Source organism: Fundulus heteroclitus, chromosome 12, assembly GCF_011125445.2.
Source record: "Fundulus heteroclitus isolate FHET01 chromosome 12, MU-UCD_Fhet_4.1, whole genome shotgun sequence".
NCBI lineage: Eukaryota > Metazoa > Chordata > Actinopteri > Cyprinodontiformes > Fundulidae > Fundulus > Fundulus heteroclitus.
This window is the reverse complement of record NC_046372.1, coordinates 31,518,020-31,792,732: the sequence shown is the minus strand read 5'-3', so window position 1 is coordinate 31,792,732 and position 274,713 is coordinate 31,518,020. Positions and strand designations below refer to the sequence as shown.

General features: G+C 39.3%; 3 protein-coding genes across 12 annotated transcripts; 2 read left to right on the top strand and 1 right to left on the bottom strand.

Annotated features, from left to right (window-relative positions):
* Positions 1–32,579: 32,579 nt before the first annotated feature.
* On the top strand, positions 32,580–242,719 carry trpm3 (transient receptor potential cation channel, subfamily M, member 3). 10 transcript variants are annotated; one of them, XM_036144449.1, is made up of 27 exons: positions 32,580–33,476; positions 134,515–134,594; positions 136,088–136,289; positions 139,279–139,492; positions 141,535–141,659; positions 144,045–144,216; positions 177,097–177,271; positions 177,714–177,837; positions 190,027–190,099; positions 201,774–201,874; positions 202,153–202,287; positions 202,380–202,430; positions 208,207–208,242; positions 208,399–208,539; positions 212,459–212,488; positions 214,046–214,338; positions 218,059–218,287; positions 223,990–224,193; positions 228,117–228,257; positions 230,635–230,763; positions 231,336–231,587; positions 233,404–233,578; positions 235,173–235,301; positions 236,838–236,988; positions 238,487–238,680; positions 238,887–239,019; positions 240,436–242,719. In XM_036144449.1, exons 1-27 carry the CDS (start codon positions 33,273–33,275, stop codon positions 242,054–242,056), a joined length of 5,514 nt encoding a protein of 1,837 aa, XP_036000342.1. In that variant the 5' UTR covers positions 32,580–33,272; the 3' UTR covers positions 242,057–242,719. The 10 variants fall into 10 exon arrangements, with proteins under 10 accessions (XP_036000342.1, XP_036000337.1, XP_036000345.1 ...); XM_036144450.1 differs by lacking the exon at positions 32,580–33,476 and adding an exon at positions 72,084–73,049; XM_036144444.1 differs by lacking the exon at positions 208,207–208,242.
* An 11,059-nt stretch (positions 242,720–253,778) lies between these two features.
* On the top strand, positions 253,779–258,759 carry klf9 (Kruppel-like factor 9). Its single transcript, XM_012863338.3, has 2 exons — positions 253,779–254,999; positions 257,592–258,759. Exons 1-2 carry the CDS (start codon positions 254,618–254,620, stop codon positions 257,870–257,872), a joined length of 663 nt encoding a protein of 220 aa, XP_012718792.2. The 5' UTR covers positions 253,779–254,617; the 3' UTR covers positions 257,873–258,759.
* A 970-nt stretch (positions 258,760–259,729) lies between these two features.
* Positions 259,730–270,209, bottom strand: fam219ab (family with sequence similarity 219 member Ab). Its single transcript, XM_021316886.2, has 6 exons — positions 269,885–270,209; positions 267,886–267,985; positions 264,979–265,084; positions 264,482–264,562; positions 263,983–264,037; positions 259,730–262,428 (listed from the first exon to the last, which is right to left on the bottom strand). The coding sequence occupies exons 1-6, from the start codon at positions 269,960–269,962 to the stop codon at positions 262,270–262,272; spliced, it is 579 nt and encodes a 192-aa protein (XP_021172561.2). The 5' UTR covers positions 269,963–270,209; the 3' UTR covers positions 259,730–262,269.
* Between the last annotated feature and the right edge of the window lie 4,504 nt (positions 270,210–274,713).

The window sequence follows — 274,713 nt, the reverse complement described above, 5'->3', positions numbered from 1 at the left end:
AACGGCACTTTTCCTGCTACTTTTCTATAAAGGCAGGGTTTGTGGGGTCTGCCACAAACAGGTTGAAAGGTCAAAAGTTACCATGGACTTTTGGTGTAACATGACAAATGTGCAAAAATAGATTGCAAGGCACTGTAGTACAAACCGGGGGGCGATTTCTATCTGCATTGAGGACATTTAGCTGAAGGATCTGAGTCAATGCTGGGATTTTCTGTGTGTTTTCTATACTCTAGTCTATTGTAATTGTGAACATTTATGTACAATAATATTCCTAATATTTAACATTACATCAACAGTTACAAAATGATTTGTTTAAAGGTATAACATTTGGGGTTGTAGATTGTGTATTGACTATTAGTTTTACAATGATGTTGGACACCATTTTATTTCTCAATCTATATATATTTTTTTATTTTATTTTTTTATTATTCCTGTTTGGTCCTATTCAGCATCTCTAGCACTTTTTACAGAGTGGGAGGAAGCCAGAGTGCCTAGATAAAACCACTAGAACCCCCCCCCCCCCCACACACACACACAAACTTCACTTACAAAGGCAATGGCTGAGACCTAGTTGTTAGGCTGCTAGAAGGTTAAATCAAGAACGACCAAATTCTTACATGAAAACAATCTCCCGGTTTTACCTCAGTTCTTAGAACAAAGACAGAGAGATATTGTCAGTCATGTTTAATGCCACAGGTGGGACCAAGTTTTGCAAGTCCCAAGTACGGACAATCCAATCCAATCCACTTTATCTATATAGCAGGGTTTAAACAAACACAAGGTTTCCAAAGTGCTGCACGAAGAGATAAAATAAATAAAAAATAAGTAAAAGTGCTGCCCGCTCAGAATACAAATATGCATGTATATACATAAAATCAACGCTCTACGTGGTGTCCAGGCCCGTATTAAGACAATGTGGTGCCCCTGGGCACTATACCTCAAAGCCCCCCCCCCCCCTACCCGTGTTGTCCTCCGGTCAAAAACATTAGGCATAATCAAGGGGATTTTTGTAATGTAATTTACTATTTACTAACTTACACAACTACATGTAGTCATATGAGCAGTGAGTGGTCTTTCAACAATTTCAAGTAAATAATATAACAATTTATGAAAAATATATTTTTAAAGCATGTGTCATGTGGTGCCCCCCCATGGTTGGTGCCCCTGGGCACTGGCCCACTGGCCCTTATGGATAATCCGGCCCTGGTGGTGTCAAAAGCTAAAGAAAAGAGGTGTGTTTTAAGAAGAGTTTTAAAATGAGACAGAGAAGTTGCCTGTCTAATGTGCAGTGGCAACCCATACCAAAGTTTTGGAGCTGCAACGGAAAACGCTCGATCCCCTCTGAGCTTAAGCCTTGCTTTAGGCACTGTCAGGAGCAGCTGGTCAGCTGACCTGAGAGATCGGCTAGGGGTGTAGGGGTGCAGCAGCTCAGAGAGGTAAAGTGGGGCAAGGCCATTTAAGGCTTTGAACGTAAAATAAATCCTAAAATGGATGGGTAGCCAGTGGAGTGAAGCTGAAATAGGCGAGATATGCCAAGTCTGAGTCCGGTCTCAAGTCAAAATGGGTATTTCTCAAGTCAAGTTAAGTCCCAAGTCTGAAACTTCTAATTTCAAGTCGTTTCGAGTCATTAACAACGTTGAAATGCATGTTAAATGTAAAGAATACAAGTGTTGTTAAATCCAGATTTATCTCAAAATGTGATGAAACCAGAGCAACTGACCTTACAAAACAGAAAAATTAAACTTAGCTTCAAGAACAGTGCTCCTTTGAACAATATTTTTCAGAATATCCAGTGGAAAAATGCATCAACAGACCTTCATATTCAGACCCAAACGGAATTACTCCTGGGAGCATTTTTGTCCTTCGATTTTTTCTTGCCCTTTTCCTTTAAAAGAAAAAAAAAATCTGGTTAATTTGACTGGCTGTGCTGCATCTCATGCACATGTGTACAGAGTGGAGAAAGAGAGAGATGGTCTGTGTTTGTAGATACTGATTGAGTGAAATTAATTAATGGTGCACACTTTTTAAACAATAGATGTCTTAAGCTTTAGATTTTGAGTAAAATATCAAGTCTTTTCAAGCAAACCGGTTCAAGTTCAATTCCAGTCTCAAGTCATTGGTGTTAAAGTCAAGTCAAAAGTCTCTGAACGCTTTTTCAACTCTAAAGTCATAAAATCAATAACTCGAGTCTGACTGAATCCAAGTCATGTGACTTGAGTCCCTACCTCTGGTAAATACTAGAATAATTTAGTGTTGCCGATTAGTTTTTAGTTTTTAATGTTATGTATAATTTATTTATTTTTGCTCATTTGACCAACCTACATCCTTAAGTATTGTATATCTGCATAATGAATCATATTAAAAAAATGACTAAAAAGCGAAACAAAAAGAATGGTAGAAAAACATAACTCAACATGTTATTTAGAATGTAAAAAATGTTTTACTGGTCATATTGCTCCTGACTCACTTGTTTTGATTTGTTTTGGTATTTTCACTCTGATGTTGGCAGAGAGACATTTTATTTAGATCTTCAGATGCCAGACACATTTCAGAACTTTAGTAAAGTGTTACTATTGGTGTCCTTTGATGCTCTTGTCTGTATGCCACATAGAGGGAATTATTGCACTTGTTACAGCTCAGTTTTAATTATGCAATACTAAGAATTAAACCATGGAAATACCTTGAGAGAAATGCCAAGGCTAAAAATATGACGCTAGGGACCTGTGTGGGCAGAAGCCTGTAGCGTTGCACTGTATTAGTTATCATGCAAAGGCAAAAGCTATGGCAACGTATTCTACTTTGTGAAGCAGTAGATCTATTTTTGAATCTTTTATCTTTTAGTATTTTTACATAATCAATACTTGGATTTCAATTTCTCCTATGCATAACATGAGAAGCAACAACCATGTCACAAATGTTATTTAACATTTTCAGCTGTTTTAATATTTGTCAAAAAATAAATAAATCATATCTCAGTTTTCAACCAGCGGGTTTGAAGGAACCGAAGTACACTGAGAAACCCCGAACAGGCGCTGAAGAAACATGACAGCTTCTCATGGAAAAACTGAAGCTACTGGTAAGTTTGCAACCAAAACCCATCTGAGCAGGCACATGCACAGAGAGCCTGAAAAACGCATCTGTAATATTATTTGTAGTAAAAAATAAGAAAACAAAGCATAGTATGATATATTTTACCTATATTTTCATTAACTCCATAAAACACATCTAATCAAATAGGATGACTTAAATGATCAAATTGAATAAGTAACAGCGAGGCTGTTTACTGTGGCGAAGATAGCAGGATTGTTCAGGTAGCAATAAATTATTAATGTATAATTACCAATATTCAACATACCACACAAGATTGTTATGTGGCTCAATTTAAAACCTACCTTTCATTTCAAATCAGAAACCCACTTTGGGTAGTTCATGTTGGACAACGGGCCTATTATTATGCCAGTGAAATCAAATAAGACAGCTACATAACATTTTACTATTAATTCATAATTTTTCGTATGCAGCTCCACATCACAGAGCAGGGGTCTATGCTTAAAGTCTGCATATGTGCCCTGTCTCCCAACAGACATCCGAGCATTATAAAATGTAACACAATCCTTTGTTTTTTCATTTTATTTATCAATCTAATTTCTTTTCCTATAAGAAAATGAACGTTTGGCTTTGAGTTCATGCACTATTCATCTTCAACAAACCAAAGATTTGCAACTGCACGAAGAGAGTACTATGCCTAAGGCACTGGTATTTGCCATTTAATATGTGACTGACTGTCATGATAAATAACTTCAAATATGCTTTAAACATTTCTGACTCAGTATTCAAAACGCTAAATTGTGGCATTTATTTTAAAAAATATCAAAATCTATATTTCTTAAACTAAAACTTAGCAAAAAAGAAATACATTTTTTAAATGCTGAAATGTAGCACAGCGTTTTTGTCATCCCTCAACAACTTAAATGTGCAAATATTTCACTAAATATCACAAATGAGCTTTTAATAAAACGCGGGCAACTTTTGAAGGCAATTGGTTGTACTCGGAGAAAAGGGATCTGCATTTTTCAATTATTTGTAACAAAACAACAAAAAAACTTTTTAAATCATGCATCGTGTATATTTCTACTTCACAACCATACACCAGTTTGTATTGGTCTTTCACCTAAAATCCCAATAAAATATATTTCTGTTTGTGGTTGTAATGTGACAATAGGTGGAGATGTTCAAGGGGTATGAAAACTTTTGCCAGCCACGGTAATACACTGAACTTTGTGTCTAACCTGACAAAATGTGATCAGATTCAAGGGGTAAATATGCTTTGCAAGCAGTGTCTCCCCTTTTAACTAGCAATCCACGGGGCTCTATTGAGCTGACTAACAGTTTTGCATATAGCAAATTGAGAATTAATGTAATTTGCAGTTTAATAGATTAAATATTTCAATCCGCATATGCTAGCATTTAGGCTACTCTGCTAATCTGGGCCAAGATAACTACTGTTAACTTATCTCCATTATGTTTATGGATCAAAAATTAAATTGCCCCTAAATAAACACTCATAACTTATACTAGAATCCGTGTAGAGTTTGCTGATTTATTGAAGGGAGCTTCAGCCAACATGGGGCTGCCCCTACTGGCGTGTGCTAACTGGGTTAGCTTAGAACTGCTTTTCAGTTGTCTCTCAGTCTTTTTGTAGTGGAGGCAGTGGATGCCCCGCTGTTGCTCAGTGATGGTGGTCCTGAATAATTAAACAGGTCTGACAGCCGTGTAGGGGTTCGTCTCCATGACTACTGCTCTCCCCGTGTCTCTCCAGCCCTGAGGAGTAAAGCAAATCGTCAGTCTGCTCAGTGTCAGTTTAACGCCGCCACGCAGACATTCGTGTCAGGGTTAGTTGTAGCTTTTGATTTACATGTGGCTCCGCAGTTTGCTTTCGGCCCTGGGTCCTCCTTTTGGAAAAAGCTTAGTTGAGATGAGATGTGCACAAGAAGAAGCATCTACAAAGTGTCTGAGCTGGGCCATGACCATATAGTGGCAGCGGTGTTTGGGGGAAGCCCCCTATGTTGAAGCAGCTGTGTAAAAACCAACAATTGAGATCTTAGGGTGTTCTGTGGGGCAACTTTTATTGATGTCCATAATCCTCACTGATGGTATGGTGGCAATATCTGTGATTCTGGGATTTCTACTTCATCCACCGCACACAACAACTTGTAGTTACCACCCACACACACACACACCACCGCTTAGACGTAGGCAATTACCCTTTAACATCAAATGGTTCATCAGTCCCCTGGCCCATTAGACAGTGAATTAACCTTATCTACCTGTAGATGAAGAGGTATGGCGATGACACATAACTGCCCGGTCCTAGTCACAGCTATTACAGAAAAAATATGCTTTGCACTTTCCACACAGCATGACACGGGCTAATCACACCCCGAGAGATTCAATAAAAAGGGGATTATGACACAGTTATGCATTGCCAGAAATGCTTGCTCTGTATTTTAATAATTCACTAATTTAATATCCTGCAACATGTTGGGCATTCAATTTGGGGCTGTTTGATTTTCAGAGGCTAAAACCCAGCGTGGAATTTCTAAAGCCAAACTTCAGCCCAGTGGGTCTTAAATGATTTGTGCTACATTGGTGTGTGCAGGAAAAGATTAAAAGGTGCTTTAATTTGGGTTTAATTAAATTTAGCTTTGTTACAAAGCACTTTTCGGAAGCTGTTAAAGCTCAAATGTGATGTTCGCAACATTGTTGTTGGTTTGGATTACTCTGGAGGATACTGGTAAAAGCTTTCCATGCTACAGTCCATTGGCAAACTCTGTTCTCATTTGGCCAATGCAATGTTCATCTGAGCATAAAGCCGTCAGTGTATGGAGATCATTGTAGTGACGACTGTGAAAATGATGATTATCATGGCTGCAATCATGTAAGCTTCAGTCCCCTACGAGGCTAATCCCTCCAGCCTAAAAGAATGGCCTGTTAAAAGGAATCAGGTCGAGACACACAGTGTGATTACAAAGTCAAGATAATCAGTGCTCTCCAAAAGGAGCACCTGGGTGCCTATAGATTCTGGCTCCTGGCTATCCCTTCCCTTTGGTCCCGTAACTAAGATACAACAGGACAATCCTTTTCTCTGCCCCAAGCAGGTTAATGAGCTAAAAATAAAGTAGCCTGGGCCCAGGAACGAAGGAAGGATTCGGCTCCAAAGGCATCATCCTAAGCATCAAGCAAGGAAAGCTCGAAATAGTTTTTCTTTCTGGCTGCCAGAGAGTATTTAAATGTATCCCTGATGCGATGGTAACTCAAATTTTGAGAACGCAGTTAGATAAAATATTTTTCATCATACCTCATAAACGTATTTATGTACCTTTAACTATTCTGCATTGTTTTCAGTTTACAACCACAAACTCCATTTTATTCACAGGAATTTTATCTGATTCAAAGTAAGGCTTTTGCGTGACATGTAAGAAAATTATGTGTTCTTCAAACATGCTTACAAATACAAATCTGAAAAGTTTGATATGCATTTGGATTCAGTTCACCTGGGTCCTTGTAGAAACACTGTTTTACTGCAATTCCAGCTGCAGGTCATTCTGCCTTGTTTTTAAATATAGACATTGAAATCTTTGCTATCATTCTTCACAAACTAGATACAGCAGACTCAGGTTAGAGTATAACATCTGTCAGCATCAATTTCTAAAGTTTGCTGCAAATTTTCCAATTGTTGCACCAAAATAAACCTTGATCTAAATCATTTCTTTTTATCTATAGCTGTGACTTGCGGGTATTGTTCTGCTGGAAGGTAAACCTTGAGTCTTTTGCAGCCTGTAACAGGTGTTCTTGCTGGTCTGCCATTTATTATCTTCCCACCCACTTAGACTAGCTGTTAAAAAAACACCCTCTCCTTATCTGATCTAGTCTTTTCTCATCAAAGCCCTTTCATCCATGTAAGCTGTGTCCCCTACGTAGTTGGGTGCAAATTCTAATATAACTCTCTTCTTTAAAACTCTCTTCCAACAGTTGCTTTCTTCTTGTCGCTCTTACATAAATGTCAGATTGGTGGAGTACATGACTCTTTGTTTTGATGACAGATTCTCCAACCTGAGCTGTGAATCTCCACAGCTCCCCCAGAGTTACCATGGCCCTCTTGGCTACTTCTCTGATCAACGCTTTTAAACCTTGCAAAGATCTGCCTAGCCTCCTGATTTAGGTGGACGACCATATTGCTTTCATTTGTTTAATACCATTCCCATTTTCGGAGGATGGCTTGAACAGTTCTCTGTGAAATGTTCCAAAGGTTGGGATAACGTGTTTTTATAACCCTTCTTTAAACTTTAAACAATTTCATCCCATCTCTATTAATTTCACCCTGACCTGTCTGCTGTGTTCCTTGGTGTTTATGATGCTGTTTGTTGGCTAATGTTCTCTAAAATATATTTGAGGTCTTCATAGGACAGCTGGATTGAATTTGAAATCAATTCACACCCAGGTTCTACCCCAAAATGCACAAAATTACAGCTGCGTCTCGGCATGATAAGTTAAATGGGGCACAAAAACTCAACACCTATTAGCAGCAACTCATTTTTTTTGTGATGCATACATCCTGACTTTGATCAATGGTAAATTAAACAGATAAATTAGTATAAACCAAAGCACTAGAAAATCCATTTTATATAAGCTAAATGTAATGTATGCATAAAATTATAAATAAAGGTTCACTAATGTTAATTTAATGAACAGAAAAGATTCACATCAATCACTCAATGAGCCAGCAAGGACAACCAACACTAAGATTAATATTTGCTTTTAGTTTACATTTTCCTGTTTTATTTTGTGTACATTTTCCTACATTTTATTTCAAATTGTTTTTTTTGCTTGCTTTTATTCTGTTTTTATTTTCCAATGTTTTAATCACGTAAAGCACTTTGCATTGTGCTTGTACTGAAATGTACTATATAAATCAATCTGCCTTGCCTAGATGCTCGCACACTATCCGGCAGAATGTAAACATAACGTGTGAGATTCCAGTATTTTGATTGGACAATACGAGCTTGGGGCCACAAGATTTGTGCCCCCCGACTGTCTACTGAGAGCTTGTTGGGCATGCACTCTGTAATTTCAGATGTTCATTATTTCAACAAACGTTCGTGGGCCAGCTCCAATATCAAGGCGCCTCCAGAGGATTTAGCCTACTGAGCTTATCAGTATTCTGGCAGACTTGGATATATAAACACAAATGTTTCTAACAGAATTTTATTGATAAGGGAATCTGTATTTTTTACAACATTGCTCTATAAAGAACGGTCCTGTCCCACTGATTATTGCGAACATAGAGCTCCACACAAGACATCACAGCAAAAGAATGTAGTAAAAACTGAAAAGTAATGAAAAGGAGGGCATTCATCCACAGAAACCTGTATGTAACTACCTCCTCAACAAATAAAGTTTCAATAGTTATAGCATATTCTAAAAGCTCAAACACAGGACTGACTTGCTTTTAGAGAATACATTTCTAGTGGTGGCTCATTAACAGCCTTCCGTGCTCTTTAGTGCTCTGTGTTTTATCTAGCTCCATGTTTTGGCCCTGCACTATTTGCTCAGATGAAATGAGATGGACTGTTATTATTGTTGTCACAAGTTTACCATTAAAGTTATAATCTCTCTTTATTCTTCTACTAATGAAACATACTGCTAACTTTTAGAACTTTAGGGTACACTGAAAAACATCTTAAGCGTCCTTCCTCCTTCAGTTCTTCACTGCTTGCATTGTTAATTATCCTCCTACACAAAGTCATCATCCAGCTCTTTTCCCTCTGTTACTTTCTGTTTTTTTCAAGCCTTGCATAAGTTGTTTATTTTACAGCACTGAAGATAAATAGTGTCTCACTGTAGCTTAATATCAAGTAATTTATCACTAATACTGTACAGCTGTCTGTGATATGAAACAGGTTTTTCCTAATATCTCTTGATTCTTTGATTTTTAAGACTTTACGAGTTGACTACTTTTACATTTATATAGAGTACCATCAAAGCTCTGCAACATGATCCCCACAACAGAGCTCCTGTCATATATAGTGCTGTGATAAAGTATTTGCCATCACACATAAATGTTTCAGATGAAATTGATTTTAACATTGGACCAAAAGATAATCTGATTAAGTACCAAATGTTATCAAATGATTTCATTTATTAGGACAAAAAAATAATTAAACCAACCCAGCTCTTTGTGAAAAGTAACCTCATTCTCTTTATTTAAGGCTCAATTTTGGGACCTCTACTCTTTTCATTACTTATTGCCTTTAGACTGCATCCTCAGGAGATATGGAATTTCTTTCCATTTCTATGCTGACGATTGTCAGCTCTATCTGCCACTGAAGCAGGGTGAACTGCTGGACTGTCTGGAAGACATTAAAGCTTGGCTAGCCCTGAACTTTTAAAATTTTAGCAATAAGAAAACTGAAGTAATACTGTTTGGATCAAGTCGCTCCTGTGACTCTAATGCTGTTGATTGGGGACCCCAGACTGCATATTTTAAATCAAGTGCCACTGATTTGGGTTTTATACAGTTATTTTAAATTAGATAGTCAGATCAGAGCAGTTGTTAGATAATTTTTTATCACTTAAGGCAGCTGGCAAAATTGAAATTCGGCAAAGATAAACCCAATTCTCTTAAAACAACATTTTGAAATAGTATTTCAGGCCTTTATCACAACTTGACTTAATTACTGTAATGCTCTCTACAATGGACTCAGCCAGTCCTCCCTTAAGCGTCTTCAGTTGGTCTTTAGACTTCGGTGAAATAAAGTAAGTCTTTATTCACAAATAAAAAAAAATAAAAAATAGTGGTAAACCTTCTCAGGCAAGCCAAGGCAAGGCAAATTTATTTGTATAGTACATTTCAGTACAGAGACAATGCAAAGTGCTTTACATTATTAAAATATAGGAAAATAAAACAGAATAAAAGCAAGTAGGAATAAAACATAGAAACAAAATGGAACATGGAAAAGAAGAAGAAGCTAAAAGCAAATATTAAAAACAGTTGGACTACAAAGTTGAACTAATGATGTTTCAGTTAAAAGTTTAACTAAAACAGTCGAAGGCAATCCTGAACAAATGTGTTTTTAGTCTTGATTTAAAGGAACTCAGGCTTTCAGCACTTTTACAGTTTTCTGGAAGTTTGTTCCAGATAAGTGGAGCATAGGAACTAAATGCTGCTTCTCCATGTTTAGTTATGGTTCTAAGTATGCAGAGAAGGCTGGAGCCAGAAGACCTTAGTGGTCTGGATGGTTGATACGCTGATAACAAGTCTGTGATGTATTTAGGTGCTAAGCCATTTAGGGATTTATAGACTAACAGAAGTATTTTAAAGTCTATTCTCTGAGATCCAGGGAGCCAGTGTAAGGACTTTAGAACTGGGGTGATGTGCTCTACTTTCTTAGTCTTAGTGAGGACGCGGGCAGCAGCGTTCTGGATCAGCTGCAGCTGTCTGATCCACTTTTTAGGCAGACCTGTGAAAACACCGTTGCAGTAATCAATTCTACTAAAAATACACATGGATTAGTTTTTTCACATACTTCTTAGACATTAGTCCTTTAATCCTGGAAATGTTCTTCAGGTGATAGAAAGCCGACCTTGTAATTGTCTTTAGATGCTTTTGTAGGTTCAGGTCTGAGTCCATCACTACACCCAGATTTCGACTCTGATCGGTGGTTCCTAGCTGAAGTGACTGAAGCTGTCAGATAACTTTTGATCTCTCCTCTAATGGTCCAAAGATTATTACTGCAGTTTTGTTTTTATTCATTTGAAGAAAATTTTGGCACATCCATGCATTGATTTCTTCTAGGCATTTACTCAGTGCCTGAACTGGTTCATAGTCACCTGGTGACAGTAGCAGCATAACTACAGAGATAGCTCAGGTAACCTAAGCCACCGTAACCATAAGCTTTGTCAAAAAGGAAAGTTTTAAGCCTAGTATTAAAAGTAGACAGGGTGTCTGCCTCACGGACAGAAATTGGTAGTTGGTTCCACAGGAGAGGAGCCAACTCTAAGAGCAAATCAGCGACTCATCCTGGAAGTCACCAAAGAACCGAGAACAACATCTATAGGCCTCATTTACCTCACCTAAGCTTATTGTTTAAAAATGGGAAAGAAGCTGAAAAAATAGCATTAGTTGGAGAGGTTTATGCAGACCAAAAGAAAACAAAGGCCCTTCTCAATTTTTCAAAAAACTAAAACAAAAGACATTTTGATGGGTGTAGCTACTAATATCGGAACAACGGCCAATAAAATAATTTTTTTCAGTTAAAAATGTAAAATTTAATAAAGCCAAAATCGTAATAACTTGCCAATAATTGAATAATGCCTTTGAGCCACCAATTTAATAAAGCTTAAATCTCTCTCTCTCTCTCTCTCTCTCTCTCTCTCTCTCTCTCTCTCTCTCTCTCTCTCTCTCTCTCTCTCTCTCTCTCTCTCTCTCTCATATATATATATATATATAGTTAGGACCCAATCTGAGATTATTATACTGCTCATTAAGTTATATGTATACATTTATAATCTCATGAATGGGTGAATATCGAATAAATTACTGTGAAGTGCATTGGTGGTTGGAATGTGCTTTAATTCAGGAACAGAACAGTGGTCATGTGACCTACATGTCTTACATTAGTATAGGGAATGAGACCCAGGTAGCCTCTGACATGGTGGTGAGTTGTGTAAATCAGGTAAAAGATTGCCTTCAAAATATAATCCTACATAAATAAATGGTTAAAGAAAGCTTGATTCAGAGGTAAACATTTGAATACGTATTTTAACGAGTCCTTTTGACTCCAACCAAATTATTCACATTAGACGTTACATTTTTGGCGTTAAAACTTGATCACATTATCAGCAGACTATAACATATTAATTTTATCCATTTTAAATGGCCAAACAGATTGTTAATGCTAAAAATGACATTACTGGATGTTACGATCCTCCCCGAGACCTTTGGGTAAATATTCTATGGCCTATGAGACATGAGAGGAACTTTTCCAAGGTGTGTATCCTTTTACATCTGGCTTAAATATAACATAGCATTTTAGAAAAAGATCATCAAAAGGACATTCAAACATAGTAAGGGAGTGGGTCAAAATTGCCATTGCTGCCAGTTATTTTACTCCATGGCAGCTGCTGCCGCCAAAGGTGGCATTACTAATTAATTAGTGGTTTATGGGGAATTATTTCAATTTTTAAGGGGTTATTACCATTTCTCGTAGGATCAGGTTGGTTTGAATAATTTTTTACTTAACTTTCATGTGGAGACAGGTTTTTGTATTCATTCCACTAATCTTTGTCTAATATTAAAGCTTGTTTGATGATCTGAAACATTTTAGTGGGACAAAAAAAGCAAAAAACACAAGACATCTGTAGGGCAACACATACTTTTTCACAGCACTGGATGCGAGCGTGCTCCAGGTCAGCAGGGCTGCATGACGTCATGGCGTAGAATCAACAGAACCAGTTTTCACCTGATGCGACAGCCCACAGTTACATTTGCAGACGCAGCTGCCGCCTCGTAGACAGGCCATAATGACAAGAGGGACAAAGTCGTGGGAATAGAATATGCAGGCGAACAGAGAGATTATGAAAATAGAAACAAAATTAAAGAAAAGTTGAAGGGAACGAGAGTAAAATAAAAATGTGGGAAATAGGTTGATTCAGAATGGATACCAACGAACTAAACGGGCAAAGTAAAGTCATGCTTATGTTTCCAGGCAGCAAAGAGGCATCACAGGGCCCTAAAGTGATCTGAAGCTTAACGGGGCCCCTCTCAATGTTGTCTCACCAGACAATTCCTCCCCTCTGTTGCTTTGGCGTCAAAGTGATCTCTTAATTAATTCATAATGCTGCACAGATCTAAATTTGCACTCGTTAGCCACCCGCTGTTTACTTTTCTTTATTTGCTATCATTAACCCCTCTTCCCTTCAAACTGTGTGCACACGTGGGGGGACTTGGGGTGGGCGTCGTGACATCCTCACCTAGCAACCTGGCTCAGTGAGATGCTCAAAGGCTCCGGATCACTGGGGGAGACACACACACACACACACACACACACACACACACACACACACACACACACACACACACACACACACACACACACACACACACACACACACACACACACACACACACAAAACCCGAGTTTCCCACACTTTAGCCCCTCAGAGTAAATGTGACTCAGGTGGTTCTTATCGGTGACGCTCCATCAACCCGACAGCTCATCGGGACCAGATAGGACCTGGATCTGCACCAACAGGTCTTCCCCGAGAAGCTGACTGATTAATCAGCAGGAAAGATGAAAGGAGAAGTGCCTCATCATTGGCGGAAAAGGGACACGGTGCGTTAAATGCCTTTTTCTCGTCCTCAGGAAAGCCAGAGGAGAGATTTTTTTTGCATGCAGACATGCAAGAAGTTGGACTTTTCCCCCCCAAATTTTTAAATACTTTCATGCCCAGTCACAGGTGAAGCTTGGCCAAACTAATTTAAACAAGCAATTGTGGTCATTTAGTCAAGCTGGCTGTAGATCTAGGTATGAGGATGTAACAGCATGGAGCTATCTCTATCCTCAGCCGAGTGTTTCTCGTGGACCTACAGATGCCGTGTAATAAAGACTGATGGTGTCTCACACACGCGCACTCACACATGTGCACACATCCATGGCCTGCGTCATGCCCTATCCTCCAACACGCCTCCAGTAGCAGAGGGACGCCTTGCCCACCTGTGGCCACTGACTCCTGGAGCCAACCATCTCATCACAGCTGCCATTCCCCTCTGCTTTCATTCATCTGGCTCTTCTACTCAATCCAGTTGCAAAGGCACAAGAGGCAAAGGAACTTTGGTCAGAAGATAATTTAGAGGTTCAGGACTCAAGTGAAGTGGAAGCAGGAGGACGCCATCAGCAAAAGGATCTGCTGGGACTTTCAGAGTGGTAAGACATCAGCCATTTTGAATTTAAACCACTTGCAGATTGAGCATAGCTTAGATGAGCATGAAGATGGGAGGATTGCAAGCGAGCACAAAGAGGTAAACAGGACACAGACAGCAAGATCAGGGCATAGCTGACACGTGCAAATAGCTAAATGTATGCAGTAGTAAGTTTGAAGTGATGAAAACTGTCTGACATCTACTTTGCTAAATAAATCATTATTCATCTTCTCCTTTTTTTTTTTTTTGCAATAACCCTCCATCTGTTAGCCGTTGGACACTGAAGTAACCATATGCTCTTTATGTATAAATCATCCACCACAGCTCGTTTCCCTTCAGTTCTCGTTGGTAAAACAGGAATTTGGCACATTTCTTTCCAACAAGCCTCTAAGGTATGTCCTGTCCCCTAAAAAAATAACCTCTTAGTTTTTTTCACTTTTATAAATCTAGGAGATTTTTTTTTGACTCACACACAGTTATGGCTATCTTCAGTCTCTTTCGTATCTTTATGGCCACTCCCCCTCAAAAGTGTATAACTTGATTAGTTCTTGCTTTACTTGGGATTGTCAGTACAGTGTGGAGTTTGGTCTTTCCTGCACGATTCAGTGATTAGATAATTTGTCTCCTAGCTGATCTGTCCTTACACATAGACGAGGTTTTCGCTCATCAGAGTGTTTTTAGATGGGAAGCCGGTGAGAGTGACTCATAAAAAAAAAACACACACGCATGTACAAATGCATGACAGTCACAAATCAAATCCACCGAGCATATTGACGGTGCCACGGGTTTTGCTGGCTGTCGTTTAAGCTGTTATCAAACAGTCAGGGAGATGTGTGGGAGTTTCAGCTGCAATTTGGACAGTTTTGGTGACGCTTACCAACAAGCGGCTGCGTCTGCCGTTGGCTCGTCTGCTGTTACAGCTTGTTCAGAGCTTCCCAGCAGGAAGCAGCACCAGAAAAAAAAAGACTAAAACAATGCAGATTTGTGTACATTTACTGCTCTGTTAGTTGATAATCGTTATACCCGTGTTGCATAATAGTCCTGCTAAATGTCCTGACGCCATAAATCCTGACCCAGCTCCCCTCTGCCTGCCTTCACCTAATATCTGTCAACAAGTACCTGACAACACAAAGCAAACACTTTAACAAACTGACAAAATCTGGCAAAGAGTACAACACATATTGTCTGTGAATGCTGCGTGTGAATAATTGATGGCATCAGCCTGCTTAAAAATGCATCGCCAACCTTTCTGTCGCACAGAGAGAGGAAACAGTAATTAGCGTTCACATATGAGAGGAGACCCCGGCTAATGATCAGTTGGGTAAACACGGCCACCTGCAAACAGCTTTTGAAATAAATGTGTTGTTTATTTATGACTGATTTTGGATTAAAAAATATGTAAAAATGCTGTACTGATGACTTTAGTTCCCAATTTTCATCGTATGATCTATGTCGTTTGGTGTTTGCTATCTGCATTTGATTTTTATTTGGGTGTACATTTTTCTGGTAGAGGTGGCCTTTATTTAACAATAGCTGGGCACGAAGGGGGCAAAGTGACAGAACGCAAGAAAAAGAAAGAAATTGCAGCAAAGAGGCTTGGACTCCGACCTCAGCCTGCTGTAACAAAACCTGAACCTTTCTTTCAGGAGGCCTCGGCTCAATCAGCAGGTCTGGATTTGCTTATTTAAGTCTCATGTCAATGAAACAGCTGAAGATCAAATAAGACATAAAATTATTATAAATACAAATATTTATCGCACTGGCCGTGTATGGATTGCTGAAAATTAAACCAAACAACAATCATCAGGGTTTAGAAGAAAATTTGGATGACACTTGAGACAATAGATGACTCCCACCTAATCTTAACCTTTCCTTAACTAAACCACAAGCAGTGAAATTAAAAGTCAAAAGCACAAATCAACATATTAATATCCTCATTTATGCTATTTTGTGTGTTTTTATTCTTTGCCTTCAGCTTACACATTTACAAGTACAAGTCTTGGCAGATGTATTCAACCCCTTTGAAGCTTTTTCACATTTAATTATATCCAGCAACAGAATCAAATCATAATCATGTGTCAAAATGGCTCAATCTAAGCCAGATCTCAAGGCGATTGAGAATGTGTGGCATGACTTAAAAATTCATGTGCACAGACGCTCGCCATTCAATCTGAGCAGTCATGAGCTATTTTTTTAAAAGGAGGAGAAATATTTTTCGTTCTCTAATGGCACACAATGAAAGTCAGAGTTATACTGGATAAAATGTGCAAAAGGTCAAGGTGTATGCATACTTTAACAAGGAGCTATACAACCATGCTTACAGTTCATGGTCAGCGTCTTGTAGCAGCAGTTTTAAAATCATGAATACATCAGGGTATAAGAAATTCTGAATTAAGAACTAGATTAGAAAAGACAGCATTGTTAGTCATCAGGATAAAGCTCCTTTACCATTTGGTATCAACAGCTGATGCTAATGATAAAAGATAACTTTTTTAAGGGAAGAACTTTAGCTTTCTTTTCCACTGTCCTTTTTCTTCCCCCAGAAGAGTAAAACTCACACTTTGCTGTTAGCCTTCTTGTTATGTTTCCCAGTAATTGGAAATATCGGTTCGACATGTTTCAAAACACTTTAAATTGGTTGTTAATACAACCAGGCTGCAAACGATTAAAAAACAGAACAGTGTTTATTTTGGGAAACGTATCACAAGTACCACAAGTTTTAATCTTGCACAAAGACAGACTGACAAACAAGAACTTAGACATGTTGTTAGATTTACTCCAGAGTTCACACTTGTCAGCCTGATTTCGTGCAAGATTTTATGTACTCCAAACTAATGATAACAAAATACAAGTCATTGTTTAATATTTAAAGGTTGGGTGGATGATTTTTCTGGAAATGTAGGTAAGACACGCCCACGTCCCTTTTTGCAAACCTGTGCATGTGCAAGACCGTCTGACCGGCTCTTTCGCTCCTCTGGTCTTATTTTATTTCCTCTGAGGCCTTTCTTCTCTCCTCACAAACTTATAAGACAGTTTGCTTCTTCCGTCATTTTTAAAGTATACGGTGAGAGCAGTGGAGTTACAATGAACGACTGAAACCAAAGCTCACTGGATACATAAAGACTAGAGGTGCGCATGCGCAGCCAGCAGGCAGAAACTAACAAGGAGCATGCAAATTGACGTTAGGTGATTGACAATGATTGACATGTGGGACAACCAATGGCTAAGGTAATCCTCGAACAGAACTTGAAGCCGAAAGAAGATTGTGTACTATACCTTTAAGCAATATAAATATATTTATATTGGGGGATTTTGGAGTACATTGCAAGTGTTGTTCACATCACAAGGAGCAATAAATTGTTCATTCAGTGTTTGTTTTTTCCTCCAGAGTAAAATGACACGAAAATCCCACACTAGAAGAGTCCTGACTCCGCTGTGTACAGAAATTAAGGTAGGCCCTTTTTTATAATCCAATGAATTCTGAGGTAAAAAATGAAAAGACAAACCTAAATAGACAAAGCTATTTTGGATATTTGTTTACCTATGAAATTTAAGAAGAAACTGACTTTGAATATTTGAAGTTAAGATTAAAGTGCCACCAGAATCTAATTTTAAGACAAAAAGCACGATTCATGCTTCATCTTGGTTTTCAAACGTTCTTCCCTGGTGGGTCTTGTCTGGTTCTATCTCCCATCTGCGTCTTCTTCAGACGTTTAACGTTCTCTGATAGTTTCCATCTTTTCCTCGTTAGGGGATTGAGTTTTTTGTTTCTCCCTCTGTCAGTCTCTCAGTGCCCTTTGGTTGATAGTCCTCCTGTTATTTTTTATACCTTATTGAATCTGTGTTTACTCCCTTGCTTGTTCCTTTCCTTTATGCAAGATACTTCATTCCCTATTGCTGTTTTTATACTGTTATCTATTCTAATTAGTTCACACTGTTACTTCAGCAAAAGCCCTATTTTTATGTAGTTTTTGAAACTTTTAAGTGCTGCAACCTTTGACATTTTCAGTCAATTCTGGCTGCCTCTGCTGTGTTACAGACAGCTTTTTTATGAGCTAAAATCTAAAGGTTTAAAAAGCATGGACCCAGTAGGTGTCAATCTTTTTGAATATTTTATTCGAACAGCCACCAGAGCTACATGCCTCCAGCCATTAACAGGCTGGCAGCTTGATCCAGCTGAGGAGCTATCTTTCTGGAGGATTCCCCTGCCATCTGTAATGCTCGCCTCGAAGAAAGTAACGTTTGCAACAGTGATCCTGCTCACTGTTTACCAGCCCCCTGGCCACCTTTCTCATGGACTTACTTGCTATACAGAACCAGCTAGTTGCTGCCCACAACAAAATCCTCCATTTAGCTGTCAGTCTGATCCTGCTGTGGAGCCATATTCTTGGGTGTCTGCAAGAAGGAAACATGGTTCCCACAGACGTCTAGCCTGGGAGCTCACACACGTTGTGGGCTTTTTGCTGTCCAGCACTCAGGGACTTCTTGTTGATATGTGTGACTCCAGAGCCAGCCTGAGACATAAGCAAACTGAACCACTTCTTAGAGGCCCAATACCAACCCGAAGCTTCGATGAACCCTGGAATTCTTACATAGTGTAATTCTCAGGCTTGTGACAATTATTTAATTCATTTGAGTAATTATTACAAAAAATACATACCGTATATTCCAGCAATTGTAAGGACTAACATGGGAATTACTTTTAAACATGTAACATTAATCTTCCAAAAATCTTCGCTTGAGAAGTTCTGACAGTATTAGTACTGTCAGAAATTCATGACACGGTTGTTGTTTCTTGCCTCTGAGCTGGAGATCATGTTTCATCCATAATTTGTAAGTAATGGGGAATTTTCCATAGGAGAAGTGGAAAAAATTAATGCCTCAGTTGTATATGTTGGCTTTCACAATCTAGAACAGGGGTTCCCAACTTTTCAGCCTGTGTTCCCCAACATAACAGTGCCACAGACTGGGGACCCCCTTTTGTTGGTTTGGATTTTTTTTTTTTGCTTATTTCGGGCTAAATTCTGAGAATGAAGTCCCAATATTTTCAGAATAATGTATAAAATTACGAGAATAAAGTAGTATTTTTATAAGAACTTTTACAAAAAAGTGCAGCATTCCTCCTGCTTTAAAATGAGGAATCTTGAACATTTTGTAAAGTTATACTTTGGTATCAGTCTCACAAATAAATAAATGCTAAATATTTTTAGCACATCAGTATCAAAACATCTCACGACCCCCTCCCCAGGGGTCCTGATCCCTATTATGGGAACACCTGATCTAGAAAAAAGCCCCTGTTAATACCAAAATGTTAAGTTTCTGAATCTCCTCATGTGACCATTCCTCATGTGACTAACTTTAATGGAATCAATATGCAACATACACTAGCAGTCAAAAGTTTTGACTCACCTTCTCATCTGATGTTTTTTTTTTTATATCACTGCATCAGGGAAGTCCTTCAAGAAAGTTGGAAAACCATTTCAGATGACTAACCTCATAAAGGGATGGGGGGTAGAAAAAGCTAAATTATGCATGTTTTGAGTTATTTCACAATTTTGTGTTCAATACATGATTCTATATACGTTTGAATCATAGTTTTGATGTCTTCACTCTGTATCTGCAATGCAGAAAGTCACAAAATAAGGAAAAACCATTGAATGACAAAGGTGAGTCCAAACTTTCGACTAGTAGTGTAGATCATGTTATTATAATCAGAAAACATATTTTCACCTGTTTTTGTGTTGTCAGATGTTAGTAAACAATACTAGATAATTTTTTTCTGGGTTTGAGCACATCTGGCATTGAGGAAATAATCATTATGAAGTTATTTATTTGTGATCATTTTAGATCTTTGAATAACGTATGCTTCTTGAGCAGTATATTCAAAGAGTTTGTGAACAGGATGGAGAATAAACGCTGATCTGCTGTAAGGTCGTGAAAGAAATAGGAGCGTTCCTTTTTTTCTGCCGTTTCTTCAATACATTTTTGATAGAATGTTATTAAAATACAGCAGGAAATATTTTTTGATGACATAAATAATTAAGGGAAAATAAGGTACCGTATTAAATTATGGAAATGGTTTAATGCTCACATATTTATCATCATCATCAAAAATAACAAGATGAAGTTCATTATGTGCAATGCTATTGAAAGGTTTAAGCATGATAATTCTGTTATCATCAATTGTTTTGTGGGGAAATGATGAAGATTTGAACAATGCTGTTTCAGTTGTTTTATACAATTATGAGAGGAAGATTTTTAGCATCATGAAACAAAAAGTCACCCTGACAAATCTGACCTCAAAGCTCACTCGAATCAAGTTCTCAGATCATAATTGGCCAGTTTAGTGCCGAGGCTCGTTCACTCTCATCATTAGGAAAGGTCGATTGCTGCTTTTGGCCCTGCACAAATGATTTTTTTTGTTCAGCTGCACGAAGAGCCTTTTACTGGTAAGGTGAACACACATATAAATACTGGCAAATGTATTCGTGCAAACATAACATCTGTTATGGAAAGCTGGCTTCTACAGATACACTTTGTTTTAGAAGAAAAAAAAAGATGTTAAGTGCAAGGAATTCAAATACCCAGATGGATAAAAGAGGGTAAGGCGTGTGTGCATGAACAATGTATTTGAAGCAGAGGACTAATTTCTTCAACAGTTGCAGTGTTTTTAAAGATGGTTGGAATAATAAGACAGACAAATTCCCTCTAGTATGTTGTTGTTTTAAATCTCCTCTGATATTTTAGACATGCAAATATTCTTGGGTGCAGATCCTCTTTGATTAGGAAACTTGAACACAAAAAAACAGTTTGTTGTAATTGTTTGGGCTATCATTTAGATGGTAGATTTTGTATGTTGTTGTTTATTCAGGCCTAAGACAATATCATGGCAATCTCTCAAAGCAAACTCAATTTTCTCACCGCTCTGTCAGAACATTTCTGTAGTTAGTTTATTGCTGCTTTATCATTTTAACTATCCCTACTCTACTTAAACCTACCATACAATAGCCTACACTTGACCAATAACTTGGCAGATGTGTGTGACAGAGACTGAAAACAGAAAAAATAGGTTTGCAAATAGGATGTTTTTGGAGAACATATTTGTGATAAATGTAACATTAGAGCATGCGATTGCTGTGAACACTAAAGGGCTGTAATGAAGAGCGTGTAATGCAACATATTAGTTTTCAGGTTAGTAACCATGGCAACCACATGACACTACGTAGGTGGGACGTTGACGTTAAGTGAACAGATGAGCTGGTTTCTGCTTTACTAAACACAGATCATATACAGCCTGAACTTTAAATAAAATAAGACTTCCAAAGAGGGTGAATGTTTTATTCTCTATTTAGCACATTAATATGAAACACATCTCACTTAGCAAGTAGATATTTGAACTGAGTTTACTAGATGTCCACATGCCAGTGAGTGCTGGAGTGGAGTATGAAAAATGAAAAACTGCTGTCAAAAATCAAGAAATCTGTATCTGATGGAAAGACTGAGCCATGGCTATAAATGCTGGCATGGCATTTAGCAGAGACTCTCTGATTTTTATGTTTCTATTTTAAGAAATACAAATAAAACTAAACAAAAGTATGTTTCTTTCCTTGCTATAACAGTCTAGCAATGTAAAGAAAATTAATTACTAAAACAGACGTTTAAACATAGCTGCATGCATAATTTTTTCTTCCTGCTTCTCGGTGAAGGCAGGCACTTCTCTCCTCTCCTCTCCTCTCCTCTCCTCTCCTCTCCTCTCCTCTCCTCTCCTCTCCTCTCCTCTCCTCTCCTCTCCTCTCTCCCTCCCCCGTTTCCCTGCTTCTGCTTCTATCAATCTTTTTGGAGCCTATTTTTACATTTCTTACAAATAGTAAATTTTGGATCTGGTCAGCTGGACCATAAATGCAATTGATAAAATTTTCTCAAAGAGAAGACTGGGCGAAGGTGAGCCTCTCTGTTCCTGATGGGACATGTGCAGCTGGAAATTTTGAAAACGTTGGCAACTGTTTTAACCCATGTCAAGGCTGCCTGATCTATGCGAGGGATATGTCTGCTACTAGCGCTCAGACTGAAATACTATGTAAGCAGAACAGCAGGTCAGCTGCAGTTCCTGAACTTGTTGGCAGAATGGAAATAATCTTGGAGAAAGCTGGAAGCTGGACCCTGGCAGAATGATCACAATTCTGGCTGTTTTGGAATCGCCATTGAGATGTACCAGTGAGACTTTAAAGCAGACAGTAAAACAAGAGTCTGCCTGCCCAAAACAAATGCTATTATCTGATTCTGGCCTCCTCGTCAGCTTTGAAGGGCAGACAACCTTAATTTCTCCTGGATGTTATGTAAACAAAACGCTATGTGACATCTGTGACCTGGAACAGTGTGTTACTGAGCTGCCTGATAATGTCATCACTATCAGACTCTGGCTGCCACAGTTCACACACACACACACACACACACACACACACACACACACACACACACACACACACACACACACACACACACACACACACACACACACACACACACACACAGCCTCTACTGTACTTTTTCCCCTTACTATGCTGCTTTCTGTTTTAGCTTTAGGGTCAGAAAGGTCAGATCAAAGACGTCAATCTGTAGCTTTATGAATAGAAACAATTAAGCTTAGAATGTTTAGTGATGAAGCTTGTTCCAGTGAAACTTTATTCGAAATAGAAACAATTCTCCCATTTTAGCTGTGGCTTGGAAAGGTCAGATCAGAGACCTTAAGCTGTAGCTTTTGGGAATGTATGAATAGAAACAATTAAGCTTTGAGTTTTTAGTGTTGAAACTTGTTCCTGTGAAACAACGAAACAAACGTTATTCTAGTTGCAGCTTTAAAAAGTTGGACAAAATAACTTTAGATCAGGAATCCTCAAGGATATACTTAGATTATTTATTATGAATAGCAACCAGATCCACTATACTCTTTGCCAAACCTACCAGGGATGTACACTTTTAAAAAAAACAGGAGAGCCCTTCAAAGATACACTACTACTGGTTCTCCAGGTTAGAAACGTTGGTATAGTGGGTAGAGTGGTTGTTTTGGAGTTGGAAGGTTGTAGGTTCCATTCTCACTAACCCCATCACCTAAAACCCAAGTTGCCTACAGGTCTGGATATGGTTGCATGAATCTGAATGCAAATGGGTCAATGTGCCTCTAGTGCAAAGCACCTTGAGTGATCAGAATGACTAGAAATGCACTATATGAATTCAGACCATTTACCAAACTATTGGTCAGCTTCTGTCATAAAATACTGTTATCTATTTTCAATTCTATGTGAAAGATTATTAACACTGTCATGTCTGGTTTAGTTGTTGGACCAAAAAGCAGGCTCGAGCTTGGGAGCCGAATGATCAGAAAATAAAAAAAAATATTTTTGAAAGAAATAGGCAGAATTTACAGGTGGGTAGGTAAAACAAAGAGCAGCAAAATAACAAGGAGCTGACCAGAACAGGGGTAGCATAACGGAGGATCCGGCAAAGGGAGAGAGAAAACTGGCAGATTAAATAGGGGAGAAACAGAAGGAATGGTAGGTGAGTGTAATCAGTCCAGGTGACAGATATAACAGTAATGAGCTGAAGGAAAGGGTGAGGAATGATGTGGCAGGAGACAGGGAGGAAAACAGAACCTAACAAACAGAGAATGCCAAAATAAACTCACTAACTCAACAGAAGACAGGCAGGAGAACAAAGATCTAACAGAAACAAGAATAAACTAACTAAATCCATCACGAGCAGAAAACTAACTAATGACAGGAACAAGAAGGAAGGAGACAAATCTACAGAGTAATAATACTTAAGAGGTGACGACACTAACAGACTGCACACTACTGTTGTGGAGAAGCCTTTGTGGTTGTGTAATGCCGGCCAGGACAGTGACGTAAATGTTGGATGAATATCTTGTTGTCAACGTTATCGTACTTACAGTTATTGAAACCCAATAAAATGGGGGCTAACCGGTCCGCAAACAATTTCTGAACTTAGCGTGAACGATAATGTGATGTACAAAATATTAGCTCTGCAATTATCTATTTTCATATTGTCGCGATTGTGCCCCCCTGGCTGGGTAGTAGCTAAAAGTTTTTAGTCACTATAATAGTCAGAAGCTATTTTAGCTTTTGGAAGCTGCTGACATTTGGTTCTCTATTATTTTACTGTCTTGGGAAAACTATAATTTTGGTTTACTTTTTTGATTTTGCGTTTGTGCACATTTGCATTTCCTGTCTATAACAAATGTTTTGATGTATACATAAATAAATAAAAGCTTGGGATTTTTGTAACGTATGGGCCAGTTATAAGAATCTGCTACAACAGCTTTTTTATGATAATACTGTTGGTCATATTAGATTTACCAGTCATATGCTTCCTAGCAATAACATTTACCTGCCTCAGGGCTCTGTAACTTCTTCATCCTACCATGAAATCTGTAGCTAAAATTGAACTCAAAATTCAATTAGCTGTTGCTTATTTATTGGGCTAAGAGTTAAAGGCCAGAATGGGTGCATAATTAAAATAAATCTGAATTAAACCATTGTTCAACAGCCAAAACATTATTAATGGTTGTTCAAATAGTCTTTTGGTTTTACATTTTAATTAAATTGTAAAACTGAATAATGTTAGCAAAAAGTTGTTGAGCTGAACATCAGCTTGACTGCTGATGGTGAATGTCTACAACACAGAAAATGATGAAACATGACGTTTTGATTTAGAACATAAATTGTTCTTAGATGCTGCTGATCATGTCTAAGGAAGTTCTACAACTTACTTTATAGTGTTATCTAGATATCAGTTGAGGGGATTATTTAATTGGTCCAGTTACAACTTTTCACTAATAAAATTTTGTCTTCAACAGTTCAAGTAAAACGTTACATCTATCGAAATATACTAGTCATATGCTTCCTAGTAAAAACATTTAAAAAACATTTAAAGGGACAATGTGTAGCTATTTTTATTAGCAAAAATCAAGTATTGCTTTCATAAATACATATTCTGCCAAAGTCTAGTAATGATCACATCAAAAATGAAAGTGTTCTCAGAGTTTAGAATTAGTAGTTTATAAATACATAGGTGGCGGTGCACCCACTGGGAGATGCCATGTTGCTTTGCCGTTTTTGATTACAGTAACTGAAAGGGGGCAAACTTTTCCCTTTCTTCTATATGAAGACGTGCTGTCGGTGGAGGAGGAGTATAAACAAGAAAAGACAACAATCTATTTGCTGTTTTCAGTTGAATTGGAGGCCCATCCATACTCTTTGCCCAGCGAGAGGGAAGAGAAAGAGACCAAGAGAGAAAAATAAGTAATAACGGGGGGAAAACGAGAGTCTATGTCGGCGTAACCATTATTACCAGGTCGAGTGGAGACAATTCTGACGGAGTGGGGCTTCAAAGCGTTTGCGGAGGTTTCTGGCTTTCTAGTCCGTGGGCCAGAATCTGTAGGACGTCTCCTTAAGAAGTTTCGTATGAACTGTCAGGGGGCAACTTTCCTCCACCTGGATAAGCTGCTACACATAGCAGTGATCTCAAAACACCAATGTTCCCACGTTTTCACTTGCACATTAATAAGTTATTGCTGATAAAAAATCTAAAATATTGCGCTCCGGTCCATGAGGTCACGTGATTCGATTTTTGCCGCTCAGCCAATCAGATCGCTGTATTGTCAGCTGAGCGAGTTCAACCACTTCATCATGGCTGCGCCCGTAAAGGGTTGTAAGCATTTGTTTCCAGATCAAGAAAGCCCAATAATAGCATTTTCTGGCGCCAGTTGGCAAAGATTTTGATGGCAAGGAAAAACAAATAGCCCAGTCCATCCATCATTCATTTTCTAACACGTCTATCCCTGCTGGGTTCGTGAGGGGTGCCGGTGTCTATCTCCAGCTGTCAATGGGCGAGAGGCGGGGTACAACCTGAGCAGGTCGCCAGTCCATCGAAGGGCAAAAATAAGCCCAAACTTTTGTAACCTGACGCCGCCAGATAGATTTGCTTCGCATATCCATCTGGAAACCTTCCGTTGAAGTCATTTTGGGAAGGGGCGAAAATACTGGTTAGCTGATTGGCCTATGTTGGTGATAGACGGGCCAAATGAACCAATCAGATCAACGAAACATATGACGTACTCGTCAACATGCTTCGTCGTCGCTCGTAACAGAGCGACGACGAAAACATAATCACAAGCCAAGCTACTGTTGCTGCTGCAGGTAAAGGCTCGTTAGTTCAGCAAAGAAATACTCTGTAATTCCGATAAAACTTGCTCGATAGCCACGCTAACGCTAGTTTCATCGGCCGAAGCCGCCATGTTCTTTAGACTGAACTGACGCGCTTCTCGTTGCGTCACACCTCAACCCGCCTCAAAGCCAACGCTGATTGGACGTTCGTTTGGTGAACGGCTCCAAATTTTCTTTAACGTAGAGTAGCCAGACTGATCTGTGAGTGAAACCTTGAAAGCTCGCGAGATCAGGATGGTCTCACGAGGCTAAAACTTTTGCCCATTTTACTGTGATATCACCAAGACCTGCTGCGCTAGAATTTCACAGGCGACAGGTGTCGTTGTGCCAAAGGACTTATCCCGCCAGAATTTGCATTCCCTGCGCCGAGAGCGCATTCAGCTGGATGAATGAATCCAGTCAACTGCGCCTCATCTCCAACCTATTAGGTGTGGAAATGAAGATGTTTTACTTTTCTTAATGAAATATAGCAATGGTGTCGTTACATTATCATTCAGTTAGTGTGAAAAAAATGAAAATGTAACTCTTGTTAGTGCGATCGTAAGGGATTGCTATGTCGATTAAAACTCGATTGATCACTCAATATAACACATTATGAGAAAGAAAACGGCTCTGGGGTCATTTCCAGATGTGTCACAGAAATGTTAGCTTTATGTTATTAGATTGTCGCATTGTCTGTCTGCTGAAACCAAAAATCCACCTTCCTGAGTTCATCACAGCTCTTTACTTGTTTGTCTTTTTTCTCTTTCTTTTTTGGTATCCAGACCCGCATGAATAGATCATATACAGAGGATTTCACGTGTGATCAAATGAACACTGAATAAAGGTACAGCCAAAATTATCAGATTTAATAAGATTTTAATTCAACCAAAAACCATATAGAGATGGCAACAGTGCCAAAATCCATCTCACACGATGATTGTAGCTATTAGCTATTAGCAGTATAGCAGTAGCTGGATACCAAATACATGGAGGAGATATTTGACATTTATGACACTCCATGGCTTCTGTACCAGTTATTATGTGCTTAACTGTGAGGTAGTTTGTAATTCATGTAGTGCACCACTAGACGGGTGGAAATCTTACACATTGGGGCTTTGATGTTTATCTGTGTAAACTGATACAGAGGTAATTTTTTACATAAATTGTCATATATCTTTGTTAAAGTTTTTATTTATGGTATGAGTCAAGTATGCCTAATGTGGCATGATTGTGAAGTGCCTGGGAAAGGATACATGGTTTTTAAAAGTGTGAAAAGTGTGGCAAGCCTTTGTATTCCCCCTCTTTATTCTGATGCCCCTAAATTAAATACAGTGCAACCTGTTCCTTTCAGAAGTCACCTAATTAATCCACCTGGGAGTTATTTAATTTCACTATAAATACAGTTATTCTGTAAAAGCCTGAGTGGTTTACTGGGTAGGATTGTTGAACAGACAGGATATTGAAGACCAGGTAACAGGCCAGATCTGTCAGGGAATATTCAGGTCATCCAGTTCACAAGGGGTCAGAAAAGGCCAGAATAATTAGCGAGGATGGCTGACGCAAAAAAGAGTTTCAAGTTGACTTTAATAAATGCTATGCTGGATGAGAAACACTGGATTAGGGTTCTGAAGAATTTTAATCCTGACAGGCTTTTCCCCTGAACCTGAGGAAAACAAATATACAAAGGAAGCTTTCCAGCTGAAAAAGGGTTTGACTTTATATGTTTAAATCAGAATATGACTATTATGATTCACAATCCATGATGGAGGCTAAAATGGATGTACAGGCCGAAGCAAGTGCTTAGAAGGATGATGGTCATTTTCATAATATTAGCAAAAAAAACAACGTGGATCACGTTTTATGTGCCGTCATGGTGGTGATAGCCCATCTGATAGCCAAGCCATAGCCAAGCCATAGCCAAGTAGACAGACATCAGTCTGTCTACTTGGTGTAATTCTTGAATGTCCGGTTGGATGCATCAATTGTTTTGCACATCCCAGCAGGTTGCATAGTTGGTACTAGAAAATAAAATCTGTCCTTAAAATCTGTCCTTTAAAAAAGACCAGTCTGCCCTGGTCTTTTTTAAAAACATTTCCATGTGCTTTTCCTTATCACATTATCTAGAAACCTATGCAGTGTTCTGAACAAATTAATGAATAAAGGATTTAATTTCTATTTAAAGAAATTAATATTAACAATGAATAATTACAACAGAAAATGGAGTGTTTTTACACATATTCAAAAGGAGTGGGTTGAAGTAAAACTCACAACAATGAAGTTTGCAGATGATGCCACGATAGTGGGTCTAACTTCTAACAACCCACCAGAGGGAGGAGGTTCAGCACCTGCCTTAGGTGGTGGATGAAGACGAAGAGTGACTTGATGCTAAATACCACCAAGACCAAAGAGATCACTAGCCCCCCTTTCATAAATGGAGAGGAAATGGAGAGAGTAAACAGCATCAAATTCCTGGGTCTCCACATCTCCTGCAATCTCACATGGTCCATTAACACCTCCTACCTTTTTAAAAATGCACAAAACAGACTGTTTTTTTTTTGTGGAGGCTGAAGAAGGCTAAACATCCCTTACAGCTTCTTGTGAACTTCTACAGGAGCGTTTGGTGTTATTGAAGCACAGTGTGGTTTTCCAGCTTCACTGCTGACAACAAAAAAGACTTGACCCGGGTGACAAAAACAGCACAAGGGTTGTAGGGGTTCAGCGTCCCAGTTTTGGACTCAATCTGTGACAGCTGGCTAAAAAAAGAAGGCAAACAACATTGTTAAAGACCCCACTCACCCAGGAAATGGACTGTTTATGCCCCTACCATCTGGGAAAAGGTACTGACAATCAAAGCACGTACAAACAGACTATAAAACAGCTTCTACCCCAGAGCTGTTGTTTGCATCCTTCCCCCACTCTCACCTCCACTGCCTGTATCCCACCCTCACTAACACTTTCACTAACATACAGAGACAAAATAGACTACTGTAATCTGTGTCATATTTTAACACTGGTTTCATATTTGTTCTTGGGTTTATTTTGTTTTGTTTTGTTTGCCGCTAACTTCTGTGGGTTTCTATACACATTTTGTTGTATTACAATGACATTAAATCCTATTTGTTCCCACCCCTTCTAAAAATGTGAATGTCCCTGGAGTTTTTTTGTGGCCCTACACAATACAAGTACAATACATTCACAAAATGTGCTTGTGGGAATTGATTGTTATTAGAAATACTACCTTCTATAGACTAACACCTGCTATGATGTCTTCGAGTCACAAGCATGCAATGGGGAAGTTGTTTTTTTGTAAGGGTACATTTTATTAAGTCACAATTTTCATAGAAAAAGCAAAACGAAGAGAAAAACTCACATATTTTTTGTATAGATACATCTACATTAAAGGGGATACATCTTGCAAAATCCACTTTTTTAGCCCGTAAATACATTTTGTTGTGTACTTGGAGTCTCCAGTAGTGCAGAAAACAAGAATTTAAGTCAGTGGTGTTGCGTGGATATCTTTATAATCTGTTTAGGCCATATTTTTTAAACTTTTTAGTTTCTCTGTTCCCCATTACGTTTTTTGAACAATTACATCACAGTATTTCCTGTGGAACTGCTAAAAATCCAGCTTACCAGTGTTGTGAATCTGCCATTTATTTTAGCTGTGATTTTGTAGTCCAAGCTCAAGGATGCTGGAGCAACAAGTGGATTAATAAAACTGCTCAGTTCGGTGTATTAACACACACGATTTCTTTCACCATCCCCCATCATACTACAAAAAGGGCTGAATGGTGTGGAGTGGAATGCTCTGTGATCTGGAGGTGGGGTATGAAGTAACTAATTTGGATTTAAAGAGACTTCACCAAAACAAGTTGCTCTCAGGTGCACCTTAAAACAGGAGCAAAAGATGGGCTGAGGCAAGAATAAAGAGGAATTCTGACCAACGCATTGCATATCCACTCGCAATGATTTCAATGTCAAAAGGAAGGCATTAAAAAGCATATGTCCCCTTTAAATTCACAAATGTTTTCGCTTGTCTGCTATGACACACAAATTAACTTGAGTGACATCCCATTCCTAAACCATGAGTTTCCTAAAGCTGTTGGCCCAGCTTTGGCAGCTATAATAGCTTCAACTCTTCTGAGAATGTCACGTGAAGGTGAAGTTGAGGACCCAAGGGCAGAAAGGAAGCAGGAAAAATGCAGGAGAAAAACAAGGAGTTTTTACTTAAAAAGATGAAAATCTAAACCTGGAATCCAGGGAAAATCGTGAGAGAACCACGAAGAAACAACAAAACACCGGAGAGCTTGATTGTTGGAATACAAGACAGGTGAGTTAATGAGCACATGGCCGACGGCTGGGGACTGCAGGGAGCTGAGACACTAAAGTAAAGGTAGTGGCTAAATAAAAAGAGCTGTTTAGGAGATTAGATTTTTGACCATTCTTTCTGGAGTGGATTTGTTTGATCAAACTCTGATGTTGGCTAAAAAGGCCTGGTTTGTGGTTTACACTAATTGAGGGGTGCGAAAACACAGTTAAATAAAAAAAAACAAAAAAAAAAAAACACTTATTACTTATAACTCCTTTGCGGAGTTGAAAGAACATTCTGATAGGGGGAATTTAGATGTTTAATTCAGGTGTGTTGGAGGCGAGTTACATTTAAAAGATGTCGGATTGTTGCACTAATCCCAATAGCGCTCTATCAGGTTGAAGTCAGGACTCTGCGCAGGGAGGTCCGCTTTGATCTTGCTTTGTGCACTGGTAGGAAATCATGTCAGAAGAGTAAATGGCCCATGATCAGAATATTTCAAAGCAAAGCTGGGAGCTTGAAATTGTCCAAGATGTCTTTGTACATATGTTGAAGCATCAAGAGTTTCTTTCACTGGAACAAGGAGGCAGAGCCCAAGTCCTGAAAAACTGCCCCACATCATATTCTCATGTGCACAATGCTTTTCACTTGACACAATGCATTCAGGCTAGTGCAGTTGTCCTGGCAACTGCCAGGAGGACTCACATTGCGAGACTGAGAAGCATAATTCGGCGCTCCAGAGAACATGACTTCACTGCTTTTCATTTTACCTGTTGATGTAAGACTTACTCAGTCTTGGAAACCCATTCCATGAACCTCTCTAAAAGCTAATCTGAATGTTACATAAAGTTTGGAGGTCTGTACTGACTGCAGAAAGTTGGTAAACTCTATGCCTTGGATGGGTGAGTGAATTCTTTTGGAAATAAAGTGAATGTGTTATTTAAGTTTGATTGATTTATAATTGCTGTCTAGCCAGATTAAAAAAAAAAATATTATCCTACATTTTGAACCTTTTAAAGAGCATTGTTCAATCACAAGCTGCAAAAATACCCAAGGCTGGTTGGTGATTTCTTTGCAAGGCACTGCATGTCTAAGTTAATTTCAGCCAGATCTTTCTCCTTGTGTTTAATCAGGATTCTAAAGTATTTCTGACATTTTCTTGCCATCATCTCTGTACCGTTTCAGATTAAATGTGGAATGGTGTCCTAAATAATTGTCATCTGTCTGCTAGTTGTTCAAAACAATCGACAGTAACACCTCTGGAGCCTATCTTTGTTTGATTAGAGCGGGTGTTCGTGTGCTATGGCTCCCGCTGGCTCTTTCTACGTGTCTCTCCTTCATCTGCTCCCCAACTGTCACTTGTTCCCTCATCCCACTCTCCCTGCTCTCATTCTTCAGGGGATCTCTGTCTTGCTTTTTCACTGTCTCTCACTTTCCCGGTCAAGCAACACTCGCACACACAAATACACATTGCCGTTTACTCCCAGGTGGTGAGTGGTTGCTTTGAGCAACGGCAACAATGTCCCTAGTGTTCAGGCACTGTCACCTCTCCTTAAGCTGTCTCCCATTCCATTATCTTACTTGTTGCCTCTATGTGCAATCCGTATTGCGTTTCCTTGATCTTGTGCTGCTTTTTTCTTCCGATTCCATCCTATCTTAAGTTACATTTCAGTATAATACGGTAACATCCAAATACATTACGTGAAGACATTACTGAAATTCTCACCCTTCCCCTGACAACTCCCAAATCCCACAGCATGACATAGTTTCTGACACATCTGAAGACTTTGAGTGAGAGGTAGAAGAGCGGAGGAGGCAGGAGAAGAGATTACGACTGTCAGTTTTTGCTTGCGATCAATCCCAGCTCTTAAGGTTGTGGCAGAGAACTTGAGGGGTTTGGTGGGTTAACTGGTGAACTGTAACGCACGAAAAAGAGGAATGCTGAGTGGAAAAGGAGGAGGAGAGAGTGACATGGTAAATGAAAGCTCAGAGTGCAGGAGAGGGAGGCGATGGATATTCAGAGGGAGTGGGTATTCAGAGCACACTGTTCACAGACACAGAGTGACTTGCTTAAGAGGTGTTTCTGCATCTCGGTCATCCTAGACCATCTCCAGGCAAAATTCAACAGGAGCTCTGCACTCTAAAGACTCTTGCTCCTGTCTTTGTTCTCTTTTGTCTTCTCTCCACCTGCAGCGTACTCTTTTTTTAACCTGTGCTTCGATTCATCACCTTTGCTCCTTTTCTATCTTGATGCCCCTTTTCACCCGGATCTAAATATCACACCCCTGCTCCTGTCTCCCTCTCTCCCTCCCTCTTTGCTTTGCCATGTTTCCCTATTTTTCTCTCTCTCCCTCTCTGCGAGAAGGGAAAACAACATCAACGACTGAGCCACAGTAACGGCACATGCAACAGGGAGCAAGGAGGACCTTCTGCTTCCGCACCTTACGCTCTGACTGCTGTTCCCCTCGGAGGAAGGTTGCAACGACAAAGACAAAAAGATTGCAGGAATGGATTAAAGCTGCTGAAGATCTGTGGAAAAATAGGAGAAAAGTAGGAGATAAAAGGAACTAAGAAGATTGATTTTTTTTTTGTGTGTGTGTGAAAAGGAGGACTAATCGAAGAGGTTGAGACAGTGTTAACAGGTAGTGGAGACTTGAACAGAGATGCCACCTGTGGCACCAGTCTGATTCAAGATCAGCCTCCCCATTAAACCGTGGCTGCTCTAATTTCCACATACCTTGACTGAATTTCAACACCGATGGCATCCAAGAAGAAGTGGTCAGAGCGTAGAGAGTTAAGGAGGGAGCGGGCGTTTTCCACCCGGGATGATTTGTCTGTTGCGTCTGGAGCATCCGGGCCAGGGCGTCCCACCGCCAGGGGGCGTTTCTCAGAGTCGTGGAAGAGGCTCAGCTCCAGAGGGGGCTCCACCAAGAGGGGGGCTCTCAACTCCCAGCAGCCACCGGTAAGATACTTCGAGGATACACAGACCCCCACGACTTGTTCCCCAACGATCAATCAATGACCTGGGTGCTGGGAGGGAAATGGGACAGGAAAGCCTTCACCTCACATGGGAGGGTGTAAAGCCCTTGTGAAGCATTAGGGGATATACCTAGTTGAGGACTTTAGAAGAGTCATTTATTAGGTCATTGCCCCGTTTTTGGGGACTCTAATGTCCTCATTACCATCCTGTTTCCTCTAAAACAGGCTTTCTGGGTTAACATTTGCTGTGTACAGATACTCCTAACTTTACACCATCTTTAATCATCTGCTACCTTGGAAATTAATTCAAATTGATCCCTTGCCAACAGAGCTTCGAAAGAGCTTTGAAATTAGGAATGATCAGTTTTTTTTCCTGATTATAGTCCCTTTGCTTCACATCCATAATAATTGAAATTATCCTCTGGATCTTTAATGCTAGAAAGGTGATCCTGTCACTGAGCAATTGTTCGATCCCAGACATTACCTGATTGGTTTCTTAACAAAGGTAAGACGTGTCACAGTTTTAAAGGGGAGATATTTTCAGCTGCATTTGTTGGTTTTATGACTTGATTACACAGAATCAAATCATCAAAGTGTAGTAAATTATTCTATTTAGTATTTGAGATCATGTAAAACTACTTTAATTACCCTCCCTATCGAGTAATACTAGTTTTTCAAAGACTGACAGTGTAAAATCATTGTCAATTTATAAAACAAAGCAGAATTGTATGACTGGATTATAAAATGGGATCAGTGACCTACATGTTCATCGATATTCCTAGTCCTTTGAGAAGCCCTTAGCATTACAGAATTAAAGACACTATGGAAAAAATGTAAATAACCTATAAGAAATAAATCAATCTTGACAGTTTTGAAATGCACTTAAACTCACAAGTTGACAAAACTGTGGTGAGATGTGCTCCCATACGCATATTTAGGCACTAACTACATTGTCCTCTATTTATTGGGTTCCTTGTTACTTTCTGTCTCTGTCCATTGTTCTGAAAATGCTCTCCATGGTTGCTGCAGTCATGAACTTCTCAATTTAAATGTAAAATCTGATAAGTCCACGATTTCATCAGCTCTATTTTTGAAATGTGGAACTTCACTGATGTTTGTGGATCAAGGTCAGCATTACTAAAGCTGGTTAATATTTGGCAGCAACATCTGATCTGGGAGATGAGTGGGTTGATAGAGATATGCTCAGATGAAGATCTGAGATCCACTTCTGGTTTTTTTGGTTGTGCGCCAGTAACTGGTACCATTTCAGATTGCTCATATGGACTGACATTTTAGCAATTATTACTGTAGGGTCCTGGGCTACAGTGTCTTGTTTCAGATGTGCATTAATAGATTAAAAAAAAATAATAATTCAAATGCATTGAGAAGTAGAAGTTTGTGTTTTGTCTGTCTACTGCTGCATTTATACATCTGTGGTGGAGGATAGGCTGAGACAGGTCTGCTGGGGCTTGCGTTGCTTGGATATGAAGCCCAGATACTGAAATGCCACGTTAGTCTCTAATCATTAGATACTTTGAAATCATTACTATGTCCCAGTGTGCATCGGTGTGATCGTTCTCTTGTGTGGTTCTGTGCAATCTTGTGTGTGACTGAATCAATAAGATAGTGGTGCGGAGAAACAGGGAAAAACTGGAAAATTGCAGGCATTTTAAAAATCCAATACTGAGTGATCACACAGTATTGGTATTAGAGCCCAAGTCAGGTAGGTAGGTTGGTATTATAGAGCTAAAGTGAGAAAAACTCTCTCTCGTCTTCTAAAATTTGACATTTAGGTTTAAATGTGTGCTTCTTTTATTACACCTTCAAATGTCTGAAGCAAAGAAACTGAAAATATAATTGTTTAGAAAATGGTTGCAAAAGTTTGGTGAGATTTGCCGTTTTATTTGTGAACTAAAATGTTGATATGATCCATGCGTTTTTCTGTATTAGGGGTAAATAGTGACTTAACATAATGCATGAGCACCTGCTGTAAAATTTGAAACAAACGAAATGAGTACAGAGTTGACATTTCTATTAGCAATTAGCATTCTTACTGTAGTGAATCCCCTACCAGCTAGTGTAGCACAAAAGCTCAGTGCGTATTCACAATGTAACGTACGAGAACTGGACTCAAGATTCAGTCGGAAACAGGACTGTGGCGGCAAGTTTGTTTATTGAAAGCAGGAAGTGGTTTCTGCGTTTTCGGGACACGGAGCCTGCGGCGCGGCCGTGAGTTCCTGATGGCGGGGTTTGGCGGCAACAGATTCGAAGGAGGAGGTCCGGCTACTGAGGGAGTCTGCGGGCTCTGGGCCGTTGAGCGGCCGGGTCTCCAGACGGGCGGTCCTCCTTGATCCTTCCAGAGACGAGGTCCACAGACGGTCGGAGCGGAGGTACAGAGGGGCCAAGGCAGAGAATCTAATCGAAGACAGGTCCAGGGTCCAAAACCAAAGGTCAGTCAAAAATCGGCAGACAGAAACAGACGAGGGTCAGGCTAGCTCGGAGTCAGAGGGAAAAAACGGATCAGGACTGGTAACAGTATAACAGGCAGAAATTTCACACGCTGGAGGAATCGGGCTTTGACGCGAGACACTCTGGCACTGGTGTCAGGTCGGTAAGCAAGTTATATAGGAACAGATGCAGGTGGGATCCATGAAGGGTAATTGCAGGAAGCCCAGAGTGGACAGGTGTGCTGAGTAGTGACTTGGACTGACACCAGTGCTGAGATCATCACAGAGCCCCCCCCTCAAGGGCGGATACCAGACGCCCTAGGTTGTTCAGGGTGGGTCCTGTGGAAATCCCTAATGAGAGACTTGTCTAAGATGAGGCGAGCGGGAACCCACTGCCGTTCCTCTGGTCCATAACCCTCCCAATCAACCAGGAACTGCACACCCCTACCCCACCTTCTTGACTTGAGGATCCGCCTCACGGTAAAAGCCGGGGCACCATCAACCAGACGGGAAGGGGGTCTGGAGGTGGGAAAAAACCTTGAAGGCTTGACGGGCTTGATTCGGGAGACATGAAAAGTTGGGTGGACTTTCATGGTTGGGGGCAGATGGAGCCGGACCGCTACCGGATTAATCACCCTGGAGACCGTGAAGGGACCAATAAACCGGGGCGCAAGCTTCTTACTCTCAACCTTAAGGGGAAGGTCCCTTGTGGAGAGCCATACTTTATCCCCCGGTTGGTAAGGTGGGGCTGGAACCCGTCGGCGGTTGGCCGCCCGGGCCTGGACCTGAGAGGACCTAAGGATGGCTTTCCTTGCCATTCTCCAGACCCGCTGACACCTCAATGCAGACGAGCGGGCAGACGGGACCCTGGACTCCCTCTCCTCGACGGAGAATACTGGCGGCTGAAACCCGTACACTACATAAAAAGGGGAGAGCCCGGTGGAGCTGGAGGGTGTAGAGTTAATGGCGTGCTCCACCCAGGGCAGGTTCTGGGCCCACTTGGTAGGATCGGACTCACAGATGAGGCGAAGCTTGGTCTCGACCTCCTGGTTAAGTCTTTCGGTCTGGCCATCAGTTTGGGGATGGAAACCAGAGGACAGGTTGACGGAAATCCCCAGCATAGAGCAGAACTCCTTCCAATAGCGAGCCACAAACTGAGGGCCCCTATCAGAGACGATGTCGGTTGGTAACCCATGCAACCGGAACACCTCTCTAGCCAGGATGGAACCCATTTCCTTGGCAGAAGGGAGTTTGGGTAGGGGAGCCAAGTGGACCATTTTAGAAAATCGATCCACTATGGTAAGAATGACTGAGTTGCCTCCTGAGACAGGCAGGCCAGTAACAAAATCCATGGACAGGCTGGACCAGGGCCGGGGGGGTATAGGCAGAGGCCGGAGCAAGCCGGACGGAGCCTGACGGGAAACTTTAGCCTGGCAACAACTGGGAAAGGCGGAAACGAATTCCCTGACGTCTTTTCCCAAGGAGGGCCACCAAAACTGAGAGCGGATTAGGCGGAGGGATTTGGTAATCCCAGGATGGCAGTACAGGCGGGAACCATGGCAAAGCTTGAGGACCTTGTCCCTCAGGGGTTCAGTGACAAAGAGCCTGTTCTTGGGGCATGCTTCGGGGATCTGGGTCCCATCAAGAGACTGCCTGACCTCGCTCTCTAATTTGAGCCTGGTGACAGCACATCTTACTGTGTCTGGTAGGATGAATTCGGGTGTCATGCTGGGATCCTCCTCCTCCACCTCAAACATTCGGGACAGGGCGTCAGGCTTAGCATTCTTGGAGCCTGGCCTGTAAGACAGGGAGAAGTTAAAACGACCAAAAAATAGGGCCCACCTGGCTTGTCGGGGATTTAGTCTCCTCGCTGTTTTCAGATATTCCAGGTTTCGGTGATCCGTCCACACCAGGAAGGGGACTTTGGAGCCCTCCAACCAGTGCCTCCATTCCTCCAGTGCCAGCTTGACCGCCAGGAGCTCCCGGTTTCCTACGTCGTAGTTGCGCTCTGCACTGGTTAGCTTTCTGGAAAAATAAGCACAAGGGTGAACCCGGCCGTCCTTGGCCCTCTGACTGAGAACGGCCCCAACGCCGGAACTAGAGGCATCAACTTCAACAATGAATTGCCTCTCTGGGTCGGGGGAGGTGAGAACTGGGGCAGAAGTGAACAAGTCCTTCAGTCGCCTGAACGCCTTGTCTGCTAGATCATTCCAGGAAAACTTCTGCTTACAGGATGTCAAGGCGTGAAGGGGTGCCGCCACTTGACTGTAGTTCCTGATAAATCTTCTATAAAAATTTGCAAACCCCAGAAACCTCTGTAGCTGTTTCCGATCGGTTGGGAGGGGCCACTCAGTGACCGATCGGACCTTAGCTGGGTCCATTGACATCCGGCCAGGAGATAGAATAAAACCGAGAAAAGAGGTGGTGGTGACGTGAAACTCACACTTCTCTGCCTTTACATATAACTGGTTTTGTAAGAGGCGGAGTAAGACTGAGCGGACCTGTTGTGTGTGGGTAGCTAGGTTGTCGGAGTAGATGAGGATGTCGTCCAGGTATACAAAAACGAATCGCCCAATCATGTCTCTCAGGACCTCATTAACAAGGTTCTGAAAAACAGCCGGGGCATTGGTGAGCCCAAACGGCATGACTAAATACTCATAGTGGCCCGTTGGGGTGTTAAAGGCGGTCTTCCATTCATCCCCCTCCCTAATTCGAACCAGGTGATAGGCGTTTCGCAAATCCAGTTTTGTAAAGACTTTGGCCCCCCTGACCTGGTCGAAAGCCATGTTCATGAGGGGGATGGGGTACCGATTCTTTACGGAAATATCATTGAGCCCCCTGTAATCAATACAAGGGCGGAGAGAGCCGTCCTTCTTCCCCACAAAGAAGAACCCAGCACCTGCAGGAGAGGAAGAGGGGCGAATGATACCAGCTCCTAGAGCCTCGTTGACGTACCTGTGCATGGCATCGGACTCGGGGGCCGACAGAGAATACAGACGACCTCTAGGAGGAGTTGTCCCGGGTAGCAGGTCGATCTGACAGTCAAATGGGCGGTGCGGAGGCAGGCTTGTGGCCCTGGCCTTATTGAAAACCTCCCTTAGATCATGGTACACCGCAGGAACCTTGGATAAGTCTGGGTAGGTTTCCTCCATGCTGCTATCTGGCGTCTGAAACGGTTGGGCTGAAAGTAGACAAGAACCAGAGCAGGAGGGAGACCACCCAAAAATCTCCCTTTTCTGCCAGTCTATTTGGGGGTTGTGTCTCCTCAGCCATGTAGCACCCAGGACAATCGGAACCTGTGGAGAGTTGATTATCAAAAAAATCAGCCTCTCCCTGTGATTACCTCCGACTAACAGTTCGACAGGTTCCGTGACGAGATGAGAGTGGTGAAGTGGGCGACCGTCCAGTGCCAGAACATTATGAGGAGGTGATCCCGGGAGGAGTTTAATGTTCAGGCTCCTGGCCAGTCCCTCGTCCATAAACTCCGTATCTGCCCCAGAATCAATGAAAACAGAGAGATTGTGAAGTTTGGGAGAGACAGTCAGTGTTGCAGGGAACAAAAGTTCTGGGGAGGTTGAGAATTTTGTAAGGCTCAATAGGAAACTCCCTCTTCCTAATGAGCCTGACCTTTTACTGGGCAGGAACGGACGCGGTGACCCTCACCACCACAGTACAAACAGAGATCTCGTTGCTGTCTGTGCTGGCGCTCCTCCTTGGACAAAACTGCTCTTCCCAGCTGCATGGGTTCCGGATCAACTGGACTACGAGAGGCTGACGGCCCAGCTGGAGAAAAAGAAGTGGCCCAGGAACGGGGTGGGGGGATGGGTCGACGCTCCCTTCGCCGTTCCATTAATCGGAGGTCGATTCGGGTAGCAAGATCTTCTAGCTGCTTGAGAGTCTGGGGATACTCCCGGGTAGCGAGCTCATCCTTTATCTTTCCATTTAACCCCTCAATAAAGGCATCCATAAGAGCCGGCTCGTTCCACAGGCTATCAGCAGCTAACAGGTGAAAGTCAATAATGTAATCAGAGACAGTCCTCTCTCCCTGTTTGAGAGAAAGAAGCCCCCTGGATGACTCCCGGCAGGGCAGCACCGGACTGAATACTCTGACTAATTCTTGTGAGAACTCATAATAGGAATGGCTAATCCGGGAGTCATTCTGCCATTCAGCAGCTCCCCACAGTCTTGCCTTGCCGGTCAGCAGGGAAATTATATAAGCAATTCTTGAGCGATCCGTAGGGTAGGAAGAAGGCTGCAACTCAAAGTGGATCTCACACTGAGTGAGAAACGCTCTGCATTGTTCGGGATCGCCCCCGAATGGCTGAGGCGGGGTCAGACGCGGCTCTGGCAACGTCACTATGCGTGACGCGGGATCGGGGAGAGGTGTTTGCGGAAGCGCCGGTGCCGGAGCCTCCTGGCCGCGGAGATGACCTAACATCTCAGCGACGCCCGACTCTAGCATGGAAATTGATTTTTCCACGCCAGCACGCCACTCAGCATCCGCTGAGGAGTCCATCTTTGGCCAGAGTGTACTGTAACGTACGAGAACTGGACTCAAGATTCAGTCGGAAACAGGACTGTGGCGGCAAGTTTGTTTATTGAAAGCAGGAAGTGGTTTCTGCGTTTTCGGGACACGGAGCCTGCGGCGCGGCCGTGAGTTCCTGATGGCGGGGTTTGGCGGCAACAGATTCGAAGGAGGAGGTCCGGCTGCTGAGGGAGTCTGCGGGCTCTGGGCCGTTGAGCGGCCGGGTCTCCAGACGGGCGGTCCTCCTTGATCCTTCCAGAGACGAGGTCCACAGACGGTCGGAGCGGAGGTACAGAGGGGCCAAGGCAGAGAATCTAATCGAAGACAGGTCCAGGGTCCAAAACCAAAGGTCAGTCAAAAATCGGCAGACAGAAACAGACGAGGGTCAGGCTAGCTCGGAGTCAGAGGGAAAAAACGGATCAGGACTGGTAACAGTATAACAGGCAAAAATTTCACAGGCTGGAGGAATCGGGCTTTGACGCGAGACACTCTGGCACTGGTGTCAGGTCGGTAAGCAAGTTATATAGGAACAGATGCAGGTGGGATCCATGAAGGGTAATTGCAGGAAGCCCAGAGTGGACAGGTGTGCTGAGTAGTGACTTGGACTGACACCAGTGCTGAGATCATCACACACAAGACAACAAGATTTCCTATGACTGAAAACATTTCCAATTACAGCATATTCCTTGACAGACAGAGGTCAAAGGCTCAAAACGGTAAAACAGTGCAACTTTGCTGTAGTCTGTTCAGTCTTCCTGTTATCTGCTGAAAGTCTTGCTCTCGCTCAAGGCCTAAATGACAATGCAAACATGTCTGAACATGTTGAAAAACTTTTTTTTTTTTAAACAGCGTCTTATGTCTCTGTGCTTCCTTTGATTTAAGCTGAGATGCCTTAGTGAAAATACCTAGCTTTGAGCATTTTTAATTATGTAATATGGAAGAGTGGTCTGGTAACAGTTGTGTTGGGTGTCTCTACTAAACATGAAAAGATACGGTTTTACCTGTCAGGGCTAATCAAGATGAAATTGCCTGAGTCCATTTACTCAAGTAGAGGGCTGCTTGTTGCTCTCATTCTGTTTGCGGTTTTAGTTTTGGCGGGTTTTACACTTTTTTTTTTTTTTACTGGCTGCAGTGGGTGTTATTATTATCTTGTTGGATCTTCAATTCTTTGTTTACAAAGAGATTAAATGTGTGATCACGTTTCTGAGTTTGTGCCTTTCTCCAAGTAAAAGCCCTGCAGTTCAGAGAGCCATCTGTGCCTCTCAGGGACCTTTAAAGAAACCCGGCATCGTTAAAATAAACAGACAAGTAAAGGTTTTTTTTTCGTGGTTTTACTGTTTGTGCTTTGCCTGCTGTGTGCTGTGCAAATTATTGAGATGCCAATGTTAAAGACATTCAGCTTCACTGTTCAATTAAGTTAATGAGCTTTATCAGTGGTTATGGTGGGACCTCTATACTTCGGATGGTAGACAGTTTCCCCTTCTTGTGTCCCCTTCAACATGAAAGCAGGACATCAAAAATTTCCAAAGCTCATTTGGTTCTTATTGCTCATTGGTTGTTATCTGCTCTGACTGGACATACTGCTGTTTGTTTAGCGTTTATTTTAATTTCCTTATAAACTAAGGCACGAGTGTGATCTCAACCGAAGACAATTTTCTTTGTAAGATGTCTAAAATTTTCTTTTGTCACTCTGATTTAAATTCTAACCTCAACATAAGTGAATTTGGATGAAGAAAAAGCATCTACGATTATGGATTACAAGACATTCAGATCATATTACTAGGCACTTATGCAAATAACAGTACAATAATGTACTGTTATGTATTGTGATGCTGCTAGCCTCATTCCTGCAGTTTCATGTGATGTCCATGTTTGTACAGAAATTTGGTGATGCAAAGCATTTTGTGAATTTAATCCTAACTTTCTGCTTTACAAAGTTTGTAAAAGTTTTGAAAACTCAAATGTTTCTGTGTTTCTTAGTTATAGTCACAATTACAACCTTAATTGAAAAGCTTTGATTGTAGCGTACACAAGGTATGCTGCAGTGTCAAATATTTTTCAGATGTGTGTAGACTTCGTCCCACCTTCACACTTTTTAAAGTTTTTTTTCTTCTCTGAAAAAAATCTGCCCCTGCACAACTTGCGGAATTTCAATTAAAAATGCTTGCAGAGCAATATAATTTATTATTATTTGTATTTTAATTATAATTGTTAAATATAATAAAATATGGTAACTGCTAGTGGTACTGTTGAAAAAAATGACTTTGCATCTTACTGGAAATAGTATATTTTTTCTGACACTGTTTACTATTTCCTCTCAAGTATTGTTTTGCATCTCTGTAACTGGATAAGGCGAGATGGATGTAAAAAACAACAACTCCCCAACCGCAAGCGATGATTTCCCACCACATATTTGTCATTGATTCAAACTAGATGTCTCGCCTGCACAGTTGCACCACATAAAGAAAATGTTAAAATTCTCAAAGGTAATTTTACGGTAAATATTTGATGACTATGTAAACAAAATGGAGGGATGATGATAACACCAGACCATCTTCACTGCTACTGTGGGGGCAGCAACAGTAAGTGTGTTATGACATTTTAAATATTTAGTGTCATTTCTCAGATTTGATGCATGAGCACACAGTAACATAACCTTGTATTTACAGCTTATAAAATGTTTTGAATATATCCTCTACTGTACATACAACAAATGGTACACTGTCATCATTTAATAAATAAAAGTGAAGCCAAAATGAGAAAAGCTGTCAGCTTGATGCTCTGAAGCATATTGGTGTGTGTGTGTGTGTGTGTGTGTGTGTGTGTGTGTGTGTGTGTGTGTGTGTGCGTGTGTACTTGGGGCTGAGTGACAACCTATTTTTCCAATTTTACCACCAAAGTGAGGACTTTGAGGTAAAGGAAGGACCTTTTTTTGGACCTCGCGTTTTTCTGGGCTAGGGGTTAGGTTTAGGACTAAGGTGTTACTTAGGTTAGGGGTGAGGCCATTGAAAGGCTTGAAAATGAATAGAAGTCAAGGCACGGTCCTCACTTTGTATTTTACACAAGGATGCGTGTGTGTGTGTGTGTGCGGCACAAAAGAAAAGACCTGAGCATTGACCTTAGAGAGGCAATTGAAGCTGCCCATTAATCTGGGAAAGGTTTTAAGGTCATTTCCAAACAATCTGAAGTCCATCATTCTAAAGTAAGAAAGCTTTTTGACAAGTGAAAAGCATTTAAGAAGCCTATTATTATTATTATTTTTTTTGTTGGTTTAAAGACTCTTTTTTTTTCACCCCCATAAAAAAATAAAGCTTTGAGGTTATTTTAATGGAATTATCATTATTATGAAAAATAATAGAAAGTGTGATTTTACTTAATGAGGCAGAGGGCAGAAAAGATCAAACAGTTCTGTTTTTTTAGAAAACACTTTGAGAGCCAGCGGTGTCTATATTTTTACCAAGCTGCTTCTATGGCAAATCTAGAACTATACAATTATCTTAGAGTTCTAATTGGGAATTTAAAAATAACTTTTTTTTTTTTGGCTCCACGGTAGCCAGAACAGGCAATCGGCTACTTTGAATATTATTTATCCATTTCTGAACATGAATTATAGAATGCAACCTGTTACTTTTAAAACTGTCAAGCTTTGACACAGAGTTGGCATACAGGTCAGACTGTACAGCCTTAAGTATAAGTGGTCATTGTTGAGCCTCCAGGTCTTGTGGGAAAGCCTGACCAAAGTCTCTAAAGCCTGAAGTGCTTCTTGTCCGTCAATTTAGTGATACATGAAAACGTACAGTAGTACCCGAGCAGGTGCTGCAAGTAGTGTTTTACATTTTTATTTGATTTTATCAGGGATTGTGAGGACTGCCAGGATATGAATAAATAAATGAGGAACTGGTATGTTGGCATCTTTTTGTGACAAACATTTTTTTTTTCAAATAATGGGTGCAGGTATAGAAGACATTTATTTAGTTTCATTACTGTAAAAAAAGAAAAAAGCCATCAAGTTCTATTGATTTCTCAATCGATGCGTTATTAACCTTGGTTTCGCTGAATATTTGAAACGCTTTCGTATTTTGCAGCTGTTTTGCTCCAACTATTTGCATTATTTCCAAAACTGACTCACAAAGCAGAATGCACTGAAAACACGCATGAACAAACTGATCTGTAGTCCAGCAGATTGGAGAAATGTGCATCGATTTTTGAATAAGGTCAATTTTACCTCTCTTAAGCCACAAAAACGGCAGATGCCAGTGATCAGAGCAAAGATAATTATAAGTTAACTATACAATATGACCTGACCATTACTTACTTACCATCTCTTGTTATTACTAAGTGGAATAATACATCCTTTAATTGATTCATTCTGACATAAAAAGCAAATATTCTGGGTAAAAGATTGTAAAAATGCTAGAAAGGGTCTTTGCTTTCTTTTCCAGGAGTAATGACTACTCGCTCACTCACCTTCTCTGCTTGTTTTTCCCCTGCCCAAGCACTTCAACTATCAGTTGCCCTGGTAGTAACTTCCTTAAATATATAAAAGTATGATCAGATTCCAGCCTGAACAAGAAATCTTACCTCAGTGTCTAGCCCCGGTATTAGACCTAGTTCACATGTAACCAGATACCTGGGAAAATGAATAAATGTTTATGCATCTGGCCTTTCTTCCACATGAAAACTGTTATACATCACTAAAGCTTTTATTTCTGAAAACTCTGGCTAAAGTGGAGATTTCTAAAAACTCTGTTTTTGAGCGTGTGTAAATGGCAAAACGGAGTTTTATGGTCTGTCGCATCACAGTCTGCGACAAATACTGTGGCGCCAACGTCACATTTGCGACTATTGTTATTGACTTGGCCATGCAGTGGAAGAAAAATTAATGCTATCAACGAGGTACTGATTTTTATGTTGGTTTTGTAATTGACTGTTTACAATGTGTGTCTAATTAATGTTAACTGGGCAAATTCACTGCTACGAAATCAAAGGCATATCTAATTGTTTTCTTCCAACTGACATCACCTTGGCAACCACACAGCATTTCCTGTCGGTATTGAGACTTCAAAGTAAAAGCATACACAGACTGGTCTAACCATTACACATGGTTCAGATTCTTCTTGTTTGCATGTTTTTACAAACCCAGCTGCTCCAATACGATGAGTTGCGAAGGAGAGAGCGCCTGGAGGTCAGCTCCCCCCCCACACACACCCCGCCCCAATACAGAGGCACAGTCCCATTCAACGTCACTATTATTTTGAAGGTCTCTATTGGCTGGCATAGGTTTTAGCTTTGCAGTACACTGGCCCCTATGTACTTGGCTTGTTTAAAACAACGCTCAGTGACGTATTTATGTGAGTTTTTGTGAATGAAAACTTTTCTGAAACCGATCCCGTGTGTACAATATTATTTTTTTTAAAAAAACATGTGGGGAAGATATTTGTTTTGTATAAGGCCTTAGAAGGACAGGGAACAGGGAAGGCTGTGGTTTCAAAATTGTATAGATATAAAAAACACTGGGCTCAGACTGTGTAATTAATCTATGTGTGTGTTTTAGTTAGTGAGTTACCGAAATCAATGAACATTTCAGTAATATCCCAATTTATTGAGATGTACCTGTAAATAGAAGGGGTCCTTCACTAGTTTAAAGAACTGCTTTCACTCAGCACTGTTGGCAACAAAGTATCAGTTGTAATGACAGTGCTCAGACAGTTCAAGTGCTGTCAGGGACATGCCGGTGCGTATTATGACTTCAAACTACACAGATGATGGCTCATAATTTGATTTTGCTGCCTGTGCAGCCCCCACAGAATGTACACAGTCAGTCTGGCTGAAGTTATTTCAAATAATTGTTTCCAAGGATCGGGACCTCTGTTTACATGTAGATGTTAGTCCCAACAACACAGTTTGAATCTGTATTAATCATAAATGCCCAGGTCTGTGTGACCAGACTTAATGCAAACATTCTTCTTGAACTGAAAATAGGGGTATGTCAGCTGCCACAGTTTCATACAGGTGTATGCTAAATGTTACCTCCTACTCTGGAGCTGGAGTGGCACTTTACCAGGGCAAAGCTTTTTGCAGCATGCAGGTGGCAGCTGAGCTCCTGCAGCATAATTTGAAGATGAACTAAAGGTCCATAACAAAGCTATTTTCTGCTTTATTGCAGCTAACTAAAAATCGTTCTACATGGCTCTGAACTTTATATTTTCAGAGGTAACAAGTTTGCATTGTAGTTTTATGTTTGTGTTTGTTTTTAGATACCTTCAAATCCCAAGCTTAGTTGTTGTGAATTCACCTTTATGTATATTTTATTTCTCTATGTATTTTGTTCTGAACTGAATCCATTCAGGGACTTAAGGTCAATAGAAAAAAGAAAATGTCATATGAAACAACGGCTTTGTTGTTTTGTTGAAAAGAGTCTTATTTTGGCTTTTATTTGGACCTCAGATAGAATTAAGTAGGCACAAAAAAAATCACAAGTTGTATGAATAAATGATTTAGCATGTTTGTTGTTGTGCTGACAGAACTGCTTTTGGTCAGTTCAAAGCATTTAAGGACAGAAATGCAGAAACTGGATGGAAACTTAGGTTAGAACTGAATAACAATATCAGCAAACAGGCTTAAAATGGAGGCAACCGTACTTTCGTTAAGTTCTTTCTTAAGACGTTTCGACAGAAAGTCTTGCACTTGAGCGACCGGCTGTTGGTGCGCTGATATTTTTAAGGACACAGAGGCCCATCCTCTTCACTGCATTGTCAGTCAAATCCACATCAGTGACCCACCCGCCACTGTCCTGGGTCGTTAGAAGCTATTGCTTGGTGTGAGTGGCATACGTCTGGTGTGAGTAGTCACCTGAATCATGATGAGACTGCTGATGTAATCTCTTTGGAACGTGTTGGAGGACCGAGCTGTAAACACTGGGGAGTTGGAAGCACAATCCTCCCCCTCTGTTTAGTGATGGCTTTTCTCTTTTGACCAAGATGGCTTCTTTCACCCCTCTTTCAAATCATCTGTTCTCCGTGTCCAAAATCTGGCCATCATTGTCATCAAAACAGCATCCTTTGTTCTTGAGGCGCAAGTGGACTGCTGGATCTTATTTTCTAATTAAACTTTCAATTAAGCTTAAGTAGTATTTACAAGTTTATTTTGTCTTTAATGGAACAGCGGCACAAAGAAAGCCGTTGCTGTAAGGTAGAGTTGAGGAGTACGATTTGTGGATTGTCACAAATGATGTCAGAGACATACAACAAACATGTGCAAAGGGTGCTCGCCCTAAACGCATCATCTCCTCAATGAAAGCATGGTGGCAGAGTTGTGCTGGTTAAAGTGAATAAAAGATGGATGTAGCTAAAACCAGCACAACTCTAACCAAGTCCAGCCCTGAATCCAACTGAGAAGCTGTATCAAAAAGACATTGGTCTTCACAGATGCTGTCCATCTATTCTGACTGTGCTGAAACTGTTATGTAAAAACAAACGTATAAATATATCAGTGTGTGCAACACTTCCCAAAAGACTTGGAGCTTTAATTTCAGTGGAACGTGGCTTGACAATGTTTTGTGACTCTGGGAGGCTCAATATGAAGACACACCACACTTTAAAGATTTCTATTTGTTGAAACGAATTTGATAACTATGTATCACTTTCCTTCTGCTACACATTTATTACAACCTTTTCTTGGTCTATCACATAAAAGCCCAATAATAAACATAAAAGCTTGTGATTTTTAACGTGATAAAATGTTCAAGTAGTGTGAGGGCATTGTAAAAATATTAAAACCTATGTATTGAATTTCTTTTATTTATTTAGTTAGTGTGATGGCTGCATTTACAGCCACACAGATGTGGTAAAAATACAATTTATGTAATTTAGTTTCTTTTTCATATAGGGCTTCGTTTACAGAGACATTTCATTATTTGGAATTTATTTATAACCATAACACTGTATTTCAAAAATTTGTGTGCACATTTTGCTTTACCCCATTTTGTTATGACTGTTTGAGTTTTTCAGTTGCTCTAGTGCCTTGGCTGAGGAACCAGCAGGTGGCCAAGGGGCTGAGCTGATTTGGACCATACCAAATCAGTCTATGGGGAGAAATGGTGTTTTTGCTTCATTTGGTTTAGTTAGGTTTGTGTATGTTTTACCCCATGTGTTTCTTTTGTGGACTGCTCAGCCACTATGTAAGTTCCTCTTTGTTCCATTGAGGCAGGTCAGTTTGTTTGAGTTAGTTCTGTTTCTTTGACCTCTTTCCTGGATCCATTTTTGTACATTTTATTCTTTTTGGGTTAAATACAAGAACCCTGTTTTTTGAAAATATACCTGTGCCCGACAGTCCTTGCTGCTCGGTCCATCACAGTTAGTTTTTAAACAGACATCATACTTCCTAAAGGCATATTTTATAGGAAAAGTAAACAAGGCCCAGGCACTGCTGGCTTGTAAATCACTGTCCTACTGAGTAGAGTTTATTATAATTAAGGGAAATTAAGCAGCCAAGGCAAAAGGGAAATGAGACAGCCATCTGGAGAAAGGCCAGGGGGTGGCAGATGGACAACGACAGATGTGAACTCTGAACACATCTTTCACTGTTACTACCACCAACCTCAGCGCTAAAACTAAAAAGGCAGTGTGACACCTGCAGAAACAGACCATGATGGAGTTCCATAAGATTTGACTCCCCGTCATTTCCTCTGTGCTGCTATGAATCTCATTTTAACTCGGTAATTGGTGTGTCTTTTTAACCGTCATGCGCACACCTGAGACTTTCATTTCACTTTCTCCTAACACCCCAGAGAAGTCGAATTGTAACAGATCTGAGACTATAGGCTGGCGGCATGCCTGCACAGCTAAATCCTCAGCATTTTAATCGGCTTAATCCAGGTTTCGGCCGGCAGGCCGGCGGCGCAAATAAGCAGGTTATTTGATGGCGGTGATGGTTCGATCATGAGTATGTGTGCTGAAGTGGGAGTTGACAGACATGCGTGGCAACAGTAGCTTTGGAAACAGTTTGAAGTATCATGCAGAGTTTGTTTAAGCGGGGAACACGGTGGGAGGTGTTACATGGTGGGAGAATTTGCTAGGGAGACAAAGCCTCCTTAAGCACTTATTTGTATGGGATTGTTCTTATGCACATGGGAGACAGAGGAGGAGATTAAGAACTGAGTAGCCATGGTTATTTTGGTGTTACAAATTAAAGTGCTTTGACTATTTCTCCCCTTCCCCCCCTCACACATATTGAGGAGTGTGGCATGACCTTTTGTTTGTTTGGTTGAAGCTTACCTAAGATCTTATCCAGTGTTTGGAGTAATGATGTGAATGTGAACTTTTCCAGCTGGCAGATAGAAAGGCTATGTTGAACTCTGACCATTAAAAGTAGAAAATGTAGCCTCACTTTTGTTGCTTTTTTCAATGCTTCATAAACTCACCTCACTCCCAAAATGACTGCCGATGACCTGAGAGTCATTATCTGTGGAAGCAGGGTGAAAATGTGGAACGGATGGTACTTTCTGAATTACAAAAACAGCCGTCAGTGCTGCTGCCGTTTGACTCGAGTTGACTCATTTTGCTACAGCACGCCAACTTGCTCTGAACTATTAGTGCATTTTCCTGCTCTCTCTGTCTTTGTCTGGTTAAAAAGCTAAAAATAGAAAGAAAAGAGGCTGGCAGATTTTGTTTTTGGTCTGTAGATGAAATACCACATCCTACACAACTCCTTTTTATTTTTCTACTTTTGAAAATGCCAGACAGTAAGACATGCAAGAAGAGATTATAGTTTTTTATTTATTCCTTCTTCTTTCTAACAGATAAAAGCTGTCCATTTTGGTTGGCTCCAGATCCATTTTGTCTCTCTTTTCCCTCCAGGTGATTTTATGGGAGGTTCAAGTAATATTATAGCTCCGTAATTGCCTCTTTCCCTGCAAGCGTTCTGGACCATTTGCTGAACTAGAAGTGTAAAAGAACACAGTTTGTGCTAATGAGTAGAAATTTAGTGTTTTTTGTTGTGCTGAAACGATGGGGGTCATTAAGTTGTTCCACTGAGGGAACTTTGTCTAGTTGACTGAAATCTATAAGTTAAAGAAACTAAAAACAACAACTAATGTTTGCAGATATGCTGCATTAACAAATGCAAGGATTGTGTAGGCCTCACCCCTGGTGGCTTCCTCTGTCCCACATTCAGGGTTCTGGGCAGGGCGTTTGGGTGAGTGGGGGTGCGCTGGCATGGGGCACTCCCCTTTCTGGCCCTCCCAGTTTTAAATGCACTTGAGAACAACATGACATTTGAGCAGGCGGAGGCAGGCTCAGGGTCTGCAGGGTCACACCCCTGTTCTTTGATTGCCAACCGGAGTTCAGGGCCTGGAGGAGGAGCGGGCCACCTGGTCGGGGTCTAGGCTGGGGCTGTGTGTTGGGTCCAGGGGTCGGTTGGGGCTGATTTTAACAGATCTGTGAGCACATTGTACCACATAAAATCCCAAGTCATACAATATCCAGAGAAAATCTTGCCTTAGGGCAAATAGAGAAGGTACTCGGGTTAAAAGAGACCAAAATTGAACTTTTTAGCAATGCAAGATGCCATTTGTGGCAGGGAAACAAACTGCATGCACTTTGCCAAGGGCAAATTAACGTGGTGGGAGCATCATACTGTAGGGGAAAAAAAATCACCATGGAAAAGGAAGCTGGACAGAGTTGTTGGAAATATGGATGGCTCTAAATTAGGGATGCACGATATATTGGCATTAACATCGGTTTCGGCTGATGTTAGTCATTTCTTCAACATATCGGTATTGGTCCGATAAGTAAAACTGGGCCGATATTAAGAACCAATGTTTATTTCCATCTAGATACCCGTTGTGCTTGTGTTTCAGGTGGTTGGTCATGTGCTTTTCTTTTTTGATCATGTGATAGTTACAGTGATGCGTCACAGCCAGGATTGTGTTTTTTTTTTAAATGAAACAGAGATGCAATGTCAGCAGTGCGGGCGTTTTTCACGGTGTCGAAAGAAGACATGAAAAGCATTGTGTAAGTTTAAACTATTGCCCACATTCAGAAATTCAGTTAGCATAGTTTTCAGTTGGTACAAAATTGTGCAAAATTTGATCATCCCAGAAACGTAAATGTGTCTGTACATCGGTAAATATCGGTTATCGGACATAACAGCAATATTAACATTTAATATCGATATCGGTCTAAATTTTCATATTGGTGCATCCCTACTCTAAATACAGGGGGATTCTGCCCCAATCTGTTAGAGGCTGAAAAGCCTTTGAGACGCTGGGTGGAGGGTTTCTGTCAAGCAGGACATCAACATTAAACATATCAGAACTACAATAGAACACTTCAAATCTAAGCACATCCAGGTCTGAGAAATGTATTTGCAAAAAGTGATGAAAAATGTTGTCATTGTATTTCCAATTCACAATCATGCACCACTTTGTTTTGTTCTGTCACATAAAACCTCAATAAAGAACAGGAAAGTTTGTTGTTGTAACAGAATAGAAAGATACATGTGAATACTTTTAGAAGGCACTTTGAATAGTAATAGATATGAAACAAAAGAACAAGGTTTTGCCATCTTAGAGCATTCTCTCTGAATGGTTTGTATTGGTAAACACCAGCACAGAGTGGAGTAATTCACACACATGGCACGATGACATGGCCAAGCCATGAGAAAGCCTCTCACAAAACGGACATTATTTCAGTCGCTCCCCTTATGGATCTGTCAGATTACCGGCCCGGCTTCCTGATCAAAGCTCCTCTAAGACTTTTTCTGAGAAGCCTTGCGCTGAATTTCCTCTGCTAATTTATCCCAGAGAGGAATAGAGGTGGAGCGACGGAGCAGACAAAAGTGTGTTGAGCAATGCTCTGTCATGCCTCAGCTTCCATTAGACGGCCCACATGAAATTACTGCTTCTTTTGTGTGCTGCATTAAATATGTTTTTGGCCCTTATTTCGAAAGATTTTTCACCGGTTTAAAGTTCTTAAAAAACCACAGTGTCATGCATCTACCATACGGGTCTTATGTTTTAGTCTCAAATATCAGAAATTAATCATTCTCTTGCTTAGAGATGAATCTAAGTCAACAGCAACCATGCAATAGAGAAATTCATGCAAACTGAAGTTTCAGATAAAAGTTCAGCAATTAAACCTCAACTTCAATTCAATGCGGATGTTACTCAGAAGAATACCCCTCTGTGTCTAGCTACCCAATTTAAACCCAATTTAAATCTGTTTCTAGAATTTGACCTGCCTGTGATGTCACATCTGTATTTCTCAGCAGACCCCCCCCCACCCCCACAACCCTTTAAAGTGTTCCCTAGATTAATAACTACCTTGTAGATGAGTTAATCTGTCACTGTCCCCTGCTGAGCTCACACATCCCATCCTGTAATCAAAGTGGAAACCAGCTAAACATAATTGGCTTTTGCTAAGCGATCGAGTTCAGTTACAGCTTATTATTATGCTTTATAGAAATGTTATATAATTTTTGATGGCAGCAGCAGAGCTGGCATACCTCTACACTAGTTTTCTGCAGGAAACACTAAGATTTCCCTTTTTTCATGGAGTCTGTTTTAAGTAGAAACAGAACATTTGTCCTTGACTCATGAAGCTCTAACCAAATATAAAATTAGGAAACATTTTGTCAGGAAGCTGTTTCTTTTTTAATGTAAATGTAGACATGTTTGAATAGAGAGCTACTGATCTAAAACCTGTGTAGCATGCTACCTTTGAACTGCGGCTTTGAAGCTCCGTTGTCTGATGCCGCGAGCCCAGGGCTTTGAGGATAAGCGGATCCTGATATGTATTACCCGGTGTAGACAGTTAGGCTGTAACGATCGCCATCAAATCTATAACCAGCGATCTCTTTTGCCACAGGGCTGCGGAGCTAGGATTCTTACGCTGACCTTCAGTATTTTCACATCTACAGATTTGGTCAGACTGGGCTTGAATGTCTGAACACCCCTGACTTAGACCGTTGTGAAGTAGACACCGTTAAAGAAGCACATCCAGTTCTGTCAATGAGATTCAGATTCCCCCCAAAATTATAAAAAAAAGCACCTATGGAAATTATATTTTATGCTTGAAAAAAGTTTTAAATTTATCTTTAAAAGCACAAAATCAACTTGCCAGATAACAGATAAACAAATCCTTGGTGTTGCTTTATGTTTGCAAACAAGCTGGCATTTAGTATTTTGTTTGTATTTGTCACTATCAGATGGTATGTTTTAAAAAGCAAAGAAAAAACTTAAGCAGCTTTGAGCACCGCACAACAAGGCCAAATTCCTAGTTCTAACAGGAGCCATAGTTTAAAATAAATTGCATCAAAAACATCCATGGACCTTTTAGATGTAACTACCATAAATGAGACAGATTTTAATGGTTTAAGTATAATTTTAACTAATTATTTTTGTGTTTTTTGTCACGCTTTTTATGATAGAAAAAATAAATAAATTGAATTTCAATACCTTTATAACAGTTACCTGAAAGACCTTATTGCTTGAAGGTTTTACTCTCGGTTTTTAAGCTTCATCCCAGACAGAGTGCTGAAGACGAGGGATTTTGCTTTACAAAAAAAAAGCAAAATAGAAATCTACTTCACTCCCTCAGGTTGCAATGAGTGACTGTTCATTATGTTGGCTCCTGACACTGAGCCATGTCCGCATTGCTCTGTTGACTCAGAAGATTAGATCGGCAAGCGCTAAAGCTAATCTGGAATTTATAGATTTATGTGTGCTTGGTGTGTGCATGCAGGTGAGTGTGTGCGTGTCTTGGAGCTCTAGGCTGACATGGACTTGTGGGGTTGAGGTATTACTGGGTGGGTACTGCCCTGATCAGTCTGTCCATAGAGAGAAAAAGAGTGTCAATCGAATGAAAGAGGCCCAGACACTTTTACCACGAGGCGCCTTCACTGATGGATCCCTTTTAACTCCGACATTGTTCCATACAGATGTCCTTTCAGGTTTTTCTGCTATTCTTAATCTAAAACTAAAGTAAAGTTCAAGATAATATAAGCAAATAAAGTTGGTTAAAAGTTATGGTTAAAATATTCAGGACACTGTTTTTTTTATATACTCTTTTTCTGGCACTAGTGGCTCGTTTAATTTTGTATTTTCTTTCGAAGTGGGCTGACAGACAACTTGGTTTGAGAGAGGGGAAGACATTCGGTAAAGGACCTCGGGAATCAAACCCAGGTCAGCCGCTTCAAGGACTAAGGCCTCCGTACACGGGTCATGCTCACTACCTGCGCCATCAGAGCACGCCCCAGGAAATTGTTTTCAAATTGAAATGAAATGAAAAACAGTGATGTTAAAACGTATCTCAGTATATTTCTCCCTTGCTTCTCTTAATTTACCCAACAAAGACAACATTGGTGAAAAGCAGTTTTATAATCATCCGTCTATCCATCCATCCAAAGCCAAGCATAACTCATTGAGGCGCTCAGCCAGGGATTCTTAAAATGATAATGAGATAAAATAATTGCCCCTTAAACTTAATAATTAGTAGTGACACCCTTGGCTTCAACATTGCAGCCAGTTTGCTATAATAAGTCATTAGTCAAATTTGTCACTGATGCAATTTTGGAGTAATTTTGGTAGGTTGTCGTATATGTCACTGGCTTTGTTTCTATTAGTCTATTTCATGTTGTTAGACAGGTTGTATTAAAGTAATGTCTTGATTCTGCGTGTTTGATGGTAGTCAGGTTTCCTTATTGACATCAAATCCATAATTAAATGAAGATGAAATAACTTCTTTTACATACAATTGTTTTGTTTAAACTGACGTTTTTCTCCTTCACAAATGAAATCAGCATTTGAATAAAATTATTTTACATTTGCTTGGGTTATCTTTGATATCCAAAGTTGTTTCAAAAACAGAAGAAATCAAAAACAGAAGAAATCTAAAAGGGACAAATGATTTTCACAGAACTATATGTTAGAAAAAGCAAACAAATTTTTTTTTGTTAAAATGTCAGTTAGCCAAAATTGGAAATTTTGTAAAACACAACAATGCAAGCAGTGTCTAAAGCACTCACATCTATTACTCAAGTAGAAGTATAGATACTAGAGTTAAAAAACACTTCTGTAGAAGTAGAAGTATCAACTGAAACCTTTTACTCAAGTAAAAGTATAAAAGTACCAGAATGTTGTGGCGTTTGACAAACAACTTGGTGCAGTACTGCCCCAAACCACAATCAAAATGACGCTGTTCGAGTCGTACTATTTATCTGAATATTATTTTTTGACAAGCCAGAAAGAAAACAAATGGTAAAAGGCTTGTATAGCGCTTTAACTAGTCTTAACGACCTCCAAAGCGCTTCACACTACAGTTTAGTCATTCACCCATTCACACCCTGACGGTGGTGAGCTATGTTAGTAGCCACTGCTGCCATGGGGCAGACTGACAGAGGCCAGGCTGCCATACACCGCAGACTATTTTCAAAATGTAAGGAGTAGAATGTATAGATAATTGCATGAAAATGTAAGGCGTAGAAGTAAAACGTATACTAAAAAATGATTACTCCAATAACCACAATAGGCAACAAAGTATTTGTACTTAGTTACTTGACATCTCGGATTAAAAGTTGAACTCACATGTTTTATTTTGAATATATAACATCTCTTTATTCCTAATTCTTATCTAAGGTGACTGCAAGCACCCTTTAAGTGATTTCCACCTTTAAGAACCGGTTTTCCTACAGAGCAAATTGTTATTCAGCGGCAGTCCAGCAGGAGTTGACATATTTGACTCAGCTTTTAAGGGGTTGTCTTTCATCTTGGTGACAATTTCCTCTCCTCTAGCAACAGCTGCTCTGCCTCAGCGCAGATAACCTCTAAAGTACAGCATGTTGCAGCTTTTAAGGCGGCCTGAGGCAAATCACACACAGTCATTGCATTATCCTCCGTGAAAGTGGTATGCAACACTTACGTTCATTTTCAAACCCATACATTTTATCGGCCTGGCATCGCAAGTTTTCAACATTTTAAATAATGCTAATTTCACCAGAAAAAAAATATAAAATTGGCAGAAACTTACAAAAAAACTTGGATGGTTGCTCACAAGGTATTATGTCAGACTCTAAACAATAATGCTGTGCGTTACCTTATAGTATATTTGAATGCAAACACAATGTCCGATACAGCTATCTGTCACATGTGATGTCCACACATTTCATACTTTCATGGTTCTCCTTCTTGCCGGGCCTTTTGTCTGCTGTCTTTGTGACTACTCCTGTTCTCACTCTTTTCTCCTCTTTCACGTCACACAATTCTCTCTAATCCTTTCCTCTCAGTCGATATTAGACAGGTGTGTCTCACAGGGACTGTAAAGATTTTTTTAGTCACACTCATTTGCTTCCTTGAATACAGAATAAAACACACACACACACACACGCAAACAAACCACACCGCCCCCGATTTATAATTTTTAGAGAAACTTTACATTTGGACTTGGGGTGAATATCAGTCGTACAGTTTCCTTCCTCAATTGGAAGATAGTTGATCTGCTTTCCAGCTCCCGTCATGAGTCAAAGCATTGTTGGGTTTAACACTAATCCACGGAGCATGCTCATGGGTTCTTTTATTGCCCATCAAGCATCACACTGCGTTAATATAGTGCAAATTTAAAACTAAAAGCACTGTATTGGAATGTTTGTTTCACTTTATAAAGCATTGTTAAATTAAACGAGGTTAAAGAGCTTTTTACCTGTTATATCAGCATTGCTTTATGAGATGGAAGTACAAAAGTGCTGCAATTCAATAAATAAGTTGTTAATGAGAAAATGACTTACAGCGCTATTAAGCAGTTAAAGTTTAAACAAATAAGAAAATTATATTATACATATAATGAATCAAATGTTTGTATTTTACTTACAAAAACCATACATATGTAATCATTCTGTCTTATCTCTTAATATCTCATGGTTGTGTGCTGCAAGTAGGCGGCAAGGATTGGATGATTTAATTGACAGTGTTGGGAAAGAAAACATGGTTGACTGAAAACTTTACTGTGGACTCGTCAAGTTGAAACCCATAAATTGGCAATGCTCCACAGCATGTTGTTGGGATAGTATTGTCTCCATCTGCCAGCACGGTTGTCTGCTTTTATGCTGAATCCAGGCTGTTCAAAGTAGAGCCCCCTCAACGGTGGGACTGCTGCAATGCATTTGTTTCTACAATCTAAGCACCTGAGCTGTGTTTCAACCATGGAAGGGTACATTTCATGGGGGACCTTCACTTCCCCCGTAAAACTTCCTCCGTGTGTGATTTTATGGTCGTCAAACCTTGCCATTAACACGGGCTTGAGACGCAAGGCTAGTGTGCACCAGATAGAACAGATCGCTGGACTTTAGCTGTGGGTTCTATTTTCAGTATTACTTAAAAGAAAGAAGATAAAACCATAACTTGCTATCAAACTGTGGAGTGGTGATCTTCGGCCAGAGACCTGAAGTGCAGCCTGTTGCACTGTTCTGCACTCTACAAGAATTAAAGTGCAGAACCCCAAGAGGTCTTTATATGTCTCTCCCACTGCTGCAAAACCACTTCATATTTCTCAGACGTCACACAATGAAAAAAACGTTCTGGACAAAATATGGATGAAGAACACTACCAAACCAGGGCTGCAAGAACAGAATGCCATAAATTGGTTAAATGTAATAATTCAATCTCTCTGTCTTTGCAGAGAATGTGTTTGCCCTAATTAAGTTGAAGTTTGACTTTTCTTTTTGTTATTTAGGTCTTGAATTCCACTTGATGGAAGATATGCAAATATTTAAATACTTTACTCAAGTATCATTCCAATCGTTATTGGAATTTACTGTAAGTATTTATAGCATAATGTCAAGGTGTGCAAATCTATGCAAGGCTAAATAGGTGCGGTTAAACATGCAACTTGACAGGGAGAAGTAGGTGTGCCCATTGAAAGATGGATTAAAACAACTTTTGACAAATCAATTAATCAAAAATAAACAATGTTAGAATAGTTGAGTACTAAAGTAATCAGTTGCAGTCCCACCTGCACGCCATCATCAAGTAAGCATTGCTCAGTTTGCAGAAACCATTGGTCTCAAGTTGGGTTTCAACACATCTTGTTATGTTATGTTATTTTATGAGCCACAATTAGAGTCAGAATTATTTAAAGCATCACAGTGTAAGTGTTGACAGAAGTATAAGCCTAATTTGAGATATATTAAATGATTTTCCAGGTCGATATATACAGCATAACGATGTCCTGTGCTGGCTGCCCTTCTCAAAAACTCTCCCGTGTAACTTGAGAGGGTTGGTCACATGTCCCATTTTAGATGTAAATTTTATGCAGAGCTATTTACCTTGTATATTGCTGAAAGGACCAATAAGCAAGATTTCACCACTAGGTGCGCTGTTGAACAGTGTCTGTAGACCAAAACAAGATGCGTGGCAAGCCACACCTCTCTCTACCTCTAAATTGAAACAGACCAGTTATCTGTTTCAATTTAAAAACAAATTGTCAGAAAAAGAATGCCTTGGATGTACTCGAGGATCACAACGGGTAGCTCACAAGCCTGCAGGGCTGCATTAATCATTGCAAAAACTGCTAACTGGGCTACCATTGCTGGTCAAACTCCAACAATTAACTCACATGCCACAATTGTAGCATTACATTGAGTCGAATTATCATAGCAAGACAAGTCTAACAAGACAAAAAACAACATTTGATGCTGTTTCTCACCTGTGTGCAGCTGCTTCTGCTCTTGAAATGCTCTCCACCTTGGAAAAGTGAGGCCAATGTTAATTGTGATTTTATCTCTTTCCTTATCCAACAACTTCTTTGCCAAAGACCATTGTTGTTGTTTTTTGTGGTAATAATGGGTCCTGATGGTCTTCAGGTGAATGTTTCATTTTATGGGGAGGGAGGAGCTAAGCCCTGAGTGGCAGCTGATCACATGGACGTACATACATGCGTGGTCGGCCCGACTTTGTAAACATGAGACAGGAGAACAACACAGAGAAATGGTGTGATGTCATACCATAGTCCATCTGAAAAGATACATTTAGTTTGTCACAAATTTTTTTTTTGTTCTTTCTGAATAAAATAATAAAGTTTTGCTTCTTGCTCCTTTAAGTCTTTAATGATAGTCTAATGTCATGAGTCTAAAAAAATCACCTCAAAACACAAAAACAAACAAATACGTTTTGAGAGGAAGCTAAATTTTTGAGCTTAGTGTGGTTCAATGCTGAAACAACCCAGTGGTTTTGGTCAAAAATACATGACAGAAAGAAAATGGAAAGACAGAGAAAAATGTTTAAATGTTCTTTGGAGTGCATATAATGGTTAGTACTCCGCATTGTGATACATTTTACTATATAGATTTTAAGAAAACTCATTTAAGACTCATTTAAAATTCCTGTCCTGCCAAGAGACTAATTCTTACATTTATATATTACATAAATGACATTGAACCCCAAAAATCGTAAATTAGGCAGTGCTCTTTTAGTGCCATCAGACAGGGCTATAAACTGTATAATTCAAACTAAATCGTTACCATCAAATGATTTATTAAAATCTTTATAGGTTGGGGAACCACATGGTGATACAAAAAGATTGTCTTTTTAAAGAACATGATGGCTCTTGTATATTATTCATCTAAAATAACAAAGAGAGAGCGCCCATAACAGTGCCGCTCTGTGTGCTGCATCTGCCGGTGCATGAATGCCCTTTTGTAATTTCCATACACCTACACACTAACTGAGCACGCTACAGGCTTTACTGTAACTGACTAATCTTTTGAGATCTCTCTTCTAACCTTCAGGCATTTAAAATGGTCAAAATACCAAAATAATTATTTTTAGTTGGCTTCCAATTGTAGTGTGATGTGCTGTTAAATACTATGTATGACTTCTCGTTGGATTAGGTCACCTTTTTACTTGCTGCTTACGTATGAGCGCATATATTACCTGGAAAGTATAAAAATGGTATTGAACAAAGCTGCACAAGTTGCAGCTGCGGTATAAATCTGACCACTGTTTAAAAATAAGGCAAGTATTCAGAGTGGACTTTTGTATTTAAACTTTAAAAATAGGCTAAAAAGGAACGAGATATCTGGAAATGGAGTCTCAAATGTATAGGAATGTCGGCATGAAAAACAGAACTGGAGATTCATCTGCTTTTATTATGTGTCTTCAGTCTAAATGACAAGACACACAAATATAGCTTTCACAAATTTCACGAGATAATGGAGAGAGTAGTTTTACTACATTAAAATAAAAAAGTAATGAATATACAGTATTAAAGGGTAATTGTTAAAGTTTTTTCCTTTGTATTTAAAAGACAGAATAAAGTTTCTCAATTTTTTTCTTTGAATTAGTCTTTCTTAGTGCTCCCATCCGTAAAACCTTGCCACATTGTATCCCACCCATCCATCCATCCATCCATCCATCCATCCATCCATCCATCCATCCATCCATCCATCCATCCATCCATCCATCCATCCATCGACTCTTTTCAATAAGGAGAAGCAGCAGCTCTACTTTGAGCTCCACCTGGATAACAGCTCCACACCTTATTTCTAAGGCTGTTAAGAGCACAGGGAAAAGAAGGATCACAGAAATGCTGAATGGAGAGGTTAAAGTAAAAGCAATTGCAATTGCAAAAAGGATTTTAAAATGCAAGGAGAAAATGGAAATGGAAAAGGAATTACCTTTTTTAAATGTTTGTTTAGTAAAGTTATTTATAATCAGCATGCCTGTGCAAATTCTCAGTCATCCGGAACATCACAACAGTAAACAGGAGTAAATGGGAGCCAACCAGACTTTCAATCAGTTCTTTCTGACACTTTTCCAGGTCTTTTGGCCTGTCACTTTATGTGGACAACCATGTCTCGGTAAATTTGGATTTGTTGCATTCAATTAAAAATTTTAAGTGATGTGTTTTGAACAGTGGTTAGATGGTCAAAATTTGGAGATATTGGCTTATGTCCTAACCCCGCCTTAAACCCTTGCCCACAACATTATCCCTGACATTGCAGGTAAGCTTTGTCATGCGAATGAATCCAAATAGTAAAAGTAATCATGCAAACAAGCGCATCTGTTGTGATCTGTACAAATCAACAGCTCAGGTGGTTGGGATATGAACGCTCCCCGCAGGTCATTACTTTTAATTAGCACCCTTTTCTGACTCTGTTTCTTCTGATTTATCTGATAATGCTGCTGCTTGTCATCAGTCATCAGTATGCTGAGAACATTTTACCGTGCTGCTTGAGGCAGAGTGTCAAAGATAAGACAATGAAGACCTGATTTCAGGTATGCGAGTCCATTTTTCAGCTCGGTTTGGATTTATTGCAGACAGATTGTAAAAGTGGTACACCCAATCAGAGAAAACAAGCGTCTTTGTGATGTTGCTGCTCTGTTTTGGTATTTCTTGCAGAATAATCAGAGGCAGCTCTCTTGTGTGTAGGCGATTGCTTACACACAGTGTGCTGAGAATAAGATGGGTGATAGCTGCTGTTTAAAGCTTTGTGAACTTACACTGTTCCCCACTCCACACATGCATGCAAATCAGGTTCTGTGACTACCTTCAACGCAAGCTCAGACGCTTATCAGCTTTGCCATAACTTTCTGCCACCTTCAGCTATCACCTACAGTACATGTCCAGGAAAGCTGTTTTAGGCCTAGTTTAATTCATCATGTAAAAGAAAGGGCTTGGCAACCATATTAACACTATTATGACTTTAGCATGGAGACTAATAGTGATTACTAGGGAGTGGCAAAAAACTTGTGAAGTAAAAACACACTAACAGCAGCTGTGTGCAAGCCTGAGTATGTGTGTGTGCATTTATAGTGCAGCATGCATACCTGTAGCTCCATCCCACAGCCTAATAATAATTGCTTCTCTCCAGATGGAGGAGTGTTCTCTACTCAGCAGAGGTCTTCCTGCCTCTTCCGGGCAAAGGGAGCGGGGGGTCTGTGGGTATGTGTGTGCATACATGTGTTTGAGTGCATATGAAGGGAGGTATTGAACTGTCACTTACCGAGCATCCTCCAGGGAGGGAGCCTCACACAGAGGAGAGGGGGAGGAAGCCGTAAAAGATAAAGGCTTATGAGGGATCCAGAATCTAGACAGCTTTGTTAACAACTACCTTTTCGCCAGAGAGCTGACGGTGTCATTTTCTGTGTGTCCACTTGATGGATGCAACACATTATAGAAAATGACAGCATTGTACTACGACTGCTTTTAGCGAGACTTTTTTTTTTTTTGTTTTTCTCCACAGATTTCAGTTTCACTTCCAGAAAAAAAATTCTGCAGGGATGAAGAGCTGTGTAATGTTGACATGCAGATCCATGTGGTGGCTTTAGGTTCAGTTCTGCGAATTCATGCCTCTACTTAAAAATATTTACTGTACAATCAACCTAAATCATTCTCATTTGTCACCCAGGATGAAAGTAACATTCCCTATAAACAATCGGTCCTCTCCATCAACAATCTCTTAGTCACAATTTTCTTCTTTGAAACCTAGAGGTACGGTGCGGAACTACTTCGGTTCAGAGGGTTGACTTTGTTTACTCCCCGGTTCCTGAGCCAATTTTATGAGATCTCCCAGGGTTCCCAGAACAGAGCATGAGCGGACTAAGAAATAGAACAAAATGCAACATCATATAACTATCCTGTGTAAGTAAAAATTCAAAACAGCAGCAACAGTGTTTAAAAACGGCATATTAGATTGTTGTGGTTGGCATGTTGTGGTACTGATTTGAACCACAAGGTGTCAGTATTACTTATAGCTCCCTCCTTTGAAGTAGAAAATGTTTTCACATTTATCTCATTACAACCAAAACCTACAAAGACACAGCCATCCAACTATACTGACGGAGGGGCACAATGGGTGCATTTTCTAGAGATCAGTGAAGTGGCTTGTGTTAACTCTAATGGCAGGAAGAAAAGTGTTGAGAATTGAGCATCGGGAATTCCTGGTTACAGTTTTCTGCAAGCCATGTAAAGGACACAGCAAACATGTACAAGAAGGCCTCTGCTCAGATGAAACCTAAATTAAACTTTTTGGCCTATATACAAAACAATGTGTGTCACAGAAAACTGAACATGCACATCACCCTAAGTAAACCATCCCCATTCCAGTGAACTCTTGGGGATACTGTTCTTCTGCAGGGACAGCAGAGCCAGAATTCATAGGAAGATGGATGGAGATAATATAGGGTTATCCTTGAAGAAGGCTACAAAGGTATGGGGACAGTAGAAATTTCTGTTAGTCCCAAGTGCCCAATTAAGCATGGAGACTGTGATGGGTCAGCAACCTGATTTGCTGTGGCTGCTAAGCTTGAAGTGGTTGAAAGCTGACCAGTGGGACTGTGATGATTCTTCCCACTGTCAACAGCAACCCATGTCACCAAAGGTGACTGCTAACACCTAGCGCTCTGGACCTAGCACAGACATCGGTTTCCCCCTTTGTTTGGTTCCGATGCTGTAAGAAACGACACCAGAGGGACCTCCTCAAGAGCTGCCAATGAGAAGTCTAAGAAGACAGCAATGTGTCTATGAGGCTACACTCCAGATTCTCTGTCATGTATCACTGCTTTAGTTTTAGTTCCAAAAACCACCCACAAGGATATCAAACAACATTGGTTTGAGTTTGAAGTTCTCCGTCTTCGTCATGGTTTAAATTAGAATGATCTGTCTCTTGATTGGCAATCATGACTAAGTCTGCTCAGCCTGATGTATTGTCAGACACTCGGTCACACCACACAGTGATTACTACACCTGGAAAAGTGAGTTTGCAAGCGACTTAGTTTTTTCTTTGTCTAGCAGGAATAGGATGTCCCTGCAGCTTTAATGCCACGCCTTCCAGCAGGATAAATACTAGACAACCAGTCAAGGTAACATAATAATTGTTTACAACAAGGAATATAGTTGCAAATGTGTTATATCAGAACTTGTTGCAAGACTTGTAAATTACCATTCACAGAAACTCCCCAATCTGAGCTGTTTTTGTGAAAGAAAAATAGGCATAAATATAATATGTGCAGAGCTGGTAGACACATATCCCCGAAATGCCTTAAGCTGTAATTGCAGCAAACGGTGCTTCTACAAAGTATTGCCTTCGGGGAGCTGAATACAAATGTACACAAGGCTTTTCGGATTATTGTACTTGGAAAAAAAGGCAGTAAAAAGAAAGTAAAACTTTGTATAATTTCCTCCCATTTCACAATTTTTCACGGCTTTGTTGTTATCTCTCATATTAAACCCTAACAAAATGAGTTACAGTTTGTGATTGTAACATGTCGAAAACTAAAAATCTTCAAGGGGGATAGAAGCCTTTGTAAGGTACTGTACAAAAAACAAACCACATTTTTTAATTATTAAGTCCTTTTTACATCCTGCACCAAGAAACTACTTCATAATCACAACTAAAAGTCTCCTGTTTTATTTCTAATCTACTGCACATTGTTGTTTACACTTTTGCTTGTTTCTTATTAAATTCCTTACAAAATATAATTCTATCCTGGCTCTATCCCTTAAGGTATGCTGTATAAAATGAAATGATTAGATGCAATCTTATTCACGCTCTCTCTTTGACGATGCATGTTTAACACGATGCGAGCCAAGAGATTCACATTTCCTACGAGCAATCAGCTTCACAGCAGATCTCTTCTCGACTGACAGGTGGAAATGGGCTTCCTTCACACTCCTGTCATGGTGCAGATGGGTGGTGTCACACGGTTTATCTGCAAAGATGTCTAAGAGAGTAAATGAGCTACAGAACACCCACATTATGTTAGGGGATACAAATGCGCTCCCACTCTACCAGTAACACCTACAGCAGATCATGACTACTGTGTCGTGAGTAACTTATTCTGGCATCCACTAATGAACACACACACATATTTACAAATGCATTCCTGTACATGATGCCACATAAATACTTTTGCTTACGGTTCCAAACTACTGTACATTTAGTTGACACATTAATCACATTGTGTCCACAGGTTTTCATCTATTTAGAGCAACGCTGCAGGTTGTATAAACGTAAAGAGTCCTCTCCTGTTTTTTTAGGTATAATGTTTCAATTAAACCCACTTTTCTTGCCAGTTTGAAAAGGTCTGCATGCATTTCTAAAAGTCTTGCATTTATTTTCCATCCAATGCTTTTACATGAACACATTTACGAGGGGTGTTATTCTTTTGTTTGTTAAAGTGCCTAGTTTTGAACCTGCAGACCATTCAGCCATGCAGACACAGCCTAATTCAGGGAACAATATCTATTCCTGCACATGACGATTTAGCAAACCATCTGGTTTAAATCGGACCTCGAGATGCTTTTCAGCAACAGCCTCTCACTTAGACACAATTTGTTCCCATCTGGTTACTCACTTTTAGTAAATTGCCAGAAGCACCTCAGCTTGACTGACGTTAAACATTGTTGCACCAACAAGGTGACTCACTATAAGCTGTAGGTAAAAAACAAGCAACAAAAGAAAACTTGACATATCTTGTCATGGTGGGCTGTGTATTCTGAATTTACTTAGAAAAAAAAACTGCACATGTGGAGGAAAAAGGTAGTGTCTTAAAAGAACTGATGAGCAGTCTCTTTATTATGCCTTTAAAAAACAAGGGGAGAAAAAAGGACCTGCCATGGGAGCTTGGAGATAAATTATCCCTCAGTAGATCATCTGCTGTGTTTGCAAGGTTTTCAGATAATACCTCTTTAGAAAACCCATTGTTGATTTTTTACTATTTTGAGTGTGAATCTGTGTCCGATTCCTCCAAAAAGCAGTGGGGCGGTGCTGGTGGAAAAGTGCTCCAAATTAAATTTCTAATAAATATGTTGGGGCGGGCAAAATAATGATATTAGATTATGAAGGATTAGAACATGCTGATTTGCCGCAGAAGAGAGACAGGATAACTCTCCGTTACTGTTTTATGTTCTTACTGGGTGCGTCAGTTGTCATTGCCTCCTTTTTCATCAGTTTTATAAACCAGCTTTTAAGTAGTGCTCATGAAACAGTCACCGGTTTCAATTACCATGATAAATTTGGTGTTAATATTTAGCTGGTTTAATTGATTTAAAATGACATTTCTCATAAATTACTTTCAGCAACATTACTATTAAGCAGTCTGGGTAATTTATACTGTATATTTATCAAATGCAGCACCTCAGATGCCTGAACACAAATACCAACAAGGCAGCTTAAGTAAAACAGGCACATGTAAAGGAGCAAATACCACAAAGTTCTACTTCCTCTAACTCAGGTTGGACTTTACAATAGGGCAAGGAAGACATTTGAAGATAAATGAAAACACCGTACCGTTTGGCTTCTAAACCGCAAGTTACCGATAAAGGTGCGATCACACCAAGCACAAATGTGGCGGACCGAACAACACAACACCTGCAATTGATATGAAGTGACAGTGGGTGGAGATGAAAAATCTGAACTTTTGTGTCTTTGCTACAACCAGTCAGGAACTAGATGTGGCTGTGAGGTGGGGTGGAGGATTGCAGCAGAGACAGAACTGTTTTCATTTAACATGAGAGACAAGCTGATGGTGGCGGTCCGCGGTCGGCCTGAGTTGTATGACTCAGCCAATTATTACTAGAGACCAGTCCAGAAAGGAAGAATGCAAACGAGTTGAGGATAGGCTGACGTGACAGCTTAAGTTTTAAGACGTCCCTAGGATGTTGCCATTGTCACTGATTTTGATCTTGTCTTTCTTAATTTGGACAATGTTGTGTTATTTTAAGATGTTGTTATTTTGAATATGTTGTGTTTTTGAATTTGCAGTTGTATTTTGGGAATTTTACGGCAGTGGTGGCACTTTTTCACGAAGTAGGCTGACAGGAAAGGAGGTTTGAGAGAGGGGCGTAAACATGTGGTAAAAGACCAGGAGAAGCGATCTATCTAGCGATGAGCGAGAGAGAGAGAGAGAGAGCGAGCGAGAGAGAGAGAAGGAGAGCGAGGAGATAGCGACGAGGCGAGGAGAGAGCAGAGGGCGAGAGCGAAGGAGAGCGAGTCGAGCCGCTCGTCGCTATCGCTCTAGTCTCTAGCTCTCTCTCTCTCTCGCCTCTCTCTCTCTCTCTCTCTCTCTCCCTCCCATCCTCTCTCTGTTTCCAAAATCAAATTGCAAGCCTTTTCCATTTTTTGTAGCCATCTGAATTAAATTTCTACCGTTTAGTTAAAAAAAGCAACAACAATAATTTCCGTAAATACAGCCGATTTCGAAGACAGGAGATGAAGACTCCTGCTCTAAAGGCACAGAGATTAGATTTTTTTTTTTGCTGTTGTTGCCATATCACATATGCAAATTCAGAAGTAAAGATAATGCAAAGAAGTTATGCACGGTTTATTACTTTTGCGCATCTTCTTTAATAAATAAATACATTCTTTAACAAAGTCTATCTTTATCCCTGCTGGACGTGTTCTACTCAGTAGTCATGATAAAAGCTAATCATTTCAAAATTACTGTAAGGTTCAGACTTTTATATTTGATGCAAGCTCTCAGTGCACAAGTTGTAAATTACTATAAATCAATTTCCTCACCATCCAATTTAAAGTTCCCAGTGGGAGACACGAAATGTGTGAAAATCAAATCTCATCTTGTCAGGTCTTGTTCTGTGTTAGAACTTGAGTAGCTTTTAACACTGTGATAATTGGTGCAGCCATGGCAAGCAAGAAAGGAGGAAAAAAAAGATCAGTTTTAAGTGTTTGTGTTAAACAGAAGTCCTCAACTGTTGAAGATATATACTAAGCTCTTTATCAGGGCGATAACGCACCCTCCACTCACTGTCAAATAATCTCAGGCCTTTGAAATAAAAAAGGCAGACATCCATGATCTGTTTTAATCAAGAACAGCTTCTAGCTCTACAGTGATCTACTTTAGTCCATGCATATTTTTTTAGTTCTGTTGCTGGGAGATAGATGAGAGTAATGTGCATTTGAAGGCTGCCATCTAGGGTCAGGATGTGGGCAGTGCAGGGTGATGCACTCAGTGGTGTTTGCTCAACCATTTAATGGAGTAAGATGGAAGAGTGTGAACTGGAGTGATAGTGGGAGGGAAGCTGGACTAATATGATTTTTTCTGCTTCTTTATGGACAGAAACACTGTATGATCTGACGGAGTGCTCAGAGAGTCTTAGGGCGACTGCGTGGAGGGGGACGTTGACACTGTTAATGTCAGTGATTAATTGTCATTTCAAAACATCCACTAAATGCATAACGCTGACTCAAAACAGGAATTAGGGCATACGGCAATAAATTAGGATGTTACTCTCTAAATCTTAAGAAAAAAAAAGGCTTTTTAAAAACCCTACAAGTATGCATGTGAAATTCATATTTTTGACTTAACTAAATGTTTTACTTGGAAGAAAAAAAGGAAAAGCTCCCTGTTATTTTGAATCTAGATCTATTGTGACAGAATGATGTGCTGTAGTAGGAAGTAATGAGTTACTTTTCTGTCTTGACATCAGTCAGGGTACGCTATGTGTTACAAAGGCAATTTCAGGCGCTATTGTCAGCAGCCCTCCGTGAAACTTCAGAGCTTGTAATTCTCTGATATAATAACACATTATATCCTTTCTCAATTGGTCCTAACATGTCAAATCTGTCTCTAGGTCCACACTTCTCTTTAAACTTTTCTGAATGACTCAAAGCAGAAGCAAAGACCGGCAAAGATAAAGCAAAAATAGATGGTCTGTTATATTTGTTTGCTTTGCAGTCCAAGAGTAACGTCCTCAGATCTGATTTAGGTCTCGCAAGGTCTCGCATGACAGAACGATTACCTTGTTAAATGCTTAGAAAGGTGAGAATATAAGTAAGCCTATAAAATATTCCAAAAAACGTGAAAGTTCAACTTAATAATTAAAGGCTGGAGATAATGTGGATGGATAAAAATGGCTTATAGTATTATTGATTTAAAGTTGCATGTTGTGTCTCAGGCCTGTGATGGACTGGCGACTTGTCCACGGTGTACACCGCCTCTCGCTCAATGACCGCTGGAGAGAGCAACTCGCCCCCCCAGCACACCTCCACTGATAAGCGGATATAGAAAATGGATTGATGTTGTTTCACTGAAATAATTTTGTACAAATGCAGACACATTTCTTGGTATCCTTCCACGAAGAAACAACAGCAACGTCAAAACCGCAACAACAATCAGCGGACTCTAAATTAAATTTATTTTCGCAAAACACACACTTTGCTTTTGATTGTTGAAGCACCTGAATTTACATATAAAGAAATGAAAATAGCATTTAATTACGATAGAAGGCTCAATCTAAAATTTTGTGGTAGCACCTTTTGCAGCAGTCAGTGCTAAGAAGCAGTTTTTGTACTTCTCTATGTGGATGTTAGAATTTGGCAACAGGTAGGTGTGAAAACTCTCTGAGCAAACTGAGCGGGCTGCCCGACGTTTGAAGGGTGGCATGTCCGCTCTGTAATTTTCAGATCTTTCCACTGATGTTCAACAGGATTAAGCCTGCGCGAGAACTGAGAAATCTGTTCTTGTTCAACACTAGAATGACAGAGAGGGCAGCTTTCATACTGACGGAGGAGGAGGAGGAGAACAAAATCTCTGAAGCAGGGGACGAAGAAGATTCCTTGCTGGCATTTGTAAATGCCCAGAAAATGGGGTAACAAGTAAAACCAGGTGCCATGTTTGACCGCTCAAACCCTCAGGAGTTGAACAGGGTGAAAACGGTGTCTGACTTCAACAGATGTGTGGATTCAGGATGCCAGCCGGTCGTTTTGATGACCTTGTTTGTCGGATTACGCCATGCATCCAGCATGCACACACACGGAGAGTGCCGATCTCTGCCCAGGAGAGGTTAACGATCAGATTCAGAATAAATAAAAGCGTAAGGGAAATTACATTTTCCAGCCTAGCCACACCCATCCATCTCCTGCCCAATCCCCCAACAACAGTAGTCGGACACCCTGAGAGAGAAAAAGGGTTCTGCCCGGATGAGGTGTCGAGATCAAACAGTAAGAACTCCCAAAGTAAGGCTGCAAATTTCTCACTTCTCATGGAGTATGTAACAACTGTTAGGGTCGGGGCTTGTGGAGGATAAGAACCGTTCAGTTTTTATTCTTTGCCATTCTTGAGTGCTTTTGGGTTATTTTACTATTGGACCCATGACCTGCAGCTGCGGTTGAGCTTTCTAAAGGTGAGCAGTGTGTTTCTCTCCAGGATGCCCTGGTGGTCTTGAAACTTCATTGCGCGCTGTGTAGATGCAAGGTTCCCCGTGTCAACGGGGCACCAAAAAATAAAACAAACCCACTCAGAACGAGGAAACCAGAAAATCTCTTTGTGCTCCATTCAGTCTTTCTGTTATCTGCTAAATGTCTGGCTCTCTCTCACTGTTTCTAGGCCTGAATGAATCCCAGAATTGTCTTGGCATGTCGTAGAAAACAGTTTCCAGTGAAAACAGCTTCTTACGTTTCTGTGTTTCGTCTCACATCGCCTTAACAGGTGCTTTCTAGGTCTGTCTTACTCTTGTAGCCTTTTTGACATGGATATAATTTCTGACCTCCTTAGACAGCCCTCATTCAATTGTCTTTTTCAGAGAAAACATTTTTCAGAGTGTTGCACACAACAATAACTAGTAGCCTGTATATTCCTTTTAAATAAGCCGAACGGCTGATGAAAAGGTTGAAAGCACCTGTGATACTGATCACTTGGTTTAAAACAGGACTATATAGCAAGGATTAATACTGTCTTTAGTGGTACCAACAAATCTGACCATACAATTTTTGCATATCTTTGAAAAAAAAAGCAGATGAATTCATTACAAAATGTTCTTTTATACACATGAAATACAGAAAAACATTTGCTCAGGTCTATGTGGTAGAGGTGGTAGGTTTCAATGCAAAATAAAATGTAGGAACTTAGAAAAACGATCCCCATTAATGCACAAAAACTCAAAACTCAAAAAATGTGCATCACAGTACAAGCTGCTGGATGATGTGTTTTCAGTCCAAAAATGGTGAGAGTACTTGGCTTGATGCATTTATTGAATACGGAAAACAAATATCAGTATTTGACGTGGTGATCACCAATCAGAGCTGGTCGTAGGAAAAATAACATTCTAATCTCTGCATGATTGATTGGTGAGTCTAATGTCTTTAAAGATGCATCAGATTATGGAGCCTCTGTAAAAGCAGGTAATGTATTGCTGTTGTGCAATGCCAGCAATATTTACCATTACTGTGTTCTGTTCTTTTACTGTGCATGATAAAAGCTCAAAATGTTATTTCAACTAGGACAATTCTGTTGGACAAATTGTTTTGATTTGTGAATATTTAATCAGAGAACTGCTATTTTTCAGCCCACTTTTGTGAAAAGAGACAGAAAAAAAAATTCACACAAAGAAATTAGTTTGGAGCAATACATTTCGGCAAATGAGCGAAGGCGAAGGAGGGATGCTGGGGGCAATAAAAACGATTTTATCCAGGGTGACAGTCACATTATCAGTCCCGTCAGTGGTTCCCAAACCACTTTGGAGAATTTTCTGCATAATTATGATGTCTCACGTGCGCATTTGTAAGTAGGTCGCACTCCTCTCTGTTGCTGCCGCACCAACTTGTGCTTCCATCTTCAGCCTCCATCTGAAGGCACTCTTTAAGACCGAGCTTTGACTCTGCTGCAACCCCATTTCCACACGGTGCCTCATCACATGTCTTCCTTCTCTTCCCATTCTCTCCATCAGACCTCCTACCACAGTATCTCTCCATCACTCCTCCTTTTCCCATCTTCATAAAGATTCATTCCCTCCCGCATCCTCTCTCCATATTTTTAGCTGGTCCATCAGTTTTACTGGATGTTATTATTTTATCTCCTTTTCCCATTCTCTCTTGTTCTCTCTCTTGCTCTCTCTCTCTCTCTTTCTCTTCCACGCTCTCTGTTTTCATCTTGGAGACAGGAGCGTGCATGCAGCCTCAAATCTGAGTCCCTGCTCTGCTCTGCTTATGCGCTCTGCGCTACGATCCTTCTTCCTCTCTCCTCCGTGCTTTACCGCACTGCTCACATCTCCTCTCTCCACATCTCCTTCTCTTCCTCACTTTCTCTTTCTCTACCTGCATCTCTGTCACACCACAGGCTCGCATCTCCACCGGGCATTGCTGCGCTCTGCTTTGGCGTTTGGAGAAACGCTGTACGCTCTGGGGATCTTTTCGCGCCAGGGCTAAGCACACTCCAGCTTCTTGCAGAGGAGGATTTAGCTACTCCTGGTGTGCCAGGTTTGACTTGCCTTTGGATTCCTTGGATCTGTGTGAGCTGGAGAGCAGAGGAGGACAGGAAGAGGAGGAGCGGGGTGAGGGGTTTTCTGGCTTGGAGGAGTCAAGGCTTCAAGGTGGTGGTGGCGGCGGCTGATGGTTGCCTGTCGAGGGTCATGCCCTGGGACTTGCGCGTTGTTCGGCAGTCGGAGTTGGAGACCCTCTCCTATTTTTGCCCCCCCTGTGGGGCAGAATTAATCCTGGTGCCGGGGAAAGCCGCCGGGCACCAGTGGCTGCAGCGTGAAGAGTGGACACCATGAACCAACTGGACGCACCAAGACCACTTAACTGGACCATCAGGAAACTGTGCCATGCAGCCTTCCTGCCATCTGTGCGCCTGCTAAAGGTAAAAAAAAGAGAGAAAAAAAATCACAAGAGAGCAGAGAGTGGAAATGAGCTAAAAAATAGATGCCCAGGGAGATGTGGTAAAATATGTCAGGCAGCCCTCCTGCTTTTCTGCTCCTCTCCCAAGAAAGACAGCTGTTAACATTTTTGAGTGTTCACACTAAAAAGAATTTCTTCAGTAGGAAAATTCTTTGGTGTTCGCATATTGTGTTCGGATCGGTGAATGTATTGCCATCATTAATGGAAGAATTTGGGGTATTTTTCCAGAAAAAGTGGGGCAAAGCTGCCAGCGTAACGCTCTCAGAGGGAAGCTTAAAGGGTTGGAAGAGTGGGGATGTGCAAAGAGTGGCGGATAAAAATGGAGACAGGGAAAAGCGGGAGCACAATGCTAGAGAGATTCACAGAGAGCGGGACGAACATGAGAGAGGAGGGTGAGAAAAGTGAGTTAGGGAAGAAAAATGACCTTAAAAGATATATAGAAAAAAAACATACAAACTGGTGCAAGGACATTACACGGTGAATTTCAAAAGTTTCACTTGAATAACAAGTGTGGAGACTTTAACTGCTGTTACGTGAATAGATCAATTAATGACATTAGAGAGATTAAAAAGAGGAATTTGAGGGAAAATTTCTGAAACGAAATGTTACACGGGGATAATAGACAGTGGATAATAGATAGTGGCTAAATAAAAGATCTGGATGTTCAGCATCAAATTCCTGCGGAGCGCTAATAAAATGAATTCCCTATTGCACAATAATGCTAATAGCAGCTTGACAGCCGTGCATTTTTTTTTTTTTTTTTGAGTTGCAAAGATTTAGTTGACCCGACCAATTTCACATCACCTGAGCAGACTTGTATCATGGGAACTGGTGCATCTTTTCATATCTGGGTGTGTTTTGTCACTTCTATAAACCCACAATCTTTTTTATCTCACTTACAGGCATTTGTAACCTAAAACCTCATCTTTGTGCACTCCTGTGCTTTCATAAGCCAGTTACAGGCACTCTGTAAGGAGGGCTATTGTTAGACATTCTGAATACCTCTTCTTCCCTCTCCTTTGATCTGGATTTATCAAAGTGCCTCACAGAGCAGTGTTGCTGTGATGTTGAACAACACAACCAGGGTGCCTTGGCTTGTGCGTCCTGCATTTGCATTTGTATGCCGTAGTTAAAAGAATATCGCTGTAAAACCTTGATTGAATCTGCACAGTGTGTGTGTGTGTGTGTGTGTGTGTGTGTGTGTTGGGGGGGGGGGGGTGGTACCACATGCTACAGAACTGAACATGTGCTTCATATTCTTTCTGCATTTACTTAATCGTCATCGATTGTGGTCAATTTACACTGACAAGAAAGAGAGGATGTCTGCTACGTCCATGGAGAAAACTGGCACCAGAGGAAACATTGGCAGTTTCTCTAAGTTTTTATTTTAGAAGGTTTGGTTAAAACCAGATAATCAAAGACACTGAGTAAAAATAATAATTGTCTTTAGTGTCATTGCAACATACATTGCAATGAAATGTATCCTCTGCATTTAAACCATCCCTTAGGGAACAGTGGGCTGCCACTGTACGGCACCCGGAGATCATTCTGGGGCTAAACATTGCCAGCCTGTGGGAGTTTAATCAGGTACTTCCCAGTTGTGGGGCTTTCTACAGCAAATAGTAAATTGACAACTTCTATTAAGCCTCTCCAGTCATATTGAACACTCAGACTGCTTTACGACTAGAGCCACATTCACACACTGATACGTAGATCGCAAGGCGACTTGATTATATGATTTGCTTCCAGTTGAGTTAAATTGAAGCAAACTTGTGGAAGTACCTTAAGGCAACCCCTTAATCACCCTACTTCCTAATGTGACAAATTGGAAAAACAAAAGATTTCCTTCAAGATGTTCAGAGGAGAATTGTGGACCTGCACAAGTCTGGGTCACTCTTGGCTACAATTTCCAGGTGCCTGGTGCCACATTCTTATGGTTAAACAATACATGCAAGTATAAACACCTCGGGAAGCTATTCAATTCAATTCAATTCAATTCAATTTTATTTATATAGCGCCAAATCATGAAACATGTCATCTCAAGGCTCTTTACAAAATCAAGTTCAATCATATTATACAGATTGGGTCAGATTATACAGATTGGTCAAAAATCATTCATCATTTTGTTCATGAAGGAAACAGATTAGGTGTCCCAGAGATGATGGTGTTTTTGTGCAAAAGGTACGTACCGAGCTCAGAGTAAAAGAAAAACCTCTTGTGAAGATTCTGACAAAGACGGGTAAGTGGTCCCATTGCTCCTGAGTGGCTAAAAGGAAGAAGCCATCATTTCAAGAGCAACAGCAAAAACTCTGATTACATTTGCAAATTTACAGGTCACATACCCTCATTTGTAGGAACATCTCTGGTGATGTGCTGAGACTGAAAGTGAAGTGTGCTGCAGAACAATGTTGCAGGGATGTTGTGGGGCTTTCTGCTGCAGGAGGATCCACAAACTAGATGACATCAAGAGGAGAGAACATTATGTAGAAATATTAAAGCAATTTCTGCCAAATTACTTACAAAGTGGCTGGAAAACGATAAAGTCAATGTTTGGTGGCCTCCAAAACGCCCTGACCTCAAACTAATTTATGGGCAGGGCTCGAAAGGCGTGTGTGAGCAAGGTGGCCTACAATCATGACTCTGAGCACCAGGTCTGTAAGGAGGAATGAGCCAAAATCAGCAAAAAATCTTGAGAAATTTGTAGGAGGATGCCTAAAAAAATCTGGTCTATAAAGTTCTATCAAATACTAAGGAAATGTACACAGTACATCTGGATTTAAGGAACTAAAAACAAACCTGTCTCATTATTTTGGTGCTGGGCAACAATAAATTGTTTTGGTAATAATGTCAGAAAATGAGAAAAATAGGTTAAGTGGCTTTATATGCTTTTATATGAATATCTGATTTCCTCTGTAAGTTCTTGAGGGAGAATCCTTTTTTTGGTTTTGTTCTATAATCTGCTGATAGATTTTCTGCCAAATTCCAAATACAAATGTAGTGTAAACACTTTATTTGCAGAAAATGACAAATGGTCAAAACAGCAAAAAAGCTGCTGCCTTTAGACGTCAAATCAAGCAAAGAAAACAGGTTGATATTTAGTTTGAAGCAACACAATGCAAATCTTTAGATTTCTGTTTCATTATTTAATGCTTTCATGCATCTTCACATTTTCTCTGCCATTCTTTCCCACTGCTGTTTGATTCAGGTGATCTCCTCATCTGTACCTCATTAAGTACAAAGGGGATGTGCTTGGGCTGGAATTCAACCGTGGCTGGAGGGGAATGTTTTTCGTTTATTAACAGATGTTAATTTTGGAAAAACTGCAGTGGTCACAACATTTTCCTTGGCTGTGTTGTTTTGTCCAGGGAGAATTACGAAACAGCTCTGGGAACGTTCTTGCATCTTAGATGGGCTGTCAGGAGGTTTCTTCTGAAACTGATCCATAAAGTAGAGCCATAATATTTGACTAAATGTGTAGCTTTAACATTTATAAAAGGATATTGCTGATGGATTTGGCTAATTTGTCCTGATGAACAACGCCACCGTGCACAAAACGTTGCTCTTTAGGCTCTGCTTAGTGTGTGTGTGTGTGTGTGTGTGTGTGTGTGAATTTTCCCAGAGATATATTAGGCTGTCACAGAGAAATTAACCTAATACCCTGCCATTATTGTTAGAAACTTCTGCCTGGCAGTCACTTTCCTCCCATACGCTAACATCTTACCTCCCACCTGCTGCCGAATGCAGCGTGTGGCTCTCTGAAATGTTTCTTTCACCTCGGCGCAGGAAAAGATGTCTCACAGATTGTATGTACATGCTTGTGTGTTGCTTTGAGCTTGCGTCACTGCACATGCATGCCAATGAGCATTCGTAATAGGTTCCTGCAGAGGCAGTTGACATTGCATTGTGTGGAGGTTTTGTGTACAGTGTGATCAGGCTATGTGCTCTACTCATTGTTGCACAAATAGCGTAACCTTCAATGTTTACTCTTAAAATAGATTGTTGGAAATTAGAAATATTTCCTTTGAAAACAAACTACCTAAAGCTGAAATCTGTTTCACCACTTAACCCTCATTAACAGAGTCAAAAATTACTTCCACGGAGCAGGGGGAGGACTAAGTGTCCTGCAAATACGCTCATAGATATATGTTTACTCAATTAAAATATTGAATTAAGTCAATAACTACTGTAATGTCTAGCTTTAAGTGTTCAACTGTATTATACGTCTACATTTAGTATTCCAGTTAACAGCTGATAGTCAGCATAAGACCAGCGAAATAATAATATCATACTATTACAATGTGTAATGCATGTATTTTAATGTGTTTGATGTGTAATTAAATCTTTTGTTAGACATATGTTTCATGTCTTCTTATTAAGCCAGCTTCAATTTTGGGTGAAAAAGGGGCAAACCAAATAACGTCATCTTAACTTTGAGGTACGGGGCCGGCAGCATCATGTTTTGATGAAGGGAGGGACTGGTGCCATTCAGAGATGGAGTCGTGAGGAAACATTTATTTTTGTGTGGAAAGATTAAAGCAACATCTCAAGAGATTTGGCTGGACGTTGAAGCTCAAGCACAATGGGTCCTCACAATGGACAAAAACGGAAAGCACAAAAAAAAGATGGCATCAAGAGTAGAGAACATTATGCAGAAATATAGAAGTCGTTTCTTAAGAGGTGAGTCAAGAAGTTAAAGCCTGGGCTCAATGGGTCTTCCAAACGTGATAATGATCCTAAGCATACTGCTAAATAGTTACAAAGTGGTTAAAGGACAGCAAAGTCAGTGTTTTGGAACTGCTATCAATATTCCTGATCTCAAGCTCATAGAAATTTATAAGCAGAGCTGAAAAGATGTGGAAGAAAGGCAAAAGTCTACAAACCGGCCTTGATTACACCAGTTCTGTCTGCAGGAATGGGCCTTTAAGTTAGTGAATTGCTGATTTTTTTTTAATCCTCAAATTTGGTCCTATTATATTATCTTTGTACCTGTTCTCTCTGATGTCCATTTTCCAGAAATACAGTATACTCTGTCTTTTCATTTATAATGCACATGACATTCAGGTTTATCTTCCATTAAAATCCAGCGCATTCCAGCCAACAGAGAGTCTGGTCAAGTGTTTGTCAGACGTGAGCGCATGGATGGAGCTGAACTGTCTTCAAATAATAAAAAAGACGGGTCATTTTATGTGGTAAAGCTGACCTGATGACAGGGTCAGCAGTGCTGGTGGATCACTGGACTCTTCTCGCTGTGTTACTGTCAGGAATCTTCTGATTATCCTTGATTTGGTTCAAAAAACAAGTCAGGGCAGTAGTCCAGTCTGGCTTTTATCACCTGATGCTTATTAGTAAAGTCAAAGATTATCTTCTTCACAATGCCCTTGAGAGTGATATTCATGCTTTTAATACTTCTAGACAGAGCTGCATCTGCATCTCCCTCTACAGCGTGACTGACCAGTCTCTTCTGTGCCATCTTCAGCTTTTCAAACCTCAGCGGCCCTTTTGCTTACGGGGACAAAACACCGGGAACATATCGCCCCAAATTTTGTATTACCTCCACTAACTGCCTAGCTATTGTTTTTAGAATGGTTTTAAGTATTCACTTTTTGTTTTTAGATGTCTAAATGGTCTGGCACTTCTTTACCGTTTTGGACGTTTACATCCACACATCCTGAGTAAAACTGTAGGATCTCAAGGCCAAAAGCTCTAATTAGTTCCCAGGACTTGGCTTGTGACCAGGGGAGGCAGAGTTTTTCAGTCACAGCTCATGGGCTGGACCAGTCTCCCTCTTTCTGGGAGGTCTGCTGGAACTTGAAATGATTTGAGAACTCATCCTTTTTTAAGTGATTTTTAACCCCAGAGAGCATGACCATTAGGCCCGTCTTTTGTCTCCTGTGACTTTTACTGCGGATCTTATTGCATTTATTGTCAAATTTGTATTTTATTGGTTATTGTTTTTTATTTTGTTGTTTTTATTATCTGTTTTATTATTTTTTTTACTTGTACAGCTTTTTGTTTGTCTTATGCGTTTAAAAGTGCTTTATGGATAGAAGAAAATGATGCTGATAATGTTTCAAAATGCTCTGCCCGAGTCATACAGTGTAAAAAGTAATTCTTCCAAATCCTAGGAAAGCATATGTAAACTTCTGAAAATGAAGAAAATGTCTTTCAAAATTCCCATTGATGATTCTTATATTGAAGAAATAGAAATGATTCAGATCATTCAAACTGGCCTAAAACAAGGGAAAGTTTTGTCTTATATGTATTGTCAGACAGTGCATCTGTTTATTTCAAATATATACTAATATCTAACTAACTACTAGCCTGTATAGCATATAAAATGACCAGCCCATTAAAACATTATCCTCTGGTACCTGAACTGTGATTAAATAGTTCTTTGCTGTTGATATGGAAGTATTATGGTAAAATATTAAGTCCCGATAAACATAACTTCAACAAACCTTCATTAAATGATTTCATACTAGCGACAGTCCAACACAAAACCATTACAAAATTCAGACTTAAATTTAGTTAAGGCTAACTTTAGACCGAGACACAATACTGGAAGCTCTTCTTTCATCCTCCCTAAAAGCTCCCTAAAACCCTCTTTTAGTTCACCTCTGTCAAGTCTTTGAAGTGTCATAATGGCATCATCTGAATTTATTGTGCTTTTTTAAAAATGTTCAATCATCACATCTCTGCCCCACAGTTCGACAGCCACAGAAATGAAGCTTCGAATTAAAATATCTGCTTTTGTTCTCTTTGTGAAGTAAACTATTTTCAGCCCTCTTTTTTTCTCTTACTCCTGCTTCCATCTTTGCTTTGTGATGTCTGTCTGATTGTCTCTTTCATCATCCTTCTGGCATCTTACTTATTTTGGTACCTTGTATCTCTTTGCCTGCTGTCTATTAACATAAAGCATAAATAACTTTCTGTCGTGTTCAAAATACACAGGGGGCGGAATCTGTTGTTAAGCTGTGAATATATTTTCAGTACAGCTAAAAAAAGGTCCATCCTGTAAAAAGTGGCTATTGCAGATCATTGCTTAATTTCTTGCAATTATAACTTCTAGGAGAGCACAACACTCATGCTATACAGTTAAATCTTATCTTAATAGTACATTTAGACATCAAAAACAGTATACTACAGTGTAATCAACATACATATTTTCACCTATAGATGGCACTAAATATTTTTGTATTCACAGTAATGATAGTGTAAAGCACATGGAAACAATAGAAAACTGCACTGAGGGAAGCTAACATATTTCAAAAGTGCTTTTTGTTCTTTTTGCATAAATGTCAGTGTGACAACATAAAAAAACTGTTGCTTTCTTTCAGGTGTTTTGTCTTAAATAAAAACATCATTTATGATTTATTGGTGTAGTTGATATCAAGCGCTTTTTGAGTCTCTGAAGTAGATTCAATTTGAGTAAAAAAATAACAATATAAAACTCATGCAAATTAGGACAGCTGGGATTCTTCTAATTTACAAGCTTTTGACTGATTGCATTTTCTGTTGGTTCACGACTCGCATACTTAAAAGAAATTTTGTGTGGTTAATCAGGAGAAACGCATAAAGGTGCATCTCAGTAAATTACAATGATGCGTAAAGGCTTATGTGCTTCAGTAATACATTTCAAAAAGTGAAAGTATGGACAGAGGGATGTTACTTCTGTTGAATTTAATGACTATGATTCACAGCTACAACCCCCCCCCCCCCAAAAAAAAAAGGTTTACTAAAAATGTGAATATGACTTTAGACCAATCAGAAAACATATTTGTCTGACAGAAATGTAAAGTTATGGCCTACACAATCATGATTGCCGCCTTGACAAATGCCCGGTAAACAAAGATAATTGGAAAGAATAGAGTACTACAAGGATATTAAAGGACAGTTGAGTGGAAGAAAACAAATGGGGTGAAGAAGTGAACAAACAACAGGGGTGATTGTTGATTTGAGAGGATTTTGAAGCACAGCTTCAATTCAAGAGTTTGCAAGAGAGTCCCAAGACATGGAATGAGCATTCAGTGCAGTTTAATTCAATTAATTTAAACTAAAAATAAGTTTATAACCCTGAAGGGAAATTAAACGTTGTTGTTACTCAAAGTAAGTTTCTTTAACAAGTCCTTTGATGATTTCCATGGCCAGGAAGAATCTCTGGTAGTGGTCTGTTTTATGTTCTGTCTTCTTGTGAAGGTATTGCTCCGGGTTATCCATTGTGTTCTTAATTTTCTAAAACAAACTTTGTCTTTCATTCTGCCTTTAAGTCAGTGTGCTCTTGGGGAATTCATCTAACCCTTAGTTGCCAACAGATCTGAATCATTTTGTATGAATGAGTGGATGATCGAGCTGGACAATGTGGCTAATGTGGTAAGTGCTTTGAGTTGTTAGTAGGACTAAAATTTCTGTTAATTTACTTTTTTTAAAAATTACATTAAAATAAGAGCATTTTGGTCAATCTTGTTAGCCCTACAACAGAAAGCTGTTTCTGCAGATGACATAACTTGTGTTGGATGTCTGAGGTGTAAAGAGTAAAAAGTAATGGTGAGGGTACAGGTGCCTGTGGAGCTCCTTTTGCCGCTGACCACCATCCTTTCATCAGGTAGTCATGAATCAGGCAACTGCTGTGGCCTCCACATGAGTCTTCAGGAGTTTCCTACAGTCTGGCTGAATTGTGTTAAACACACAAGATAACTCAGATAGTCACAGGACTGCTTCCGTTGTCTAGATGACAGTGAATTTGCTGAAGCAGCTAAAGGATGGCATCTTTAGCTCCAGCTCAACAATAATTGGCAAACTGAAGTAGGTCCTGCAGTGTGTTTGCTTGCATACTCAGGTGGACTAATAGCAGAAATGTTTTTAGTGATGTGGAACTTCAGGGAAAAAGTGCCCATATTCACAAAGAATCCTACGACTAAAAGTAGCTCTTAGAGACAATTTTAGATAAAAAAATCAATGTTAAGATTTTTCTTAGAATTTTACCTCAGTAAGATAAAGGTTATTCTAACATCTTAGGCCTTAAGACAGCTCCTATAGTGAAAAAAAAAACAACCTTAGTAGCAGTGAGGAGGATTTTTAGTGAGCCTAAGCATCTTAAGCAGGGAAGATGGTGGAAACAGAGAGAGCTGATTGGCTCATGAGCACATAAACGTCTTTAACAATCATATAATTATTGATATGTAGATTTAAATGTTATCCCCATTGAGGGAAATTAATTAGTTTCAGTGGCTGAACAGTTTAAAGGTGTGGCTCTAGTAATGTAATTTTATTGAGGATAAATGAACAGGAGGAAAAATATTGAATAATCATGAATAAAAAGTGGTGAAATGTACAAATATAGTACAGAGGAATTTTCATGTTATTTACCAAACTTCTCTCAATAATAAACATTTTAGAAGGAAGGGAAAAAGTCAGAGACAATATACATAAATATAAACTCCAGACAAAACAAAAGAAGTGAGAAAGCATTTGTTGATTATGTCATTAGCCTAAATGGCCATATGAAGTTTGCGTGTGTGATGCCATCTCCTCCCTGGCTTTTGATTGCTGCACGGAGCACTTAGCACTTTCCAGGCTCGTGCGTAAAAACAACAAGACTCCCAGAGAAAAAAGCGCATTGATCTGTGCTTCAAATCCGTCTATTTGTGGCGTAATCCAGGGACATAGTTACCTTTAACCAGAGGTAATGCTGGCACTGCTTCTCTTGTTTTTTTTCTCCACTTTATGTCAGTCAATGTGCTAAATACAAATGCCTGCTTGTATACAAGCAGGCATTCACAATGAAATACTGACAGGTGAGTGTACATTGATCTGATAAATGAAGTAGTAATATGACCAGTATGGCGAGTAAAGATAACAATAAGCAAATCAAAATAACGATGAGGATGTAAATAAGGTGTGTTCAAACATTTTGATGCTGTGTGAGATTTATTTAAAGGAGCAATAAGCCATAACGCATTGTTTTAGATGGAAAGAACAATAGTGATCAGAAGAACTACAGGTTTCTTTTTAGATGGAATATGGTATGACGTCACACGCCATCTCTGGACAGGTCGCCAGTCTACCACAGATTTACCTTCAATAAATTATAACATCTGTTCCAATGAGGCTCGTTTGTTAGACTAAAAGCACTTTTTAAAATTTCCACCCCTTATTATCAGCAGGTTTTAAACATAATCTGATGGGATGCTCTAATCTTAAATGTTGTGTTTTCATTAACTGTAAGTGGAGAAAATCACCATAATTAACAGAGATAAAAGCTTGAAAACATCAGTCTATCTGTAACGAATCTACAATCTATAATGTGTTTCACTTAGTAAATTTAGTTACTAAAATAAATGAACTTTTCTTTTTACAACATTGTAATTTACTGAATAAGTCTGAATTAGTGAAATTATTTTTTCTTTTGCATTACAAATCAGTCCTTTTTATTTAACATTACTCCATTGTTTTAATGTATTATTTTCAAACCCCATAGATACAACAAGTTGAGCACAAATACTGGTTGAATATTTATCAAAGAAAACAATATTTTGTCTCACATACTGTAGGTGTGAGGGTGTAATTTCCCCTTCCTTCCTTTCTCTCCTCAGAAAATGTCCTCATTATTGTAGGATACATCAGAGTGTCTTATTGTGTATGTCTCAATTATCCAGCAAATGCTTCATTTGTGTGATTTCAATTAAAACATTATCTCTTTAATGAGCCAAAACGAGAACATAAGCTGCCAATTAAAATCTAATTTTTTTTATTCATGCTCACAATGAAAATATTTCCTGTTTTGCACACTTTAACACAACATCAGAAGAAGTGCATCAAGCGGTTTCATGAAAGTGTTTTGTGTACATTTATTTTGAAAGTTTCTTGGATTTTTTTTTCTCTCCAATGGACCTGGGAGGAAACAAAAGGTCAACATGTTGTTTTTTTCCTTTTTTCCTTTTTTGTAAACGTCTTTGTCTTGAATTAATGAAAAAGAGCAAATTCTCTGTACGTATAAGTCAGCTGTTGATAAATGCATGAGAAATAATGCTGAAAGACACTGCAGGTGAAGGAATGAACATATTATCACTTTGAACACTGACCTTTGGCCTATTAGTTGTGACGTGAAGGGAACATATTGCAAGTGATTGGAAGTTGTTTAATTATTTATGCGTACCATATGTCATGAATCCTCCTGAAATGCTTCAAGAACTGCGCAGCAGAAAAATAGGTGCAAGGGCTATGTTCAGAGATTTATGCTGTATTTATATACTTTATACTGTGCATTTATGCATTCACTCATTTGGTTGCATGTGCATGAAACATACTGTGTTGTTAATCTGTTAATTCTTAACATTTGTGCAGCTTCTCCTACTTTCTCTCAGGCTCAGATGCCACTAGAGAGAGAAACTAACCTTTGATGTAATCCAACCACCATACTTTCATATCGTTTATTCACAGAACTGTAAACACAGCAATATTTCTACTGGCAACAATTTGCATTTAGTTCTTCTAGTCTGAACATTAAAGTTCATATATATATAAAGATAAAATGCAACGGCACTTTTTCTATTGCCTTAAGTCATATTTTTCTGAAATGTGAGATGGGGAACCGCTTAAGTGTTTCTTCATGTATTTCTTCATAATAACAAATTTAGATTTATTCAGTTGAAATAGTCAAAAACTTCACTATCATGAGTGAATGCATTTTTTTTCAAACTTCCATAAGCTTTTTAGAACCAAAGGGCTGATAAAACATCAACAAATTCACCTAAAACTCTTGCTTAATCTGAAACTGAGCACCTATTTCTGTGTGCTGTCTTTTTTTCTATCCATCTAAGTTATTTTTGTTTCTGAATGGATTAACCACATAGCAGACCGGAACATGATTGAAAAATCAGAAACCTTATTTTGACTTAGGTACAGACAGCTACAACATACTCCGCGATGTCATATCTTGCTGTGAGTTGGCAAGAAAAAGAGAAACATGCCTTTGAACAAATGTGTTATTATGCCACTCCTATTGCTTGATTAATTATTTATTAATTATTTATTAACTAATTTATTTTCATAGATAATTATCTATGAAAATAAAAGTCCAGTGACTTATTGAAACATGTTTCAAAACAGACACGTTTGTAAAACCTAATAAGGAATCACATTGTTAGTAAAAATGCAATGTTAATATCCGGTTTTAATGTGTTTGGCATCTATTAAGGAAAATAAGTATGGATGTAAGTACATTTGAATAGACTTTTTGATAGAAACTTAAGCTGCTTCCTAATGTTTTGTTATGAAAAAATAGTATAGAAATGCAACTTAAAAAAGAGTAGTTATGAAAACACGGAATAGTTGGTTTTCGAAAGACAAATTTTTTGGTTAAAAGTTTACACATTTTATCAAAACAAACTTGTTTGTAGATTAAAGAAAACACTATCTAGAAATGCAGTGTTCTTGAAAATTGCTTTAAATTCAAAGAATTATGAGTATCCTAGTTTGTGCTGACATCGTTTCACAATAGACATCTGAGTCAGACTAAATCTCATTTGCTATTGTTAGCCCTTCCTCTTCTCTTACATATTTTGAGTCTCTGTAGGACTTAATTTGAATTTATTAGGTGTAGTGGTAAATTTGTTTTATTTCCAAGCGGGATGCTAGCAAGTCAAGTACATGTAACAGGATTTTGCTGCTTGGGGTTAAATCTTTTTTTGAACTGCCTATCTAGTTTGTTAGAAAAAAAAACATAATTTTCTGTCACTGTAAAGGAATATTAGTACATCAATATCTCAAACTAGAAATTGAAATTGTTCTTGTGGCACGAAAATATTTTTAAATACACCTCAGTTTGATATTGCATTCAAATCAATGTGCGGTAGATTAGCAACATGTTACATTAAAGTCACATGATTTATATTAATATTGTGATTGTGTAGCACTAGCTTATGACATCATGGATGCTGCTCTGTTTTATTAAAGTTTTATATTTCTATGAATGTCCCAGAATGTGTTGCGACTCAACAACACAGTATTCGATAAAGTCTTGTCTTGGTCCTGCTGAGAATGTTTTCATGCCAAGCAGATTGCTGTTTTATTTGACTTACCGACAATACACTGTGGTTGTAGTTAATCATGTGCAGAAATGATGATGAGGAAAGTATGCAGAGGGGGCAGAAGTGGCTCTAGTCTCTTTTGCTTCCTTAGGCTAGATTATGGTTTGACCCACTCCACCCCAATACTGAAGGGGGGCGAGGGTTGGGCCGTCATGAATTAATGGTCTACTTATACAGACAAGTTATTCAAGCATTAATGTGTTATGTAGAAATATTGAAATAATGTAGATGGTCGCAGTCTTTGTTCCCTGAGTGAACTATATTTACCATCATATATATTTTATTAACATAGTTTATAATGATAGTTTTTCTTAAATTGAGTTGTTTGAAAAAGGTCAATTATGTGCCAAATCTGTATTAAAAAGAACATTTGAATTCATTTGGATTTAGGAATTAGGAATTAGGTTTAGAAAACTTTGAAGGTTTAGCAATTTTAACAGCTCAGTAAAAAAGACTTTTGGAGCCTGCGGCTGGTTTTGTTCGTACTGTTGCTGAACCGTGCAAAGAAAACATGCAGCTGTAAAAGACTGAATACTGGATGCATTCAACAAAACAGATTAATTAGCTGATTTTATGGATGTATATTAGAGTGTATCATGCTTACTGAGTTACACAGCAGCTGCAGTAGCTACAGTAGCATTATTTGCCAACTTTGCCTAATTAGACTAGACGTCTCTGCAAATTCTCAGTTATCTGGGTCATCACAACAGCAAGAGGCTTTAAACACAGGATACCGGACTTTCTTTAAGTTTTTCTGAAAACATATCGACACCTATCCAGGACTTTTTGCACTTGAGCAACCTGTAGTTGGAGCGCTGCTGTTTTTAAGAGGATGGGCCTCCATTGCTCTAAGACGCATTCCAAGTCATATGCAAATTAATAACCCACTGTCCTCGGTTGCTAGAAGCTATTGCTTGGTGAGAGTGGAGTACTCGGTCACCCAAATCCTGATGAGATTGCTGATGTAATCTCTTTGGACTATGTTGGAGGACCGAGCTGTAAAAACTGGGGAGTTGGAAGCACAATCCTTCCCCTCTGTTCAGTGTCGGCTTCTCTTTTGAGAGAGATGACTTCTTTCACCCCTTTTCAAACCATCTGTTCTCTCTGTCCAGAATCTGGAGATCAAAGGTGTGTTCTTTGCTCTTGGAGTGCAAGTGGAGTGCCGAATCTTGCTCTGAGCTGCTGGCCCTCCTGTTACCAGCTTAAGTTTATCATGTAAAGCACTTTGCATTGTCTCTGTACTGAAATGTGTTTTACAAATACATTTGCCTTGCCTTGCCTTAAGTAAATCAGACCTTTAAAATAAAACTAAAGCGGAGCTGCGACATGTAAACACAACTAATAAAACAAGGAAAGATATGCTCATACCAAAAAACAGTTAGAGTAGCTCTGTTCCTCACCAGAAATAAAGAGCAGTCCAATAATTTATTCTGCAACAATTTTATAGAGAATTTTTAAATGGGGGCAAAAACAATGTTATGTACTATTTCCTTCAAAGCTTTGTAGGATCTACACAATACACACATATATGTATATTTACAGATAATACATATATGATAGAAGGTCTTATCATTTCCAAAGATTTTAAACACTGATATAATGTTTCCCCTTTTTGTGGTGTCAGATTTATTTATTGTAATAGGAAAAAAAATATGGTAATTAACTTCCAGGAAAACTGAGCAGATACTCGTGTTCTGTTCATACTTTATAAATCCAAATAAAATAAAATGTACATTTTCTTGGCTGATAATACATATATGATAGAAGGTCCTATCATTTTTTAAGATTTTAAACACTGATACGATAATTCCCCTTTTTCCAGTGTCAGATTTCCTCCTTTTGGCACCTTCTTTTGATTATTGAGCCGATGAGACACGTGAATTTCTCCACTGTGAGATCAATAAAGTCTATCTTATCTTATCTGATAATCTGTCTAACATGGATTAAAAACATACAACATTTTTACAGTAAAAGTAATACTGGTGGTGGTTGTTTTCTACTTTTAATATTAAGCCTGAGTAGAGGACATTACTGAGGGCTCCACATTGTTGCTGTTATTTATTTCATTAGATGTTTGTTTGTCTGGTTGGTTATGTATTTATTGTTTGAGTGGTTACAGCAGTGGCCTCTTCAGTATTTGGCCCCCAAGGCTATGTGGCCAAGATGCCAGCCCCCAAAAAGAGTGTGTCACATGAAAACAACAGACAATAAGCTGCTGCAGTCACTACAGTCTCTGTTTATTGATTAATGCCATTGCAAAGGGGGAAAATATCCTTATTGTGGAAAACCGAGATTTGTTGTTTGAACACAATTATGTGTTCAACATAAACAGCCTATATTATGATTTTCATATCCATGCAACCAAAATTAGGTAATAATATTTGAGAATTATGGTCATGTCTTGCACAGACACAAAAGTAATTTTGGATGTGGCTTACAAAACCACAGACACCAGACCAAAGACAAGTTTTAGGGGTCTAGTTTTATGAAGAAATCCAATATCCATCTATTGTCTATACCCCCTTAACTGCACAGGGTCACGTAGCAGTCGTTAGGTAAGAGGCAGGGTAGACCCTGGACAGGTCGCCTGTCCATGACTGGGCAACAGAGAGAGACACAGGACAAACAACTATGCATGCATACATGCACACTGAAATGCAATTTTGTCAGGATCCCCAGGGATGTGATTATTTATGTTAGCTCACTGGGGATCCTGCATCTGGTTATTTTAGTATCCCTAGATCCTCGTGTTATCTGTTTAGTTTTCTGTTCAGCCTTTATGTTAATTATATATTCAGGCATTGGTTACATTAGTTCTGGTCTGGGTAGCTATGTCCTTTATTAGTTCTGTAGTCTGTTAGACCTGTCCCTTCTTAGTAATAATTTATCAAGCTTATTGTTATTTATTTCTGTAGTTCTGTTATATTTTTCCTTATCAGTTTAGTTAGATTCTTCCACGCCTGGCCCATTTTTTTTATTCCCTCCTAGGTTCTCTTATACCCTGCACCTGCCAGTTCATTGGCCCTCCTTTCCTACAGCCTAATTGTATTACTCAGTTCACCTGTGCCTATTATCACCAGTTAAACTAACAGTCATGTTTTTGGATTATGAGATGAAGCCTAGTACCCTGAGAGAACTCACGCATGGACAAGAACAACATGCCAACTCCATGCAGACTGATTTTAGTTTGAACTCAAGACACTCGTGCTGCAAGGCCACAGTGCAACTGACTGCACCACTATGCAGCCTGAATTATTTATCTTAACTGAGACCTGAGCCAATACTTTTGATCATTACATCCATACTTTTTAACAAAGATTTACGACCGAGGGAGAACCACAAAACTTTGTGGTTTGTTATAACAAAATTTGTTTAACCAAGAAAAAACCCTGTAAACCATTTTACTGTGAAGTCATCCTAAAGCACAAAAATAATTCTGACAGCCCTCATCATGACTATATAAAGTGTATGATTTGGACTACATGGTAGGGAGAAGACATGAAATGAGATTTCCCCTCAAAGTAGAGGCTTGGTTCCTTATGATTATGCCTGTATTTCACCTCAGATTCTGGATTATTTATGAAAAAGACTTTCACAATCCCTATCTTGATCTTGTTCCATTCTCTTCTTAAAACCTACACACTAATTATGCCTGATCCTAATTTCCCACAATTGGGCTTAAAAAATGTGGCAATCAATCAAGTTGTGTTTTTTTGCATGAAAACGTTGCTACTGTATGCCGGCCTACTAAGGGTATGGTACTGTTAAGATCCAACAATGTCAAACTGCCTGCACCTCTGGACGTAATCAAGGGGATGTAGAATCTGCAGTACTGGATTTTCATACTTGTACCAAATTCCCACAGAGGTAATTTTCAATCATTATAAAGCTTATAAATAGATCCATAATAAATTAATAAAAAAACAAAGTATGTCCGTTAACTCAAAACTACAAGTAATCGTTAAAGCCGTTAAGATAATGAAAAAAACAAGCAAAGGTGTGAGAGGATAAAAGTGGGAACTGCTGAAAATATAAGCACAATAAACTAAGATTAAAGGTTCTCAAATCTTTAGAAAGCTGTAGTCACACTGTGATCAATCAAGCTTCTATTCATATTCATGAAGCCACCACATTTGGACCTTCACCACCGTGCAGGAAATTACAGCCAGATCAGCCTGAGTTTAAAAATCAGCACCATGGACAGAGGCTGAATCAAGTTTTAAAGGTGCCTACTTGCCAAATCAACTTTCATATTTAACGTGTTAACATAATGATAAACTTGTATAACTGTATTTTTTTTTATTTGGTTCTGAAACTGTTCTAATGATTGCATTTAATAGCTGCTTTTTTCTTTTTGCCAAAAAATATAATTGTTTTAAATTAAATTATGTTTTGCACTTGTTTGATGTGGAAAATAATTTTTGGGGATAAAGAATTCCAATAATAATTTATTACTGTTTTGGGTGTAGTGAAAACCCACTATATATGATAACAAGAGCACATTTAGAATGTAGAGTAAATGAGGAATGTTTAAAAATGAACATCGTTTATTTCAGAGAAAAGGAGTAATACAGATTTATACAGTGTTGTCTAAAAAAGTGTAAGTTTCTCTTTGTGTTTGAGAGAGACATGAAAACACAATCTATCCTGAGCCTTGCATTTAGAGTTCCACCATATTTCCACTGAAACCTCAGGCTTACTTGTTGGAGTAAATGAGCAGACATAGCAGCATCTGAATGACTTAGCATGTGGTTAACTGTGAATAATTGATGCGGTCATGGCTATTGTGGTGTGGATCTCTTTCTATGTTTATGGAGACTCAGTGATGGCCTCTTGTGAATTCAGCCATTTTAAATGCAATGGCATACGCTGAGCTAATGTGGAGCCATTAATACAAACCGCCTCTTGATCCAGTTTAACTCATATAGAATGATTCTTCCCACTCACTCTGCCTGGTCTCTCAAAAGGAGATGCCATTTATCAAGTAGAGAAAAACATACTGAAAGGATTGACTGTTGTTTCCACTCTGTGCTGTTTGCTGATTTAATTTTTTCTCCTTAGTACTGAATGAGATACATGTTTGAAGCTTCTTACAATGGAATATGCTGCACAATCAATTACACTAGTTTGGCCCTTGTGAAATAAAAAGCATCCGATTCAATAGAGACAGATTTTTTTTTTAATCTGTTTTATTACCACCTGCACAGGCTTGATTTTTTGAGTCAAATGTTGTTTTTATGATTTGTAAAACAATATATTATTCAACAAAATGTAACAAAACATAAAGTGGTAACTGGTTTTCTATGAAATGATGTTGACTCTGGCCCCCTTTCTGTCACGTAGGAGGCTTGAAACAGCACTGTGACAGCTAAATGAAAAAGGAATAAAGGGCTTTTTAGTGTAGGAAGAGTGTTGAAAGGGAATGCAATACTTTTTGACATGGGAGGACTTTCATCATGGTTCTTTGATCAGAGAAAGTAGTAGGACAGGGTTTTCTCTTTTGCTGTCTGTCCTGGCTTCTTCTGGGCATCACTCTCTTGAACTGTCAATTTTTGCTCCTTATTTCTCCATTCAACAACATCAGTGTCATTCAGAAGCCAGGATATGACAGAAGCTGCATCAAGCTACTTCTGCTCTGCTGGTACACCAAATGATGTTTTCCTTTTTTTATAAACCTACATTGCGAGTATATCTACATTATATTTTGTTACAATTTTCTTAGGTATGGTCATAATGTCTCCTCTAATAGCCTCTGAAAAGACAGGTAGGCCATAATTTCACATAGCACACCGATATATCAATACAGAGGGTTGATGATGAAATAGGCCAACTATAATGCCTTGAAAAAAAATTTCACACAGTTTTTTAACCTGTTTTTTATGCTACAACCTAAAAATTCAGTCTTTTATATCTGGACTTTGAGTGATATACCATGACACAACTGTTCATTATTTTGAAGTGGAACAGTGAAGAGAAATGTGAAAAGTGTGACATTGATTTTTTAAATTCTGGATCTGTGCTTAGGGTTGGTGTCCTGCTGGAACGTAAACTTCCACACCAGTTATAAGTCTTTAGCAAATTCTGAGGTTTTCTTCCAGTAATGTCACATAGTTGGCTTTATGCATCTTCTGATCAGCTTTACTATCTTTTTTAAAAAAAAGCATTCCCACAGCACAATACTGAGGTTTACACCTGGGAAGGAATATTTGAGTGCAGTGTTGATTTTCCACCACATATAATGCACATGTTGGACAATTTGGCAACAGTGTTTTTTTTTTTTTTTCATTTAGAGTTACAAAGAAATGGGGCTGAATTCTGACTCATAGCACACGTTTTGGGTTTTGATTTTTATCCTTTTCTGAAAAGCATGTACCCTCTTCTTTTGAAATTATGTATTGGTCTATCGCACAAAATCCAAAATAAAATAAAAAATGTTTTGCTGGCAAAATGTGACAAAGGGTGGTAAAATTATGTGTTTAAGTGTTTTTGTCAAAGCACTGTATAAGTTGTTTTACATTTCATGATTTTTTTGGTCTCACCCTCTTTTATACTCCCGTTCTTAGTTTTGATAAATTTAAAATAAGAAACTGTCATTTAATTCATAGAATTACACAGTTGGATTTGATCAGGTTTCAGTAAACTGACAGATACAGTGATTTAGCATGATCCTGCCACGCTTAATACTTATTAATTGCTACCCTACTGAGAACCATGAGCCGGCTTTCATGTATATGTCAGTGAAGGTATGAACCAAAAGGGAGCGGTAGCTTCGGGTTAAGAAAATTTGCTTACATTGCAATTTCACTTTGGCAACACGACTTTAGGATGTCTGTGCTTCCAGGCTCTAGCAAATAAATCGTTCCAGTTGGCTAATTACTGTAAAAGATTTTCATGTTTTGTTCGTTTAAAGCAAATTTATGGAATAAGGTGTTTCCTGCTGCTTCTAGCCTGCAAGCTAAGATAAGCTAATCCAGTCCTGTACTTGTGGTTGTTTCATATAATTCAACATGTTCAGCTATTCCTTTCACATAATTAGTCCCCAAATATTCAGCTTGAGAATTAGCCCTAACAAACCATACATAGACACAAGTACACGTTTTATCTTATTATGATAGTTGTCTAGAGTGGTATTTGTAGCCTTCTTTAAAGTAAAAAAGCTCTACCCAAGACTCAGTAAATGTTCTTCAGTAAGGAATTTACTGAAGGAAGGAACAACTTCGCCCTGGATAAGATTGGCATGGAAATCATGTCTTACCAGATTTGGGTGGACTACATAAATTTCCTAAAGGACACAATTGCGCCTCACTTGCACTATATAGATCTTCTTGACAGATCTGATTCAATTAAGGCATCACACCTTGACAGTTTTGTTTTTCACATTTAAGTTTCACTTTGTTGCCTGTCCTTATTTATAGAAATGTTCCTCTAAGCCGACATTTAAAAAGGTTTCTTAAAAAAAACGTAAAAGCATTTCACTGCTTCTTGTGTCTTCTCTGTATCATTTCACTATGTTCAGCAACTGTCTTTCTTGCTGTTTCTACATCCTGCAGCGTGCTTCTAGAGGTTTTTTTAGTAGTGGAATTTTTGTCAGTGTTTGTGATCTCACTCAAAGCGTCAGCCATGAGTCGTAGCTTCTTAAATCACATTTTGGCAGCTTTAGTTCCCTTTGAACAGCAGTAGACAATGACACCCAGAAACAACAAAACAACACTCAATTGAATTGAATTGAGTGTTGTTTTATTGGACATGTATGTGATTAGTTCACTGCTTTTTGCCTTAAGTTGCAACAAATCTTTTAAATAAGTGTGTTTGTTTACCTGCAGTAGGCAATTATTGCACACATGCAAAAATGAGATGTTAATGTACTTCCATAGCAAAAAATTACACACTTGCAGGCAAAATATTTGTGTACTTCCCTGGGCAGTGTAATCTCCAAACATTGTTGCAACCTTTTGGTTGTGCTGTTTAATTTCTTTCTGCACTGGATTCACAAAACACACTGCACTAAGTCCAGCAGATGGTAGCAATTTGTACCTATTAATGTATCAGGTTGCATTTGGCTGCTTTTTAGCCACAAAGATGCAGTGATGTGATCTCAGATATAGATCTGCCATTATTTTCAATTATTTTTTATTACCAGAGAACTCCAGATCCTGACCTCAAGAGGTGTAAGTGAAAACTTTAACTCACCTGATAAATCACTTTAGAAAGGCATTTCTAAATTAATAGGTTATGTTTCAGGTTGTTAAAGACACTGTAAAGATGCATCCCTTGAGCTGATTTATTCAGATAAAAAACAAGCATTGATTAAATCAGTTTTTTTAACTGTGCATAGTTTATCCAAATACTAACTTGAAAGAATTAGATATCGATATTAAAATGAAATAGAAACTCATTTGTACAGTTACATCTTGGTGGAGGTTGTGGTCCCGTGTCTTACCCTTGCCTAGTGGAAAAGATTAGTGCATGCGCCTCAGTTGCACTATATAGATCTTCTTGACAGAGCTAATTAATTTGGCTTTTGTTAATTAATCTCTGCATCTGGAGTTCCTGTTTGAATGTTCCACAATCACAATGTTGTACAAAAGGGCATAATTTTAAATGTAATATATGTAACAATTAACTAAAATATGCCTTTTATATCAATATATATATATATATATATATATATATATATATATATATATATATATATATATATATATATATATATATATATATATACCTTTAGTGTGAACCGTTCAGCTTTATATTAAAGGTACAACTCCAAATAAGGACATTGCAGGAAATCTTAAATCTGGTTAAAATGTACACATTGATTTGAGTTTTTAAGTAATGTTGACAAATAATTTTTGCTTCCTTGTGTGCTGCTGTCTCTTTTCATCCCCATATCCCTCAACCTCTCACCATTTATAACTCTAACTTTTATCCCCTTTAAATGGAAAGAGCAGCTCTAAGTCTCATAGTGTAGCGATAGGACAGCTCCCAGAGGAGTTCAAGCTGCTGCAGTTTGTGAATGTGTGTATCTGTGTGTACACTCATAAAATGCAGTGGACTGTACATGCGTGCGCACCATATACTCTAAGTGTACCTCTGTGGTAGTATGAAATTGTTCCCAGAGAAATGCGTGGAGGATCCCACCATCTGTTTGAAATGCACAGGATGGACCTGCATCCGAGGGGAAGGATGAATGCGTAGGTGTTAAAGGAAACACATTAGTTTTATCTTAAAATAAATGAGATAGTGCGTGCTCTTTCATGTGCAAATCTGTGGTTGGTTGTCACCGGTAGAGAGAGAGTGTGTGTGTGTGTGTGTGTATGTGGGAGAGAGAGAGAGAGAGAGAGAGAGAGAGAGAGAGAGAGAGAGAGAGAGAGAGAGAGAGAGAGAGAGAGAGAGAGAGAGAGAGAGAGAGAGAGAGAGAGAGAGAGAGAGAGAGAGAGAGAGAGAGAGAGAGAGAGAGAGACTTAAATTGGATAGCTAAACATGGTAAATGAAAGTGAACAGCATGGCCACACAGGGGCTATTTTTGTCATTCCATCCATCTCTCAATCCGTCTCATGCTCGCTCCGTTTCTGAGTTCCTCTAACCCCTCCAGTGCTCCATTCACTCCCCCCTCCTTTACTCCTGCTGTCATCTCTCTTCTCTCTCTTCCTGTCTGATTTCCTGACATACATTTGACTATATCACCCCCCGTCAAACCAGTTCTCACTCTCGGTGTCCTACACTTTGAGAACCAGTCACACTTCCATCTTGAGCCGCTGCTTCCCTGAAGGGACGAGTGTCACTTAACATCTTAAAAATTGTTCTCTAGATAGTCAACTTTAGCTGTCATTACCAAATGCTGTCAAAATAATATCTGCAATCTTCTGCAGCATTGCGTTTTCTTATACCTTGCGGCGTCTATGCAATAATTTCAGTTTTTGATAACTTCATATAGCTCTATTCTTTTAGTGCTAAATAACTGCTGTTGTTATTCACGTCTTGACAGGTCGTTGACAGATTTCTCTACGTGCTTTTTGTAACAACAGACCAGATAAATTGTGGATTAGCTGTTGGACAGGATACAAACAGGTTGAAGTTGAGATATTGTCAGTATGTGATTTTTTTTTTTTTTGTGTGTGAGGAAGACATCTTCTTGGTTTTTCTATTCAATGCTTTAAGTAGGTCTTGTATTGATCAGTGTTGTTATGTTGCATTTCACATCTGGGCCTTCAGTATTGCTCCATTAGCACCAAGCCACCACTTAATAACTCTTCTATGGCAACAAAAACATTCTATAAGGCAAACAATGCACTTTGAAGTACAATTTCATCGCAGATGGATATCTCATGTAGCCAGGGTGAATGCCATTACTAAAAAAACAAACCCATGGCTGCACAAGTGTCCTTCTACTGCAGCTAAACCTGTGACACGCAAAAAACATCAATAATAACCTCATAAAATTGCAACATTGTTTGGAAACTTAGCAGCATTGTTTCATTCCTCAAGAAGAGTTCAATTACTCTGTTGTACAGATTATCTGTTCATTTTAGCGCCATCAAGAAGTCCTTTTCTATCGCCATCGAAGCTGATGCTGAAAGTTGAGCCTACCCTGTTGACCTCTCTACACCTGTACCCATTATGTAATGTAGGACCAACGTGAGCTGTGCTGTGTTGTTCGCATCTGTTGTCTCATCCACCATGTCAGAAACAAACAATGCTTTATTAACTTCCCTTCTAATGTCTTCTCCCATCCCTTCAGTAATAGCAGATTCAGGTCATTTTGTATTTAGCCCAACATCCCAATGAACACTTCATTAGTGGACAGGTGGTAATGTGAAGCCGCTCCTCATAGTTTCCTCTGGTTTTTGATCCAGCGCTTTTATCGTGTCTTTAAAATGAAAGCTCCTGCTAGCCCAAAAATGGAACTATCAGTCTTTTTAAGATTACCCTCTTTTTCTTTACCTTTTCTTTGTAGAGCTCCTTTTCCCCATCCACTCGCTCAGCTATAGATCCACTCTGGTTTCATCAAAGGTTTTGGAGGCCACCGTTGCTTACTAGTGTCTAGTAGTCTTCCTAGGTTTTGGTGGGGCCTTGATTTGGCAAACTGAATTCACAAACCCAGTGCAGCTCCAGACACCATGTTGCTCAGTGGCAAATAGTGAGCACTCTCAGAAACACACTTTACAGTGCTCCTCGGAGCCTGTGAGCCAGGGTTAGCGGTCATAGTTAGTGAACTGGAAGTGGTGGACCAATCCTTTTCCCGAATGTGACAGGCTTGCTTGCTTTCAGGATTGCTCCTTACGGACGTTGAGCTTTTTTTGTTGTTGAAAAGTCTGTCTTGAAAATGGCTTTGACAATAAATCTGAAACCAAATCCATTTCTTCTCCCCCTTTAGCCATTGTAGGTTGACAACACAACTCTGAAATACACACAACTATATTTTTGCTCGACCAGCTCGCTACAGATGCAATTTGCAAGCTCTGGCTAGTCCACCCTCGGACTGTTCAATCAAATCATGCTGCTTTTAAGGCCCTTCAAGGGACAGACATTGCAAATTAGCCGTGGCTGTAAATGTTGTAGTGTTTATATGTTTAATGCACACACTTGTCCCTCTCAAATAAATTAACTAAACTAAACTAAAAACCCAGTGATGTTACCGGACGCCTTCTAGAAGGCCTTGGTACTTTATGCTGCAGGGCCCGTAGAACCTTTTCAGAAGGTCTCCAGGCAGTTTTCGTGAGAAATGATGGCTGAAATGTAATTGGTCAAATGCTTAAATATGGAAGTACACAAATGAAAGCAGCAACCAGGGGAACAGCTTTGAAAAGGAAGAGGACAGACTATTTGAAATTATTTCATAAAGTATTCATGGGCAAACTATAATTAACATCTGTTTCTGATTCAGATATTTCTTAAGCCAGCAGAGGACGCCTTTCAGGCCCCTACAGCTCATACTGATTTGTGCAACACAATATTTGAACTCTTCTTGAAGAATTTGAAATCAAATGCAGCTATTTTTCCAAATAATATTCCACTTTTATGAGGTTATTGTTGCACACAATATAAATATGCCAAAACTGTTTCCCCGAAGACAGAAAACAATCAACAATATTATTATGTAAGGACGCAATTGAAAATTTTCTCCTAATAGTTGATAAAATGGGAATGATTAAGGTTGTGAGTGAGTTTGACGAAGGACAAATTCTGTCGACTGGGTCAGAGTATATCAAAAACGTCCGCCTGTGTGGGGTGGTGTCCATCTGCAGTGGTCAGTATCTTGCAAAAATGGTCCAAATAAAGAACAGGTAACAGAAGCATGAGTGGTTTAAGGCTCTTAGATGCACATAGATGGACTGTTGGTCTACTTAATTGACAATGTTCTTTACTTAGCTTAAGTTGTTGAAGAAGTGAACTTCAACGCGAGAGGCCATTGTAGACATCGCTGCACGAAAGGTGTATATCATAGATGATCTATGTAAACACTAGAAAGCGCAAATCTGAAAATGTAGCATACCGAAATGATGGGAAGAAACTCAGCCAAAACTATCTACCGAATATTTCTATCTGAACGAAACACTATTCAAACTCCAATCAATTACATGGGCGTGTAACTGCTAACTTTTCCACTTTGAGCAAACCATGGAAATTATGCGTTAGTATAGACTCAGCCGGTTAAAAAGATGGTTGTCTCACCACTGCGCCATGAGTTATTTTAATAGACTGGGTAACTATAGTGATGTGACAAAAGATCAAATGGCACATATAGTGACATAATGTCCCCGATGACACATTTAGTGGTTCTGCCCAGACCCGCCTGAGTCTGGGCATGTGTTCTCAATTTTTGAGCATCTAAATTTAAACTTATCAGATATTACTCTACTAATTCCTAGATGAATACTGCTTGAATCTTAGAATTGAAAGGAGTTTTTTTTACTCTATTTTTAGCAATAGCAATTAGCAATTTTCTACTGTGTTCTATATGAATATACTAATTTCTTGATTCTGGTAACACTTCTATAACAATCACCTGATGTCCTGCTTTCTTTTGAGAACAAGATTATACATACTGTACAACATCTACAGTTAAAGATATACAGCAATTATTTAGGTAATTTCTCATAGAAAGTGAAAACTGTATGCCTGTATAGTGCATTTCAGCAAAAAGACAAGTCATGGTGCTTTACATGATGAAAACAAAAGTACAGTGCAGTGGCCTAGTGAAGGAAACTAAATAAGAGTTGGACTATGGACTAAAATTAATGATATTTCAGGTAATTGTTTAAACAAACTAGTCAAAGGGAACTCGAAACAAATGGATATCTAATCTTGCTTTAAGAAGAACACAGGATTTTAGTATTTTTGCTGTTTTCTAAAAGTTAATTCCAGATTAGTAGAGCATAAAATCTAAATGCTGATTCTCCATGTTTGGTACTAAATCTAGGAATAGAGTAGACTTAAACCACAACATCTGAGTGGTCAGAAAGAGCCTGCTGGAACGTTATGCCTTTAATCCTGGATAGGGTCTTCAAGTGGTAGAAGGACGACTTTGTGATTTATTTGCCACTGAATAAAGTCTGTCGTCCAACTAAAGAGAAGTTGGTATAAGCAAAGGTGTGCATAGTAAAGAGTTTCATAAATGAATGCTTCATGGATGAGAGTCAGTGTGTTTCTTCAGGATGCAGCATTCCAGCTTCAAATAGCTTGCAGAAATTACAACCCATCATAGGACCCAATGGTCCACTAAGAGTGGGAGGTTGTATAAAACCGGCTTGTCTGGGCATAGATGGCACCCACCTCGATATTAATCCTGGTCAACACCATGTGGCAGTCTTGTTTGTTTGCCATTACCATTACTCTGTGAAATATCAAGGGAGACATCTTACAGAAGGTGACATTTGTGCTGCTTGTTTGTGTCTTGTTGGAGCAAAACGCTACATCAGTAGTTTGCTCTTTAAATGTGTTACTTGTAGGAAAACCAGGTAGGACAACAGAGCGACATAAAATGACAGATCTATCAGTAGAGTAAACGCAAACAGCCTTTTACTCATGTGGGTGTCTTTGGATCCAAACAGTGGGCTGTAATGTTTCAAGAACAGTCCATGTCGAAGTGATTGAGACATTGTGACCCAGCAGCCTTGAGAATTTTTTTTTGCAGTAAAAAGTCCTGCGAAACAGATCCATTCTAATTGTGGAACAAATGTTGTTGTGCTTCTGGAGAGTTGGAAATGGTCAATACCAGTGTGAACATCAGCAGAGTAGACAAGTACCTCAGCAAACAAACCTGGTCCTGGATTTTTAATCCAACTCATACATCCCACATGGGTTGGGCGTAGGAACGCATGATTAATATTGTTCATCACATTCTGGACTGTGTGCTTCTATCATAATTTTAAGTACATAAAAGAGTATCCAAAATAATCATGGAAAATAAGGTAAATAGCAAGGCGAAGAAAAGAGCCTCACCACGCATAGAAAGTGGTACCGAGCAGGCTATGTATTGACACCACATGTCGTTTCGATTGTCAGAAGGTGGTCTACCACAGAGCATGGACCACGGTCTCACCATCAAGCTGATGTAGCAAAGCTTCAAACTGCCTTCTCCACAACAGTGAGAAGCACCTTGGCTTAGGGCCATCAGGATATGTTGAGATTCAGATCACTGAAGGGCAAACATGAATGGGAATTACTTACTCTGCTTCTCCTTTTTGGCTCCTATTGGATTACATCTCTCGCAGAGAATCTCTCAGTTGTGTTTGAATGGGTTCACTTTACAGAAATGCTTTCAAACGTGATTAGTTGCATGGACTGAGTATAAAGGTAATTCTTGTTTCAAATAGGCTGGTTGTTGAATAAGTAACATGCTAAATAATGTCAATTGAGTTGCTGCGGATTTAATCCGACATTTCCTAAATGTTACTTTAAACACAGCTTTCTCTGGCACTTACAATTCTGTTGCATTTAAAGAAATGATATAGTAGGTAAATATGTTCAAATCATGTAATACATTGTATTATACAGTTTATTCTCTGTCTCATGCAGCTCAGGTCAAAACCTGATTAACCAAAGAAAGTAACATATTTTATTGATAATCTTTGTTTCTTGTCCACGGTACAGGACATGCATCAAGAAATAGTGAGATGTCTTTTTTTTCCCCCTGAAGTTTTTTCTTCAAAACATTTAGATTGCTTCCAGGAATTCTTACAGATACAGACTCTGAATATGGCAAGAATTTCACAGCTGTTAATAAACTGTTGTGTGCTTCATTTTCAGGATCAAAATTACATATTCACAAAGATTTTTTACAGACTAAACAAGGTTCCGTAACTGGTATGGCGGTATAGCATGTTTTTAAAAAGTTACAGTTTTAAAACTGCTCAAAATTTTGATAATGTTGTTCTTACTGTCTTTTATGATTGGAATCAGATCAAAATGATTTGCCGTTAATCCACAAGAAAAGCAGACATGGTATGATTGATTGGAAATAATACAAAAAAAGGAAGTCAAAATGTTTTCCATTCTTCTGTTGTCTTTTGCTATTTCCTTATTTTTCTATCTCTTTTTTTTTCTTGAGTGCCCATCTATTGTGTTTGTGGTAAAGGGGACATATTAGGCTTTTCAGTTCTTCCTTTTACAATTGAAATCATTCAGCTGTAGTCTATATAAAGTGGAACTGCAATGCTTTGGTCTGAATTCCTCGTTAATTTATCCCCACATTTCTCCTTTTAACCCCTGATCTAAGCTGTGTCTGGGAGCAAGTCGTTTTCCTGCGGTCTCTTTAAATCTAAAAAGAGACAGTTCACATCCCGTCCCTTCCAGGTTGTAGAGCGCTCCAGTTCCCCCCGTTCTCCCATTTTTTAGGTATGGGACACTGGGGGATGTATTGAACAACTGAACATTTTGGCTTATCCACTTGCAGCTTCGGCATCCTTCAACTTGGACAACAACAAAGTCGCTCTGAAAAATTAAAATGGCGGGTTCATAGAATTAGTAAACTGGAAGTCAATGACCTTGTTTAGCAGGGCTGAAGCAAGTAATGTGACGTAATTGTTCAAAATGTCATTGAAAACAGAAAGAACTGAACGGCTTGAAAAATATGACCCAAACAGAATATAAACATATCTATGCAGCACCTGGACAGATGACATTCCACTTTTCTGCACACCTAATTACTCCAAGTACACAATAAAATGTATTAAGGGCAAAAAAAGTGGATTTAGCATGATATGCTCCCTTTAAATAAACATATTGCATGAGTTTAAATCTGAAATCCTGTTTTCAAGCAGTCCAAAACTATCCTACATTTCCAAAATGAGTGTGGATTACACATGCGGGTATGTGTGTGAGAGCATGGTGAAGTGTCAAGTGTTTCACTGTAGTGGCTGCCAAGACGGCCAGACAAAGACAGCTTCGATCACAGAGAGGCTATAAATGTGAATAGGTTCTTGGAAACAACCTCACAGCCCATAAATTTGGAGCAGAGAACAAAGGAAAAACATACATGGATAATTTCATGGACTGATGCCCGATAATGAGTACAAACAGGGATGTAGAAGACACATCAGCTGACATACGTGCAAAAAAAAGTGTATGCGATAGAAGCTCCATGCGTCACACTCAAATTATGAGCAAGCATCCATGTGCTCAGATGTGCTCGCAGTATTTCAAATTGAATCTGATATTTGCATGTTTATATGGAGGCATTTCCCCCCCTGAACAGATTGATGGAATGGAGCAGTATAGTGAGGTGAGGACAGAGGAAAGAAAATCAATTAAAGTGGCAGTCAGATGGTGGCGGTGCAGCAGAGCATCTCATGCAGCGAGCCCCTGGTTTAATTACACTTACCTCTGGACGTGCTATTATGACCTACCAGATGAGCCAGGAACATGTAGTGAAATCTCTGAAGGATTTGAACGTTGATAAGAAGGTGGGATACGGTAGCCACTTCCTAGATTAAATTAAGTAAACACAATATTTAGGTGAAATGTTCCAGTTAAATTTGAATCTCCGCAGTTTCACAGAACCAGAAGGTATGTGCTTCTCGGAGGGCTGATTCTGGTTGTACTCAACCAAGTAATGGAAAAAATCTGCATTTTAACTCTTTGTCACCTTTCATGCAGCGCAAACGTAGCTCATTAAGGAGGAATACTCTAATACAAGATGCATTTTATCAATGTTTTGCTTTAAACTGAAATCTTACTACATGTGTGCAATGGACAAGTACAGCATTTGCCATTATTTCTAGCAGATTTCTTTAATCTAAAAATCATGCAATAAAGCTAGTGGATTGGTGGTGGTGTCATGGGAAGTCATGCACTTCTTACTCTGCCACTTGTCACAGTGTGTCCAAATAAACATTTACACTGTAAACCTTTTGTGCAGAGGGCACAACAATGTTTGTGTTAATGAATTGTGAACGTTCCTGGTGCAAAGTTCCTTTCAGACTCAAAAAGGACTAAGTAACCATCATCAAGATGGGTGCTCGGCATATATTGTTTCATTTGAAACAATGTACGCCAGTGTTACACGTTTTCTGTGTTTTCTTTATATGGTCAAAATACATGACTGAGCCCATTTAACAGTCATCCATTGCCCCTACCAAAGGTCAGTACTACTTGGTAGTCCAACTCAACAATGATCTCAAGCACACCTGAAAATTTGCTTTAGAGTGGACCAAGCAGGATAACATTAGGCTGAACCCAACTTCAACCCCAGTGGAACTTTGCAATCTTTTCTTAAAGGTCAAAACCAACCAAGTGAAATAAACATTTTTGATCAGAACAGTGGTCAAATATTCTTGGAAATATTCTAGCTTGTTGGTAACAATATCATTTGTGAAGTTTGCCTTTGACAGGCGAAGCAGAATTTATTTAAACATTAGTGATGGTGATGAGGGTGGGGGTTATATTTGAATGTGTAGATTAGAGAAAATCTGTAACTTGAATTTAAAACAAATCATTAATTTCAACGATGAGCTCTGACAGTGACTTACCTGCCGACAAATCTGTTTGTAACCTAAAGTTTTACTAAGATCTCCAGACCTCTTCCGTGTCTTCATATCCCAACCTTTGCTTTAAAGCTTCACGTTGCTGACTGCAAGCCTGACAGAAATAGTAAGGGAAGTGAAAAAAAGGGAAGACAGGAAAAAAACAGAAAGGGATTGATGAAGAAAGGGTTAATGGGTCGTTTCAGCTAATCAAAAAGAAGGGGGGATCCTATTATCTGAGTAGCAGAGAGAAACAGAAACATGGAAAGCTCAAGGTTATAATGAGTCACTTCAAAAAGAAGATACATCAGAAAAGTGAAATAAGTTAGCAGGTCCAATGTGAAGAAGAGGAAATCAGGAAATGAACAAAAACAACATGATTTGTAACAGAGCATGAAAGTAAAATATTATTAACCATGAGTGTGAAAGAGACAGGCTGCTAAAAGAGAGAGAGGCGGACAGAGATTCCACTAACCCTGGTCCTTGGCCAGTTTTTTTTCCTTATCAGCCTGGTCCAGGCGTAGTGAAAAAGACATGCATGCACGTTCATGCAATGTGCCCAGAAAGAGCCTCTAACCCTGTCCTGTGTGTTCAGAGGTCGACTCACAGCGCCAGTGGTTCTTCATCTCTGAAACCAGAAAGATTTGTTCACAAAGCTCTCACAGATTGATGCCTCAGGCTCAGCCATCATCATTTAAAAGTTCAGTTCTGCTAACATTAAGTTTGTGGATAAAACATGGCGTTTACTAATCTAAAAATACGTACTGTATGATGGTTTGATCCTTGATGCTATGTAACGTTTCTATAAATCAGACTCAAACCAAACTGAGGAAACTGGACATTTGTTCTGATACCAACAGACTTTATCAAGCCTTTAGAAATGAGTATAAATAAATGCACCAGTCCATCCTGATACAGAACCCAGCTGCACTGAACTTACAGCTCCTGGTAATTTTAAAAGGAAGCTGCTGAATTGCTGTCTAAATGCACACATCACTTAGTGCCACTACATTTATCACAGAGCTTGTTTAGTGACATGTAATCTGCAGTGAAATGACCCAGCTTACCTTGTGTGCATTTATAGACACGTCAGATGTGTTTTTCAACATAGATCACTTCTGAGAGATAGGGTGCGTGCACGAGTGTGTGCTCGCGTGTGTGTGAGTGCGTGTCAGCGTATTTTCTTTGATATGTACACTGCGTTTTGAAGAAGTTCAAGGACTTTGTGCAAGTGTGCCTTCTACTGATGGCTGATAATTTAGTTGATTAGTTTTCTGCAGCCATTTGCTTGGAAACAAGCGTGAAATTGAGCCTAAGGCTGTTCAAAACCATTATCTGTGTAAAACTGAATACTGTGCGAGGTAAAAGAAGGCACAGTGGCATTTATGCAGGTGCATGCCCGGGTCTGTGAGTGCAGTGTCTTTGAACTCACTAGGGAAATTAAGTTGACATTAGACTGAGATGAGATTCTCATCATTTGCAACTTACAAAAGAATGAAATTCCAAAGTGATAACTCTGACACGAGCAGGCATCAGTATTTTCTATCATATATCAGTTAATATAATTTCTTTTACCCATAATGACGGTGTCAGTGGTGTCTATGCAACACTGGGAGTATTTTGACGTCATGTTGGTTTAGTCCATTTATTGTAGATTAACCCGTCTGTCTTTTTCTTATCAGCCAGGCCATGGCCTCCTCTCAACAAGCTAAATGAAGCATACTTTTTAAAATATATATAAAAAAAGAATAGTTCTGTTTTAATTTTCTTTTAATTGTTAACTTAGAAGGAGTCATTATCCTTACCTGCTGACAGGCTGCAGTCACAATGATGAGTTTAGGGCTGTTGATTAGACATTATTTTGATCAGGTTAAGTGTTTTACTTGACTTGACCAAGTAAAATCCATTCAACTTTAATATTATTACAACAATAATAGTGACAGTCTCAAATATGGATCATTATGTTATGGATCGGATTGTTTTGTCAGTCTTTACCTGTATTACAGCTACAGTGCAGATGAATGAAGGTTGGATTTCAGGCTTTTCAATCAGCAGCCAACACAGCACTCATACACAAATGATGACAGACTAATTCTTATTCAAAATGCAAAAGAACAATGATTAAAATCAATTATGCTAAAACTAACAAATGCTATTGACTTCCCACTGCCATTTTATTTTCAAGACAAACAAAACTATGAAAATCTTAATGTAAAGGGACAATTCCAAAGTAGGAACATTTTTAAGGAACCAGTGTGTTTTTCTAGGGTATTTTTTCTCCCTCTTGCATTTCCACAGCAAGAACTACAGCCATATCCGACAAATTTTAGTAGACATCTACCACAAAGTTGTTCTTTAAATTTAAATCACTCAACACGTTTCAAACAACCACTGATGATCCATAACTGGAATAACCGGGTTACCTGAGGAATGTCCTCCAGGTTTGGGGTTAAAGAGCGAGGTGAGGGGTGACTGCACTGCTGTATGTTAACCTTGGTTAATGAGAGCTTTTTTAGGGAAGTAAAGGCGTTCAATTGCCCCTTTTCAAGCAGGCTCTCAAGAGAAACAAGACAGTGTCAGGCTTTTTTCAAAGAGCTTCAACCATGTGAAGAAAACAGTTCCAAAAATTCAGATTAAAAAGTAATGTTTACCTTGTCCATAAAGGTCAATGTGTTTTGATCTTTTAACCACATTGTTGCTGTTAAAATTGTTTCCTCCGTTTAGCTGAATCCACCAGACATCCAGCAGCATATAATCCAAAACAGATATTTTCTAAACTTTCTGAGAAAACAATGCTTTCTTTGCCTTTGCAGTCACACAAAGCACTCTTAAAAACACACATGCAGAACATTAGGGTTCTTGTCTTGAGGCGAACAATGCAAAGAAAAAATAAATCGTCAACAGAGCTTTCAACAGCTATAGCAGCGTGGTGCTCAGCTTGGACTAGTAAATATAGACATTAGGACCAAATACGGTTTTCTTTACTTCAGTTAACTTGGCACTTGGCTTAGAGAGAGCAAAAAATTTATTGGAAAGTTGGAAAGATGACTGAAACATTTACTGACTAAGACAACCCAACTACATGAAAAATGGCAATGCTCTGACCAAAAATTATCAATAACTAATCCAGAACACAATTTTATTGTTTGGATGGTGTGACTGGGTTGAGAGTTTGGAGGAAATTCAAGACAACACTTTAGATAATTGTGAACCCTTTCAATTAACAGTTTTATAGTTAATAGAACGGCAACACCTGGTTTAAACCAGCATATTGTTGATTTATGTTTGTTTTTTAGCTTTGTGTTTCACAGCTTGGCTATTTGAGAAACTGAGTCACAATGTAGTGCCTGAGGCTCAGTAATCTTTCAGAACAAAATGGTCAAATTACTTTGCAGTGACTAAATAGCAAATGAAATGAAATCTTTAAGATCTTGTTCGCCTCAAATGAAAAATAATGTTGATTTTGCTTTCTCTGAACATTTCAGTATAACCTGCTATCCGTGCATTTAACATGAGTTTTGTTACAAAAAGGGAATTAATGTCAATGGAATAATGTTCAAAATACAATTAATGAGTCTATAAAAAATGAAATGAAGAAGAATTATTTATTAGCCCAGCTTTTACTTGATCCTGATGGCATCTGGCTTTATTTATCCATGGATGGCCTTTCTTTATGTTCAGAATGCGACTCGACGCTGCCTGAACTCCTCTTTGTATTATGCAACTAATTACATAATGCATCCTTTTAATGCCTTGGGATTACGCTGCTGCAATTTTAGCATTTCTTTCACTGGATGGCACAAACGTTTATTTGAGTTAACTGGATAATTACAATCATAAATGAGGCTTTGAATATCAGACCAAGTATAATCAAGTCAGTACTATTTTTTTTTCCAGAGCCTCAGTGGAAACAACTGTGTGTCTGTTTCTTTCTTTCTGAGGCTGTATTAGGCTGAATTTACATGCGTTTAAACCTCCCTCCCTATCTGGTGCTCTTTTTCCTTGGCTTGCTAATTATTAAGCATCTGGGAGTTTCCACTGCAGGGTGTTTTCCTAGCTGATGTAATGATATATTATTGCAGGCCATTTGCTGTATCACCCACTTCCTCTTTGTCCAATTAGAAGATGAACAAGGACAAAAAGCACACAGATGCTTAACTATCCTGAAAAAACAGTTAAATTAATGTTGCCCTGTTTTTGTTCCTGTGGAAACCTCTACCATATTGTACTTAAATAAAATCTAATAAATGGAGCTATGCATTAAAAAAAACAGATATTATTGTAGGAAACCCAGTCAGAATATCAGATGCTTTCTTTCAAGTTTGTCTCTGATGCTCCCCCCTCACCGACATCCCCAACCTTACCGTAACATTGTCCAACCAATGAACACCATGTGACCTGAATGGGAGCAGCCTCTAAAATATTTTGCATTCCTCCCTTCATTTATACACTGATTATTGAAACACAACAAACTGTTTAACATGCTGTTAAAACATGTGCTGACAAGATCCAAGTCATTATGACGCAATTGTGTGAGAGAAAGCAATGACCATGTAAATATCAAAACATCAATTCTTTTTTTGACTAATTTAGAGAAATACAAATTTAAAAGGAGCAGCACATAACCAAGAGTCATTGATTCAACATGTAAATCTCTGCTCAACGTGTGTGAAAAAGCAAATCATGCGGTATCCAGCCTGGGCGACAGGCTCATCCACGGGTTCTAGAGGCCAGGAGACAAATATTCTGACTTTTACTAAGCGTGGGGTTTTTGAGAAGTTGGGCTCTTGCCTTTGGTGGCATTCTGTGTGAATGGAATAATTCAAGCTTGAGGTCCTAAAATCACCTCTGATCTATCTTCTTCGAAACATGTAGCAGCTGTACTCAGGGAGAAGACGGCTTCACTCTACTCTGGTTAATCAAGGTCAAGGCTCAAGACTGTACATTTACAGAGCAGGGAGCAGACAGTGGGCGACGCTGCGGCCTAGCCAGGGGTGTGATTACTTTGTCTATGCTCTGGTTCTCAATAAAGTGCTGAAACTTGATGAAATCACCGTTTCCTTTTATTCAATAAGTAACTGGGGAACGAGTTATCGTTTATTTGCCACAACACATTCCCAATTGGTTTTTAGCGTTCCCCAGACAGAGGACATGGACTCATTGGGTTGACATGCGCCTCACATGGTTGTCCCAAGATCAGCACAACTGTGGAACACTTTTCAACAAAACTGGTTCAGATGTGCATCAAAATCCCCGGCAGACATGTTTTGCTCTGCAAGAAAAAACTGTTTTGCAAATGCAAAGAAATTGCTGTTGAAATCCGAACTTGAGGAGTATTGTCCTGTCATTGAGCTTTTATTTGTCATCATTATTCAAAGTCTGGGTATTTTCCTGCAGACTCACAGCAGAGACTTAATAATCCTTGTTTGATCTCATTGAAAACAACATCTGCAATGATTATTTTCCGCTCCCTGGTATGCACAGACCACCTGGTGAGCAATGTCTGCAGCTATAATCATTCTCAAACAGATATATAACTTTGCTCTAAATACCTCTTTGCAATCAATATTTAAGATCGGAAGATTATATAGCGTGTAAAAAAGACTTTAAGGGCATTAACCTACTCACCAGGAAGTCAGTGAGATATAACAGCCTAGATGCTTACTGACTGCACATCTCTTCATCTCATACAACAGAATAGTAATCTACTTCTTATCAGGTGGGAAGCATCAAAGCTGATGATCTTTACAAATGCCCCTGTTTCTGTTGAAAATAGGAAACAGAGTCATAGCAAAGTGAACGACACTTGAGTTGCTTCCTGTTTTATTTGGTTGCCAATCATTGCCCAGTTAGAAAGCTGCATTTTTAAAATGTCCCTTGTGGAACTGTGGGTGTTTAGCCGGCTGAGTACTGCCTGACGGATAATCCTAAAATGGCTGCAGACTATATCCGCACTTTGCACAAACAGTAAGTGCCAGCTGGTCTTTGGTTTAATCCTATTTTTGTTGTACATAATTGCACAACTCTTCAAAATGCTCTTTGGTACAGGTTAGTAATTGTCGGTATTTACAAGGCTTCTGTATAGTTTTCCCCGATTTGCGCTTGTGAGAATGAAGTATCAGCAACTGCTCTCCAAACATGGGACAGCCATAAATATCTTTACACTGACTATCAAAGGTTGCTTAGTCCCAGCCTTTATTTAACCCACAATAATATGCTGAAAAGACTCAGTGAAACTATTTAATCAACTGCAACCCCTTTTCAACCACCTTAAGACATCAGCAGATGTCTATGTGAGCATTGTTTCAGTCTTCAGATTTCAGTCACAACCTTACATTGTTTATTTACTAATGGTTGACTTACAGTGTAATACTGGGTTGCGCTGAATAGTTGTCAACAACACATGGAGGCAAGTGCATGTCAGGTATTGCAGAAAGGCTGCAAAGCTGTTCTTTGCAGGGGATTTTGTCCTCATTATGCCGTCATGTCTGTGGTTAAACCAAACACTGCCCCATGCTTGTCCAATTAGACCTTGAGTCCCACAGCACATCACCGGTGACACATGAACAGACAGTCCATTAACAGTGATAGAGATGGATGGTAAGAGATTGGAGTCAGGAAAAGGGAAATAAATTTCTCCAGTTTTTCTCTTGAGAAATTTGCCTTTCAAGGCATCATTAGCAGAAACAAAGGCGACGGGGCCACAAATCCTCAGAGAGATATGCATATTGCCATGAGAACTTGCCCTTCCTTACAATTGCATAATGTTGGGCGTCTCACTTCATTAGTTTTAATGTTTGCTCAAGGTATCTAGCCTACAGAAGATAAACACAGAAGGAGAGAATAATGATTCATAGCACGGCTAATGAGTTCTATTAGCAGTGCAGGCATAACTGATCCATTTGTGTTACACGTGACCGACATTGTAGCTGGCGTGGTTACATGGATCAGCTAGGAGAACCCCTAATTGGGATGCCTACTTGGTGTCTTCTGAACACGTTACCTATTCAAATGCGTCCAGTTGCAATTTGTCCAAACCACTACAAATGTGTCCAGTTATGGATACCTCCCTGTCAGATTCTTGTAGATGGATAACTTTACCTGATGGATGAGTCTGAGGGGATATTTTGGATTTGTTCTCTTGAAAAAAAAAACACTTGGTTCAGTATGCAGAACAATAACTCTAAGGTTTACCGAACAAACAGTTATGCGGGACTTGGACAGTCTGGATAGTGAGTAAACACTTTGATACTCAGCATCACCTTCTCTGGGGATATTTGAATGTTGAAATTGAGACGTTGTGTTGTGCACAAACATCTAGTGCAGATATCTGGAAATATTGTCCGCCTACTGGAAGAGTGTGACATAATGTGCAAATAAACTCCATAAAATACAGGAAAAGACAGCTGTTACAGTTAGAGATGCTAACGGCACTTAAACTTAAATCAAAGTTCAGGTCAGTTAATTTATGTAATCCTAATTCACAACAACTTTTATTTCAAGGCACTTTAGAAACAGATCCAATTTGTATACACAAATACATCAGTTCTATCATGCTGTCATATTCAGTTCAATTCATTGCATTTATATGGTACCAGTTCACAACAAATAACTTTTATGATGACCAAAAACAGAGAGAACATAAAGCTAATGTCAGTATTGTCATGGTTGGCTTTATGCATTTTGCCCACATGCAGAAGCACACTCGGGAGAAACAGGTGAAGTTTAAAGGTTTTATTTAAGAACCAGGTAACAGGAGGATTCTGCCTCAGCGGAGGCAGCGTCAGGTAACGGTCAGGGAGCAGGAAACCGGGTCGATCACTAGGGAAGAACGAGACAGAGGTTAGCTGGGGAAACGTGGAGGGGAACTGGTCTGACTGAGCTGGATCTGCTGCTGGACGCAAGCTTACCACTCGATGGACGGAAGGCCGACCGGGGAGGAAGCGGTGAGGACTCAGCGCTAGCCGTACGATGGTGGCCCACAGGTGTCCGGGAGGCCAGTGGGTTGAAGGTGGGGTCGGGTCCGAGCAGCACCGGGGAATCCAGATGTCCGGGACAGCGAGAGGAACCAGGTGACTTTCCGGAGATGGCAGGGTTCCAGGGGAGGGGAACCGACTCAGGAGGAACCAGGAGGTTTGCAGGAGAGACCAACACCAGACGGAAGATGACGATGCTTGGAGCTCCTGCCACGAGAGACTTCACAGGGACACGAGGAGGTACCTGGGAGACACAGGTGAGTGATTAGTTCCTCTGGGAAACACAGCGAACGAGAGGCCAAGGCTTGTCTGCATACCACGACGGTAACACTCTGGCATCCTCTAGCTGTCTGCGTGGTGTTTAAGTAGTGCTTCCCGATGCCGCTCAACCGCCCGCAGGTGTGTGGGCTCCGCCCACCAGTCAACCCAGAACACCTGTGGAAAAAGTCTGAGGCAGCAGAGCCGGCAGCAAGCTGCACGGCCCTGCTCGTTGAGTCCTGACAAGTATTAATTCAACTTAATGCATACTTGGAGTTGAATATTTAAAGTATATATTGGTAACAATGTTACCAATATAGATTTTTTATACTTTGTGTCCCAAAACTTTTAAAATACTGTTCTATTTGGTTCCTTGGTGTTACTTCAATCAATCAATCTTTTATCCCACACAGCATAATATTGTCTATGCTGATAAATAAACACCATTCACAGTAGAAAATACACTGTTGCCAAGTAATTTTCTTGCTGGATGTTGACCCTTCACAACCCAATAAAGCTAGATAAAGCTCATAATATTGTTTTATAGCAACCCGCGGTGAATCCACTTATACCAATGTTTGCATACTTCTAATTGGTGGCATGAGGGTTTCACTTTTCAATAATCCATGCCCTGAACATAAAAAAAGGGAGAAAAACATTTAAATCTTGAAACAGTTTTAATTAGTCAAGCTTTTGTCTCGATTCTGGCGTTTTGCTACCTTCGTCCCTCCCACGGACTGCTGTTAGGGCCAAAGTTCACCTTGATTTATCTGACAGGTTCTCATCCTGACTGTGTGTGGGGAAGGCCTTGAACATGGAGAGAAAGATTCACCCAGAGCTTAGTGGGTATGCCGCACCAGGCTTTAGGCACTGGCCTGTGAAAACCTTAAGCCATTTTTACTCAAATGTCCAGTGGTGCTTGAAAGTTTGTGACTCTATCAGAATGCAACAGATTTTTACAAAAGCGTAACTTATTTTTTAAATTTTCTTTAAAAGTAGTGTAAGAGCCAATCCTCTGAACAAGATTAAAACAATAGGATTGTTAATTCATATCAGGGAGGGTTAAGGCTCGTCTTTAACCTTTCCTGACTTGGAGCTTTATCTCTCAATGGATCAATAAAAAAAAAACAAATTCTAATACTTTTGTCCAATTTGTTTAAAAAGTTTGCCTTTATACTATAGTTTTTAATACAAAGAATAAGATGCCAGTTTCTTTCTCTTGTGGTGGGAGGCCTATTGATTGTTCACAAAGCGGTTTTATTTGCCTCCTCCAGCTGCTCAGATAACAGCCTGAAGTTGAGTACGAGATTTTATGTGAGAGAGACGATCGAACGTTTTTTGTGCCGTCAGCAGTCAGAGACCTGGATCCGTTCTCTCAGAGCTTAACTGCAGATCTTCCTCAGTGAAAACTGTTCTTATTCAAAGAAATCTCAGTACTCTCCTGGAAGTGCTTCTCGTTCCCTGCATGACAGCTGGAGAACAGATCCTTCTACTCTGGAAATGTAGTATTTGTTTTCTGAGGCACATTCTTCTTATCTCAGTCACCTCTGTGAACTAAGGTATGACCCCGTCAGTCAAAGCCACAGCTCAGCTGCTTAGCTAGGCTTTTAGTCTCCCAACTCCCTCCTCATTAAAAACGGCGGTGTTGACACTGGAGAATTTAGACTAAAATTGGCCGGCTCAACAAGCCTGTTCCTGTGACTGTGACCATATTATTTAGAGACAGGGTTACGCAATATTCTAACTGTAACAGTAAGGTCACAACTGCAGGAGACTTCAGACAGCAGAAAAAAGTGGCGAGAAAGAAAAGTCAAAACCCATTGTCACAGTCAGTGTGTTTGATTCTCTTGATCTCCGAAAATCTCCGACAATCTCCTCAACCTTTAGGAGCTTAAAACAGCAATTCTCAAAGGCCGAACTCCTATGTGGGCCAGAACTGAGGGGCAAGTAATTCAGGCACTATGATCTATGCGATCAGGAAGAAGCAGACAGGATAGCTAAATTTCACATATAAAATGTTGAATGTCATAAAACTCTGTTGCTAATGGATTTAATCCAACAAATCTGTCAGAATCAGTGTACTGCTGGCTTCTGGTTCTCCCTCTGTCTTTGTGATGTGTCCCACTTAGCTGAAGCTCAGCCAAAAACATGTGGGGGAGATCTGAACACAGCACTGCATGCTGCTATAATAATGGAGTCACTTAGTAACTAATGGCGTTTAGAGAAAATTTCAAATGTGGCCAACTTTTTTTTGTGTTGTTGTTAAAAGTACTGACAGTATAGATAATAGACAGCTTTTTGAAAGATTAAAAGTAATTACATTTAATTTGGGTTATTTTTTTCTATAGGAGTGTTGAAATTCTATATATTAACCAAATGGATAGATCCCTTTTCAGGTTAAATAATTATTTACTTTGTACAACATAAAATTCTGAAAAAATAAGAAAATAAATTTAAATTAGAAAAAATAAACAGGTTCTCATTATGCCTATTATACACACTCACTGTAGTCAGTTTAGGGCCAGTTTATCACAAAGAGTTGCTGTTTTACAACTTTCTTTCGGCATTTGTACGTTTTCTTGTTGCACTTTTAGTTAGAGAAAGACATTTTATTCCTAAAGGCATAAACTTTAATAAACTGGGTCACGTTTAAGTTAAGATGTTGTATGGAGTTAAGAGTGCTTGTTAAGGTTTACTGTAAAAAATAATTAGTGCAGGTTGGGGCTCACAGACAGTTGTAGCTATAAAGTACAGTTTACTTGGCTTGAAATCAAATTTGGTCCTTGCGAGCAGAATACATTTTATTTTATTTTCATTTATTTTACCTTTATTTTACCAGGAAGTCCCTTGAAATAAAATCTCAATCGCAGAAAGCGAATGTGACCTCAAAAACTAAAGCGTCTTTTTCTTTTTAAACTTTCTGGGATCACTACAACTTAAAGCCATGTATCACTTGCTCTAAATATCTCACCCTTTCGCCGTTGCTATATATGCGCAGTGGAACCTTCAAAATGGATCTTTTTCTCATCGCTGAGCCTTATATCGAAAAGGACAGCATATTCTGCCATTCATATAAATCTCTTTCCCCTTTCTCTCGCTTATCTCTGCCAGAACCCTGCTGTGGTCTTGCCTTTACTATGTCATTCTTTCCTTTATGTGCCGTTTCCTTTCTTTAATATCGACTCCCAACAGTCATCATGCAATCTTCTGCAGCTTAACCAGTTGTCAACCATGTCTTTTTAGCTTTTCGTAGTTGTGCATGTGCTTTGAAGTATCTGCCTGTCAAGATTGTTTTATTATTAGCCTGCTTATTTTAGGCTTATTTTAGGGAAGATGACCTTCAAGGTTTTGATCTTACAACACAATATTAAGTGTTTATATTTGTGTAAAATTCACTAAAACCTTTATTTGATTTTACTCAGATTTGACCAATTGAGGGCACGCAGATAAAGAGAAAGGCAGATCTTCTTTAAGTGAGTCTTAAGGGATTGAACCAGCCTCCCAAGAAGGAATGACCTTGTTGTCAAAACCGGTATTTTCCACAGTTTCTGTTCATGTAGAAAACAGCAGATCTCTTAACCTGTCTGCTGCCCAAACATAAAAAACATCTTTCTCTGATGCACACAAACAAACCCTCTGCAGCGGCCGCATCTGCTGTCGCCACGACTAAGAGGTTATTCTGACCTGCCATGTCACAAACACAACACACTGAAGAAACACACTTAGACACGCTTAGACAAAAAGCTATTTTTGGGAGCTTTTCTCGAACTTTTAATTGCCAGAGTCTCACTCACTGTAATTTATTTATTTGCTTTCGTGTGAAAAATGTTCTCATAACTATTTATTTCAGTAATTTTATGATTGGGCCTGGAAAACGGAGTTTGGGTTCCACAGCCCATCCCCTTTTCATCCTGAATTGATTTTATTATAGTACTTATGCTGTTACTCTGCCTCTATGTTAATCTTTCAGACTTTTATGTTTTGCCGTCTGTTTGTGCCCCTCTGCACAAACTGTCACTGAAACACACGTGTTGGGTTAGTCAAAGGGTAATAAATACTCAGTGAGATGGAGACAGACATGGAGAAGGACAGGTTTCTGTGTAGAGGTTTGTACTCCTGCAGCTTTTGCATTACAGAGGCTGCGTGAAAACACAACGTAGATCTGATACAAACAGATGAATGTCTATCCGGAGCCCCTCCGCAGGGAAATAAGATATTTTTCCATTCTCTCACTCTTCAGCAATCCAAACAGCACGTATTACATTATATTACATTACAGTATACACATTACAACCATAAACTTTATAGGATAAATCAACACAATGAATTGCATGATTGTGAAATGGAAGGATATGATGATATGATACTCCACTTTTGAAAAAAAAAAAACCTGACCTGTCCCCTCTGGTTTTAATGATGCTGTTTCTTCACTGATGTTCTCTAACAAACCTCTGAATCCTTGGAAAAACTGCGTGTTTAAACCCAGATAAAATTACACAAAGGAGAAGCCTAAGTTCTATGGTGACTTTTGAAAGCAATTCAATGCTCTGGATTTAATTTAAGGGTATCGGAGATATTCAACACATATTTATCCCAAGCTTTTCAGATTTTTGTTTAAAAAAATGAAAGCCCTGTATTATTATCATTCTATTTAAAAATTATGGACTACATTATGCTGATATATCAAATAAAATTGCACCAAAGTACATTGAAGTTTAAGGTAGCAATGTGTAAAAATGAAGCATAGGAATACTTTAGCACGGCGCTGCAGATGCGAAGGTGATTTTAATATAATATACTTCTGTTACTTATAACATTTAGAAAAGTCTAAAATGTATAGTTAAACACAGCTGCAGTATCATGTGTAAAAAAAGAAGTGTGAGATAAGGAGAAAGGCTTAGTTGTGACAGGTAGTCTGTACATCACTGACACAGCGATGTGTACTCAGATCAGCCAGACAGCTCCATTACAGCTCTGACAGCTCAATCCTCTAGATAACAAATCACCTACCTATGCGTTTTCCATGGAAAAGAGCATGTGTCAGAAATGTCAACATGCAATAATTTGTTAAACTGTGTAATAAATATATATCTATATATGTAGGCATAATGTAGCATTATAAATCCACATTGAAACTGTTCCTTTACACTCAAGGAAACAACATTGTAGCTTGATTGTAGCTTCAGGTATCAATATAAGCAATAAGAAAATGTACAGTTTTTTTTTCTTTTAAACCAGTTCCTATAGGTATTTTTTGCAGCACATTGCACCAGAAACTTCAACATATTTTGTCTGTGTTTCAGTGCAAACCCATAAAATGGAAGGAAAAGTCTACAGGTTTTCCCAATTTCTTTCTTTTTTTATGTATGAATATTTAGGCCTGGTTTTGCATATTGCTTACTGTACTCTTGTACCCTTTAACTAAAATCCAGTGCAGTCATCCTCCCTCAGAGGTCCCCTAATTACTTAATACGGTCCACCTGCATGCATTTTAGTTGCAGTACAAATACAGTTTTTCCAATGCAACCAATGAACCAGTGCAGAACACTGTATAGAGGAAACCATCCCTGCTCATCCACATAGAGAAACATGGTGGCACGCTCATGCTGCAAGGATGCTTCTCTTCAGCAGCGACAGGCAGTTGGACTGAGGTCGGCGGTGATTATTAAAAATGCAAGCCCCATTTTGTTTTTCATTTTAGTTTATTGCACTTTCTCTGTCACTTCAAATTATTGGCCTGCTTTGTGTTGGTCTATCACCATAAGTCCTCTCGTATGCGGCTGCAGTGGGACTCTAGGTGAAAAAGATCAAGTGGAGTGAAGACATTTGCACCTTGTAAGAGTATTTGTGTTCCCCTTAAATTGTGTGCGTTTGTATGAAAGCAGCAACACACACATGGCATCCTTCAGAGATCTCCACTCCTGTTCCCAGCTATGCCTGAAGGGAAGGGAGGAGGGGGGTACAGGAAGACAGGAAGCAGTGGAGGTGGTGATGCGATGCTGGTGGTTGTGGCGGCGGCGGGGGTGGTGGTAGTCCTCCCTGGTTTTAGTATCCATGGTAACACTATCCTACCCTTCCAGGATTTGTGTAAGAGGTGAGGGAGATGATGGGATGTGGAGAGATGGCAAAGGGACTGGATGGGGGAAGGAGATAAAACAAATACAAGGGTGTGAGAAATTTCTGGCAATCCCATGAAGATGAAGGTAGCTTAGAGAGGCTAAAAGGACCAATTGAAATAAGACATAAAAGAGTAACATGAGAGGAATACAGAGCTCATCGGGTCAGTGGATTAATGACACCAATAAGAGGAATTACTGACATTATACTCTCTTTGCCCTAATAGGTTAGACAAGTAAATAATGAGATAACCTTAATAAAATCTGAGGATCTGCATTTGTGATTAGTTGATATTTTATTATAATCGTAAAGAGTTGGATCTGTGTCGTTGTTAGAGGCTTTACTTTCAGTTCTTTTTATTTTTTTGAGGAATACTTCTAGTGTGCCAGAAGAGGAAACTCATCAGCTGTTCCCGCTGGGCTGAAAACAACAGGGAGACAGACACAGAAAGAGGAAGGGGAAAAAAAAGCAAAACAGACATATTTTGTAGGTGTTTATGTGTCTTCAGAATATTCATGTGAGCTCATTGTGTTTGTGACTGTGAAAAATGGATGTAGCTGCTTTTTCCCCCCGCTTCAGCTCAGTAACCATAAAGAGCAACTGTACAATAATGAATAAATGTCATTTCGACATTACGCATAGTAAGGATGAGAAACGAGATGCTGAATGGCGGAAATTGTGTTTTTTGCGCATGTTACTTTTCCTCGCAGGTTTCTTCACTTTTTTTATTCATCTTAATTGTTGAACAAATCTGTAAGTAAATCCTTAAAACACAAACAGTTGTCGTTAATAAGTGGGAGCAATGTACCGTACCGCTGGCTGTTTCCAAGTTTGCAGAAAGATATTTCAAACATCCGACTGCTTTCTAATGAACACCAGGATCCCTCAGTCTGTGTGACTCCCTCTAATGAAAGCTCATCTAAATCACAGTGTGACTGTTGTGGCGGTTTGGGATATTAAAAATTAATCACAGGCTGCGTAAACGTGATTGGAAGAATAGCTCCATCATATACTGAACAAAGAGATGAAGGAGGTTGAGGGTGCGGAGAGAGATTTGATGGAGGAGAAAAAGACAAGGTCAAGACCGATCGATGTGGGCTGTTATGGCACAGGTCATATTATCAGAGGTTTTACAGATTCTGCCGTCTGACCCCTTTTCTTCCCGTCAGTCTCTTTGTGCCCCCACCCGACCCACCTCTTTTACCCTATATGTGCGCACACATCTTCAGCCTGACTGTGGGCCTGAACATAGTGGTCACTGAGAGGCAATTTCACAGCCGTTGGTCTGACCACCTCAGGACCTGGAACTTCATTACAGCTTTCTGGCACAGCTTGCAGTGCACACATAGACATGCACATGACACGGTGTGGTGAAGTGAGACAGCTCCTGTTGAGCCTTCAATGGGCTACTTTATCATAATGGTTGTGTTGACATGCAGGGAGGCCAACTTCTTTTGCAAGTGGCCCGGTGCAGAATAAGTTGTGTTATGCATCAGCAAAAGCAAGAGAATGAAAAGGGACACAACCAAGAACACAGCAGAGAAATAACTGAACCATTATAAATTCAAATATCTATTAATGCAAATAAAAAATTGGGATTTGTGAATTCAGGAGAAACCAACGCAATTAAAATATGCCTCAGTCCAACCTGATGCACTTGGGTGCACTTTTCCAAAGGTCCAGTGCCGGTACTAACCTATCAAACTGGCATGAACTGAATTATGTAATATTTAGACAGGTTTCTTAGAATTCATGATGTGTTGCTTTCTTTTTGCTCTCGGTACATAGTTGTATGGATTTCAGTCTAATATGTGGAACATGACTCTTCAGACCAATCCCAATTATCCGTCCTTCCCTCCATAGTACAGCTTGTCTCTGGAACTACTTCCAAGCTAAATGGATGGCGTACTCTCTCCCCAGTGAGCCAGGGTCTAACTTGAAGGCTGCCTTGCAATAGAGCATCTATCGTCAGCGATCTAAGAAGGCGGTCAGATGGGACCCCCATCAGAAGCTCAAACTGCCTCAGCTAACTTATCAGGTAACGTAGTCAGGAGCAGCAACTGTTCTCTGAGCTTCTCCCAAAGCCAGGTTAACCATATTCATTAGAGTGAGTCCAGAAAAGAAGCCAATCTTTGTGTTTTGACCACTTCTTATGACCCCTATTCTTTGGATAGCTTGTCGGGTAAAGGCACTCTTTTGGCGTCAGCCTTCTCTGCATCACAACAGATCGATTGAGCCTCACCACAGATGTTGCCATAATCAGCCTCTCCGTCTCCCACTACATGTTACCCCCACTTGTGAACAAGATTCCAAGACATTCAAAGTCTTCCACATGATGAAGAAGCATGCTTTCAAGCCTCAAGCTCATCTCTCTACCCCGTGGTGGGGTTAAATGTCTTATAGACCAAAAGCAGCAGGAGTTGAGCTCACTGCAGGAGTGAACCCTTCTTTCCACAGCAGAGAACTGGTAAAAGAAGCAAAGATTTCAAAACAAGCAGATGATGGCTTTATTTTATGTGGAAAGTTGCAGATCTACCAGCTATGATGCATTTGTGTCTTGCTCAAACCAACAATAGAACTGGATATATGAGTTAGAGAGAGAGAGAGAGAGAGAGAGAGAGATAGTTAAAGCGATACAGCAAGCGAGAGAAAATTGTGAACTCTTTCCACATTGGTCTCTAGCTACTTTCTGCTTGGTTAGGAGCAGCTTGATACGACATCCTGTGTGCAATGGACGCGCGTGCACCCAGGTCAAAGCTCGCGCTTTAGCACACCACCACACCAAGGTGGGCACTCCACTTCAACAGCGTTTTCCTCAGCACAGGACAGAACGTTTGTTGCCGGCTAAATCCAGTACAAACAAATGTCTGAGCCCCTGTGAGCCTCCACAGAATGAGGCGGGTGTAGTTCATGAATTAATGAGCCGCCAACACCACAACAAACCCACGTGGCTCCGGATGAAAATATAACAAAACACTAAAATCACTGTAACAAAGCAACAAACCCGCCTTCATACAGGATGACAACCCACCATAACAATACTGCTCCAAAATGGCACCTCATGTCTTACTGCCAAAAACTCCTTAAAACACCTACTCTGAGAAGAACCACAAACTCTCTGTCATTTCTTTCAAGTCTCCTCACACACATCAGTCAAAGTGTACTTAAATAGACAGCAAGGTGATGATTACAGTCGGTGCAGTTAACACCTGGTTGCAGGTCTTGTCAGTAGCTGTGGGTTGCTGCCTCTCATGCTGTTCTTCTCTGCTAGTTTTTCTTTTCTCCTCCGTCTCACTGTCTGCCCTCCTCCTGCACATGGTGCAAATCATGACTCCTCACTGTTGGTCTGTTTCTTTTTTCCTCCCTTCTTTTCCCTCTCCCTCTGTAAGCCCTCTCTTTTTTCCACCATGTCCAGCTCACCTGAGTCCATGAATTTCTGTTACTTCTTTTGTCATTCTGTTCACGCCTACGTATATTTTCTTTCTTTACAATATTTATTATGACATCCATCCTCTTTCCCACGTTCTTTCATACCTTCCCGTTTGCAGTGTCCCTCTCACTGCAGAATCACTTAAAGCCAGCTCTCCCTCGACTCTTAATCTGTCCCACCATATACCTCCGCCTTCTTCCTCTCCTGCCTTAGTTCTCCATTGCTTCTCACCTGCTCTCATATACACTGGCGCTGCCGCTTGCAGCTTTTCCGGACTGTGAACCCGTCCCCCCTCTGTCACAGACAGAATGACCATGCCAGTGTTGATTAGAGCCTGCATGACCAGATGCTCTGCTAGGCTTAGCTGAAGCCTGTGGGAAAGAGAGCTGCTTATTCTAGCCTCAGGAGATGGATTGAAAATGACCAGGGCTAAAACAAGCACACATTCTCATGTTACACGCATACGTTCAGCAAAGACATGCACACAGGGAGGTCAGTGAAATACTCAGCAGTCCATTTAAAGTCAATGTATGAACAACCTCACAGTGAATGTGCAATTTTTTTTTTTACTTTAATGAATCTTAAATTTTATTTATTTTGACTTAGATGTTTGTGTTGATCACCCATATTTAATGAAGGTACGTTGCTTTGGGATAAATGAAGCATGTCAAAGATGCTCAGTGCATTGTGGGTAACTTTTCTTTTCTTTCTAAAACAGACCTGCATCACTTTTTGTTCCCTTTTTGATTGTTGACTTTACCACAATTTGGACTAGAACCGTCAGTCCACAAAGTACTATCCCGATATGTAAATTTGGGTTAAAAAACATGTAATGACATTAAACGCTACAATATTGCAAAGCTTTGTCTAGTTGCTGTTAGCATGTAAACTTTGTCCGATGAAGTAAGTGCACCCTATCATCATGTCCCCCAGATATGAAGGTGATGGCTTCCTGTTGCATTAGCACTCAGCGGCCACTTTATTAGGTATACTAGAATAGGGAACGGGCGTTGATAAATGTCATGGTTGGTTATGGTGCTTGCTTGTTTGCTAGGATTTTCCCTCACCTGTGATGGACTGGCGACCTGTCCAGGTTGCACTCCGCCTCTCACCCATTGACCGCTGGGGTTAAGCACCAGCACCCTACAACCCTGCACTGATAAGCGGTCATAGAAAAGGTTTGGATGGAAGGATGGATTTTCCCTTACAAACGACTTTCAGATTTACAGACAAATGTCCACAAAAAGAGAAAGTGTCCAGTGAGTTTCAGGAGCATGAAGAAAAATGTCTTGTTGATATCCAAGGTCAGATTAGAATAGACAGATGGGTTTGGGATGATAGAAAGAAAACATCAGCTTCAACAATCACTTGTTGCAACTACAGGATGAGGAATCTCCGAACAAACAACTGTGTCTGTAAACCAAGAACACGAGAGGTTTACAAGAGTCTGCATTTCACAAAGGCTTACCAAAACTGTAAATTGTTTGTGATGCAGCATTTTGTGTTTAGCCTGTAAAAATAGTTAACTAAAACACCTGACATGTTTTAACTAAACTAATTGCATGAAGAGACTGTGGTTATTGTATTCTATTTGCATCTTTGGCTCCTCAGACAGAATTATACTTACTTGAATATTGGTGATAAAAATATCAACTGAAATGGAGTTGCACTTGCAATGATGTTTAAAAAGGACTTTCCTAAGCAAATGATTGATGATTTGGATTGATATAAAAGACATTTAGAGGCCTTAAAAGTAACACGTCACCTCCAGCAAAAAAAAACCTAAAACAACAAAAAAACAATGGTAAAATGTGTGAGGTTTAACAACAAAGATAGAACAACTGAACCTGTCTGCAGAAATGTGGCTATGGCTGCTTTCGTCTTATCCAAGGACGATTGAGTAATTAAATAATTCCTCCTTTTTCTTACCTCAGAGGTGAGAGTGAAGGTGTAGAGAACGCCACCATCTCCCATTTGTCATACAGTAAGAAGCCGGATTCAGCCTGGACAGATCAAAGACCCGTCACAGAGATACACCCGTTAACAGCGATTTACCCAAACACAGCTAAGAGTGGTTTACACTCTCCAATTTACCTGAAATGAATGTTGTTGGACAGTTGAAGGGGAATCCTTGCATCCATGGGGAGAATTCCAGTTAAAATTTAGACCACTTTGAGCTGCGGCTGCGAAGCCCCGGCGTAAAGCATGGAAACATGCAGGCCTACAACTATACATTTGCATGGATAAAATGCTCAAATAACTTTAAATCTTATGACAAGAGGGTTATTTGGGGTCTTTGCCTAACTTGCTTATATTTTATTTCCTTTTTGAAAAACATGAACATTTTCTTTGTCTTTCTCTCATATGTCTTATCAGGATTCCTGCGCACTGTAGCTTTTTCAATCCCTATTCACTACATGGAACATTTTTACTGTTTTAATTGTGAGGAGAACACCTTATTTTGTAGAAGGCTTGTTGGTTTTGAAGATATAAATCAGTCTTCACAAGTAGAGAGTCAAATCAAAACCTCAAATATAAAGAGTGTTCGCATGCCATTTTCAACAGGTGCATGACAAAAAGCCAGGCTCGTATTGTGTGTAATTAAGACGATTCGCCGACTGGTACTTGACAAATTACAGGATTTAAATAATTGTTCCGTGTTTTTCTTTGTTGCTCATAAATGTTTGGGATTTTATTAACCTCTACATTTTTCTTTTCATGGTACTAATTGGGCAACAACAAGCATGATGAAACTGCAAGCAATTGCCTCATGAGGCAGAACTCCTCAATTTCACAGGGTTTGTTATTCTCTCTGTCACCAACACTCTGGGAAATGCTTAAAAAGTTGAATATTTGATTAAAACGTACAGGTGCAAGAAGTAATAAAATTGAGTTGCAGTGGATTGTCTCATGTGCTGACCAGGCAGAAAAACCCCCAAAGGAATTGCTGGAGGAAACAGGATTGGATTAAGGCCTTATCTGATATAACACAGGAGTACCCACTGGAGAAAAGAATGTGATCAGATCAGAGGTGTAAACCCCAGGTTTGCACTGATGTTATGCCTTTGTTATCTTTATCACATAGCATATGGGCATCATGTGTACTTGTGTGTATAAATATAAACTCATATGTTCATGTGGAGAAAGGGAAACACACACATATATACAGTATGTTGTACTGTGATGCAGCTCTTGTTTCTTTCTAAATCTGTAAGCTGTACAAAGCTGAAACAGATGGAAAACTTGTTTGTGTGTTATTTCAAAGACGATGTATGTGTTTTTTTTTTTTGCCAGTGTAATGGCTACTTTCCAGGAAGCTTGACCTTGTGTAAGTAAGTGAGTGCAGGTCAGAGAGTGTTACCCTTTCAGTCGCATACATTATTTCTTCCCTCCCCAAGACTGGATTTACTTTCAGTAACATCTGTGCTGCAAACAGTCTGCAGCTGGCACCAATGGGTTTGCAGCTTATTCCAGAGCTTTCCGGCACTTTATTGCTGTTTCCTAATGCATTTACTTTTCTCAAGCTTATTAAATATAACAGTATCCATATGCTTGAAGATTGTCGGCCTGTAGCCTATGAGTAGATTGATATAGTGGTGGTACCTTATTAAGCAGGAAGTTTTGTACGAATGTGCTTACTGTTGCGTTTCAGAGAAAATAGCTCCCACTAGTGGTGCGGTGCCTTCTAGTGTAATGTGCACGGAGGTCGTAATTAAAGTGTTATGTTGACGTTCCCCATCTTTCTGCCTGCTGAATATCCTGTTCTCCTAGTGCCACACCTCCTGTAAGGTGTTTTATTTAGTAGAGCTGTTGTCAGGGTATCTGCATTTGGGTCCCTTTCTAATGTGACATTTTCATCCATCAATATAAAAGCACCTTAAACAACTCAAGTATTTTATGTTCTTCCTTTTTCTTTATATGTGACTAAATAATTCCTATTTCTATGCTAAGAGGGCACAGGACACAGAGCAAATACCTTGTCTGCTTAAACAGTCTAACAAATGAAGAATCTAATGACAATGTGCCCAACTCTATTAGAACAGTGGTGTCCAATCCCGGTCGTGGGGGAGCAGTGTCCTGCATGTTCAAGATGTATCCCTGGTTTAATACACCTGCTACAAAAGGCTGAATTACCTTTGTAGCATTTGATCAAGTTTTGCGAAAGCGTTCTAATGAGCAATTAATTTGTTTTAGGTTTGTTGAGCCAGAAATGCATGAAAACATGCAGGACATAGTCCCTGGAGGACTGGAATCCAACAGCCACTGACACAAAGAAAGTTTTACAGCCAGGTTCTGATAGTTAGCTGTTGTAAATCATTTTGCCTGACGATACCAATATTATCTGATTATTTCTAATAAGGATATTTAAGAACAGCCTTCAAAAGGTTTTTTTTCCCTTTTCTTTTTTAGAGTTCCTGTGATTAGGAGGAAATAATCCTCTAGGTTAGGTGCAGAGGGGATGTCGTGCCAAACGTGGGAGTGAGGACTTAAAAAGTGTTTTTAACAATATTTTGATATGTTGGTAAAACATACCAAGTCAAGACAAAATGTTTACTGAGTTCACAATCTAAACGTTTCTGAACGTTTCTGAAATTAGCGATTAACGCAATTAGCTTTACTAACTGTAAACTGAAGTATATTACTTATGGTGAATGCAGAGCTTTATGCTAACTTTGAGATTTCTATATGGTGCCAACATGTCCAAGTTTGGCCAGAAACACGACTGACAGAGGTGGAAAACTCGAAAGCATAAAACAAAGTAACTTTACAGCATTCCCTTCAGCCTTCCTGTTACTGTATCTACAATATGTCCAGCTCTCTCTAACTCTCTTCCATTTCTTCAAACACCTCACTGACACCGAAAATAGCTAGCTCTAAGTCTTCTTCTCTGTGAAACAACTTCAACAGTGAAAATGTTACCAGACAAACTGTGCAGCCTGCAGGTTTGCTGCACTCACTTATCTGAGTTTCTGAGGAGCCACAGTTAGGACAACAGTCCTGATCTAGCTGGAAATCATTTGAGCTTTATCGGGTCAATAGCTGAATACATTTCCAGTGTTTTATATTGTTACATTTTTACAAAGACTCACATTTTGTTGTTATTTGCCTGCTATTATTCATACCCCTTGCAGATTTAGCTTTACCTTAATCTTTATTTATTTTTTTATTTCCTACTGGAAGTATTATTCATGTTAGCTAAACCTTAGTCCAGTGAAGATCTGTGGAGAGAGGTACTCCGGCTTCAAAGACTTGAAGCTCATCACCATGAATAAATTGTCAAAAAGGCAGTGCAAAAAACACTGGTTTTATTGCTTTAGTTGAGAAGAGTATAGTAATATATATTTTTTATTATTTAAAAATCATTTAACATTGTTCTATTATCTTCACGGGATCTCAGTCTCATTTCCTTCTAGATACAAATATCCTGAGTTAAATCTGCGAAGGTATGAATTTTTTTTTTCTGTACAACGTATCATTTTGAGTTAATTTTCATATTTGTTTGGGTTATGGCTTTTGGAGAGATATGTTGTCTCTTCCATGCCCTTGTGTACTGTGTTTTGTTTGACTTAATTGAGCTCAGATTATAATTATACCTGTTCGGTCGTCTTCTGTTCTTTGAAATCAAACAGGGTGTGTTTGTTCCCCGGGTCTGTTAATCAGCTTGCAAACCACACTTTTTTAACAAAATAACAGCCAGGACAGGAGTAAATGTCATACAGCGATGTGGGTGTTTTGGTTTACGATGTGTGAAAGTCGTTTTGCACAAAATAAGGGTGGTGAGCAGGCTAGACAAGTGTCATGTTGCTCTTCCTAATAGGCTCTCTTGCCATTCAGACTCCCTCCTCTGGTGGTGATCTCTGACTGAAATTTAGTAAATGAAGATGACTGTCTGTCTCTGACCAGTCCTCATTATAAGCTTAAACAGGAGAGGCGCTGAAGAGAAATGAAGGAGGCTCTTGATTCCCTGATCACTGTTTCTGGAAATAACTGCAGACTCTAAAGTATTTAGAAATGTGCTACCCAGTGTACAGATGTGGAAGGTCTAGAAATAAAGGCATCTCCGGTGAAAAATTATCTTTATGCTAATAGTTGCTAGGCTTGGTAAGACCTTATATTCATATTTATCTTACAACAACACAATGAGCAAGTGGCACATATCAAAATCTCACATTTGGGAGAATTTCAGTCAAGTGGGGCATCTTGGGATGAGAAAATCTTAATGAAAGCCATTAATTATATCTAGGTGTTATTTGTTTGTTTGGGAGTGATGCAAACAAACACTAATTTTCTGCCCTTTTATAAAAATATCTCCACCTTACTTAATAACTCCACCTTACTTAACTCCTCAATGGAGTTAAGTAGTGTGTTAAGTGTGTTTTGTTGATATTGAACCAACATTAACCGTTCTGGCAACAAACATAACTTTATTTTGAATAAAACGAAGAATGAATAGATGAAAATGCACTTCATGCCCACTTTTAAGTACAGTGGGGAATGATTATGCTGTGAGCCTTTTCCTACATAAGATCCTGGGAACTTTGTTAGAGTACGTCAGTAATTCTTTAAATACCAACAAATCTTAAAGAAAAACCTTGCAGAATCGGCAAGGGAATTGAAAATGTGCTGTATTTGGTCCTTCAGCTGGTGAATAATCCACAACATGTGGCCAAATTATAAAGAAAATGATCTACTAGTCACAAAATTAACTTTTTTGACATCTCAGTACCCAGACCTATATTTAGAAAAGTTGTGGTTTTGTCTAAAAAGACGAGAACAAAATAGAAGACCCAGGACTCGGGAGGATCTTTAGAAATTGCGGGAAGGGAAATAGTCCAAGTTCCCTCTCTTTGTATGATTTGACCTTTGAAAGTGTGACTTTTTACAAGGTTGTGTAAAATTAGGGTAGAGCAACAGAAGATCTATTATTCTATGGATTTTTCTACATCTTTGCCAGAGGTGCCAAAACATTTATCAGAACAATCACAAATGAAAATTCTTGTTCATTAATTAGATAAAAGAAATGATAATTTTCTGCCTGAGTGTCAAGAGGAGATTGGACAGGGATACAGTGGTTAAACACTAAATACACAGATGGAATACAATGAAGACACAATAAGACACACACACACACACACACACACACACACACACACACACACACACACACACACACACACACACACACACACACACACACACACACACACACACACACATTTATGCACAGCCACTGATTCTTGCAAAGCTAACACCACAGTGGATTAGTTGCCTGTAGACAGAGGAGTGTTGTGATCCAGTTTCCTCTGATCGGGTTTCTCTTTTACTTTTTTGACTGGATTTTTCATTTTGCACTTAAGTCAAAAATGGATATACAAATAAAAATACAGCAGAACAGTCCTTCATTTGACAGAGGTGAGTCAAGAAAACCTACCAGATATGTTTCATGATCTTGCTACTAATGTATATGTTCCTTTAAATTGTAATAAAAAATAATTGTCTTGTTTTAAATGACAACAGCTACCTCTTTCAATAATATCTTAGTTCATACATGTTAGTGAATTTAAACTTTGCATCAGACAAAGATGAAATATAATATACAGACTAATATCAGACTTAGTTTTAGATGTTTAATGTTGAAAATAAATTGTTTGGTGTATTGACACAACAGCACTTTATAAAATTTGCAGTTTTATAGATATTTAATTTAAAGGTGAGGTTGAGTATTGTTCATATTTCTATTTTAATTATGTGTTTAAAACCATTTACAGAGGTGTATTATTTAAAAACAGCAAATAATGAGAAATGGTGACTCTTTTGATATTTGTACCCTTTAACCACAAGTAGAGATCAAACACAATAAATAGGAAGCGGCTTTGCCTAATTTCTCTTTCAACACCTGATTTCTTTGCATTTGGTTGAGAATCAGGCATAGAAGTTCATAGATGGTGAGAGGCTGTGCCTTTTTAAAGGCCTAGTACTTGAAACCTGTATGATCATATCACATCCAACCCATTCAGACAGAATTTTCTATTTTTTTTTTTAAAGGGAGGAAAAGCACAAGGAGAAAGTGGAAACATTAGGATGTTGATTGGATTTTGTTCTCAATTCAGCTCCCTGCCAGTGCCAATAACAAAGAGAGGATACAATAGTAGAGGAGGGGAGGACGGGCGAGCACGAAGGGTGGTGGTGGCAGATCTTGACTGTAATGGAGTCGAGACCCCTAACAGGCTGTCAGATGCTGGTTATTTGCTGCCGCAGTCACGCCTCACACTCAAGCACCCTGCACACACTTGCAAAAGTCAATCCGATCTTCAGCTCGACAGCTGGTGTATTTGTGTGTGTCTGTGTGTGTGTTTGTGTGTGTGTGTGTGTGTGTGAGTGCACCCCCGTAATAAATATTAATTATACAATTGAGTGTAGGCCATGTGCCATCTCATCATGCTTTATCAAAATCTCATGAATAGCGTTGAGAAGCCCAGGAGAAGGAGCCATAACAGGACACAGTTGAAGGTGTAACACCTTTGGAGTTGGCTTTGGTTGTCCCTTGATTTAGGGCTTTTTCCATGGAAACTGGAGCTTTTTTATACTACCTTTAGTTTTGCTTTTGACCGTGCCTTCAGGCAAATCATTGTTGATTTTTTCTGAAAAGTTGTCGAGAGGATCTATTTTTTGCTGAGGGATGCTGGCGGATGAATACACCGTTATGGCATGACAGAGAAAGAATTGGGCTGGGGTGATATAGCAGTGGCCTGCAGAGTCATCGTTGCCATGCTAATCTGTAAAAGCAGCCCCCTCTACCCCACAGAGTAATGGTTAATCGTGGGAAGTCTGGTGTTAGGGTAAGTGTACAGGCCTGGTATGGTTGTGGATGGTTGTGGTGGGTTTTGGGGTGCCTTAGCGTGACAGGGCCAGTCAGGCGGATGAGGCGGGTGTTGTTGTAGTTGTGACAGTGAAGAAAGCCCTGTAAAAGCAGCTCCCAGCTTTGCTGACTGGGAGAAGAGCTGCGGCTGCTCTCCCACAGTAGAGAGCAGACAAAAAATGTTCTTTCTTTTTGTCTTTCCTGTGGTTGGGTTTCTTCTGTTAATCGGCCGCTGTGTCTGGGCTTCTTGCCATCCTGGCTGAATGTATCATTATTACATTTGGTCTTTCTCTGGACCTCTGATTCTTACTTACAGGTCAAATTTGAGCCCAGTGAAGTCATTTGTCCTCTACAGATGGCCATCTTGATTTAGTTATAGCTACTGAAGGGTTAAATACCCGGGTGAAAATAGGTCCAGAGTATGTTACAGCCATCAGTCATACATTGAATCATATCATCTATCATATCTCAAATATACAGTAATAGAAAGACTTGCTTCATTTTGTATAGTAAATACTATGTAGCTAACAGTTGTTGGCTATTTATTGATGGTTGACACCTTTGTAAGAAATATTTGTAGTAGACAGTTTTGCTGGAAGACACCTTCAGGGCTTCTTTCCACCCTTTTCAGCGATGACAAGTTTGTAACATTGTCAGCATTTTTGGAGGAGACACAGCGGTGCTATCTTGGCATGTTGTACATGATGTCTATGAACTCACACTTGTGACTCGTGTAAAAGTAAATGCTGTCTCTTGGTTCCAAAATGGCACATTTGGTGTATATTTTCCCTTTTTTTGCTTTTCCCAAGCATTTCTTTTAGGCTTTAGTTTTGCTAAAGCGATGACTAACATTTCTAACCAGGCAAAAAGTGTCAGTCCATCATTATTAAAAAAATTGATGACAGTAAATGTTTTTGGATGTATTAATACTTACAAAGTGTCGGACATATCCGGTTTTCTATGTAAACATCTTTCTAAAAGCACAATCGACATGGAATTGGCACCATATGTCATTGCCAACCCCTGCACACATTGAAAAAACATCAACACCAATTGATTTGTTAGCCTTATTACCCCTAGTCAAGTTAGAGGTAATAAAGATTAATGAAACCAAATAGTATTACTGAACACAATAATAAAATGTATTCAAAAAGGCAAAGAAAGCCAAGAAATCCCCTGATTTGTTTCCCCGTACTTTGAAAGCAATGTTGTTCCAAATTAGCACTGTTGAGTATAAGCTCCTTTAGTCCTATCTGACAAACTTCCTTTTTATCAAATGGTATCCCATATCACACAAGAATGTCATGATGGGTAAACGCAGAAAGCTATATCAAAAACTGCCATAGTGCTTCAAAACATAATTTTAACATTTGTCAGAAAAGTTTTTCTATACTTCTGAATGATTCAGTAAGAGACCATAAATTGAAAGAATAAAATTTCACTATAAACTAGCATTTGCTTTGTGCTCTTTGGAAGATGTCTGACAGATCAGTCAAAAGAATTATGAGAAGTGTTTTACAACATTGAATACCTCATTACTCAGAGCTATAGAAAGACTAGAAATTATCAGGTAGTTTTGTAACGAACAAAAAGTAATGTGCCCACCAACAGTGGATTTATACATGCTCATTACACAAAACTATACTGCTGAAGAAAAACATGCTGAAGGACATTTAACGTTTCCTGCAGAACATTTGCACAAATCTATAAAATACTGTATAAAATACTTGAGCCGGAAAAGAGTGCTTTCTCCGGGTCGGAGAAGATGTGGAGCTAAAGTATCTTGGGGTCTTGTTCATGAATGGGGAAAAAATAGAGCGAGTGATCGATAGGTGAATTGGTGCTGCATCTGCCGTAAAGCGGACACTACACCGGTCTGTCATGGTGAAGAGAGAGCTGAGTCAAAAGGAGAAGCTCTCGATCTACCGGTCGATCTACGTTCGTTACCTCATCTATAGTCCGGGAGTAGAGCCGCTGCTTCTCCACATCGAGAGGAGCCAGTTGAGGTGGCTCGGGCATCTGGTTAGGATGCCTCCTGGACGCCTCCCTGGTGAGGTGTTCCGGGCACGTCCCACCGGGAGGAGGCCCAGGGGAAGACCCAGGACACGCTGGAGGGACTATGTTTCTTGGCTGGCATGGGAACGCCTTGGGGTTCCCCCGGAGCAGCTGGCCCAAGTGGCTGGGGAGAGGGACGTCTGGGCCTCCCTACTGAAGCTGCTACCCCCGCGACCCGACCCCGGATAAGGGGAAGAAGATGGATGGATGAAAGTAAAATACTGAAACAATATAGACAACTTGGATAGGACCAAAATTAAAATCTTTGGATGTCATTGCACACACCTTGTTTCCATGGGGAACAAAATAGAAACACACACCAAGAGTGAAGTTTAGAACCCCATGGTTAGAAGCTTTTTTCAGCATATGATGCTGGTAAGAATAACCAGAAAAATCTATTGTGACATTTTTGGTAAAACTCTAAAATGAAACTAGATTATCAATTTAAAAAAAATGTTCTTCCAGCTAGACAATAAACCCAAAAACACAGCTAGGGAAGCACTGAACTGATTTCAGAAAAAGGAGATGAATCTAGAAGAATCACCTTGACCCAACTTATAATCTAAGGAAACAAAAACAAAGTTCACAGATGAGACCCCGATTTCAAGATTTCAAGACAGTTTGTGTCAAAGAATAGGTCAAAACTGTCCCTTAGAACTGCATTAAAGTAGTTTCTCCATGCAGGAGTTGTCTTTAAGTTGTCAGGAAAAAAGATCCATAAAGTACTGAATACATATTAGTAGAGTAAGTAGTAAGAGTTTTAAATTGTTTTTCTACGCCATCGCCTATAATTTAATTTTTTGACAAATTTTTGCTTATTTATTTATTTAATTATTTATTGATTTCATTATTTATTCATTTGTGTGTGCATTCCTTGAGCTGTTAACACATCTGTTGAGGATTTCATGTCATTGGCCTCGTTAGAAATATATTGACTGAGAAAAATTATGTGTTCAGTTCTTATTTTCTCTGTAAAAAAATCTAGCTTGTAATTAATTAGGTTAACGTTGCTGTTGTTAGTATTTTATGCATGCACCATATCCATGCAAACACATTAGTGATACATTAACTTTTCACTTTGTGTGTAGCACTCTATGGCCCTTCCGTGTCGTTCTGAACATGTTGGAAAACAGGATAATTGGATTCTGTTAGTCTGTCTCACCTGCACCAGATGCGACTGCAGGGTATCACAGTTTCACAAATGCACAATTTGACAGCCTGTATGAAATCTCACAAATCCACTTCTACCTGCTATTTATGAAACGAGTGTGCACACATGCTGAACACGCTGGGATTTTAAACACTCTCGGCTGGGATGCCCCAGTTCATTCAGTATTTGCCTCATACTTTCCCAGCTCAACAGCTTTCTGATCTGAGCTATCAACTCCATGAAAACTGTCAGACTTCATTTTAAATTTGGTGTGAAAGGTGCATCTCTTCTATGTTAAAAGTTCAACCTCAAAATGCTATTTATTTCATACCTTTTCTTGTCCAAGAATATTTTAAAAACTACTTCTTTACCTTTTAGCATTTATTCTGTACTAACCATTATTTAAAACCATGGCGTTAACATAACGTGAGCCTCTTTCTACTGGGTTTCAGCTCTTTTCCACATGCACATGAAGCAGCGCTGGCTTTTTTTTTTACTGACTGAATCTTCTGTCTTTGCTCACACAGGCACAGAAATCGTGGATAGAAAGGGCATTCAGCAAGAGAGAATGTGTTCATATCATAGCGAGCGCCAAAGACCCCCATAGGTGAGTGGAAATATTTGGTAATGCTTAAAAATAATGGAATGCATTATTTCAGCCAATACAATTTATTTTCTGTTGTTTACCCTTCAAAAATTAAAGCAAATCATATTTAATAATAGCTCTCAGCTTGTTTTTATTAAATCCAAACCACCTAAACTCATGCGGACAATTTACTTTTGCAAACATTACATTTGTCATCAACAATAATCAGTACTTTTTAAGAGTAGCACAGTTTTCTGCATCTTTGTTACTTCAGAGAAGATCTTTGAGTGTGAGGTCGTTGTAAATGCTTACACTTTCACATTAATTTTCGATGCTTTACAGTTTTTGACAATGGTCTATTTAAGATTCTCATCTGATAAAAGATAGAAAAAAGCACATTTAGCTATATTATCACTTAAAGCTGATGAAAACCCATTTTCAGAAACTTGTTGACTTTTTAAATTCTGGTTTTTAATACTGAACAACCAGGAAATGTTTAGAACCGTTTCAAGGCTGCATCAAACGGCATATTTTACAGAAACAGCAATTCTTACTGTTGCAAAAGAACAATAAGAATACTTTTTAGACATAATAATGATGACAGTGAGGTTGTTCCACATAATCAGCTGTATGTTTCTTGTCCTAATACACATCTAAGATGATACAATCCTCTGAACACACTCTGTAAATTGTTGAGACTGCAGAACACAATGCAGTTAGAACAGCACTTTGAGGGGATTTATTTTGGTTGTTTTTGGAAAAACAAACTGAGATGGTTTTACTGATTTTATTAAGCTCCATACAAACTCAGACATGAGCAAGACAAACTCCTGGCTTCTTGATCAACAACATTAGCAGGTCTACAGAGGATCAAGTGGATGCCAAAAGATGGAGGAAGTTGGAGAAGCTGCACAGAGATCTTTCTTATTTCAATCAACTTTCTTTGTCAAAAGCATTTATACATCATTCATGCTTTTGATGATACTAAAGTGAATTTTGACTTTCTTCCTCCAAAGACTCCATTTTTACCTTAATCACAACATTTGAAAGCTGCTTTTATCAAGACTAAATAAGTATTTAAATAAGTATTTGATAATTTAGGAATAGTACAATTCAAGACTGTCCTTTTGTCAAGTGTGTTGGTTGCTGAAATGGAGGCGACCAGGACAAACAGAAAAGCAGACAGATGTTTCAAGAGGAGGAAACAAAAAGGGACAGAGTCAGAGAGATGCTGCACAGACCTGCAAATCCTTCATCCTTCCTCCACCCCGTAAGACGATGAAAGCGAGATGACAAGCCGCCACTTCCGCCTTACCCACCTCTTACACACGATTATGGCAGCTTTTCACACTCTTTTCTCCGTCACTGTCTGTCACAATCTATCCCTTCATTCTCACTGTTACAGCCGCTTTGCTTAGGGCTCACACTTTGCAACATTTCAATTATTTCAGGTTAAAGCCCGGTGTAATGCACCGGTCTTAACTTGGCTGTAACCTTCTCTTCCTTTTCTCCAGGTGCTGTTGCGGCCGTCTCATAGGTCAGCATGTGGGTTTGCCGCCCGGCATCTCATCCAGTCAAAATGACAAGGCAGAGCGTTTGGCCAAGAATGACAGCCTGTCAGAGAAGTGGTCAATCAGCAAGCACACACAGCTCAGCCCCACTGATGCCTTTGGCACCATCGAGTTCCAGGGAGGAGGACACTCCAACAAAGCCATGGTGACTCTCTTCACTGTCAAGCCTTAGATTATGGATGTAGCACATTCATTTGCAACAAGAGCTCAAGTATTATAATAGCATAATGGTTACCTTAAGACAGTCTCATGCAAATTGAATTCAACTGCCTAAATGAGCTATAGGGATTCCCCAAGCTTGTTAAAATATATTTGGCTGTATGGCTTTCTGCTCAGGGCAGCATGCTGCATGGGGCACCACAAGTAGAAATAAAAAAAAAGTCAGTCACACATCAGTTTCCTTTGGCTGTCCGGTGAATGAGAATGGGTCACTTTTCTCTTTCACCATGTTGTGAAGAAACACTAGAAGTAGACATTGCATTACACAGCGGGTGGCTGGTGATGTTGAAGTCTGTGACTAATTCACGGTTTAGGATTCAGTGCTAAATTAACCCTTTAAAGCCTGATACAGCTAATTGTGAGGAAACTTTTTATTTAGAAAAAAAAATTTTTTTTTGGTTTATTTAAAAAAATAAAAAAGACCATGTTTGGTTTTCAAATTTTCTTAGTATCGTAATTGATACGTTAGACCAAAGAATTACATTTCCTCATGTTTTCTGCATTTTTATTTAGGACGTGTAAAATACATTCTGTTGTAGGTTGTACATTGAATGTTCAGAAAAATGCTGACTTTGTTGAAGAGGTAGTGGTCTCAGAAATATTTTTATCAAAAATTATACATTTAGAGTTGTAGGGTTACAGAGCTGTTTTAGTGTTTTTAGGAACCATTGTCTATATTTGACAAGGGTTATATATCTTTAATTTAAAATCTTGCATTTGTGAACTGTTGGCCCTCAAATGGAGCCTTCTACAATGAATGCAGTGGACTACAGGAAGCCACACAGCCTGATAAACCTTGTTATCAACTTCATTAGGTTGGTCACTGGAAATACACTAATAAATGAAGACTTAAAATAGCCATTTTTGTATTGTTAGTTGCGATAGCGATGGAACTAACAGGATGTAAAAGCCAAAGAATCTATTTCTATTCTGTATGAAAAGAGAATATAAATAGGCTCTGGGTTGGCAGCACAGGCAATGAAAAGAAAATGTCAGATGTGTGGGTATGCAAAATACATTTTCTTGGAAAGTGGTCACAGAAAGGTCTAGATAAATATTGTTTAGATTGCTTTTCCAGTTAATGTTCTTCATATTAGTTGAATTGCTAAAGTAAAAACATATTCAAGAATTCCTAAGAAGACTTTATCCATCTTACCTTGTAGTTTGTTGTAAATTACTCAATAAATCAAGACAATGAGCCAGTCGTTCATAAGCAAGTTTTTAATAACACAGTGAAATCCATTACATTAATGCAATCATGATGGGAATATAAAGAATGATTGATTTAAAACATTAACATATCTTAGGACACTGTGAGAAAATAGTTTACCTGAATAACTATTCAATCTATAAAGTGGTCCGTGTTCAGTTTTATTCATATGATACTCGTGTGAACACATAAATCCCACTGAAACAATGTGGGGATTAGGAATACTGCCTTGTTTGATTTGTTTCTCCAATTGCTAGACTTTTCACTGAAACCAAAGTTCTGTTATGCTTCTGGTGGTAGTTTTGATGGATGAACAGATTCTCCATACTGCATGTGCTTCTCCAATCACAGTAAATATCTGTTCTTATGTTTTTGTAGCTTGAAAACTTGAAACCGCTTGCTGGGCAGTTCTGAAAGATTGACCATCAAAAAATGTTTTACTTTCATAATTTCATCTTCTTGTTTGAGACGTCTTTTACATATATAGTGTGTTTATGGAGAAAAAGTATTCACACCCCTTGAAAATGTGCACAATTTGTCAAGTTACAGCTACAAGTATTTATAATTTTCCAAATTAGCTAAAGCTCATACATATTGGTTAGTTAAAGATCTGTAATGGGTGATTTTTAGGTCCTGCCACAGGTTCTCAAGTAGATTTTAGGTTTGATCCTAACTATTCAATAGAAACTCTGGCTGTAAGTATTATATCATAGCGCTGGATGGTGAACCTCCATCCTGGTCTCTAGTGTTACATAGCCTCTTGGAGGTTTCCATACTGTGTTTAGCTCCATCCATCATCCCATCAGTTCTACACACTTTACCTTACCCTGCTGAAGAAAAGCTTTCCTGCATCATGACATTATCCTCACCATGTCTCACAGTGGGAATACGTTGTTCAGGCTGATATGTGATGTAAAATTTCCATTTTCATCCATGTTTTGCATCAAGTACCAAAAAGTATAACTTCAGCCTTATTTGACCAGAACACCTTGTTCCACGTGTTTTCTGTGTCCTCAACACCACTGGTCTCCAACACTGTTCCTAAGGGCCCACTGTTCTGCGTGTTTTAGGTATTTCTCTTGCCTGTTTTAAATGAATGGGCACCTGATGACATACTGAAGGGGAAATGCAATGATTTCAACTTGGTGTGATAAACAGGAATATATTGAAAACATGCAGGAAATTGGTACTAAGGACTAGGATTGGAGACCACTGCTCTAAACGGATCAGACTTCTTTTGACTTATTTTAACAGCAGCTTTCATTTTGCCTCTGTTTCATAAAAGCCACCTTACTGGAATGCATGATTAATGGCTGTCCTTTGAACTAATTCCCTTACTGTGCTGTAGACTGCTGCAGCTCCACCACAGTCTGACACAGTGAACAATGCTCTGGAAAATGTCCTTAAGCCTGAGGTCGTCACACAGCCTGAAACTGAATGACACAGATTTTTCTGTAGACTGATTAGATGTGTGGAAAGCTAAGCTTTCTGTTGCACTGAAATTAATTTAGAGACATTACATTAAAGGGGGCTGAAACACAGATTTTATCTGTAAAAGTAAAGAAAACATTGATCGTTTTCATTCCACTTGTCATTGGAGTTTGTGGTTGTCTATAAAAAAAGTATGAAAAGTTCAAGGAGTGTCAAACCTCACACAAAACACTTTATGTCTGCTTACACCATGTTTATTGGGCTCTATTTACAGTATGTGCGAGTGTCTTATGACACCAAGCCTGACCTGCTGCTCCACCTGATGACCAAGGAGTGGCAGCTGGAGCTTCCGAAGCTGCTCATCTCAGTCCATGGAGGCCTACAGAACTTCGAGTTACAGCCTAAGCTCAAGCAGGTCTTTGGCAAAGGGCTCATCAAGGCAGCCATGACTACAGGGGCCTGGATATTTACAGGAGGAGTTAACACAGGTAAAAAAAAAAGAAAAAAAAGAAAATCCTCTATGTGTGCAAAAAAGCCTGAATTTAACAAAACAAGTGGAGTAAAACAACCTTCCTATAATCAAATTCACTTGCACCGTGCAGCCAAATGCTCATTTTACAAATGAAGTGGGCACTTCCAGCAGGAGTATGATGAGTATGTGAAAATGTTTCACATGAGTGATTAGCTATTAAAGAGCTCTTTGTCAAGCCTGTATGGGCTCTCAGGATGATGAACCACTGGATCTCTGTCAAATCGCTCAGTGGGTGGTTTGCAGACCGTGCTTACTCAACTCAAATTACACACACTTAAAGTAGCACCAGACACATGAAGAGATGTCACTGATTTATTAATTGAATGACACTGAATTAAATTAATGTCAAGTAGACTAAATGGCTTATTTTTAAACATGAAAGTCACAACTTCATGTGGCACGTCATAGAAAACAAACAGTACCTGTACCCATGTGGTTTCAGGCATGGGAAACATGTCTGTGAAGGAGCGATTTCAATAAAGTGTTCAATGCAGCACAACGTTAAGCTGCTGAATTCCTCTGAAAAGAAAATATATGTAGTTCCCCTTAATTCCCTCATGCTTACGTAGTTTTTAAAAGCGTTGCTGATGCAACACAGAGGTAAACATGCCCTCAGCTTGCCCTTTTTTCTTCTTGCTGGCTTTGACTGAAGAGGTCTTAGCGCTGCAACTGTTACTTAAATTTTTCTAACTTTCTGAGGTGATTCTACTTCTTTTAAAAATATAGATTGCCCTTCTTTTGCACGCTTCATCTCCTTTAAATATGGTGATGAAATGTTTAAAATATAAACTCTCTTAAGGGAAGGAAGGTTTTAATCTGTAAAACTTTTTTAAAGTTGGTATTAAACATAATTCTTAATAAGCCCCCATATCTGCATTAAAGAATTAAGCTTTTTCTTTGGGTCTGATGCAATATTCAAATCTTAGATGCAGTGTTTTTGTTAACTGAAAGTGGGAAAAAAATAATAATTGCCAAAAATAAAGGCTTTAAAACATCATCACTCCGTGTTAATCTATATAATGTGTTTCCCTTAGTGAATGGACTTACTGAAATAAAATTAACTGTATATTAGAGCCTGTAAGTAGAGTTATAAAACCCCTGAATAAATCTACACTAAATTGAAAATTGTGCAACCAAATCTTTGAAAAAAAATCTCGTAAGACATTTGCTGTATTATCTTTCACTCCTAAAAAAAGAACAGTAAAAATAAATCAAGTCATAAAATTAATACCAATCATTTTATTGATGGTTGTGTGTAAGCTTACAACTGGAACTAGTTGGCTTTGTTTTGTGTGAAGTAATTTAAATAAATTAGATTATGACTCAAAATGCTTGTCTATTTATGGCACATAGAGAATCACATAATTGTTTTGCTCTTTATCTTTCAAATTGGAGGTAGTTTTGATTCATCAATACCTCCCTTCGTCTCCAGTGCATCAGTTCCTTTTAGCTTCTGTCCTTTCATTGCTTCTAATTCACATGAACATGTCCCTTTATTGTAAATAAAGATTTCTTTTAGCAGAGCTGATGGATGAAAAAGAGCGGGGGCTGTAAGCATTAATAGCACAGATGGAAACTGGCAAACATAAAATAGTACAGTATCGAGAGATGCAAGATGCCCACACTTGAATACAAAAGGAATAGAAAGTAAGATTTAGTGACAGAATGGGTACAGAAGCAAGAGAGAGGCTTGAATAATGGATGGATGGCTGGATTGGACGGACAGTGGGTGGAGGTGGAGAAAGAATGAATGTCAGCTGGAGAAATGTGATAAGATGGCCTCCAGGTCTGACTGCAGCTCCCCTGAGGACAACACCTAGATCCTTGAAAAAGTGTATGTGTGTGTGCCCATGTGGGTGTCTATTCACATTTATCCTTCACTTCTAATAGATGCTGTCACAATTTCACAGCAGAGTGCATGATTGTGACCTTAAGCTGTTAATTGATTGTGACAAAACATGTCTCTTTCCTCTGTCTCTCTGAATCTTTCAAACACAGGGGTGATCCGCCACGTGGGAGATGCGCTTAAAGACCATGCCTCCAAATCGAGGGGCAAAATCTGCACAATCGGTATAGCTCCGTGGGGCATCGTAGAAAATCAAGAGGACCTCGTTGGCAAAGACGTGAGTCTCAGCCAAGCTTAGCAGTTACTCACTGGGAAGGAAGTGAACTTGCATGCTATAGCCCACCATTTGTGTGTTTGTTATATAAACTGAATGCGTGAACTGTCACACATCAATCGGTAAGTGGTGAAACCTTCATATTTTGCAGATTTTTAAAAGATATATATTTTTTAGGATCCCTATTAGTTCCTTTGCCCGTCAGACCTTTGCCCCAGGGTTCAGCTTATTAAGAGTGCTGCAGAGTTAGGAGGTCTGATCTCTGTGAGTTGCACAGCTGGCAGATCCTAATAAGAATGCGCAGCCAAAGCTGACTCGTAGAAATTTCTGGGATTCACTGTTATCCTTTACCTACAGCAAGATTTCATCAGAATGTGCCACGCTCTGTCCCGCTGAACAAGTCAAGCAGAGCCAATTAATGTCACCGGCTGAAATGGGATGATCGAATGCTGAGGGACTTATTTTCTCACTTGATTAGTCTTAACTGTGCGCCTAATGATGAGACGACTTTACCTCGTATCGTTAGGCACCGCTCCAGTTCAACGTGCTCCAGCTTCTGGGAAGTTCTTATCATTTATAAACATCAGCCCAGTTTTCAGGAATGGGGCTTGGATTTTGTTCTTGTGTTAGTAGCAGTAAAATGTATGTGTGGTTTACAATAATTAAAAGCAAATCCCACTGGAAGAGACACCGGGGCAGAGCTTGGTGGAGGGAATCCAGTAAGAGCTGTAGAGTCTCATGGGAGAGGGATGTCATGACCCTGCAACCTGATGATTAAGATTGATAGACAGGCGATGAATGGGTATCCATCCATCCATCCATCCATCCATCCATCCATCCATCCATCCATCCATCCATCCATCCATCCATCCATCCATCCATCCATCCATCCATCCATCCATCCATCCAAACAAGGAAATTGATTTCCAGTGTATCAATTCTGTGAATCCGCCATTTTTATATTTCGGAGCAATTTTGTAGTCAAAGCTGAAGGGCGCTGATGAGTGAAAATGTTTAGTTGCTCATTACACCGTCTCCAAGCATACTACAAAAATGGCTGAACGGGGTGGAGTGGAACGCTCTGCGACCTGGAAGGGGGCGGGTTGTGATGTGCCGTTTTTTTACATTTAAAGACACCACCCCAAAACGAGTCAATCTCAGACACAACTTAAATATTATATTTAGAGCAGGACTAAAAGAGGGGTTGCAGGGCAACAATCATGAGAGATTCAGACCAAAGTTGGCAATTCCACTTTACATAGACCACAACTGTAAAAAGGAAGAACAGAAAAGCATATGCCCCTTTGAAACCTGTCAATTGCAGAAATGTCTGTTATAATTTCATACTGAACATTTGTGTGTTTTTGTAGTTATAATATATATATATTATAAACATTGAAAATGCTGGAAATTTGAATCCAGTTAGGAAAAAAAAAATGTATTGGACTACTGATGAATGCTTGAAGGGCTCATAAGAGGAGGTATTTGAGAGCAGTGCTCAGAAAATGAAGATAAACATTGGAGTGAAATTGTATTTTTGAGAAAAAAAAGAACATTTGCTGGGCTTCGGGAGTTCCTAAAGATCACTTAAAAGAGAGAAAGATATAGGAAATGAGGAAGAACATGAAGTGGATGGTGCAACACAGAAAACGAGCAAACGGGTGTGCAGGGCAAGTTAGTATTTATAGAGATATGGTAAAAAGAGAGAGTTTGAAGTGTGGATCATCCCTTCCATCTAAGCTCAGAGCATCTTCAGTATGGGGTTTGATGGCCACATGTTGTTCTTCTTGTCTTCTGCCAAATACAATAATAACAACATGAAAAAGAAAAGATGTGATCCAGATGTGATGAAAGCGTGTCTCGTTAAACCATACCTGTTATGCTCATTCAGGCTGCCTCATTATCCACGCCCTACGTGACATACGTATTCCAGCGAGATTTGTTTGATCATGAGAGGATTCATTACTTCGTCCTCTTAGCTTTATGTTGATAACATGGCAGGGTTGTTTAGGTGCAATCAAATGTCAGATAGTTAGAGCTTTAAAAGTGGAAAGCATTTGCACTTATTTGTCCTGAAGCTGTCAGAAAGATGCTCATTGGATAAGGTAATAGGATAAGTTGTGCAAAGTCAGAGTTTTGCTTAAAACAAGACTGAAGTACAATGCTGAAGACTTTCCTCAACAAAAATAGTTTTTTGCTTCTTTTCAAATTTTTGTTACAACTTAACTAAAGTGCCACAAAATTTAGCAGTTCTTCTTGTTGCAAAAATATTCGACAAGAAACTTTGATTTTTCCATGTAACAAACCACCTCGCTAATTAACACTCCCCCTTCATTTCGTGTATTTATGCTTTTCTTTCTCACTTTTCTGTCTTCCCTCTTTGGCAAGGTGGTGCGTCCGTACCAAACTATGTCCAACCCCATGAGCAAGCTCACGGTTCTCAACAGTCTCCACTCCCACTTCATCCTGGCAGACAATGGCACCACAGGAAAGTACGGAGCCGAGGTCCGACTCCGGCGCCAGCTGGAGAAGCACATCTCCCTGCAGAAGATCAACACACGTGAGTGGACTTTAACATGTATCTGAGAGGATCACCTGCAGACTGACCCGTGTGTGTCCTAAATCCAGGGCTGTGTTTTTAAAACGATAGCAGCATCGCAAAGCTTGAAATACTATTTTATGATGAACAACACTTGTCAGATAACAGGGTTGTTTTTTCTAAAGCAACAGTCTAAAATTATCCTCACCCATTTTCTGCAGAAGTTGTGCTGTTAGTGTATATTTAGACACCAGAACAAAACTTGATCCGCTTTTAAAAACCTTAAACTGTCCCTGTGTTCTGAGGGATTTTTTTTGAGTTCTTGACAGCTCAGATGGAATTAATCTTTAAATAAATACTCTTCATAATTACAGGTTTAAGCACGTGCAAGGAACAAATAAAGATGAAAACAGAGCGCACACGGTGCTCCTGATTGAGCCCATTAAAATAAAAAAAATGAAAATGAAAACAATATTTACCTGTTGTTAAGCACACAGAAATATTCTGAAAAATCAAGTTTTACATTTGCATTTTCAAAGAATTGGCTTTTTCTAATTGCTTTCGCAGCAAGAGCTTGTTTCCTTTTTGGTGACTGTTCATCTTATGTTCATTCAGGAGTTGTCTCTATTCTGAATTTGAAAGAAGTAATAAAACAATCTCCTAGACAAGCACGGGGTGACAGTTTGGAGAACCATTTTCCTTTTAACAGGAAGAAACCTCCAGCACAACCATGGCCAGTGTGCTCTGGGAATTTGTTGCTTGAGAGGACACAAACAGAGGAGCATAAAAGTGGAGGATTACTTTGTCGTCGGAAAAAAGAAAAAGTAAACATACTTAATGGCAGCACTATCTCCATCAGTGAAGAGTTTCTCAAAATTATATTCTTCTAAGTACTTTGGATCATTCTGCAGCAAAGGAACAACAGAAAAAAATCGAGCTATTTGTATTTTTCCACATGTGCCAGCATTATCGTTGATTGCAACATTAAGCCTCTGTCATGCAAAATTTATAATTTTCCAAAAAAATAAAAAAAGCATATTTTCTATCTTTCTCTGATCTTTTCTCTTCTGAATTTCACATACAGACACAAACAAACAGCTTAAGTGAAGCAGGGTTCTTAGACCAAATAATAATTAAATAAAGTCTTTTGCCGCCATGTTTTATTTGTTATCATAGCTTTTATCCGCGCACGAACCCTGCTTGTGCCAACTCCCTTTAGGTGCGGTGAAAAACGAAAGCACTCACTTGACGTCAGTGCTTATTCAAGAGCTGCAGAGCGCTCCCTGAGTGTCAGGAAGCAGGTTTAACCAAGTGAAATGCCATTATCAAAATTGTCAAAAGTACTTTTGCTCAGTGCCAGAACGGTTGCTGATGTTTCGTGATAGTGACGTTATAAGGCTATGCTGAATCAAACTGCACTTAAACTCTGAGGATTCAGGAAAACTGTCTGAGATGAGAGATGCTGCAAATGCACTTTCTTCTCTCTTCATCTGCCAGTCATGTGACCCGTGGACTTCCCTTTGTCATCCTATGCCTGGAGTCATGTCAAAGGGGCTGGGAAGGCAAAGGGATGCCCAGATGTCATGGAAGCATCAGATTTCTTTTTGAATTGCATCCTGCCGTTATCCTTCGCCTTCTCTTAAACTCAAGGTGAGCAGAGGTAATCGTGGTAAGAAAGAAAGCAGGACAATAACTCCTGCTGTTGTTTTGTACGTATATGTCACAGAGGAATTACCCTCAAACCCCAAAGGTACCCTTCAACCATGCAGCGGGGAATTGCAGACATAATTAATTTGGGTTATTTTTTTCCTCCTCAGCTGGTAACTTGCTAATAAGATGAAGAATTAAATCAGTGGATCTCCTGCCATATTTTAAATAGTCTGAATTTCTGTTTTTTTTTGTATTATTTTATAATAATTTGTGAGTCATTAAGAGCACAGTGCCATCAGAAGAACTTACCAAAAAACACTGTAAAAAGAAATCTGTTGTTTTTACTGAAACAATTTGGCAGCTGGAGTTACCAGAATTTTTCAGTAAAAATGTAAACCAGTTTACCAACCCACCTGTATGTTTTACAGTAACAATGTAAGCGAGTTTACAGAACCATCGGTGTAGTTTACATTATAAAACTGTGGACTGCTTGCTATCTTTACATTTTCAAATATACTGTGTAACAGCTATTTTGTATTATATAATTTTAGGAACCCTTGAGGCACTAGTGGCCTTTTTATTGAAAGTAGTCTGACAGGAAGGGGGGCTAAGAAACAGGGGGAAGACCCAGAGCATGTTTTTTACAGTGTACCCACAGTGCCAAAAGCACACAAACCCGTTAAAACTTTGCACATTTTATTACAAACTTCAAACATTTTGGGGTTAAATGAAAGACACCTACACAAAGTAGGGCATTACTGTGAAGCGGAAAAGGAAATAAACTTGTTTTTTAAAATTCAGGGGGAAAAAATGCACCGTGATGAGCATTTGTAATTAGGACCCCAAAGGTAATATTCTGTGTAAGCAGCTTTTGGAGTCTTTCTCTAGCAGATATGCGCAGCAAGAGACTGGAAATGTTGCGTGTGCTTTGTCAACAATTACTTCAAGTTCAGCCAGATTGGACCCCTTTTCACAGCAAGGACATCCGTAATGATCGATTTTCTAGCCCCAGATTCTCGCTTGGATTTAGATCAATTTCATTGTTGCTCTGGCTGCATGTATAGTGTCTAAAATCTTTAACAGCCTTGCACAGAATATGTTCTTGAATTTATTTACTCATCTTCCAATCACCATCATCTCTGACTATAGCTTCCCTGTCCCATCTGAAGCATCACCCAAACATGAAAACCAACATGTATAACTGTGAAGCTGCTGTACTATTTAATGTTTTCTGCTACTCATGGATTTTTGTACGTAAGTCAAAAGAGTCTGATCTCCTCTGTCCAGAGCATCTTCTTCAGTTTGTTTCCTATTTCCCCTACATGGCTTTTCTCTTTCCCCAATGGCTTTATTTCTGTCATTCTTCAACAAAGGCTAAAGTTGTGGAGTGGATGACTAAAAGTCGTCCTGTCAACATGCTCCGTGTGAGCTGTGGAGATGATGAACAGAGTAGTGCTTCATAAGATATTTAAAGCTTGGGATGTTGTTTTATAATCTAACCCTGCTTTAACTGTGTCCAGATCTATATCCCTGACCTATCTGTTGTGTTCCCTGCTCTTCATGATGCTGTTTGTTCCCTTTCTCTTTTCAAACCAACAAAAGGCGTGACAAACTGAGATCTTGGTTTACTGAGACCTTAGGAGAAAACAATCAGTACAGGGCAACGTTGCAGAATAAAAAAAAAAAAAAAACACTCTCAAAGCTGTATGAACCTATATCTCCTACTGACAATGCACCATACACTGCAATCAAGAAATGGGAAAAAGACCTCAACAACCACATGGATAATCGGTTTTATTCTGCAATAACACTTTACCATATTCAACATTACTAATATACAGGTAATACAATGCAAAATCCTCCACACAACACACCTCACGCAGCACAAGATGTGCATCACGGGAGTGATTGATCCAGATGTTCGCACATACAGCGCTGCACACTCAACACCAATGACTGATGACGTCTTTCACGCATCCTGGCTCTGTCCACACCCAAACTATCCCGATTCCTTGGCCATAACAGTCTGCTATTCCCCACCGTCTGTTTACTTGGCAATCTGGAAGAACTAAATATAAACTCAAAGCAAACCACAACACCCCTTCTCGTAGCCCTGACTATTGCCAAGATAACTGTACTGCTCAACTGGGAAAAGTAGAGAGGTAATGATCACCACATCACAATGGCCAATTCCTTACATCATGAATCAGTAATATATAGAAATCAACTTGAACATCTTATTAAAATATATTCCACAGTTCTAAAAGCTATCTCAATACCAGTGAGGTAATGCCACCACAGGAATATACATGCTGGGGCAGAGAGAGGAAAGGGGGGGAACAGAGTCAAATATCATCAAAACATGTTATCCCTAACATGTTTAGTTTCATCTGACTTCCTCCCAGAATCTCTGATTCCTGATTAACCTAAAAATAATTTAAAACAATCTGTTAATAACTGCCAAATATGTAACCTACCTCACATATTTTCAAATATACCACTTTGTTGTGGGACTGCTCAGCACTCTCTGTCTTCCATGTGTTTTTTTCTGTTTTGTTTGTTATGTTCTTTAAGAACCTCTGATGCGTTTACAGCTGGATTTATAAGAGCAAATGACACACATTTGGATGTTATTTGTTTATTAGCTGACTTCTGAAAGCATCTTTTTGCAACAGATTTTATTTAGGGTATCAGAGAATAGTTAGGTGAGTACAAACGCTTTTTACATTTTACTTGCAAAAAAAAAGTAATGAATAATCTTTTTTCTTTTTCACACTTATGAGGAACGTTGTGTTGGCACATCAAATAAAATCACATCAAAATACAACTGAGGTCTTTGGTGATGAAAATAGAAAAACAAATCGAAGGGTTAGCAATGCAATGTGTATAAAATCTCATAAAGATATTAAATTATAAAGACATTTCAAAATAATAATTAATTTAAATTCCTTCGCATGTGGAAAGCCACACAGCAATTCTGTATTTCCTTAAACTTTGGTTGCTGAGTTAAACCAAAAGGGTGTTTTTATTTTAAAATGTGTCATACAGTACATGTTACTGTGCATGTTATTTTCTCTTATCTACTGGCCCATGTGCAGACAAGCATTGTTTCTTGATGTGATTACCTGTGCATGGACTGCATGAATTTTCCTCACACCAATGCCTCCCACTGGATCCAAGTTTTGGCCTGAGGTGCTGTCACAAAAAAGTGGTGCAAAGAAAGTGAGGAGGGGTTAAGGTCTGATCCCACAGTCACATAACCTGCACACAAACATGAGATAAAAGGTGTGAGGTGGGTAGATGGGTCTAATCTTCTCCTGTGGTGTTTTTTGTGACGTCTTTCCAATTCTGCTACTAATCCTGCTGCAGCTGCATGTGAATTCCCTCGAAATAATATATTAGCATGAACTAGCTTCTCAGCACAAAAACCTTTAAATACAGTATAAGAATCAATCATCTGGAACAAACTTTTCTTCTGTTTTACAGACATATACATTATTGCAGATGTTTTAATAGTTACTTCAGGTAATGATCATTTAATTCCCTATATTTTAATAGTTTGTTTTCATGGTATATTTCAAATGCTAATGATTATTATTCAATTCTCACAGAAGTTTTGAAAACGTAGCTGGCACATGTCCAAACTCACTGGAGCCAGGTTTTGCAGTTCCTAAACCTTTCAATTTTACATTTGGAACCAGCGTTTGTTTTCCCTCCACACACGTTCTGCATTTGTACCCTTCAAACTAGAACATGAATGAAAAGACCAAAGGGACAGCTCAGACGGAGCATTAATAAATGTGTTAAGACAGCAAACTTTGAAGGATTGAAGCCAGTGAACGTTTGGTGCTGCGTTGTGCTTCATGTCCCCTTCTCCTTATGAGTTATGCAGCCAAATGTGGTCTAGTTTGAAAAAGACTTGTGCCTAGAAGTGAAGCCTGATTTACTGGGATACAAAAGCATATCAGTGGATTTTACGTATAAGTACCATGTAAATAGTAAGACACTGTAAGGCAAGGGAGGTTTATTTGTATAGCACATTTCAACACAAAGACAATGCAAAGTGCTTAACATGATTAAAACATAGGAAAGTAAAAACAGAATAAAAGCAAGTAAAAACAAACCAACAAACAAAAAGTTAGAATAAAATGTAGGAAAATTTAAACAATATAAAACATAGGAAAATGTAAACTAAAAGCAAATGTTAATGATTTTAAAAAACAGCTGGACTGCAAACTTATGATGTTTCAGTAAAACAGTTTAACAAGAACAGTCAAAGGCGATCCTAAACAAATGAGTTTTTAATTTTCATTTAAAAGATCTCAGGCTTTCCGCACTTTTACAGTTTGTTCCAGATAAGTGGAGCTTAAGAACTAAATGCTGTTTCTCCATGTTTGGTTCTGGTGTCTACTGTAAACAGTATTCTTTGCACACTTATTGAGCCCTGCAGACATCTGTTCAAAATGAAAGTTGTCCATCATCAATAACCAGGTTAATCACTGTTTTGGATAGAAATTATATTCCTCTGTGACAAATAATGTATTATTAGGTGTACCAGATGTGTAGAAAACCAATAGAACAACTAGTTATGAAATGCATGCTGCAGATTCTGCATATTTTAGTCATTAACTTGAAGGGGAGTGTTCAAAACAATAGCATAGAGGATTTTTATCATTGACTCATCATTCACTCTGTGAAAACCAGAAGTATAAAACGTTTGCCCTTGATTTAAGGACCGAGGCAGAAATTATCTTCTTGCTGGTAATACTGTAAGTGCAGAAAGTGATGAGCTGCCTGGCTAAAATAATCACAGATGACCTAATATATAAACCAAACATAGTACTATGTGGCATGAAATTGAACAAAAAAAAAAAAAAAAACTCATTCATGAAAATGTCATGGAAATGTAGTCATAATTTAGTTTCTGTTCAGCACTTATGTTAGTTGTGTATTCTGGTATCTGTTAGATTCGAATCCTGTTTGCCCGTGTTCTTTATGATTTCAGTAGTTCTGTTAGATCTTTATTTTCTGCTTGTTCATCCTCAGTTTAGTTAGGTTTCTCCCTCAAAACTGGCCATTCTCATGTTTCCCTGTTAGACTCAGTTCTCCCTCTGCTCCTGCCAGCTCACTGCCCTCCTCTTAATTGCCTTAAATCATCTCACCTGTAAATCTATGCCACCTGCTGCTCCTTCCGTTTCCTCCCTTTATATTCAATAAGCTGAGCCATATCCAGAGTTCAGGTCCTCCTTTTACTTTTACCTACCCTGTTCTGGTCATCCTTACCATGTTCCTGATTCCTGTTTCTCAACCATCATTGTAAGCTTTGTTTTTTTTTTTATTGAAAAATTCAAGTAATTAACCCAATCACAATAAAATGATCAACACATTATAAAAGTAAACTTATTGGAATAAACATGTATTTCACTGCTTTCTGAAAGTATCCACAGAGTCAAAACTCTCTTGCAAGACAAGCGAAGATGTAGAAACGATATTAGATTAAGAGGGCATACAATTTGCCAAAGATTACATTAACTGGCCTAAATAGACATTGCGTAACATTTTCTAAACTAATGAAAGCAGGATTCTGCTTTTGGGGTTGAAGGTCATCAGACATAGATCTGATAACTCCCCCAAACTCAATTCAGGCCAAAGGACAAAGCATAGCCATTACAGAGGAAATTAAAAGAGGCAACAACCACTAATAAGTGAGCATTCAGGGGAACGCAGACCAATACGATTACAATATGGCATGAATAGCCCAATACCTGAACCATAATTCAAACGTGCCTTAAACGTGTCTGTATGTAAATGAAGGCTTTGATTTGAACTTTGTGATTAATCCAATTTTTAAACACAATACAAATATTTTGAACAAAACACTTTGGTTTATTGTCTCAGGCTCTGCCAAATTAGATTCTCTCAACAGCTACAAAGATCCTCACAGCATCCACTGATCACAGGCATGGCTCACAGAAGCAAGGAAAAGAGGGTTAGAAAATGTCTAAAAAGATTTAAAAAGTATGGACTGAGAATTGAATGTGCAAAGTAAGTAAAAGGCTCCAACGCGGATACAGCCAGTAAAATATATAATTCATCATTTGGGGATGTTGCTACTTAAAACATAAAATGGAGAAGTCAGACGGACAAAACATGTAATAAAACAATCTTTGTGCATGTTTTGTTATTATCAAGAGAAAGTGAAATAAACTATGAGATTAATATTTTTTACTCTTACAACGTCTAAAACTGAAGGTATATGCCAGTAAAACGCATACAAAAAACAAGTTCTCACTACCATGGGGAGCAGAGCATTCAGTCGCTCTGCCCCCCGCCTCTGGAACTCTCTACCGCCCCTACACGGACTCACTTCTCCATTTTAAATCACAACTCAAAACTCATCTGTTTAAGACTGCCTATTCTCTCTAATTATCAATTTCCCTGTCCCAGCCTCTGTATTTTTTAAATGTTTTTGTTTTGATATTGTTTCTGACATTGTATTTTTATCCTTTTGTACGGTGACCTTGAGTGTCCAGAAAGGCACCTTTTAAATAAAATGTATTATTATTATTATTATCATTATTAATAATAATTTTTACACATTTGAATGAAGGCTTTGAGAAACAACAATTCACTGTGAGCAATCGTCCATTTATTTGGACAAAAATTTGGTTAAATATTGAAGCAGCAGCAACAAAATGTCTGCGTGGGCATTTGCATGTATGTACAGCAGTGTAACCTTTATTAGTCCTTCTTCCTTAGACTTAGACTTAGACTTAGACTTAGACTTAGACTTTCTTTATTGTCATTTTGTAGCACAGAGTGCATACAGAACGAAATTTCGTTTTTTCATACAGCTCAGAAAGATTGCAGTAACTCTACAGGATACCTTGCAGTGAATTTACAGTACAGGATAAGAAAAATGCAGTGGTAAATCTCAGTCGAATACAGGATAACTTTCAATTAACTTTCGGATAAAGTGCAGCAGTGAGCAGTAGGCAGATTGAAATGTAAAAACAATGTAAGCAATGTAAACAATTATGCAGTAAGGTGCAGCAGTGATTTAACAATAGGCAGTTGCATTGTAAACAGTTTTGCAGTACGTTTCCGGAAAAAGTGCAGCAGCGATATTGAAGGATACATACAAATGTGCAAATTAGCGGGTCGAGTGTGGTACACAGTCCGTTTTTATACTTCAGCAGTTCAACCGTCTGATGGCAGCAGGGAAAAAGCTTTTGCAGAACCTGGTGGACCTGCAACGGATGCTGCGGAACCTCTTTCCAGAGGGCAGCAGGGAGAATAGTCTATGGTGGGGGTGTGAGGGGTCCCTAATGATGTTACGGGCTCGAGACACACAGCGCTGCGATGAAATGTCTTTAATGGAGGGAAGAGGAGCCCCGATGATCCCTTCTGCTGTCCTCACCACTCTCCTCACGTTCTTCCAGTCGGAGGCACTGCAGCCTCCACACCACACAGAGAGACAGCTGGTCAGAATACTCTCTATGGTGCTTCTGTAGAAAGTCGTGAGGATGGGCGGGGGCAGGCGGGCTCTCCTCATCCTCCGGAGAAAGTACAGTCGCTTCTGTGCCCTCTTCACCAGTGACATGGTGTTCATAGTCCAGCTGAGGTTGTCCGTGATGTGCACCCCCAGGAACTTGGTGCTGCTGACCACCTCCACAGCTGAGCTGTTGATGAGCAGTGGAGCATGGTGAGGCCGGTTCTTCCTGAAGTCGACGATGATCTCCTTCGTCTTCTCCACGTTCAGGATCAGGCTGTTGTCTCTGCACCAGCCCACCAGCTGCTCCACCTCCTCTCTGTAGTCCTGGTCGTTGTCGTCTCTGATCAGGCCCACCACCGTTGTGTCGTCCGCAAACTTCACGATGTGATTGGTGGTGAACCTGGGGACGCAGTCGTGTGTCATCAGACTGAACAGCAGGGGGCTCAGGACGCAGCCCTGAGGGGAGCCCGTGCTGAGGGTGATGACATCAGAGGTGTTCTGTCCGACCCGGACTGATTGAGGTCTGTTGGTTAGGAAGTCCAGCAGCCAGTTGCGAAGGGGTGTGCTGAAGCCCAGATGCTCCAGTTTTCCCACCAGATGCTGTGGGATGATGGTGTTGAACGCTGAACTGAAGTCCAGGAACAGCATCCGCACGTGCGTGTTCTTCTCCTCCAGGTGTGCCAGGCTCAGGTGAAGAGCAGAGGAGATGGCGTCCTCAGTGGAGCGGTTCCGTCGGTAGGCAAACTGGAACGGGTCGAGTGTTGGGGGGAGACTGGAGACGATGTGTTCCTTTACCAGCCTTTCAAAGCACTTCATCATGATGGGAGTCAGTGCAACAGGCCGGTAGTCGTTGAAACAGGTGACTTGAGGTTTCTTCGGCACCGGAATGATGGAGGCAGACTTGAAGCATGCTGGCACTGTGGCTTGGTCCAGCGAGGTGTTAAAAATGTCTGTGAGGACACCAGCCAGCTGACCTGCACACTCCTTGAGCACCCGCCCAGGTATGTTGTCGGGGCCTGGGGCCTTTCGCGGGTTGACTCTCCTCAGAGTCTTCAACACGTCGGCAGTGTCAAGGCAGAGGACCTCCTCTTCCTGATGGGGAACAGCTTTCACTGCTGGAGTGCTGTTTAGTGCCTCAAACCTCCCAAAGAAGTTATTTAGTCCATTGAGGAAGTCAGCATCAACTTCACCCACCGGGGGGGAGGGCGTGTTGTATTCAGTGATCGCCCGGATGCCTTTCCACATGCTCCTGGTGTTGCTGGCATCGTGGAAAAGCTCCTGGATTTTCTGGCTGTGGTTCCGCTTTGCAAGCCTGATGGCACGGTTCAGGTTGGCTCTCGCTGTCCTCAGAGCCTCCTTGTCACCAGACTTGAAGGCTGAGTTCCGTGCTTTTAGCGCTTGACGGACCTCCGCAGTAATCCAGGGTCGTTGGTTGGCTCGGGTGATGATGGTCTTGGTGGTGCTGACGTCCTCAATGCATTTGTTGATGTAGGCTGACACGGTCATGGCGTACTCATCAATGTTGATCTTGTCCTCATAAGTTGCTGCAGCTTTGAACATGTTCCAGTCAGAGCACTCAAAACAGTCCTGGAGCGCCTCCATTGCTCCATCAGTCCACACCCTCACCTGCCTCGCTGTAGGTTTTGCTCTGATCAGCAGGGGCCTGTATGCAGGAATTAGCATCACAGAAAGGTGGTCTGAAGAGCCCAGGTGGGGGCGGGGGGCATTGATTTCGCACTGTACAACCGCAAACCTGTGGCTGAGCTTTCATCAATCACAGTATAGGTAAAATGAAGTTGATACAGTAATTGAAAATAGAAGCCATAAGGCCTTCTGTTGCAGATTAGCCATAACATATTGACCTTTCCTGCAGACAAAGTTTAGCTTTCCTTCATGGAAAGTCAACAAGATTGTATCACTCCTATGTTCAAGCGCCACAAATGCCAAGAATGAAATGTGGTTTTCTCAGATATTAGTAATAATATCAGCTCTTTACTGTGAAGTATGTACTCAGCTTGATTGTTACATAATGATAATCTGGATTTGACTCGTGTAAAAGTATTGTCAAAACTTAAACTTTTACTCAACTCAATTCAATTCAATTTTATTTATATAGAGGCAATTCATAACACATGTCAACTCAAGGCACTTTACAAAGTCAAATTTAATCAAATTATACAGATTGGGGAAAAAGTTTCCTATCTAGGAAACCCAGCAGATTGCATCAAGTCTTGACAACCAGCATTCACTCCTCCTGAAAGCGTAGAGCCATTGTCTGCATTGTCAATGGCTTTGCAGAAACCCCTTATACTGAGCATGCATGAAGTGACAGTACAGAGGAAAACTCTCCTTTAACAGGAAGGAAAAATCTCCAGCAGGACCAGCAGTCATCTGCCTTGACCGACTCGGGGTCAGAGAAGACAGAGCAGAGACGCAAAAAGCACAGAAGCTCACATTGATTTCGCACTGTACAACCGCAAACTTTAATGTATTTCACAAAGAAGGTGTGATAGACCAGCATAAAGTAAGACAGAGCTTTGAAGTGGAAAAGGAAGAATAAATGGTCTTCAAAGTTATAAGAAATACAGCTTTTATTCATATTCAGCTCACCTGGTCCAATATTTTGTAGAACCCCTTTTCATAGCAATGCCAGCTGCCAGTCTTTCACTAAACATTTGTGTCATTTACTAAAATCTAGAGCCTGGAAATGTTGCCAATTTTTCTTTGCAGAATAGCTAAAGTTCAGAAAGATTCAATGCAGAATGTCCTGTAAAATTCAGTTTTCAAATCTTGCTGCTCTCAATTAAATTTGGGTTGTGAATTTAGACTGGGGCATTCTTTTATCTGAACATGTTTTTCTCCAAAACTAGGACTGCATCTTCTTCTTTTTTGACTTTTACCTTTCAGGGATCACCACAGCAAGTCACCTGTCTCTATCTAATTCTGAACAAGGACTGCATGTTCTCAGGGAAATGTTGAATTACAACATTTATAAAATCTTGACATCAGTTATGATTGAGTTTACTGACACTTTTCTTTCTTTACCATTACACACTGTCCCCACCTAATGAGTTTTACCATTTCCACCAAAAAAAACAACAACAAAAAACATGAGAGTGCCTCGATTGAGTGCAGAACTAATAGCTGTTACACTGACTGATTCTCTTACCCAAGTGGTGGATCTCTGCAACTCTTGTAGAGTTACCATGAGCCTTTTTGGCTGCTTCTTTGATTAATCCTGTCTTTGCCTAGCCCTTTCAGTTTAGTTCGACAGCCATGTCTTGGTATATCTGGGCTCGTGCCATTTTATTTCTATTATCTATTATTTGAGATCAAACAGTGGTCTATGAGATGGTCAAAGCTTGGGATATTGCTTGCGAACCATATCCTGCTTTGAACTCACCCACAACTTTAAAGATATGTCCATGCACGGATGGGTTTAAAAAAAAAAAAAAAACACGTCAAAATAATTAACCTGAACTGCCAGAGTGCTCAACCCTGTAGCGGAGAGATAACAGAGTCAGGAGTTGGTCGGATGCAAGACTTGCTCCAGGCATGGTTCCAGGTTGAGGATGTGCAATGGTGACAACATTTTATGGAGCATGGAAAAATACAGAGCATGATCAGTGGAGTGAAATGTGGTAAAGGTGGTAGCATAAAATCAACTTTTTTTTCTTTGGATAATGACTTAGTGTACATTGAATGGCTTCAATATTTTATGTGGATATTTGCAGTTTACATGTAGACTGGTATATTTATTAATATTTATGCATATAAATATATTACAATCGCAAACCTCTAATGTGTTTTATTCAGATTTTCTGTGATAGAGGCTGCCCATATTTATGAATTGGAAGGAAAATTATACATAGTTTTCAATTGTTCTTAATTTATTATTTTATTTTTCCACATATCCTGTTGCTGCAATTTAGGCATACCATTTAGAAAAGCAGGCCCTCTACATGTGCCGGGAGAGTTTTGCTCCATGAATGGGATATCTTAAGGACTGTATCTAAATTGTGTGGTTGACTTTATTAAAAAAACAATGTGCACACAGAAAAGTTAGAGCATAAAGTTGACACCACAGCAAGCCGTAACAGGCATTACAATACCAACTCCATGCTGTTGAGTGTTGCGGTAATGCTGCTACAGAGGTAAAGAAGGAAGAAGAGCAAAAAGAAAACAACAAATGCAGGAGAGAGAAAAGAGGCATTTGTGTGGAACGACAACAAGGCGGTCAACACAAACACAGTAGAGGAGCAAAATGTGTTAGTGTATAATCCACAGTAAATTAAATAGTGTCTGAAACACAACCACAACTCTGAAGTCTGCCATTGTTGTTGCTTGTGTTAACGTATTCACCAAGGGTTAGTAGGCGAGGTCTGTATTGGCTTGCAAGTGCAAACCCTCCAGTATGTAGCCGGTTATGCGGATAGAAGTTTCCAGATGGAGCTGCTGTGGGTGGTAGTTTTAGACTTTCCTGCTCTGGGAGCTGATTTCAAATGTTGCCTGTTTTGTGGCTGCTTCATCTGGATGGGACTCCCTATCTGACTAAAAGGTTTGTCAGATACAGCAAAACCCGTCTTCATGTGGACGGGTTAGTGTTAGTGTGACTGTGATTGTGTGATTGTGGTGGTCTGATACAATTGAATGTTTTTACTGGTCTCACAACCAGTGAGTTGTTTCGATGTGTTTATTATGTTTTTATGTTTTCATGATGTAAAGCACCTTGAACCGCCTTGCTACTGAAATGTGCTATACAAAAAAACTTCACTTGGAGCGATTGTAGGTACAGAACGACAGGATAAACAATTTAAATCGTCTTTAAACATCTAGAAAAGCACTATATAAGACCAATGCATTATTATTATTTATATATTTGGAGTTACTGATCTGTCCAGTATAGCAGAAAATATTCCCAATTATTCTCAACTACACTCGATTGAAATGCATTATGTGCAGTGGCGTCTCTGGCATGATAAATTAAGTGTGGCAAAAAAACTCAACACCTATTAGCAGCAACTATTTTTTGTGATTCATGCAACCTGACTTTCATCAATTTTAAATTAAACAGACTCACTACACTACAAATGTCATTTTATATAAGCTAAATGTAATACAATTTTTATACATACAATTATAAAGGCTCACTAATAATGTTAATTTATTGAATAGAAAAGATTCACACCAATCAGTCAATGAGCCAGCAAGGACAACCAACACGAGATTATCGCACACTTTCCAGCAGAACCTAAACGCAACGTGTGCAATTCCAGTATTTTTATTGGACTATCCAAGCTATGGGCCACAGGATTTGTGCCCCATAGCTGTCTACTGGTAGAGTGTTGGGCATGCACTCTATTATTTCAGATGTTCATTATTTAAACAAATGTTGGTGGGCCGGCCCCAATGTCAAAACACCACCAGAGGATTTAGCCTACTGAGCTTGACAGTATTCTGGCAGACTTAGATATATAGACACAAATGTTTCTAACAGAATTTTATTGCTAAGGGAATCTGTCTTTTTACAATATTACTCTATAAAGAACGATCCTGTCCTATTCATTGTTGTGAACATAGAGCTCCACAGCGACATCTGGCGTGGTCAGGCCCCACTGGCCCAGAATACAGATCATGTGCCTGTTAGACTGTTAGTACTTTGAAATTTTTAAAGCACAAGTTCCAGTACTTTAACTAAGTAATAATGAGCTACTTTTACTTGTCGGAGTAATAGTTGACCAATAGGATATTTACTTTGATTCAAGTAATGAAACAGTACCACTGTGTGTGTGTGTGTGTGTGTGTGTGTGTGTGTGTGTGTGTGTGTGTGTGTGTGTGTGTGTGTGTGTGTGTGTGTGTGTGTAGGTGGGTGGTTGAGAGAACATATGAATATAAATAAGTGTGTTTGTGTTGAGTGGTTGTGTGTGAATGGGTTTGTCACCTGGAGATGCAACACACAGCACCCAGAAGCAGCAAAGGACAGGTGAACGTGGCTCTGGAACGCCGCATCAGCCCCAGGTAGACAGACACAAGGCATCAAACCAGGACAGTCATACATCCCCCACAGATGTAGGTCGTTGGATGTAGGGTGCTAAGCCCCCCTAACCCAGGCCAAGGCCATCTCCAGCCACGCAGGCCGATTCTGAACCCCAGTCACTCCAGCAGCCCAGGGCCCACGCCAATGCCCTGCACCAAGCAATTTTATGTACTAAACAAATTTGAAAACCGTGGCATCCATCTTATATTTAATCCTCTTTCATCTGACACATCTAATTGAAATCCTAATCAATCAGTTGTTTCTGAGGTTTATTTAGCTGTTCTGCAAAGGATTTGGATGTTTGCTCTGGAGATCTCATAGAGCACCGTTCAGGCCATTGTCTTGAAAAGGAAATAGCACATCTGCAACACTACCTAGACATGTTGTCCATCTAACCTAAAACGCAGGGCAAGGAGAGCATAGTCTGTAAAGAGGCCAAAGTAACTCTGATAAAGCTTCACAAATCTACAGCGCAGGTGGCAGTATACGTATACAGAAATACGTTGTGTTCTGTAGTTTACAATTGTGGCCTTTATTAAGGAGTGACTAGCAGAAAAACATTGCTGCAAAATAGCCATGAGATGTCTTGTTTGCACTTGGCCACAAAACATGCAGTGGACTCAGCATTTGTGTTTTCTTTTCATCTTGTTTTTCATTTCCTTTCTTTCGGATACAGAGAAAATGTTACTTGTGGCAGAACGCTAAAATTGGACATGGGATCCCCACCATGAAACAGGGTGGCAGCATCATGCCGTGGGGTTGCATTTCTCAATCAAAGATAGGGAAACGGGTTAGAGTTGATGTTGAATGGAGCTAAATAATGGGGTGACCCTGGATGAAAACCTTCAAAAGACTTTAGACTCTGGTGGAGATTTACCATCCAACAGGACAACAGGTCGTAGTATGCAGTCAGAGTTTCAATGGAATGATTTAAATCAAAGCATATTCATGTGTCAGCATGGCTTAGTCAACGTCTAAAAATAAATCTGATTCAGGATTTGAGGAAAGAAATGAAAAGACGATTTAGAGATGCTCTCTATTCATTGTCTGAGCTTCAGGAAATTTACAAAGCTTTGTCAAAGATTTCAGTCTCTAGATGTGCAAAGATCTCCAAAAGCTGTGAAATGCTTGTAAGAAATATACACACTGCACTTTTTATAAAAATTGTTAAAAAATGCGTATTACTTGCCTGCCATTTCACATATATACAATACTTTATGCATTCTACTATCTCAACATTAATTTAAACATGAATTAGTTTGTGTTTGTAGCTTGACAAAATATAAGGAAATGCAATGGGTGTGAATACTTTTGCAAGGCACTAGATGTTGCTTTTATAGCTTCTTACAGCAACAGTTTGCAGAGTATTTGTTTTTCCTTAGACTAAAAAAAGAATGTAATGAGACATGCTATAAAATTTCAAATCAAGCCCACTGCAAACATTTAATACAATGAAACTGATGAACCCAGTGTGCACAAACAACTTAGTAGAGACTATCACAACAGATTTCTGTGTAACTTTATCAGAATGAACAGAACATCTGAGAAAATCAGCAGACCCAGACACAAATACAACATGACAGCCTATCCATGTCTTGAGAATACTAATGCATTTGCACCTTCACAGTCTTGCTCTTTTTGTTGGTAAATATGCTTTTGTAAAGGTCAGCGGGCATTTGCACTTTGGCTGGCGCATTTGCACCTACATGAGGTTATTTTCACGTTTGATAGCTATCCGATCAATCCGGAATACATAAAGTGACTGAGGGTAAACATTTTGGTTCACTGAATGCTTTTTACTGGCTTTGGAGACTTAGATTTATTGTGAATTTGCAAGATCTATGTTTGAGTGTGGGCTTTTCTGCCACACTTGCACATGTATGACTAATAAGTTCAGTTTAAGACAGTGGTTCACCAGTCACCAGTCAAAACATACTCTTTTTTTGCCCCCCTTCCAAAAGTGTATTAAAAATTTAGATTTTTGGCTAACCTCAGTCTATTATTACTGAGACATAGAAACTGTGTACATATGAGGCTATTGTTAGATGAAGTTACTGTCATTTCACATTAATACAAAAAAGAATATCAGAAAAGGTCAGAACAGAAAAAAAATACCAAAATAAATCTTCCCTCTTACAAGTTAGAACGGTCGGATCATGAACACCACATACATTTTATTCACATAATAAGTTGCTTAATTTTTCTATAAAGAACAAAAAGAATAAACAAAACACAAAGTAAAAGTTTAAAAACTTTAAAATAAGTGGAAAAGAAGATTTATGAATACATAGCCCCGGGTTTCAAGGTGAGGGAGAGAAGTGAGGCGAAGAGCATTGAGGCTCTGAAAAACACCCCGGCCAGTTTGTTTAGAAACAATTTGGAACGAGTAAAAGAAACAATTCATAAACCATATTAAGTCATGTTTGACCGCTATACACCAAGTAGCCTTTCTCCACTCTTCCCAGTGTTGCGCAATATTTTGTTTCCCTGCTCGCTCGCACAACACTGGTGTTATACGAAAACTTAATCTCACAGGAGTCATGCTGACTTCTATTTCCCTCGATACTCAAAACTGGGAAGTCAGAGTTTATGCCGTCTCCAAGTTGAAAGCTTTCCAGTTTCCACTTGTCTGTCAGTAGAAAAAACATTGTTGAGAACAAATGAATACAACAAGTGAATGTGCAATATATAATGTGAATCGTATACATTGTCATTGGAATTACCATGCATTACCTACTGTAAGAACTGGTTTTAAAGGCTTTATGTTGTGAAAAACTAAAATTTGTTTCTACTCCCCAAATTAATAATTTTGAAATGATGTGATTTACCTTTACTAATTTTTATATTATTTTATTATTATGAGTATAATAACCTGCTCATTATATTAGATCTTGTCTTTAAGATTATTTAATTTTCCCAAATAATATGTACTCAGTACTTAAAGATGGAGTCTGCAATTTTTCTGAAAGCTTCCCCAAGTCGCTTTTTGAATGATGCACAAGACCGTCTTACCTGCTCTTCCGCTCCTCAGGGGGATTGTGTGAAGAAAAATCTCCTAAATACACTCTGGTCTTATTTCTTCCTACTAAGGCCTTCCTCTTCTTCTCTTAAAGTTATGCATGGTTTGCTTCTTGCGACTGTTAGCCATGTTCAAAGTATACGGTGGGTGTGTCTCAATTCAGGGGCTGCATCCTCTGTATACGTATTTGTAGGCCGATTACGTCACAGCGCGGCGACAATGGATGTCCCGATTCACAAATCCTTCCAAGACTCCTTTAAATGCTACCGACGAATGTGCCCTTGTCCTTGTTTCCCTGATTTGAAGGATGGATCCGGCGTATCCTTCATTGCTAATCCTATCCCATGATTTATTGCAGGTCGAAGATAACTTTTTAACCGGAAACAGTAATGGTGGAGGGAAGTGAAAAGCAACTTTTAAAAAGCTTTTAGGTGAGAAGTTAGCTATGTTAAACTTAAATATCTGCTCAGTTTGGTGACATATTGCTTGATTTGAAAAATGCTCGGACTGCAGCCCCAGCTCGCCTCGTCGGCTCCCAGCTGGCTCGCTATGCCGAGAGAGAACGCCTTTCTCCTGGCATATTGCTTTCTAACTCCTGCAGGCTATCAGAAATAATTCAGACATCTAATGTCATGTTTGTTTATTTCAGTTTTGTTATTCTCTCCAAATAAACAGTTTTAAGCTTTGCGCAGAAAGTTTTGTATTGTGACACGTGATAGCCACATCTCATGGGTAAGAAGGTGATGCTGGGAGAGCTTTTCTTCCCATACTATTGTAACACAAGGCAGATATGCAGTACCATGATTGGGTGTTAGTTTCCGGTTTATGACACATTTTGTTCATTGTGGAAAAACCCTGTTGAGTTTAAATACATGCCTGGAAGAAAAATAGTTTTAAAATTAGGAAAAAAAGAGAAAGAAATGACAGATTTATTATATGTCTGCTTTAGCAGTTCGTGCCATGTTAGTTTATGCATTATCTCTTTTGTTGCTGAGTTGTCAAGCAGTCTCACATTTTTGTGCTCATCCTCTAGACACACTACTTATTTGACACATACAAGGACAAACCTGCACACACACTAAAACAGGCTTCTACAATCAAACAGGGAAGATGAGTCATTGCTGTTGTCTTTAATTGGGACCATTTAAGCACATTATGTGCGTCTCGGATTTTCCCTGCCTTTTTTTCTCAACGTAATTTCCCTCTGTTCTTCATTACTTTCCGGTCAGCAAGGATGGATAAATTAGGATATTTGAAAGCTTGTACCACTCTGCACCACACATTTAGCATTTATGGAAACACTAATAGAGGATGTGCAGTAGATACACCAACAATACATATCACACATGTAAGCAGGGAGGGAAAGAGTTTCCTTTGGTAGTTCATGCCACCAAGAGTTAATCAAAAATGGCATTTGTAAAGTTAATTCATTTTTGTTGTCTTTGCCTTAGATATTTTGTTATCATGATTGTATATTACACTACAAAGGGAATGTAAACTAACAGGCTCAGAACAAGCTGCAAGCTAGTGATATGTTTCTGTTTTCTTTGATTGAAGGTGCACAGTGCAAGTTTTGAATTAAATATTATTTTTATCTTTCTTTCCCACACATGCCCTTACAATTGCCCGGTGTGTAAGATGAGTTATCCTCTATTTACCACAGTTGCCTTTATAGACTGGATACTCAGTTCTTGAGAGAGTGATTCAGGCCAAATCCTAAGGCCGTGCGCGTGGGTGTGACACGTTCTTGTTCACTGGGCTACTTTGTTGAGTATCCACTGTAATTGATGCATTAGCAAGAGGACAGGGGCCAACTTCAATATTTATAGCTTTCTTACCTCAGAAGACATTACTCCTCTGAATAAAAGACCTGGGCAGGCGCAGTGGCAGATGCTTTTAATATTCTCCCATGCACACACATGACACTGGTGTCATTTCAACTTGTCGCCAAAAGGGGCAGACATCTGCAAAAACCCTTTAAGTTGTGCTTTGCTCTTTTACGTGAATTACCAAATTCTCTTTTCAGTGTTAGATGCAGCCAACTCATTTCAGATTATGCAATACTGCCCCCACAGAATTATTTGTTGATGAGACAGAGCTTTCTAATCGGATATAGCTTTATAAAATACAGCATAAACAGTTTTAGATCAGAATCCTCTTTATGTAGCCACAACGGTCCACAATCAAGGAATCTAAATTTGGATACAGCGCTCACAGGGAGCACACAGCTGATAAAAATATGTAAACTGTATGTTTGTTATGTAAGGAAAAGAAAAAGAAAAAGGGAAGTTGTGAGCTTTCAAAGCGTAATATACTTATTGTGTTTCACCGCAGTGTAGCTGACTATTCAGGCTGTAGGGTGTTTATTGTACTCATTAGAGAGACAACCTGGAGGGAGAAACCATCTCTATGGCGGCTGGTTTATTGCAATTACAGCCGACCTGAGGCTAACGATCTAAACAGTTTGTGTGTGGGGTGTGTGGGGTGTTCAGAGTTGTTAGCACCCTTTTTCCTCAGCATAGACCTGTACAAGCCTTGGATGGAAGGAGGGTCAACCCCGAGGATCTTCCCCAGGGATTATACTGTTTGTTGTAGTTTGGACCCGATCAGTTTTGTGGATGAGCCAAACCACACAGTTATGGACAAACACAGGTTCTACTGAATAATGACAGTGTGGAAGAAGACAAGCAGTGTCTGTGGAAGGTTGTACTACTTGAGTTGGCAGAGGAAGTAATGTGAAGTCAGGAGAGGCAGGCAAGGCAGTGCCTCACAATCAATCAATACAAGTAAAATACTAACAATTATAATAAAAAATCAATTTGTCCCCTTGACTGTTCGGTAAATTTGTTATCAGTATGATTTCAAATTTTTTAAAGTCAAAACTGCTGACTTTACATGTTGCCTGTTCAAATACATGGGAGAGGGGCGAGCTGAGGACGTGAGTTGTGTCTTTCCTCTGAAGGAGGTGCATCAAACACACTGGCTGATGCAGATAGTTGTCTCTCTTGATATCATCAATATACATGTTTGATTACACATCAAGATCTGCTTTAACAAAAGGCTCTCGACAGGAGTGGTAAACCAGGAAAACTGGCTGTGCCACAAGGCACCACCCTTTTCTGCTTTGTGTCAGTGTAGGACTGATCCAGGACAACTCTCCTCCTTGGCGTTTATCTCCATTGAAGAAGCCAGTCTTTTTAAAATAGAGACAAACAATGACTATTTTTTTATAACAGAGTAACAGACATGTTGATGGGGAAAGAAAGGCACATAAATCTCAGATACAAATATAGGTAATTTTCACTTTTAATAAAAAGTAAACATCATCTTCAAAAAGTTGCATGTTATAAGATCAAATTTGACCTTATACTAATTATTTTGTTGTTTTTGTTGTTATACTATTGAACAGTATTGAATGATTACAGGAAAATTAGCAAAACTAATTGACCAATTTTAATTAACCAATTAAAACCACATTTTTTCAGAAGAGGTCAAAATTAAAATAAAATTTTTGTACATCTGATTTCAATCATGAACCTTACCAACCTATGTCATGATTTGGGTTTTTGTTATGTTTTGCCTTTGGACTTTTCTGGACTTTTCTTACCTCTCAGCCACCAGCCACTATCCAATCAGCTCAGCCACCAGTCAATTAGCCCAGATCAGCTCCACCTGCAGCCAGTAATTACTTCCAACTCTTCTCACCTGTTTCCCTGACCTCCTCAGCCAACTCATCCCGACCAGAACGTACTGTGACGAATAATGCTGGTGAACCCGATATTCAGCCGGACACAGAGTTACGTTTCCTAAAAAGGTTTATTGTGAGGGATGAATAGTGGCGGGTGAGGCAGGAAAGCAGAATCAGACTTGAACAGATGTGTTACGGCAGACGGTGCAGGCTGGCAGGGATGAGCAGGAGACCAGAGGATGCAGGTAGTGAAAGACCAGAACAGGAGATGTGGAACGGGGGAACCACCTGAACGAGCACAGCGAGCGGTTGGAACTCACGGGAAAACAGGCAGAACTGTAGCATGCTGACACAGGCAACGTTTATCTGAAGAGTCCAGCTGGCAGAGCACAAAGGAACTGGTAGAAGCAGGGCACATTACGGTAGCGAAGAAACTCTGGATTGGTGAAAATCTGAGAAAGATTACCCAGAGAGAACTGCCTGATGCTTAGGTGTTGCTTTCTGGTGACTATAGCAATAAACTACAGTGGAAACACATATAAAAACCTACTTATGAGCAAACATACCAAGGTAATAATCCCATCCAATCTTAAAGGAGCATTCAGTGGCATCAAAATTTCTATGGGTTCCAGTTTTTTTTTTAGTTTTGGAACAAACAAAAAAAATGACACAAGTGCAAATTTTGGACGTTATGTCCAAAAGTTCAGAAAATCTTTCTGTAAAGTATAGTAAATTAAAAATAACCAATTCCTGAACATCAGATTTTCAAGGAAAATTTACAGCTGAAACCAGGTATTTGCCTGATATGCATAAACAAGCTCAAACTGTTATTTTATTGACTGACAGGAAACAAGTCTAAACTATCAGTTAGGATAGATAAATGTATTTCTATTTACCAAATGAAAGATTAATGAGCAGTAGAAATGTATTTACTTTCTTTAAATTCTGATGTTTACATACATTTATGTAGTATTTGGTGAAATTACTTTTGGAACTGTTTGACATGGATCAAATGAGCTTTGGTTGTCCATCCACAAGCTACAGTGTGCTTTAGTTTTTTCTTATTCTACCAGGTGTAACCGAGTGAGATTTGTGGTCCACATTACTCACAGTCAACTTTTCAGCTTTGTCCACACATTTGCAATGGGACATTGTGATGGCGTCTCCACTTATTTGCACTCAGGGTTTAATTTCCTGGCAGATATCTTGAGATGTTGCTTCTATTGTTCCGCATCATGTTCTTTCTCCATAATGTGATCTATTGAGTGAAGTGCACCTGTCCCTCAGCAGCAAAACCGTATGCGACCTCACATTATTCTTTCTCTTGCTTTTCTCTCCCACTCATCTTGACTAAATTTCAAACATTTACTGTTTTTCGAGACTTTCCATGTCTTTCGTAACCACTTTTCTTTCAACCTTTCCTCCCTTTTTATCAACCTCTCTTCCGTTCCTCTGCTTTAAAGTAGTATTAAATGATCCACCCTCGGGAAAAAAAAAAAAACTCTTTCCAAAGGGGATAGGTTGTGATGGTAAGTTGTTATTCATAAAAGCGAAGTGTCTTAGGACCCAGCACCAGTCGGTACTGCAGTTTGGTTTCGTCAGCAAAAAAAGGAAGAAAAAACTACCTCCTTCCTGAAACTTAGTACCAAGTTCAGTTCAACAGCATGCTGCAGCTCCATCCCTTTAATTGCATTGTAGCAACCCTGTATAGGTTTATGTTGCTAAGATGTTCCAATTTCCCACTGTTCGTGAATGTGTTGTAAGACATGTGGGTGGCTAAAGGGAAAGGAAGAGAGAGATCCAGTTACAGCTGAGTGATCAGCCGTACCTGTATTCTATATTTTGCATGTTTGTTGTGGCCGTGGTTAAAGCTAACAGTAACCCATCCTGTGCAAAATAAATAATATCATGAAGCCTTCTTTACTGCTACTAAACTTCTCACACTAGTGATGACATTGATAACACGGAAAACCGTTAATTTGGGTTCAGTATTCTCAGTAGCAATTTATGTGCATGCCATTTTAATTAACAATATGAAGCCAATTTAATTAGATCGATGTTAAATTAGGTTTTGCTGCTATTGTCTTTATCATTTAACCATACTGGAATTAAGTTGATAGCTTTTTGTGACAAACAGGAGCATGGTAAAAAATGCTTTTTTTGCTGTTGAATAATTTTTATATACTTCACATTAAATCACTACAACCAAAATATCAAACACATGTTGAGCATTGGAGTCTCTGCCAAAACGTTTGGCCGCTGTTGAAGAACAACTTTTTAGTCTATCTAAGACTGCAGGTCATTATATACAAAGCTAGTCTGATATTTTTATCCATGTTGCACAATTGACACACTTTATATTGAGCCCATTTCTTGCTTAACTCGTTGTTCCTTTAGTTTCTTGAACTCTCTCTAGATCGCTAGATCTGAAACTAATATTTCATTCATTTCTTTAAACTAATTTAATCCCAGCTGGCTGGGTTGGAAGGGGTGGAAATGGGGGCAGCTGGAGCCTCTCCGGTCAGTCACTGGCCAAGAGCCAGTTTTCTAGACAGATCCAGTTCATCACAGAGACGGACGAGAGGGACTATCATGCACGAAAACGGTTTCCCCTGAAGGAAATATAGGGGTGGAAAATATACTCATGTAAAACTAAATAAACTACCTGCAGAAAACACATGGTTCCACATGGAGAACATGGCACACAGAAAGCCCCCCTCCCCAAGCCAGGACTTAAAACCAGGACCCTATGACTTATTACTGTGAGATGACATTGCTAACCTCCGCTCAGCCACACTGCCCCAGAATTAACTAGCACACTCAAATAGCTTCATATGAAATCAAATTCAATGCTCCTGCAAGGAGCTGCAAATGCTACATCGTTGTCTACAAATTGCATCCAGGGTCTATTTTACAATATACATTTTATTTATTCATTTGTTTGACACAAAACAAAATATGTCTAGACATTCCACATGCTAGAAAAAGGAGTTTGTCAGGTTTGTGCGTCAAACTACTGAAGTTTAAAAGCTGTAAACATCTTGACTCGCAGCAGTGCCTTCAGTTCTGTCACATTTCCCTGGGTAAAAGTCTTCATCATCATAGCTTCTAGTCTGTTCTCTTGTTAAGACATTTGGGAAATAATATTTCTGAATGCTAAAATCATTGTTGCCAATCCAGGCTGCTGTGTTTAGGCAATCTGTATTCATTGCCTCCATGAGAGATGCTAATGATCCAGCAGCTCCTGGCCATAAATTCTGAACTGTTCACAGGGAGGTCTTATAGATCTGGGGACTCCATTTCAAAGTGAAACATAAAGAAAGACGAGACCTTCTGTTGTCAGATGCAAAAAGAAAATACCAGTTTAAAAATAATGGATCAAGAGAAAGTGCCCACTGTAACTTCTTCCAAACATATAAAGTAGTTGTTTAACACCTTCACTCATCTCCCTTCTTATTATTTCCCCCAGCAAGTCTAAAGCAAATAAGCAACTAATATAGGTCTAGATGATGAGAACCAGAGAAAAGAGGGTATTTAAGCAGTTTATCATCTGCCTTTTATGCTGTTTGCTATTTATCTTCTTTTTAAAGACACATTGGTTCTTAGTTGCCCTGCGATAGACTGACGACATGTCCAGGTTGTACCCCGCTTCTCGCCCATTGACAGCTGGAGATAGGCACCAGCAGCCCTCGAGACCCCACAAGGGATAGACGTGTTAGAAAACGGATGGATGGATGGTTCTTAGTTTCAAAGAGAGCTCCAAACAAACAAAGCACATCTAAATTAAAATACAAATCAAACTTAGCTAACCACAAAGAGGCACAATATCCAAACCTACAAATAGCCCCCTTAATAATCACCTAAACAGTAAATCATTTGAATTAAACAAATTAGAAGCTCTCCTCTACAAGCCAGTCTGACCAAAAGTTCAGTTCACAAAAACTTTACAATGGGTGTTCACACTTTTACAACACGCATGGTGTTTATGGTAGTTAGGTGGCAAAAAGGCCCAGAAGTGCACACTTTTTGTATCTCCTGCTTATTGATGATTGGCTTGAAGTTTTTTTGAGTAGCAATCTATTACAAGGGAGGAGGAGGATCCTAGAGCAGAATTTGGGGTATGTCATTTAACACAAAGACATCCTCATTGGAGATGCAACATTTCCTCAGTGCATAACACAGTCTGGTAAGAATCAGAATTTATTGTCGAGGCAAGATTTGTTGTGATAGTTTGTGAATATAGGAAAGCTACTTTATCAAAGCAACTAATTCATTTAGAGATAAAGAGTTGTGCTGATTGTGTAGAGTTTTGGAGATTTTAATTTAAATTCTTGCATAAATACATAGAGCACATGGTAGAACCTCTGGGCTAAAAAGGTTTCTTTCTGGGTCTTCGGCATTGGGCTCTACAATGGCACAGTTGGCACCTTTGCCTTGCAGGTAAAAGATTCTGAGTTGCAGCTCTAGCAAGGGCCTTTTGTGTGGAGTTTTCATGTTCTCCAACTAAATCTGTGAGATTTCTTCCGGTTCTATGGTTTCTTCCCACCATCTAAAAACACACGTTAGACCAGTTGGCCACAACAAGGTTCTCTTAAATGTAAGTCATTGTTCATGAGTAATTGTCTGTTCTTTTTAGATACTATGTATTGTTGTAGGAATCTCACAGGTCATAAGGTGGGTCTCAAATTAAACGCCCTCGTATGACGTGGCAGCTTTGATTTGCCCCTCCTCTGCTGCCTGCACTCCCCCAGCCAGCCTGACTGAACACAGCTGCTCTCAATCATCTCATCCTGTGTGCATTTGATCAGTCTGTTCCCTTCCTTCCATGCCCGTACGTCTTTGTTTCTTCCTGCACCTGTCCCAGCCCATTTTCCCAAGCTTTCTAGCCTCTGGTGACTTTTAGGCCTATTTTGTGTTTCGTCTCTGTCTCAGCCCAGTGTTTTTTGGATTCCTCTGCCCTCTTGACTGGTTTTCTGTGTAGCGACCTTTGGACTGTCATTAAACCACAGACTCTTGAAAAGTTGTCATTTGAGTCCTGCCTGCCCAGTTTCCTGTCACACCTTGTCATTTACAAGCCCATTAGAAAAGGTCTCACTGAACTGATTGTGTTTTCAAGACCTAAAAACTGACCCTAATTATTTCATTTTATTGAATTGGTAACTCTTGCTTTTGACTGTGATATGCTTTGGATTCAAGTGTGTGTATTTCAAAATAGAGTTCCATGTGAACATCTTTTGGTGGGCTAGGCGTTGTGCAAAATTAAATTAATTAAGTTAAGCCTTCCAGAGGAGTGCCATGCCGTTTTTGGAGCACAATGAAAGTTGAGAGAGGAGCCGCTAGCACACAAGGATTCAGGTTTAGTCAAACCTGAGAAATGCAGGAACATGGATCCTTTGTATAGAGGAATTACTGGTGACTGTTTTTTTCCCCCAAAACCATTTCATGAAAACTTCTAATGTTCTACAAAAATAAATACATTTATAAGGTTGTGATTATAAATAGTCATCTTAGAATGAGCAGTCAAAAGACTTTCGACTACTGCAGAAGATTCAATTTGCATCTAGTTGGAGTGTTTTTCAGTAATTGTGTGGCTGTAAAGGTGGTGTGTGTGTGTGTTTGCGCACAGGCAGAGTTTCCTTTTCCCAATTAGCCATGATACAGCTGTGCTTTCTCCTCCTCATCTGCCCCTCGGTGGGTTTCAGTTGAACATAAATCCACTTTAGCTACTACAACATTGCCTCTAAAGCTCCAAAGTCATCAATATCAATGTTTGATTTCACACCGTGCAACATTGCACACAAATACGGATGCAAGAAACAACAGAAAACCGGCATCCAAAGGAAATGGGGGGGAATCAAATAAAAAAAAATAAAAAAACACAAGTCACCACTTTGCTGCTCTCTTACATTCTGCCCTGTTGATGTACGGCTGTGTGATGTACCATGGCACAGTGACGCGGTACCTCTTTGAAGTAGGCAAGACCCCTAAAATATTCTCCTTATGTAACCGTCCCTGTTGCAAGGCCACACAAGGCTGTGTGAGGCGCAGCATGTTCGTGGGTGCAATCCCAGATAGGAGCGCTTGCATGCCTCTGTGTGTGTGTGTGTGTGTGTGTGTGTGTGTGTGTGTGTGTGTGTGTGTGTGTGTGTGTGTGTGCGTGTGTGTGTGTGTGTATACGGTAGGCATGCATTTGTGCTGGTGTTCTCTCTCTAGTGTGAATTATGCAGACCGGGATGAGGGTGCATGACGGGAAGATGAGGAAGTTACATGGCTTTTGAATTAGAAGAGACAAACAGGCAGCATAAAACACAAGTATATGTGAACCGGAAAGGGAGAGTGGATTCAAATGTGGATGCTTGTGGAGAAGAAAATAAAAAAATATAAAAATAAACAGGACAGCTTGGTGCTAGGGAATATGGCTTAAAGAAATTATTTCAGACTGTTGGTTGACGGGAAAAAACTTTATGGTTTACATGCCTTTTGGGTTTTTCACTAGTGTAACGGAAATTAAAATACAGACAGGAGCTTAGAGATTTAAATGGCTTTTGGCAAAACTATTTATACCAAAATCTTAAATGTTCTAAATGCACTATGTTTTTTTTTTTTTGGTGGGGGGGGGGGGGAGGCTTCTGTCAGGTTTTAATACAATGCAATGGTTAAAAAAGTCACAGATAAGTCATTAACTAGTAGAGATCCCTTGAACATATTATCTTCAGCTTGTTTACAGCTTTGACCTGCAGATACAGATTTAAGCCCATTCTGATTTCTCTTAAATTAATATAATTTAAGATGAGCTAAGAAAAGCGTTGAAAGCATTTATTTCTACCCTTCCTGCCAAATAATATTTGTACTATCAGCAAAGGCAGTGTTACGCTACTTTTAGCTTGAGTAAAAAAGGATTCTACTTTTAACTTAAAGCAAGGACAAATTAATATGGTGTTTAGCTTTCAATAATGAAATCAAAGTGACAAAAGGTGCAGTCTCTGTGCGTATCTTTTAGAAGCACAATCCAGTATCTACTATAGTGTGTTTGGTGAACTGTGAAAGGTTTGATTTTTTTTTTTTTAGGATTTTAACTAATCCATCACAGATCAGACCTGAGCTGAGGTGATCTACCCAAAAAAATAAAAAAATAATAATAATATCTATCTATCTATCTATCTATCTATCTATCTATCTATCTATCTATCTATATATATATATATATATATATATATATATATATATATATATATATATATATATATATGGATTATGTGCCTCTCCGCTCTTCCTCCTGACTCTGGGACCTTCATTTCCAAATTTGCTTAGTTTGAAGCAAAGACTTTGGACCACTTGGCAAATGTCAAGTCTCAAGTTCAGGATGGCTTGACATGAACAATGCAACATTTGTTGCCCATGTGTAGGATCGACCTGTGGGTAGTGGCTCTCGATGTGCTGACTCCATCCTCAGTCTAGTTGTGAAGCGCTCCCAAAGTCTTGAATGGATTTTGTTTGACACTCCTGTCATTTCTGCGGTTTTCTCTGTTGCTGGTGTGCCTTTTTCTATGACACTTCTCCTCCCACTCAACTTTCTATGAATATGCTTGGATACAGCTTTCTTTGGACAACCAGCTTCTTCAACAATGACCTTTTGTGGCTTATCCTCCGTGTGGCAGGTGTTGATGACTGTCTTCTGAACATCTCTCCAGTCATCCGTCCAAACACCAGCCCAGGTGTTTGGACTTAATTAGCTGATTAGGGTGTGACACAGTCCACTTCCAGTGTTTTAACTTCTTCACAATATTCAAGTCTAATAAGACATTGAATTTTGGGTTTTCTTAATCTGTCAGCCATAACCATACAAAATACACTAAATGAAGGCTTCAAATGTTTCACTCTAATAAATCTACATAATATATGAATGTATTCTGAAATGAGAGACAAAAAATATTGGACGTTTTCACAATATTGTAATTTCTTTTTTTTAGATATACCTAGCCAGGCCCTCTCAAAATAAAAAAACAACTTTTTTTAAAAAAAAATAGTAGCCAAATCAAATTGTTTACTATTTACCAGAACATACCTACATCTTTCAGCAAGATAGACTTTAAAATGGACTTTCCTGAATTCCAGAGACAGGAACCGCTGAACCTGTTCCTGTCCTGCAGTGACAACCTTGATGTCAGATTTAACTAATGTTGTGCAGAGATTCTTACTGACATCAAGAAAAGAAAGTTCAAAACTATGCTAAATTAATGAGGCAACTTCATATATATCAAGGTGTTTTCTGGCACCAGATTTTAATGTTTACTTTTGGTGAATTCCTTTTTTTCATAGCTTCCTCAAAATGAAGTCAAGTATTTAAAACAATAAATATAAAAACAAACAAAAAACAAACATAAAATATAAAGGCTCCCTTACAGCTAATGAAAACACAAAATGTATCAATGGAATGTTTCATCAGACAAAACAAACATTTTGTTAATACAGAAATGTGAGCTTTATGAAAAGTATGTTTAATACCTGCTTAAAGGTTGCTATTTTCAAACCGTGCTTATAATGTGACAAATGAGCCTCACCAGAATGCACATTCTAGTTTAATGAGTACAACTATACATACTCATACTAATGCTTCCCTGTGTGAAAGCTTTATTGTTGAGACATTTATACATAAACTAAACAAGCAAACACCAAAGGAGAATAAATCTTTGGTGGGAAATATTTTCTCCAACATTCTTGATGAGCTGTAACATATAGTCTTATGGCTGTAATATAAGAGAAGTAAAGCAGAATATATACTGTGATCTCACACAGCTCATTGTCAGCACAAAGACAGTGAAGATTAAACCACACAGCAGTAAAACCCCTGACTGCTGCTTGCAGCTGTCAGCTTTCTGCACACCTTCATGACATTGCGCCATCTTATTAAGGAAGCAGGCATGTGAGACGCTACTTTATAGCTCACGTTGGGGTTATGTGCTGGGAATTTTAAAAACCATGTTTACAGCATGTCTTTAACTTTGCTGCTTGAAGCGAGTGATGTCATTTCAGTCGGTAGCCTTTCAATGTCTCACGATGGAATGTGTTCAGACTGCTTGATTTCCATTTTGATTTCAGAATACCAAACTACTAGGGATGCTCGATATAGCATTTTTGGCCGATATCCAATATGTCGATATTTCACAACTAATTTGGCTGATAACCAATTTCAATATTTCTTTTCCTATATGTACTTACACAAAGTATGTAGTTTCCTCTGTAAAAAATTCATTCTGCATACTCTTAGTTAAACTGGCCTACTACCAAACACAGATGCAAAAAAAAAAGGTGTCTGAAAATGATGTAATACTCTTAATTGTATCATTTATAACAAATTTATTTATGAGATTGTCTCTCCCAACACTCAAACTGTGCAAATTTGGCATTTTCACAAAACTGAATACAACTTTTGTTTACAATTGGCATATGATAAGTGCATTAGTAGAGGAGCACCAATAACTAAATATGCTTAACAGTCACTTAAATTAAAAATTAACTAAAAACAGAACCCCAATATGTGACTATACAGTCTTAAGTATTAACTCAAACCTCAATAAGTTTTTCCCTGTGCAAACCAAATCAAAAGTGCAAAAAAATGCCAGCTTATGTTTTTTAGCAGAACATAGTCTTCTTAATTAGGCTCAGTCTTAACTGCACTATACTATTTGCTACAAACATTGTGTAACAGATATGCTATGTGATATTGAAACAGGCAAAAATGACAAGTAACTCTGAACTCTTGTACATGAAGTACAGCCTTTTTAAGTTCAAAGTTTTTGTCTATCCATGTGCTGCAAGGCTAAGCATGCTAACAACACTGACACTTGATGTCCAAATGTCCGTGGTAAAACTCACCAAAGTGCTATCGGCAATTAGCTTCTCGATGACATCAGAAATGAACGCTTGCAACTCAGGTAAGGCTATGATGGAAAAATACCTCAGTGTAACAAGGCTCAACGTAGTCCATAAGTCTACGGAATCCAGTATGGTCTACAAATCAAAATGGTTGGTTGTCCAAAACAATAAACAACATCAATTTCTGGGTGATGCCTTTTGCACTCGGGCGGTCGTGGCTGTATTTTTTTTTGTCTTGTCAAAAGCTTGGAGAAGAGACTGCTGCTGAGGTTTTGTTTCACCGCGCGTGACGGCATTCTCATTCTCCCTCCTGGCCACCATGAAAGCATTGTAATGGTCAGAATGGTGGTTCTTTAGATGGTTGATTAGGTTCAAAGTGTTGAATGACTTAGTTTCCGTTCCTCCTCGCATAACTGATGCCTCACAGTCATTGCAATTCGCTATTCAGATATCCGCATCCATTTAAAGCACACCTCTGACATTTTCTCTTCACTTCTGGCCTCGTGCTCACTGCTCAGGTAGGCGGGGGTAACGTAACAACAAGCGCTGCCGCTGCACGTATCATTGTCATTAGTGGTTTGTCATAAAAAACATTGTTTTATCTATCGGCGAGGGATCAGTTGGTGGAAGGCCAATGACAGATATTTAATATTAAAGCTAATATTGGCCGATGCGATCATATGCCGATAATATGGTGCATCTCCTACAAACTACTGCAGATAAAATGGTTCCAGACCAGCTCTAAAGCGGGTCTGAGTATCCTTAGTTAACACCGGTGTTAAGCGCGTGATCAGATTGCTCTGGGCAGATGTCAGTCTCAGGTGTGAACAGTGTCTGTGAGAAGGAAAGCTGTTCCTTTGCTATAAAACACTACAGATGTAGTTATAGATATGTTGTTATAGATGTGACTCTTTTTTAAGGATGTTTTAAAAACCTTTCTACTGTTAATAACAGTTGTTTTTGACACCGTAAAAGGAAAATGTCTATTTTTTAACAGTCTGTCTAATAATGGATTTGGTCTTGCAGAGGCAGTGACGTCTTCATTTTCCATCAGTCTTAAATTTTATTTTTCTGTTCTTTCCTCTCTAAAATCACTCCCCGCCTCTCTTTTCTCCTCCTCCCTTTCCTATGTGCAGGGATCGGCCAGGGCGTACCGGTTGTGGCTCTTATCGTGGAGGGAGGCCCTAACGTGATCTCCATTGTGCTGGAGTACCTCAGGGACACTCCTCCGGTCCCTGTGGTGGTGTGTGATGGCAGCGGGAGAGCCTCAGACATCTTAGCCTTTGGTCACAAATACTCAGAGGAGGGAGGGTACGCACTCAAATCTGCACATATTGCCTTAATCCTAGAGCAAATAGAAGATGCATTCCTTTTAAAGGGATAATCTGTTGTACTGAAACTTTTCATTGGATGTTTTTGTAATCACAATATCCACCAAATTATGTGCGGTTTAATAAAACTTTGCCCATTATTACAGTTTCACATTGACCTCTGCTGACATTTATTTAAATATTAAGGAAATTTAAACAAGTATTTTTCCAAAAAACATAAATATATGTACTTTTTTATTTCCTAAATAAACCAACTCAGTTCAGTTACAGAAGTATTCATTTAACATTTCACCTTGGACTCTGTCCCAGTCAACCTTGGTTTCATCTAGTAACAAATAAATGTAGCATTCTTGTATCCCCACAGCCATCTAACTGCTAATACATATTTTACCTCCTTTTCCCACTCCTTTCTCTCTCTGTAGCATAATTAATGAGTCTCTTAGAGACCAGCTGCTGGTGACCATCCAGAAGACCTTCACCTACAGCCGCACACAGGCCCAACATCTGTTCATCATCCTCATGGAGTGCATGAAGAAAAAGGAACTGGTTAGTCATTCTCCTTTCCAGTCAGGCTCTTTATACGTGAGCACATGCAGAACCCTGCTCATTACAAGCAAAATCACAGCACCTCGGTACATGCATATTCATGCCTGCAGATGCAGCAAAAAGCAGCTCAATTAGGTGCGTTTAAATGGAATAATAAAGCACAGACAAAGTCTGACACACATCAGGTCATCACGCACATCATTAACCCGCAAACAGCAGCATCCCTGTTCACCGAAACATTGCAGCGTATGCTGGATAAATATAGCAATGTGTAACAAAGTAAGACAAACGAAGGAAGCTTTCTTATCATAAACCTTAGTCTAAAGCAGTTATTACGTTGTCCTTTATGTTAAGCAGATGTAAATGCATTCGGATGACATTTGAAACAAGCTGCCGTGTACCTTATATCCCTGTGGCAGTGTTTAACTCAAAACACGCAGGTCATGTTATGCATAGTGAGTGGTCCTGTTGCTCATCTAATTAGGACATGTATTATTCCAGGTGTGGACAGCTCAGGTCCTCCAGGGCTGGTTGTGTGTATGCTTCAGATTGGACTTTGGTCAACTTTTTTTTTTTTTTTTTAAATGTGCCATATAAATACATTGGACATTGACATTTTAGATATATGTTTCCCTGCTGGACCACGCCATTTTCTCACTTTACAACCTCAAACTACAATGGCTTTTATTGGATTATTACGTTGACCAACACAAAGTAGTATTCACAAAGTGAAGAGAAAATGACATATGGTTTTCAACATGTTTTACCAATAAATATCTGAAAAGTGTGGCATGCAATTGCATTCAGTCCTCCTGGGTAACTGCTATGTAGAACCATGTTTCATTTCAGCTGCAAATCTTTTTTTCTATTTCTATTTTACACAGTTTTACACATCTAGAGAGATAACATTTCCCCCAAACTCCTTTGTAATAAAATTGACACGAATGGGAAGTTGAATTTAAATCTGCCCTTTGACTGGATCATTCTAACATGCGTTGAGCTAAACCTGGGTTGGCCGACGTTGACGGCATTGCGAAGAACCACAAAAAAAGTCCACACATTTTTACTAACTCAATGGCCTTATAACAGAAACCGTTTTTAACATTTTGAAATCAGAGTTTCAACCTAACTGATTACTTGAATCTGAATAATTGTTCCCACAAAGGGAGCCTTGCTGTGATCTTGGTGTAACTCTGACTGAATTAGTTTCAAAATAGATGGCTAAATCTCAGTATATGAGTACTTGAGGAAGCAAATGTTTGTTTTTTTGTCTTCTCGTGTGGCATGGAAAAGGGGGCGCGTTGCAGCATAAACGTGTGCTGTGCCAACAAGGATCGGTGTTAGGAAGTGATAAAACCTTCTGGTTTATTTGGGCTCCCCTAAGTGGATCTATTGAAATAACTGCAAATAAAAATAGCTTAATGGAAGACGTGTGTAAAGTTTCCTCACTGGATAAAGAAATCAAATGCAGGCAGAAGCTAATTTTTTTAGGTAAATATTTTTTTTTTTATATAAAAAGTCCCAAAACCTGCTGTTGAAATGAGAAACTTGACACATGCAGTAAGTCAAGTCACAATGGACAGCGAGCCTTGTGTTTCCCACCATTCATCTAAACCATTCTATTATAACTCTATATTTAAGGTCTTCCTGCTAGTGAACCTCTGTTTCACTCTTAATTTGTTGCTGTTAATCTAACATTTAAAGGATCATTTCAGTTCATCAATGTCATCCAAAACACAGAAATGCAGTTTTGTTTCAAGATTTATTTGTATCATATATGAACTGGCAAATCATTTACTTTACCTATTAACCGTGGAGTAAGTCAGGTTTATGGGACAATTTGTCAGTTTTTGTAGCTTTATGAAATTCTTCGTTGTAATGTTTTGTTTTTAGATGTAAAAAGCCTGTTCAAAATTGTGTGACAGAGAGTAAAATCTTACTTTAATGTTCAAAAAGTTAAAACTTGTATTTAAACCATTGTGGAGAATAGCACCATAACAATGTATAAATTCATATTTTTTCATACATGATTAATATCATGACTTAATTTCCTTGAATGTAATGCTTGAAGCTATGGGTTTATTTAAAAAAAAAAAACTCACACACAAAATGAAATCACGTGAATCAGAAATTAATGTTGGAGCCTACTCTAAAAAATCATAAACTTAAAGACTACAAACCTAAACATCTGCACACTTATTTTGTTGATTCATTAGGGATTCAGTGAGACTTTTTTTTAATTTCCATTTTTAAGGGGTTTCATTGTTGGGATTTTATTGGATATTGATAGCAATATCAGAAATTACAAGAAGAAAAGATTGATTTTTGACCTTACTGTGATATAGATGAGGTTCCAAGCCATTTCCCCTATTGATCACATGATTAACGTACTGGGCCTGCATGTTTCCACCACAAAAGATCAGGATCAATGTTATCTGCTCTAAACCAGCTGAAACATTATTGTGTTTTGTGTTCGGGGTGCTACTGCAGTACCAGAACACTGCAATACGGCATTCTGTATATTCTTACACACCCACGTGCAGCATTGTTCCTGCACACATAATAATGTGATGTTTTCTTTATTGTACATAAAATGCCTGCAGCTTTTATTGTGTCTTCACTCTGTAGCAATATTAGGGTATTTTTGCACCCTTTTTGCTCTCACACAGGCTCTTTTTTTAATCCATGTGTTTAGAAATAGAGGAAATATCTGCTAGCTCAGGGACATTTACCTGTTTATAAGCCGCAAAATACAACCACCTCAGCAATTTTCTTACAATCAAACGTTGTGCTAAAATGTCCTGTGGTGCCTCTGAAAGCATAACACATGTATTTAAAAAGGCATTAGAACAAATTATAGTCTTCACTGCTATTCATGTTAAGTCAATGCTTCTCTTTTGATGTTCTGCTTTTCTAATAGTAATGTTCCACAAAGTCAGAAACAAAGCACACAAAATGCCTGCACATATACAGTTTCCCAGATAGTCTTTTCTTTTTTTTGTGTAGCTTTGAATCGGTCATAGCTGTGCAGCATGTAAATGCACTGATTTCACCCTCTGTGGGATTCCCATGAGTGACTGAAGCTCACCCTGGCAGAGCTTCTGAACTGCACATATGAGAGCAGCAGAACAGTGGAGCTAGATCGTTGAGCAGTAGCAGAGGTGAAGCTCAGATAACCCGACACGAGCTCTTTCTGAAATCAAGAGAGTGCTACCACTGTGGCATTGGAACCGAGCACTAAAAGTCTGATATCAACATGAACAGCCGAACAGCGCAACATTATTCAGGTTAATTTGACAAAACTATTTACTTTCAGAACTGTGCTTTACTTAGGCAAAAAGCCACCTGACAGTTATTGCATTGTGATAAATTATTCCTCACCATTAAATTATTCACATACTACAAATCTTTTCACAATTGGCCACATCACAACCTCAAACATCCTTTTATTGGAATTTTATATGACCAACTGACACGAAGTTGCAAATGACTGTGAAAATTGAGGGAAAATGTAGATTTGTTTTTCCAAAAAATCAAAAACTGTCCCTTATTTACCCCTTGTTTACTCCTAAATAAAATCCAGATCAGCCAAGTAGCTTCAGAGGTTGTCTGGGTAATTTAACTGTGTGCGGTAATGGTCTAGGCCCACCATATTTATCAGACTTGCTCATGGCGTACTGCCCCTCCATGTTAAAAGCAAACCAAACCCATATCTTTAAACCCTTCATGTGTAGTCTTTACAGCCACAACTACAACTTCAAGAATGCTGCACCTTGACCATATGATTGCACACAGGTGTACCGTATACTGCTAATGATCAGGGTAGGACTGATCTGTTTTTAACCTGTCTGCTCAGGTGTTTGTACTTTGTATGCTCTGATGAAAAAGCTTACAAGAAACAGTGAAATCTTACACAGATAAAGTGTGCGGAAATCTTCTGTTTGCTTTTGGACTATTTTTGGCTTCCAGCACCTTTTACTAAGGTATATCCAGGTTGAGCAGTAGACGTGCGACAGCTTGAAAACAAAGTAAAGATACGCTTATTCAGCTTGAAGCTAGTTGTTATCTTATATAGTTTATTTTAGTTTTAGCTACTTTTGTATAATCAATTTATATTTTATTAAATAAACAGTTTTAGTTGTTAATAATAAACATGGCTATTGCCATATGTTTTCAGAATATTGTTTGTTACTATTGTTATTAATGTTTACAATGCATGGTCCAAGCTTTAGTGTTTTTATACATTTTATTTAATTATTTTACCATTCTCCTTACAACATATACATACTTTAAAAGTGCTCCCTCATTCATATTGTTTAATAAGTTGATTTGTCTCACTTTTAATTCTCCATTGCTGATTACCAACATTTCATGTTTTATGTCTGTTTACATGATTTTATCAGTTTGATATTTTCAGTGTGTGTCTCTTGAATGAAAATATGTCTTTCTGTTTACAACCCTTTTATTGCTCTTTCTGTTACACTTGCCTCTATAAAAAGTGCTCTATAAATAAAATTTGATTGATTTAATCTAAGAATACATTTAGTTGTTCTCTGAAAACATTTGAGGTTTGCTGGAGAACATTAATAAAAAAAACTACAAACTGAAGACCAAATGACACACCATAAGACATTTGGGATCAGCGTGTGGAGAAGTTAGAAGTAGGTACAAAATTAACAGCTCAGTGCATTTAATGAACAACAGTTCAATCAATGATCTGGAAATAAAAAAAGTTCAAGTGGGAGAATCTGTCTTCTGGACAATTACTGGTCTAGAACTACAGAAATATCTGTTCTGACTGATAAGAAAGCCTTTAAACCATGGAGATGATTCAGCAGATTTGTGGAGATGGGTGCTCTAATCAGAGGAGACAAAAATGTAACTGGCCTTCATGCAAAATGCTGTGCAGTGGAAATCTAGTCGTAAATCACCCTGAACGCGTCAATACGGTGGTAAGAGGCTTGATACTAATGTCACATTTTTAAACTTCATGAGTTTTATTCCTTTTACTCAATTATATACATTTAAAGTTGGAAGTCATCACATGATTAAAGGTGCTACATAAAAACATGCCCAGAATATCACCTTTTGCGATTATTTTTAAAAGTCTTCCCTGTTTTCCCTCTCAACCTTCTGATTTGTTATTTGTTGTGTTATCTTGGCTTTTTGTTTAAGCTCATTATCAAATTTTAAGTCAATAATGGCCTTAGTTTGAGTTCCAGAACCTTCTTGAGCAGGTTTTCTGTTTTAATTTCTCTATAATTTGCTGCGGTCGACTTCCTTTTATGTGGACTGCTGCCCAGTTCCTGTCACTGAAAAACATCACACAGAATGATGCTACCACCGCCATACTTCACAGTAGGTTTAGCCAGGGGATACAGTTGTGAGACTTTATGTAGACAAGTGTGTTCTATTCCAAGTTAAGTTCAATCAACTTAATTAACAATAGTGGACTCCAATCAATTTATAGAAACATCTGAAGGATAGTTAGTGAAAATCAGATGTCCCAGTTTTGATAAATGTAATTTGAAATGTTAGTAGGGACAGCACAGAATGCTATGCTAAATCCTGCTGATTTGTTATAGTAGAAACTGGTCCGTGCCACAACAAACAAAGTGCATTAAAACATATCATAGTCAATTTATGGCTCTATTACATTTCAAAAAATCAAAGTGGTGTCATTTCAAGACTTTATTGTCTCTGTTTGGGAGCACCTAGTATGCAAAGGTACAGTTTCTTTGGGGTAGAGAAATCTTAGCGTGGTAACATCTGCACTGGATTTTCTTTCCTCCCATTGGCAAGGTCACCACCACTCTATTATGCTTTTGTGCAAATTCTCAAAGGAGCGAAGACCTGAACATGCCTGTGCTCACTAAACAGTGATTCAAGAACAAATATTTACAGATTAATTCATTCAACAAGGGAAATTTACTAGAAGCTTTGCACATAATATTTACATAGGATTATTATATCAGAACTGCTTCTGATTGTGTTTGTTTAGGTTCCGTTTATTAAGGAAGGTTAAGTAATGCTAATCACTGATAGGGCCATGGTACTTGTACCACATTTTTTTCCAAACTGCATCTGGTTATAACTTTTGGCTGTGCTTTACATGAAGTAGCGTTCTGTTTTTAATATTTTCGCTAAATTTGAGGTTGTTTATGTTTGTTATATAATGTAGAAACAATAAATTCCATTCATCTGCTGTCTTCTGTTTATCTGAGATCGGGTCGCATGGGCAACAGGGCCAGGGAGAAACTTCCGACATCCCTCTCCCCAGCGACATCCTCCAGCCCATTCTGGAGGATCCCAAGGCGTTCCAAGCCAGATGGGATATATAGCCCCTCCAGAGAGTTCTAGGTCTTCCCTGGAGTCTCCTTCCTGTTGGGTGTGGCTGGAAAATCCCCAGAGGGATGCTCCCAGGGGGCATCCTGATCAGATGCCCAAACCACCTCAACTGACTCATTTCGATCCAGAGAAACATGGACTTTACTTTGACCTCTCCATGAATGGTGGAGCTCCTCATCCTTTCTCTAAAGCTGAACCCAGCCTTTCAGATGTGGCTTGTTTTGGCCGTTTGTATCTCGGATCTCATTCTTTCAGTTGTGCTCCATGTGACCATAAGTGGGGGATGGAATGTAGACTATCTGGTAAAATGAGAGCTTAGCTTTTTGTCTCAACTCTTTCTTCACCAAAACAGACTGGACTGTTGCTGCAGACGTGGCCCCAATCCGTCTCCTGTTCTATCCTACCATCACTTGTGACCAAGATACTTAAACCGCTCTAATTAAGGCAGAGACTGACCTTCAAACCAGAAAGAACAGTTCCCCTTTTTCCTGTACAAATTTTGAATTATAAATATATTGGCTCTAAAATCTGTAAGTCTGTATTTACACACTTACACGTTGTGTTACCTTTTGGCACTAAACAATTTAACAGCACATTAAAAGCTTATTATGCAATATCGAGGCCCTTTGAGTCTAAGAATGGAGTCAGAATTACTTGAAAGTTAGTTTACAAATGAAAGTCTGAATCGAGCTGAACTTAATCAAACTAAATATCAATAAAACTAATATGAATGTAACTGAACTGACCTTAACTAAACTGGATTGAACTGACCTGATGTAAACTGAACCAAGTGAACTGAACGGAACTAAACCTGAATTATCTGAAATGAACTGCACTGTATGTCGCTAAACTGAACTCGATTAAGTTGAACAGATCTGGACAAAACAGAATTTGACTAAACATAACACTCACACAACTTAATTCAAATGAATGAAGCAAGTTTAATTTAAACGGCAGAGAAATGAAAGACCCATAACTGCAATGAATTAACTTAGTTTAGTCGGCTAGTGGCAGACTGGCCATCTGTCAAGGTTCCCCCTCGCCTGCCTATCCATTGACCCCTGGAAGTTGGCACCAGCATCATGGCAAGGATACGGGGGTACAGAAGATGGAATTGAATGGGATTCAGCAAAATTGCATCGATTTATGCATCATATATATTTTTGGCTTGACATTACAGTTTTATAGACTGTATATATTTTATCCTTTTGTAGTTTTTCTCATAAACTATGCATTATGAAAGCAAGATTTTCTCTCTGCAGCTATGGATACATATCTATTGCAATCTGCTTACCCAGTAAGCTTTCATTTGGCACATTTCTGGCAGCAGATAAGTAATCGGCTTCATTCTTTAAGAGGTGAAGTGGAAGAATAATTGCAAATCTTATCCGTGATGACCAACAATCCCCAAGAAATTTATTTCCGAAGCATTTGCTATATTAAACATTATATTTTTATATAGGGACATGTCCTTTACCTCCTCATTGTAAATGTGAAATTAACTCACAGGCTGAAGGACTGGGCTCCTTTCAACATTACCACAGTCCAGAGCCACTGCCAAAAATTAAAGATGCCAATTTTTTTGTTGTCCAATTAAAGGACTATTGATGCTTCTTTCCACCTGCTCCCCCCTCCTTATGAGTGGGGATGAGGGCACAAGATGGCCACTTTGGCACCTCAGAGTATGCTATAAATAATTTAACATAGAATCATCCTTATATGTTTAATTTAGATTAAATATTGAAGAGAAGCCACCAGCCCACGGTGTTCCTCGGCCTTCCTGACAAGAGAACTTAAGAGGGAGTTGAAGGAACATGACGAAACGAAGGAGTGACTTAAACGGACCGCGAGTTGAGGGAGGGAGGGGGAAAAGTGAGAAAGGAATTAGCGACAGTGCAGAGATAAAGCCACAAGCAGAGATGCAAGGAGAAACAGTTCATTATCACAGCAGGAAAGCCTCTATCTGCTTGGCTTTGCAGAAGACAAATGCTGACAGTTTATCCCTGATAACATGTATCCAAATAGTTGTAAATGTTTTACACTTTTGTTCTCAATATAAATGCAGTGTCAGCGATATGTGGCAGTAGTCCTTTAGGTGTTGTCCTGAAAGCTCTGGGAAACTCTGTGAACTGGGAAAGTGCTTGTGTGTTGTTGGCCATTTTTTGTATGTGAATGTGTTGAAGCATCAGCAGAGCTCTTTGCCTATCAAATGAAGATGAATGTTTTGTAATGAGCTTGATCCACTGAAGTGTGAAGTTTCAATCTGTGCAGCTTCTTTAAAGTTGGCAAATTACCACCTCTGAAGATGTTGGGATTATCCAACAAAGCCAAGTCACAACGAGAAGGATAGCACAGTTTTTCTTTTTCTGTCGAAATTCAAAGCCTCCTACTTCTTTTGTCTTGTTGCTTAGAACAAACCTCTTTTTTCTCCTACTCTCTTCATCTTCTGTCTTAATGATCATTTACTGTATCTTTATCTTTTCACACATTTGTTGTCAAATGTACCTCTAATGTGAAAATGAAAAAGCATGCAATAACAACATTATCTTGTTCATCGCAGTGGTAAACCTTTATACAGTGGGTAATGTCAAACACCTTTACCCTGGACGAAACAAAAAAATTCCTCTGTTATTTATGAGTCTCCCTGGGACTGTTGAGATTAAACCAAGTCAATTGCAATGTCACAGAGGATATGCCGCACATCTTCTGTGATAACAGGTAGATCATACCCGCACGGTCACCTTGAGGGTGTAATTGGACAAAATTGGATGAACGGCGATGACAAAGAGGTGAAAAAGGAAAGGGATTGGACGGTCCAGTAGTAAGGTTGTGTGGGAGGAGCAGTTCGATGAGTGTCTGCAACAGATGGTCGAAGAATAAAAGGGAATAGAAGTGTCTGTTTAGAGGCACATTTGGGAGCAGAAAACAGATACAAATGTGAACATCTTCTGTATAGTAGATGTATAATAGTACTGCACTAAAATCCATCTTTGACCAGAAGGTAACCAGGAATCCCCTGTCCAAATGTGTATTTAAGTGAATGTGTGTCTAGAGGAGCTCCCAAGTGGGCAATCACAACAGTGACAGGGAACTATGGGCAAATATACAGAATAGTAACTGTATAACTGTACTAATTTGGTAGAACCTATCAAAAAATTATAAATCCCTTAAAAATCAAGAGTAACCTAGCAGCCAGGACCCTCTGAGTCGTTCTTTAATTTATTTGCTCATATGATCTTAAAAGAATACCACAATGGTATCCATCCCTCGGTTTAACCTTTCAAAGTCACTATGTGTCAGCACAGATAAGATGGATCCAAACTCTGTTTATTGATTGTGTTTGATTAAAATAAGCAAAAACTTTATAATTCAGAGACCAGTGGCTCAGTAGGGCAACAACCACGAATGTTGAAATCACCTCAAATTAAAATAGTCTCTCATGGTAAAGCAGAAAATCCGCATGAAATTCAAACAATTTGTGAAAACGAATATTTATTGCAAAATTTGACCTAAACATGACCTAAACATCCAAACGTAATATAAGGTCAAATTGTCTAGTTAGTGCTGTATAATTCTTCTGACGTCTACTGTTTAAAAAGAGAACTGCAGTGAGTCCAGTGCAGCTGAAGCAGCTGTATTAAAGGTATGTTGATGCCAGAGCTGGCTTTAAGTTCTGGGGTATCACCTTTTCTATTTGTTGTCCCACGTGGCAGTCATTGTGACACGCTCATGCAATGCCAATGTGCTGCATTTTCCCTGCTAGTCTCCGCTTGCTGGCTGCGCATGTGCACTTGTAGTGTGTGTGTGAGAGAAAGATAGAAGCGGAGAGGGGAGACGAGGGCTGTCTGACTTGCTCCAAAGTCTTCCTCACGAGGTTAAAATTTCCAGCTTTATGAAATTTTTGCCTCAGCCATGGCGGGAGTGACGAGAACACATTAATAGTGCAAAAGATTTATAACCGCAGTGAAATAATTGTTATAGGTTGGATTTTACATATTTGCACTGAGTGACCTTTGGTTAGGGAGCTCCGAGCAGCTCTTCAGGGCTGTGGCCTGCTCGCAGTCTAAGAGGCAGACAGCCACTGCCTTCTACTGCACATGGTGGATGGATCAGCATCCATGATCACATTTTTTAATCAAACACTCTTCAGTGGCAAAACCTATCAGATTTCAGTGTATGCAAAATGAGGTAAAGCCTCAGTAAATCTCTGGATTTGCAACATCGCGTCTGGGTATGGAAAGCTAAAAAAGTCCTTTTTCTTTTCTTGTGTCCTTTAGTTGTGTTTCATGGTTTGTAAACCGTAAAATCATATTCCAGTTTGACCCACTCTGTTCATAGTGGTCCTTAATATTAATGTTGCCGTTTTTCAGTTTTTCTGGACTCCTTCGGAGAAAAACCTTCTCATTCCTCGTCATCCTAGGCCAAAGTGGGCTGAGCAGAGTACTGTGTAGCCAAATCGAGCCAGTCGACACAAGGCTTTATTGTACCACTTTTTCATTACAGTGAGATTTTTTTTCTGTATCAGCATCTACTTTTCAAAAAGAAAAGTGCAGACTGCGGTGAAACTGAAGCGGCATCATAAAATGCAACACAAATACTTAATCCTGGAAAGACCTATGCTCAAGCATAACCACAGCTTAGGCATCCCAGTAATCACTGTAAATTCTCTTGAATTCTGTTGAATTTACAGTGATTAGACTGACACCACACAGACACACACACAAACTAAGACAAATTCTACCCTAACCCATGGGGCCAAAATTTGGTAAAACATGGTTTTCCTGTCCAATTACCTTCAGGAAACAAGACAATATACTATCAGCATTCAGATGGCGTACACATGATGAATGAGACAACTGCTGCTTTCTGTGTTCATACTGGATGGAAAGACAGAGAGATATTAGACGAAAAGAGCTGCGTTAACCCACAACACTGCAGCATTGCCCAAAGGGAGGCAACAATCACAGATGCAGCGCCTGCAGATTTCTGAAGCTCCACAAAATGAAGCCATTCAGGGAAGGGGGTTGGGCTGGGGCTGCAGGCATGGAGGTGGGAGGAGATGGATGGATGTAGGGATTAGAGGAATAGCTCATTAGGTATTCAGAACACACATGCGCTTCCATACAAAGCTCCCCCAAGGTGCCTTTCACACATACATACGTTGGAGCATGTGCCCACACATGCATGAACGCAGCTGCATGTCTGTAGCAGCGCAACACCTTATAAACAAATGTGACTTTACAAATCCCGAAAAGCTGAGCAATTCCTCAGCTTCTCCTCTCAGGTGACTTTATCTTTCAGTCTTTGGACCAATGGATCATTCAGCTAGATTACACTCTAGAAATATTTTCCAAGAACTGTCAGAAACAGCCAAAAAAATATAAATATAATTATAATAATATTAAAAGCGATGGTTTAGGGTAATTGAGAGAAGCAGGTGTTGATCTACTCTTTTTCATGCTTTTATTTCTGTTTTTTGGATTCATTCATGGCAAATCCCCTAATGCCCTTTCCTCATTGAGCAGACTGCATGTGAGCTGTGCGATTTTCCACTGGAGACTAGAGTCAGTACAAGAGTCTGGTGTATTGTACAGTACTCCCAATCAAGTCTTCCTCTCCTTCAGAAGCAGTGCTTTTAGTGAAACAGTTTAATCCAGCAAAGGAAAGCAAACCACTGGATTCCTCATTGTGATTGAATTTTCTTTGTGTTATAAGCCTTCGTGCACTCACCGAAGCAACAATAGAATGTTTCAAGAGGAAATACATTTATTGCCACTTCGGGTTTGGAAAACAGACACTTACTTGTGTTTATTCTTATCTCTCTCTCTTATTGTCTCTCAGATAACTGTTTTCCGGATGGGCTCTGAGGGTCATCAGGACATTGACCTTGCCATCCTCACTGCATTGCTGAAAGGTGGGTCAAGGCGTGTGTGTGTGTGTGTGTGTGTGTGTGTGTGTGTGTGTGTGCGCACGCTGGAGCTTGAGTGAGTTCCATTAAACCGTGGCCTCCAATCGTTGTAGTTATTTTGAGGTCTCTGTGCAATAAAGAGGATTTTTCTTTCAGAAGTGTTCATCTAATTCAGAAATAAATGAGTTGCATATTTGAGCTCGCCTTTAAATTCTACTTTGTTAAAAAATCCGAAAACCTGCTGACTCAATTTCACCATTTATATGTCTTGGGTCTATCAATTATAGAGAATCTGATTGACCATAAAGTTTACCTGTCTTGTTGCATTTTTTTTTGGCATTTGCTCAAAAATAATCTAATTGCGCATAGTTATCTATGAGAAGGATGCTGCAAAAAGACGAAAAAAACAACAACAAAAAACTAATCCAAAGCAGCACATATACACATCATGGTCAGGGAGGTTGCCAAGAGCCTGGCAGTAACACTGAAGAAGCTGCAGGAAATCCTGGTTAGTGCTTGCTCTACGTGTAAATACAGTCTGTGCTCTACATATTTTTGGAGTATGTATTGTGTAGCCTGTATCTGTGTTTTCAGGGGAAGTATGTTGTTGATTAGATGCAGTGTCTGTTGTAAGGCTTATTCTAGCAACATTTGTGGAAAATGCTTCTAAGTGGCCAGGAGTGGCACAACTAAATGACTTATAACAGAGTATATTTGATTAGCTTTTTAGATGAATATGAAAACAACAGAGAGTTTGCAGGACTGTGAGAGTCTTCTTTGAGTCACAACCTTCTACTCTATCATCATCATCTGCAGATTTGCATTGACAAGGTACAAATCCATATTTTTAGAGGACAGATAAGATCTCTTTGACGTGAGTTTTTGTGAAGTTATCACCGTAGTTAGGTTCCTTACCTGTAGTACAAAGATGTCATATTGCAGTGAGTTTGTAGAAAACTGAAGAAATCTGAGTTGTGGAAGGCTAACAGCTAGCCCAACTTTTTTTTTATCTAAAATAACTCAGATTAAAATTATATCTGTAAGATACAGCCCTTTGTTAATTAATATTAAGGGTCTACATTTTTCAAGAGACCTTTATTATCTTGTGAGCTAAACAACCTCATCGTTATTACAGCTGTACATCTGTATCAATCCGCCTCATTAGATGTGACTGGTTGGTCCAATTTTACTCCTCCAAGGGTGAATTCAAGTTTTAGATTTTGCTGCTGGCGGTCATTTATGCAGTGCCATTAAATAGAGTACATTTTTATGTTTCCCAGGCCTCATAGTTGTTTGGAAGTTCCTGTGGCAGTTTAATGATCATATCCACCCAATGAGCTGATTGGGCAGACTGATACAGCTATTTGCCTCCACTAACGTAATTTTGCAAATTAACACGGGTTGTTTGGAGCTGAGAAAAAATTAGACATAGGCAAAGACAGACATTATTGTCATTCAACTGCAAATTTACAGGATACATTTGAGAGAAATTGTGTTGCAAGGTTCTGAGTAACAACAGAAGACAAAAGAGAAATGCTATACATACAATAATTTTTTTCATTGCTAGCAATGGTTAACCTAATATATCATTGTTAACCATTTTTACAGCTGTTTAAAATGACTACAATGTGATGGACCAGTTGAGTAGTTGTCAGCCTGGCTGTGCTCTAAATATTTATTTACTTTTCTGCCACTTCCTTGTATATGATTTTTTTTTCTACTACAGGTTACTGGATTCTTGTTGATATTAACCCCACATAACCTATTTTCAAAAGATTAAATTACCCTGGGTGCTGAGACCAGATTCTGTTTACTTTTGTGGAGTCTGGTTGCCCCATCAGATCCATGCGTATATGCCATTTGGTTTAGTGGTGTAGGAATAACAAAAAAAAAAAAAAAAAAAAACACGGCATGGGAAAAAAAATATTCTCCATTTTATTTTCACAAATTTGATGATGTAGCATACACAATAAACACAGACATCCCACTTTTATATTAAACTGACAGCTTGCCCATCTTTCTGAGTATGTAATTTGTCAAACCATCTGACTACTTAAGGGCAGTCATAGAGCATTGAAACTAAATTCCCAGAGAATCAATCAATCTTTAAATATAAAAAAAAATAATATAACAAGAACGTGTTGTCATGGCAAAAGCAGCATATCTCATCTTGATGCAGCTGGCCACTACTAATATACATGCAGTATTGCGAATGGAAGTGCATCAAAATTAATAATCATATTCCAATATGTGACAGGATTTGACATTCCATGAAACTTCCTTCATTTGCACGTGTTTAGACCTGCATAACCTGCATTTTTCAATAGGAAACAGTGCATCAGCATTTTTAGTTTTTAAAGATACACTGTTGCTAGAGACGGTCCATATAAATATATACTAAAACTTAAAATTTAATGTAAATATACTATTGGGTTGGGGAATGCCCCTCCTGTAACTGTGACTTCTTCCTGAAGATGTGATGAATAATGGTTAAGGAAAAATGGACTGGAATTGAGAAATTGGTTTAATGGGTTTGTAAAAACCAAAAGACCTTTTGACCAACAAAACCAAGGATGCTGCAGAATCAGGAATCAGTTCCAATACTATTTTTTTCCAGACCGAGTTCAAGTATGAGTACTTCAGTTTAGATACTTGTCGATTCCAAGTACCGAAACTAAGTACTTAATAAATTGGTGCTTATATATCACAAATAACTTAACAATATCCACTGAATAGACTGACCATCAAGGGCGATGAAATCGGTTAGAGCTTCAGTGATCTTCTCTTCTTCTTTTTCTTTTGGAGAGGCAGCAAACAACCTCTTGGTGAATGGCTCCACTACCTGTTATAGAGTGGTTTCTAGCCTTTGAGTTACAGCATAGCTAAGCGCAGGAGGAAAGTTGGTATAGGTTCAGAGAATCGGGTTGCTGAGTATGAGTACTTGAAGCTGGGACACCACTAGAAACAAGCTAGAAAAAAAGCAAAAAACAACATTTTACAGCACAAATATTAAACCAACTGCAGCATTGCTTTCTGCACTGTAAAACCTCAGGTACTTAGTATAATCATGTATCTTATAACATAATTACTGATCTGGAACTCCCCCAGCATTTAGAACCTGTCAGCAACGAGAATTAAAGCTTCTGGCTGTAGTGAATTAAGGTTTCTAACTTGTTACGAAATCAAAATCACTCCTGTAAAATCATCAATTATTGTGATCACAGTTGGCCATTACCTCTATGGGTGGAGACTAATGATTACAGGAAGATGCTGCCCCAAGTAATTTTGGAAACGTTTCTTCTGAAGAATATATTTATTTACTGTTTCGGTTTGCAAATCAAATTTTCACGAAGTCCGTAGGTATTTTGTAAAAGAAACAAATAGAGCACCGGAGTGCAAGACCTAATGTCGTTAATAGGCTCACTGTTTCTGCATCGTAACTTTTTTCTCCACACTCCAATCTCAGAGTGTCTTATCTTTACCAGACATGTCCCATGTTAAACAACCCTCGCCAAGATTTTCTCTGCTCCACTGATCTCATCCAAATAATGTAATGTGCTATTTTGTTTGAGGCCTTTTCTTCTGCATCCAGAAAACTGAAGTGTGCAGGAGGATAACCCTTTGGCTAAATAGCACTCTAATTGCAAATTAAAGTATAAACATTTAAAAAGGGTTGTGCATGTGGTAGTGAGGAAAGTTAAGGCAAATGAAGTTGATCAAACTGAGTACAATTCAACTAAAACTTCATTGTTTCCCAGAGATCCTCTCACGCAAACACACAGGCCTGAGGAATTCATACTTCTTTCTGTTTAGTAGCTTGTATTGACCAAGGTTTCTCTGGCTTCCTCAGGGACTTCAGCTCATTCCTTTTAATGCACACCTTTGTACACATAAATACAGACTGAACAAATTTATGCATGGGTACAAAGAAGCAGCGAGTCCTGTGGGGCTGCTTAGCAATTCAGAGCAAATGATTGACTATCTCGAGAACTGCATTTCAGGAAAGCACCTCAGCCCACGGAGGGGGGATAGAAACCCACCTCTGTACGCTACACTTTGGAGAGGAAAATTGTGAAAGACAAACATGTTTAACTACCTTATGTGCAGCAGTGGTGTGCATGATTTTTCAGCCCACTTTTTCTCACCGATCTTTAACAAACCCCAGGCCTCTTTCTTAAGACTTCTGCTTGAAAATTGCATGCCCAAAATGAATGTATTATACCTCAGTAGCTAGATGGTTTTTGTGCTGCACAGCAGCACAGTTGGTATCACTGTTGCCTTGCAGTAAAAAGATTTTTGGTTCAAATCCCTGCCTGACGTCTTTCTGCGTGTTCTTTCTGTACATGCATGCGTTCTCTCCAGGTACTCTGGCATCCTCCCACAGTCCAAAAACATGACTGTTAGGTGAACTAGGTCTTTTTGTCTGTGTTGCCCTGGAATGGACTGGCGACGTGTTCAAGGTGTACCCCACCTCGCGCCCAATGACCTGGAGATAGGGACCATAACCTCTGGTCAGGAAAACAGGCAACGTGCCTGAGTAAGCAGCTGTGTACTGAGGAACTAAACATTCGAAACAGATTGAACATGTCTGAGCATAAAATACTCTGCTCAACAAAAATATAGGAATCCTTTGAAAACATATCAGATCTCAATTGGAAAAAGAATCATGTGAGATGTTCATGCTGATATGGAATGGGTACTGTTTTAGGAACAATAGGATGCTATGTCATTTGATGAAAATTAAAATGATCAACCCACAGAGGGCTGGATCCAAAGTCACCAAGAACAGTGCAATGAAAAAAGTGATGCAGCAAGTTAGTCCACTCTGCTGAAATGTCATGGCAGAGGCTCCAAACAGTCCTGGGTAGTTTGTATGGCCCCCATGTGCTTGTATGCATGCTTGACAATTTTCAATCACTTTCTTATTGAAATATGTCATTTTATTAACAAGTCTATCTATTTTCCGCAGGGATCATGATTAGTTCATTAAGCCTCTTCTGGCTCATGGTGTTTAGAAAATGTTGTACTTTTTTCAAGGCTGAGAAGCACCTCTCAGACTCTGCTATGGTCATGGATGTGGTGAAGAATATCTTTCAAAATTGACAACCTCTGAAAAGTCCTCTTTTAGATTGTTCTCCACAACCGGTTCACGGCATCACAACAGGATCTTAACTGTTCTTTCGTGTAGATTAAACCAAGTTCTGTCTATGGTATGGTAAACCTGTCTCCGTGGAGCAGGGTTGCAGAGACAGGAGTGTCTGTGTAGAGGAAGCACTCCCTGGTATGTCCCATATATGGTGTTTAGCCCTACTAAGAGAAGAAAACTAAAATATACAGAAAAAATATGTATTTAATTTTAGTTGCAATTAATTAAAGTTGCTGCATGATTTTAAAAATCAATATCCTGCTGTTGTGACAGAGGCAATCATGACAGGATAAGAGCTATTTTTCAGTAATTTTCATTATTAAAACCAGAGAAATACTAGTGATAATGTGCAACATGACTGATACGGTGTATATTAAATGGTATTTTAAAACATGTTTCTCCTCTAACAAATACTACAGTGCCCAATGACAACTCATGGACACTGACATATTTCTACAAGATAAACTTACCTCACTGACGATAATCTGAACTGAACTGACCTGACGGCTCTTTGCTGGTAAAGACTCACTGCTTTGCTCACGTATATAATGGAGAGAATTTCAGTGATGGATAAAGAGAAGTCATAATAATAAATAGAAAGGGAAAAGAGATAATGATAAAGGAAGTGATGATAATATTACTAAGCGGAGTACTTATCTGACGTTTAGTATGTTCTTTTGGACCTGCTGGACCTTCCTTTGATGTAGACTGAGTTTACGTTCTTCTCCTGGAGCTTGGCATAGCGGAGGTCCACATGTGGCATGACGTGCTGAAAAACTCCTGATGTTCCAGCAGCATAGACAAGTTTGCATTTTCCAGAGAGATGTTATTTTCAAAACTTCAGTGCCAACACTTTGAAAAAGGGAGCAGAGAAAGCAATAAAAAGCGTTTTTGGTGCCACATCCGACTGGCTAACTGTGTTTGGCATCCCTCAGGAGTCTGCTTGCCTGCTGCTGAATTTTCATATCTGGTTGGTCCAGTCAGATATCCTTTTTTCCCCCCCTGTTTTTTACTCCGGCAAAAGCCTCTTGAAAATATTATTATTGAATTATTATTTTGACCAAATTGTCCTTTGCTGCTGTCATTGTCTCCTCTCTTTTCGCTGTGGTTGTCTGACTCTTCTGTTTTCATCGTGTGTGAATGACACTCATGCCCACACAGCTAACCTGACAGGGGGTTGCCTTTGATTGTCATGAATTAATCTGATTGGATGAGAACACTGACACAAAAAGGGCTGATTGTAGAGCTGTGTAGAGCTGTGTCCCAAGGCTAATCTTTAAGTAACCAATTAGGCCAGCGTGAAGTCACATGGAAGCCAAACATTTCAGGAAATCCCTACACACTCATCTGGCTGGCTTTCTTTAGACATTGAAGCAACCCCAAAAAAAAACCAAGATGGAAAGGGAATGCTGAAAACGCAAATGTCAGACACATTTTTTAAGAGAACATAGCGATTACTTTTTACTTCATAATTTATGTTTACTGTGTACGGTTATTTCCTTTCTCAGGAGCCAATTTGAGTGACTGACACATCCATCAAATCATCAGATCCAATATAATCTGGGGGGGGGGGGGTTACAAAAATCATGTAGCCAACTTCTTGTACCAATCACAGCAAGGGAAATGCCTTTGCAGCAAAGTGAGGAAATGTAGCATCGCAGTTTTCAACATGGAAGACAAAAAAAATTCAATTAAATTTTCAATTCAATTTTAAAATTTTATATAGCGCCAACTCATGAAACATGTCATCTCAAGGCACTTTACAAAATCAAGTTCAATCATATTATACAGATTGGGTCAGATTATACAGATTGGTCAAAATGTCCTATATAAGGAAACCAGTTGATGGCATCAAAGTCCCGACAAGCAGCATTCACTCCTGGAGAAGCGTAGAACCACAGGGAGAGTCGTCTGCATTGTACATGGCTTTGCTGCAATCCCTCATACTGAGCAAGCATGAAGCGACAGTGGGAAGAAAAACCCCCCATTAACGGGAAGGAAGACCTCCAGCAGAACCGGGCTCAGTATGAACGGTCATCTGCCTCGACCGACTGGGATTACAGAAGACAGAACAGAGACACAACAAGAGAGACAAAAAAGCACAGAAGCACACATTGATCTAGTAATCTGTTCTACATTAGATGGTAGTAGCGGGTGAGCCGTCTTCTCTGGATGATGTCACAGTTAACAGAACGCCAGACCAGGTGTACCAAAAAAAGCTAACAACAGTCAGGAATCTTGTGTTCAGGGACAACAACGGGTTACAGGCGTTTCCACGTAGAGCGGTGACACTCATTGCATTTGTGGCTGGGATCGTGTTGCACTGTCACTGGTGTGTGTTATTCGGGGTGTGCGTGTTTAGCATCCTTTTTTTCATTTAGCTGATTAATGTTGAGATTGGTTCTTGTTGAAGTAAAAAAAAATAGCCTCTGTCATGTAGATGAGCCTCTCCCCATTAAGTGGATATGAAACATGCATATATTGGCTGATGTACGGTCTGTGTTCAGAATGATTTTTGCTGGTGGAACTGCTGCAGTTTCCGGTACCAGGGGCAGTCAGGTTATACGGCTTATTAAGCTCATCCCGGTCTTACAGGCTCTTGTTCCTTTAGTGTCCGTAGGTTTATACCCCACTCACGTATTATTTTCCTGGTATCTGTTGATCTATCTATAATTCCAGTTCGCCTTTTCTTTGTTCTGCACACATTGTGACGGGAATGGAATTTAAATTAACAACCAATGGAAGATCAAATACATATAAAAGGGAATCATTTTGAATAAATTAGGACACGTAAAGATTGGAGAAGAAATAAAATAAAAACATACTGAATGGTCAAACAGTGGGGCTTCAAATTTATAAGCAAGTTTCAATTTGCAGCACTGCTAGACACAACTTGAAGAGAGGACAGACTAAAAGTAACAGATAGTATTTAAATTATTAAAGCACTAGTCTCTGTGTGAGAGATCATTTTTAAGACAAGTGGGAAAAGAAAGAATAGGAAGGACTCCCCTCCAGGAAGACAAGATGAGGGCAGTGGCCTCTGATAAAGCACCTGAGTCACACCGGTTTTTAATATAGACATATCTCTGCTAAAGCTTTTATTGATGGGAACTGCATCTTATTACTGGGGCTCTGTCTGAACTTGTACCAGTAAGCTCCAGTGATTCTGCTCAGGCCTTTAAGCCACAAGGAGACCGCTGCGTAAAGATGTTGGTATGCCTGTTTAAAAACTAACTAGCTTTCAACACACAAGGGATTATAACGACATTGTTACATTACAGTGGCTTTCAAGGAAAGAATGTGCTACCAGATTTGCTGGCAGGGAGCTGGTTAATTTTAATGAGAACGGCAAATTGTGGATTAGCAGGGACTTAAGTGAGCCAGAACGGTAGTAAAGCAGTGATGTTTCAACTATGTTGGACTGAAACTTTGTTCCCCAGAACTTTATTACCGTGCCTGGCAAATGTATTCATGCCCCTTTAAATTTTACAATCTCTGTGCAACTTTATGTCTTATTTATATTATTTTTTTATTTCATATTATAATTGTGTGGTGCCAGGATAATAAAATATAGGTTTTTTTGTAATTCAAATTAATGCATTAATCATATGGCATACATTAGTATTTACCCCCCTACACCCTGAATGTAATCTCATTTCTGTGTAAATGCGGCTGGGTTTTAAAGGCTTTTGCAATTTCTCAGTCAAAAACAGTGATTTAACAGCATCACTACAGACATTTATAAAAGGAGACAATTAGGTTTTGGAGAAGTATCATTATAAAGCAACATCCCAATACCTTTACAAAGCTATTAAAAAGCATTCTTCAAACCATCATTTGAAACAAAAGAGCAGAGCACAACTGCAAATCAATTAAGTGGACAGGCCAGGTGAGAAGACTTTAATCCAAGAAGCAACCAAATAGACTCACTGTATCACTGGAGGAGCTGCAGAGATCCACAGCTCATGTGGGATAACTTGTTGACAGGATGACCATTGGTGATTTGGCCTTTATGATTGAGTGGTTAGAAGAAAGACATTGTTAAAGAATAAAGAGTTATGTTTGTAGTTTGCCACAAAGCAATGGGGTCACAGCAAACATGTGGAAGAAGTTGGTCTGCTTAGAGGATAACAAACGAAAAATGTAATAAATTATATGCAAAACTGAGGATACTTACGAGTTAAATTTATTTTGTTTCAGTGTAGCCATTATAAAAGTGTTATGATCTACAAGTGTTTGGTTGTGGTCTGCTTCTAGGTTCCTGGGGATCATACAGCAGTCCGTCTTTCACCTTTTAGCATCATTTGTTAGCCTGTAGAGTGTGTTCCTCCCTTCATGTTTCCTGTCACTATTCAGTATTCTGTTCATTATTTAGTTAATTTATTCTGGTTTCTGTTAGAGCTTTGTTTTCCTTCCTGTCTTGATTTCAGTTAGAGAGTTTATTGTCACAGTGACTGTTCCTTTTGATGTTTATATCATTGCTAGATTTGTTTTCCTCCCTCTCTCATGCCATCTCATTGCTCTCCCTTTCCTTCAGCTCATTACCATTACGGCATTCATCTGTGCTATCACTCTCACCTGCCCTCTCCTCTGTTTCCTCCCTTACATAACCTGTAGGTTTCCTCTCTCTCCTTGTCAGATCATGTATTATGCTACCCCTGTTCTGGACAGTTTCTGGTTGCATTCCTGGTCTTTGGCTCGCCTGCCTTGTTTGTACATTTTTGCCATTTTTGTTAATATTAAACAGTCATTCACTTCACCATGCGGCTTCCAAGCTCTTATCTGCACTTTGGTCCACCAACAAACACTCTTGACAAAACAAGTTTGAGCCTAATGTTCTGCTGAACACCAGGGTGTGAATGCTGAATATTTTGTTTGCAAAACCCATTTAAAGTTCTTTATCTTTGAACCTTTTCACAGAGTTTGAAGTGACTTCAAACTCACACAAATGCACACATACAGAAGCTATCACATTTCTTTCATGCTCAAAATATGTTTAATAAAGAAAATATGAACTATGTATACGTTTAAAGTGGGAAGACTAAACATATTATTGACAATCCATTTCCAGCCATTCAGAAATTCATAGCATTCTCCCCCCAATGAAGGTTGCTACCAGGGTTGTTTTCATGAGTAAATTTCTACCCAGACATTCAGCTTTCACCTTGATACATGCAGGGAAAAATGAGCAGATAAGAGCCCCAGAAAATGATCCTGTGTCCTGGAAAAGGTTTGTGAACTTGAGGCATGCTTTGAATTTGAAATAAAAAGGTTATGTTACTGTTTGCAGCCTCATAATGATTAAAATGTTGGTTATTACAAAGAATTACAATTTTCTGAGAGTTGTGGGTTATAAATAGTTATTTCCAAATAGAAATGCAAAAATTTGTTGACAAGGAGAGAGTGGACAAGTAACTGATGTATGTTTTCAAAGCAGAGTCAAGTCACAAACTTCTCAAGCACAGTATGACAGCCCAGCCACACAGCTTTCACGTAAGGAGTTTAGTGAAGGAAATATTATGAGATGGTAGCATTGTAAATGACCATATGATGTAATAAGATAGATTCTGTTTACTACTTTAATTTGCATTGCTCCTCCTTCAGCTGAGTAATCAGTATTTTATTATGTAGTTTCAGTATTTGATCAAATTAGGGGCTGCACTGTGCCACAGTTGGTCACACTGTTGCCTAGCAGCAAGAAGTTCCTGGGTTTGAATCCGTTTGCATGATCTCCCCGGTTCTCTCCGGCTACTCTGGCTTCCTCTTGCAGTCCAGAAACATGGCTGTTAGGTCAATTAGGCCCTTAGGTGTGAGTGTGTGCATGCATGGTTATATTTCCTGTGTGACTTTGTGTTGCCCTATGGCGACCTGTGAAGTGTGCATCCCACCCCTTGCCCAATAACTGCTGGAGAAAGGCAAAAGATCCACAGTGACCCTGCAAGGATGAGTTGGTATAGAAAATGGATCTAATTAGAATGCCATTTCAATTGTTGTAATTTTGGCATACATTCCATTTTGTGCTCGCAGTGCCATAAAAATGTTTAGATGCCCTTGTATTTTACTGTAATGGGTAAAAGTTAACTGAAAATTGCAGTGCCTACTCTCTTGGTCATACAGTTTACCATGTTAAGCATTATTAATTTGCCGTTATTAAGAAGTTTCTTTTTTAAAAGCATGACAGAAAAGTAGAAACTCAGTAAAACAGCTTTGCTTGTTTCAGCTGTGGCTTTTCTAGAATCATTGCTGCAACAACCAAAGGTGAAGCTGAACGTTTTGACCACAACACAAAGGACAATGAAAGAGAACAGTGGCAAGATTTGTGAGAAAAAAGCATGTATTGTAATTAGACACTTATTCAGGAGAAATAATGCAACACATAAACCAATAATGCAACTACACCCCTAGAAAATCACAGATGCGGGTAATTTGTAAATGGCGACATATGTCGATAAACACTGCAAAATATGTTTTCCCTCAATATGTTTCCAATTCATGATAAATGCTTATCATCATGCTGTTTTTTCCCTTCACCAGGTGCCAATGCCTCAGCCCCAGACCAGCTGAGTTTGGCTCTTGCGTGGAATAGAGTGGACATCGCACGAAGTCAGATCTTCATCTATGGTCAGCAGTGGCCTGTAAGAAGCAATAAATACATAAGTATTTTTCAGTTATACTAAACACTTCCAAAGGATTTAACTCATACTTGCATTAAACTGATCTGATTGATTTACTAATGTTTTTAGGTCACTACTGTACATAATTTAAGTTAAAAGCTTTTCTCTTTTTCATAATTTTGGGTTAAATCATACAAAAGAAAGATTATTATGGCCTCCATAAAGGGATGTAAAAAGGCACAATGTGCAGTTCTTATCTTATACCAGATGTATTTCATGTGTTCTCTACTCTTTCGTAGGTTGGTTCCCTGGAACAAGCGATGCTGGATGCCTTAGTTTTGGACAGAGTGGACTTTGTCAAGCTGCTGATTGAAAACGGAGTCAGCATGCATCGCTTTCTTACGCTTTCAAGACTGGAGGAGCTGTACAACACGGTATGATAAGAAAAAAATGAGTGGTGTAGCCACGTCTTTTTCTTCTCTCACTAATTCATGCCATTTCATCAATTTCCTCTATTTTCCAACAGCGACATGGACCATCAAACACCCTTTATCACCTTGTCAGAGATGTCAAAAAGGTATGCCTATCACTGACGTTTATGTAGCTCCGTAGCTGCTCAGGCTCACTGGATGCTAATATTTTACACTGGACATGTTTGACTACAGAGATGCAGCTGCTTTTTGTGGTGTGTAAATGTTGTATGCGTCTATGTTTGTTTGTGTGTGAACACATTTGGTAGATCTAGTTGCTGTTTCTGGCAAATATAGAGGCCAGCTTTTCTCTTTCAGCTGGTTTTGTGCACTGCATTGGCTGTGTAGAGCTTTGCACGTTTTCCAACCCTCATGACTCATAAGTCTTCCTTTCTTCAAGGCATACACCACTGTGGTAAATAAACAGCACACGTGTCACATACTGTTAACTCCACAGGAGCTGAGCTGGACATAAAGTTGAAACAAGATACACTTTATATACATTGTACGAAAAGACATAACCTTTTTTCCAATGAAATAAAATCAGACTAAATGTTTCCTATTTTAGGTCAGTTGAAACTGCTTGAATTATTTCTATTTGATAAATGCAGGAAAAATGAGAGAGAGATTTCTTTTTTATTTCATGAAAGCTAGAAGTTTACAAACATTAAGGTTATGTCTTGAAACAATTTAGGAAGTCCCAATAATTATAATTTGAAGGCTTCAGATCTAGTAACTAAGGCAATTCCTCACACACACTGATTCCCTATGTGACGTCTGAAAACGTCATAAGAAATCAATCAAAATATCAGAAAGTGAAGACAAGGCAAGTCAAGTTTATTTTTAGAGCACATTTCAATAACAAGACAATTCAAAGTGCTATACATGAACAGAGCAAAGAAAGAACACATTACAGAAGAAAGTACATTGTAGTGGAATATAGCAGAAGTTGGACTGCAAACTTGTAGGTTTTTACCTTGATTTAAATGAGCTCAGGGTTTTAACACGTTTACAGTTTTTTAAGTTTGATCCAAATAAGTGGAGCATAATAACTAAATGCTGCTTCTCCATGTTTGCCTCTGGTTCTGGGTATGCACAGTAGACTTGAACCAGAAGACCTGGGTGGTCTGGATATACTGATAACAAGTCTGTGATGTATTTTAGTGCTAAGCCATTGACTGATTTATAAACTAACATAAGTATTTTAAAGTCTATACTTAATAAAGTCTGATCAACTTTTTTTGGCAGACCTGTGAAGACACCGTTCTAGTAATCAACTGGACTAAAGATAAAAACATGAATCAAGTTTTCAAGATCCTGCTGTCACATCAGTCCTTTAATCCTGGAAATGTTCTTTAGGTGACAGAAGGTCAACCTTGTAATTATCTTTAGATGCCTTTGAAGGTTCAGGTCTGAGTCCATCACAACATACCCAGATTCCGGGCCTAATCAGTGATTACTAACTAAAGCAGCTGTTTGCTCCTCTGTTGGTCCAAAAATATCTCTTCAGTTAGGGTTTTATTTACCTGTAGACAATTTTGGTACATCCATGGACTGACTTCTTCTAAGCATTCGCTCAGTGCTTGAATGGGTTCATAGTCACCTGGTGACATGGCGATGTAGAGCTGTGTGTCATCTGCATAGTAATGGTAGCTGATGTTGTTGTCATTTCTTATCTGAGCTAGAGGGAGCATTTAGATATTGAATAGAAGGGGACCAAAGATGGACCCTTGGGGAACCCCGCATGTGATTTATGTTGTCTCTGATGTAAAGTTACCTACTGACACAAAAAAAATCCCTGTCCTTTAAGTACGATTTAAACCAGTCAAGTTCTGTACCAGAAAGGAAGAATCGTGCATCTCCTAAATTCTGGATCACCCTCGGGTACAGTATCCAAATTCCTGAAGGTGCCAGGTTCATCTGTTCAAACAAATATACACATGTTTAAACAGCATGTTCAGAAAGGGGACAGATTGTCTGTCCCAGATGTTAAATGTTTCTGGTGCGAAATTAATGTAACAACCCAAGAACAACAGTAAAAGACCTTTTACAGATTGTGGCTGAGGATGGAAAAGAAGTGTCATTATAAACACTTAAAGGAGACTTTTGCAGACATGAGCAGAAAGGCCCCGGGAAGTAAGAAGCCATTAATCCTCATGTAATATCCATCCATTCATCCATCAATTATTTATAGCTGCTAATCCATGCAGTATTGTGGGTGGGCTGGTGTCTATCTCCTGTGATTATTGGGCGGCAGGTCTGTCACAGGATAACACAGAGACACACATGACAAAAAACTATCACACACACTCTCACAGCTAAGGGTAATATAGAGAGACCGATTAACTTAACAGACAAGTTTTTGGACTGTGGGAGGAAGCTGGAGTATCTGGACAGGGAGAGTATGCAAACCCCATGCAGAAGGACCCTGGCCTGGGGTCTTTCTATATATATATATATATATATATATATATATATATATATATATATAATTGCTGTAGGCACTGGATGACTTTATGATAAATGGGCTAGGAGAAATATCATTATGGGACAAGTGGTAGGAAGTTAGAGTGTGGGCACAAATGCTTGTTACAAATAGGCAATTACCCTAAGCATGCAGCCAAATTAGGTACAATGTGGCTTAACCTCTGTAAAGGCAAGGTTGTAGAAAGCCTTGATCTCAGTCCAGTAGAAAACATGTGGCCAGAATTGAAATGTGTATGTGGGGAAGGTGCTCTTAGAGCTGTCTTGCATCCGTTCTTTCTGGACTTTTGGAGGGGTACCCTAAAATGATTGACCAAGGTCATATGGCATAAAATGCGCTTCTAATTAGCGAATATATGTAAACATCTACATTTTTACTAAAGCAAAAACAAGCTTCTCTTTTTTCTGTCTCATGATTCTGGAGTTTAGCAAATAGAAATATCCTGTTTGACCTGAAACAGCAAATGTGTAGTAATATTATTCAAAGGGAGAAACAACTGTGATGGGTCGTTGTGTACAGCTTAGGCCAGAGTTTAACTACAGTTACAAGTGTTTAAATCGATTTCATGTGAATAGATTCTATTCTAAATTAATAGCTAATTTCTTGAATTAAATTGTTAATAGATTCTTGGAAAGCATGCTCTGTTGTGCGTTTCTTTAGTTTTTTCAATTAAACAAATAATGGGAGGTTTTACTGAACTTATAGGAAATCTCTGGACGAAAAAAATCTCTTTTGATTATGTTGCACATTTCAAGAAAAACACCTTTCAGTCCACTGGTGATGAAACATAGCGACCAGGTTTTAAATTCTGCAGCTCCTTGTCTGCAATCAGGAGACATCTCTCTGACCTGATAACTGATGTACAGGTTGGCAACGCCACCTTTAGTATGTCATTTTTTTGTGATTAACATGTAATGGACCTATATTGTGTTGTGAGTGGATGAAGGTAACTAATGTTTTAAACACAGCTGTGATCTGAAGACACCACAGTACTCATACAACTGTGTTTCACCATCATGCAGCCCTTTATTGCATGGCATCATTTTCCTATTCTATTCCTGTAAAGGTGTGTGTAACTTTGGCAGCATAGCTGGGTGTTTGTGTGATTTAAATGTTTCTATTTAGATTTAACTGCTACCCTCGGATGGGAGTCTCCGTGTCGTCGTTATTCTCTATTTTTTCCTCATTATTTGCTGAGGATTGGGTCGCTGTACTAACAGGAAACATATTTTTTTTAAGTGCTAGTTTTACGGTAAAATAAGTAGGGAAAGCCACTGAATGCTGTGAGGCAGCAGGCATGCAGGTTGCCGGAATGGATGTGGGTTTATTCTCATCAAATGAAACTGAGTAGTAAATAGAGTAAATGAAAACCACAGATCATAAATACTGGGGTAGTAGTACATCAACTGACAAAGGCAAGAAAAACCAAAACAATCAGAGGACAAAGCAATAAAAAAACCATACATGATCCAAAGCTCATGAGAACTACATTAACCCTATAAAACACAACAGTCAATGCAAGACAAAATAAACATTAACCGACAAAAGATTTAGTTGTTTAATTTAATAAAGTCTGAATCAATAAAAGGAAAATTAAAGCTGCAAGCAGCTTTGAAGGGCCCTCGCACCTCATCGCCGTGCCAGCATTTGTCACCGCCATCCTCACGTCGATGCGCCCAGCGACTCTGCCGCTCGGTCACTGGCCTCCGCTGTCCACAAGCAGCTGTTTGCCAGTGAACTACAGCAGGCTTGTAGGCAGAGGAGTTTTTTTTTTTAGAAATGGAATGGCTCGCTGCTCTGGGTGGCATCTCGACGGGACATACACCCACAAAAACTTGGTCAGAAGAAAAGCTAGCTGTCATCTGAGCCCAGAACAAGTTATCTGTTGTCTCTTGTCAATCTTTGAAACGGATGTTCCATTGCTTTGTACTGGCACCCCGCTCTGGAGCCGTAAGGGGCTCAGTTTTAAAACCTTAAAATATAAATAAAAAGATAAGTCATCAAAAATTTCCAAAAGGTTCCCATACAGTCATATAAACTATAAACTATAATATTATTGAAAAGATATTTTATTCATTCAATTCATTTATTGAATTTATTGAAGCCTTTTTTTCTGTTAATTATGATATTCTGCTTACTGCTTACTGCTAATAAAAACACAACATTTAAGTTCAGAGTACTAAATCAGAACAATAATATAATACAGAACTGTGGTCTTAATGAAAAGTATATTTATTACATACTTAATAGTTGTTATTTTCAATAATTTTAATCTAATAAAACAGCACTCTTCTAAACACATATTCTAGTTTATTAAATATGAATGTAGATTTTTATTTAAAATATAACTTGTCTTTTAAAAAAAGAAAAATAAGCTCTAATTTGGCTCTAAAATGGCTCTTTGGACTATAAAGGTTGCAGACCACTGGTCTAGGTGTAGGAGTCACTCCTTATGCTACAACCACCCCTACAATTAAAATCATGTCCACTTGTGAGATGTACAGAGTAGTGATAAAACATATTTTAAAGAACGTCAGAGCTTCCTTTTGTGGTAAAATGGTTGGTCACAGAGTGATTCGGTATCGGATATGCCTTGTGTGTAATCGGCGCAAAAAGCTGACAAAGTTTTGTTGTTTAAGCACCACATTTGTTAAAGAAATAAGTTTCAAATAAGAGGAAATGTTTTTCCAAGATAGTATGCGGAAGCAAAGGTTTATTAGGCTTTTGGCTATTACCAATGCAAGAGTAACATGATGAGAGGAGGGAATGTTTTCTTTCTATCTCAGCCTATTGCGGAAGCAGAGGGGCAGAGGTTTTAAATATGTTAGACAAATGGCGTGTCCCTAGGGAGCATTGGGTGCCAGGGTAATAATGACAGGGTTTAAAGTTGAGGTTGATGGCATGATGAGGAGCAATGGATATTGACATGATTCACATAAAGGACTCCTATTTCAATATTGACTCTCCCCTCCAGCTTTAATAGCTGCCTGTAGCGCCATGCTCCAACTGCAGCTCTCTTCCAGCCTAATGATTCGATTCCAGTGCCCTTTTCTTTCCTACAACACAATATTTAACCTCATTGAATATCTCATTATTCTTCTGAATAAAATTATGATTACTCATTCCTTGCGATAGGCCTCAGACAATGCACTCTAATTCAAGTAGCTCCACAGGTTTCCACACAGGAGTCACATCCTGCATATCTTCAGGGTGATACAAGCATTTAAACCTAATAAGAACACCAAATAAGTAGACAAACGGAGGCGAAGTCTTGTTAAGACTGCAACATTTTTGCGAAAGACTGGAAGAGAGATCCTGCCTGAGTTTATGTGTCCCTCATTTGCGCTGCCCTTGCTTATCGTGCGGTTTACTCACTGACATTGTGTGTTCTTTCCAAGCGAGAATATCCAGGGTTCAGTTGGATCTACTTCAAGGTGAATCTGATGATCATGTTTTCCTTTGTAGCCACAAACAATTTGTCATGGATTTTGTGTTTGTGAGTGTGTATGACTGTGGTTCATTTCTGATCTTTTGTTTCCCTACCTTTGTTAATCATTTGGTGTTGGTTGTTAACACGTTCTGGTTTCTAGGGAAACCTGCCGCCGGACTACCGCATTAGCCTCATCGACATCGGACTGGTCATTGAATACCTCATGGGTGGGGCGTATCGATGCAACTACACGAGGAAGAGATTCCGAACGCTGTACCATAACCTCTTTGGGCCCAAAAGGGTAAGTAATTGATTCATACCTTCATCAACATTCCTCCATGTGATCAGCTTCTGCACTAGTGTTGTTAATGGATTGGGACCATATCAGTTTACTGAGCCTCATGAGCAAATATTCCCTGCAAGGGCAACATGCTTCAAATAATATTTTATTTATTAAATACAAATCATAGTGGGTACACTGAGGGGTAAATTTTACTTTGCTGAATCAAGTAGTTTGTTAGCATGCATAAGTAATCATAGAATGTTTTTAAATATGTCTGGTGGTTGATATTTGCAGCAAATTAAGTGTCAAAATTATATAAACGCTACTAAATTGAAAGATTATTGATTTTGTCCGCTGAAATAACATTTGAATTAATACCACACATAAGATTAAACAAGACCAAGCTAAATATGTGATTTAAGAAGCAAACAGCACTAATGATATGCTGTTGCAAACATTGAGTCTAGCCGTTGTGATTTTCACCTAATAAATAAAACAAGGTTATTTTGTTTCTGTCCCAAACAGAGGGTTGCTCCCTGCACACTGTGCCCCCATGCAGAGATCAAGGTCTCTTCTTCTTCTTGGCATTACAGTCTTCCATTGCTCACTGTGCGCCATGGACAAAACCTTAAGAAAGAGAGGTCTTATTTATGAAGTAATTTGTTTCATCACGAACCACTGGATGGGAGACATTATAAGTTTTTATAACTATGTTGTCTCTGTTTTGGTAACAGCATTATTCACTAAAAGCCAATTTTCTTTTCTTTTGTAGAATACATGAATCATTTACAATAATGTCTCTAACTTAAAAATAAAGGACAGATTATTTCATCTAGAACATGCTTTGCCTGTTTTGGCAAAGCCACCTGTGCATCGAGTCTTAACTTTATCGAAAAAATGTTAAAACATATGAAAGTAAATATTTACCATTAACTGCTTGTGTCTAAGAGTGCTGGACAATTGTACACTTCTTGCCCTTGTGCTAACTTAAATAAGCAAAGAAGAAAATAGGCATCTTTACCTTAAATTAACGCATAATGGCTCATTGTAAATGTAAACAAGCTAAACAATACAGTATTTGCTTGTCAAGAGAATCATTCATACACATTTAGGGCTCTTCAGCAAGTACCATTATGATTCACATAAATTAAGCACTTCATTACAGCCCTCACAGAAACATAATCTCTACACTCAAGCTAAGTGGAGGAAGGGATCATTGAAATCCCGTTCACGTTTAGGACTTGTGCGTTTTATGTCACACACATGCTGCACGTTGTATGGTGTTCTGTAGCTCATTCTGCTTCAATGATTTAATCATTGCCTCAGGTGTAGTTCAAATAGGAGCATGCACAGGTGTGTCTGAAACAGTTTATTTGTTGTTCAACGGCGGACTCAAATGTCTCCGTGTCTGACTATGTGTTTGTGTGCGAATATAATGGAGTTCTTGGACTAATTGAAAGCAAAAACACACCAGATGATGCTCTGCCGGGTAGTGGAGAGTGGTAAGAAAATACATATAATTCTTGAAGATCAAGATTACAAGACAAAAAGATTAAGGTAACTTTAAAAGAGCATTTATCACTGAGACCCAGATGGCACGAGCTTCAGTCACAGATCATAACAAACTCGCTGCTTTTGTAAGATAAAGTGTCATCTGCATCATAAAGACATCAGCAAACACAGTTAGGCATTAAATCATTCCCAATGTTGTCATATGTGCATAATCAAATTTCTGTTTGCTTATCTGGAAATAAACAGGTAACTCTAATGTACAGTATATGCAAGTGTGAGACGTGATCATCTCTGACAGAGGCTTGACATTACAGTAGTTTTCATAAGACATAAACTGCTCATTACATAGATGATTGAACACTGGAAAGTTCAGCGGTGCAAACGGCATCTGCACTGCTCCACAGAGACGGGGATGATACCATCAGACAGCTGAGTGAGCACATGTACATTAGGAAAGCTGTACAGGCCTAAACCCTTGACCTCCTCAGTGAGTGGAGCACAGTTCTTCTGTCACTCCTTCTGCTCGTCCCTGTAGAGGAGAGCGTCATTGTGGATCAGTAATGTAAGTTGTTGATATGAGTGATTATCCTTATTATATAATGAAAACTACTCTTCCTGCGGGACATAAACGCTTCAGTAAGTGAAGAGGTTAAAAACAATGTCAATATTGTGCTCTGTCTCTCAGCCACTTAGATGGCAGTGAACAAGTTTCAGCCTGGCTGAAGAGTTGTGGGTTATTTTGGAGCTATAGTGCCTTGCTGAAATAATCACAAACATTGGGTTTTAATGTGATAGACCATCAGAGAGAAACACATAATTCTGAAAAACGATTAAAAATCTTGTATGATTTTGAAAATGTCTAAATGTGGTAAAAAAGTCTGACTAGTGCGGCATGCATTTGTATTCAGCACAACTTGGACGATTTTTTTGTGGAATCACTTTTCCTGCAATTACAAAATGCCATTTCCAGCTTTGTACTGAAAATACTGAAAATGTTCCAGCTCAGTCAGAGTGGCGTTACCGTGCCAAAGATTCCAATTAGATTTAGATCTGAACATTGACTGGGATATTCTACCTCTTGGATTTTTTTTATTGCACTTTGGTGACATTTCTGGTTGTTTTGTTGTTTGTTATAAGGTCAACATCCATTCCAGTCTCAAGTCTTTTTTTTTTCAGGATTAACCCATATTTATTTCCACCTGTTTTCTGTCAACCGTGACCAACTTCCCTGTCTCTGCTGAAGTAAACATCCCCAGAGCATAATGCTAACACTGACATGTTCTGTGGTTTGAATGGTGTGTTCAGGGTTGGGTGCAATGTTAGGATTCTAAACAGCATTTTACAGCCTGTGTTCAACACTGGCTTTCTTTTTGCCACTTGTCTAAATAGATTTTTGAAGTACATGAGTAATAGTTATCCTGTTGACAGATTTTCCTTGATCTCTGTTGCTCCTCCATAGTTACTATGGGCCTCTCAGCTGCTTCTCTAGCTACTGCTCACTTTGCCCAGCCAAAGGTGGAGACTATGTCCAGATGGATGTTATTTACTGATAAAGTGATTTCTGATGGCAGTTGGTTCCACTGGGTTTTTATTTGGTGCTATTACAGCAACAGGGCTGAGTACAAATCTACGATTCACTTTTAAGACACTTATTTGTGAATATAAACCAGTTAAATGTTTTCTTTCTACTTCGCAATCATATGCTACTTGGCACTGATCTATTACATTAAATACAAAATAACATACAGTTATAACAGCAGTTTTTGGATCAATGTATCAAAACGTGAAAAAGTTTAATGTGTATAAATACGTTTGCAAGGTACTGTAATTTGTTGAAATCCAGAGCCTTAATATTAGCATTATCAAGACATATTTTAACCTCGGCATCTGCTGGCCCCAAACTTGACAGGAAAGCTGTGGGCATTTTTTTTTTCCCATCTTCATCATTCTCCTGCAATTTGCTACAGAGGCACAGATAACATGGAAGCAAAGAAGCAGGGCAGGGACTAAAGATGATAGAGAAAGTCAGTTCCAGTCGCACTGTGATTTTCTGGATGAACTGAATGTGCATAACAGAAGCGCATGTAAAGTAACAACAAAGCCTTCAAATAGATATCACAATTCCCAAAGGAAACTCCAGCTATTTTTACCAGCTAGCTCATGAATGCATAATTCATACATGTCCTGCTTTTTGATAGATTCTCAATACTGTAAAGGCATACTTTTCTGTAAAGCCTGCAAACCCAGGAAGTTAATGCCTCAAATGTAGCTATATGGTCTCAACTCAAAATGCAGTCTCTGGTTATGGGTTTAAACCATTCCTAAATTGAAGCACTTATATGTACGTAAGTTGTGTCTGAATGTATTGCACTTAAAAATACACATGGCGGATTTTAATCTATTTGTGTTTTTGTCACTTTTGCAGCCCAAAGCACTGAAGCTGCTGGGGATGGAGGTGAGTATTGATCCCAAGGCTTCAGGTCATTCCTTTACTGTCCCTCTTATGCAGCACTCACATCCTCCCACTCGTAAAATGCGCTAAGTGGAAAGCTATTGTGCAGCCTTGTCAACAAAATAGGTAAACCGTTCACTGGGTGTTCAGTGCATCGCAGACTTTCAAAGGAAAAACTTTAAAAGTAAATCAATGGAAGCCTGTAGGAGTGTTTGGGCCAGCTAAAGGCTTATGGTCAAATATCCTGTCTCAAAATGTAATTTTTATTTCACAGTCTTTGACGCAAAAACATAATGACCCCCCCATTCCCAACACTTATTACATGAAAAAATATGACACAACACTTTTGACTTGAGAATGCACTCCAGCTTGTGTGTATTTGACCAAAAAAGACATCGATCAAATTTTTTACCATAGTGATATTTTTGTTTATTTTTATATTTTTGTTGATATTTCTATTTCAACCAATACCATTTACCTAAAGGCCAAATTCAGAGATTATAATACATGATTTTATCACTAGCAGAACATATTGCTGACAAGCTCCTCTTCTTTCTGTCCTCTCAAAAAAGAATATGGTTCCACTATTTTTACTACAAAATTCAACGCCAATAATGCTGACGAAGGGCCAGAGCGACAGCCCACATACTCCAAATTTTAAGTCTTTGGAATGACTCTTTTGATTTTGACATAAATGTAAAGATACTTTTAGCACTATGTGACTCTTTAATGGTCTCAGCTCCATTTCAGATCTGCAGAGAGGTTACTATGAAGTTAAACCTAAATATATTCATGTCTCCTGACACATGTAATCTTTTAATTTTACCAACACGTTTATTTTGACTAAATCTGAGGTTTTTAAGTGGCCATGCCAGAGTTATGATTTGATGGTGTGGAGGTCTGCCAACCTCATCACCACATTTAAACTATCAAGCATGAAACACCCTACTCACCAGACTGGAAGAGGAGCTTGATTGCTGTAATGCCATGAAAAAATGTTATCGATTAATAAGAACCGCATGAATACTTTTTGACAGGCCCTTTTTATGCCACAAACAATCTTTTGTTAAATGAAAAAAAGTTTAAAACCAAATGACTGACTTACCATACGTTTCCTAAAGTTTTTACCATGTTTTGCCTTCTTTATCTCATTACCCCTGTTGTTTTTTCCTACTCCCTTTATCTTCTTTAAAGCTTTTTGCATTCTTCTCACTCTGTATGAAATGGTGTTTAAAGATAAATTGATGATTGGGTGAAAAAATATTGTTCTTGTATTTATATTGAGGATGTAATGAGTCTAGGATTACATTATATATGTGCTTGTAGGTATCCAGGGGGATCCATCCATCCATCCATCCATCCATCCATCCATCCATCCATCCATCCATCCATCCATCCATCCATCCATCCATCCATCCATCCATCCATCCATCCAAAATATTCACCTATTGTGTAGGAATAGATGTTTAGTAGGATAACAAAATAAATCTGCTGGAAAATATTTACCTGCAGTATGTTTGTTTATTCCAAGCTCACTCACCTGTCATTGATTTCTACCAGGACGACATGCCAATCCGCAGAGGCCGGCAGAAGACAACACGCAAGCGAGAGGAAGAGGTGGACATTGATTTGGATGACCCCGAGATAAACCACTTTCCCTTCCCCTTCCACGAGCTCATGGTGTGGGCTGTGCTTATGAAGCGGCAGAAAATGGCGCTGTTCTTTTGGCAGCATGGCGAGGAGGCCATGGCCAAGGCCCTGGTGGCATGCAAGCTATGTAAAGCTATGGCGCATGAAGCATCTGAGAACGACATGGTGGACGACATTTCCCAAGAGCTCAACCACAACTCCAGGTGGGTGGCATGAATTTTCACATCTATTTGCCAGTCTTTCCCAAGCAAATGGAAGGAAAATTGTTCTAAATAAAGCAAAAATAAAAAGTTGCAAATGAAACTCAGTCTCACATAAGGTAACTCCCCTGAGTACATACAGTTTCCAATGATCGCTATAGGGCTGGCAGAATGTTATTATTATTTTTTTTACACATAGTTTAGTTTCTTTCTGGGGCTTTACATAACTACAAGCATTTTTTTCTCCCATGTATTCTTTACATATTTTGTGGTGTTTCAGAAGGTATTTGTGGCTGTGTTTGTATAAACTCAGGGGACGATCTTTGCTTAGGTGAATGCGTGCCATCTCATTTCTGTAAGGTGTCCTCGCTTCTCAAGATGTTTCACACAACCTGTGTAAATAATTATGAAATATTCATCTGTTATGTCAGTGCACATCATATAAGTTGTTTGGAAAGCATTTCAAAGAAGGGAACCCTTCATCCTTTCGTACAACGTAGCTGAACTGTGTTACAGTATGTTCGGCGCAGCTGAGATTGGGAGTAATTGTTTGGCAAATCCCCAAAGTCTCAGCAGTGTGGGTGTTTGAGAATGTGAACGTCTTGATGCTTGTGGAATAAGCAGCAATATTAGATTTTTTTTTATGTTTGTTTTGGTTTGCTTTTGGTTAAACCGATTAGTTAAAATGTTCACTTATCTATAATCTAGCCATTTTTTCCTCATTTTAAAACAAGTAATTTCAATTCAGCTCAACTTAAAGCTTTTATGAAGCACATTTGAAACAACAATTGCTGAACAGATAAAAGTATAGAACTACAGTTGTATGTGAAACATGATAGCAATATTATGTGAAATAGAAAGCTATAAAACTGAGCAGATCACATCTCAGATCTCAGATCAATCTCAAATGGTGGAAAAAATATCACGCGTCATATCCATACTGATTTGGAACGGGTAATTTGTTAGGAACAATAGGATGCTAAATTATTTGAGAAAAATAAAAATTAGTACCCACAGGGGACTTATTTTGAAGTCACAGAGAAACTGAACCTGAAAAAAACTGATGCGACCGGCCAGTTCAATTTGCAGAGAAATTCATGCCAGTGGCCCTCTGGAGGTCATTTTGTAGGACAGCACTCATCCTGTTCTTGCACAAAGCAGCAGATACCAATCCTGCTGATGGGTTAAGAACCTCTGATGGCCCTGTCCAGCTTTCCTAAACTAAGTACCTGTCTCCTGCAATCTCCTCCATCCTTTTGAGACTGAGCTGGGAGACACAACAAACCTTCTGGCAATGGAGTGGAATGATTTGCCTCCCTGGTGGAGTTAGACTGCAGGTGCTACCTCTGTAGGGTCCAGGTATTACCTCATGCTACCAGCAGAGGTGGGTAGTAACTGGTTATGTTTACTCAGTTACATTTACCTGAGTAACTTTTTTAACAAAATTGTACTTCTAGTTGTTGAAGTTTTACTGCACTCTACTTGAGTGATATTACTAAGGAGTGTCACTACTCTTACTTAAATGACATTCCTGGATACTCCACCCACACTGAGTAACTTCACTAAATATGGAACAAATTTGTTTTAACCTAAGATGCACCAGAGAGACGCACCTACAGTTTATATTAAAGTGTACACAAGCATTGTTGTTGTAATGTTCCTTTTTTTATCTGCTCAGCTCATTGAGCCATTTGGGGATCAGGTAAACATACAGTAAACAGTATTGTTATTGGGAGTAAGTTGCACTTTTCTAACATAAATTATATACACTAATTGCTATAAATATTGGTGTCATATTTTTGAGAAGAAAAAGGTGTTTATTCTTCCTCCATTTGATGTTTTGTAATTATTATTTTTTGTATATATTTTTTGTTTGAGTCTTTAATATAACATAATTTATACATAACTATATTTTTGTATGTACAATTACATCACTTTTAAATATTAAATCAGATGCCATGATTAGTTACTCAACTTGTTTGGCAACTTTTTACTTTTACTTGAACAGAAACATGTTAAAGCAGTGCTACTTTTTCTTGAGTACAATCATTTGGCTACTCCACTTACCTCTGCCTGCCAGTACTGATGCTGACCCTGGTCAAGTGCAAAACTACTGAAAAGCTGTCAAAAATGAAGGGAGAACAAATGTCTGTGGCCTCGATCTGCAAAACTGTTCTTGTTTTTGGGGTTGTCTCCTTAGGCCCAGTTCCAGTGGCTCGAATTAGCCGAGCACCCCATTACTCCGCCTGCTTGTGTGTGTTTAAGGAGCAGTTTTTTTTCATGGCCAGCCCAGGTTCCTCCGAGTCTGGTGAAGAGCAGGGTCAAACCAAGCTGATTCGAGAGCCAACACATTGGCCGAGGGGGATGGAGAAATTAGGTTTTTCTCAGAGACAGTCCAGAAAACTGAAGAGCGACAGCATTAAAATTAAGGACCACTATGAACAGAGGAGGTTAAACTGAAATATAATTTTACTATTTGCAAACCATGAACCACGGCTGAAGGAAAACAAAGAAAAAGAACACTTTAGCGTTCTATACCCAGACGTGCTGTATCAGATCCGAAGCTGTCTCTCATGTTACACACAGTGAAAGCTGTTGAGTTTTGCCTCTGAAGTGTCCATCCATCCACCCCATGCGGTAGAAGGCAGCAGCCGTCTACCTTTCAGACTCAGAGCACCTGAGGGTAGCAGCGGGGTGCTTTCACCGATAGCTGGAGATAGGCACCAGCACCCCTCGCGAGCCCACAGGGAATAAGTGTTTTACAAAATGGATGGATGGATGTTTGAAATTGTTTGAAATAAACAGATAAATTTTTTTTTTATTAAATCCAGAAGTTTCACTGACTTAATATTATACTCGGACTGAGAAGTGTCTCATTAATTCTTTTTCAACAGGGTATAAACACACAACAGCAAATACAATAAAATAAAGCACAACACAGGAGACTGGTGTAACCTAAGATTAAAAGCCGAGGAGAATATGTTTTTAGAGAAGAAGAATCAGGGGAGCTCTAATTTGCCATGGCTATGTTCCATAGCCTGGGGGCTGCCACCCACTTGATTGCCTTTGTTTTAAAACTTGTCTTTGGGACTTCTACAAGAAGCTGATTTTTCAACCTTAGCGTCCAGACTGGATTATAAAAGTCAGTGAGATATTGCAGGGCAGGCCCATTGAAAGATTTAGAAACAAGCAGCAATATTTTAAAATGAGTTCTGTAGGGGACCAGAAACCAGTCAAGACTATTTAGTTTCTTTTGTTATCAGACACATTGTTTAACATAACAAAAGAAGCACAATTGTATATTTAAAACAAACACTATGAACTTTATTGTGATGAAAATAAGACTATTGATATGTAGTAAAATTGTCATTCACTGCTAACAAGACAAACTGGAGTATTCTGCAACAGCCAGTTATGATATCTAAGTTTTTGCTCAATCCCAAAGTACAATAAGTTCCAAAAATCCAGTCATGCATTTATAAAAGCATTTAGCACTTTTTCCAAATCTTTGAGATGGAGGTTAATTGTAACATTAGGCTTGCATCTTAGCTAAAAGAACCGAATAATTAAAAATATTTCTCTTTGTGTAAAACATATATGCAAATGAAATTAACTTCTGGTGTTACGTCTGGAAGGTCAACGCTTTTCTTGATTGGTTTAATTTTAACGTTGAGACAAATTAAATCTTTATCTCTTTTTCATGTTTTCCACCTATTTCCACAGAGAGTTTGGCCAGCTGGCCGTAGAGCTCCTAGATCAGTCCTATAAACAGGACGAGCAGATGGCCATGAAGCTGCTGACATACGAGCTGAAAAACTGGAGCAACGCCACCTGCCTGCAGCTGGCGGTAGCAGCCAAACACAGAGATTTCATCGCTCACACCTGCAGTCAGATGCTGCTGACCGACATGTGGATGGGGCGCCTCCGCATGCGCAAGAATTCAGGTCTGAAGGTAAGGACAACAGGTGCACATGTTTAGTATAACCTATATGAGATAAACTGCCAATAAACTTTACAGCACTTAATAACTGGTGTAACCTACTCCGTGTTATCCATCCATCCACTGTCTTCTTACCTGAGAATGGGTCAAGGGGCAACAGGTCCAGGAGGGAACCCCAGACATCCCTCTCCCCAGCAAAATCCTTCTGCTCATTCAGGGGGATCCCAAGGTGTTTCAGCGTGACAGGATATATGGTCGCTGCAGCAAATTCCCCAGAATATCCAACCTGGTGCGACTTGGCTGGGAAACCTTCAATTGGAGGCACCCACAGGCCTGCCTGATCAAATTTCCAAACCACCTGAACTGACTCCTTTTGATGGTATTGAACAGAGCTGCACAATTTGCAGCAGGAGCTTAAACCTAAACATAAGCCAAGTGTTCAGAGTGGACTTTTGTATTCAAACTTTAAAAATAGGCTAAAATGGAACGAGATCTCTGAAAATGGAGTCTCAAATGTATAGGAATGTCGGCATGAAAAACAGTCGGAACTCTGATATATTCTTGCATGGAGATTCATGTGCTTTTATTATGTGTCAAACAAATTTCACGCGATAATGGACAGAGTACTTTTACTATATTAAAATAAATTCTTATGGAAAGAGAGGAGCAACTCACTCTTTATTTTCCAAACTGCATCACTGGATAAAGTAACATGTCTTAAACTGAGCAATGAATATATTAAAAGGATTTTGTTAAACTTTCTTCCTTTCTTTATATTTAAAAGACAGAATAAAGTTTCTACATTTTTTTCCTTCAATTAGTCTTTCTTAGTCTTACCCCATCCATCAATCCGTCCTTCCATCCCTCCGTCTGTCTGTCCGTTCGTCCGTCCATCCGTCCATCCATCCATTGCCACCTTTCGATGCAGAAAAGCAGTAACTCTGCTTTGAGCTCCCCCTGGACAACATATCTCCTTACTCTATCTCTAAGCCTCCAGAGAAAGATAATTTTGGTGATCTTGTTCTTTCGGTCATGATCCAAACCTCATGACCAAATGTGAAGGCCCCAACGTGGACAGACAGGTAAATTAAGAACTTTTCGCTCAGCTTTTTCTTCACCACAACGGACTAGAGCAGTACATTCATTACTGCAAACAAAGCCCCAATCTGTCTGTTCGTCTCTTGTTTCGTCCTACCATCAGTCGTGATCAAGACATCAAGATACTTAAACTCCTCCTTGAGGTAAAGATTGACCCCCAACCCAGAAGGGACAGTCCACCTTTTCCAATTGAGGCACAATCTACTGGTGCATCTACAGTGTTTGTTCTTACATTTATTTCTGATAAAAGTCAGGGCTATGACTCAGTCAAAGAGACATTGGTGTAAACAATTTTAGGATTTTAAGTAGTGACCTGCAAAGAGGTCAAGAGAACAAATAAAGCTTTAGAAACTATTGTGTTTCTGCCTTGAGTTTAAATGTTAGGTAAAGATTTAGTATTAACTGAGTAATGCTACAGCTTCACCATTCTGTGCATCTGGTGCTGTAGCAAAATACATTTTGGTCTGCAGTTAAGCAAACGTGCCACTAATTTTCTGGATACGTTAGAAACTTTGCCCCCACTGCTACATTATTCATACAAATTCTACTGTTGCAGCACTAGGTGAATAATATTATTAATAGATCTCAAGCTAAACTAAGCTATGCAAATGCTCTGTCTGCTGCTTACCCTGCTGTATATTGAAGTGGCTGCAGCATCAGGATAACATCAGTTAACTTCAATTGATTCTGTAAAAGTAGATGCAAAACTTGGCAAAATATGGATGAGCCTCTGTATTTGAGGACAAGTGGGTATATTAACACATATATGTTTGTTCTTCAAGAAAATGCACCTTCACCATGACTTGAGGGAAGACGCCAGGTGTGGGGATGGGGGGATCCTTCCTATCTTAGAGCATTTTGGTTCATCATCCAACAAAATGCCCAACAAAAGATTTATTGCAGCTCTGGCATCCTGTAGCCAGGATGTTGGTAGAACCACTGACAGCACTCATACTACTGTCTCCAGCCTTGTAATGAAGGATCGGCCTCAAGGAACATGCTTCTCTCTGCATTTAACATCCTACTGAGACTACCTTAACTATATTGTGCAGAAATTATACAGGACAACCTACATGTTGTTTAGCTGATGCCCCCCCCCCTCCCCTTTTTTTTTTCTTACTTTGCGCACACCTCTTTGATAGCGCTGGATTACAGAACATCTCCACCACTGTTGGTGTCTTTGCTGTCGTCGTAGGAGGCAGAGGAAAAGCAAGTAAAGCACACAGTAATTGTAGCGTGCAGGAGGAGGAAATATTGGCAAATCGCCAGGGGCGCGCAGCAGGCTGGATCGCGCACTTGGCACACTTCCATGGTTGCGCGCCCAGAGCTGTTCCATTGAAACACACTTTGTGCTTGGTTTGAGATTTCAAGTCTTTTCAAGTCAGACGGTTCAAGTCCATATGAAGTCATGTCATTGGTGTGACAGTCATGTCTTAAATCTTTTCCCCTTTAACAAGTCGAGTCTAAATGTATTTAATTAGTTACTCAAATCTGACTTGATTCTAAGCCAGCACCTCTGCTAATTAAGCTGCAACTTTATTACTCCAACATATGTGCCAAGACAAGCAGCATGGTCACACTTTATATACAAACAAATGGTCATGTTTTGCATTTGATACCATGATACATATTGTTAATTCAGTTCAACTGATTTGAATATCTGGAAATGCTGAGGAAGAGGAAATATGCTTATCGGGTCATAACAATTGAACAGAGACATGGAGGTGTGGCCAGATTGACCCCTCTTACCATTACCTAATGTGTGTAAGTCTCTTAACTCATAAGATGTGAATAGTTTAACCTTGATTGTAAAAAAATATTTCCCTTAAAAATTACATTGGTGCTGATGTGCTGCATATCCATTTGAGTAGAGAGGAGGGGCTTTATTGAAGAGCAGTTAGTTTTCAGTGATATTTGCTCGTGTGGGTTCCCCAGATGTTTGGTCTTAGGGTGACACAGGGAAGCTGCTCGGACCGGAAAGGTTAGAGCTATTTATAATGAAGAATTGCCACAGGATTTGCTCAAGTGTGGGTTCACACTCATTCACGTGGAGAATGAAGTAGAACGATGGAATAGGCTGGTGTGTTGGGCTTTTTTTTCCAGAGCAGGACAGACTTTGCAGTTCAGTAAATATTGTTTGGCCTTTGCTGGAGGAAAGGAGAGCACACACTGCTAAGCCAAACTCAGCGGAGCAGAAAGACGAAGAGGAAACCACAAGTGGAACAAACAAGGTTTAATGCCCCCAGGAATTTATGTTAAAATAACAATGTCAAAACATTGTCAAAACAAACAGTCTACATATGGTTTAGCTGCATTTGACACAAGGGCAGCCATCCTCAACCTTCTTGTACTCAAATTAGGAGTCCCCAAATGGACTGTGACTCGCAACAAGTAGCATGCATCTGTCTTTGCATCTGGATTGATCTGACAAGATTAAGGCCTTTCCCTTTGACCCTTTAATGGGGCCACAAGAAATGCAAAGACAGAAAAAAAAAACATCTTACTTTGTGAAGTTACAGATAAATGTTTCACTAGTACCTGCCTATATTCCTTGAACCAATGCTACTGATTTGTTATGTTATGCTAAAACTGATCAGAAATATATGCAAGTGCATGTAGCTGCTGACAGAGACAAGAGGACACTTGATTATGCTGATATCCACCTTCCTGCCCTTCACATAGTGATCTAAGCCTTCCTTACTGAGCGTGTGCTCCTTGTGTTTCTGAAGTGCAGCATATATGTACCACCTCTACCTGATGCTGGTTTTGTTCTCGTTGACTGTAGCACAACAGCAATCATGCTGGCTTTCTGAAAGGATTTTATAATTGACTTCCACAATAAGAGAGCCTTTTCCCAAACTCTTGTTGGTGCCACACTAACTCTGTTAAACCGCTGGCTGCAGGCAGACATGCACATGTTGGAGAGGTTTTTACAACTCTACATGTCTATAATGTGAATTGTGTGTTGTTTACTTGATTTGTATCATACTCAATGTATCTAATATTCTGCAGTGCTGCACATGAAACCATACAGTGCATTTTAACAGTAATCATACACCCTGACTTTTTTCACATGTCATGTTAAAAGCACAAATCTCAATGTAGCTTCAGAGATAGACCAACACAAGGTAGCACATAATTTGCTAAGGTATATGATATATGTTTTTATTTACAAAATGCATTTGTATTCACCTATTTTTAATCTGAGACCCATAAATGGAATCCACTGCAGGCAGGTTATAATACTCCTCCCAACGGGCATCAGACGTGTCTGTCCACACAACGCGCCATCAGAGCGTTGAGGCTCTTTTATGTGCACAAACGTCCAAGTTGTGCGCCTTTTTAACGCTCAAAACGTGTTTGGTGTTGTATGGCTCAGGAATAGAGGACTCAAATGCAAGACCTGACACAGTGGATTCAAACTCAAAGGTCCTTTAATACAGTCCAGGGTCTAAAACCAAAAATCCAGCAGAAACAGAGGTATCAAATACAGAGGCAAAGACAGGTCCAAATTCAAGCTGGGGTCAAAAATACTAGAAAGCTAAAGTCTTACAGGCAAAAAGGCTGGAACGCTAGGCTCTAAGAACAAAGACAAATGGAAGGTGCATGAGTGAGAACTAAATAGGCCAACAAACAAAGGAGGAGCACAAACTCCAGGTGAATGGCATTAGGCTGTGGCAGATCCTGATTAGAGGGAGGAACTCAGGAAGTAAAGCTGCCTAAAAACGAGACAGGAAATTAGTACAAAATAAAACAGGAAGGGAAAAGAATAGGTAACACAAGTGAGTTCTATTTAATCAGAAATGCCCCTGACATTTGGTGTGAACGCAGCATAAGTTTAAAGCAGTACGGTATAGTTTTTAGCCACTAGGGTTTAGTGCCCCTGAATGCCACTGATTAAACAGTCTCCCTCCGTGTTTTGGAATCTGACAGCAGATCACTTTGGATGAACAGATTGAGAAGTCAATTGTAAAGACAAGGCCACGTTCACTCCTCTAGATTAAATCCTACATAGAAGTACTAAAAATATGTCGGATCAGGTAAGTGTCACATCAAGATTGTTTTGTTGTTGCTCAGCCTGCCGTAGCGTAGAATAGGTCAGATGACCCATTCAGCGACTGATCCGACCCTCTCAAGTTACATATAGGTGAGTTTTTGAGAAGGGCAGCCCACACGGACCATCGATACACGCCAAGTGCTATATATTGACCTGGAAAATCATTTAATATATTTCAAATCAAGCTAATATTGGGGTCAAAACTTACACGGTGCTGCTTTAAGTTATTTTGCAAAGAGGATGTGCAAAGCTGATAGAGACAAAAGGTGGTTCCACAAAGTATTGAATCAATACAAATGCACTACACAACTTTCATGCTTACATTTGGAAGAAAAAAAACTCAAGTCTTTGTAACATTTTCTTTCCACTTCACAGGGATGCATTTCTTAGTCTTGGTTTGTCACATAAAATCCAGTTGAAATACGTTGAAATGACATGTTTGTAGCAAGACAAAATGTTAAAGGATTTACCATACTGTTCACTTTCATTGTGTTGCTGTTGTCAATGCCAGCTCTTCTCTCTCGCTTTCTTTCATCTCCACCTTTCCCTCATCTATCAGGTGATCTTAGGCCTGCTTCTTCCTCCGTCCATCCTCAGTCTGGAGTTCAAAAACAAGGATGAGATGTCCTACATGCCACAAGACCAGGACACCTACCTGCAGGAGAAGGAAGAGGAAGAGCCAGAGAAACCAGTCAAGGAAAAAGAGGAGGAGGACATGGAGTTCACAGTAAGATCTTACTGTGAGACGCAGTACAACTCCGTGGTGAGAGAACCCACCTCAGCCCCGCATCTCAGAAATTATACACATATTCAGACAAGATAACACGCACACACACACGCACACACACTTTGTTTGGGTCCAGAACGAATCTTAGCCCAGAATCTGTGTGCCTTTTATAAATATCTCTTGTGGATAAATTTTTCGGATTGTTCTTATTGTCCACAATGAGGAATTAAATATGTGCACACAGTCCTTCCCACACACTTACTTGTTGCTCTATTCTGGCCAGCTGGACAGTTCCGGCAAGAATGCGCCATTACTGTTTCTCGTTGTCTTAGCAAAGACTTGGTGTGGAGTTGTAGCGTCTCAGTCTGTCGCCGACTCTGGGTTCCCTCGTGTGTGTTCCTCCCTTTATCCTTCTCCTCCTCTCTCTTTCTTTCAGTCTTCTTGTTCTTTTCCAAGCTTCCTCTTTGCTTCTCTCTGTTTATTTCTCACTTATATCCTGTAAATCCCCCCGTCTCTCTCGCTCTTCCTCTCTTTACCTTCTTTTTTTCCTCCAAGCTTAGGTCTGATTGAGGTACAGTACTGTATGCCAGTCGATTGCTGCCCCTCACTCTCTCCCATCAGTGATGATTTGCTGCAGCACACCACTCAGCATGTCAGCTGCTGAGCATGGGAGGCCCAGGCTTTTGCATTATATAACTGTGTCTGCTGGATACTGCAGGGCTTTAATCATGCAGAGTCTGAGCACATTCTCCCAGCTCACAGTGGAAGAGTTGGTCCATCTGCAAAGACATGGATGTACAGCAGGAATAGAATCTGTTCTGTTTCAGTTCGTCTGGTGATGATTCCCTGATCCAGTTTGTGTTTTCTTCCATAGACTTGGGAGTTGAAAAGCAATTTCAATCCCCAAGCTGGATCAAGTCATCATCCCAAGAAGTGACAAAACTGAAATTGTACGTCTTCAGCGCCACTGTACATACTTTCCATCTGCATACAGCTAAGCCAGCCAGCAAGCCAGCGCAAATGCTCACAAAACCAGGCTTGCAACACTTCTGTGAAGCCCCTGAGGCACTCTGGTATTAAACAAAACAAAAGAAAACATATTGCTGGACGATGCATTTTGTAATAATCCCTCTCTTGTTGCCCTGGCTTCTGACTGCTCAAACACACCTTCAGATTCTTATGAATCGCAGACAGATTCATATACCAACTGCTTCACCACAGAGGGAGATTGTATTGTCGTATCCTCAGAGACTGTAGATAAACCACACTGTAATGAATTTAAATGCTTGCGTGACATCTTGAATGAGTAAAAAGCATGCTGGTTGCAATAAAGGCATGGTATGATTTACACGCTGGCACCTGTATCTGTTCCTGTTAACCTTCCAGTGAGAGTGTGCCTGGGATAAAACGGCGTGTCACCTATTTGGAAGATGAACACGCCCCTGCATAGTTACATGTAGGCACATTTTCTTTGATTTCAGGCTGACTTTACAAAAACTGAGCTAGCACTAATACACCATGTTAAAAACTAGGGTCAGCCATAAAAAAAAAAAAAAACAGACAGTGCTGGTCAGAAGTTTACATACAGCATGGATGTTATATTAATTTTTGCCTTTAAAGATGTTTTTGATCATTATTTCTTCAGGGCATAGCAGTTATGCAACACAAACCTTTAGTGATTTTACATATGAAGAATTTGGTGAACAAGTTTGAATTTATTTTTGATTTTCCCTTGATTTTCCCACAAATTCCAATATTTGGATAAATGTCTCTTAGGACGTTGCAGAGAAACTGCTTGGCCGTATGCATCAATAAGCTCACATAAAGCTTGCTGGATATATGTCCACTTTTCTAATTAGAAATGCTATTGCTTCAGTTAAATTGATAAGAAGTCTAGCATGCAGCAAACCTTTAAAGTTATTATATTTTTAATATTGTTGAGGTCAGGGCCAGTCTGCAACCTTAATGTTAGCCTGCTTTTTCAACTCAACATGTTTTGTCCGTTTTTCAACCATCTGACACAAGCTATCATCCTGGTGACAGGAAATAGTTTCAGATGTTCAGAAAACATCTCAAACAGTTTACACCTGAAGATTTGATTAGGGCATAATGGGAGTTTGGCTGTCTGGGGTTTGTGGATTGTGTGCAGTGGTCATAGACATGAACAGAAGGTATAGTTGTGGAGAGGAGTGTGTCTGGTTTGGAAACCTCGTGGTCTCATTTTTAGTTTTTGGAAAAAATGTGGTTCTTATTGGTAACGTCAAGCCATGACCTTGAGCTTGCACTGGAATGGTTTGCAGATAAGGGCCAAGGTGCCTGGACGAGGGTCAGCTCCTCTGGGTTTTAAGTCATGATTTTTAACCTGAAAAAGGTGAATTGCTCTCTGCACGGGCATTCAAGAAAAACCCATGAACCACCAGTGTCTCTGTCGAAAGTGAAATTGGTTTAATATAAACATAGACTTAATGACAGCGGACACTCGAGGCATCAAACGTGTCAAATAAAGTGCCCTCATTATTTTCTATTAAGCAATCAACACTGGCAGCAAACCAGCACACAGTGAGTGTCAACGCCACTGATAAAGCTCTCTGGTCTCAGCGAATTTCAGCTTTAGATCTTCCACTGCATGTCAACTGATTGTCTATTAATTCAGCACAACATGACACTCCTGAAATCTAACCATAGAGTGTGCTGACCACCAAAAAGTGCCTGTTCCAAAATTGATACCTTCAAGTATCAACAGACATGCCAATATTTACTGAAAACGTTCTATGTTCAGACAGGAAAATTGGGAGCTATTATGGCCACAAGACAATCAGTATGTTTCGAGGAGTCAAGGTGAAGCTTTTAAGCCTAAAAGCACGGTACCGGCTGTCAGCCATGATGATAGCAGCATCGTGTTGATGCTTTGTTTCACTGGTGCTTTGAGTAAGAAGAACAATAAAGGTCAATGACCTCCAAATTCTTCAGTCTCCAAATTATTCGATTTTGATAAAATAAATAAAATGTTGAGCAATGTTTTTCCTGGACCCAGTTAAAGACTTAATTACATTGGTTTCTTCGCAACTTGCTAATGGACACGTAAGCAAATATTACTGGGTGTGTACGCTTGAATTTTAGCTTGTATGTTGGATTTTGATCCTTGGTGGAATAAAGAAACTCTACATTAAATTCAAACTTTTCATCCAGTTCTCAAAAAAAACAGACAAAGTTGAATTTTCTAACCACCCTGACAAAAGCATTTAATTAACTCATTCAAAGGTTTTAATTTTTATGACAATCAAATCTGTGGAGACTGCATGCACACTTCTGACTGGCACTGTGCAAATCAGTTGCTTCTACACTTATAATACAATTCTGTGGATAAGCTCCCTCAGAGAAATGGTGTTGCTTTTACATTAAGACCATGACCCATTAAAAAAAAAACAGTGGGCCCTGAACCCTCTCTCATGGATAACAAAATGTGTCGCAGAATGATATGAGATATCTATGTTTTATCTTTCTCCTCTTCTAACTCTGTCGTCTTCCTGTCTCTATCTCTTTGTCTGTCTCCTGCCTCCTAATTGTTGTCTGAGACACAATCCATGAGTGTCTGTGTCCTCGTCATACCGTGTTACAATGCCAGCCTTCACTCAAACTCCACGTCACACAGACATTTCACATTTTGGAATGACGGCATTGCCTGCGCTTGCTTCTTTAATTGCGGTATTAAAAAAAAACTGCTGTTGCTCATGATATAACCCTCTTCTCCACATTTTTTTTATTTCTTTTATCCAACCCTTCCTTTTTCCACCCCCCCTCCCCCAAATACTCATCCTCCTCTCTATCCTCATTTTGCATCTCCTCTTCGTTTCCATCCACCACACTCCCCTCCTTTCCACACTCTTCTCTCCTGAAATCCTCACACCTTTCCCTCCCTCGTCCCTCTCCTGCTCCGTGTGGGCTTCGCATTCACCCAGGCAATGCTGGGTAAGGTAACCACAGAGACATCCAGAAAGAAGGATGTTGAGGAGGTTAAGAGCCGCCACCGCCTTATCCCCATGGGACGCAAGATATACGAGTTCTACAACGCTCCGATTGTCAAGTTCTGGTTTCATACGGTCAGTGTCGGCTTCAGCAACACCGCCCACATTCTCCTTTAGAAACTGTTTCTGCTGACGGTGCAGCTGCAGTTTTTGGCCATTAACATCTACTTTCTCACACAGCCTCCATTGTCATTAGGCTCCTGTTCCACAGTGTCATTAAGCAGCTTTACCGAGGTGTTAAAGTTAAGTGAGAAGGGGGAGACTCCTTGAAGCAGCAGGCTGAGAAAAGAAAAGGATAACAAGGGAGGGAGGGAAATCAAATCACTTAATGTAAAACTGCTAAATTAACAGCAAAAAATGCACATTTAAACCTCTGGGTTTTGAGGTAATGTTTCTGGCAACTCATACACTGAGAGAACATCTGTTATACCTTTAGATGGTTATGAAAACAAGATGAGCAGTGAACATCCTGATTTTGTTCCTCTTGCTGACTTTGAATTCTGTTTATGGCTTACGTTTGGTGTCTTTTTCCGCCTGCAAGCAAGTGCATAATATTTCGTACAAGCTGATCCCTTGTTTCCTATGCTTGGATGCCTTTAATTTGCTCATTCATTGGAAACATCTCGTTTGCACCAGGAGGGGTTTTTACTCTTTATTCATATTAGGAAAATGTTTCTTTTTTATGTTACTTTTTTATTTTTTATTTCTCACTTCTTTATTCCCCTTCACAACTCTCCCTGTCATTGATGTTAAAGAAGAATATTGCACAGCATGTCTCACTTCTTGTGCTTATAGAGCAGATGGTTGGTTTTCTCACAGAATGTGGTCGTCGAATTATTATGCAATTTATACCCTTACCTATCACCTGCTGCGGAGTGCTGCAATGTTTGGAATAATCAGGCTCAGAGCTTTTCACGCATGTGGGATTTAATGACAAAAGTCACCGTCAACCTTATTATAATCACTTTAGTGACTTACACCACTGGTATGCTCAAATTGCAGCTAAAGAATGAGATGCTGAAATACTATATTGACATATTCAATTATAATTCAACCCATAAAAACACTATTTTCTGTTTGATAGCACACACTATGAACCAATTAACAATTGAACGAAGCAACATCTCCAGTTACATTCCAGTCCAAATGGTTAGTTTGGATGTTTTACTAAAACAAAGCATTTTATGTTGCTGGAAAATAACAATTATCAACCATTACACATAAAGACTAATATATATATATATATATATATATATATATATATATATATATATATATATATATATATATATATATATATATATATATATATATATATAGCAGTTATTATCCAATACCCTCCAAATTTCCTTTTTATAATGTACACGTTGAACCCACTGGAGCTCTCTTGATTTCAAATATTTATGATCCGGTCATGAAAGCTCTTTTTTAAAAACAGAATACTGTGTTGAGTATTATTCTTTCCCGTTTTAAAGGGATAGGTTAGGATCTTTGAAGTGTGGTTTTGTTAAAACATTTAAGGCAATTAATATCTTAACTCCATGAGATATGAAGATATGATTTATATTCAATGTAGTCTTAGTAACTTCATTGAATATAAATCCAGATAATTTAGTCCCAAAGGCTGAAGAAATACTTTCACTGCTTTTAACCAACTTCAATCTCTAAAATAAAAACACCTTGTGGATGATTTCCAATCACACATTTACGAAAGCTCTGTCCTGCCAATACTGAAGTTTTCATCTACCAATTTTTGTGTATTGACCTACAGACACGATAACATGTTTTTTCTGCTTTCTGATTAAATAAAAACTGTTTGAACAATAAAATGTCCCTTGTAAAATAAAATACTGGTTTCTCAGTAAGCCCAAAGTTATAGAGCGGTGTTTCTCAGCATTACAGGAAACCTACAAATACACTAAAAAGCAACGGGCTATTGTTAAAACACTATACTAACCCTGGTGTCTGTGCAGATAAAACCCAGCTATAAATTATTATAGATTATTATTATAAATTATAGATCTTCTACAGACATGTTGTATCTCACCTTTTTCTTGCACAGAATCAGATATATTCTTTTTTGTCTACAGAGTAATTTCCCACACCTGTAAATGACTTAGCATTGAGATTAAAACTCTCGTATTTATGATGTCTTATTTTTAAAATCAAGTCAAGAAATACAAGTCATTGCTTGTATTTCAACAATACAAGACACCACACCACACACTACAAATGAGACACGAAGGGAGTCATCCTCTGAAAGTAATATATTAACTGCTTTTAACCCTGGACTATCACTTTTAAGTGTACAACGTTGTTTTTACTTGTTTTAAAGAAATGCTATACAGTTGAATTTTGTTTTTGTGCCTATCTATATGAAAAGCAAACAACCAAGTGTGTCACCAAAATACGACACTTCTCATACTCTTTCTGCTTCTGTATTTTAATGCAGATGGCATATGTTGGATACCTGATGCTGTTTAACTTCATTGTCCTGGTCAAGATGGACCTGTGGCCTTCTCCTCAAGAGTGGATTGTCATTGCTTACATTTTCACCAATGGCATTGAAAAGATGAGAGAGGTAATAAATGGTGGTTCTGATGCAATGTCACATTAAATTGAAAACAGGACAAGCGATATGCAACAAACAGAGCCTACCCTGTTTATTAGTTACATCAAACGTTTATTTCTATTTTGTGAAATAGTTCATAACAAATAAAGAAAATCAATGTCAGATCTGTGGAAGAGAAGTAAAAAAGGGCATCACAGCGAAGCAAAACGGGAACAGGAAGATGAACGCAGGACACAAAAATGAAAGAACAGAGTAAACAGAAAATACTTTGTGGCCATATCATATAATAGGTTCTGCCCCATTCTGTGGCTTTTTGTAAAATAAGTATATGAAATGTATAAATCATTGTGTCACATAATTTTCAGCTACACTGTATATGCTTCCTCAGATGTCAAATTCTGTGATTGGTGTGCTCATACTGCCCTCTTATGGTGCTCATGATGGATGCATTTCCACTCTCCTCTTACTGTAACCCTTTTCCTCCAACTCTTTTGTTTTACCTTTCTGTTTCCCAGCTTCAGTGTTTATTGACCCTACTCATCATTATTCCTAAGCGACCGTATCTCCCCACTGTTTTCTAGATTCTGATGTCAGAGCCGGGAAAGTTGCTGCAGAAGGTGAAGGTGTGGCTACAGGAGTATTGGAATATAACTGACCTCATGGCCATCCTCATCTTCTCCGTCGGCATGGTGCTGCGCCTCCAGGAGCCGCCACTCATGAGCTACGGGCGAGTCATCTACTGTGTCAATATCATCTACTGGTACATCCGACTGCTTGACATCTTCGGAGTCAACAAATACCTGGGTCCCTATGTGATGATGATTGGCAAGATGGTGAGAGAAGACGGGTGGAAAGACTCCCATCTTTAATATCATTTTCTCTACATAATAAATTATGCTTTAATGACTGTTTACCTCCCGATTTTGCTGAGCATGATCATTGGTGCCTGTTTAATCAAACTCAGTTCCATGATGGCAAAAGGTGTAATCTCTAAACCAGTTCAAAGAGAGCCCTCGTGTCTCTTAACTTGTTTGTTTGATCTCAACAAGTGCAAGATCAGAGCCTGAGATTCATGCACACAGATCTAAATCAGTAACTGTCTGACGCTTAACTGTGTCTGACACAAGCTGTGTACCGGTGGACTTAAAGTCTTTGATATGAAAATGAGCTGTTAAGTAGAAAGGGAGGTTTGGATTTGCATCAAATGATTCAGTCAGGTCCTTCGGTAATGGGTTCCTTCAACATCATAAGCCAGTGTCATGACGGAAAATTAGAGCAAAATGTGGGAAACAGTATTTATTAAAAGCATTATTTTTGCTTTTAGAAGTGATTTAAACAATTTAGCGTTCTTTTCATAATTTATTTTTAATTTTAATGTGAAATGACTAAATAACTGTCATCGAATTGTAAAAATACTTGAAATAATTTAGTTTTTAAAGTTTTTATTCCAAATCACATGCTTCTTTAAAAAAAAAAAAATCCTTTAATTTGAGCATATTAAGCCAGAAAAACATTGCTTTTGTTTGTCTTTTATTACTTTTTGGCACCCCAACTGGAGCATGTTTTGTTTGTTTGTTTGTTTTACTTTTTCTGGTTTATCAAAATTTAAGGTAATATGAAGACTCCAGTGACATTTGATATGCTGGGAAACACCTTTATTAGCAGATCAATGTCATTGGCATTCGTTCCCAAAGATGCACAAGAAAATGTAGACTAGGTTAAAATTTAAATTAAAAAAATACAAATTCCATATTAACTCTTGGTTCCTCTCTTTGCATCCTGGGATGCTTTTGGATCTTTTAAAAATACATTGAAACCTTTATTTGATGATAATGACCAAGGGAATATTAATATGACATGATGTCAAAATGGGAAAGACAAACAAAAACAAAACCGGATGGCAACCAAGTAAAACACGTGTTTTCAAATCTACACAAATCTGGAAATCGCTATAAAAATTGCAATTAAACTAGCCCATATCTACAATACAATCAAATTTAAACGACTGCTTAGAATGTGGCAGACAAGGCTGGTTGGGGATCCAAGTTTGTCTTGTTCAGAGAGTGGCATATCATTTATTTTATTTGCCAAAATAGGATACTGAGTATTAATGAACAATTTGTAAAACACAAATGTAAATGCATTTCCATTGTTTGTCTCCCTGCCAGATGGTACACGCTGAATGACTTAAAATTAATAAAATTAAAATAAATTAAACATTTTGGGTCTTCAAGGCTCCATAATAACCCACTACAGTAATACAGCATCAACATAAACATATGGAGTTTGCTAAATACTACATGACTATGATTGTAACCGTTTCAGTTGCACAGATGGAACAAATATTGACTACCTTCCTGTAGGTCAAGCATTTAGAAAAGGGATGAATATGTGAAAAAACACCTCATGCCCTCTGTAAAATGTAGGCAGAGGATCCATGATCCTGTGGGCCTGTTTCTTTTCCAAAGGCGCTGGAATCCTGGGAATGGTCAAAGATCCCTGTGTCAGCTCAGTACAGACCTGCATTGTCTCTCAAGGGAAAATGGCTTCCATCCTATTGTCTAAAAGAATGGTGCAAAAATGTTGATGGCAGGGCGCCAAGAAAATGTGACATTAGCTGACCCCTTTCTTTCTCCCTCTCTCTGTCAGATGATCGACATGATGTATTTTGTTATCATCATGTTGGTAGTGCTCATGAGTTTTGGGGTGGCGCGTCAGGCCATTCTCAATCCCAACGAAGACCCGTCCTGGATGCTGGCCAGAAACATCTTCTTTATGCCTTATTGGATGATCTATGGGGAGGTGTTTGCCGACCAGATTGACCGTAAGTTTTGGGTGTAAGCTGCCGGAAGAAAATTTATTTCAAATTTGGAAAAGAATTACTGCTGATTTTCTAAGAAAGAAGCAAGAAGAATTAAGTAGTTATTAAATCTGAAACATAGCTCAGAGATTCCTTTTGAAATAGATATAAAGATGACATAGTGCATCCCAAAAGTTTTCCAACCTCTTGAACTTTTTCACATTTTGTCACAACAGAGATTTTATCTGAAAGACCAACACCAAGTAGTGCATAGTTTTGTAGGGAATGGGAAACGATGCATGTATTACAAACTTTTTTTTGGAAAAGTGGAAGTCTACCTGTATGTATTTTAATCTACGATGCGTGTGAAGGTATCTGAGTTTTGTTAGAGAACATCAGTGAAGAAACAGCATCACAAAGACCAAGTAAAACAGCAGATATGCTAGGGTTAAAACTGTGGAGAGGTTTAAAGCAGGGTTAGGTTATACAATGTCATTCCATAAACGTCTATCACCTAAAAATAGAAATAGAACGACTGCATACCTACTGACACACGGTCATCTAACTAAACTGACAAGCCAGGCAAGATGATTAATCAGAGAAACAGCCACAAGGCCCACTGTAACTCTGGAAAAGCTACAGAGAGACACACCTCAGGTGGAAGAATCTCTTGACAGGAGAACTATTCGTCATGCACTTCACAAATTAGCCCTCTGTTGCACAGAGGGCTAAAACACAATGTTGAAAACCCCCATAAAAAGTCATGTCTGTTTTTTGCCACAAGCCATGTAAGGGAAACAAAACAGATGTGGACAAAGGTGCCCCGATCAGATGAGACCAAAGCTGAGCTTTTGGGCCTATACCCAAACGCTGTTTGTGCTGGAAAACTAATGCTGCCGATCATCCCGGACACAGCATCCTTACCATGAGGCACAGCAGTGGTAGCATCATTGTTGGGGATATTTCTTGAGCAGGGACAGGGATGCTGGTGAGAGTCGATGGAAAGATGGATGAAGCTAAGTATCCTGGAAGAAACCTGCTAGCTGCTAGAAACACACCTCAAAAACCACAGCGTGATGTGTTTTTACCTGTTGGTGACTGTTGGTGCAAGGGGGCTGAATGCCCAAACATCCCACACCTTTCACATTTTTATTTGTCAAGACAATCAAAAACTTTTTATGAAATATTTTATGCCTCACAATGATCCACTAACATGTAATAAAATATACAGAATCTTGTGGCTGCAATGTTACAAAATATGAAAAAAGTTCAGGGGGTGTTCTGTAAATATATTTGCAAGAGATAGTAAAACAGAAATTTTTGACACAATCAATGTCAAATTGTTCGTCATACTGTATAAGGACACTATTGTGTGCCCCCAGTTTATCAGGATCCTTTGTGTCTCTGATTTCTTTTGTACTTTGTTAACACTTTGATTTAATAAATCAAACAGAGGCTGGTGGAAGTGTATGTGAGAAAATGTGCCGAAGACTGGCGGTCTGTCTGTGTGCTGTCCTGTTGTCTATTTGTATAGCACTGTATATGAAGGTGTGTACGGAATGTAAGGAGTGGCCCAAAGAGAAGAGATCTGAAATAATGTTTCCGTTCTTTGTTTCAGATATGAATAGTAAGAAGGTTCAGCAAAGGCTGAATGAAAAACACTGGCTGGTCGAAAATTACTTACGAACGCACGGAAGCTGGCGTAGTACTGGTCCATCCCACATTGCCCAGACCATTCTAAATTCCAGTAAATCTATACATATAGACCTCAGTTTAAACACATATGCCTATTCCACCTCTCCTCCGTCATCCCCGCCTTACCACCATGTCATGCCCACCACCAGAGGCCACTTGAGAGAGAAAAAAGTGTGCATGTGTTTTCTTGCTGTAAGGCTAAAGTTGCCACTGTGACGGTATCTCAGGTCAGCTACTAAATATAAACACTTTGACCAACCAGTCCAAGTAAACCTGAGTCTGTGAGACCAATATATTTGACGAATCTTAAAAGAGAGGAGATAGTAGCTTGACCTAAGGCTATACCCTGTAAGCAACTTTACTCCCACTAATTTTGGCAATGGTCGCTCAGATGGCAGCAGTACGTTTTAGACGTTATTCACAAGTTTTTTGGCCGCTGCCACATCAAGAGAAACCATCAAAGATTTGATATTCCCTTGATGTCTCTCTCCTTGATTTTTATTTTTTTTTTGGTTACCTCTAAATTTCTTCGACTTTTGAAGAATTGACCATGATTAAACCGCATTTCGCATGAATCACATAACTTTGACAACAGCTCAGTGTCTCATTGGAGCAGTAGCACCAATGCTGAAATATTTCACTGACTAATCCCAACATTTTGTGAGTGATCTCCAAACCTTACAGAAAACATTAGATTATATTTGAATGAAACGCACGTCCATATTAGGACATAGTAACTATTCACCCTTCATCGTCTGTAATCTGTTTTTTCACGTGGTTCAGTTGTCAGAGTTTTTGTGTCCAAAATTTGTTGACACTAAAAAGAAAAAAAAAATGAAGAAATGAAATAAATTACTTCAGTTCTCTGTCTTTGGGCTACATTGTATGAAGCAATTGAGCACCGAGAAATGACGAGCATGATGACACTGATTTTCCAAGGCAAACAAACCAAGGACAAATGAATGTTCCCTAGATCAGCTACAGCAACTGAACCATCATGGATGGAAAAACATGCATCGTTTCCTAAATACATGTCGGATAGACCTCAGAGCAATCAACCATTGTGGAATGGAGTTACGGCTCTCACATGTGGCAATATATTTTAAACACGTGTTTAAATATATTGAAAACACAAACGGGGACAACACATGATAAATGTGTAGTTCTCTGAAGTATGTTTCTTTTTTTTATTTCCATTTCCGTACATGAGCCATTACAGTATTTGCTCTATCCAATCACTTCCTCAAAAAAGAAGCGTGACAATAAAGTATGCTTCTTGTTTGTTTGCAGAGTTTATATTTTCTATCATTTTTCATACTTTATATCTGCTTGTCTTATATTCAGTTGTTTCCACTCATGTACTTAGAGTCTGATATATCATTAAGGAGATGCTCTTTTCTTTGATTTGCGTCAGTCCTAACCTTTGATTTCATATTCATTTATTTTTGGTTTAATTTGTGTCCATGCATGTATCTCTTATCAAACATGCGTCCTTAATATCCATGAAACTATGGACGGATGAATGTATGTTTTCTTTTATCTGCCCTGTATCAAAGTGTGTGTTTGTTCCTTTTGTGGCACCGTGCAGCTCCCTGCGGGCAGAACATCACCACAGAGGATGGCGTGGTGGTGACCCTGCCGCCGTGTAAGACCGGCGCTTGGATTGTACCCGCGATCATGGCTTGCTACCTGCTGGTGGCCAACATACTGCTTGTCAACCTACTCATAGCAGTGTTTAAGTATGTAAACTTTCTGAGTGATTTTTGCTACACTACCATTTAAAAGCTTGCATGTCCTTTGAACATTTATAGAAAATAAAAAAATTAGAACATAAAACATAATTGTGTCATGCAAGGGACCTGATAATTGCTTTCAACTGCTTCTATAAAAGAGACTCTCCATCTGCACCCCCACCCCCAAAATCTTGTCCAACTAATTGCCTTCACATGTCCGAAATTAAATTCCAAATATGCCAAGCTTTGAACAGCTAATGGTCCCGTGTAGTAGAAAAGTGTGTAAGAAGGGGAGTTCTGGTTGGATGAGACTAAAGTTGGACTTTTTGGCCTGCATGCCTTATGATACAGTGATACAGTGACATTTGTCCCCTTGGAGATTCGTGTTAGTTTTTTTTTTTTTTTTTTTTACTTTTTAGTCACACTTAAATGTTTCAAATCAGAAAAGAAATTTCATTATCAGATAAAGATGACCTAAATGCTAAAAGCAGAAAGCCCTGTTGCAAAGGACTATTTGACCCCTTTCGCATTAGTAGCAACTCAGAGTGGTTCACTGTGGGTCGACTCGCTTTTTCGGCTTTTCCATCAGTAACTTCTATGGGGAACGTGGAATTCTTGATTTAATTAATATTTTTTTTGTACAAGGCATTCCACCTTCAAAAAAGAACAGTAGAAAATGCCTTTTTGAAAGCCCAGAGTATAATAACATTAATGCTCATGATTACTGGAGCTATACTTCTCATCCAAACTGAAGATGGTCATGGTGCTAGTTAAAAGTACATTTGGTGATTTTTTTTCTGAAAGTTTCCCCAAGTCCCTTTTTGAATAACTGCGTATGTGCAAGACCGTCTTACTTTGCTCTTACGCTCCTCATAGGTACTGCGTACATTTTTTTTTGTCCAAATCCACTCTGGTCTTATCTCTTTCAACTGAGGTTTTCCTCTTCTTCTCTTAAACTTGTACGATATTTGCTTTTTGCAAATCTCAGCCATTTTCAAAGTATACAGTGAGAGCAGCGGCGCTACAGTGAACGGCTAACACCGAAGCTAACCGGATACATAAACACTAGAAGCCAGCAAGCAGAAACTAAAAAGGAATGTTGCACATTGGTGTGGCAGAATGATTGGCATGTGGAACAACCAATAAATAAGGTGATACTTGAGGGACAGAGGGGGTGAGAGCAGGACCAAAACGCTGACCAATCCCTGCTTTTTGATCCAAATGGCAGGGATTGGTCTGAGTTTTTACAGGCCTGTAGCTCTCACCGAGATCTAATTTGTTAACCTCATTTTTTTAAACACATAGTGTACATATTTACTTACAGGATGGAAGGACCATTTCAGCCAATATAACAAAAAGTGCTTCTGAACAGGATTGCCAACTATAGCTTTAATGCACTGGTGAACATTAGATGCAGCCTCACTGACCAGTGAATTCACTTTTTTGTAGATTTACTGTCACATCTGTCATGGCTGATCTTGTGTTTGTGCTTGGTTGTTGATAGCAACACGTTCTTTGAGGTAAAGTCCATCTCAAACCAGGTGTGGAAATTCCAGCGCTACCAGCTCATCATGACGTTCCACGAGCGGCCGGTCCTTCCTCCACCCCTCATCATTTTAAGCCACATAACAATGGTCCTAAAGCATCTATGCTGCCGCTGGCGCAAGCATGATGACGACGAGCGGGACTATGGGCTGAGTAAGTGGTACATTATACTAAGCCTGAAAAAAAAAACTGAGGGTAAACAGCAGGGTATTAAGTCTTCTAATTTCTTAGTTTCAATGTAAAACATTTTTTTGTAGGGCTATAAAATTTACAGTATTACAAAAACAGAATAATGGATTATTTAAGTTCTTTTACTTAAATTTAATTGAATACTGTTAACCTTTTTTTTTGTTTCACAGAGCTTTTCATCACTGAGGATGAGCTGAAGAAAGTTCATGATTTTGAGGAGCAATGCATAGAGGAGTACTTCAGAGAAAAAGACGACAGATTCCACTCATCTAATGATGAAAGGATCAGAGTCACATCTGAGAGGTCAGATAAGAGCACTCAGAAAAACGTCTGTAACGGACAGTGCCTTGCAAAAGTATTTGTAGCACCTGAATGTTTTTACATTTTTGTTACATTACAATAATTCAATTCTATGTATTTCACTGAGATTTTATCTGATGGACAGAGAGCAGTATATAACTGTAAAGTGACAGAAAAAATGATGCACAGTTTTCAAAAACTGATGCAAATAAATCTGTGAAAAGAGTAGAGTGCAACTTTTTCTGCAAGTCTTTGGGGTATGTCTCTGCCTGCTTTGGACATCTATAGAGGGATTTTTTTTCCCATTCTTCGTCTCTGATTAGCACTGATTCAGTCAAAGCAGGTGGAGAGCATCTGTGGAAAGAATTAATGCCATAGTTTCTCAAGTCCATTTAGGTCTGGACTTTAAGTTGTTTATTGTATCACATGAATATGCTATGATCTTAACCATAGCATTGTAGCTCTGGTTGTGTGTCTAGGGTTGCCATCTTGCTGAAAGGTGAATCCCAGCCCCGGTCCCCAAGGGTTTTGTAGCCTCTAACAGGTTTTCTTTCAGGGATTGCACAGTTTTTAGCTCCATCTATCTTCCCATAATCGTGTTTCATGGTGCTGTAGTGTTCAGGCTGTTGTGCAGTGTTAGTTTTCAGTCACACATTGCTCTTTGCTTGTTGGTTAAAAAATATTTTGTTTTAATTCCACCAGAGCACCTTTTTCCACATATTTAATTATAACAATTTCTTTCTTCTTATCACTCTGTCTTTACTGCCAGATTGGTGGATTGAATTAATAATAGTGGTTACCAGATTCTCTCAGATGAGCTGAGGGTCTCTGTAGCTCTTTTGGAGTTACTGTGGGCATCTTGGTGGCTTCTGTGATTAATAATTTCTTTTTCTGGTGTGTCAGTTTAAGTGTTCAACCGTATCTTGGTTGGTTTTTAGTTGTGCCGCAAATTTCTTGCTGTACTTTATTTGTTCACAAGACTTCTCAAAGAAACTTCTGAGGCCTTCCCAGAGCAGCTGTAATTAGAGTGAAATGAAAATAAAAATTGGATTGGGCTGTGTTTTTAAGAATATACCAGGAAAGGGGGATGTAGAGAAATGTTATATAAACAGATTTTTATTAGTGAAAACTTTTAAAAACCATTAGTTATTTTATTCCCCGTTTTAACAACAGTGCACCACTGTGTGTTGGTTTATCATATAAAATGTCAATAAAATACCTTGATGTGTGTGGTGGTCATGGAACTAAACCTAAAAAGCACAAGGGATCCTCTATGAATACTTTTGCAACTTATATGATGTCCTCATACCAAGCATTAAATATCTATTATTATTTGAGTGTGTTTTTTTGTATTATTCTATGCAATTGTACATTAATCATGTCGTGCAGTCGTTTAAGTTTTCTTTCTCTCTTTGTCAGGGTGGAGAACATGGCAATGCGTTTGGAAGAGGTCAATGAGAGAGAGCACTTTATGAAAGCATCGCTGCAGACTGTAGATATCCGCCTCGCCCAAATGGAAGAGCTGATTGGACGAATTGCCGTGGCTCTGGAGCGTGTGACCGGTGTGGAGCGTGTGGAAGTCAACAAAGCGCGCTCCCGTACCTCATCCGACTGCACAGATTCAGCATATATACTCCGCCAAGCTGAGTGTCCAGATTCTGCATACATCCTCCGCCAAAGCAGCTTTAACAGCACAGAGGGCAATGCCTACCGCCTACAAGAGGCACTTGAGGGAACGGCTGAGGGCTCCATGTCTCCGCCCTCTCCTACCGGCATGGCTGCTCGGGCAAGGAGTCACTCTTTTTATGTCGGGGGCGGACGTGCCGACGAGCGTGCAAGCGGGGCTGAGCGAGCTGAAAGCTTCTTTAAGGAGCGCTCGCTCAGTCTCCACCGAGCCAATAGCTCGCAGTCTGTTTCTTCGGGTGCCGCCACCAAGGAGTCTAAGCCCCTCCCACTGGCGACGCTGTCGGTTTCCCAGCAGCACCGTCCGTCATCGTGCATTGATATCTACGTCTCAACTTCTGAAGAGGTGGGGCCTGCCGAGGTCTTTCTTGATCCTCTCCGTGTGGTCCCCCCCCTACAGAGAGACTCTTCACTGCAGTCCGACATCATAGAGACGGTGCTGCCAGGAGGCCGTGACTTCACCAGCACTGCTACTAGCGGTCTGGGCGACAGACACTCGGAAGGCGGCGCAGGCAGCAGCGGAACAACTGGAGCTATGTATGACGACAGCGCGGCTGCTGATTTGTCATTGTGCTCGGCAAACCTCTTACCAGACACCACCCTACCTCCTTGGGATATGGAGCCATCTCCACCTCCCTCAGCAGGGCTGCTCGAACGCTCCAAGAGCAGCCGCTACCTCTCCACAGCAGGCACGGCATTCCTGGATGAGCCTCCTCTGGTCAAGTCCCACAGCCTCATGTTCACGCCGAGAAGTTGTTACGGTGGACTGGGGGCGGGAGTCCAGGTGAAGGCCGCAGAATACACCAGCATCACTGACTGCATCGACACCCGCTGTGTATCAGCTCCATACACTCCTGCAGAGTGCTCACACTCACCGGGAGGATCCACCTCGTTCACCTTTGATAAGCCGTCAGACATTAGTTCCACCCACCCGGAGAGAGAGGCAGAGCTAAGTCACACAGAGTCCGATCCTGAGGACCCCGAGGACCTGATACCGGCCTCCGGTACCCCTCGCATTACAGGCCTAGGCGGGCCCAGCGGAGCTCCTCTCTGCTCCACCCTTTCCAGGCTGGAGCGAGCGAACAGCTGTTCCTCAGATGACTCCCATCCTTCACTCACTCTGGCTCCTCCGCATCGGAAGAGCCTGTCAGTGAGCGAAAGGATGGAGAGGGGACCGGGTTTGGGAGCAGACAGGGGACCTGGGCCTGGGGGGCGGGGTCTTGCAGGACACAGATACCCTTTCCTCAGGAGCAAGTCTGGAGCGAGACCCGACACAGCCAAAACTGACAGCCTATCCATAAGGAAGCTGGCTACTCCATCCGCTTTCCGCAGCTTTGATAGACAAAACTACACGTGACAAGGGCCCACTGGTGCCCTCACACATCGTGTGGGTGAAAACTGCAAAGGGCCAAAGTAACAGCAGGATGAAGTTGCCCGTAGATGCTGATGTGGAACATATCTATATTTTATTCCGTTCCATTTTAGGTTTGGAAAAGATTAGATATGATCAGCACTGAAGGGCAGCTTTATCCTGAGCAAAGAATGAGAGCGGAAACAGGCACAGGAATCAGAATGTCTATGTACATCACTCAAAAGAAAGAGCTATGTATTTAGACTAGTTTATACCTCTTGTAGCAAAGTAACTTACAAAGGGGTGCCATGAAAATGGAAGTTGTATTTGTCCTGTAGGTCTTCCACCAACCTGATTTACATCAAGTAGACATTGATCACTGTCTTGCATCACATATCATCAGTCACCCCAGACAGCGAAAGTGTACTGTTATTCCTACCTGTAGTACGTAATAGACACTGTTAAATCCGAAAGACAAAGAAAAGAAGGAATGATTCACCTAATTTTTAATTTATTTTTTTTTGCATCAAAATTATTTTTTTAGTAACGCTTCCACTTCAACTCTATTTTCTTCTCATGGTGGAATCCTAACTCAAACCAGCATGATACAATTTACAGCAGGGACAATAAGAATTGAACATGCCAATTTCTCTGTCTCAACAACTAAGCATCAATAAATTAAGTTGAATAAAAGGTAATGGCAGAGGGATTGAGTACTGAAAACATTTATCGACGTTGATTTAAATAATGAGCAGAAAACATTTGTATCCAATGACAGCTCCAAGACATAGTCCCTCTGGAGAAACTAGCTGCATGTATTATCAGGTGCATTTTTGGCCCATTTCTTCACACCAACAGTCTTCAAATCTGTAAGGGTCTCGAGGGCCTCTTCTGGGAACTCTGGTGCTTTTCAATAGATTTTCAGCATGCTTTACTTTACCGGGATCATTGTCATGGTAGATTTCTCCAGTCATCCCACTCCTTGAAAAACTACCACCTTGATGTTCTAACCTCCAAACTTCACTGTTGGTGTGATGTTTTTGGGATTATGTGCAGGCCTTTTCTTCTCTGAGCATGTCTGAGCATTTTACTGGCCATCAGTTAGAGTTGAAGCAGCTGATGTTATTTGCACTGATCAGGAACATGGTGGCTTTCTAAATGCTGGTACATTTCAGCTGGTTTCTTAGCTTTCTTTCCCTTTTTTGCACCACATTTAGTTTGTGCGTCACTCAACTTCATTACTTATAATTAAGCTTAGGGACTCATTTGATTTGATTCCTTTGTATAAGCAGGTTATTTGAGTTAGTACAGACATTTAGTGTGAACTTTATATTGCAACAATGACTCCATTTGAAATATTCTGAGAAAAAATGTTGACATGTTGAATACCTAATTATCCCTGTTGTATACTTCTGTACATCTGGAATGTGGCAGTAGCTAATATGTACACACATAATCTTTAAAGTAGTAAAGATGTAATTCTTATAAAATGATTATTGAATTCAAAATGATCATCAAAATAGGCTGAAAAATTATGGTTGTCTCTGGATAGTAAAATCATTTCTGACTTTTAGGTTACAGTAAAGTGGGTTTCAAAAAATGTAATGAGTACATCTGTAAGCTCATGCTTCAGTTGTTGGTCACACATAAGGGTGAATCTACCCAGATACACACATTTTTGTCTGAGACTTTTCAACTCTGTCCTCAGAACTTTAACAAGTGCAATTGCAAATGTTGAGGACAGGAGGGCTCCAGGTTCATCAGGCAAGCTGGCCTGATGAACCTGGAGTAAACTTTTCCTCTTTTGCATGTACCTACCACTAAAACTCTCCCATTAAATAAACCATAGACCTGTTTCTTGAGCCATCCTTCAGATTTTGACAGTGGCATTATTTTTCTATCCAGCTACACTTAATAGATCCGTCCTTCATCTTTTCCAATACTATCATTTGTTGATTTTTTTTCAATAAAAAAAGAGACAAAAAAAGAATAGAAAAAAACAGCAGCTGATTGATGATGCGCCCAAATAAACGGCGTACAGGTCACAAATATTTACTTTTTTGGCACTAGTTTGGGATTTTCTTTTTAAGAAAGCTTGAACATAAGCTGTTGAGTATATGCACTTTTGGTGAGGTTTAACACAGGTGTGCATCTTAGATGAGGGAAGATGGAGAAAGCTGATCATCAAATGATGATTGCTAGATTCATGTTTTTACAGTTCTCATGTTTTTTTCTGGTGGAAGAAGAAAGTGGAGAGAACGATGCCTTTCTCCGACAGATTTGCAAAGACAAGATTATTAAAATCTATCTTGAGTTTGGTGTTTTTAAACACTTTCTCACTAGTTCTATTCAGTTAATCATGTTATTTTTTTGAGATGATGATTCTATTTATAACTATTTTCTTGCTCATTAGCAATGATGATAGTAAAATGCCTGTTTGAATTACAAAATACTATTTATATGTTTTCAGTGATATTTTTGTCAAATTTTAAGTATTTTCTAATTAAGCTTATATAATAAAAGATGACCACCTACATGCACTAAATGAAGATGTAAAATATTATTTATTAAATATAGAATAGTCTGAAATACTGTACATTTCCATCATATTTAAAAGTATTTAAAGTAGTTTTTATTGTGTGTTTTATCAAGCAACTTATGAGATTTTTCTAATGTTAATATGGCAACACACAGTTGCCAGTATACCAAACTTAGGGTGCCTTTTGGGCATGGATGGAATATGTGGGGATTTACGTGATTCAAGAATCTGTGAAGTGTCTCATTTTTGTCTTATTTTCTCTCATACAAGGTTCACTTAACTGTAATTATCCATTCATAGACATTTGTTGTTCCCTTTCCCATCCAATGTACATACCGGATGATTTGTTATGATTAGGAGATTGTGTTATTGCTTGTATGGACATTTATTTGAATTTATTTGAATACACCAAAAATCATAGGAGATGTCTTTAGCACATTGGCTTTGTTGACTAAGAGAATAAAATAATCTGTTTGCATGTGACAGTGAAGCGTTGTGGTGAGGGCAGAGCTTCTCCACATGGCTGGTGCAGCTGTTGCTTTAACTCTGTCTAGCTTTAGGTGATTGATCTGATTCGTTTGTATCACACACCCCATCTTACAATCAAAATCTTCCAGACTGTTAAACATCTCCAGTTGTTATTGCTGTAAGACACTAGGCAACTGCGGTCAGTGCTTTCTTCTGCAAAACCAGACATCACCAACCTTTCTTTAAGGAAAACATCTATGGAATGTCCATTCAACCCACAGGTGCATCTCAATATACTAGAATACAGTAAGGAGATATTTCAGTAACTCAGTTCAAACTGTGAAACAGATTTATTATGACTTCATTACACAAACTTATATTTTTCAAAGGTTAATTTCTGTTAAATGTTGATGATAGTAGCTTACAGGTAATTAAATCCTATAATTAAGCTTCTCAGAAAAGCTGAATATTACATAAGAGCATTACAATATTGCCAAAATTTTATTTTATGATTGCGTTATGGTCTAAACAATCCTACTTAAAACTTGACAGCTGTCTACCAGATAATCATTATCTTCTGCAAGCAGTGTATGCCACAAAGGATCATTGTAAAGAAGTTGGCTGCATTCATAGCGCTCTATCCAAGCACATTAATGACAAGTTGGGTTGATAAATGTGTGGTAGATAAAGTGCACAAGTAACTTGGATGACTGCAGACTTGACAGGTTTGTGAAGCAAAGTCCATTCAGGAATGACACGGGGTTCACAAGACTGGAGTCAGAGGTCCATGAGCTACCACACGCAGATGTATGGTCGCCCATGCAGCATGCTAGCTGTGTGTGTAGCCACACAGTTAACTATACTTGGACATGAATTCATCCAAAGTCACCTGGCTGCTGCTGGATTGTTAAATCAGGTTGGTCCAGCCCAAGATCCTTTATCTGTTTTTTTGTCCACCAGAGAAAGCCCTGTGAGTTGTATTCCTAACAAAACCTAACGTTTTGTTTTAGTGCACCATTCTCACCGGTCTTGTGGTTGTAGTCTGATTCTTCCATTTGGATCATGTGTGATTGACAATCTCACCTGTGCATCTAAGCTGCCAGGGTTGTGACTCTGATTGACAGGTATGATGAATTCATCATACATGAAAAGCGCTGATTGGCCATGGGTGAGGAGAGCTGCACCCAAAGGAGAATCTTTAAGTAACCAGTTAGAGACCATCATGTGGTCACTTGAAAGCTAAAAGGTCACACAGACATATTTGCACACTCATTTGTTCAGCACCCCTTCAGCATTTAAAACATCAAAATTAGGGCCCCTACATAATAAGTAAACACAAATCAAATGGAAATTTTGAAAAACTAAAGGTTAGACTATTTTATTGGAGAACCGATGTGCTAAATTTTGTGTTTTATATTTTAAGTTAACTGTGTCCATTTTGTCCTGCAAGTTTGATGAGGCGGCGTTTGGGCCTATAGACTCTATAGGGAATGGTAAAGAAGAAGATGAAAGGCTTCCCAATTCTCTCATGGCTGTGGTTATTACCTGCGATCCTTGTAGAACTTTGTTTATCACATTTTTCCTTCCATTCAATTTATTATTTATATGGTTGGACACCCCTTGTTGAAGCGCCAGCTTCTGTACAAAAAACGTTTGTGGTCCCACCTCCTTGGGAAAGCGGAAATAAATGTCTCATGGGCAACTTTCAAGTCAGCAGTCTTCCCCATGATCATGTACACAGCATTTTTTAATTATGATTATTATTTATTTGGCCCATATCACATTGTAATTTCCTGAGATAAGAGTTTGGCTTTTCATTTGCAGGGTGCAACAAATCCAAGTGTTTTACCTTTTAAATTGAATTACTGAAAATAACTTTTTTTTTAAATTACATTCAAATTTACTGAGATGCACCTGTATTGTTCTTAACATCAACTGAAGGCTTGCAATGCCGATGCACAATCAGTATCGATCATGAAAGTAGAATAGAAGTAGAAGCGTGCTGTTGGTGTTTGACACATGCAAAAGCTCAGATATACAGCTTCTTCAATATTATGGAGATGAAAGGATGACCCTAGGTCAGTGCTCAGGGACAATATTACCCCAGTGATGCAAGAAATGAAGCATTTCACTGAGTCACAGTGGAAGATGAGAAAGAAGAGAGGTGTCCTATATCTAATCACTGTGCTTTATGAGTCTACCCCAGAAACGGGGATTTTAGATTATATATATATATATATATATATATATATATATATATATATATATATATATATATATATATATATATATGGGAAAATAGCAATAGCATATGAATGAATGTCTTCATGCTGGCTCAGTTTATTCACCCTCAGAAGTGTAAATTGCTGATAGTAAAACAAAAGGGTGGGATTTATGCGCTCTCTTTTTCCACATTGTTTTTATAGTGCTTATGGAGTAGGTTTTGGTCATGCACAGTTGCTGCTCCCATTTTGAACCAAACCAAACTGTCAAACCAAACGGAGACAGGCGGAGATGCGTTCTGTCCACCTATTCTCTGCCAAGCTGTAACAGGCAGGGATCAAGAGAGCTAAGGTTGTGGAGTTCAGCTCGAGTACGAGTATGAAAACAAATGACTGTGTTTGACTTAGGACCTCCCCTTTTGGCCTAGTATAACATTTTTCTGTGTGATATGTTTATCCCCACAGCAAAGAATATCAGATTACAGACTTGTCCTTGGCATGTAGAAACCATGGTATGACTTATACATTGACATGTATGCTGTTGTTTAAGGAGTTGTTACTGCAGGAGATGTGAATGTGACTTGCTCACTTACCCCATCAACAGGGAGGCATGCCAGGACAATACAACCCACAATCTAGTCTCGGTGTACAGTATTTCAAAAATATTTTATTATGCTATATCATACATTGTGGGGGAGAGAAAATGATTTACTGATAATCAAGAGATTGTTTTTTATTTCCTTTCTATGAAGTCTGTCGACTAGTAATCTGAAGGGGAGTTTTACGCACACATACTTCTGCAATAATTGCTGATGTTAACCTAAAAGGGACTCAGTGTATCCCACCTATTGGTCACACTTAATTTTATGTCCTTTCAATGCATGCAGTTCTTCCACTCAGCTTGTACACAGATGACTTGTAACGTTAACTGAGAGAAAGACGGAGAGAGATTATCATATGAAATAAAAGTAGTGCATATTTGGATGCAAACACAAATCTGTACTCTTCAATGTGAATAGGATCCTGTCTGGCATGCATTGGTAAATAAACAGTTAAATAGATTGGTATGTGTGTAGCTCGTGTTTGTTTGACTTCTTTGAGCTGTGTTCAGACAGAAATTGACAAAACATTAAGAATTTTAATACCATTTTCCAGTTCCTATGCCAAGACCCCTACTCCTTGGTCATTATCCCGATGAGGGACAGTTGCTCCCATCCTATTTCAAATGTGTGCCTGTGCTTATCCTCCAACAACATAAACTTTAAAGGAGCAATAAGCAAAATTTCATTATTTTAGATGGAGAAAACTAAAAAATGTTTTTTGAAGAACTAAATGTATCTTTTTAGATGGACTATGGTTAAACATTGCACACCATCTCTCTGTGTTGTTCTCCAGTCATTTGTTTACATGGCCGGCCACACATGTGCGTACGTGCACAGCTGCCACTCAGGGCTTACCCTCTCCCTGCCCATAAAACTCTTACCGTCAGGCACAAAATGGCAGCGAGCACACCCATCGGATCAAACTGTTCTCTAGCTAACAGCATTATAAAGTTATGAGTTACTCACGTCTTCATTAGACATGTTCTTCCCAAAGGAGATACTGTTTTGCTGTGTATTTATCCTTTGCAAATATGCACATATGAGCCAATGGGTGAGAAGGGGAAATGGGGGACAAGTACTGGAGCAAGGTGGAGAAAGGCATGGCATGACACACCTCTTCTTTTTGGTCTACAGACAGTGCTCAAGCTCCACCTAGTGGTGAGAAATTGCTTATTGCTCCATTAAAAACAGAAATTATATTATTATATGTAATATTTGCTTCTCTTTTCACAGTAAAAAAAAAGTTACACTACTTAATTCTATGTGTATTTGTTTCTTTTTCGTTGAAATAAATTGGACTAAATGAAGACAGTGGTACACAATGGGGATATGAGAAAAGTAGCTATTAACTAATAATCTCTTACATGCTGTAAATAATTGTCTTGGTGTTTCGATTTAGTATAACTACAGATTAGCCTGAAGCTAACAGACAAGACCAAAAGAGACCCCTGCAGTCTTAAAACAACTGGAGTCTCAAAAATGTAGCAGCACTTTATGCCTGTGCAAATTCTATGGTAAATAAAGGACTATATGCTTACTCCATTTTCTCAAACTTTAAACTGTAGTCACAGTTGCATTGGGCAGTTATTTACAAAGATGCCAATGATTATTTACACAGGAAATTGAGGTAGGAGGCTTTACACCAGCAGTAATCTCCCTGTGTAAAATGTCAACTACCTTGGAAGTATTTCAGTTCTGGTAAAAAGTATATTTGTGTAAAAACCAGAGGTTTAAGTGAACTGTGTTTTTAGTAGTTACTCTGACCATAAAGCTTTGCATGTTCCTTTCTCAAATCGTAAAACTTATTAGTGACCTACACTCTATCTCTATTTCCTTTGTAAATCTTCCAGAAGTTTGATTTTTCAAGTTACCATTCAAAAATATAATACAACTGCTTTTTCAAAATCACAATATTGCGAAGGTTTCAGGTTTCTGAGCAGCCCTAAGTTTAGTATCCAACATGCCTGCTGTACATACAAAATGTAGCAAAAGGTGCAAGTATAAGCAATTTTATTAGCGGTTCTGACAGTTTGCGTCTCAATAAACCAGTGGCACACATGTACTGTAGCCTACAATATCTATTAAAGATTAAAGATATTGTTTTATTGTTTGAACGCAGAAAACGGAGGGAAATCATTGTTATTTTGTGTTCCTGGTCACTGACAAAATCACAGTGAAGGAGCAACAGGAGGGGCAAATCAGTTTCCGTTTTAGGCCCCATGAGACTTTGGGCTAGCCCTGTACCTACTAGGCTACCCTTTAAACAGAATGTTACTTCAATGGTCCTGAAGTATCCCTTTAAGGATTTATTTTTAACTATGCTTAAGGTTCTTTAAAGGTATGAGTCTGCAATTTTTCCGGAAGTTTCCCCAAGTCCTTTTTGAGTAACTGCGTATGCGCAAGACCGTCTTACATGCTCTTGCGCTCCTCAGGGGATCACGTGAAAGAAATATCTCCCAAATTATTTCTTTCTACTGAGGCCTTCCTCGTCTTCTCGTAAACTTGTACGCGGTTTGCGTCTTGCGACTCTTAGCCATGTTCGAAGCAGCAGAGCTACAATGAACAACTAACACCGAAGCTAACCGCTAAGTTGATCCGATACATAAATACAAGAAGTGCGCGTGAGCAGCCAGCAAGTGGAAACTATCAAGCACGCTCAATGACTTTACGTGAGCTTGTCAGCATGACTGGCATATCGGACAACCAATAGATGAGGCCATACCCTCCAGAACTCTGACAAATCCCTGCTCTTCGGACTGAAGGACATGGGTTTGTTAGAGTTTTTGCAGGCCTGCAGCTCCCACAGAGATCGATTTTTTTAACCTCCTTTTTTTAAATACATGTACTGACCATTTTACCCAGTTTCTGAACAAGATTACCAACTCTAGCTTTAAACGTGTCAGAGTTATGAATGTTCTCGCCAGCATAGTCTGTCTTTATGAACGGACAGGGAATACCAGTCCTCCCGCTTGTAAGTGTGCTGGTGTGGTCCTGTGTGTGTATATGTGTGTGTGTACATATATGCCTCACACATATGTGTGTGTGTATATGTATGCGTAAAGGAGTCTGTTCTCACAAGGAAGCGGGGCCCGCAGTGCTGAGCTGGCTCACACTGCCACACGTGGATATGGGAACATTTTGTACCGACATTCTGCACGTGTCCTCTCATTCTCTCCCTGTTAAAGCAGGCGCGCGCGCACTCGCCCGCCTGCTGCACACGCAAAAACAGCCTTATCTCTGCCGCGACCGTGTCAACATGGCGATATGACCCAGAAGTGCGGCGCAATCCTGAACTCTTGCACTCTCCAAAGAGAACAGGGGGGGTATGTGGGGGAGACAGGGGAGACTGCGGCAGCGCGCAGAAGCACCTCCTCTTTCACTGAAATGTTTACAGACCCAGAGGAGAGGGGGGAGCCCAAGTTCAACGAGACTTTTTTCTTGGAAATTTGGGGGTTCTGCTTTTGAATCCAGCAAAGGAGGGTGGGGATGGGGGTGGGGGTAGCGGAGAGGTTATGTGAGTGATTCTGGGACGGCACAAGTTGTAAATGCACAAACAGGAACTTTGTGTCTGTGGGCAGTCTTCTTAAATTCATTTACTTGTACATTGTGTTCTTGCAGTACAGATAGGACTTATCCAAAGAGGAACGGAGGCATTTTGAAGCAAATTAAAACTAAATTGTTTAGTGAGTAAAGATGTCCTGAAAGGAGACATGTTTTTCCAGCAAATAAAACATGAAGCTCATTTAAAGTCTTTTACCGCTTTTTGTAATGTGCTTAGGAGAAGTGTTGCTCAATCTCTGCACCCTGAAAACAGCAAGGTCTTCATAGAACCTAATTGGCCGTACATGAGCCACCCACTCCAATGGACGCAACCCCTTTCTAAAGTGGGGGACTGGGATAGAGAGACTGGTTTTATAACACTTCCAAAGGGACTAACAGTATGCATGTTGTAATTTCTCTTTGTTGAAAGCTCAAAGCTCAGAGGAAAGAGAAGCTTGCTTATCATGATGATCACAAAGTCATAATATTGGAAAGGTGGGAACAAATGTCTGCAAAACTTAGGAAGCAAACTCTATGATCGCACCCAAACTACAATGTGGCTCAGGGGTTCCCAAAGTGGGGGTTAAGACACCCCCCCCCCCCCCCCCCCCCCCCCGCGTGGTTGTGAGATAATTTGATGCTAAAGTGCTAAAAAGATTAAGCATTTTCTTATTTGTGAAACCTATATAGAAGTATAACTTTACAAGGTGCTCCACGTTTCTCTTTTTAACACAGGGAGATTGGCTGTACTTTTTTGTAAGGGTTCTTGCAAAAATATGATCTTATTCCTGTAATTTTACAATGTGATTCTCATAAAATCCCAAGAAGTGAAAGAAAAATCCTACTCACCAAAATGGGGTCACCAGCCTCAGGCACTGTTATTTTGGGGACCTCAGGCTGAAAAGTTAGGGAACCCCTGATTTAGATGATACTTAATGTTATCATCCTGCTGCATTCGAAACTTGAAACTATGCTTTGTTAAAAAAAAAAAAAAAGCTTAAGAAAGGAGTGTGTTTCTTTTTATTTCCTGCAAAATGCCTAATGTATTTGGATCAGCAGTGAAAAGTTCACGTGCAGCGTCCGTTATGACATACTGTATTTGTCAATAATGACATGCCATTTTTAAGTTTCTTTAAATAGGTACCCGACAGATCCTCCCATTCCAAGTTGTAAATGACCTGCATGTCTTTTAATAATAGTAAAATGGTCCAACCACCTGTTTTAATAAAAACAGAGGTGGTTGTTGTCTCTGCTTTGACCACCAGTTATATATAAGCTAACACTCTAATTTCTACACAGTCTCATCCCATGTTTCATAAACTGTGGTAAAAGTGCCACTTGGAATACATGGGTTGCTGTCAGTGGTACTAAAAATCGTATCACCTATTTGTAGAGTAAATAATAAGCAATGTATAAAACTAATAAACACAAGTAAGCAAAAAGAGGAATTGTTCAAGCACACAGATCTTTACATGAGCCAAAAGCAACTCAAAAGAGGGGTGGAGACTGTATGGCAGTGGAACCAGATAACCATTGCTGCTAGCTTCATATGCTGCGTTCCATTTACCTCCAAAATCTGAACTTTGTCACTTGTGGTGTGTAGCGAAGAAGCTAACTACTATTCTCAATGAAAGACAATCAAAATCTGTTTCTCTGGATTGTATCAGAATCAAAATCGGCTTTTTTTCGCCAAGTTTGTGCATGCAAACATGGAATTTGACTTTGGTTCCACTTTTCCTTCAATGAAGACATTGTAAATATAAATATAGAATGGAAATAATTTTTTTGTGCATACGTGAATATGAATATACACATGGTTTTAACAGAGATAAAGACAAGGTGCTTTAATGAAAACATCCGTGGTACTGATCTGGGTTCTCTGACTGTTAAATTTCCATCAGAGTGACTGCGACTGTCTCTGTAGTGTTAACCTGAAAGTAAGTGACTGTATTTTGTGTGAAAAGGAATGAGGGCTGCAGAAATGTTAGTTGCATTTTTCCTGACCCTAGACCTGTGCAAATCCTTGATGGAAGGAAGGTCTTAGAACCAGCTAAGGTCCTAGAGCAGCTTGAACTGATCCACAGTTTAAACAGTGTTGTTAAAGATGGTGAAGGTAGGCCTATAGTTATTGCTGCAATACTTTCACTAACAGATGACGTATACTGAACTATGAATGATGTGAAACTTAATGAGATACGAAGCACAAATAAACAGCATAACACGGTATTAAATGGATGATGATCATACTGGCTTTTCAAATTCATGTTGGGTGAAAACTATGCTACTTGTAATTTCTGTAGATTCTCCATACTTGGAACTTTTTTTATGTTGCTTTTATCATAATACATTTACAAAGGGGTAAATTAACCTGTAGGTTTTAATTACTTCTGTGGGAAATGGATTTGGATATGTTGATATTTTGTTGTTTAAAAGTTCTTTCAGCATTACAGAGCTGTAATGTTTAAAACTTTGTGTCCGAACATTGTTTAATCATTAGACCAAAGTGCTTAAAATACATCCACGCGAACATAAGCTCAAAGAGAAAACTTTAAAGGGCATTTTTACACCCTGAACCTATATTTCCCAGCCCTCTTCCGTTACACAAACGCAACGTCGGTTTGGTTCTGAGCTAATCGCCACCACTACCCGGCCTGTGATTGGTCCACTTCTCCATCGGTCACTCCGGAGAAACGCCAGCTTAAAGGGGCCAGACGCGGTCGCCATCAGCCAATGGCAGCGCGGTTCTATTATGACACAGCGGAATTCCGCGAAATTGTTTCTTGGAGTTGAGAGAACTGTCTGTTGATCGCGGTAAAATAGGACAAGTGGAACACTGGAGTGGGAACACACAGAACGACGCAACAGACGCCTGGGACGGTAGCGCAAACGGAAAAGAGAGAGAGAGAGAAAGAGAGAAAGAGGAAAAGAAAGAAGACGAAGAAGAGAGGAGCACGACTGCTATCTTTCCTGAGGCAGCGTTTATTTATCCGTCCAGCATCCTCCAGAAGAAAACGTTCCGTCTTCGCAGGACGGTCACTGTGAGGACGGCGGACGACGTGCGGATCATTAGCCACGTCTCCAAGGAGGACTGCGGTCTCCCCGCGTTTCTCTGCCCCCTTTTTTTGGATTGTTTCCTTACACTCCGCAGCAACTCTGCACACAGACTCTCTCCACTCCACCCTGATCCGCTCCAGCGATGTCGGAGGTTGACGTCTCCGTGGACCGCGTCCCCACTCGTCCTCTGGAGGAGACCGACGACGTGTTCAAAGAGAACCAAGAGAACGGCACGTTACTAATGGTGGCGATGATTTTGTTGGACTTGAAGAAATGCGGTCCAGACCCGATCGGCGCCGGCGGGGAGGGCAGATGTCTCGGCGGGGCCGGCGAAGCGGGAAGGCAGGAGAGGGAGAAGGAGGAGCGGGGGAGCAGCCGGGTGTCGCCGGTTCTGAAGGAGCCCCGCAACAAGGCGCCGGGGAGGACGGAGACCCCCGAGAAGAGGCACGGCTGCCCCTTCGCCGGCTGCGGGAAGATGTACGGGAAGTCGTCCCACCTCAAAGCCCACCTCAGGGTCCACACCGGTGAGTTGGGGCTCTGCCGGGCGACACGCCTACAAAAAGGCTCGGTTCCGTGGACCACACCACAGCGAACCCGCGCTGCGTCACTTGCAGCCCACTATAATTAGCCGCCGCGTCCATTATAATTTTAGACGCATGGCGGTGGCTACCCGCTCACTCCAAAGCAACAGTTACTTCTTCTTTTTTCTTTTCTTTTTTTTTTAATTACCAGCCTAAAATGCTGAGCTCACATTGTGTCTTTGTGCGACTCTGCGTGACTCTGCGTGAGCACATGTTCCCGCAAGCGAGGACAGGCAGCAGGACAGGTGGTCCTACGGGCTGGTTCGGCTGCGGAGGGAGTGACACGCCGGGTCGTATCACGCCTGCCGCTGCCCGAGCAGGCCGAGAAGAGGCGTGTGTTAGATAAGGATGTCTTAATGTGTTGTTGACACGCAGCGGCAGGACGCGGGTTCCTGCGGGAACATCGCGTTCTTCCGCTCTTGGCGTGCTGTCGGGGGGTGTAATAAATCACACTGAACGCGGAATTAGTCTGATCGATTATTTCGAGGGGGGGTGTCGGGGAGAATTAAATCTGCAGCTATTAGGGTCGGTCATCGTATATTGTCAGTAGGAAGGCGCGCAGGTCGATCCGACCCAATTGTCACAGTGTGTTCTTGTCCGGAGGTAACCCACCCTGCGCCACCGCCGCGCTCTCCTACATCATCCACCTCCACACCCCTCCGTCCGGTTGTAAACAAGAGCGGACACGTGGTTTCTGTGGAACACGTGGAGGAGGAGGAGGGGTGTGGCCTCGTGTGTGGCTTTTTTTATTTTATTTATTTTTTTTTTATTCTCATCTTGATAGACATGCTCTAAAGTCTAAATGAAGAAAAAAAAAGAATCATTCAGTTTCTTTGAATTCACCACACATCATCTTAAGGCGCTTTGCAAAGTCAATTGAACTGAATCGTGTAGACAGATTATGGTTGTAGATATGTTATCTAAGGAAATCCAGCAGATTGCATCAAGTCATTGAAAACATTTGCTTAATCCTCTCAGGAAAAAAAACATCAACATTAAGTTTTTTTTTTTTTTTAACTCAGCCCAATGAGCATACATAGTTGGTTTGAGTTACACTTGTTTCTCCTGAATTACCCTTTATGTATCATTGTGTCCTCTTCTTGGGGATGAGTTGGAGGAAAGGAGGACCCGCTTATCCTAGCGGGGTGGCATGGGGGCCGGTCTCCAGTGGTCAAAGGGCGAGAGGCGGGGTACAACCTGGGCAGGTGTCCTGTCCCTCCCAGGGCAACGCAGAAAGTCACACAGATGAAACAACCATGCATGCACAAACTCAACAATTATATTTTTGGACTGCATGGTAGTACCCGGAGAGAAGCCGCGCGCACAGCGAGAGGACAAGCTCCATGCAGAAAGACCCTTGGCCAAGATTCAAACCCAGGACATTCCTGCTGCAGTGCTGGTAACAGCTGCATTCTGCTGCCTGTGTTTGCAGGAACAGATCTCAGTGATGAGACGGAACACGCGAGACCAAACCTAGTCGTTAAAACAGTCAGCTCTATATTTATCAGCGCGGCTGAAATGCAAAAACTAAATGCAGTTCAGGAGATCGTCGTCATTTAAAGGGAAACAATCTGCCTTTGGGATATATAGCATCAGCTAATGACGTTTGTCTGAAAGGCCATCTTAATATATATCTTAATGGCGTAATGTAAAACTTGGCAATGCAGCTCGCTGTTGTGTTTGCCTTGAGTTATGAATGCCTCAACAACTACTGGTGATGCCGGCTTGACTATCAGGGTGTATCCTCGGGTCAGGTTAGCTGTCATTTTAATCTCAGCAACCACAACACTTTTTATTTCCACGTTTGGTCACTGAATAACTAAATAATACCGTTGTTGATTTATTTATGCTCCAGGAAACAAACAACTGGTTAATCAGTCATTCTGTGCTTCAGTGGCAAACCTGGAAATATTTCCAAGCATGCAGCCAACATTTGGCTGTCATGTCAGTGAAGGGAAAGTGTAGCAGCTTTCTTTCAGCCAGCTGACCAGCAATGCACAGAACTGCGGGCAGAGGGAAAGCACTGAGCAGTGCTCCATATAGATAGGGACAAAAATAAAAAAACTAGGGTTATTGTTGGTTAATTGTTCCAATTGACCAACATATTGTCAAGTTGATCTAGAGTAGACGTGTAAATGGTCTCAATCCAAAGCAGCCTAATAGAACCCAGGTCTCAAACGGTCTCACAGCTAGATCTTTAATTTGTCCCCCCCCCCCCCCCCCACCCTCTTTATTGCGAAAAAATCTTCTTTTGAAATCTAGAAGGATATAATTTAGGGGATTTCTAACTAAATATTTCTCATATTCTACTAGAATGATAATAGTAATTGTAGCATTTGTAGTAGCAGTAAGGGTCTTCATTGGACAACTATATTGTAGTAGCAACAAGACCCGATTTGTAATATAAATAATATTATGTATACAAGGGACTGGTGTTGGTGTGAAGCAGGGCCATTGACAGAAACACATTATAGGCGTGATTCGTTTTTAAATGTTTTTTAATTTTTAAAATAAAATGTATGTCTGTCTTCTCAGGGGAACGGCCCTTCGAATGCACCTGGCCGGACTGCAGCAAGAAGTTCTCCCGATCGGACGAGCTCACGCGCCACTACCGCACTCACACGGGCGAGAAGCGCTTCAACTGTCCGCTGTGCGAGAAGTGCTTCATGAGGAGCGACCACCTGACCAAACACGCCCGGCGGCACGCGGGCTTCCATCCCAGCATGCTGCAGGGCTCCAGCATTGCCAAGAGACGGCGCTGCTCCACGTCCGTGTCCTCCTCTGACTCCGGGGGCCAAAGCCCTGCAGGAATGTGAAACACCTCCTGGCGTTGTGTTTTAAATCTCTAAATTCAGAAGGGTGTTCATTAGAAGGTAACATACCCAGACGTACCTCCACATGGATCTCAGTCAGCCAGACAAATATTCAGGGACTTTCCTTTCACATGTGCAACAGCGACCTTATTCTCATTTGACTAGAGCTCACTGACTCATTCCCTGAGGTGATTTATATTTATTAAAGGTTGTTCAGGGTCTGACAGGGACGTCTAGTTAATTCTTTTTTTTTTTCTTTCTCTTTTTGCCTTGTTTTATTTTGAGCTTTTCTGAAAGAATCTCACATCAAAGTCAAGTTTATGTACATGAACAGTGTTGTTCTTAGAAACTCGACGTGTCGAATCACGTTCCGTTCAAAGATGAAGTGAGCAGCCAAACTACAGCATCGTACCGCGGATCCAATCCTTGTCAGTTTGGACGTTTTGGAGCTAGTCCTTCAGTTCATAGTGAAGAATGATACACAATTTATTTTACAGTTACCTTTGCGTCTAATACAATGTGAATGCACTATACAGCAGTATTACCATGTAAATATGTCAAACAGACAGGATCTAGACTCAGAATAGTATAGTTAGTTGTTATCAGAGTGTAAGTAGAAGTTATAATATAGAGAGATGCAGATCTTATTTAATTTCCTAAACATTTGGCTACAGACTTCAGCTGTGCTTCGAGCTGCTAAAACCGAAATGTTTTTATATGCAATGGCAAACTTGCAAATACATGCACGGACGAAAAAATAAATAAAATGGAAATATATTTTACAATACTTCACCAATCTTCAACATTTGTGTTGTTTCATACGGACCTCAACGGTGTTGGAGGCGCAGAAAAACAACAGGGTAAAAAAAAAAAAAAAAAAAAAAAAAAAAGCCTCTTAATAGCTGAAGTCATTCTGATAAAAGAAAATGTTGCTTGTTTTTCATTTTCCAGACCGCAACGGTTTTCGTTCAGTGTAAGTGTGTGCCTTTGTAGCAGAGGAGAATGTTGACGTTTTAATCTCTGGGAGGGTCTGGGGGGGTGGGGGTGTGGGGGTGGGGGGTTTGGGTGGTTGGGGTACCACTTGAATAAACTTTTTTTTTCATATTCTTCATCTTGCTTCTTCTCAGAAACACTTTGCAGATCTACAGATCAGTGACTGTCTGTAATACCGACTGTGCCAGTGGCTGTACATTCAAAACTTTACATTATTTTGTGTGTGAACTGTGTTTTATAAGCGACTCGTGTCCTGCTTTGGTCGTGTCTGACCACATCACCCCTCCCCATGTGGTGGCATGGAAGCACAACATTTCCCACAATCCTCAGAAAAACCTGTTTGTTTCTACTGTTGTTGTTTGTTGTAGCACTTTGTTGACTGCCTTCATTACTACCTTGTTGCGAGGGATTGTATTCCGTCATGTAGCATGTTTTTATTTTATTTTTTGTTTCTTTTTGCTTGTCTGGTTATCTTTTATAATATTACTACAAAGTGAGAGGACTTATTAAAATCACTACATGGATGAGCTTCATTTTTATACTTGTCCCCATTCATCGCATATGTTTGCCGAGTGACATCCTGCTTTTTCGTCCGCGTTGCGTTAAGATAACTGTGATTTTGATGCCGGTGCCTTTCAGGTGGAAGTCCTTTCTTCGGATGCTACTGTAATCAGGATCTGTCAGTGGAAGCTTCATGTTATTGGAGCTGACACAACCGTGTAATAATTACTCCTCAGCTTTATCATTAAACATTTCTTTTTATTTCCTTGCAAATATTTACCCGTGGCTCCTTTTTTCCCCCCCTCATCATGCATCCATTTATGGGCGTCGTTAAAGAGAACCACTCAAAGCGTAACTCCGAGCGGAGAGGTTTCCATTTGCTTTGTGTTTATTAATCACCTTCATACACTGCACATGACAATAACATTGGTAAATACTGTAATGGAACTGTTTACAATACATACAAGTCATTTAAAAAAGAGGAACCAAAGAAAAAAAGTTACACGTTAAAAAAAAATCTTTCTTCCTCAAATAAACCAAAAATAACAGCAATAAAAACACAGCTTTTTCAAACTTCTCTGTCCTTAAGGCATACTCTAATTGCATTAAAACAACTGAACCAGAGAAGGGAGAGGGTTGTAAATGAAGGATACCGGCGCTCCAGGTCAATGATCCTAGATGTTGGGATAACAAAATGCTTCCTACCCTATTTGTCAACGTTGTTACCTTTTCATTTAACATTCTGGCATTCTAGTTGTGGACGGAGGCGTGTGTGAGAGGCGAAGGAGCCTCTTTCTGATCTGGACTCATATGTTTCCCTTAAAGATTAGCAGCGCCCAGCGATCGTCACGCCCCCGTGACACTAGAGAGGAGATACAGTTAACGAGAAGGTCTAACGCAACAAACTCAGTATGGGAAATCTATCTGAACTTCCCCCCCGTTGTGCCTTTGGCCTTGATAGAGTACAGCACCTTGTAAAGTAATTATACTCCTTTTTATCTATTTATTTATTTTACTTTTTATCAAATTAAAACCACAAAATTCCACATATATTACTAGATTTTAATGTGACTGACCAACACAAAGCAGCTCATAATTGTTAAACAGAAGGAAAACGATACATGATTCTCCAAATAGTGGAGTGCATGTGCATTCAGCCCTCTTTTACTCAGATGAACCTGAATAAAATGCAGTGCAAATAGGATATAGAACTCCCCTGTGTTTAAAGTTACACAAATGTCAGAGAACATTCATGAACAAATGGTATCTTGAAGATCAAATAACATACTGGGAAAAGTCAGGGGCAAACTTGTGGAGAAGTTTTGCAATTTGGAGTTTGCCAAAAGCCACACGCAAATCCACTTATGGAGGAAAATAAAACACTGCATATAACCCTTAATACACCATCTACATGGTGAAACGTGGTGGTGGCGTCATGCTGGGGAAAACCGTTCAGAGGCTGCAAAAGAGACGTTCACTTTAAAGCAGCAGGAGAGTAGGTTACAGGAGATCAAGGCTTGTTTACGTGTGAAAAGGGTCCTGTCAAAGTCCAGGCCTTATCCCAATTGAGAATCTGTGGCAAGTACTGCAGAATGATCTTTACAGAAACTCTAAACTGAATCTGGCTGCGCTGAAGTTATTTAGCGAGTGAGGATGTCTGTGTCTGGATGTTCCAAGCTGATATAGAAACACCACGAAGGGCTTGCAGATGTAATTGCAGAGAAAATATTGAATGCATACCACATTTTTCACATTATTAGATATTAGAAATAATGAAAACCATGTATCCTTTTCCTTCCGCAATGATGATCTGCATTCTGCTGTCCTTTCACATCAGATTCCAATAAAACACGCTTAGGTTTTTTTTTTTGACACACTGTGCAAAAATCCAAGGTGTATAACTACTTCTGCAAGACACTGTAGAAATCAGAGCGTCACAGTTAAAACGTGTAGCCTTCCCTTCAGGCTTACCTGAAACAGATCATCTCAGGTAAGCGACTTTCACATATGGTGCAGGAAAGAGTGATATGAGTCCATATAACATAAAATAAGTGCAAAATAAAATTGAAGGACTCAAGCTCGTGCCATAAGAGCAGCATGTGATTGCACAGCAGAAAATCAATTGGGCCAAAGCCACGTGCTTTATATATTCCTCCATACATTGTATTCTGGTGGCCTTCATGCAGTTTCGTACCACAGTCATTCATGTTCAAACATCCATCCGTAAACTCTGCAGAGTTGGGCTGCAGTGAAAGCTGAGAATGTCGGTGTTGACGTGTGCAAAGATCTGACCTGTGCTACATACCAACCCTGTACAGTACAAAGGAAACAGTACCAGAGATGATCTGTTTGGGGAATATAAAGAACACATCCCACATTTCTCATTACCAGGTACAGGATGGTTGATATCTAAATGTCACAGAGTTAATGCACTAAAATAAAAAGAGGAAAAAAAAAAATTAAAACAAGGCAGAACCAGAGCAGAACAGTTGAATCAGCAGTAATGGTAACGTTTATATTCGGTCAGGGAAATGGAGACCACTTCGCAGCAGCAACTGACCTTTTCACACCTGCAAACTCATATCAGGGTCGCATCACGTCCACCAGGGTTAGGAGCTCTCAAACAGAAGTGTATGTCCTACCATGGGAGGAATCCACCACTTTACTGCTTTTACCATCACACATTCCCTCTTTTCCTGCATGTTCTAGATTTTGTGCCGACGTTTTTACTTGTTAGTGTGATTATTTACCTAATCATCGCAGCACTTTACTGTCATGACGATATTCTATAAATGCCTCACTTTTGCCACTCTGGTGGCGAGGTAAACTCACAGCGGATGAAGACAGCAGGGGTAAGTTTGTGAGGGTAAGGGAAGCCTGCGGCTTGGGGAGGGGGGGGGGGGGGGTTACTGGATTTGGCAGGTTGTGGAGGAGGTCGCCTGGCAGCACATGCAGGTGGGGTTGACTGATTTAGGTGGGATCAGATCCAGGTCCTCGTCGTCTGGGATCTCGTCGAGGCGGTAGCCGTCTTTCAGTAGCTGGATGTTCAGATCCTGATTGATTTGCTGAAAGGAGAGAGAGGAACAAATTAGATCTGAGGAGGAGCCAAAATGTTTCCTAAACTTCCGATGAAAGAGCCAGGAGAGACTCTGGGCTATCCAGAGAAAAATGGGAATCCGTGATCATCCTCATAGTGGGGTGTTGCTTTTACCCCATACAAAACTGTTTCTGAAAAGCAAAATCATCTGTACTCTTGTTTTCTGTTAAATAATATTGAGTTTGGGTGAGGCAGAATTTTGGTCTTTATAACAATGATCCCTTTCTTTTTTTTCTTTTTTTTTTTACAGAGTAATAAAGTTCTGTTGGATGTAAGAATCTCTATTTACAAATTTGTTTAAACCTTTTTTGCTGACTGAATGAAGAACATTGAGCCAACTGAGATTGCAACACTAAACAATGGTTTCTTGAGTGAACATAAACTTGATCCAGTGGGTGCTGCAAATGAGCGATGAGTAACAATCAGCAAAAACACAATCCTTTAAATCTTTTTAACCACAACACAGACATTGACATATAGGCAAGAACTTTCATTTTCATCAGCCAGAGGGCATGGCAGAACTGTTTTTACTCTGGCTACATTCACTTTTAAAATATCAAGAAAACAAGAATTTCTTTGCATCTGTGTTCTCTTAAAACAACATTAGTCCTTCTCAGATGCAAACTTGTCAGAATGGGAAAAATGCAAGACAGGTTGAAAAATATTGTAGTTTTGCTAATCACAATTACAGCTATTAAAAAAAACGTTGTCAAATATCCAGCCAGAAATATGTCTGAACCTTGCTGATGACTACATAATTCATTTTTTTTGGAAAGTTGGTAAGGAAAACGTATCAGTTTTACATTTTGTAAACATTTTAAGTAATTTGACTCTGTTTGTTTTAAAAAACCAACAAAGACTCCAAAATGTCAACCAATTTTTTTTGTTAGTTTTTTTTTACACTGGAAAACAACAGTTCAAACAAATACTTAAATATCCAGAAATGATCTGACATTCATGAGTGTATGTACAGTTCTCCATTCTTACTACTTGTTCTTTGAGAGTTTCACTGCAAACTGAGTACCAACAGGGAAGCTGTTTTTTTTTTAACTGTTCATTTATTACTCATACAGAGACAAGTCAGTGCAAACATAGCAGCACGACTGATTGCAGATGGAATCGTGCTCTCAAAGGATGGGAATCACGATTCCTCTGAGAAATTAACATAATGTTGTGTCTGTAATGTAAACAGCAGATTCCCTTAAAGACAAGATGTGCAGAAAACTAAGGCAAACCACTTAATTGCATTGATATGTTGCTTTATGTTTCAGATTTTTTTAATTTTGTTTTGTGCAGGAACACCTGCAGTTTAATCATGCACTTGCAGGGAGAGCAGACGCCTATAGCATTAGCATGGATAAGCAGGATGGGTTGAAATAAGCGTGCCTGAAGATGGGCTTATAAAGGCATCATGCTTTGCTTCCTGACAACCGTGAAGAATTGAGGCGAGGGAATGAGGGATGGAAGGGAATTAAATGGTAAATATGAGGAAAGGGAGCGGAGCGCACCGCAGTCATCTCACCTCTGCAGAAGAATATCCTGACGACGAGTATCTAGACATGTCGAAATCATCATCACTGCAACACAAAGACACATCTTAGCTATTCGTAAAACCCAATATTTTTCTGTATATGTGTGCGTGCGTGTGTGTTATCCTGTTTATGCAGCAGAGTGAGGACCATTTTCCCAATTTCACCATCAAAGTGAGGACCATTTGTACCATAGTGAGGACATTTTGCTGGTCCTCACTTTGTTTTTGTTTTATGCCAACGGTAAAATTTAGGACTAAGGGGTTACTTGAGTTTAGGTTAAGGTTAGGGCTAGGTATGCACTGTTAATGGTTAGGTTTATGGTAATTTTCAGGGTGAGGGCATAGAAATGGTTGAAAATGACAGAAAATCAACGGAGGTCAATGAGAGTTAACACATGGTCCTCGCTACATTTAGCTAGACGAGAATGTGTGGGTGGCTGTAGATGCATGTGTGTGTATTTAGGTAATAAGCAGGTTTAGGTGAATTTACCTGTCGGTATCTAAGGCCACCAAGGGCTTTTCATCTGGGCTCTGGTCTAAAGAGGAATAACCTTTATTGGGCACTACCAACCTGCCGTGGTGTGGAAAAAGGAGGAAAGGGCAAGTAAGAACATGACATGCAGAAGTCATGAGAAAAATCACAAAGACTGGCCAAGAGGCTCAGCTTCAGGTGTACTACAGGAACAATGGAAGCATGAACGAGGTCTGCTTCATGGCTTTTTTTTTTTCCGCAGCCATATGGAAAGAGAAAAGTACAATAAGCTGTGAATAATCAGACATTATGGAATTAATTTAAATCACATGTTCTGTAAAAATCTACTTTAATGCATGTTGAAATGTTTCGCTGTTTATAATTGCATTTCCTCAGGTTGGGTTCATTTAGAATTTATTGGATTCACAACACTATAACAGCTGTAACCGCGCTCTTTGATAGAAGCGTTTTACTGATTTCCTACAGCAACCAACAACCACAGCGTTGTTTCTCACCGTGTTCTGGCCATGACGTTGTTCTTCTTGGGCTGCTGGTTAACTGGACTACTTACAGTGTTGCTGTTCTTTAATGAGCCCTTTCTGGCAAGGTCTCTTTGCTTCTCTGCAAATGAGATAGGACCACAGGATTAATAAGAAACTAACGTTATGACTGACCTTCCCAGCTTTTAGGTTTTGTACAGGTGGAGGGTCAAGACAAGGGCAACTAACATCTCTGCCAACCCTAGACATTCTGGACACAAACTTTTAAACACTTTCCCCTTCACGTCGGTGCTACAGAGCACAATTTGTAAAAAAGAGCCACCACAGAGACAGTTTATTTCCCCAGGCAGTCTAATGAACTCTTAACAGACAGAGTGCCCAGATCCATATTTGCACTGATTCAACCTCATCGTCCTCTCTCGTGAAACCACTGTATATATACATATTTGCAATAGACAAACAAAAAAATAAAAAAACTTGCGTTTCCCAATGATTCATACATTTTAAATTGTCTTAATTAGGAGCAAAGTGGAGCCTAAGTCAAATTCCTTGATTGCGTTCACAAACCTGCCGTAGAATGCTGACTCTAATTCTAACATTTTAGCACTTCACAGACGGTTTGGACATTGCATACTAAGAGACCCTTAAATAACTATAGTTCCTATGGTTATTTGCACAGGTAAAACCATGAAAGGGCTGAAACAACCGTGGAAAGTTGTCCTGTTTGATGTTTGAATTTGAATAGAATAAATTATGAATTTTAGATACATGTGCACGGGGACCTGGCACTTAAAAGGCCAGCAACAACGTTTATTTTAGATCCCCACCAGAGCAAAATGAAGGCTTAGCAACAATGGCAAAAGCATGACGTCAACGCAGATCACTTTCCATTCATGAAGCAGAAGATTTATCAGCTAAATGCTGAAGCAGAAGGCCGAAATAACTAACCAGGTAAATATCAGTTTGTTAAGGTTCAATGGTTTTGAATGACAAACGTTATAATATGACTGGTATAATTTGGAACCTATTTTGGTCTGTATTGTTTTCTGCAACGTTCTTTGTGTAATGTACATTTATTTGCATACCAGGGGCTGTAGATAAAAATCAGCTGAGACATCCAATATCATATAAAGCATGCTTTGCATTGAGAATTATGCTCCTATACCTTGTCCCTGTTTAATAAACAAATATAAAAATATGATGTGCAATAAGCATGTTTACTCCAAAAAAATACTACGTTGATTGGGTGTTTATTTTTTAGTTTTTACTAAAATCTTTTGTATCACATTTTAATATTTAGCTAAACAACATTTTTGTAGCTGTAATAATCAATATTTTATAGTAATACTTCAGCAGTCTGAAAAATTTTAGATTTTCTATTTTAAATCAAAACAATGATTTTAAATTATATTTTTTTGCTTGAAATTATTTTGTGAATATGGTAACCGTAGCATCGTCATTCAAGTTTCTCATGCCATGAAAATCTCAGACTTTACAGTGCCTAATTACTACAAGAACTAATTTGCATTTGAAACCAAAGTTTGACACCAGATATCCTTCTCCTTGTCTAGGCAGTTAAGTAACACACAATAGATTTGTGTAATCATGTGTTTTTTATCAGTTGAAATATATATTTTTCATAGTTTCTTCTTAGGTTTCTCATTAAAAGAGGGAAATTTCCTTTAGCATCATATACAGCTAAACCAGTATGCAGTATGTATCCATATTATGATGTGAAATAAGATTTAAGTTGAAATGAGATGAAATGTCTGTGAACATATAGGGAAAAAATGTGCCTTGGGAAACATTTTGGGTCTATTTGGCTTTGGTTGAACTAATCACAGAGAGTGAGTTCTGTGTATGTCATGGTGTTTAATGTGTTTGGACAATTTTGTGATCTTTGTTCCAGTACTGGGTTGTAAGTCTCTACAGGATATTCTGGTAATTTCTCTCTCAGTTTTTTGTTTTATTATTTCTTAAGCTTTATATTTTAAGTCATCGTGTTTGTTCATTTTCTGTTTTCTACCGATTACAATGTTTTCCTTCTCAGTTTGTTTTATGCCATTCTTCCTCAGCTGCCTGCACTCCTTGCAACTGTTTCCTATTCAGTTAATCAGCCTTGTCTATTCCTCATACCATCACACAGTATATCTCCCTCCCATGTTTTCTCTGTTGTTGTCAGGTGCTTCTGTTTTCTTCCATTTGTTGATGCCTGTGACTTTTGCTATCTTGTCTTTGCTCCTTGTGCCATCTTCGCTGTTGGACCTCCACTACTATAAGCGTTATCTGTCGTTATGATTACGATTCTTCTTATTATTATTAATATTATTATTAGTTTGTGTGGCACTAGTGGCCTTTATTTGAAAGTTGTTGACAGGAAAATGGGTTAAGAGAGAGTGGGAAGACAAAGGTCCACTGGCCAGGAGTTGAACCCAGGACAGCCGGGTCGAGGACCAAGGCCTCAGTATATGGCCTTTAAACACTACCTCTGGTCCACCACCACACCCCTCTACCAGCTTTTAAAACCATTCATTTTGCCTTTCTCCTGGATGTTATCACATGACAGATAAAGACAGTGCCGAAATTCACTACTGGACTCTGTCCAAGGTGCTGAAATTAAGTTCAATATTTTTGGCCTTATTAATTTTGATTGCATCAGTTGGGGGACTCTTTGGATTAGGAGAATTGGCTTTTAAATTATGTGACATATTAAGAGCATAACTATTATATAACTACTTGACAGAATAATCCAAACTGGGAATGTCCAGTCACTGCAGCCATAAATGGATAAAAATGAAATTAAAAAGTGATTAAACTTCAAACCTTTTAATCAGATTCCTTTGGTATCTGTTTTAAAAAATCGTTATAATTTAATTTGCATGTGGATGTCAGCTGATTCCTACATAAAAAAATATGTCCTACCTATTTTCATCTGGAGGGGGGAAGGCTTATAGTTGATAGTAACAGCTTCTCCTTCTCTGGTGTCTGAGTCTGTCTCTGAGGCAGTGGAAGAAGTTGGGTCCTAGAGTCAAAAATACACCATGGAAGGAAAGATGAGCACATATGCACATTTCTGATCCAAACTTTAAATACCCATCTCTTTTTCTCGACTGTAAAAACAATAAGCCAAGATGTGTTGAGATTTTAAGTACTCAGGTTCTTCCTGCTAATGCAGGTTTGCTAATTGGGAATTAAAGAAAGCAAACATAACAGTAGTATATATATATATATATATATATATATATATATATATATATATATATATATATATATATATATATATATATATATATATAGAGTATATATATATATATATATATATATATATATATATATATATATATATATATATATATATATATATATATATATATACTCTAGGTCATGATTTTGGGTTTTTACTTTCAGTAAAGAAAAAAGTCTTAGTTGTAAACTGAGCAGCCAAAACTAATCAAAGGCCCACTATAAATTAGTTGATAAAATATCTAACATGCCTTTTGTTACATAACAATTTAAATACAAACAAGACCAAACAACATTTTGTAAAATATCACCAGGATACTGCTTTCTGTGACATATTCTCTTGCTTTCTCTTTTCTTAACAATTTGAAAGAACACTTCACCAATCATTAAAGTCAGTACTAGATACATTAGATGCCTTGTAAATGTAGCAAATAATAACCATACCCCTGCTATTACTACTCCTCCTCCTACAATTATTATTATTATTATTATTATTATTATTATTATTATTATTATTATTATTATTATTATACATTTTATTTAGAAGCGCCTTTCAAAACGCTCAATGTCACTTTCCAAATGAAGATGAAACAACAACAATAAAACAAATAAAACATCATCAATAAAAGTTTGGATTTAAACAGATGTAGTGTCAATAATACACTATATATATATATATATATATATATATATATATATATATATATATATATATATATATATATATATATATATATATATATATATACACCCATATCAGTTAATAATGATAACTGATAGGCCTAATAAGAGATTTATGAATTAAAACAAATAAATATTGAAAAAAAACAGGATAACAAAAGGAATCAAAAGAAACAGATATTATAACTTTTTACAACTGGGCCACTATTTTTACTGAAAGCAAGAAGCTCAATACACGACCAAGAGATAGGATACATTTTTATCTATTCAATTTGAATAACGTATAAATAAAATGTATTGGAATGAATATTAACAGAGCTAAAGTACAGGGAGAAAAAAACCCGATTCAATGTCCACATGGGACCCGGTGATTAATGAGAGTCCGTGGACGCCTACAGAGAGCAGATCAGATTGCCGAAGGTCTTGTCTGGCTTGAAGTGGGCAGTGGAGGCCGCCCTATAGGCTGCAGTATCCCAGGGCTCCACTAAAGGCCACACAGCGCTCCACTCGAGCAAACTACCCTGATTATATATCCATATACGTCGGTATGATTTGGTGCATGCAACAAACGAAAGGTCGTCATTCGATCTAGCTAAAGTACAATGAGGAGCGTCGAGGAAAGCAACATGCTGCTGATGCTGTGATATAGCAGCAGCAGCAGAAGCAGAGTCAGGATGGGATACTTGTTTACGCCAGACATGATGGATGCTGCGCAGGAGACCGGACGGTGCCGGCGTTACACAGAAGGACAAGGGTCCCTCTCTCTGACACATCAACCCCATCGGAGTATTTCAAACTACCGTGTTTTTAACATTTACTCTAATGGCAGTAAAAACGTGATGCTCCAACTACATCACTAATCCTGATAGGTGATGGATTCGTTCAGTTTACAGGCCTCGCCCATTAAGTATCCTGCAATCTAATTTTATGTTGTTTAAAAACACAGCCAGACAGCAATGCTATTATTTTCAGACAGCAGCCTGCCACAGGGACTCACCAGCGGCTGCATCTCAGACTGCATCTCAGCCTCCTGCACCGCGCTCGGTACCTGGAATCTGTCTATTTCCTCCATCATGTTGGCGACGCGCGGATTTCCTTCCTTCTCCGGCGAACAATCCGATCGCTTCACCGCGTTATCACCAAGACTGGGTTCAGCCTCAGAACTGGATCGATCCCTGTGGTTCTCCGGTGTCGAGCTTCATCCCAGCAGACTCTGTGTCGACGGTGGTCTGACTGGTGTGATGACGGCGACTCCGCCACCCACTTCCGGGGAGGGGTATCCCAAACTGCGGTCTGTAGACCCCAAAGCTTGTTTTGGGATTTAAATTTTGAAAACGTAAACATTTTAAACGTTAAGATTTATATTCAGATTAAATCCCGATTATTTTTTGTCTAACTTTAAAAAAATCTATCTATCTATCTATCTATCTATCTATCTATCTATCTATCTATCTATCTATCTATCTATCTATCTATCTATCTATCTATCTATCTATCTATCTATCTATCTATCTATCTATCTATCTATCTATTTTGTGACACGTCAAACCTTGTGGGATCGCGAGGGGTGCTGGTGCCTATCTCCGGGAGTTTATATATATATATATATATATATATATATATATATATATAATATATATATATATATATATATATATATATATATATATATATATATATATATATATATATATATATATATATATATACACATTTGTTTTCAAGTACACTGTTCAGCAACTATGGAAAACAGGTGCTCAAATCTACTAAAACTTGTCAACATTAGAGCAACTTTTGTATATAGTCTGTATTACATGTTCTGTATGTTTTTATCTTACTGTTTGTATTTGTTTTGTCTTAGGGTCCTGGTCTGCAAATTAGCTATTAGCTATATGACAAATGAACATGACATCAGTTGCACTTCAAATTGTAACAATGTTTTTTATGCTCTGTCCCTGTCAAATAAACGTATTAATAATAAACTTTCTTCATATTCAGACGTTTACATGCATTAAAGCAACGATATGTAACTTTTGACCACTAGGAGGTTTAGACCTGAAAATTCTAGGTTTAGCGCCCCCTGTAGACCACTAGCATGTGGTAGCTCCTTTTTTTAAGGGGTGCTCTAGGTCACATGACTCTGAGTGACTGAGAAGGGAAGCCTGCACAGACAACCAATACACGCTGAGTGCTGTATATTGACATGAAAAATCGAATAATCTCAAATTATGCTATTCAAAGTTACATATTGGGGTTTTTAGATCACTATGCCTTTAAACAATATGGGAACGCCCAGATGATTATGTCATGTCTTAGAAGCTTCTGATAGGTTACTTGAAAACATTTGAGTTGATTTGAGACACACCTAAAACACTCTGCCTCTTTGTGTAACATTATGGCAAACTCAAAAGAAATCAGCCAAGATCAGGAAGAGAACTGTGGACTTGCAGAAGTCTGGTTGATCCTTGGGTGAAATTTCTAAATGCCTGCAGGTCCACGTTCATCTGTTCAAACAGTTAGAGGCAAGTATTAACATCATGGGACTGTCCAGCCATCATACCGCTCAGGATGGAGACGGGTTTTGTGTCCCAGAGAGGAAAGTGCTTTTGTCCGAAATGTGGATGCCAACCAACCCACGAACAAAAGCAAAAGTCCTTGTGAAGATGCTGGCTGAAGAAGGTAAGAGTGTGTCATTATCCACAGTGAAAAGAGTACTTGAGCTGAAAAGGCTACTCTGCCAGGAAAAGCCATTACTCCAAAAGAAACACATAAAAGCCAGATTACAGTTTGAAAATACACACAGGGACACGGAAAGACATTTTTGGAGACATGTCCTGTGGTCTAACAAAACTAAAACTGAACTGTTTAGCCATAATGACCATTATTACATTTGGCGGAAAAAGAGGGGAGCTTTCAAGCCTGAGAACACCATCCCATTGTGAAATATGGGGTTAGCAACACAAGGCTGGATGATATAAGAAAAAAATACTAATCAATAACATAGAAATGATATTCATTGATGAGTATCAAAAAATTCAAAACATAATTTTGTCTGTCTGTGCACAGGAATTATCACACCAGGTATCTGTTGGTCAATATATATTATTGAATTATCATCCAACCCTATGGCAACATCATGTTGTGGGGTTGTTTTGCTGCAAAAGGGACCGGCACACTTCACAAAATAGATGGCATCATGAGAAAAGAACATTATGTGGAAATTCTGAAGCAACATCGCAAGACAGTCGAAACTTGGGGACAAATGGGTCTTCCAGATCGACAATGACCCGAAGCATACAGCCAAACAAACAAAAACAAAGTGGCTTGAGGATAACAAAGTCAATGTTTTGGAGTAGCCATCACAATGCCTTGATCTCTATCCATCTGAAAATGTATGGACAGAACTGAAAAGGCTTGTGTGAGCAAGGCGATCTGGTGTAACCTGGCTCAGTTACACCAGTTCTGTCAGGAGGAATGGACAAAAGTTCCTGCCAACTTTTGGGAAACGCTTGTGGAAGGGTATCCCAAACATTTGACCCAAGTCATACAGTTTAAAGACAAAGATATAAAATATTAACAAAATGTATGAAAACTTCTGACCTTCAAGAAAGTAACAAAACAATGTATACAAAAATATCATTCTCATTATTCTGCCATTTAGCAAATACAAATAATTTTTGTGATACTAATTAACCTAAGACAAGAAAGGATTATAAGGTGTATGTAAACTTCTGGTTTCAACTGTATGTTTGCATTTATGTGAATAACATTTAGACATTTATTGACTCCATTTATGTTAGCATTATTCATTTCTAGCTAGTTTATGGTAACTATAAACTGGCATCTGAACTTCACTCAAGCAGGGCCTACATTGAATTTGCTAACTTCTTTACTGAGAAAATCCAAAAGATATGAGGGGCAGTCTGTACATCCATATCAAGTTGAGCACCAAAGCTATCTCCAACTGGAACTGATTTTGACAAAATGCCCCAATTATGCCAGATAAGCTACAAAAGCTTAGAGGAAATCGTATATCAACTAAGTTCCTCCTGCTGCCTTGATGCTCTGCCTACAGCTTTCTTTAAGAAAGATTTGCCTTTCACAACATCTGGTTTGACTTAGATAAAATGTGTACCATCTGCCAGGTGTATTCCCCCAGTCTCTAAAAATGGCAATTATCAAACCACTGTTGAAAAACAACAATTTGGACAAATTACTTCTACTGCTACTGCAAAATTACAGGCCCATCTCAAACCTCCCCTCAGATCATAATAACAACATAAGTTACCATAACTATGCAGACGACACACAGCTCTACATCACCATGTCACCAGGTGACTATGAACCCATTCAAGTGCTGAATTATCTGCTGAGCAGATAATTAGATGTACCAACATTTTTTTTTACAGTTGAATAAAAAGCAAACTGAAGTAATACTTTTTGGACCAATTTAGGAACGATCAAGAGCTGGCACACAGCTTCAGTCACTTCAGCCAGTAACCACCAATCATGCTTAAAATCTGACTGTAGTGATGGACTCAGAGCTAAACCTTTAAAGGCATCTGCAAATTTTTTTTGCAAATTCGGCCTTGTATCACCTGAAGAACATTTCCATGATTAAAGGACTAATATCTAAGCAGGATCCGGAAAAACGAATCCATGCATTTATTTTGAGTCAAATTGATTACTGCAACGTTTTATTCACAGGTCTGCCTAAAAAGTGGCTCAGACAGCTGCAGCTGATCCAGAACGCTGCTGCCCGCATCCTCACTAAGACTAAGAAAGTAGAGAACATCGACCCGGTCCTTACACTGGCTCCCTGTATCTCAGAAGATAGACTTTAAAATACTTCTGTTACTCTATATATCCCTGAATGGTGTGGCACCTAAATACATCACAGACTTGTTATCAGTGTATCAACCCTCCAGACCACTAAGGTCTTCTGGCTCAAATCTACTCTGCATACCCAGAACCAGAGATGGAGAACCAGTATTTAGTTCTAATGACACACTTTTCCGGAACAACCTCCCAGAATACTGTAAAAGTACTGAAAATAAGAGTTCCTTTAAATCAAGGTTAAAAACCTATTTGTTTAGGGTTACCTTTCATTGTTGGTGATGAAGTTTGTAGTCCAGCTTGTCTTATATCTTGACCTGCTGCTTCTATTCCACTAGCCAGGCAAGCCTTACTGACTTATGCAGGGCATAAGTCAACCTAGTAAGGCTCCATATGCTCCTGTCTAAAACAGAACGGACCAATCACAATGCGGGAGGCGTGATTTTACAATAAGTGACTCTCAGCACCAGAATTACCCATGCGGTGAAAAAGAAAAAATAAACATTTCAGTGCTGAAAACATGAAAAGGAAGGCAATAACATTAACCTCCCTTGTACATTCAATTGTGCACAAAGAACCAAGAGTCAAAGTTAATATTATTAATGTGTATTTGACAATGTCTTAAAATTAATTCTTATTTGTATTACTTTTAATTTTACATTTTTCTTTCTCTTCCTAATTGAATCACAAAGCCTGAAAAATCATTTATAATACATGGTCAATGTATTACAGGTTCTCACTCAGACATAAACCCAAAAAGCTGACAAACTGCCTATTAAACCAGATGGTTAGCACTGTAATCAACTTTACAATAGTTATGTAGTGGCATTACCAGTATTTCCACAATTCAAGCTGAATAATTTCTTGATTATAATATCTTCACATTCGTTAAGCCGTGACAAAAAACAAAGTCAGTGAATCCAAGTTGACAGATAGATTCCCCATAATCAGGTCTAATAAAACCAACTTGATTAGAAATGTCACTTATAT

Excerpts from the sequence above, each read along its gene's own strand:
- trpm3 (XM_036144449.1), top strand. The coding sequence starts at position 33,273 with ATGGCATCCAAGAAGAAGTGGTCAGAGCGTAGAGAGTTAAGGAGGGAG. Across the intron at positions 141,660-144,044 it reads AGGACCTCGTTGGCAAAGAC|GTGGTGCGTCCGTACCAAAC; the intron begins GTGAGTCTCAGC and ends CTCTTTGGCAAG. Across the intron at positions 239,020-240,435 it reads ATCAGAGTCACATCTGAGAG|GGTGGAGAACATGGCAATGC; the intron begins GTCAGATAAGAG and ends TCTCTTTGTCAG.
- klf9 (XM_012863338.3), top strand. The coding sequence starts at position 254,618 with ATGTCGGAGGTTGACGTCTCCGTGGACCGCGTCCCCACTCGTCCTCTG. Across the intron at positions 255,000-257,591 it reads CCACCTCAGGGTCCACACCG|GGGAACGGCCCTTCGAATGC; the intron begins GTGAGTTGGGGC and ends CTGTCTTCTCAG.
- fam219ab (XM_021316886.2), bottom strand. The coding sequence starts at position 269,962 with ATGATGGAGGAAATAGACAGATTCCAGGTACCGAGCGCGGTGCAGGAG. Across the intron at positions 265,085-267,885 it reads CCCCCTCCAGATGAAAATAG|AGAAGCAAAGAGACCTTGCC; the intron begins GTAGGACATATT and ends TCTCATTTGCAG. Across the intron at positions 264,038-264,481 it reads GTGGCCTTAGATACCGACAG|TGATGATGATTTCGACATGT; the intron begins GTAAATTCACCT and ends TTTGTGTTGCAG.